The 261,087-nt window shown below is 43.4% G+C and overlaps 1 protein-coding gene and 1 non-coding gene across 5 annotated transcripts in view; one reads left to right on the plus strand and one right to left on the minus strand.

Moving 5' to 3' along the window:
* LOC148011644 (U11 spliceosomal RNA) overlaps positions 1–29 on the plus strand; it is a 128-nt gene extending 99 nt beyond the window's left edge. Inside the window, exon 1 of the small nuclear RNA XR_015689424.1 lies at positions 1–29. This exon is cut by the window's left edge and continues 99 nt beyond it. This is a non-coding gene — a small nuclear RNA (U11 spliceosomal RNA).
* Positions 30–16,711: 16,682 nt separating this feature from the next.
* On the minus strand, positions 16,712–233,038 carry LCBK2 (Diacylglycerol kinase family protein). 4 transcript variants are annotated; one of them, XM_087670321.1, is made up of 13 exons: positions 232,875–233,027; positions 232,601–232,675; positions 195,095–195,171; positions 148,086–148,139; positions 146,048–146,107; positions 85,253–85,324; positions 20,760–20,806; positions 20,613–20,653; positions 20,425–20,512; positions 18,152–18,266; positions 17,939–18,061; positions 17,601–17,701; positions 16,712–17,507 (listed from the first exon to the last, which is right to left on the minus strand). In XM_087670321.1, exons 1-13 carry the CDS (start codon positions 232,879–232,881, stop codon positions 17,363–17,365), a joined length of 1,005 nt encoding a protein of 334 aa, XP_087526447.1. In that variant the 5' UTR covers positions 232,882–233,027; the 3' UTR covers positions 16,712–17,362. The 4 variants fall into 4 exon arrangements, with proteins under 4 accessions (XP_087526447.1, XP_087526445.1, XP_087526449.1 ...); XM_087670323.1 differs by having other exon boundaries at positions 16,719–17,507; positions 232,601–232,680; positions 232,884–233,038; XM_087670322.1 differs by having other exon boundaries at positions 16,722–17,507; positions 232,601–232,680; positions 232,875–233,030.
* Between the last annotated feature and the right edge of the window lie 28,049 nt (positions 233,039–261,087).

Genomic DNA, 261,087 nt, shown 5'->3' on the forward strand with positions numbered 1-261,087 from the left:
AGGGTTGGCTCGCTCAGCCGACCCTACCGCAAATCCATGAGGCTGTAAAAAGGATTGTAGGTTGGCGTGATTTGTATGTGTCCGTAAACATTCGAATAACATGGAACTGTTTGTGCTTATTTCTGAAAGTCGCCTACATTATTTTAATTGATGGGCTCGTGAGAGAGTCTTTTTCTTGTGGAAGGGTGTTTTCAAGATTCTGACCTGGTAGACATGCATTTTATTTAGTTGATAGAATGGTATTTAAGCAAATAAATAAATAACTAATACATATATATTTGCTATCTTATTGGTTTTTTGTGTTTATTAATTTAGTAAAATTTAATATTGACATAATATGATGATAAAATATTTAAAACTTAGTATAGCATATGAGAATTTATTTAAGCATTTAAAAAAGTATGATGTTCTTACTAAAAATAAAATCACAATGCTAGGTTGAGACTAAAAGCTCAATCAATTAAGATAGTCTAGAAAGGCAACAAAATAGCTTTACAATCATCCATAGTCTCAAATGAAATAGCAATACAATCAAAGCACATCATTACTTATACTTTCTTATATCAACTCTGTTGTTACCACATTAACATTACGATAAGCTTTTTAATCATCTCACGTTGCATAGATGGCATCCCAATCAATATCTGTAGGGTCCTTAGCACCATTATATGAACGGAACATGAGTTAATTCAAGCTCTCGAGTGACGATCTATTGCGATCATTGGACTTGATATGATTCAATTTGGAGAAACCTCTCTCACAATCAACCGTGCTTGCAATAATGTCCAAGCATGCATGCCATAACTACCCTTCTATAGCAAGGTTTGTAAATTCATGCCCTTCTCTAGGAAGGGTAAATTCTTTTACTTGCCCTTCAATAATAAGGTTTAAAAAATGTTTGCCTTCTCTTGAAGGTCAAAATGCCTCTAGAAGGGCTATGCAACCCTTTAAAAAAAACCATGGAAGTTGTTGTGATGAAAATCTCAGTTGTATATAATGTAAATTTGGAAAAAATACAATATTGTCTGGAAAATATGATGTGGAAAGAGTGATAGGTATTAAAGTTATAAGAGAGCTCTATGCATTATGAGTAGAATTCTGCTATCGCTTGAAATATTCCGTTCTTTACTTAAATGGGTACTGATACTTGAGCAGTTCGAGGATCGAGGGTCTAGATTATTGCTGATGGTGGCATTCATGAAGACTGAGGCTCAGTATCTGCCATGAAAGGAGACGTACATTCAAGGGTGCACCTGCTTATCATCCTCTACATGATGCTGATATCATAGTGATCTCCATTATATTTATTTGATTGATTTTTTGAGTTAAAAATTTATTGAGTCACACCACTTGTCATGCTAGCTATTTCTAAATTTGGAGTGGATGTGTAGTGATTAAGTCACGATAGCGTTTTATAGTTATTTGGCAGGTTTTTGAATGCTTGATCACTGAGACACCTTGTATAGCCAAGCAATCCATTAGCATTGTTATATGCATATTTTAAAAAGTGTGTTATTTTAGAGAAAGCATGAGGGCTACTGGTTAGGGTTCAAAGATGGATTGAATAGATTGCCCTAACCACAAACAAGCCTACATGCCCTAACCATAAACAAGCCTACATGCTTCAATCCCATCTCACATAGCCCCATAAAACTTGAGGATTAATATGGTCATGTTGTGCTCTCTTGAACAAAGAAACATATTCAATCTCTATCTCAATGTGCAACTCTCAGGTATCAAGATAGACTAGATAGACATATAGAGATGTTAACGAAAATGGGGTAGTTGAGTGCATAAAGGTAGACTGGATACACACATAGATTTAATAAATGGGATATAGTTGATTGACTATGAGCTCAAGCTAGAGAGATGTCAAAGGGTTTACACAATTTAGCTAAGTGAATATTGGTTTATGGAAGGATATAAGGGAGGTCAAATAAAATGTGATAGTTCAACATGTGAAGGCAGATTGGATAGACATAGAGAAGAGGATACAATAGAGCCATGATAGAAGTTGAATGGAGCTAAATAGCTCAGAGAGAAGGGATATCCAAGTGTTTTCAAAATTTTAGCTATTCAATTTTATCAAAACGAAAAAGTTGACCAACAATTTTCTTTCTTAATCAAAAGCTAGCACATAATAAATCCCAAAAAAACTTAAAAGAATCTTTCAAAATTTTACTTTTTTTTTGTTTTTAATTTAAAAATAAATTACATCATATCTACTAATCATTTGGTGGGGGTTAAGTTGCATGCGCCTAATTACTCGTGTATTGGTTACATTGACAATACTTGCAAACTTGTATACTACAAGTGGCGAGTACCCATCACTATCACTTCATTCTTTATTCTTTCAATGACATTTGAATAAGGGAAGGTTAGTCACACATTGTGATTGTTGGAGTTCCCACATATTGTTTCTCGCTTTTGCTCTCTTGCTTCATCCGCCATAGCTCTTGCTTCTGCTTGTGTGCTTTCACTTAAGCTCTACCTTTTAACTGGTATTAGAGCCAACCATTCAAGGAGCTTTTCCATCCTTTGCTTTGGCCCAGATTCAAGGCTTCAACTTTCATAATAGCCATTGTTTTTTTCTCTTGAGATATGCATTGAGTATTTTCTTCTTCTAGCTTATTCAAGCTTACTTTCGCTTGTTGAGGAGCTTCCCAAGGCTTAGCTATGCCTTATTGAGTGCTTATTAAGCTAAGGAATAGCAATTTTATCTATTTTGAGTGGATATAGAGCATGCTATGGAAGTCGTAGACAACTATAGCAGCTTAATAACATTGTTGTATTTTGGCCATAACTTTTGTATACGGTATTGAATGTAGGTGTTCTATAGCTAGAAACGAAGAGCACGACAAGAGCTATAAATCTAAGCACTCGTAGAGATGATTATATGTAGTCTTCTATTCTTTGTTTCATATAGAATAGAATAGTTTTTAATGGGCCGCAAATAGCAAATTCCATAACACATATTTGATGCTTTGAGGATGTTATTTTGGTGCTCTGATGGTATGATTATGCTTTTCAGACTCATTTAAGTTTGATACAACTTTGATGCAACAAGCATTTATTAGTGAAAAGCTTATGTCTAATGCTCATTGATGCCTCATGGGATACTCAATGGATATACTACTTCTTCCGTTGTTATATATACTTCTCGATATGCTATGGCATGCTTTCGAGCTGAGATTTGGGCTTTGTTACATTGATCTTGGCTATGATTACATGCCTTGGTTAGTTCAGTGGCTTATGCAATTACAAACTTGAAGAATCTATTGGGTTTTATCTTCGCAGCTTTTGCTTCATGTATATTGGATACTTAGATGTCGCGCACTCGATGTTTTGAGATTGCATTGCTCTTTTGGCACTCGATTTTGTTTGAGTGGGAGGATATTACATAGACTTTGGATTTATGTAGTTGAGCTTGAGCCTACTTTCACCGAGACTGTGTGACACTTACTTCATGTATATGCTCTCTTGATATGTATTGGATGCACTTGCCCTATAGTGGACTAATTTGATCACTCACTTTGGACTTGGCAGTTATGTCTGTCAATGTGTTGTCAATAATATTTACATGCTTCTAGGCTTTGTATTGTGCTTTGCTCGGTGGATTATGCATTTGATAGTTCTTTTCTCTTTTCCTTGAGATCTCGTATGTGCATGGTCTATGTCTATCGCATGTATAGTTACTGATACACTGCAATTGTGATAGCTTTTAGTGCCAATTGTTCCTAGTCTTTTTTTCTTGGTTTTTCACAGTTGGTTATTGGCTTATTACTCTAGCTTATTATAGCAGCATATCATTTCAATTTTATGCATTCTGTATGAGGGTAGTGACTTGGATTTGATAGTTACTTGATTATAAATTGTGGATAGCTCACCATTTTGATAGTTTATCTTGCCTAGCCCTTGATTTTGGGTATGGTTTTGGGGTTGATTGTTGTCATTTATAGTAGCTTATTTATATTGGATTATGCTTTTATCTCTTGCAACATGGCAGATGGATTGAATGATAGTGCTATCTTTAACATTGAGAAGTTGGATGTCATAAATTATAGCAATTGGAAGGTACAAATCTAGCATGTTCTAGTGTAGAAATTGCAAGTCATTGAGACATGAGTGTAAAGCCTAGAACACTTTCATGCAAAGGATTGGGATGAATTGGATGAGTTATGTAAATCTATAATCATTTTGTCACTCTTTACATAGATATACTATAATGTTATTTTTGATAGGTAAATGGCATGGGAGTTATGGGATAAGATTTGAAATGTCTATGACAAGTAGAGCCACGTCTCTTAGATGTATTGGTTGAAGCAACTCATGGATCTTTGTATAAAGGAGGGGACCTCCATGTTTGCCCACTTGAATGAGTTTCATTCTATTTTCAGTCACTTGTCTTCACAGAGAATTACATTTAAGGACAATCTTCCTTCCTTATTCTTGCTAGTTACATTGCTTGAGTCATGGGACACATTCCGTACCACTATGTGTGCAAATATGCCTATTGATGGGTTAAAATTGTAGTATGTAGAGGATGCTCTCTTAAAATGAAGATGTTAACAGAAAGAATGTCGATGCTTCCTGCATCTCTCATGCTTTAATAGCCAGAGAGGTAATAATGGTAGTGTTGACCATAGTGCAAGAAAGTAAAAATTAAAAAAAAAGGAAGTAAAAGAAAATTTTAAAATACGGGGTACAATGGAAAAATGTGGTCCCGAAAAGGGCCAAAAGTGCAAAGATACCTTACAAACCCAAGGCGAGTGCAAAAATGAAAGAGGCACATTTTAAAATGCAAAGGCACCCCTAAATCTTTGTAAAAGAGTATCAGGCTTCCTCCTATGCGATTTATAAAGAGTAGATGGGCATGGGAAAAGCCACAATGTAAATAGAAGGGAGTATGAAAAGAGGAACTAGGCTAAACGGCTGCTCATGTAAAAAAGGGGTGGGTGTCCAAAAGGGATTAGGGCATGTATAAAGCCAAAAAGTGAATAGAGAATCTCATTCTTGTGTGTGGCCAAAAGTAGCTCTCCTCTTCTTCTTGCTCTTGCTTGCTTGTGCTTATGTTTGAGAGAGGAAGTGTAAGAGTGTGAGGGAGTAAGTGTGTATGAGGGTGAGAGACTATGATGGAGAAGCTCTCCATATTCTCCTCTCTTTTTCTCTTCTCTTCTTTTCTCTTGTCTCGTGTGTGTGGCAATGGAGCATGGAGCTTAGAGCTTGAGGATCAAGCTCGCTTGAAGCTTGAACTTTGATTGTGGAGCTATTGGAGTGCTTGAGGGAGGAAGTACTTGATCGAGCATGGAGGTAAGCTCACTACACTAGTAGGTGTGAGAGCGCATACAGCTATGTGAGACATAGCATTACACTTGGCTCGAAACATTTGAAACAAAAAGCGGTCCATAGGTCTTGGTAGTCGAGTGTGAGCTCCTACATTTTTTTCCCATTGTTGGGACAATGGATTCAAGCTTTGAGTGCTTGTGCACTCCGAATCGAGCATTAAAGTAGAGTTTCCTCTGAACCAGTGCTTGACATAGATAGGTAGGAAGTGAGGGAGTTTGAAGTGGTATTCGATCTCCTTAGCAAGTAAGGTTTTGGATTTTTTCGATCTAGATGAGTAGTTGGATTAGTGTAGGCATTTGGTTGTGATTTAAATGATTTAGGATAAAGAAAACACAAGGAAAAGAAGGTTATACACAGTAGGGTTTCTACTGTTGTAAATAGGCCAAACAAGGAAAATGGGAGAGAAAAAGAGCTCTAATGTGTAATGCATCAAAATGAAGAAAGGGAAAAGATTAGAACTGAGTAGAGAAGAGCTCTAATAGGCTAGGAATAAGTGGGAGAGCTCATTTTCTCATTTGTGTGAGAGAGAGAGAGAGAGAGAGAGAGAGAGAGAGAGAGAGAGAGAGAGAGAGAGAGAGAGAGAGAGAGAGAGAGAGAGAGAGAGAGAGAGCTACAAGTAAGAGGGGAGATTTTGCTTGATGATCTTCATCACAGTGCATTTTGGCCCTCTAGGTATATTCTGGATGTTTGATGCTTGTTGATTAATGTCAGCATCCTGGTTCTAATCAAAACCAACATACCCTAGACTAGATAGAGCCCCTACTTGGAGCTCGAGCAACACCCTTGTAGGCCTCCAGACACCTTGAAAGGCTCATAAAGCCTCTAGACTCCAAAAATCGTGACTTAGCGGCCTAGGAAGCGACTGCAAATACAATCTCTCAAACCATCCATCTGAAATGTCTTAAAGGATCCAAAAAAACTTGTTAGAGTAACCACCACTTGCAAGAGCGAACTAGAAAAGTGTGTGGGATTTATGGACATGTTAAGAGGGATTTATGGAACTAAAAGGTCCTTGCGTTGGATATGATCCTTGGTGCTGGAGGGATTTATGGACTTGTTAGAGGGATTTATAGAACTCAAAGGTCCTTGCATTGGATATGTTCCCTGGTGCTGGAGGAATTTATGGGCTTGAAATTGACGATGGTGTTGGATGGATCTCGGTGGGGAGAGAGATTGATGGGCGGATTCATCTTTAAAATTGAATATGGTGTTAGATGGATCCGTCTCCTGGCCCTCAGCGATTTCCTTCTCTTGCGCTGTTCCAAATGAGCTTCTTCATTCACTTTTTGATTGGGGTTGCCTTAGTGTGCCTCTGCTTTGTTTTGTTGGCATGGTGACATTATTCCATAAGATGGGGAGTGCATTGCATGGATGATGGGGTCTCTAGGGTTGGTGGTTGGGGCCTTTGTTTGTACCTGAAAAGAAAAGAAGGTGCACTACCTGGGGGTGTGTTCTATTGTCGTGTGGTGCAACGTGCTCGTGCTAGTGGGACTGGGAGGAAAGCCTGGGTGTTGCCGCTCACGTGATGACTTAATTTGTGCATAAGGGAGATGCAATGCATGTAGCTTAGGGATTTTTCTTGGCGTGCCTTCGTTCTCCATTCCGCTTTTGCCTTGGCCTTGTCTTTTGCTTTATATTTTCTAAATTTTCCACCTTGTTCATCTGAGGGTTAACATTACCCTCCTCCTAGTTAAGTGCCAATTCCATGGCACTTGCTGGATGGTGAGTCGGATGGTGTTGCTGGGGTAGCCAGGTGGCTTTTTGAGTTTGTATACAATCTGTGTTGGGGGGTGGGTTGGAGGGATTTATGGAACTGAAAGGCCCTTGCATTGGATATAATCCCTGGTGTTGGAGGGATTTATGGACCTGTTGGAGGGATTTATGAAATTGAAAGGTCCTTGCGTTGAATATGATCCTTGGTGCATTGCACCACATTGTTTTCATCACTGCAACTATAATAAATAATCATTTGAAGTGCAACTAGAAAGCTGAAAGCCTGATTTTTCATCACGCACGAAAGGAAGCACCCCACAAGCACCTGAGTCCACTTAAAATTGAGAATTGTCTGAAATAACAAGGAACACACACATGCAAGTCAAGCAAAACTAAAGGAACCCACTAATAGGAGAAGACACTTAGATCTTGAATACGCAACTGAGGATAGTAAGCCTCAGAGCAAGATTCTTGGAGAGCAAAAGGAGTTGACACGATTAGGGACTCAATCTTACTTGAGTTGATCAACTTGATTGACACTCTAGTAGCCTAAGAGACAAACGAAATATCAAGATCTAGCACTAAACTTGAAAACAGTGAGCTCAACTTGGAAGACTTTCCAATCAACATCTAACAAATGATAAATCGGTATGATTTGCAGACCAAAATGGAGCACCATAGTAGACCAGTCGAGGACATCATAGCGGACCTCGAGGAAGAGCAGAGACGGGAAAAGAAAGCACTCCAAGGCATAGTCACCTATAATCAGGAGCAATGAGCTCAACGAGGCTGAGGCATGAGATAGAAATGCGAGAGGTCTAGTGAGTTTTAGCACTTGCCACCAATAGAAACATGACAGGAATCAACACTGAGAGGGAAAGAGCACTTGAAGTTGACCTCATGTTGAGCGAGCTTCTCATGAAGCGATTCGTATTACTCTGAATTCAAAAAGCCAAATGAAGATACTCATAGTTGCCAAGCAACTCAATAAGTATCAGCCCGATAACGACCCATATAGTTTCGTAGAGCACTTTGAGCAGGTATGCAGCAAGGTGAACGGCCTAATGGACCATGTTCAATGCACACAGGCTTTTGGTCTTTGCCTTGGGGATAAAGGACAGACGTGGTACACTAGTCCACTAGACAATGTTGAACAAAATACTTTCAACAATTTCAAGAGTCTCTTCATTAGGAGATTCTTTGAGGCAGGGTACTTGGATAACCTTATTGTTCGATTGATGAGTCTCAGTCTCAAAAGGACAAAGAGGATATCTGAGATTACGTCACCCATGCACAGAGTCTCTTTAAGAGAATCCTAGCCGTAGAGCAACCTAGCAAACGAGCGGTCTCCACTGTGTTTATAAGTGGAATTAGGAGTGAAGAGCTTTACAAGGCCTTGGTGAGCAACTCGAACCTACAAAAGAGACATGCTAGCTAGGGTCTTTGAAGAAGCCATACGAGTGGATGACTTGCTTAAAGAGAGAAGCTCAAGGACTACGAGCCGAGATAGTAGAACCTCTAGAACCTCAGAGAGGGAAATTGGAAGTGGTTGACAAGGTCAAGGAGTGGGTGAGAGAGGCCCAAAAGCACCTAAAGGATGCCAAACCCATCCTAGAAGATGAGGTAGACAAGTTCTATAGTGTGAGCACGCCCATCTCGCCTACTCGCATAGAATCTAGAGAAGCATCCGCACCCCATGTAGCACCACAAAGACAAAGCCTAGGCGCCATAGGAAGGTAGACTGCTCAAGAGCAGTGATGACAAAAGAGTGTAGAGCATAATGAAAGGCAAGCAGCTAACAGCTTGCTTACAACATTGATATCGGCCCTTGTGACTCTACCAATGGGGAATCTACTTAGGTAAAGTTCCTCATTCTGGAGAGAGTTATAGCAGTGGAATCTAACAAGCTAGGAGCAGCCGATTTGCATGACTACGCCGTAGCCACACATATACCAAGCCTAATACTAAATTTAGTGCCTAAGTCCTTGCACGTAAATGCTTTCTGGGAGGGCACAAAGATGCATGCGGTCCTACCAGTGGTAGCATTGGGAGACATCACAAGAAAGGGGATCATAGATACATGAGAGTTAGTGTGCTTATGTAGTCTTACAGGCATGGGGTAACTCACCGGTGGAGGTCACAAGGTTTAACGTCACGCTAGATAATGACATGAAAATCAGGCCATTCGGAGTGTTGAAGGACTAGCCCTTGAAAATAGCGAGTGTCCAGTTCTCAGTGAACTTCATAGTTATTGAAGGGAGTGGATTATGACATTCTACTAGGCCGACCCTGAATGCGAAACACATAAGTAATCGAAGACTAGGATAATGGCCTTCCATTCCTAGGTAGCAGGTCGGAGGCAGTAAAAGTCGAGATGGACACTTGGAAGACCACGCCAGTCGACTTGGATGCCATCTCCTCTATCTTGAAGGAAGACTCACAACTAAGAATTCGAATGGGCCATTAACGAAGTATTTTCCTTGTCGTCCGAAGATGAGCAGGATTGGATGCATGTGCTAGCCACCATTGACATGCCGTTTTCGGATAAAAAAGAGGATTATAAGTAAGCTGCAAGGAAAATAGGTGAATCCTATAAAGCCACCATATCCTAGCTATTGAAGGGTAAGACCCCACCTTTAGTGCCACTTTGCAAGATGGCTAGAAGCCCTAGAAGACGACAAAGTCCTGCTTCTTTCCATATTCCTTCTAGCAGACTTGAGCTCCAAGGGATTCTTGAGTACTTGATGAGGGGGCTAGTCGGTAACTTAGCCGCCAATCTCAAGCCACTCCAAGACCTCATGGATAGGCCGAAATGGCAATGGACCAAGGTGCAGGGCCTAAACCTTATGTACAATTGGGCACTGAGATCACATATGAGAAAAGGGTTAAGAATAGAGTCCTAAACAATGACTAGCATTCAGAATGTAGTGATTCGGATGATGAATATGAGGATTGCTACTCCACGAATGAAGAAAGTGAAGAAGAGGCCGAGACGATAGAGTACGACATAGATGGCCAACTGATCGTTGAACAAATAAAAATAGACTCCAAGCTGTGGAGAGCCAATGCTTTTAGAATTGAAACAGGAGTCTTTAGAACTAAATGTGATTGCACTTGGTTGGAGCACTTAGGCATGATAGATTATGAACAAGTAGCGCTAGTCCATCTTAGTGCCATGCCTCTCTTTAAAACAAAATCAACCTCAGAGTTGCTGCTAGGGGAGACTCCCTCTTATAGCGAGGGTAAAACGGATTTTTCAAGCCTCATGCAAGGATAGAAGGGCATGGAAGAGGTCCTTGGGCAACTAAAGAAGACCATGAATGAGCTCACAAAGGAGCTGAAAAGATTGAAGGCTCAAGCTCATGCACAATATCGTTAAAGAGAAAAGGCAAAAAGAACTATTGCTGAAAGAATTGCAAGAGGCCAAGGCATAGAAGGACGAGGTGTATATTCAAAAGTTGCTAGAGGTGGAGAACCGAATCCTTTAGACCCTCCAAGAGCAGGAAAGACCACAATTAAGAGTTGAATCGCCATAAACAAGACAAGGTAAAAATGCTTGACATCTAAAAACAACAAGAAGTGATGGTGATAGGATGGAAGAGAAGGCCAAAGCTTCAAAAGAGAGAAATCTTGGAAGGGTCAGAGACTTAGCCAACATCCTCACTCCAGCAAAAAGTGGAAGGATCATGGCAGAGGCAAAGGTTGAAGCAACGGAGGCGGGACTAGAGGTCTAACAATTGGCCTTTCTAAATATTGTGCTTCATGTGACTCAAGCAAGCAAGAGATGAGGATGACATAGAAGGCCTAAAGAAGAAATTGGAAATCACAAGAGTAGCCATAAAGTATGGGCTCCAAGAACACACCCCTAGAACTAGCTCAAGCGTAAGTCTAAAACAACGAAGGCAGTTTTTACTGCAAGCAGGGCTCCCTCAAGAAGACTTATAGAGTAGCTGGGAATTGGAAACCAAGGATAGTAGGAACAGCTGGTCACAACCACCCAAGCAGAACCATCAATGAAGGCAGGCCCAGATTTGGGGTCGATTGACGACCCCCAAGATCAGTGCCTCCATCAACAAAAGCAGAAGGCCAAGAAGAAGACCTGAACACCTTGGAAAGAATAATCAAGACAAAAATAAAACGCAGGGAAATGGCCGATCTCACAAGGAGAAAATTTAGTGCTAAGCCACAAGCAACACTTGATGTCCAAATGCTACAAATTGGGAAACAACTCTTAATCAACTAGGCACGGGAGTTAAATTACTAGGAGTAGTGGGAGAATAAGTGTATGCCATTTGAATTCGAAATCTTCTACCTTGATGCTCTAAATAAGGTGCTACTTCCACAAGTGATTGAAGGGGCCATATAGATCTCCAAGAGGCTAGGAAAGCGGTGGCAAGATGAGAGAGTTGAAAATCCCACATTGTGGAGAAGAGAAGCTGCTCGATATTGGGAAGATAAGGTGATGAGGAGCCAATGAAAGTCAAAGACTACGAGTCCTAGCCTAAATGGCATCGAAATATCTGGGACAACAATTTTGAGGCATGGATGGCCTTTTGTAATACTCTCCCATATGAAAGGAATGACCCCATCTACATGGCTTGCCCAAGGTGCAATGGTGTGGATTTTGACCAGGGGAAGCATGGCAGGTATGACTTCCCCTTGATATATAATGTCAATGCCTCTAGCCCTGAAGAGTGCCTTATTTTTGGAGCTCAAGAGCTCCGACCTTCCATCACTCACTTCCTAGATGAGTTCATAACATGCCCTGACCTCGTCTTCCTTACCACTTGTAATTACCTCCATCTCTTGCGAATCCTATTAAAACACAAGCCAGTACCATAGGAAGAGCGCCTGCCACCACTCTACTTTGATGTCAATGTCGGAATAGATAGCTATGCAATGACTCGCCTCATGTTAAGGGCTGCTCTCTTGCCAGTATTTTGCATGAGTCTCTTAGAAGATATGAGTGATAGTAGGTCTCTAAGTGTCACCATTCTTTCCTCTCTACTACCCCACTCAATGTAAGGATTAATTAGAAGGGCTACATGCTAAGCCTTGCATTCCTCCTCAGCAAATTCCTTAGGCCTCCTCGTGAAGCTCCTAAAAAGAGCATGAGGATGACACCTAGCTTGTCTCCTTCCACTTGTACCAAAAAGAAAAAATAAAAGAAAGAAAATGAAAAGAGAAAACAGAGAAAAAATAAAAAAAGAAAAGAAAAGAAAAAGAAAAAAAAATGGAAAAAAAGCGAAAGAATAAACGAAGTCCACTATAACATCAGAATACCACAACCAATGCACCTAGGGGTTCTCAAGTTAGGTGTATCCCCGGTGACCTTAGTCGGCCAGCTTTGTACCTAACCCCCTAGCCCCTTTGTTCCCCCACTTCACACTTAGGGCTCATGAAGGGCAAGACACACCTAGGGAGGTCACACTTACTTATGGTTAGACTTGTTTCCCTAAGCTACATCCATAGCACCTCCCCTTTACACGAACTAGGTCCTCAAGTGTGGGACAACACCCTAGGCTTGCCTTGGTCAACCCAACTCCTAGTTCCACTGCCATGAACACAATGCACTACACAACAAGGTAGACACACCCCCAAGGGAGTGCATCTTCTTTTCCTTTTCAGGCGAATTCAACCAATCATGACAATCCATTGACTTTGGAGTCCTCGTCACCCACTCAATCCACTCTTAACCTCCACAACCCCAAACATTTTGATATGCTTCTTCTCCACATTCAATCCCTGCAAGGCCCCGTCATTGACCACCATGACAACCCTTTAACTACCGGAGCCCTCATCAACAAAGCGCACAAGTGCCGTGGGATTAACACTCAACTAGGAGAGGGGAGTAATGTTAACCCTAGTGCAAGAAAGGAAAAAAATAAAAAAGGAAGCAAAATAAAATTTAAAATGTAGAGCAAAGCGAAAAAAACGGGCCCTGATAGCAAAAATAAGAGAGAAAAGGGCCAACGGCACAGTCACCTTAAAAACCCAAGGCGAGTGCAAAAATGGAAGAGGTGCACCGCATCGCTTTCTCTACGGAGATGTAGTTATTGGTGACTATGTAGAGATATTAGTTTGGCATATATGTGAATTGCTCTTCGTGCCATATTTGATTAGCATATACTCTTTTGAAAGTGAATTATTTTTTATATTTCACTATTTATTTGACTTTTGTAGATGCCTATCCTAGACTAGCACTATTACTAAGCTTCTAACTATCAAAATGAATATATAAATAGTCAAAATGTGACTTATCTAGTAGAATCTCCTTACATGCCATTTATGTCGAGAGGTGTGCCGACCTAGGAAACACCTCCAATGCCAAGGAATGAACACAAAGGATATGCTAGAAATGAGAGGAGACCCTCACTATATAAAAACCCTAATTCTAGAATGAATAATAATGTAAGAATAAGTATGGTTTGTTAGAGGTGTAAGCAACTTGGACACGTAACTAGATTCTTTCCAAAAAAGTAAAAGAGAAAGGATTATGTCACATTATATGCCAAGTGGAGTCGTGAAGGCCATTATTAAAAAGATTGTTTAGAAAAATGTACATCTTCATAAAGTCAAGTTAAGGGTAAAGACATTACTAATTTGATAACAAACTGTAACGAGTGATGATATCATAAGGACACTTACAAGAGTTATTGAGCATTTATATGATATTAAAAGATATACATTGTAGATATATGAAATGTTTTCGGGTGCATATGTACGAGATTGACTACAATAAAAGGTTTCAACGCTCTCATAATAATAAGATATTGAGGCATTGATTTAAGTATGGGTTCAAGAAATTGGATTGTTTTGTAACACCTATTGAATGGTTGCATTAACGTTTGTTAGCACCTATTAAATGGTTTACAAATGTTCGACTAGGTATTATTATTGTTGGAATGAAATGGTCAGTTATTCCATGTACTTATATTGTGATTTTGTTCCAATGCAAGTGCTAAAGAGAGAGGTAAGACTATCGTATCGCCTATGCGATTACCAGTAGAAATTGTGGGATTATTCCTACTTCTTCTTCACATGTTTTGCTCGAGAATGAAGATTTTGCTAATGATTCCTCAAAGAAGAGGAAGCTTTGTTTCTATTAGGCACCTAAGAGACTATTTTTTTTTGTTGACATCAACCATTTACTTGTGGTACTTGGAAACAATTGGATGTGTGTGGATGAAACATAGTGTCTTACATTTGGCCTTTGTGGCTTGCTAATGGAAATTAGGATATCTTATAGTTTCCCTTCATGGCATGATCGATGGGAAAAGAGGCCAAAGATATTTGCATTTGACTCTGCTTCACATGTGAATGTCTTGCTTGGAGATAAAAATGATTTCTCAAAATAGGAGAGCTTCATTTTAACTAAGTCTCTTAGAGAAAGTCTTTTTGAGATGCTTGGTCTTTATTTTAACTATGATCCATTTCAGTATAATATTATTGTTTTTAAATATGACGCAAAGCAAGTATGTGATTTCTTACGTTCGTGTAAAGAGAAAAGTTTATAAATATGATGCATAAAAGAGATTGTTTCTATGTGTGGTATTCTATATTACAAATTTTATAAACTACTTCTAGTTTTAAGTTTGACGAGAGAGAGAGAGAGAGAGAGAGAGAGAGAGAGAGAGAGAGAGAGAGAGAGTATAAAATAAAACAAAAGGCAGATGTGAAAAGGAAAAAAAAGGATTTATAGAGAGAATTGAAAAGAAAGAGATGAGAGAAATAGAACAACTTAGAAATGGAGAGGGAAAAGAGAAGAAATGGATTATTAACCAAAGTTACTGGCTAAACACATTTCTTCCCAGCTTCTTACAGATGGACAAACGATTAGAATAAAATCCAATGTGTTAATGTGTAATTCATGTGTTTTAAGGCACCCTCCCTAATTATATCATTCTAAAAAAATTTGAAATGGGAAGAATTGAAATCAACAATCTTGGAAGTGGCCAAAGCTCAATATTAGAAAATTGGAAAATTGGGCACATTATAGTTACATTAAGCAACAAGCTCTTAATAATTCAAAATGCCAATTCATTTTCCACACAAAAACATGTTACTCAAACATTTAGTTGGTAACTTTCATACAAGGAGCAAGAAAGCCCAAATTTTGTTTAACTATGATAATTTTCTATGATTTCACATTGCAAAGTTTTCATGCATTCATTAGGCACGTTTCTTCTTCTCGTAAATTGTATAAAGCATAAGAGAATTCTTAGGAGAGAGTATTAATAGATATTAGCATAGTATGTAATAAAAGTGATCTTTTCACCTTTATGATCAAACATTAAAGTCTAGAAGTAAACCACTAAATTACAACAAATATGGTAATTTTATCTTCCACTAAACTTAAGTATACCAAATTACCACTTAACATTCCTTGTTCAAGGATCTCAAAGATGTCAATCATAGTATACCTCCTAACACAAGCTTGCCATAGTCACTACTACATCTAATACCATTGCTAACACCTCCACTACATATCACATATGTTATAGATACAAAACAACAATATAACTATCTATAATGCCGAAAGGATATATAGCTTGGATGCATCTCACTTAGCTCTTCCATAATAGGAGATTTCCCTCTTCATCTCAAGTGTATAATGCTATCGTCACTCAAAACATACTTTAATCAAGCTTTATGATTAATTGATCATCCAAAAAGCTAAATGAGAGTTAAAGCACCATTCATTAGGCAATGTGAAGATCCCATAGTATGTATTATCTCAAATGCACATTTGATTCACTAACCTACATATTCAAGTTCCCATACTAGCAATACCTTGGACTTTTCTCCTTTTAGACAACAAGGCTTAAAGAGTGTTGTACCAAAGTTCTTTGCTTAAAACCTACCCTGCAAACAAACAATGGGTGCCTCTACGACTATTGCCAAGGGTTGAACTTACAAACATTTGGACACCCAACTACCTAAACTTTAACAACATTGGCAAATCTTGCAAAACTCTCAAACTTCTAGCTATGCCAATGTTATGTACTTAGTATTGTATACCCCATTTGTCAAAAAGATCTAACCACCCTTCACAAAGCTAAATATAAGGTAGTTGCCTATGTGTGTAGAAAACCCAAAAATAACAGTGAAACATTACAACTTCTCCATCTAGAGTTCATTTAAAATGATATTGTATATTGTAATAGAACCAAGCATTTTGAGCATCCATGACCTTTGATCCAATCAACTTGTAGAAAACAACTTATTGCACTATAATAGTTCTATGGAGTCCTTAGATATGCCCTAGAACTTGATAAATCTCTAGGATTAATTCACTATTATCCAAGTACTTGGCTACAATGAAGAAATTTTGATGTCCTATAAGTTAAAAAGAACTCCAATATTGAAAATCACATTTGTTTGTCAATACATCATGTTATTCATTAACACCTAATAAGATGTACCCAAACAAAAAATTCACCAACAACAATTCAAGTATATGTGGCCAAGAGTGTCCTTTTCCTAATTAATATTTCCCAACCAAGGATAGCTTTCCACGATAACTATGTTTCTTTTGAAGCAAATAGATAGTGCAACTTACCCCTGCGCTCAAACCACTTGGGCTACAATCACGTGTCATGTTAATAACACCATAATAAATGGGTTACATGATTTGATATGTAAAAAGAGGTGATCCAACCACAGTATGCAAATGGGATGCCTAGCACACAAGACAGATGAAATAAAAAAGTACTCCTACACAATGTAATATAAGTGGCAAATTATGGTGCTTGGTGTCATTCTTTTTAGAAAGGGGGCTAGAGCAAGTCTAGCAATGTTAGGAAAACATAGCCTACACTAGAACATACCCTTGGAAAAGTTTTGCTGCATTACAGTTAGGTTTAGCATACGTACCCTCTTCAGGAGATCTCTTCAATCAGCTACTCAAATCAAAGCTTATCACCATAGTGGATGTGGGGAAAAAATGATCATTGAATTTAGCCAGTGTGGGAAAGAATCGGAGCCAAACTAGTTTGATATTTTTAATGGAAAAGTTTTGCTACATTACAGTTAGGTTTAGCATATGTACCCTGTTCAGGAGATCTCTTCAATCAGCTACTCAAATCAAAGCGAACCACCATAGTGTATGCGGGGAAAAAATGATCACTGAATTTAGCCAGTTTGGGAAAGAATTGGAGCCAAACTCGTTTGATATTTTTAATGGCTGTACAGTGTCAAAGACTGCACAATCATCGGAAAGACTAGTGATACTAATGTTAGGCTACACGGTTCAGACAGGTCAAAAAAAGAACAAAACCCATGCCATTCACAAGACTGCATATCAAACAAGAAGATCAATAGCTCCTGGAACAACGGAAAAAGTAGCGGGAAGAAAACCTAAATGTTCTCCATCAGCTTGAACATATACTTTTCCACCTGAAGGATCACTGCCACCATTTGCCTCCACAACTTGAATTGTGTGAGCTCTGAATATTAACCAGAGTGCTGGATTAGTTTCATTTCAAGATGAAAATACAAACTAGATAGGTCAAGCTGAAAAAGACACAGCAAATACTCGCCTCTCACTAGATACGTTCTTCACTGATAAATGGGTACCATTGTAGAGTTTGGGCAGCTTCATGACAAAGTCAAACCATTTGAAACCTTGCAATGTTAGTACCTGTAGACCCAAAATGAAGTACTGGAATGAGGTGGAAAAAGTGGAAAATACAAACTTCATATTAAGATGAAACAAAAAGAGCTTTAATCAAACTTGTAATATTAGGAGCTGTAGACCCAAAATGAAAATTGAGATGCAACTAAAAGAGCTTTTATTATCCAGTCACATCTCAATAAGCAATTGGGATAGCACAGCCAGCAGTTAAGATAGGAAAACATTGTTCGATATTCAAATTACTTCGAGATCTCCACTTGAGGGCTCAGCGTTCGGGGTGATCTTCATTCCGCCACCAAAATAGTTGGCATTTCCAACTGCCAGAGCTGTGACCTGTGAAGCTTGTTTCCAGTTTCTTCCATCAATCTGAAAATTATTCACAGAGCATGAGGACACATTACAGTCTCAAAGCATAGATGAAACTTCACTAATATGACTAGAAATGCCTGAACATACTCTTATGTTCAAGTCTTTGTTGTTATGACTCATAAAAGCCTGTAAAGCACCTATCACATAGCAGAGGTTTCCAAATCGCTTATATTTTGAAGCATGATAGCCTGCTTTTGCACTTCTGCAATTTGAAAGAGAACTGCCATCTCCATCTCTCTCTCTCTCTCTCTCTCTCTCTCTCTCTCTCTCTCTCTCTCTCTCTCTCTCTCTCTCTCAGAGATTGCTGAAATTAAAGAATAGTCAGATGTACAAGAGGTCATCTGGCCAGCAAAAGCCATATTCACCACTGGGGAAAACAAAACCCACAAAAATCAACAGTGTGAAACCAAGAAAGAGAAAACTTGTTGAAGCTCTTGAACATTAAGAATATCCTGTAGTTGTGAGAATAATCTCTAACCATGGAGCAGCTACATTGCAGATGACAACCCATGCTGATTCTGTGTGTGTGTGGGGAATTTAGAATAGGCCTTTTGGTCACCAATATAAGCCCCCATGTAAATGTTGTCCGTAATTCTCAGGCTACCATGCTATTCTAGTAACCCCAAAGGCACAACCTTTTCTTTGTCAATGACCCCAGCTGCTCCTAAAGAACGTTGACAAACAAGTACTCCCTTACTCGTTTGATCCCAAAATGGTAATTTCTTTGCCAAAGTCCCCACACAGCCAATGCCACTATGTGATGAGCAACATTTGCAGACCAACCAAAAAGATATTTGATTCTTGAAGTTCCAATCACTTCATTGATCCTGCTTATCAAAGGATGGAATGAGTCCCAAAGAAGACACATTATTAGTCATTTAGCTCAACATTAAATGAAATTTCCTACTTTTGTGTGTGACACCAAGAAACAGAGTGATGAGACAATACCCTAATGAAGAAGTAAAAGCTCTCTAACTGCCATTTACAATATCCAACCACGAAGCTGGTGTATGGGAGTTTCATTTGGTTAATACAACCTGCTCATTTAAGACTAAAGGTCTAGCCACAACTACCTATGTGTGTATACATACGCAAATGAGCAGCAAAAAAGCACCCCACCCAAATAGCATTTGGGAGCAGTGCTTGACCATGCCTATTATCCTGTTTCTTCAGTTAACTGAGGGCTGCATGAGTTCCTCAAGAGCTTTTTCGGACTAAGGCAGGTAACATAAAAGATACCATGCTAATCATTATCACATCTGCCACCTTCAAGGAGAAACGCAGTAACTGACCCTGCACTCTCGTATAGACAAATTTGTCTCTAACTCTTTCAGAAATCCTCTCCACCAAATTCTTAGGTATCACATCAACCCTACTGGATCGCCCAGATATTGAGTGACGGTACTTCCCCAAATCAATGTCCCCTGCCAACCAAGATTTCATAAGCGATCCTCTGTCTAGCTGTCTGCAGACAAACGAAACAAAGTCCCAGATAGCCATTGCTTCGTCCACATTGTGCTCCTAGGTATGTAAAAAAAAAAGAGCATCAGCCAGGGATTATCCCACCAACTCAGGCCCAGCCGTATCTTCAATCCCTCAGTCTCACCATCATTGGCCAATAAATCCAATAAACAAGCATAGGATGAGTAACAACATGGGAGCAGACATCCCTGTCATAGAATGTTTGCCAATATGATGGTTTTGATGACTTGACCATTAGGCAACATCTGAGCCACTGCATTGCTGTTAATGGTAAGAACAATATTGGACATTCAAGCACTGAAACCCATAGCTTGCATAATCTGCAATAGAAATCAGCAACTGACATGATCGTGTGCTTTCTCTATATCCAACTCAACCATCAGCACCTTTTGATTGAAAGACTTCACAAAATTAATCTCAATCCATACAATTAGGATAAACCTCTGGCTACAAGGGCACCAAGGAGCAATTTATCCAAACATATATTAACAAAATACATCTAAGTTATCTGTTAGTTTTGGAGCTTATAGGATACTGGAACCATGGTATCACACTTTGTTTTCCTGTAATGGGAACAACAAGTCTTCCAACCTCAATCACACATTGTGACCACAGAAACACTTAACAATCACTCCCTTCCAAAATGTGAGAAAATTTGATGAGGTGGTGCCATGCACCTGGCATCTGAACTTTTTCACACGTTCTCAGATGTGTATTTTTTCAATCACAAGTAGCAAACTATACCATAACAAAAGACAACAAATAGAATGTCCGAACTCTGTAAAAATTATGAGTAAAACTTCTATGGTTTCCAGTAAGTTCCCATTTCATTCAATCTGACATAGCAATAGATGGTGCCCGTAATGAAATCAACTTACAAATGTAGATCTGCTACGTTCACAAAGTAACGACCCTTTTTATCTTGGTCAACTTGTGCATATCCCACATCAATGCGCTTTCTTTGACCTGAAATTATTTATTAAAATTGAATCTCTTGTGATGTCACCTAATGTGAAGACAGAGAAATGAGAAAATAGTTGGGACTACAAGCAGATAGTCATTATACCTTTGGCAATTCGGTCAACAGCCTCAATGGGATCATTCGCCCTGTTTGTCAGTTCATAAGCACTTTCTTAGCCTGTCCTAAAAAGGGCATACACAAATGCAAATTGATAGGCAACCAACATCCTTAACATGCCAATGTGTAATCTACCAGTGAAAAGTTCGAGCAAAGTCAGACCCAGTGCCTAGAGGAATCAGCTGCACCATGGAACGGTTATATCAATTAATCTTTATAGAGGAAGCAAATGTAAAGCAGAAAACTTCATCATTGTGTCTAGCCTAAAAGTAAACTTCAATCAATTCACAAACTGTAACTAATAATATTCAAATTCCGTTCGAAAGTTTCTACATCTTGTGGAGTTCTAACTTGTCATTTAGCTATTTCAGTTTAAGAAAAGTGATACAGAAGGAAAAAGCAAGATCCTGTTTTTCCTTTTTTCAACTGCAGAGCACTTGTCTGATAGTTATGACTCATGGTCATGCTATCAAGTTGATTAAATAGTCATTAAACATGCCTCACATTTCACAAACAAGCAGCAAGGGGCGTTTATCCCAGCCGAGAGAATCAATCAGGAGAGCAATTGCCAATCAGGATGCATACAAATGACTAAATTGCTAGATACTTAACATCTGCATTAGAGTGCTTTCCCCAAGTCACAATTGCTAAAATTGTTCACAGAGTGTCCTGGAGAACTCGTTCAACTCTACCAGCTTCCAGATTCTGTCCAGCTAATCAAACATGAGAAGACAAAAAGCTAAACGCTAAAGGGGCCAGTCAAAACAGTTGGAGGAATACATATGGTTCGCATGAAATAAGTAAGGTACAGGACTAAAAGGTGACACATGACAGTTGTAACCTACAAATGTTTTGCAAGACTGTGAACCTACCTAAAAGGCCGCCTTTCAAGACAGCATACTGATCACTAAGTATGCTATCAACAGTAGTGGCTCTTGGAGCCACTGTGAGACATATGATCTCATCAATGAGTTTGATATAGGTCTTGGTAAAGAATATGGCTTGACCCAACTGGCAAAGCTGGTTGATAAATAACAAGTTCACGCCAAAGCTCCTGCCAGTCCTGCTGCTCCTGCCACTGCCAGCAAGTTGCCACCCTGCCTGTAACACCCGCCACCTACCTGCTTACTCTCATCTACTCCCACCTGCCCTGCCAGCCTCCCCAGCATCACCTCAGCTTCTCCAACCCAGCATTGCTCATTCTATCTTCAACAGCTTCCACGCACCCTGTATAGGTGCACTCTTCCAAGAAGTTGGCTTTCACCCTTTTCTCCTCAATCCTTCATTCCCTGCAGGCAGTGACACAAGGCCAAAAAGGTCCGGAGACTTGAGAAACAACCCACACAGCAACAAGATGTAGGAGAAAACTCAATTCATGAGACAACAGCTCAATCACCCATCTGTCCTCTATTGGATGCCATTGGGCCTTGGAAAGCACCACTTTCCATGAGGACACCGAATGATTAAGATGAACTGAGGTAGCTGTAGAGAAATGAACCTCAACATTAAGCACATGCAACCACAAACCCCAAATCTTTGTATTACCATGCCAAAGGCCCCGATCCTCAAGAAGAGCGTGGGCAATAAGAGTCCAGGGTTATTAGCCAATACACAACGCCTAAAATAGGGACCAAAGAAGGGCTGCCATATGGGTCTCTACATCCAAAACAGCCCCACCTCCCATGGATTTCGAGGTGCAAACATGACTCTAGGATATCCAAGATATACCTACTTGCACATAATCTTTCTTCCACAACAAGATAGTAGGTATACTTGTCTCCATTATGCTTTATGTTGATGATATTGTTTTGGTCTCTGAATCACAGGAAGGTCTATAGCAACATCTCCACGCCCGTCATGACTTCTATACACACTGTGGATTGACAGTTAATCTTGGGAAAACCAAGATCTTGATCTTTCACACATCAGCCCTAGTGAGGAGGAGATCAGTCTTCACCCGAGGAGCCAGACAGGTGGAGGTTGTGAACTCATAGTTTACTTAGATCACTTTCACTACATCTGCTCAGAGATTTACCATGGCACAGGCAGTAAGAGGCCAACTCACACAAGGATACGCAGCATTGGCCACAATAGAGAGATAGTGCCACCAAGCACACTTCTAGGATCCTCACACATGCAGATGACCATTTGACACACTGGTCACACTAGCAATGATGTATGGTGCATCTATTTGGACCCCTGACCTGGCTACATACCTGCGAACATAGATCGAGAGACCACAGATCATTATGCTCTCACACATGATCCACGACAAACCATCAGTACCACATGAAATTATTAGAATTGAGTTTGCTGCACCCCCATGATGGTGAGGGCCCCTTTTCAGACCATCAACTTCATATACAAAGTACGTGACATGTATCTGGATAGAACCTGAGTAGTGGCTTATAGGATATGAGATTGACATGGACCATCTTCCCCCTTTTTAGTATGATCTTGACTCCCCTTTCATACACCTCTCCCACGTAGAGAGGAACTTGGATATGTGATAGGATCTCTACCAATTGTACATACAACATATATGGCCCCTCCCCCTTGAGATGTCTTACTACAAAGACCACTTCATAAAGACTACCGTGGATAGCTTCATTGGGAGACTTGGATGCCTAGATGTATACATGCCACATGAGAGGCGGGTAGCCATTGGCCAATTTAGAGAATCCTCTCACCAACTTGAGATCGAGACCGAGAGAGCAGCCCACATCCCTAGAGTTAACCGCTTTAGCATATTGTGCTAGGAGGTAGAGAGCAAGGAGCACTACGTTTGCAAATGCAAAGCCTATAGCATAGTCTGAGCTAGATACCCCACGCTATTTGGGGTAGACACCTTGCTTAGACTAGTTATGGAGTTCTCACACCAATGCCACTTGGGCCAGTTCCTAGTTGCAATTTAGAGGCTCTGCACATCACTACTACTGGTTGGCACTACACAAGGAGGGGGGTATCAATCATAGCTTGCTGATTTTTTCTAGACAATGACCACCCACACGGCACCCCACACAAAGAGGGGTGATAGTCAAAAGAGCTGAGAAGATCAGAGTAGCATGCCACCCACAGATACAGGGGTACCAAACATAGATACTATATTAGAGAGCAATGAGGGAGATTTGCCAACGACATGAGTAGCAACTGACAGAGTTGAGGATCCAACCTAGATGCTACCCTTGTACTATTTCGTCCGGGATCTATGACATACTTTGCCCACCGATCTTGCTTGGTTGAAACTAAATATATAAGTATCATTCAACCACACAATTAGACATGCACTATCTTATCCTCCCATTGTATCCCTATACGAGCACTATTTGGTCTTGTACACCTCTCCCACTTTTTTTTACAGTAATTGCTTCCAACATGTCATATTTTGATGTCTAGTGACAATCAGCACTGTACATGATTTTGTCTCATAGGCTGATTTTGGCCTCAAAAGACGTTAATCTCTTTCTTTTTTCTTCGTAAAAGACGTTAATCTCTCTTTTTTTTTTTCCGTAAAAGGTAATTGTATTAATTACGAAAAGTTTCCATGATTACAAGATGCACGATGGCTCTACCCCATCATGTGTACAAACTGACTGTTTACAAGAACCAGAGGGCCAAATAGTTACAAAATCATGGCAAAGACGCAGAGGAAATTGCCATGTGCCAGGGGCGTAAGTCCGCCCGAGAGAGGATGTCAGAGTGCCGGAGAAGATCTGTCTGCCAATACAAGAAAGCTTTAAGCCTAGCAATATGCCGCTGAACATTATAAGCAGAATCAAAAAGGAAAGCATTCCGAATGGTCCAGTTGTGCCAACAGCCCCAATATCGAAGAAAGTGAAACAAGTTCTTCATATGTGGCTGTGTCGATGTGGGATATTTGGGCTGCGCGAAAACCCAATCAAACGGGCAAAGTGAGAAACCAACCACCGCTCGCCAGACGACTGACAAGAATGACCAGATTTTCTGAGCAAGGGGGTAAGAAATAAAACGATGACGGGCGGATTCCACAGTGGTGGTGCAAAAGAAACAGTTGCCATTGGAGATTCGGCGCTTTGAAAGAGCTGAAGCAAGCGGAAGACCACCAATCATCACGCTCCAAAGAAAGACCTTATATTTGAATGGTGTCTTATTTAACCAGCCCTCCATCACAGTTACCCTCCACCATGACGAGGATTTATGCAATCCCCATAGAATATTAGCTTTAGTAACCAGCCATTGATGATCTTTAATCAGAAGATGATACACCTAGTTAGCTGAAGCTTTTTCTAAATGCAGCCGACCTGCAAAGTCCCAATCCTGCCAGGGACGATCCGTAGCAAGGGCAGGAAAGGGTTGTCTGCTCTGAAGCACCCTCAAAAGCTGTTCCCATAAAAACCTGTATCCACGAGGGATCCTGAAAATCCTCCTGGCTGTACGAAACGACATGAACACATTGCGACTGGCAAGAGTAGCATCCGCGACCGAAGTTAAGCCCAAACGTGCCATACGGTTGAATTGTGGTCGAAGCTCATGTTTACCGTCCCACAAAATTAACCGCGAGATTGCCAACAGTTCCAATTGAAACGAATTAGTGGCTGAATGATCCTCCGCTGGATGCCACTGAGACTTCCGGAGGACCAGTTTCCAGGAACACACCAAATGGGCAAGCAGAGATGAGGAAGAACTAGAGAATCGAGAATTTGCATTAAGAACATGCCACCACGAACTGCGGATGTGGGTATTACCATGCAGAAGCCTGTGATCCTCAAGAAAGTAACGGGCTATGACGACCCAAGGATGACAATCCGAGCACATGGCGCGAAAAAGAGACCAGCGGAGTGCCAGCATATGAGTGTGGGCATCCAAAACAGCCCCTCCACCCATGCGTTTTGGGGTGCATGCATGCGACCAAGAAATCCAGGAAATACCCGCATGCAAGGAATCCTTCTTCCATAACATGAACTGAATAGACTTCGTAAGATCATTCAGTGTCGTAGTAGTCCAGGGTAGCAATGGCAAGAAATATGTAAGCATTGGCAACATTATTGGCTGGGCTAGACGTTAATCTCTCTCTCTCTCTCTCTCTCTCTACCAACACTACTAGTCTTGTTGCGATAGAGCCACCCTACCAAACACCTCCCCTTCCATGCCGAGTCACATTGGATACAACCATTTCATTCTGTCGAGCACGATGACCCCATCTACTAGGACCACGTTTGAGGAGATTGCACTATAGTTGGATCAAAGCTATTATCACAAGACATTGAAGACTCACCACCAGGCATATCAGTGGAGCAGTTAGGGATTGCATCATAGCTGAGATCATGTGCAGACCTTGAGATTAGCTACAGCCTATAGTCTCCACTACATTTTTCTGTACATAGTTTTGTTAGATTGGGTTTTCTTTTCTCTCTATTGATGGGACAACACTAGACATGGTTTTACTCTAGTATAGTCCCATCATAAAGTTATTATTAGCACTGTTTCATAGGCCACTTATTTTCATGCTATCTTCACCCTAATGATGAGATGACATTAGATATGGATATACTTTGGATATTGTCTCAGAGGTCACATTGGTCTTATGCAAATATTAATATATATATATTTCTTTCTTTTTTCTCTCGTATTGGAATGCAACAATTTTAGTCACATTGGAATGCAGGGAATGCTCATTGTCTAGAGGAGTCAGATGTAAATTTTGAATCTCTATCAAAGAAAATACTTTGGACATACCATGCAAATGGAATAGTTCTTTCACAAGCAATTTGGCTACATTTAATGTCACGAGGACGTGAAATTTTGAGATGCTTTAATCTTGCTGATAACATTTGATTAAGTTATTAATCAAATGTGTAAGGTTGTTTAACACATGTGATGCACATGGTAGTTATTTCATGGTAATAGCCCAAGGACCTTGAGGATGCAATGGGTGTCAAAGGCAAACGTTGTGATAAGTTATGCCAATTGGGCTTTGGGTTAGTTGGTGCCAATTTCGACCCTAGGATAGTTATTTGCCCAATAAGTGTCGGTGGTAATACTAGGGATTAGCATTAATTAATTAACTAACGCTAATCTAAGGATCAACAAAGGTCGGGGACCACTCTAGGCTACAAATGGCCTAACCAATTTAATTATGAATGGGCATCTTTAATTTTGGGGAAGGTCTAAAGGTCTAAAGTTAGTTTTCAAATTTATTTAATTTTGAAAATTAATTAAATGACTGGATAATGTTAAAAAATGGGTTTAGAACGTTGCCAGTTGACAAAAATGCCCATGCAAACCGAGAAAACGTTTTTGGGAACTAGGTCTCAGCCATTCAGTAAGTTTATAGCTTGGGAATGGAAGAGAGAGAGCTACTAGTTTATTTTTTGATCAGAGAATAGCAATTTGCTGCAGAAGATAGCCATCTGGGGGCCTCAACAGATAAGGGATAGCAAGAAGTTACCTTCCAGAGACTTGCAACAGCATTGTTGATTAGGTGACAATATTTTGGAGATGGTTGGCATTAGATGACTGCATTAAATGTAGGTTGGAGCAAGCAATAAGCAAAATTTAGGGTTTTTTTGCAAAGCAAAACAGATCTCTCTCTCATCTTGGCTTTCTCTCAACTTCTCGAGCCCATTCTTGGGAGATCTCAACATTTCTCGGCATTTTGAGCAGATCTCAACCAAATTTGGTGGACAACAGAGAGAGATCTCTGATGTAAACCCTAAATTTTTGCAAAAATTAGGTTTAACAACCAATTTAGGATTTGTGCCAATAGGAGAAGGCATCATACACTGAAATCAGCACCTAAAATTCGTGGAATTGAGAGGGATTTCAGATGCTAGGCCATCCATTGTGAATTGAGACGACATTTGGCCAATTTTAGTGGTTCCATTTGTGCAACCTTGGGTGAAAATCAAGGGGCAATTGGCCCAAATCGATTGTTGATTGTATGTAAAGCAAGGGGCTTTTGGATTAGCAAAGGAGATTGTGGAATCTCAACTTGTACTCAATCCATTAGCAATTAACGTTAAAGAAATACTGAAAGGGGCGCTAGTTCTGGGATCAACCGTGTGTCTATTGTTCAAGATTATTGAGATAAATTGTGCATTAAGAAATGGACCATTTTTGTGAGTCTATCCACTATTACAAAGATAGTGTCATATCCTCCCCTAGCAACATGCAACTTTGCGATAAAATCCATAGATACAGATTTCCACTTTTGATTAGGTATATCCAATGGTTGCATTTCACTAGGTATGTGTTTCTGTTCAAATTTCACTTATTGTCACTCCATGCATTCCCTCACGTATATTCTAATGTCCTTCATGCTTGGCTAAAAGAACGAGTTCTTGACTTTGTTGAAGTCTTTGAAAACCCAAGATGAGTAGAGAAAGGCAAATTACGACATTCCTTAAGAATTTCTTTCTTGAATTCTTAGGCAATAGGAATACACAAATGATTCAAATAATAAAGATTTCCCTTAAGCATACGAAATTTCCCATTAATGATTCTGGTCCCATTGGAATGCGATGAATAAGGGAGTGCAGTGATTCTAGTTGTGCTGGAGTGCAGTGATTCTAGTTGCGCTGGAATGCAGTGATTCTGGTCAACAATGAATACAGGCATGCCTTGATTCTAGTTGCACTAGACTATCTGCAGTGATTCTGGTCGTGCAGTGGACTATGCAATGATTCTGGTCACCCAGCTCGACTATACTGTGACTATGATTGTGAAGTGGACTATTCAGTGATGCAGTGAGTTTGGTTACACGCTGGACTATGTAGCGACATAAATGACTGTGGTAGTACTTTGGATTATGCATTGGTGCAGTGACTGTGGTTGCACTCTCTGTTATGCAGTGACTTTGATTATGCTGGATTGCAATGCTAGAGTGGTGTTGGTTGTGAGGCAACAGTGACTATCGTGCTAGAGTGATGTAATGATTAATCCTGAAAGTTGCATAAATCACAGACATTGCTCTGATTTGTCGTATACAAAACACAAGTTAAGTGGCTTTGAACTAACACAACCAACCATGGAAGCAATGTTCCACACTCCTAAGAAGACAGTGTGCAAAACATATGGCCGTAGGGTCTGTGACTGGACCGTTTCCCTAGATCTGATAGGTATGAAAAGACGTCATGCACCATGAATGAAAGGAAGTACAACGAAATTCATCTCATAATTTGCTCTACACTACGAAGTATGAGACAGGAGTTGGAGAAAGAAATACGAGAGCGGGTCAAAGCCAAAAAATGCAAGATATATAGATAAAGAGTAAGAATGAATTTTAGGCACAAATATTGTCTGAAATGCACACACTGAAAATTGAAATGCAAAAAGTGGTAGATACTTGCAAAATTGGAATCTTGAAATTGAGGGAAGAATTGAACACATTTAAGAACAAAGAAATAAACGTGCAAGAAGAAGTACAAAAAGAGAGAGAGACACTAAAGGCATGTGAAAGAGAGGTTCACTCATGGGTAGAAGTGGCAAAGATAGTACAAAGGCAGATAGAAGAGGCAGCCCATGGATTGAGGTAGTAAAAAAGAATAAAGAAACATTAAATGAACAAGATTGAGGTAATGTGTCATGAGGACGTGAAATTTTATTGCTTTGCTTATCATTTCATTAAAAGTTAATCAAATGTGTGAATGTGACTTGCACATGTGAGGTACAAGTTAATTATTTCAAAGTGTGGGACCTAGGACCCTAAAATATTAGTTGATACCAAAGGCAAAAGTTGTAATAAGTTATGCTTGATAGGTACTAGGTGGTACCTGGCCTCAGATTGAGGCCTAGACTAAAAGAAGAACAACTCGTCAATCTCGCAACCCATATGAAACTAGAATTTATTGGCCACTAATGTCAATGGTAACATGAGAGACTAGGCATTAATTAATTAATTAATGCCAATCTAAGGGATAATAATTGCTTAGGGATACTTGAAAGACAAATTAGCTTAGCCAATTTAATTATTGGTTGATGGAATTATTTTTCTAAGTACTAAACTAATTATTAAATTGATTTTCAAAATTGGTAATTTAAGAATCAATTTAATAAGTTGAATAATGCTGAAAAACGGAATTAGAAGATTGCCAGTTTGCAAAGCTTGCTCATGCAAGTGAGAAACATATTTTTGGGGACTGATGGAAGTCTATTCCAACCATTGTGAGAGAAAAAGAGGACGTCGAAGAGCAAGGAGATGCTCTTGATGTGATTTGCAGCCACCAAGGACCAATTTTACAAGAAGTAATAGCAATTTCGAGCTCTCCAAGTGTAGGTGACAGCAACCCAAGGTCCTTTTAGTGTAGGTGACAACATATAGGAGGGAGTGCAGCCTTTTTGGTGGTTCTAAGCTATAGATGAGCTTCCATGGCTGTTTGAGTAGGGCAATAGCAGTTTTTCAGCCTTTCACACGATGAAATTCAAAAATTTCTCTCTACAATATTCTCTCTCATCCTATAGCCATCTCGTAAGTTATCTCAACAAAATCCAACCATTTGAGTCATTAGCGGTGGAGATATTGGAAAATCTTTGTTATACACCCTAATTTACAATAAAAATTAGGATTTGATAACCACCTCGAGATACATGCTTAGAATTGAGAGTCTAGGACTTGAATTCCAACAATTGCTATTAAAGAATTTTAGAGAGATTCAAGGGGCCAGCAAGCCAATATCAAATTTGGGGCTGAATTTGTCTCGCAAGGAGTAATGTGAATGCTAGTCCCCAAGGAAGCAAAGGAGCAAATTGGTTTAAAGGCTTGTTGGTCACTTGAGTCATGACAATAAGAGACAATTGGAGAGCGAAGGAGATTCACGGAATCTCCAACCAAATTGTAAGTCATGATAAAAAAATACCATAAGGGGCACCACTTTTGGGGCCAACAAGTAGTCTGATGTTCATGATTAAGTGATAACATTTGCATTTTCAATACCATCCTATCCGAGAAGGAAGGCTGGTTTCAAGGTTTGACCGCTAGAATACCATTAGCTCCGTTGAATTGGTGGGCCCAAGGCACTTGATTGAAGGTCAGAAGCTTTGCTCTAGTGCTGAAATTGTATTCATTTGAGCATTACATAAAGAATATATTCAAATAGTGAGATGGGATCAAGCAAGGATGATGCCTCTCAATCTACAAATGCACAAAGTGTTGGGAAAAATGCAATGTCTAATCTTGCAATAGGCTTACAACATGGACAACAAGCTAATAATGTTGGTTTAGACCAAAATGTGGGTTCTTCCAGGTCTCTTTAAGTTGTTGACTAGCAAAATGAAGAGGAATTTGATGACCAGTTCAAAGACCAACTAAGCACAACAACTAAAATGTTTATACAATTGGCAAATGATCCTCAGTTTATTCACTTTTTGAAACCCCTTAAAGGAGGGTAGTAAGGTTGCAAGAAGAGGAAATCGTTTTCAAGAGCTTTGGGACAGCAAGATGCACCGAAGGAAGAGCCAAAACATCATGATGTTCCAAATGTAGGTAGTAAGTGTAAGCAAATGATGCCAGTGGGGCAATTGATGCATATGCAAAGCCAACTTGGAAGTGCCAATCAAATGCCTATTGGACAACAGGGCATGCATGCAATGATAGGGTAGCCATGGTACTTTGGTGGTGGCACTAGTTTCCATGCTATGATGGGATAGGGACCACATATGGGGATGTATGATACAACTTGATATGTGGCAACCAATGCGTGGTGAGCAAGACCTGATGTATCCAAATATGGATGGTAATATGCATGACGCCGTGTATAGCAATGTTGGTATGATGCAAGGGCACAAAGTGGCAAGCTTGACATTGCCAAACTTGTCACTAGTTTTTGTACTATAGTGGATCAGGGACCGGATATGGGGATATATGACACAACTCTTTATGGTATGCAACACCCAATGTGTGGTGTGCAAGGTCCAATGTATCCGGGCATGACTGGTAATATGCATAACTCCATCTATAGTAATGTTGGCATGATGTAGGGGTACAAAGTGGCAAGTTCGACGATGCACACATACAACCCACTATGAATGGTATTAATGCTGGTCATGAAAAATGACCCGTATAGTGCTAGCCACAAGGGAAATTCAGCTAGTAATGCCTGCATGATAAAAAATGTAGCTAGTAATGCATGCAATGTATGAGAAAATGTATCTTGGTATGGCTCGTAGTATGCAAATTCCCATGCATAGTCACATTGCAACGGTCCAAAGTATGCAAACAAGAATGTTTCCGAATACATCTAGTGCTTCTAGCATATAAGGTATACATGAGGGGCTAGTTAGGTGGATACAATGTTGTATATTGGTTAAGATAGAATTGTAGTAATGTGAAAGTTTCAAGGATTAGTGTGCTCCAAAGAGAGAGAAGCCTAAAACTTAGTGGAGGTTTCAAGGCAAAAGTTAGAGGTAAAGTTTCCATGTGCCTTTTAGTGGTGAGAAGTTTATTGACTTCATTGGTCCAATCAGCCCTGCAACACAATCCTCACAAGCCAAGTACATCATTGTTGCCACAAACTATCTCACCAAGTGGGCGGAAGCTCGAGCAACTCGCCAAAATGATGCTAAGACCACGACCAAGATCCTTTGGGAGCAAGTAATCTCATGGTTCAATTGTCCCATAGAGTTGGTTTTTTTTTTGCAAGTAAAATGTGGCTAATTATATTACTCAATAGGCTGATTACAACGGAGTGCTCAGCTCAATAGACTAGCTAGAGCTCATGCAAATCACAAATACATCATCTATACAAGCCCCTCAAGGTGGGTTTGGGGGGGATGGGAGCAAGAAGCTAGGGAGGGGGGGTGTATCGCCATCTTGGGCTGCCTCCCTGTATCATGAAGAACACGTCATGGACGCCCCAACTGCGCAGAAAGTGAAGACGGAGCTCTTGATGAGCTCAAGACTCGCTTTGCACCAGCTCAAGACTTGCTTTATACCAGGTCCCACCACCCGCAGAGGGAGCTCTGCCAAAGTCGCCTGTGTACTGAAAGGCACTTCTTGTCAAAAGCCTCCTGACAGCATGCCTTCCAGATGTGCCATCTTGTAAGACTTCCTATGATCTCCCATACCTCTAAGCGCTCTGCTATGGACTCCAATACTTGGCGGCTGGGTAAAGCCTCCAAGCCGAGCACTACACAAGACCCGACCTCAATGATAAAAATCGTATCCTGCATCCCGGCCTCATACAAAAGGTAACGGCCTTGGCTAACTGCATGTGAGCAAAAAGCCCCCCATGAGATACATCCAAGGTTGGGTGCCACACAACGCAGAATACGACACGCTGCTCTCCACACAAGCTGAGCCAATGCTTTGGGGTTTCCGAGTGCTGTTGTATGTAGCACTTACAACCTCCATCCTGCTGCATTTGGGCCAGCCAACTCCCAACCGCCAAACTCCCATGTACCAAAAGCCAAAGGAAAGACACTACCCTCCTCGCCAATCCATGTCCTCCTGCATCAATACATGTCTACCAATCCTGGTGGCTGTGTACTCCAAGAACCTCAGCGGCTTCTTGGCGACTGCAGTGGCCAGCCATAGCCACTCTCTAGGGTCCCACTGTCACCAGGTGGTGATACTTGTTTACAATTGCTTTTCTTATTTACTTATATAAATATTTTATTTTTCTTTTCTTTTGTTGCTGTTGCTTTTTACCCCCAGAGTTCTCTTGGAATAAGCGGCATCTTTGCATGGCCAGAAGAGGCAGCCATTGGGACAAATTGGACTAATGGTTTGTCTGAGCCTTAGGATCAGTTCCATATTGAATGGGCACTGAAGAATAGAATGCCAGTGGTTTGAGACTGCATGCTTAGCCATTGGAGATAGTGCAGGACAATGAGCCTCGCCAAGATAGAAGATGCACACGTGAGAATGCTCACGGAATAAAAGTTACTGTAACTGAGCCACATTGCACTTTTGATGTGGTCGCAATGATAAAAGTTGCACAGAACAACTTGAGGAATGCAGGGGTCACCATCCCTAAAATTTAGGGAGTTACTATTTTTGGACCCCAGAATCTGTTCGCGTCATTGTCTTCGTTTTTACAGGAGGATTAATTCCCTGGTCTGTGCCGAGGTCAAATTTTGCACCGATCATGGAGAATTTTGGACCGGAAGGTTTAAACAGGAAAATTGTTACATGTATGCCATGTGGCACAAATTCCCGAGAGAGAGAGAGAGAGAGAGAGAGAGAGAGAGAGAGAGAGCATTAAAAAAAACGTAATAGGCATAAGGGCCAGAGGGGAGAATGAAGTTTGGAGGAGCTGAGGGCAAATTGCTACAAGAAAACCAACCATGGAGAGTATTTCTATGTCTCTGACTCAAGCATGGAGGTAGAGCTTGCTCCCTCTGATCACCTCTCTCTCTATTCTTAGAAGAAATGCTTTGCATGATGGATTGATTCCATCGAAGGTACAATTCTGTGTTTTCTCTGCTCATACTGAATCGTAAGAACAGTGAACTCTGCTTGTGCTGAATAAGAACAGTGACTCTGCACATGCTGAACAGTAAGAATAGTGTGATGGATAGTAATAACAGTGAACTCTGCTCATGCTGAATAAGAATAGTGAACTTTGCACATGCTGAATAAGAACAAAGTTCACATGCTGAATAAGAACAGTGAACTCTGTTCATGCTGAAAAAGAACAATGAACTCTGCACATGCTGAATCGTAAGAACAGTGAACTCTGCTCATGCTGAATAAGAACAGTGAACTCTGCACGTGCTGGACAGTAGGAATGCTGAAAAAGAACAATGAACTCTGCACATGCTGAATCGTAAAAATAGTGAACTCTGCTCATGCTGAATAAGAACAGTGAACTCTGCACGTGCTGGACAGTAGGAACAGTGAATTCTGCACATGCTGGACAGCAAGGGATGTTGATCTGGACATGCTGTACTGTCCCTATGCAGCTGGGATTTACTTAGAAGAGATGAAAACCAATTGTTCACAGGTTATGTATTTTGGAACATTACCATTTTTGTAATTTTCTATCTTTTAATTGATAAAGAAATACCGAGAGGGGCGCCGGTCTTCGGGGCCAATCTGGTGTTGAGCGAGGGAGAGAGGTCTCTGTTTATGTGTATATGTAAAGTCCAGGTGTTAATTGAAGGAACTACCGCTTTATGTGAGTCATAGACCGATTGCACCCCATCCAGCTCATTATGTGGCTTGCTCTCCCATATCCAAAGGCACCACTCCCGCAACTCCTCCCAGGGCACATAAGGGTCCAGACGGCCAGGTCTTCCTCTGGAGACCAACCACACGAACCCTCCTCCAAGGGAGGACAACAATCTCCTCATCCAGCTGCCCTTTGTGCAGGACCAAACGGCCCCCATCCTACACGGTGAAGAAAATCCTGTAGGGGGTGCTGCCCACTCTACCTACCACCTGTAAGGGGATACCTGCCGCTGAGAATCTAGCCGCCCACACCTCACCATGCTCCACCGGCTCTCAGATCGGGGGGTCAAGCTACTCCTGAGGGATCATCCCCCTCCTCCTCACCTCAACTCCTGGTTGACAACCTGATGCCTATTGCAACACTTGATCCGCCATCCCGTACACTTCCCACCACATCCTGATAGTACGAGCAGGACCAACCTCCCATCTAGCCCACTCGATGTGGGTGCGCTCGCCAATTTGTATCCCGTCCCAATCTCTGACCTCGGAGTTCTAGACCCTCGACTGCTGGCGATCTATCTCCTCCTTGCATCATGGGGGCCTTTGAACTAGGGCCTTGCCAAGGCCCTGCCACACACGAAGTAGGCTGCAGAGGAAGGAAGATCTGGGTGGCATGATCTGGGCAGTCGTGAAGATCCATCTCAAGGATGGCCTCCAACCACCACCAAGCCTCGGTCTGCACTCCTAGAGACCCTCCTGCAAAAGGACCTTCTAGGTCTACCCTCCTATTGCTGTGAGACCACGGACCACTAGCTTGCCCAAAAGCACCAGGCTCTAGAACTTTGGGTTGATGATCCCAAGCCCTTCTTTAGACCAATGCCGGATGATGGTCGCCCACACCACCTTGGCCTCAGAATCCCTAGAACCGTCTGAGCCGGACCAGAGAAAATTCCGCACTAGGTGGCAAAGCTAAACCACACAAGACGAGGAGAAGCACCAACAAGAGGCTATGTACTAAGCCGTCGCTAGGAGAACTTGGTTAACCACCAGGGCTCGGCCTACTAAAGAAAGCCAGACAGTGCTTCAATAGGTCAGCTTCCGCCTAATAGAGTTGAGAACTAGAAGAAAATGCTGGGCCGGAGTGATGTCGAGTCCCACCTCAAACCCTAGATATTGAACGGTCTATCCTCTGCACACCCATTTGATCCCCAAGTGGACGCCACACTCCGTCCTAGAGTCCGGGTCTGTAAGAAAACCAATTGACTTTCGCCAGTTGATTTTTGCTCTAGCTACACTGCAAAACACCTCCAGAGCTAGTCTCACTCTCTTCAGCATCAGCTCATCATCCTCTACATATAGGGCGGTATCATCTGCGTACTCAGAGTCTAGCAACTCTGTCTTCTCCCTCACCGGAAGTCGAAAACCGCATAGCCCGCTCACATGTGAACAGATATGGCGCAAGAGGACAGCCTTGCCAGACAGATCTCTCCAACTAAAACTCCTCCCCCCTCTTGCCACCTATGAGAAACCCGCTAGTGGCCGATCTATAGAGTGCAAAAACCCAACAGATCCATGCCTGGGGAAGCCCAACCTCGCCATAGTGTCCTCTATGAAGTCCTAGTCAACCCTGTCATAGGCTTTCTTGAAATCCAGGAGTATAGCCAATCCTTGACCATTGTGCTGAGCTCACTCCGTCACCTCGAAGAAAGTGAAGACATTGTCTAGGATGCTCCTATCGTGGACAAAACCTGTTTGTGTGTCATGAATGATGTCTCGAAGTATGGAGCGGAGTTGACTATTGATCATCTTGGCCAGTGCCTTATAGGGAATTGACAACAAGGTGATTGGTTTCCACTGGGACAGCTCCAATCGGTCTCCCTCTTTGGGGAGGAGACTGACAAGACCGACCGATAGACTCCCTAGCATTCGTGTTGAGCTGAAAATCTCCTGAAAGGCCAGAAGTAGGGGATCCTTCACCACCTTCGGTATTGAAGAAGGCCTTAGAAAGACCTCACTCGGGCATTTCTGCCCATCATGTGCATGGAAGGTCTCCGCTAATTCCTTCTCTGTGAAGGGGTCTAGGAGGGAGCGTACCATCTACTCTGTGATGAGGGACGGAATGTAGTCCCAGACCTATTGTCTACCACGATGTACTCTGGCTAAGACTGCCTCCTGCTGAAAAAGCTATCTGTAGTAGTAAGTGGCAATCTCCATCACCTCATCTAGGCTAGAGTGAATCCTCCTGTACTAATCACAGAGGCTGCAAATCTAATCTCCTGAGGTGCTATGCTAATGCACCTAAAAAAACTCCCTACACATCGTGTTCCCATTCCGCGCCCAAAAGGCTGCTAAGGTACGGAAGGAAATCTCTGAGCGCTTGTCCTCAAAACCGGCGAGAGCTGCCCGTGTATGCACCTCCTATGTGTGGAGAGTGGGATACCCTGGGACCTCCTGGAGTAGTCTCTAAGTGGCTGCTAGGTCTCGCCTGAGTGCTCTCTCCTCCTCACAGCCCTGCTGCCTGGCCTGTAGGGCTGCCTTTTGGTAGATCCTGCTCGACTCGGCTAAGACCTCTGCAACCTCTACGACCTTGTCCCTCTTGTCCCAATCCCTAGTCCACAAATGCGCAATCTCCCTCCTCACCTCCTCCCTCCTATAGATCGAGTCTCAGATCCGGCAGGATTGCGTGACTAGGGCTGAAACGGGAGTATCAAGTGTGAGAACCTTGAAGTGATCACACAGGGTGGTGCAAGCCAATTGCCCTACATGGCCTCCTCGAGAGCACCCCCACTCTCCCACATAGAACCGGTCTAGCCGTTCCAACAAAGCTCCGCCAAGCCACCTATATCCCCAAGAGAAGTCCAGCGACCTCTCCCTCCTGTGAAAAGCTGGGTCACGCCAAGTATCACGTGTTCCTACCACAAGGAGGAAGACTTCCCATGCCTCCTGCTCCTCCACTGCCATACCCTGGTAATCTCTACCTCTGCCCTGCATGTCCTCAAAGGCTTCTAGGTTGTTGAAATCTCCTCCAATAATCCAAGAGTCCATCTCTAGAAGTCTTGCTGCAATCTCCATCCAAAACTTGCTACGTGCTCTAACCTCCATAGGAGCATAAACAATGAGGACTCCAAGGCATGAGTCCCCTAAGTCTAGTCTTATCCATAAGACCCTCCCTGCCACAATCATCCTGTGGTCTTGCACACAGGCGATAGGGCTCGGGCCTATAGAGGTGCATACATCTCTACTCTTGTCATGGGCACTGATGGAGTATTCCCAAAAGGTGTGTGAGTTGCTTGAAAGTACCTTCCCTACCCGATGGGCTTGGGTAGGGATGAGCTTGTGCTCCTGAAGAAGTAAGATGTCGATCCGTCCAGCGAGGGCAAGTTGGAGCTCATGCCGAACAATCAATTTTCTAGAACCACGTGCCCCACTATAGTGGAGGCTGTTCACATTCTAGGATGCTAGGAGTAAACTCATAGGGAAGCCTGTAATTGACCGAACAAGCATCCGTTCGATGTGGAAGCTGCTGATGAAGAAGAAGAGCAATGGGGCATGCAATGCACTTTGCCAAATCCTAGAGAATGAACTCCATTCCCCCATGGTGGCTCTTGGCCGAATCAAGGGGGTAATAGATGATCCAGGCGGTACCATTAGGGCATCTATCAGCCAAGATGAGAGGTGTGACTCTGGGCACTGGTAGAAGTGGGCAGCCTGTGCGAGGGGCCACTCGATCACATCCATCAATGGGCTCCACTGGATAGGGGCTCGAAAAATGATGCTCAAATGTGGAACCTCAGGTTCAACCCACCAGTTAATGTCCATCATACATCTTGGCCGCTACTGGGAGAATAGTGCTAGTTCTCATTCACCCATCCACTAGGAGATGTGGTCTGCAACCTGGCCCCTCACTTCCTCCCCTATCTGTGTTATCGTCCACTCTTGAATGAGAGGTTTGAAAGAAGAAAGCATAGTTTGGTCCATTCGGTGGTGCTAGTAAATGCACCTTGCCGCTCCTTGAGTTGCGGACCACGAAGATACCCACCTTCAGAGGTAGTGGAAACTCTCCCTGCTCCGCAACTCTCAAGTAGGACCATCGACCACTGCGGAAAAACTCCTATGGAAGCAACTGCACCTGTGGAGGGAAGGTGTGATGGGCAGTTGGGCCAAATGAGCTGGTGGCTGTGGGGAGGGGAGGGTAAGGCTGCTAATGAGGAGAAGATATGGGTATGTGAGGCTTATCATCCCCTTTGGGAAGGAGGGGGGATGGGTGGGGGGGGGGGGGGACTCACATGTACTGGGTGAGAATTAGGGGGGGTTGATCGGCACAAGAGATGGTGGGGAAGAGGAAGATTGAGGGATGGTGGGGTGATCAGAAGTATGAGGTGGGTGTGAGGGGGGGCGAGTGGCTCTGAAAGGGGGAGGCTGTGGGACAGGATCAAGGGGCGATCCATGAGAAGAGGATGGGTATGGGGGTTGGGGGATCTCAAGTGGGGTAGCTTGTGACGTGTCATTGGAAGGTAGGGGTGGAGGCCTGTGATCTCGCTGGGTGGGACGAGTTGGGGAGGGTTGCGGGGTGCTTTGCTGGGGACCCGTTACTCACTCTCCTGCTCTCTATTGCTGTGGTTGTGTCTGAGGGGCTGACTGAGGCCCCCTTTGTTCTCTTCCTCTCTGTCGCCGATGGACCCATGTAAAACCGTGAGCATCCACATGCGGCTCTACCGGCTGAGCCGCCTTGGCTCCAAACTGCGTGCAATCTGCTGCTTGATGCCCAAAGTCATGGAATCGCAGGTACTGACCAGGCTACCCAGTCACAATAATCTGCTGCTTAAAAGAGTGCCTGTCTATCTCAATCTCCAAACTTTAGGTATGTTCTTTGTATCTTTCACAGCCACCTGTATCTTCAAGACTCCTATGGCTGTCACTACATCCATGAAGGAGGCAAGAAGAGTCATCCATAGTCCTCCACTAACTAACGATACTCTATTGCCACTCTGGGAAATAGGAGGGTTACTCGGTGTCTAAGAAACCTGTTGTGGAGCACGAATTGCTCCACTGTGAAGCCGCTATACTCCCAAAGAAACCTGTTGTGGAGCACGAATTGCTCCACTGTGAAGGTCACTATACTCCCATAGAGTTGGTTAGTGACCAAGTCACACAATTCATTAATGAAGTGATTGCTCACTTGTTATCCACAAAAAATTCTCACCGTATTATCCTCAAGCTAATAGTCAAGCTGAATCCACAAACAAGATCTTAGTGAATGTTCAAATAAAGGTAGCCTTTGCTTCACGTAGTGACTAGGACAATAAGCTCATGGTAGCTTTATGGGCATAAAGGACGGCCTCCAAAATGGCCGTAGGAATGACCTCATTCAAATTGACCAATGGAACTCAAGCGATTCTACTAGTGGAATTCTTTGTTCCAAGTTTGAGAATAGCAATCCAAGAGAGATGGGAGGGCAAAGAAGCATGGACAAATAGTTTGGAGATAGTCTTTGCTTCACGTAGTGACTGGGACAATAAGCTCATGGTAGCTTTATGGGCATAAAGGACGGCCTCCAAAATGGCCATAGGAATGACCTCATTCAAGTTGACCAATGGAACTCAAGCGATTCTACTAGTGGAATTCTTTGTTCTGAGCTTGAGAATAGCAATCCAAGAGAGATGGGAGGGCAAAGAAGCATGGACAAATAGTTTGGAGGAGCTATAATGCCTACCCAAGACTCGTCTCATTGCAACCCATGCCCTAATCTATGAGAAGATGCGATGCAAAAGTTAGTTTGACAAGCACGTCAAACAACGAGAGTTCGAGCAAGGAGACCTAGGCTTGTTGTACTTTGTTAAGGGACACAAGCAAAAGATGAAATTCAAGGGATTGGAACCTTTCAAGGTTTGCAACATCAATAGAACATGCAATGTAAAACTTGAAACCTTTTTCAATGAAAGTCGCATAAAAAAGTATTACCCTTCATCACATCCACTCCATGAACCTCTAATGATAGAACCATCAATGAATATGAGAATTGCAACTATTATTGAAATAGAGGATGAGGATGAGGAAGCAATAGCACCAACCTACCTGCATGTAACACTGACCGCTCAAAAGGCATACACCTTTAATGTGCTAATTGATGAGGGAATTGACTATAATATTTTAATGTATGATCATTGGACCACTATTGGTCAATCCCAATTCCAACCAACCAATGCAAAACTCAGCCCATTCGGGGGATAATCCTATCCACTCTTGGGAAAGTGCAAACTAATGGTTCTATCATGACTGAGAGTCTACCCATGATCTTTTATGTAATACCTAATAAACAAAGTGTTGGCAAGGAATCACTATTGGGTCGCATGTTCAAAAAACAAATTCACTGTAATGTTGACTACGACTTGCAACACATCCACCTTGCCATAGGCAATGCTAGAATAGTAACCACTTTCAACAAGGGCACCACAGCCATTCAAAAACCTGTAGTGCCACCAGTAGTTAAGCCTAAGGAGGGGGGTAGTACACCACAACGTATACCCATTATGAAGTCCCACCAATATCTAGAAGCCACACCCAAAGCTATGGATCAAACAATTAAGTGGGTCCCCAAGCGTAGACCATAGCCCCACAAAAGCCAATCATTAGGAACTCATAGTTTTCATGCCTCATACTCTAAACCTCAACGGAGGAGTTGGCGCTCCTATGGTACACAAGTGACTAGGCCACGTTGGGTCCCAAAGGCCCTATTGCATACCCAAGGTTACTATGAAGGTAACACCTTGGTGTGGTTGTCCAAACTCATAAGTGGCATGTATGTCCCTTAATCCCAAGCTCCAAAAAATAATGTCTAGAAATGTAAATCAAAACAAGGTAAGAGAAAAGCCAAGAGGAAGGGTGCTCAATCCATGAGTGCTCCAATGGTCTATCGACCAAAAGCTCAACCAATCGTCAATGAGTAACCACTCAGTAATGAACTCTTACCTAATAACTCCGACGTGATAACCACTACATAATCCGACGACAAAGCGTCAATGGAAATTCAAACTTAATCAACTTTTGAAACCATGGTTACCAAACCCGATGAGAATTCCAAAGTAGAAACACCATGTACCAACCTGTCCAGTCCAATTAAACCATAGTTGTCAGGTACGAAAGGTACGATATGGTACGGCACGATAAAGTATGGTACTAATTGGTACCTTATGATTTTATAAGGTACAATATGATATTAGTATGAAAAAAAATCAAGATGATTTTTTAAATAAAAAAACCATAAATCATTAAATGATAGATAATAGAATATATGTTTAAAGTGAAAATAGCCATTTCATTACAGAATAAGATGAATACATGAGGGTGATCATTGCGGTCGCATGGGCTACGCAAAACATGCGATACAACTACACTCTAGTATATCTGATACAAAAAAAAAGAGAGACCTATGCCATATGAATCATGAATCTATGATGAGGCATCACTATCATCATCATCATCATCCTCACAACCATCTGAGTGCTTATCAAGAGAGTCTGAAGATGACTCCTCGACATCCGATGATGAGACACACTCATACTTATCCTCACTGATGAGGTTACTATCATCATCAAATGATGGCTCCCTAGGTGGCGACTGTGTAGGCAAGGGGGGGGGGGCGGGGGGATGTCATCATGAGGCATAGGATGTGAGCTACTAGAGTCCCACATTACATATGTCTCCAAGCCACGTGAACCACCCCTCCTCGATGATGGAGGGCATCGAATGACCATGCCTCTGCTACCACCTACTCGAACTTCTCGTCCACGAGCACGCTGATTGTGAGTGTCACGAGTATCTGCTGCTATGAGCTCTCTATAAAGCTCTCCAAAAATCATCTCCTCCTCCTCATCCACCTCCTTATGTATACTCGGAAGAGTGTCACCCGTCAACTTGAATGTATCAACATTCACCTACACAATGCAGTGATACACGTAAAATTGATCATTGTAAATGCTAAAGTCTAAATTGTAAAGTATAAAGTTCAAACTTCAAAGTTCAAAGTTTAAAAGTTAAAACAACAAATTTTAAATGCTATGGTTAAGTGTTTAAACTTTACCTGCTTCGGACTACCCATGCTCATCATAGCCCTCATCATGCGTAAGTTAGTGCGGCAATAGACTAGCTGCTCTAACTGTCGTGTGCTAAGCCGATTGTGAATCTTTGTGTGAATGAGAGAATATGCACTCTAATTTCTCTCACATGCACCCGAAGAGCAATCCTGGGCAAGGATCCTCATGGCTAAGGGCTGAAGGGTCTCCAATGCGTATCCAAAGTTTTACCACCAAAATAAAGGCTTCACAAGTGACTCTCTCCTCCAACAAGTGGGAGAAACAAAAGCCACATGCACTCTCTGATCTGCATAGCATCCTAGCTCCTCTAGCGCACTGCATTGTAGTCATCAACAGGGACCACACGAGTCAAATAAGCAAGTTGGTCTGAATGAAACTCTCTATCATCCATGACTACTGGTGACTTGTAGGCCGAATGTACCAATGCGGCAAAACCATGGATGGGCTTATGCATCCACATCCATCTCCTCTTTGCTATCTCTAAAACATGTGCACACTGTGTTTCTGTGATCACTGTACAACATGTGCCTCCGCCAATGCCGCTTTAAAGAAGTGAACGAGAAGGCCTATAGTGGACCCCTCGCAATCACCCATACGTAATACCTTATAAAAGGGAGTCACGACAATGACAACGGCACAAACTTTTTGCTAAAACTGCTCATTAAGACACAAGCGTTGGATGGCTTTGGCCTCCTTTGTCTCATGCTCATCCCACTCATTCCATAGAGTGGACACCACTGTCTGGCGCAAGGCGGACCGCACCTCATAAAGGCGCTCCAACAATAACCACATGTAAGCAAAGCGAGTTGAAGAAGGCTTTTTTAACTCTAGTATACTATGCTCACGATACATCGCAAGCACCTTTACCTTTACTGTGAAGAATGTGACAATTGATGTAGCTTTGCGAACCACCCTCTTCACCCACTTGAGCTTCCCAATGTCCTCCATGAGCAAGTCTAAACAATGACTTGCACATGGAGTTCACACAATCGTAGGGAACTCGGCCTCAAACAAACGGCCCATGCGCCATTCTTACGATCACTCCATCCGTCGGTGAGGATGGAGCAACCATATTTTATCCATGTGGCCCAAATAGGATCGAGGGCTCTATCAATCCTCTCCTCTTCATCAATATTTCTCGTCCTCATGTCGTTGTATATGACACCGGTCCATCCTTCACATGGACCCACATTGGCAATGGCTTTTACCATCTTCTTCCATTGCTCTTGCTTTAGGACATTGAATGCAAGATTTCACTCAATCACTGTGCGTGCAATTTCACTGTCCGCAAGTCATTGCTTTTCTCTAAGAAAGGCAACCGATCCACGCACATAACCGGGAGCTTGAGAGAGAGAGATGATTGTCTCTCCGACACCGCATGAGTCTCCACTCTGTCTTTTACCATAGCCGGATGCGGATGTGAAGCCCCCACCACCAATGCTAGAGGGCTCTCCTGCATTGGTTGAAGATATGCCTACATTGGATGCTTCCTCGTTAGTAGACATAGGAGTTGGTGTCGATAAGCCACTTCCTCCTCCTCTTGTGGACCCCCCTCTCATCTTGGCGAGAATCTCCTCCACAATGTTTTGAGGGATCTCCTTGCATGGAGCAACTTGCCCCCCCCGTCTTGGAAAGATGTCGGAGAAGCTGAGTTGCACCACTTGTATAGCGCTTCCCGCAATACTTGCATATCCAATGGTGCGAGTTGGACTTCTTTGTGTCCCTCTTCACGTGGATCACATGCAAATTGAAGGCCTCATGCTTCTCACGAGTCATGGTGCCAATGACGAATAAAGAGGCCCGAGAGAGAGAGAGAGAGAGAGAGAGAGAGAGAGAGATTAACGTCTACAAAAGGCCAAAATGACCTATGAGACCATGAGTTACAATCATGTGTATAATGGTACAACTGTCTGGGCAAAATATACAGCACAAAGCAAAATAAAAAAGGAAACTAACTATAACTATGTGTAAAACATAGATATCTATCTAGTAACAATGAGCTTCAAATGGTACAATCGCATGTGGATATGGAGGGCCTAGCTCTAGCCCAAGCAATAATCCCCTGTATTCACCTATGAAGGTGTCGTTGGTGTTTGTGTCGAGGCCTAGGACATTTGGATCGGCTAAGCTGAATGGCTTGATCAATCAGTACTCCTTGTTTGTGTGTGGACTGTGGCTGTAACTCTATTGAAGTCTTTTGAGTCTCCTTTGCAAAGAAGTCTGTGAGCTGCCTCTGTGGAGGGTCTCGATGTCCTGGAGCAGCTGTACTCTTGAGGTGCATGTCACGAAGCCGTCATATCTCAAGAAGAAAGAGACCAAGGCATCGCTGATCGGTAAAATCCATGATTCTCGATAGTGGTTTGCTCCTCTGTCTTTGGATCTAATTGGCATATCTAGCATATGTGCTACTCTGATGGGATGGATCTATATCTACCAGTCTCAATCTCTAGCTGATGTGAGGAGGTATGCAACTGGCCAATAGTACATCTGATCCCATGGGAAAGGTGGGTGTCCATGTTCCTCGAGCGAGCAATAAATCCATTATCTGTAGTATGAAAGAAATCACTTTTGATTGTAACAGGGATAAATTCTATGAAAAAGTGAAAGGCTTTGATAGCCTTAATCATTGCAAGGATTTCCCTTTGGTAGGAGGGATAGTTCTTCTGAGTGATTGAGAAAATCCCTGATGCATATCTACAGGGGTACAGTGCTGTGGATTCCTTTTCTTCTTCACAAAGACAAGCTCCCCATCCTGAGTCGGACACATCCGTATAGAGAATGAGTGGATGGCCAAAGGGCAATCTTAATGGGGGAAGATTGCTAAAGAGCTTTTTGATGTTTTGGACGGCCAAAGTATGGATATTTTGACAATGGAAATGATATTTTCTTAGTAAAGAATATAACTCCTTTGAATATATGGTAATATTAGGAGTGGATAAATTTACCCAATTTAAACAACCAAAAAATTGTTGTAGTTGTTTGATGGAGGTTAAGCTGTCTGGCATGTCCAAAATTTTCTTCAAAACATTGTCTTATAGTTTGATCTGTCCCTGGGTTATTTCAATTCCAAGGAATTCAATAAAGTTTGAAACATTAGGGACTTTGTAGTTGATAAGACCATTCCAGCTTCTTCTATAGCAGTAGTAATCTGAGAAAGGTGAACCAAGTGATCTTGGATAATATCTGAAAAAACCAAGATGTCATCTATGTATGTAAGGCAAAAAGGAAATTTGCCAAAAACAAAATCTGTCTATTCTTGAAATTTCGTTGGAGCAACCTTGATACCAAAAGAAAGAACTGTCCACTGATAGTGGCCGTGGGAAACGCAGAAAGCTGTCTTGTACCTGTCTGCTACTTTTAGCGGTAGTTGCCAAAAACCAGATTTGAGGTCAAACTTACTAAAGATATTGGCCTTTTTTATTCTTTTTAGAAGCAAATCCTTCAAAGGGATAGGGTGTCCATGCCCTATGAGATATTTGTTGAGGGGCTTATAATTTATCACCATTCTCTTTTTTCCTCACTTTTGCTCCGAGTGCTTATTGACATAGAATGCCTGGCAAGCCTACGAGGAATTTGTAGGTTCAATCAATCCTTTCTCTAATAAAGACTGTATTTCCTCTTTACAGGGTACTAAGTCTTCTTCTTTCATTCCTTAATGGACAATCTTTCTAGGTACAACATTTTGTTGGATTGACAAAGAGATAGCAAACTTTTCTCTTTTCTCCTTATAGACCAAAGGATCTTCATGCATAAATTGTTGAAGCCTGGTTTCCATGCTTTTTATTTGATCCTCATATTTCTTTATTTCCTGCTTTATCCAATATTCCCTTGCTACTGATTTGTTAGGGCCAATAGTTTAAGTTATTGAGTAAACAGATCTACCAATCTTGGGGAGTAGAGATCGTTCTGCTTTCTTGTCCGGATAAGTGATTTCAAATCAATTTGACCAAAAAGTATATGGGACAAGATGTTGAAGGATATCAGTACCGATCAAAAGATCGTATCTCATCTGGCGTATAAGGTGAATTTCAATTGACACTTTTATTTTGCCAAAATGGAGATAGGCCTGAGTCACATGAATAAGAGTGATTTTCTTATTGTTTGATAGCTCCACTATGATTGGAGTGTTAGCTTTTATGCATTTTCTTGGGAAAATCTCAAAAGGGACAATGGTTAAGCTTGAACCTGTGTCAAGCGGGCATCCACATACAAGGAGAATGTTTGTTCTTTGCATAGCCTAATTTGGTTGACTGGGGCTGTTGGTATTGAAGTACTCGGAGTAGCTTTTACCTGAGAGGTAGAAGGTGTGTCTTGAAGATCTCTTAGAATAGTTGTTGTTCATTCTGCTAGTTCTTTCTAGCTGAAGAGAATTCTTCTATATACCTTGCATAGTGAATGTACTTCTTGCTGCATTTGAGTAAATATCTTTACCATTTCTTCACCAGTTTGCTGAGTAGCAACTGTTGTGGGTGTTAGAGATTGAAGCAATTATGATGCAGTTCTAGGTTGATACATGCTTTCAACTTGTGTGGCACAAACATGTTGGCCTGATTCTTAGTCTCTGGTCCCAATGTATCTGGTTTAGGCAAGTCATAAGGGTTAGCAAAAAAATCTTGTCTAAGCTTATCCTTATGTTTTTTATGCTTGGAGGAAGATGTATCTGTATCAAAATCTTCTATTGATTTAGAGGAATCAACTTTCTGTTGTTTTCCTTTTGAATCTTTTGAAAAACCAGATCTGGGATAGGAACTGAAAGCTGAAGCCATAAACTTTTGATTCTTGTCTCCTGGAAAATAGGATTTATCGGCATTGACAGGATGAAAACTTGAAGAAACAATTGTGTCTTCGTCTGTAACTTTTGTTGCATCAGAAGCAATGTCTTCTGATGATTCTTTTGACTCTTTTGCAGTATACCAAGAGTGAGAAGAACTTGATTAATCTTCTAAATCAGTGGCTAACTCACTTTCTTTTGAAGTACTCGATTCTTCTTCAGTTTCGGTCATATCATCGTATGAGTCATCATATGAGTAACCATCTGTAGAATAATTTGATGTAGAGTACTCTGCTAAACCATTTGACAATTTTGAATCATAGATGTGCATGTTGACTTTGGCAGAATTGTTCTGCTCCTTTCCTTTTTTTGGACATCTGTTCGCCAAATGTGAAGGACTTCCACACATGAAGCATTTTAGATCCTTCTTCTTTGAATCATTTGTGTATTCTTTATTTTTATATGATGATTTGCCTTTGGAGTGTCTGTATGACTTTCTCGAATGCTTTGAATGTCTGTGGCCAGTGTAATCTTGTTTGTTGAGAAATGGTTTAGAATGAGAATAGTTTCTGTGATACCTGGAGGAGTGGCAATATGGATGATGCCGATGGCTGTATTTGGAAGAATAATCACAATTGCATTTTTCACATCCGAAATCCATGTCAAACTTGTAAGCTTGCTTGCAGATTGACTAATGAAACTTTTGATTCAATTGGACTGTCTTTTGATGGTGAGAAACCTATTTCACTGTTTGTTCAATTGTTTGGATGATTTGTCCCACGCTGTCTATGAAATCTGTGTTTTCTGCTTTCATTTTTTGTTTACAGTAAAATGGAATAGGCTCCGAGAAAGAACAAACTAAATGTTCTTTCTCTTTTTTTTTTTGCAAATAAAGTGTGGCTAATTATATTACTTCAGAAAAAAGCTGAATACAAAGAAGTACTCATGCTCAACAAGCCAAGCTGGAGCTGGTGAAAGTCACAGATACATCATATATACAAGCCTCTCAAGGCGGTTCGGGGGGGATAGGGGCAAGAAGCCATGGAGGGGGGGTGTATTGCCATCTGGGGCTGCCTGCCTGCATCACGAAGAACAGGTCCTGGCCGCCCCAAGTGCGCATGAAATGACCTTGGAGCTCCTAATGAGCCCTGGACTCGCCCTGCACCTGATCCCATAGGGCTCGAATGGAGTGGATAATGGAGGTCCATAGCTCTGCCAAGGTCGCCTGTACTGAAGGTCTCTCTCGGCCAAAAGCCGCCTGACATCGTGCCTTCCAGATATGCCAACCAGTAAGACTTACTATGATTTCCCATACATCAAAGCGGTCTGTTGTGGGCTCCAGTACCTAGCAGATGGGTAGAGCCTCTAAACCCACAACTGCGCACAACCCTGCCTCGATAATGAATATCGTATCCTGCATCCCGGCCTCATACAGAAGGTGATGGCCGTGGCTGACCGCCTGCAGCAGAAAGCATCCCAAGATCCAAGGTTGGGTATTATGTGGCGCAGGATGTGGCATACTCCTCTTCACACGAGTGGTGCCACCTCACATGACCAAATACAGTGCTTTGGGGTTTCCATAGACTACTGTGTGCAGCACTTACAAACTCCCTCCTTCTGCATCTGGGCAAGCCAGCTTCCCACCGCTAAGCCTCCATGTGCCACCAGCCATAAAAAATACGATACCCTCCTCGGCCTCCAGCTGTCCCATAGACGGCGCCAGAAGGTCCGTCGGAACGGCTTCGTAATGCTGTGCTCCGCCCAGTGCCTGCTACGTGACGGCGCCCAATCCATGTCCTCTTGCATCAGTACGTGTCTGCCAATCCTGGCAGTGTACTCTAGGAACCTCAGTGGCTTCTTGGCGACTGCAATGGCCGGCCAAAGCCACTCTCTCAAATTCCACTCCAACTCATCAAGTGGCCTTCCTTCCCAGATCCAAAGGCGCCACTCTCTGAGCTCCTACCAAAAGACCAAAGGGTCCAGCCGCCATGTGTTCCCCTGAAGGCCAACCACTCGGATCCTCTTCCATGAAAGGACACCTATCCCCTCATCCTGCTGTCCTCCTCTATCAAGAACCAGACGCCCCCCCCTCATGCACTATGAAAAAGGTCCCAAGTGGAGCGCCACCCACTCTTCCTGCCACTTGTAGGGGGATGCTTGCTGGTGAAAACCTAGCGGCCCATACCTCCCCGAGCTCTATCGGCTCTCGGATCGGGGGAGCAAGCCACTCCTGCAGTATCGCTACGTCTATCTCCCTTCTCCTCAGCTCCACTCCTCACTGGCAGCCTGATACTTGCTTCAGCACCTCCTTGTCCGCCATCCTGTATATCTCCTGCCATGTCATGATGGTACGAGTTGAGCTAGCCTCCCAACCAGCCCACTGGATGTGGGGGTGCTCGCCAATCAGTGCCCCTTCCCGGTCCCTGACTTGGGGGTTCCAAATCACCGATTGACGGTCTATCTCCTCCTGGTAGCTTGGGGGCTGTAGATTAGGACCTTATGAAGGCCTTGCGACACGCGGAGCACGCTGCATAGGAAGGGCGATTTGGGCTGACGTGAAGATCCATCTCAGGGACGACCTCCACTCAATGCCAAGCCTCGATCTACACTCCTGAAGATCCTCCTATAGTAGGACCTTCCAAGTCTGCCCTCCCGGTGTGAGATCGTGGATAACTAGCTTGCCAAGGAGGGCCATACTCTGATACTCTCGGTCTATGATCCCAAGCCCTCCCTTTGATCGATGTCGTATAATGGTGGCCCACGCCACCTTGGCCCTAGAATCCCTAGAGCCGTCTAACCCGGACCAAAGGAAATTCCACACTAGGCGGCGAAGCTGCATTACGCAGGAGGAAGAGAAGCACCAACATGAGGCGATGTACTAGGCCGTCGCTAGGAGGACCTGGTTAACTACCAGGGCTTGACCGGCTAGTGAGAGGCGAGCCGTGCTCCAGTAGGTTAGCTCCCTCCGAATAGAATCGAGGACTGGTAGAAACTGCTGAGCGGGAGTGATGTCGAGTCCCACCTGGAACCCTAGGTACCGGACGGTTTGTCCTCTGCTCACCCATCTAAATCCCAGGTGGACGCCCCACTCCGTGCTAGAGTCTGGGTCTATGAGAAAACCAACCGACTTTTGCCAGTTGTTTTTTGCTCCCGCTGCAGAACAGAACACCTCAAGAGCCAACTTCACTCTCTCCTGTATCAACTTTCGTTCTCTATGTAGAGCGCTGTATCATTTGCATACTCTGAGTCTAACTACTCGGTCTTCTCTCTAACTGGAGGTCGAAGGCCATGTAAACCGCTCACACGTGACCTGAGGAAGTGAGACATCGCCTCTACAAAGAGAAGGAACAGGTATGGGGCTAGGGGGCAGCCCTGTCGGACCGATCTCTCCAGCTGAAACTCCTCCCCTCGCCTGCCTTCTATGGGAACCTTGCTAGTGGCCGATCTGTAAAGTACGGAGACCCCGAAAATCCAAGCCGGGGGGAAACCCAACCTCACCATGGTGCCCTCTAGGAAATCCCAATCCACCCTGTCATAGGCTTTCTCAAAATCCAAGAGTAGTACGGCTAGTCTCTGCCCACTATACTAGGCCCACTCTGTCGCCTCAAAGAAGGTGAATACATTGTCCAGGATGCTCCTATCCTGGATAAAGCCTATCTGTGTGTCATGGATGATGTCTGGAAGCAAGGGACGTAGTCGCCTACCATTCATCTTTGCTAGTGTCTTATAGGCCATTGAACACAAGGTGATCGGTCTCCACTGGCAAAGCTCCAACCGGTCTCCCCCTTTGGGGAGAAGACTAATAAGGCCTGCCGATAGACTCCTTGGCATCTGTCTTGAAGTGAAAATCTCATGAAAGGCCATCAGTAGGGAATCCTTCATCACGTCCCAGAAGGTAGTGAAGAAAGCTTTAGAGAGGCCATCCTCTCCCGGGCATTTCTACCCGTCCTGTGTATGAAAAGCCTCCTCTAGTTCCTTCTTTGTGAAGCGGGCTAGGAGGGAGCATCCCATCTCCTTTGTGACGAGGGACAGGATGTTATCTCAGACTTGCTGTCTACATCGCAATCCTTTAGTTGAGACTGTCTTCTGCTAGAAGAGGCGACTATAGTAGTCGGTGGCAATCTCCATCACCTCGTCTGGGCTAGAACAAGTCCTCCCATATTAATCTCGGAGACTACGTATCTGCTCTCCTGAGGTGCGAGGCTGGTGCACATGAAAAAACTCCCTGCACATCATGTCCCCCTTCCGCGCCCAGAAAGCTGTTGAGGTGCGGAAAGAGAACTCAGAGCGCCTGTCCTCTAGGCCAGCAATGACTGCTCGCGCACGCACCTCTTGTGCGTGGAGAGTGAAATCCCTTTGTGCCTCCTGTAATAATCTCTGCGTGGCTACAAGGTCCCGCCAAAGTGCTTTCTCCTCCTCCCAGCTCTGCTGCTTGGCCTATATGGCTGCCTCTTGGCAGATTCTGCTCGACTCAACTAGGGCCTTTGCAACCTCCTTTGCAATCTGGCCCCTCCTGCCCCACTCTTTGGTCCAAATTTGCTCTATTTGTCTCGTCACCTCCTCCCTTCTATAGATCGAGTTAGGGATCCGACAAGATCTTGTATCTAGGGCAGATGCTGGGGGATCTAGTGTCAAGAGAACCGGGCAATGATCGGACAAAGTGGTGCCTGCCAACTAACCAATCTGGCCTCCCCGAGAGCCTCCCCACTCTCCCACATAAAACCTGTCCAACCACTCCAGCAGGACTCCACCTAGCCGCCTATATCCCCAAGAGAAGTCTAGCGATCTCTCTCTCCTGTGGAAGGCAGGGTCTCTCCAGGCATCACGTGCTCCTACTGCCAGTAGAAACACCTCCCGTGCCTCCTGCTCCTCCCCGGCCATGCCCTGGTAGTTTCTCCCTCTGCCCCTGCTGGTCCTCCAAATCCTCCAGGTTGTTGAAGTCTCCTCCAACAATCCAAGAATCCACCTCTGGGAGTCCTTCCGCGATCTCCACCCAGAACATGCTGCGTGCCCTAACCTTCGTAGGGGCATAGATATTAAAGACTCCAAGGCATGAGTCCCCAATATCCAATCTGATCCATAGCACCCTCCTTGCCACTATCATCCCATGTCTCGAAAACAAGTGATAAGACTCGGACGAATAGAGGTGAATACGTCCACTCCTACCATGGGCACCTATGGCGTGCTCCCAGTAAGTGTGCGAGCTGTTTGGGAGTACCTTCCCTACCCGTTGGGCCTGGGTAGGGGAGAGCTTGTGCTCCTGTAGAAGTAAGATGTCGGTCCGTCCGGCAAGGGCATGCTGCAACTCCTGCCGAACAATCAATTTCCTGGAACCACGTGCCCCACTGTAGTGGAGGCTATTCACATTCCAAGATGCAAGGTGTAAGCTCATGGGAAAACCTGTGACTGCCTGAACAAGCGTCTATTCAGTGTGGAGGCTGCTGATGACGAGGAGGAGCTATGAGGCATGCAAGTACACTTTGCCGCCGGTCTGGACGACGAGCTCCTTTCCCCCATGGTGGCCCTCGGTCGGACCATAGGGGTGATAGAAGTTCCAAGTGGTACTATTAATGCATCTATCAGCCATGCTGAGAGTCGAGAATCTGTGCACTGGTAGAAATGTGCTACTTGTGCCAAGGGCCACTTGATCACATCCCTCGGAGCTCTTCACTGTGAAGGGGCTCGAAAGATAATGCCCAGGTGAGAGACCTCGGCACCAGCCTACCAGTTAATGTCCATCATGCAACCAAGCCACTGCTGCGCAAACAATGCTAGTCCTCCCTCTCCCATTCACTGGGAGGTGTGGTCTGCCACCTGACTCTTCAACTCTTCCTCTATCAGTGTCGTCGTCCACTCCCTTGAGTGAAAGGACTGAAGAAAAAAAGCATAGTTTGGTCCATCCGGTGGTGCTAGTAGATGGACCTTGCCCCTCCTTGACTTATGAACCACGAAGATCCCCACCTCTAGAGGTAGTGGGAACTCTCCCACTCCGCAACTCTCAAGTACGACCATGGGACACTGCGGAAGAACTCCTGTGGCAACAGGTGGGCCTGTCTCAAGAAAGTGTGACGGGCGGTAGGAATGGATGAGCTGGTGGCTGTATGGTAGGGGGAGGACTATTGGTGCGAAGAGAATGTAGGCGTGTGTGGCTCATCACCTCTTGTGGAATAAGGGGGGGTGGGATTGGGGGGGGGGGATCGCCTGAAGCAGGTGCGGATCAGGGGGGGTGCTCGGTACGGGGGGTGGTGGGGGGGAGGATGATCGAGGGATGGTGGGATGGACGAAATTACATGGCGGGTGTGCGGGGGGGATTGGAAGTGGGGGACTGTGGGCCAGGGTCCGGGGGGGGGGGGGGGGGGGCATGGGATGTGGAGGGCGGTGGGTATGGGAGCTATGGGGACTCAGGAGAGGTAGTCTGTGGCGCGGGTGGTGGATGTGGGGGGCTGCGGTCCTACCAGGTGGGGCGGGTAGGGGGGGGGTTGTGAAGTGCTCTGTCGAGGGGGCGTCGCACGCCCATCTGCTCCCTACTGCCGAGGCTGGGTCTGAGACGTTAGCTGCACCCCCCCTGCTCTCTCCCTCTCTGTCGTCTTTGGACCCGTGTGAAGCCATCGTCTCCCTACACCCCCCTGTCGTCTCCTTCTCTGTTGTCTTTGGACCCGTGTGAAGCCATCAAGGTCTCCCTACACCCCCCTGTCGTCTCCCTCTCTGTCGTCTTTGGACTTGTGTGAAGCCATCAACGTCTACCTGCAGGCCTATCAGCGAAGCCACCTTGGCTCCGAAACGCGTGCAACCTGCTGCATGATACCCAAAGTCATGGTAGCGCAGACAATGCCCTGGCTGCCTCGTCACAATGACTTGCTTCCTAAAGGAGTACCCGCCCGTCTCAATCTCTAGGATATGTGGGATATTCTTGAGCTCTTTCATTGCCACCCGTACCTTTGGGGCTCCTGCAACTGTCACTGCATCCGCAAAGGACGCGGGAAGGATAGTGCCGAAAAGCCGTCCAAAGTCTTCCACCAGCTGGCGATACTCAATCGCCAGGCCAGGGAAAAGAAGGATGATCGGGTGCCGAAGAAACCTGTTGTGGAGTACAAACGCCTCCACAATAAAGCCCCTATACCAGGGGACCATGTGTGGACACGTATGGTAAACTCGCGAGTAACTTGGGAGCTGCGTCTGCCGAGCTGAGCCGGACCATGAAGATCCCTTGGCCCAATAGGACCGCCTCCTCGATCTACATTGTCCCGATGCGCAGCATGGAGTGTAGCCAGTCTCAAAGCTGGGCTTTGGCTGGGGAATGTCCTACTACGTGACCATAAACCGTTGTTTTCATTAGCTGCAACTCCTTAGCTCAGACGGCTAAGAGCTGTTCCTCAGATAGAACTACGCATAAGGTGTTTGACTAGGGGGCACTTGTTGAGTGCGTTGGTGTATGACTAGAGGTTTCCATTGCACGTCCCTATTGAAAAACGTGCCAATCACACTGCTAAACTGTCTGAGGGGGGAGCGTTGCTGCAAATGGAGGAAGCAACCGGGGTGGGGTGGGGGTGGTGTGTGATGTCGATGAAGAGGGGACTAGAGCTGCTAGTTGAAAGGAACAGGGGACAGTGCGGGAGTTGGGGGGGGGGGACTGGGCATCAGATTTGGGAGGCACAGAGGGGTCAGAAAGGGGTACACAACAGAAAACGTCAGGTAAGGCACCTGATTGGGGGTTAGCACAAGTTTTTTTTTTTTGGGGGGGGGGCCTGGGCACCAAATCAAAACCAGGGTGGAGGGAGGTTCGCCGAAGAGGATTTTCTGGCAGAGCCAGAGCTGGGGGGGGGGGGGACCGGTGTAGGGCAGTGCTGTTGGAAGTAGCACGATGGTGCAACAGTCTAGCGGGGGGGGGGGAGGCGCAACGCGTCGTGGGAGGGGACAGGCGGACGGAACGAGTGGGTCGTGGGGGAGGCACTGTGGCGAGTCAACAGAAGAGATGGGGATTACGGGAGCACGGTGGCAGGTCAGCGACGACGGGCGACGGAGCTTCCCTAAATGTTCTTTCATTGTATTGTCATGTGCTCCGAAACCCTCATATAGTAGATCTCTCATGTAGATCAAATATTCTTTGTACATGCGGGGGCCACAAAGCTTAGACTTGAAGAAAGCTTCTCGTGCTTCCAAAATGTCATCAAGCTTATTTCTCACTAACTCACCCAGTAATAATTCAAAAAATATTTGTACGGGGTTAGGGCTTTGTGCAATGGCCAGCTTTACCTGTGGATGTATAGATATCCACCAGTGCTTCATGCCGCCTACAAAGCCATGGGTAATTGCATTCAAGATATCAATCATGCTAGTTTGTGGCTTGTCAACTATCTTCTGGGCTGCATATACATATATCATGTAAATCAGTAGTTATTAAAAAATTGTATATGATATTGTATATGTTCAAAAGTTTTTCTAACCTTATCCTTATGATTGCAAGTGTACGTTATGTTTTAAGTGTGGGGACGCCAGAGTCTAGTCGGTTGACGAGTCATGGGCTGTGGACGAGTCCTAGGCTGTATTACTGCGTCTAACCCTGTCCGTTAAGGTTTTCCGTGTGGGGACGCGTCCCTGCACGTCTATGAATAGCCCCAAGGGGGGGTTAAACATGGACAGGTGGGTGGGGAAGGGACCCCATCAGGGTAAAATTGGATCATGGCATACATGAATGATTAAATTGAGGCATATGCAGGGGGGTATGCATTATAGACACGCAGGGACGCGTCCCCACACGGAAAGCCCTAACGGACAGGGTTAGATGCAGCAACACAACCCAAGACTCGTCAACCGACTAGACTCTGGCGTCCCCACACTTAAAACATAACGTACACTTGCAATCATAAGGATAGGGTTAGAAAAACTTTGGAACATACACAATATCATATACAATATCTTCTGGGCTGCATATACAATATCAGATGTTGTTCCCATCCATAGACCAAATAGGAATGAGCCAACTTTCTCAGGGACTCCAATTTTCTTGTAAAAATCATTCTGTGATGTTTCGGATGCGGAACTAGAAGTAGTAACATTTAATGGAACAGTTGGAGTAATATAATGCTAATATTGATGAGCATTCATTTGGGCTCTAAGAATGCTTGTAGGAGATTTTGACCTATAAGGATTGATAGGTGTGAATTCTTCTTTAATTACACTTTCACCATCTTCATGATTCCTCAAAATATGCTTGATTCCTATAATACTATGCAAGTGTTTTGACAGGTGTTAGATTTGGTGGAGTTTGTTGTATACTTTCACCCAAATATCTAGAGTTGATTCTGTTGTGAACATGTCTGGTGAAGTCTTCATTGTCATGCTCTTCTGGGTCAATACATAAGGGCATTTGATCAAGAACTTTGTTTTATTCTCTTATCCTTTTGATTTTTTCTAGGTCAAAATCAATGTCATCAAAAGCCATTTTATAATCAGATTCTGACCAATTTGGAAACATAAATTCTAGATACTCTGATAAGTCAAGTGTTATTGATCTTGGCTGGATCGGACTTTGGAACAGTGGTGGTTATTGTGTTTCTTGTGATGTGTGTAACCATGAACCTGTAGGTTCACAATAAACATGAACCTGTGTGTAACCATGAACCTATACGTTGACAATAAACATCTTGAATCTGTTGCAAGATATCTTTTGGGTAATCTGTGTCCTGCAGATTTTCATAGCACAATAAATCATTTTTAGAAAGTATGGGTGTAGTAGGGCCTTCAGTAGACTTGGAGGTACCTTCTCCTATGGCTATGATTTCTTTCTCTTTACCCTTGAGAGAAATATGCATGTTCAACGTACCAGTTGATGGAGAAGAGAAATGTGATGTCCAACCTTTATGTAGCCGTTTGTTTGAGAATGTGGACCAGTCTGTTGCATTGCTTGGTGTTGGCACTATTGCTGAAGAAACATTGGCTATAGCTGGTTTTGCAATAGTATTTTTTTATATTTGCTAGCAGAGGACAAGTAATTGATCTGTGATTTGCTGTAAGGATTCCATTTTCTCAATGAGTCTTGTTAGTGCCAGATGTGTCCAATTGACTGCTTCAGTTCTGCTGTCCAAGAATTATTATCCTGGGATTGCAGGTAGGGCGTTGCCTTATAATGATTTTCTTCATACTCAAAAGTCTGAAGAGCATTGATTACAGAAGATGTAGCATTTTCAATGAGTTTCTTACAATGTTGATAGACTCCAGGAATTACTTGGTTATGTGAGCGCTGTTGGGTGTGAAACTTTAAAGTGTTTGCTGTCTGAGAGGGGAAAACCCTTAACTGTGGTTGTATCACTGCTTTTGAAGATGATTGTTCTGGAGAAGCATTTGTAAGCATCTATTTTTGTGGAAGCAATAATGTTTTTCCTTTTATATTCTAAACCTTTAAGTAATTCTTTCTTTCTAATAGAGCTAATATCAAGTTGCCATTCAATAGGTAGTTCTATCTTTGACTAATTTACACAATCGGGTAGAAACCTTTGTGTAACTTCATCTGACTTCATAATGATGGTTTGGTCTTTGTCATTAGAAGAGTTAACTCCTTCTATCACTCTGGGGATAGCTAAGAATATACAACGAAAAACCATTCTATATTGAATTGCAAGATGTGCAGAGGATGCTTTCATTTGCACAAAAAACATCATCAAGCTTATTTCCCACTAACTCACCCAATAATAATTCAAAAAATATTTGGATGCCAATTAACGTGCTCCCTTGTAATTTTTATTTTTTTTAAAAAGAAGTGCAGGAAGAAAAAAAATCTTCCATTTGTACTCTATGCATGTCACAACCACTGCACCTAGGAACCACCCTAGCTCCTCCCCCACTTCATAACTAAGGGCACATTAAGGACAGGTTTGATGGAAACATCTCCCTGAGTCACACATAGTATCTCCCTTTATACAAATCGGGTCTTCAAGTGTGGAATAATACCTTAGGTTCGATCCATCTCCCAGTTTCACCATCGCTTGCACAGTGCACTGCACGATGAAGAAGCTTGCTTAAAGTGCATCTTAAATCATGGAAGTACGTTTTTTTTCCACAATTCAAAGGGTCGGCTGCAATTCTCCCACTACTCCTATACTACAAGTTCCTGGTTCTCCAATTCACAAGATAGCACTCCTCTCCTTGAGAAATGGCCACATTAGGAACTTGTGGTTTGGCTTGGAGTTTTCTTTATGATAGCTCTACTTGTTCTCTCCACTTATGTCTCATTTCTACCATTCTCTCGAGGGGTATGGTTTCCTCACCTTGGTCTTCTATTTATGCTTGTATTTGCAGTGGGGGGCTTGCTTCATGTAGCTGCTCTTCCTCATCGTGGTCTTGCTCAAAGTCTAATCCCTCTTTGTGTTTTGGCTCTCTCACCTATCCTGAGATGCCAGAGTGCATTGTGTCTCTAGAGCAATGCGGCTATCCCTTTGTTCATCATATAGGTCTCGCATACTCTCTCCACCCTCCTTTGCCTTTAAAACCTATTTTAATGCAATCACTTCCCTGGTTAGTATGGTCATCTACCTCGTTTTTTCTAGCCGGTAGTTTGCAAAGGCATTTCTTTCTTCGTCTAGCTCGGTAAGTGCGGCCTTTCTTTCTTCATTCATCTTGTCATGTCGACTCTGGACTTCTTTCATTAGCTCATCATACTCTTTTGCATTACTGAGGACACAAAAGTAGTAGATACTTCAAGGCGGGGTACCTTTGGCCGTAGGCGTGATTCCGTATCAACTACTGCTAACCTTTTGGTTCCTGTGAGTGGAGCTCCTTCACTTGGTGCAAGTGCAAGCTTCTGCACTTTGCTTACAAGATATTGCACTCAAGCCATGACATTACTTTCATTGACTACCCCTTCTGTGGTTCCTTGCGTTGAAGTGGTCATGGTCACCATGACTAGTAGGGGTGGGTGTAGGGAAGCCTTTCCCTTACTAACTACCACAAGCCTTTGTTCCACCTCTTCCACAGCAGCACTTGTGCTAGGCACGTCTCCATGTTCCGAGCTTCGCATGGCTAGCTCTTCAGATTAAGCGCGTTGCTCTACTGATCTTCTAATGGCAAGAGTCATCTACTTATTCTCCTCTCTTCTCAACCTTTCTTCCTCTTCCTCCTATTTCTTTTTATGTTCTTCTTCAAATCTTTTTCACTCCTCTTTTACTCTCCACAAGTGCTCATTTTCTTCCTCCCGTTTCTTTTTGCGTTCTTCTTCCAGTCTCCTTGATTTTGCTTGGGCGGCTTCTAGGTCTTTGCCCCCTTTTGCTATGGCTCCAATCCCTTTGCTTAGAATTCTCAACATGATTCTTTTCTTTCTCCTTGGCTTGATGGCACAAAACCTAGCTCCCCTTATTCACTAATCGTCCTCTCGCTTGAAGTTTCTTGCTGTTGAGTTTGGCAATCGACTTCTTTCTTATTGACAACTTGTTCCATCTGCTCCTGTTGAACTCTATTGAATTCTTGTTCCCCCAAATTTCATGTTGAGAATTAAGCGGGAGGTCTCACTATGGAGTGGAAGAGCGATACTCTTCCTGGCATGGCTTCCTGTATTATGGTTGTTAGCACCCCTTTGAACCCTACAGCCAACACCTTAGATGCACATTTTTTCCTCTTTGATTCCATTGTTGTAGCTAGAGACTCTCCTCCTTTTGCCCTTGGAGTTATTGCTAGCACATTTGCCCATGCTTGGTTTGTTTTTTGAACATAAGCATTCGATTTTACCTCATCCAGTACATTTGTTGCAAGGCTTTCAAGTAAAGGCACTCCTATTTTGTTCATAAGGGCATTATATCTTTGACTCCAAAAGAGAGTGTGGACCATATTTACTTGTAGTCTGATAGTGGGCTCCAAATTATCAACCAAATTGATTCTATCGTTCGTGTAAACTTTCTTTTTAACCATTCCTAATATCCCATAGACATCTCTCTTCGACCTCTTTTCCGGCTTGTCAACTAACCCCAAGGCCTTCTCCACGACCTCCAGGCTAAGTTTGACTTCCATCCTCTTAGTGACATCTCCCTGTTTGATTGTCACCATGCCACTGTTCTTCTAGACATCAAAAGTTTTCAGAAATTCAGTGTTTGCTATGATCTATGTCATGACCCACCTTCTCTAGATATTTAGTAAGATTCCACTGTTCTATTATCTGTTTGACTGTCTCTTCCGATGTCACCAGCTCCTCCAAGTTATGGATATTGCGATAATTCTGCTGGTTGAAGACGCGTGTCTCAGTGGCTAACCAATATTTTTAGTATTCTTCCTCTGAGAATGGAAGCTTGTTGGTTTTATCTTGCGACCTTGCCATTTGGGTTCCTGTCTTTGCACAATAGCCCGCAATGAGTTCTCTTTGAATGACATTTTTTACATAGAAAATAAAGTGACTAGAAAGAAACACTATCACACATGGTGAAATGTATAAACCAAGAAATGAAAATTTTCACATCAATTCCATACATTCCACGCAAGAACTTCATGGAGAATTTTTTCTAAAAGAAAAAGAAAAAATAATTCATTCTTTTCTTTTGAAGTTCAACTCCTATTTCGATTTTTCATTCACCTTCCACTTTACCCCCTCCCCCTTGGAAATGATGAAAATTCTTCTTAGAATTATGGAAGTAAAGGTGTAAGGGCCTTTAGTGCGTCCTTGGTGTGCCTCACTGTTTCAAGAGCCAGTCGTAAAAGATTAGGTTATACTCTAATGTCGCATGACAATCCATATCCTATGGCATGTGGATGAATGCCTACATGTGTAATATAAGTCAATATGTCGGTCGAGGGATCACCTAAGTTGGCTTCCAATGTGGAGTTCCTCCTCTGTTAGAATCCTATCCAAGTATAGATGTAGCATGATATCATCTTCTAATGGTCGATTTCTTGTCATTGCTAATACCCTAAATGAAGTTGGAGCCACATATGTTTGGTCATACTCAGAAGTCTTGATGACACATCATTGCTTTGCATTCGTCATGATTTGATAACCCTCTTATTCCCATTGAATGTGCAAAGTATACCATTTACGTAAGAAATTTGACTCAAATTCAACTAATTATTGAAGCTCAACAAGTCCCTATGGTGGTATAGGAATTTTGCTCTTCTTGAAGGATGTGATTAAGTGTTGAATTAAAGCTCGTTCCCTTGAAATTTCATTGGCAATTAACTATTCTACAATGGTGGAGGCCTTTGTGAAAATAAAGTTGTATTCTTCCCAAGAACACAGCAAGGAATGTACCTCATTTGCTATGTGTTTGTCAAGTACACTAGATCCAAGTGTTTGTAACTTATAGTAAACAATGTAAAAGTTGAGTCCAATCGTCGAATGCACGTTACTAAGTCATCTCCTATGTCCATGGCCATATTGGAAGCCAATTCAAAAATGAATCGTCATTGTTGCGAGGGCTTAAGACTTGTTGGTGGCTTTGGTTTAATTGGACTACTGGACCAGTTGGTACGTGGTGTTTCTACTTTGGGATTCTCATAAGGTTTGGTGACCATGGTTTGAAAAGTTGATTAAGTTTCAATTTCGGTTGATGCTTTGTTGTCGGATTATGTAGTGGTGATCACATCAGAGTTATTAGATAAGAGCTTATTGATGATTGGTTGCTCATTGATGATTGGTTGTGCTTTTGGTTGATAGACCATTGGAGCACTCATGGATTGAGCACCCTTCCTCTTCACTTTTCTCTTACCTTGTTTTAATTTACATTTCTGGACATTATTTTTTGGTCGCTTTGGTTTAATTGGATTGGACAGGTTGATACGTGGTGTTTCTACCTTGGGATTCTCATCAGGTTTTGTGAGCATGGTTTGAGAAGTTGATTGGGTTTGATTTTCAATTGACGCTTTGTCATCGGATTATATAGTGGTAATCACATCAGAATTATTAGGTGGAAGTTCTTTGATAATTGGTTGCTCATTGACGACTGATTGAGGTTTTAGTCAATAGACCATTGGAGCATTCATGGATTGAGCACCCTTCCTCTTGGCTTTTCTCTTTCCGTGTTTTGATTTACATTTTTGGACATTATTTTCTGAAGCCTAGGATTGAGGAGTATACATGTCACTTGTGAGTTTGGACAGCCACACCAAGGTGTTACCTTCATAGTAACATTGGGTACGCAATATGGTCTTTGAGATCCGGCACGGCCTAGTCACCTATGTACCATAGGAGTGCCAACTCCTACGTTTAGGTCTAGAGTGTGAGGCATGAAAACTATGAGTTTCCAATGATTGACTTTTGTAAGGTTGTGGTCTACACTTGGGGACCCACTTGTTTGTTTGATCCGTAGCTTTGGGTATGTTTTCTAGATACAGGTGGGAGTTCACAATGGGTGTACATTCTGGTACACTACCCCTCTCTTTAGGGTTAACTACCGATGGCACTACAAGCTTTTTGGTGGCTATAGTGCCCTTGCTGAAATCCGATACTATTCTAATATTGCCTATGGCAAGGTGGATGAGCTGCAAGTCGTAGTCAACATTATTGTCAACTTGTTTTTCGAACATGCAACCCAACAATGATACCTTGCTAAAACTTTGTTTGTTAGGTAGTACATAAAAGATGATGGCTAGGCTCTCAATCTTGATAGAAACCATTAATATATACTTCCCAAGAGTGGATAGGACTACCCCCCAAATGGGCCGAGTTTTACATTGGTTGGTTGTGTTGGGTATCTCACACGCTGGGTATCTCACACGCCTTACTTACGCCTACGCTCATATGGGAGTGTGCGGGTGATCACTAGGACACTGGGGCACTTTTTACTCTCGGTAGGAGAGGTTTTTTCCCCCAGATTATGTGTACTATTTTGTATGTGCTTGTGGTGCACACTTACGGGCACTTACTGTGTTCGGGTGTGAACAGCCCCTTATAACCCTAAGGTATAAGGGTTATCATTTGTACTTTCATTTCACACTCTATTCAGTACTATTGAATTGGGTGTCGTGCTCAACTCTGTCTCTCACTCTCACACTGTCTACTGCACTTCAGCTGCACCTCGATCCTCTCCCATCTGACATTTGGTATCAGAGCTCAGCTCTGAGCTCAGCTTCTGCTTGCAACGTGCAGTCCTGACCGCACTCGAGCCACCTCTGTTCTGCATCTGCCCTGCGCGCAGCTCCAACAGACGGCGCGCAACACTGCCCTGCCCAGACGCCACCTGTACCTGCACTCGCCCTGCCCAGGCGCTGTTCCTCTGTGCGTCGCCTTTACTCGAGTGTCCGCCTGCAGTTCGCCCGCCACACGATTCGACTGTCCTGAGTCGTTTGTAGTCCACGTCAGCAACACTAAGTCAAACGACGCCCGCCAGACGACGCAGCCCGTCAGCCCGCCGTTTTGAAAAGTCCACGTCAGCAGCTCGCGATTGTAAAACAGTCCGCTCGTCAACGGACCCGTCACACGCGACTGTCCTGCGCTGCCAAACTGCCCGTTGATCTGTGCCGCCAAACTGCCCGCCAAACTCCACGTCAGCTCTGCTCGCCACCTTAGCCGCCTGTCTAACCAGCACACGCCAGTCTGCTTCACGCTCAGGTAACATTTTGAAAATTATTGTTATTCCAGCCCAGAATAAAATTCTGGAAGCGGCGGTTCACACGCAATTGGCACAGATCTACTGGAAAGAAAATTTCATGCAAATTTCTGACTGAATGGTCAGAAAATTTTGGGGCTTTTGTGTATTTGGAGGACAGATGCATTTAAACTGCTGATACAGTCACAGACCGACTGTTTTTGACAGAGATTTTGGCAAAATTTTGGGGATTTATTCATAACAGTGTTGCACTGCACTGTTTGCACATTGGGAAACGTGCTGTGTCTGTCTGTGACACATTGAATGCACATTTTGGGGCTTTTGTAACAGACATTTGTGACAGAAATTTTGGGCAGAAAATTTTGGGGCTTTTGATGTTTTAGTGCTGCTGAGCACTAATTGCACCTTGGAAAGCGTGCATCAGTGACAGTTTTTGTGACAGAGTACCCTTTGCACATTAATTGCAGACTTGTGTTTGCTGCAATTTCTGGAAATTTGCAGATTTCCAGCCCGTACTGCATTGACATTGCTCAATTGCCTTTTGGGAAATAATGGCAAATCAGGGAGGAGATGTATTCACCTATGTGTCCAAGGAAGACCGATTGGATGGGAACAATTATTCCCTTTGGTCTTTCATGATGAAGAATGTATTAGTGGCAAAAAATTTGTGGGATTATGTCAGTGGAGAGGAAGCTCGACCGGGAGTTGTGGCTCCCGCTACTCCTCCTCCAGGAGGACGTGCAAGAGGGCAACCTCAGCCCCCTCCACCTCAGCCCGCTCAGCCACTTCCCCCAAGAACTGCAGCTCAGAAAACTTGGGATACACGGGATGCACAGGCTATGTCGCTGATTGCATTGGCAGTTCAGCGTTCTATCATTCCTCATATTCGTTCAGCAGCTTCTTCACAAGAAGCTTGGTTGATATTGGAGCAGATGTTTGCAGGAAAGAATGAGACTCGCATCTCTTTCTTGAAGAAAGAGCTAGAGACTCTAAAGATGAATGAGGGTGATTCTATGCAGGATCATCTCAACAAAATTCAGGACTTGCGGGAGCAACTCATGAATGTGGATGAATACTACTCAGATGCGCAGCTGATTTCTACGACATTGAATTCACTGCCTCCCTCTTACTTGGCTTTTCATACTGCCTTGAACCTCACTATGAGGATTTCGAAAGAGCCCATCACTTTCATTCAGCTTGTCAGTTTGCTTCTAGAGGAGGAACAAACTAGACGGAACAGTGGTGTGGATGGTATAGCCTCTGAGCAGGCTTTTATGTCAAGGCAGAAGGGTAAAAACAGCCAAGGGAAAAATGCTTCGCAGAGTTCTGGTAGTAGTAACACTTCACAGACAAGTCAGAAACAGGGGGGCACGCAAGCCAAGAAAGGAAAATGCCATTACTGCAAGAAGCCTGGCCACTACATCACTGAGTGCAGGAAGCGCATCGCCAAAGAGAAGAAGAAGGAGTCAGGGATGTCTGTTTCTGTAGCTCCTTCCACTGCTAGTGAGTCCGCGTCCTTTGTTGCAGACAGGGACTATTGTTTTTACACTTGCAGTTATGATGTCTCTTGGGCTGATAGAGCATTTAGCTCTACAGAAGATGCTGACACTTGGTTCTTTGACAGTGGTGCTTCACGGCATATCACATCTCGTAGAGATTTGTTTGCTTCTCTTGGTGCACCTCCCGTTGGGAAGTCTGTTCAGTGTGCTAATAATGCATCATACCCTGTTCGTGGTATTGGGGAGATTCAGCTTACAGCCATTGATGGCTCTATTCTCCGCCTACAGGATGCTTTGTATGTGCCTGGCATTAAGAAGAATCTGCTTTCCATTTCTTCTATGGCACGTTGTGGTTTGCAGGTCACCTTTGATGATGACCGTTGCATGGTCCGTGACAAGGAACACATGACATTGGTCTTGACAGGTTCTCTGTGTCATGGGTTATATGAGTTGGATGCTCTTTCAGTAGATCAGTCTGCATATTTAACATCCACTCTTACTCCTGCTATGTTAGAGGCAGAGTTATGGCATGCTCGTTTGGGGCATGTAAACTATGGCAGCTTGATGCTATTACAGCGTACTCAGATGTTGGATGGATTACCTCTCTTGGAGAGACCTCCTGAGCATTTATGCGAGGGTTGCATTTTGGGGAAAATGCATCGTTTCTCTTTTCCCCGTGATGTTGCTTTTAGAGCAACAGCCAGATTGCAGCTTGTGCATTCGGATGTTTGTGGGCCCATGCAGACACAGTCATTGGGTGGTTGTTACTATTTTGTAACATTTATTGATGACTTTACACGTTTGTGCTGGGTCTATTGCTTGAAAAAGAAGTCAGAAGTGTATGATGCATTTTTGGCTTTCAGTGCACTTGTGGAAACTCAGTCTGGTTGCAAGATTAAGACTCTCCGTTCGGACCGAGGGGGGGAATACATGTCCTCTATGCTGAATTCTTATTTGCAGCAGAAGGGCATTATCCATCAGTACACTACTGCATATACTCCACAGCAGAATGGGGTAGCAGAGAGGAAAAATCGGTCACTCATGGAGATGGCCAGATGTATGCTGAAGGCAAAGAGTTTGCCTCATAGTTTTTGGATGGAAGCCGTCATGTGCGCTTGCCACATTTTGAACAGATGCCCTACCAAGGCCTTGAAAACCGTCACACCTTTTGAGGCTTGGCACAGCCGCAAACCTTCTGTTGGCCACTTCCGTACTTTTGGGTGTCTTGCATATGCCCATATTCCACAGGTACTTCGAAAGAAGTTGGACAACAAGGCTGTAAAATGCATCTTTATGGGATATAGCAGCGAAAGCAAAGGCTACAGACTCTATGATCCCGTGACCAAGAAGGTTTTTGTCAGCAGGGATGTTGTATTTGATGAAAAATCAGAATTATCCTTGGCTGGTTTTGATACATATCAGGCTGCCCGTGATGTCTTTGAAGGGCTGCTGCCCATCACATTTGGTGATTCAGCTGGTACTTCAGCAAATGAACCTAATGTTCAGCCAGCTGCTCCTATGGAACATGCAGTAAATCAGCACATTGCTGAAACTGAAATTCAGCAGGAACTTGTACACAGTCAGGAAGCAAGACAGGTGCCTAGATGGTACACGCAGACTATGAGAGATAGTCATTTGGAAACACCCTTGGCTGGTCGTACTCGAAGGCAAACTCAACTGCATGATTCAGCACATTCCATGGAGTTGGTTATGGCAGCATGTACTCATGATAATGAGGAGCCTGAATGTTTTGAGGATGCACGACATAGTGTGCATTGGATGGCAGCCATGCAAGCTGAATTGGATTCTATTCATAAGAATCATACTTGGGATTTGGTGTCTTTGCCAGTTGGCAAGCGTGCCATTGGTACGAAATGGGTCTACAAATTGAAAAGGAATACAGATGGATCCATAGATAAGTACAAGGCACAGCTGGTAGCTAAAGGCTACGCTTAGAAAAAGGGCATTGACTATGAGGAGACCTTTGCTCCTACCTCCCGTATGACGACCATTCGGTCTATGATTGCCTTGGCTGCACATTTTGGTTGGAAAGTGCATCAGCTGGATATAAAGACTGCATTCTTACATGGGGAACTTCAGGAAGAAGTGTATGTACAGCAGCCCATTGGTTTTGCAGTTGAAGGCTCAGAAAATTTAGTATGCAAGCTGAAAAAAGCTCTATATGGTTTGAAACAAGCTCCACGAGCTTGGTACGCAAAGATAGATGCTTTCTTGCTTAGTCAGGGGTTTGTAAACAGCCCATCTGAGTCTACCCTTTATGTACATAAAGAAGGGGGATCCATGCTGATTTTGTGTCTATATGTAGACGACCTTTTGCTCACTGGAACACGTGCTGATCAGATTTCAGCATTCAAAAATAATTTACAGCAAACTTTTGACATGTCTGACTTGGGTATTTTGCACTATTACTTGGGCATCCAGTTTGTACATGATGCTAGAGGCATTGGATTATGTCAGTCAAGGTACATTGGGCAACTTCTTGAGAAGTTTGGCTTACAGGATTGCAAGCCAGTTTGTACACCCATGGAACCTGGGCTCAAACTGTAGTTACATGATGACAGTGATTTGTTTGATATCCATACTTATGCTCCAGCAGTGGGATGTCTCATCTATCTATGCCACACTCGGCCAGACATACAGTTTGCCGTTTCAGTTTTGAGCAGGTACATGCATCAGCCTCGTATGTCGCATTGGCAAGCTGTGAAGCGTGTGTTTCGTTACTTGCAGGGTACTAGAGCTCTTGGATTGCTTTATGCCAAGGGGAAACCACTGCAGTTACATGCTTACAGTGACTCTGATTGGGCTGGTGATTTTGATACTCGTCACTCCACTAGTGGCAATTGTTTCTTTCTTGGCTCGTCATGCATTTCTTGGCTTAGCAAGAAACAATCCACTGTTGCCACGTCGTCATGTGAAGCTGAGTACAAGGCAGCCTTCACTACTGCAGTTGAGTGCGTATGGCTTAGACGCTTACTTGCTGATTTGGATGTATCTGTTACGGAGCCTACTCCTTTATATACTGACAGTCAGAGTGCCATTGCAGTGGCACGGAACCCTGTGTTTCATGCTCGCACGAAACACATAGAGATTCACTACCACTTTGTCAGAGAGAGGCTACATGCAGGTGATATCAGCCTTGTCTACTGTCCTACCACCAGCAATGTGGCAGACATCTTCACCAAAGCTCTTCCACGAGACAAATTTGAAGCATTTCGCGATGCTTTGAATTTGACGCCCTTTGGTGGCGGATGATCCTTGTACACTTGATCACTCTTCACTCCAGGGGGGTTTGTTGGGTATCTCACACGCTGGGTATCTCACACGCCTTACTTACGCCTACGCTCATATGGGAGTGTGCGGGTGATCACTAGGACACTGGGGCACTTTTTACTCTCGGTAGGAGAGGTTTTTTCCCCCAGATTATGTGTACTATTTTGTATGTGCTTGTGGTGCACACTTACGGGCACTTACTGTGTTCGGGTGTGAACAGCCCCTTATAACCCTAAGGTATAAGGGTTATCATTTGTACTTTCATTTCACACTCTATTCAGTACTATTGAATTGGGTGTCGTGCTCAACTCTGTCTCTCACTCTCACACTGTCTACTGCACTTCAGCTGCACCTCGATCCTCTCCCATCTGACAGGTTGAAATTAGGGTTGACCAATAGTGGTCCAGTGATCATATGTTAAGATATTATAGTTAGATCCCTTATCAATTAGCGCGTCAAAGGTGTATGCCTTTGAGCCGTCTGTTGTGGGCTCCAGTACTTGGCAACTGGGTAAAGTCTCCAAGCTGACCATTGTGCAAGCCCCGCCTCAATGATGAAAATCGTGTCTTGCATCCCGGCCTCATACAAAAGGTGATGGCCTTGGCTAATTGCCTGCCAACAAAAAGCCCCCCACGAAATACATCCAAGGCTGGGTGTCACACTGTGGAGAATACGGCGGGCTCCTCTCCACACAAGATGTGCCGCCTCGCAAGACCAAAGGCAGTGCTTTGGGATTTCCAATTGCTGCTGTGGATAGCGCTTACACCCTCCATCTTGCTGCATCTGGGCCAACCAACTCCCAACCACCAGACCTCCATGTGCCAAAAGCCAAAGAAAATATGACACCCTCCTTGGCCTCTAGCTGTCCCATAGGCGGCACCAGAAAGTCCGATGGAAGGCATCTCTGATGTTGTGCTCTGCCCAATATTTGCTATGCGAAGGCGCCCAATCCATGTCCTCCTGCATCAGTACATGTCTACCAATCCTGGCTATGTACTCCAAGAACCTTAGTGGCTTCTTGGCGACTGCACTGGCCGGCCATAGCCACTCTCCATAGTCCCACTCCAGCTCATCAACTGGCCTGCTCTTCCATATGAAGAGGCGCCACTCCCGGAACTCCTCCCAGGGCACACAAGAGTCCAGGCCCCAGGTCTTCCCCTAGAGACAACCCACACAAATCCTCCTCCAAGGAAGGGCGGTGGGGCGTGCCATATCATGGGGTGTGCCATGTTGTGGAGCACGGTTTTTTTAGGAGGGGGAGGGGGGGGGGGGGGGAGGGGTGGTAGCGGAGTTTTTGAGAGGAGAGGGGTGTGCCATGTCGTGGGAGGTGAGGTGGGGTGGGTTGAGCAGGGTTTTTTGAGATGGGGTGGGGTGAGTGGAGCAAAGCTTTTTTTTGTTTTTTTTTTTCGAGGCGGCCGGGGGGGGGGGTGTCATGGGGGGTCAGCCGAGGTGGGTTGAGTGGGGTTTTTTGAGGTGAGGGAGGTGCAACAATCTCCTCATCTTGCTGCCCTAAGTTAAGGACCAAACAACCCCCATCTTGCATGGTGAAGAGAATCCTGTAGGGGGCACCACCCACTCTACCTATTACCTGCCGATGAGAATCTAGCAGCCCACACCTCACCAAGCTTCACTGGCTCTCGGATCGAGGGGTCAAGCCACTCCCGACGGATTGCTGAGTCAATCTCCCTTCTCCTCACCTTAGCTCCTCGCTGACAACCTGATGCCCGTGCAACACCTCCTGATCTGCCATCCTATACACCTCCCGCCACATCCTAATAGTACGAGTAGGGCCAACCTCCCATTCAGCCCACTGGATGTGGGGGCCAGTCTGTATCCCATCCCGATCTATGACCTAGGGGTTCCAGACCACCGGCTCATGGCCTATCTCCTCCTGGCATCCTGGGGGCCTCTAAATTAGGGCCTTGCGCAAGCCTTGCCATACACAAAGTAGGCTACGAAGGAAGGAAGATCTGGGTGGAGTGATCTGGGCAATCGTGAAGATCCATCTCAAGGATGGCCTCCAACCACAACCAAGCCTCGGTTTGCACTCTTGGAGGCCCTCCTGCAAAAGGACCTTCCAGTTTGCCTTCCTAGTGTGAGCCCACAGACTACTAGCTTGCCCAAAAGGGCCAGGCTCTGGAACTCTGGATCGATGAGCCCAAGCCCTCCCTCAGACCGATGTCGAATGATGGTCGCCCACACCACCTTGGCCCGAGAATCCTTGGAACCATCTGAGCCGGCCTAGAGAAAATTCTACACTAGGCGGCGAAGCTCAACCACACAAGACGAGGAGAAGCACCAACACGAGGCTATGTACCAAGCCGTCGCTAGGAGGACCTGGTTGACCACTAGGGCTTGGTCCACTAAGGAAAGGCAGACAATACTCCAGTAGGTCAGCTTCCGCTAGATAGAGTCAAGAACTGGCAAAAACTGTTGGGCAGCCGAGATGTCGAGCCCCACCCGGAACCCTAGGTATCGGATAGGTCTGTCCCCTACACACCCATTTGAACCCCAAGTAGACGCCCCACTCCGTGCTAGAGTCCAAGTCTATAAGAAAACCAACCGACTTTCGCCAGTTAATTTTCATTCCAGCTGCAGTGCAAAAGACCTCCTAAGCTAGTCTCACCCTCTCCAACATCAGCTCATCATCCTCTATACAAAGGGTGGTATCATTTGCATACTCTGAATCTAGCAGCTCCGTCTCCTCCCTCACTGGAAGTCGAAGGCCACATAGCCCGCTAACACGTGATCGGAGGAAGTAGGACATCGCCTTTGTAAAAAAGTAAGAACAGATATAGGGCAAGAGGACGATCTTGCCGGACAGATCTCTCCAACTGAAACTCCTCCCCCCTCCTGCCACCTATGAGAACCTTGCTAGTGGCCGATCTATAAAGTACAGAAACCCCACAAATCCATGCCTAGGAGAAGCCCAACCTCACCATAGTGCCCTCTAAGAAGTCCCAGTCAACCCTGTCATAGACCTTCTCGAAGTCCAGGAGGAGTACAGCCAATCCCTGACCACTGTGCTGAGCACACTCGATCACCTCGAAGAAGGTGAAAACATTGTCTACGATGCTCCTATCCTGGACAAAACCTGTCTGTGTATCATGAATGATGTCTGGAAGCACGGGGCAAAGTCAACTATCAATCATCTTGGCGAGTGCCTTACAAGCCATTGACAACAAGGTGATCGGTCTCCACTTCGATAGCTCCAACCAGTCTCCCCCTTGGGGGAGAAAACTGACAAGACCTACCAATAGACTCCCTGGCATCCATCTTGAGCTGAAAATCTCCCGAAAGGCCAGTAGTAGGGGGTCCTTCACCACCTCCCAGTAGGTAGTGAAGAAGGCATTAGAAAGACCATCCTCTCCAAACATTTCTGCCCATCTTGTGCATGGAAAGCCTCCGCTAATTCCTTCTCTGTGAAGGGGTCTAGAAGGGAGCATCCCATCTCCTCTATGACGAGAGACGGAATGCAGTCCCAGACCTACTATCTTCAACGCTATCCTTTGGCTGAGACTATCTCCTGCTGAAAGAGGTGTCTGTAGTAGTAAGTGGCAATCTCCATCACCTCATTTGGGCTAGAGAAAATCCTCCCCTAGTGATCACAGAGGCTGCAAATCTGATCTCCTGCAGAGCGTGACTTGTTGGGAATAAAGGGTCATCCTGCCTTTTATATGTGCACGGGTGTGAACACACCCTTAGCACATCGCACTTTCATACATATATCTATCTAAAAAACCTAAACTGGTACACTCGTCATTGTACCCACAAGTCGTGCTCACTCTTCTCACTACTTTGCACTCTCTCTATCTCTGTTGCTGTGTCTAAGCACTGCGTGTCTTGATCCTCACGCCACCTGGCGCAACAAACTGGTATCAGAGCTGGCAAGGAGCACACGCTCCTCGAGACACCTTAGGAGTTGCAAGTGTCCTAGGTGGGTAGCAATTGGCAGATTTGACAAGTAGCAGACGACAGTTTGCAGTCGTCACTACAAGGCACACGACAAGTCGTGGATGTTGGAGAGTACGCAACTGTTGTTGTAGGTATTGCGGGCACAACAAATGAAGCCAGACGGGCAGACGGGTAGAAATTGCATTAGGCGAAGTCAGACAAGCTGACGACACGCGACCAGGTGGACGGACAGCGAGCACGTCGACAGGAGCCCTACGTCAGTCAGTGTCACAGCGGGACCAGCAGGGCGCTGACGCATGGGGCAACGGACAGGAGCCACACGATAGGCTGGAGACGCCAGCGTGACCCAAGCCAACGGGTCAACACACCCCCCTCCCCGTCACATTTTTTCAAAATTCAGGTTTTTTTTTAAAATCTCTTTTATCCCCTTTTCCCTCTGACGAGCTTTCACACGTGGAAGCACAGAGTGCAGATTTGTGCAATCTTGGCCCAGAAAATCGGGGCTTTTCTTAGATTTGGAAATTGTGATGCAGGACAAGCAAATTTGTCTCAAAAATTGCAGGAATTTGTGAAATCTTGCCTCCGACATTTGGGGCTTTTAATGTACATGAACAAATTGGGCTGAAATTTACCCCATTTCTTGACATTGAGGCACATTGGACCCCGTGCAATTTGGGGCTTTTGCAGTTTGGGCAAAATTTGTGTAGCATTTGGTTATTTTATGTACATGCAGGTTGAATTCCGCGCAATTTGGACATCAACACTTGGTAAAACTTGGGGGTTTTGCTGAAATTGCTTTACTTTGGCAAAATTGGACAGTCCTATGCATGACAGAGGAAATGCAGATGTGTGTTTGACGCTTTGAACACAAAATTTTGGGACTTTTGACCGTTCATGTCGAACTTTATGCCCGTGGGTACATGTACAACAGAAATTGCATTTGAAATTTTGGGATTTCTCATGTTATGTGATGCACATGGCCTTCCTTAAGACTTTGTGCATAGCATTCATCATATGGGCTATGGAGTGCAACATCATATGGGCTACGGAGTTTGTTGCACCTTGTGGTAGAGTGTACATGCGGACCAATCCAAGAGGTGTCTTCATTGTGGTAATGTCTCGGCTTTCTAATGAAAGCTCAAATTGGTCATATCCTGAATATAGGTCGCCCATAGAATAAATTGCTCTACCTACAAAAGCTTCAGCAAACTCATCAACAATTGGACCCAAACCAACATTTCGGATTATGACACGATTGACAGGCTGTAGATCTTGAATGAATCGTAAAGATCCATTTTTCTTAGGCACAGTATACCATTGCTTTGAGTAAGGTGTGATGTGATGACTCAACCTGAGAATCCTCATTATGTGACTTAAAACTTTTTTGCATCCGAGGATTCTTTATAAGCTGTTAAAAAGAGCCAACCATACTAAGGAGTTGTGCCATAAACAAGTCCTCTTGTTCTTGCTCCTCATCCTTTGGTTCAATGTCGGTTCTAGACGGTGCTGACACCTGTGCACCAATACTCTCTCTTCAGTGTCTATGAGAAAAAGAAGAACTCTCTTCTTCATGAGGGAGTTTTCCTTTGCCTTTATCCATGTCTATCATCTCTCTAACCCTGTAATCTCTGTAAAACCTGTGTGTATGGCCTTTTCACCCAAAACTGTCCGAGCTTAAATTCTTACAAAAAAGAATTCAAATCCCAAGGATGGAACCATGAAACTAGTCTAACTCAAATACTCTCTCTTCGGTGTCTATGAGCAAAAGAAGAACTCTCTTCTTCATGAGGGAGTTTTCCTTTGCCTTTATCCACGTCTGCTATCTCTCTAGCCATGTAATCTCTGTAAAACTTGTGTGTATGGTCTTTTCACCCAAAACTGTCCAAGCTTAAATTCTTACAGAAACGAATTCAAATCCTGAGGATGGAACCATGAAACGGGTCTATGACTCACATAAAGCGGTAGTTCCTTCAATTAACACCTAGTCTTTTCACACACATACACAAATATAAACCTCACTCTCTCGCTCAACACCAGATTGGCCCCGAAGACTAACGCCCCTCTCGGTATTTCTTTATCAATTAAAAGATAGAAAGTTACAAAAATGAAATGTTCCAAAATACATAACTTGTGAACAGTTGGTTTTCATATTTTTTGAGTAAATCCCAGCTGCATAAGGACAGTTCAGCATGACCAAATCAACATCCCTTTTAGGAAAGCATCTTCTGTAACCATAACTCAATGATTCATGTGAAGAATTGCAATCTACAGAACTCTGAATTCATTATTCTTACTGTCAAGATCTCTAAATTCAATGTTCTTACCGTCCAGCATGTCCAAAACAACATCCCTTTTAGGAAAGCATTTTCTGTATCCCTTTTAGGAAAGCATCATTCCAACATTAAAACAGTCCCACAAACAGCACTAAATCAGAGCTGAAAAACCCTTCGATGCAATCAGCCCATCATGCAAAGCATTTCCTCTGAGAAGAGAGAGAGTTGACCAAAGTGAGCAAGCTCTACCTCCGTACGTGAGTCAAAGTCGAAGAAGTACTCTCCATAGCTGATATTCTTCCAACAATCTGCCCTCAGCTCCTCAAAACTTCATCCTCAGCTCTGCCCCTTATGCCTATTACGTTTTTTTAAAATGCTCTCTCTCTCTCCCTTTTGGGAATTTATGCCACATGGCATACATGTAACAATTTTCCCGTTTACACCTCCTAGTCTAAAATTCTCCATGTTCGGTGCACAATTTGACCTCGGCACAGACCAATGAATTAATCCTCGTGCAAAAACGAAGATAATGATGCGAACAAATTTTGGGGTCCAAAAATAGTAACTCTCTCAATTTTAGGGATGGTGACCCTTACATTCCTCAAGTTGTTCTGAGCAACTTTTATCATTGCAACCATATCAAAAAGTATAATGTGGCTCAATTACGGTGAGTTTTATTCCGTGAGCATTCTTACATGTGCATCTTCTGTCTTGGCTAGGCTCATTGTCTTGCACCATCTCCAGTGGCTAAGCACACAGTCGCAAACCACTGGCATTCTATTCTTCACAGTGTCCATTCAATATGGAACTTATCCTAAGGCTCAAACAAACCATTAGTCCAATTTGTCCCAATGGCTACCTCTTCTGGCCATGCAAAGATCCCGGCTTAATCCAAGAGACTTGTGGGGGTAAAAAGCAACAATAACTAAAGAAAAGAAAAAAAAAATTATATAAGTAAATAAGAAAAGCAACTGCAAAAAGTATCACTACCTAGTGATACAAAGCAGTTAAGGCCTAGAGTTATCACTGAAAGTCATGTTCCTCCATATGCATGACACAAAGGTATTGATGCCACGGTCAAGGCAGTGAAGCATTTCTTTTATTGGCTACCTTTGTGGCATGATGTAGAACAGTTTGTTAAGACATGTATCGTATGCCAAAAGGTAAAGGATGATAGGCAAAAGATGCCGAGGCTATTGCAACCCTTGCCTATTCCAAATAGGCATTGGCATATGCAGTCTTCGGGATCAATATGAAAAGACTCATTCTAGCTCAAACGAGGTGATGGAGATTGCCATTAACTACTACAATCACCTTTTCCAGCAAGAGACAGCTTCAGCTAAAGGACAGCGATGTAGACAATACGTCTAGGATCACGTCCCGTCCCTCGTCAAAAAGAAGATGGGATGCTTCCTCCTAACCCCCTTCATAGAGAAGGAACTAGAGGAGGCTTTCCATACACAGGACGGGTAAAAATGCCCAGGAGAGGATGGCCTCTCTAAGGCCTTCTTCACTACCTATTGGGAGGTGGTGAAGGACCCCTTATTGCTGGCCTTCCAGGAAATTTTCTCTTCTCGACGGATGCCAAGGAGTTTTTTGGCAGGTCTTATGAGTCTCCTCCCCAAAGGGGGAGACCGGTTGGAGCTATCCCAGTGGAGACCGATCACCTTGTTGTCAATGGCCAATAAGGCACTGGCAAAGATGATCGGTAGGAGATTCCGCCCCGTGCTTCCAGACATCATTCATGACACAGAGACAGGCTTTGTCCAGGATAGGAGCATCCTAGAAATTGTCTTCACCTTCTTTGAGGCAATAGAGTTGGCCCAATACAATGGTCAAGGATTTTGAGAAAGCCTATGACAAGGTGGACTGGGATTGCTTAGAGGGCACTATGGTGAGGTTGAGCTTCCCCCAGGCATGGATCCGTGGGGTCTCAGCACTTTACAGATCATCCACCAGCAAGGTTCTCATAGGTGGCAAAGAGGGGAGGAGTTTCAACTGGAGAGATCGGTCTGCCAGGGCTGCCCCCTGGCCCTATACATGTTCTTACTCTTTGTAGAGGCAATGTCTCACTTCCTCAAGTCACGTGTGAGCGGGTTACGCGGCCTTCAACTTCCAGTGAGAGAGAAGACGGAGCTATTCGACTCAGTGCAAATGATACAGCACTTTACGTAGAGGACGATGAGTTGATGCTGGAGAGAGTGAGACTGGCTCTTGAGGTGTTCTGTACTGCAGTGGGAGCGAAATCAACTGGCGAAAGTTGGTTGGTTTCCTTCTCTAGCACGGTGTGGGACGTTCACTTCGGATTTAGATGGGTGTGCAGAGGGCAAACCATCCGTTACCTAGGGTTCCATGTGGGACTCGACATCACTCCCACCCAGCAATTTCTTCTAGTCCTTGGCTCCATTCGGAGGAAGCTGACCCACTAGAGTACCGCTCGCCTTTCCCTAGCACGCCAAGCCCTGGTGGTTAACCAAGTTCTCCTAGCGACAGCTTGGTACATCACCTCCTGTTGGTGCTTCGCCTTGTCCTATGTAGTACAACTTCGCTGCCTAGTACGGAACTTCCTCTAGGCAGGGTCAGATGGCTCCAGGGATCCCCGGACAAAGGCGGCGTGGGCGACCATCATCTGGAATCGATCAAAGGGAGGGCTTGGGATCATAGATCCACAGTATCACAGTATGGCCCTCTTGGGCAAGCTAGTAGTTCGTTGCCCCACACCAGGAGGGAGACCTGGAAGGTCCTATTGCAGGAGGGTCTCCAGGAGTGTAGACAGAGGTATGGTGGTGATTGGAGGCCGTCCTTGAGATGGATCTTCACGACAGCCCAGATCACCCCCCCCCCCCCTCCCAGATCCCCCTTCCTACACAATCTGCTTCGTGTGTGCCAGGGCCTCCATAAGGCTGTATTTCAGAGTCCCCCAAGCTGCCAGGAGGAGATAGACCGCCAATCAGTGATTTGGAATTCCCAGGTCAGAGATCGAGAGGGCGTACAGATTGGTGAGTGCCCCCACATCCAGTGGGCTGGATGGCCCGGCTTGTACCATCAGGACATGGCAGGAGGTGTATAGAATGATAGACGAGGAGGTGTTGCAAACGGGCATTAGGTTGCCAACGAGGAGTTGAGCTGAGGAGAAGGGAGATAGAAGCAGCAATACCTCAGGAGTGGCTTGCCCTCCCAAGACGAGAGCTGGTAGAGCCCAGGGAGGTATGGGCCGCCAAGTTTTCACCAGCAGGTATCCCCCTATAGGTGGCAGGTAGAGTGGGAGACACCCCACATCGAACTTTCTTTACTGTATACGGGGGGGGGGGGGGGGGGGGGGGAAGCGTCTGGCCTTTGACGGAGGGCAGCAGGATGAGGGGATAGTTATCCTTCCATGGAGGAGGATTCGAGTGGTTGACCTTCAGGGGAAGACATGGCAGTTGGACCCTTATGTCTTCTGGAAGGAGCTCAGGGAGTGGCGCCTCTGGATTTGGGAGGGCAAGCCACTTGAGTTGGAGTGGCATCCGGGAGAGTGGCTATGGCCGGCCACTGCTGTCGCCAAGAAGCCATCGAGGTTCCTAGAGTACACAACTAGGATTGGCAGATACGTACTGATGCAAGAGAACATGGATTGGGCACCATCGCACAGCAGACACTGGGCGAAGCACAGCATCACGGAGGCTTTCCAACGAACCTTTTGGCGCTGCCTATGAAATAGATGGAGGACACCATATTTCCTATGGCTGGTGGTATATGGAGGCCTGGCAGTGGGAGGTTGGTTAGCTTAGATGCAAAAGTAGGGAGATTGTAAACGTTGCACACAACAGCCTCTGAAGTCCCTAAAGCACTAACTTTGGTCGTGTAAGGCGGCGCAACTCGTGTGGAAAGGAGCATGCTGCATCCTCCGCCGTATAGCACCCACTCTTGGATATATCTCATGGGGAGCTTTTTGCTGGTAGTCAGTTAGCCAAGGCTGTCACCCTTTCTGTATGAGGCTGGGATGCAAGAAAGGATATTCATTATTGAGGCAGGGTCATGCGCAGTGGTCGATTTGAAGGCTCTACCCGTCCGCCAGGTACTGGAGCCCACAACAGACCACTTTGAGATATGGGAGATCATAGGGAGTCTTATTGAATGGCATATCTGGAAGGCGCAGTGTTAGGAGGTTTTTGGCGGGGAGAGACTTTCAGTACATGTGACTTTAGCAAAGCTCTGGACCTCCATCATCCACTCTCTCCGCGGCCCATTGGGCCAGGTGCAGGGCGAGTCTCGAGCTTGACAAGAGTTCCATTTTCATTTCATGCGCACTTGGAGCGGCTAGCACCTGTTTCTCGTGATGCAGACAGACATCCCCAGATGGTGATACACCCCTCCTCCATGGCTTCTTGCCCCCATCTCCCCCTAGACCACCCTAAGAGGCTTGTATACTTAATATATCTGTGACTCTGCATTAGCTCCAGCTAGTCTGTTAAGCATGAGTACTTTCTTGTATTCAGGTTTTTTCTGAAGTAATATAATTAGCCATCCTTTATTTGCAAAAAAAAAAGATAGGCCTTGGCAAAGCATTGCAATGGACTTTATTTTTGAGCTTCCTAAGACACCTACAGGGAATGATGGGATATGAACTATCATTTGCAGGTTTAGCAAACAAGCCCATTTGGGGAGCTTTCTGCTGGTAGCCAGTTAGCCAAGGCTGTCACCCTTTCTGTATGAGGCTGGGATGCAAGACACGATATTCATTATTGAGGCAGGGTCATGCACAATGGTTGGTTTGAAGGCTCTACCCATCCGTCAGGTACTGGAGCCCACAGCAGACCACTTCGAGGTATGGAAGATCACAGGGAGTCTTACTGGATGGCATATTTGGAAGGCGCAGTGTCAGGAGGTTTTTGGCGGGGAAAGACTTTTAGTACATGCGACTTCAGCAGAGCTCTGGACCTCCATCATCCACTCTCTCCATGGCCCATAGGGCCAAGTGCAGGGCGAGTCTCGAGCTTGACAAGAGCTCCGTTTTCATTTCATGTGCACTTGTGGAGTGGCTAGCATCTGTTTCTCGTGATGCAGGCAGACATCCCCAGATAGTGATACACCCCTCCATGGCTTCTTGCCCCCATCTCCCCCTAGACCACCCTAAGAGGCTTGTATACTTAATATATATGTGACTCTACATTAGCTCCAGCTAGTCTATTGAGCATGAGTACTTCCTTGTATTCAGGTTTTTTCTGAAGTAATATAATTGGCCATCTTTTATTTGCAAAAAAAAAAAAGAGAGACCTTGGCAGAGCATTGAAATGGACTTTATTTTTGAGCTTCCTAAGACACCTACAGGGAATGATGGGATATGGACTATCATTTGCAAGTTTAGCAAACAAGCCCATTTCATTCCAGTGAGAAAGAATACAAAGGTTGATCATATGGCATGATTGTTTTTGCAGCATATCTTTAAGTATCATGGTATGCCAGAGTCGATCATTAGTAAACGAGACCTCCGACTGACCAATTTATTTTGGAAGGGCTTGTTTGAGAATATGGGTACCATGCTGAAATTCTCATCATCCTTCCATCCGCAAATAGATGGTCAGTCTAAGGAAGCAAATTCCACAGTGTTAGATCTTTTAAGGTGCTATGTTTCAGACCACCAGACACAGTGGGAGTAGTATTTGCCCTTGGTTGAGTTTGCTTACAACAACACAGTGCATAGTTCTACAGGCAAAGCTCCATTTGAGGTGCTTGAGGGTGGCAAGAAGATACCACCTATTCTGCAAACTAAGGATAAGACCTTTGAGGCTGATCGTTATGTGGAAAACTTGGATGTAGCCTATGCAAAGATCAAATATGCACTTCAAAGATCCCAAGAAAAGTAAAAGAGGGCAGTTGATCGCCACAGACGTGCTTTGCAATTTGCAGAGGGTGATTATGTATTGCTGCATTTTGAAAAGGCAAGGCTGAAAAAGATGAAAGGAAGAGATAGATTGTATTTGAAGTTGAGTATGAGATACTATGGGCCCTTCCACGTGTTGGAGAAGATCAGCGATGTGGCATATCGGCTGAAATTACCTCCACCTTGGTGGATACACAATGCCTTTCATGTCATTGTGTTGAGGCCTTTTTATGGTGATGTGCCAGAGGATATGCCTGCTGAAATTCAGCCTGAGGTTGAGAAGCTAGATGAGATTTTGGTACCTGAGCAGATTTTGGCACATAAGGAAAGAAAGGTCAAAGGTAAAGTTTCCAAGAGATACTTGGTGAAATTTCAAAATTATTCACCAATGGATGCCAAATGGATGGAAGAGGATCACTTGGCAGACCATCCTCAGTTGTTGCAACTTTACCTAGATGCCTTTCACTTAGAGCCAACTTTAGTTTGGGCTCCGTCAAGTTCAGTAGAGCAAGGATCCGGAGTATTGTCTGATGCTCAAGGGGGAGGTAGCACTTCCCCTCCTCCAGTTATGCACACAGCTCTCGTATGTAGTGGATCTCACATGTATTCAGCATGTATCTAAGGTACTGCGCTGACAGTATGTTTGCCATGAGATTACTACTCAGTGTACTAGTCATTGTGAGATGTATGCTAATGAGTATGAGTTTCACCCGATCACTAGAACTATACTTTTGCATCAACTTATGATCAATTTAGCATGAATTTCGCCTCAATTTTAAGACAAATTGTGATCAGTTTCAGCTTCATTTTTTATCAGCTTGAAAACCATTTATAGTCACTTTTTGGACCCATGAGGCTGTGGGATAGGATTAGGGGGGATCCATGAGGGGTGGGTATGGGGGTTGAGGAATCTCGGGTGGGGTAGCCTGTGATGCCTTTGTGGGTGGTGGAGGTGGAGGTTTGTTATCCTGCTAGGGCGGAAGAGCTGGGGGGGGTACTACAAAGTATTGTGCCGGGGGTCCGTTACTCGCCCTCTTGCTCTCTGCTACCGTGGCCGTGTCTGAGGGGCTAACTTAGGGCCCCCCTGCTGTCTCCCTCACTGTCATCGCTATCAGCATCCACCTACGAGTATACTGGCGGAGCCACCTTGGCTCTGAAGCGTGTACAATCTGTTGCCTAATGCCCAAAGTCATGGCGTCGTATGCACCGCTCAGGCTACCCAGTCACAATAACTTGCTGCCTAAAGGAGTGTCTGCCTGCCTCAATCTCTAGAAACTTAGGTATGTTCTTTGTATCTTTCACAACCACCCGTACCTTCGGGACTCCTGTGGCTGTCACTCCATCCACGAAGGAGGCAAGAAGAACTATGTCGAACCGTCCAAAGTCCTCCGCTAACTGACAATACTCTACTGCCAATCCGAGGAATAGCAGGGTGACCGGGTGTCTCAGAAACTTTTTGTGGGGCGTGAATTCCTCTACTCTGAAGCCACCATACAAGGGAACCATATAGATGACCCCCTTCATGGAGGCATAAGATGAGCTATCCACTAGCTCACAAGTTGCGTCCCCGGAGGTGAGTCAAACCATGAAGATCCCTTGACCCATGAGAACTACCTCCGCGATCTACGCTGTGCCAATGCGTAGCGTGGAGTGAAGCCAATCCCAAAGTTGGGCCTTGGATAGAGAGTGTTCTATGACTTGACCAAAGATTACTATTTCTTTCAGTTCCAACTCTATGGCACAGACGGCTAAGAGTTGTTCCTCAGAGAGGACGATACGCAAGGTGTTTGACTAGGGGGACACTCGTAGAATGCAACGGCGTCTAACCAAAGTTTCCATTGGGCGTTCCTAATGAGGACCTACCAACCAAGCTGCGATGCTAGCGGGGGGAAATGTTGCTACAGACGGAGGGAGCAATTGGGCCGCGCGGGGGGAGAAGGGGGGGGGGGGGGGGTCGATTACTTTGGTCTCTCGCTATTTACAGGCGTTGGTGGTGTAGCAGGTGAGGTAGCAATGTTGAAATGGTAGAGAGGAGGGGACTTCTATCCCAGGTGGTGGCGGCTCACTGGATATTGGTGGCAGTCGCAAGGAGGGGCAGACGTGCAAGTTTTTGGTAGGGAGGGGGACGCAACACGCCATGGGAGGGCATGTGGGAGAGACGGGAGCAGCACGGGGGGCAAGACAGGACAGGGGCCGAGGGCAGGGGGGCAGCGCGAGGGCCCGACGGACAGAGGGGATTGCCTGACGGGAGGGGGAGGCACAGTGCGCCAAGGGGGGGGAAGGGGGGGGGGGGGGGCGTGGGAGAAACGGGGGGTAGCGCAAGGGGCATGACGGCGTCAGCAGTAGCGCGACGGAAGGAACTTCAAAAATGGTATACATGCAGCACGATAACCATCTGACAAAGGCAAACACAGCTTTACTTGGAGGTCTTAACTCCTTGAGCTCCCAAGACTGGCATTGGCAAGGCTACTAGAAGAGTGGTCAGTAAGAGTATGAGGAGACACAAGAAGGGCCACCTTTTCAAAGGAGGATCTTGTAGACGCTTTGATACCCTTGCCCTCAGGCAAAGTGCCCAAGGGATGATGGATTGGACAAGGCCTTTTTGAGCTACTAGGACCTAGTCAATACATTCTTCCAACCTTCCAAGAGATTATGGCATCAAGAGATACCAAGGAAGTTGTTTAAAGGATTGATTCACCTTGTTCTCAAAGATAGTGGATATAGATTGGAGATACTTAGTGAAGTCTGATTACTTTGCTTGGAATTACAATATAATATCCTAGATAAAGCAATAAATCTCAAGTTATTTCTTCTCGTGCTAGAGATCATCTACCCCACCCAAACAAGTTTTGTTCGAGAGCACACTATCCTAAACAAGTTTTTTACTTTCTAGGAATGCACATCACTTGCATGCTCTAAGAGACAAAACCTCATTCCATTACTTTTCAGCTTTGAGAAGGCTTATGACAAAGATCATTTGGAGTTCCTAAAGGGCACCATGCTGAGGATGGGTTTTCTAGAGCAGTGGGTTGAAGGCATAGCAGCCCTTTATTCCTCAATTCATAGCCAAGTTCTCATTGGTGATTCTAGAGGTGACAGATTCAGCATTCAAAGATCAAAGAGACAGGGCTGCCCAGATGTATCGCTACTTTTTCTATCTATAGCAATGACTACTCTTTCTTGAGAAAGAAATCTACATGCATCCGTGGCATCAGGTTTCCCATCCGAAATTTTGAGGAGCTTTTCGATGTACAATTCATTGATGACACAACTGTCTACTCAGATGGAGATGAGGAGAATTTAGGGTCTTAATAGCTATGATGGAGACTTTTTGCAGCCTTAGGAGCTCTTATCAAGTGACCAAAACCTATGGTTTTTGGGTTGTGATACACTCAACAGCAGGATTAGAGGCCATTTGAGAACTTCACTTAGGTTCCCTGAGTGGTGGTGACTACCAGATTCTGCTTGCCACGATATGGTATATTACTTCTTTGTTGGACCTTCCCCAAGTCCTACATTGGCCAACTGAAGCGGCTCATCAATAATCTGATTTCATCATGTGGAAATGGAAGCCCAATGAGGGCTAAAATAGCCTAGAATGTCATCATTCAGCCCAAATCTAGGGGACGTTGGGAATCACAGATCTAGACAATCAAAGCAATGTAGTGCTGATGAAGCTTATAGTGAGGGGCCTTCTTCCAAGCAAGGAGCCATGGAAGAAGTTATTGCTGTGGAGACTATAGGCACTTGCTCCTGCTAATGGAAGACAACGACAGCCTAGCATTCACTGGATTTTCCAGCAAATCCAAGCTACAGGGTTTGGGAGAGGTTTTCAGGTCAGATTTGCAGCTGATATTATCCGAGGTTAAAGATCAATATCTATTCGAATTCACCAGATTACTCCAGTCAATGTTGAAGAGAAGATGAAGTGACCTCTTCTGTTCAACTAGCTATTCAAGTCTGAGATCAGCACATTAGCATTGAGGCATCTCAGAAGAAGGTGAGATAGTAACCTCACCAAAATCCTCAGAAGAACCTTGATCTAGAAACTTTGGCTTTTTGGACACATTACAATCCCAGATTCAACACTTTTGGCACTAACAATTAAGCACCATGACTATTAATGTATTTAGCACATAGTGCTTAGCAATTAAGTCCCAAGACCTCATATCAAACAACAAAAGAGGTTTAAAAACTTGCAAACGAGAGACTAAAAAAATAATTTTGAAATTAAAACCAAGCATATGCTGAGTTCAGTACATACAAGCTGCACTCACTCTTTCAACTGGGATAACATTTCCATTTTCAATCACTTACCCCAAGAGCTGTTTTTGGGCCACCATTCTTGGTTTCAATCAGTTTACCATCTTCAAAAAATCCATTGACGACCTGTTCAAAATTAACATAACTTAGGGAACAACTGATAAATATTTGATTGTCAGGGAAAGTCACAGAGAACTAGACATTATGAGAACATGTAGTATAGAATAGGATTCAGAAAGCATTACCTGTCAAGTAGGGAAAAACAAACATACAGTATATTACATACAGACTGAATCCTTCTTTCATCGGCAAATAAGCACTGAAGGCTACTGCCTTAACAGTTATCTTAATTTGTGTAGGCTATAGCATTTGCAAACATTTAATTATAGCCAACCACCCTACAGCAATCATGCGTGAAAATGATGCTCTCTCAAAGCCTGTTCTAGCACACAATCAATCAAACAGCCAAACTCATTCAGTCAGGGTTTTTAATATACATCTCCATACAAAAGAATCTATAAAATAGGAATTGTAAAAGCACTCTCTTTTTCAATCCTTTCTTCCTTCTTTGCATTTCATCCTTCCCTCCCCCCAACTGTCTTTCTGTTGAAATCAGTCTACTAACCTCTAGTAAGCATCTAAAGTAGCGAGGAGAAAGAGATTTTTGTTGAGTTGAGTGTCTTAAACACAGTAATCTTCATTCCTACACATAGAAATTTACTTTAACCCTTGAGTTTGCCAATCACTTCAAGAGTGCCAATATGGGCCAGAATCATTCCTTTGTGATATAGACTCCATGGTATTCGCATCATGAATTGCTCTGTTTCCAACACAGTCATCCTCTATGAGGAAATTCTGAGTGCAGACCAATGTCAATGCAGAAATCTGTTATAGAGCACTCGGGCAGCAGAATAGATGAAGATGACACTTTTACGCACCAGATCTGGAATGGATCAATGAGGACAAAGGGCTGACAAAAACAGGGAAACAGGCTGGGAATCAACACGCAGTAGTATGAGGGGGCCTAATGAGAAATACAGCAATGCAGCAGCCTAGCAACAGCCTCTAGACGAGGAGAGGTTGGAGAGTTGGCACAAAAGTGGAACAGTAAGGGATAAAGGGTTGAAAGTTGCAATGCACACTCAGTCCCTTTATATAGACTTTCTAAGCCAGTCATATTAATGAAGTGTGGATTTCTTGTGTTGTGACACCACCCCCTCCAAGCCCAAAAGGTGACCAAAGAAAGTAAAAAGAAGGCTTTGGTCCCAACCCAAAAGGTTCCACCCCAAAGAGACCACGGTAGAATGGCGTCACCCAAGACTATCTAGTATCCAAGGACCTACCAGGGTCATAGAGCCCATGGATATCTTCTTTCCAATCACCCAACAGGTCACCCCAATGAAATCCAGACATTAGACCAAGAGTGTCACAGTGGACAGCCCTGGGGTCTGCAATGATTACAAAAGCAATAATGGACTTAGATTTTTTTGTTTTTGTTTGTTTGTTTGTTGTTTCTTTTGTTTGTTCTTTTTGTTATGGTTTAATGTGTGAATTGGCTCACCGTTCATTAATTCATACAAAAGTCAAACCAAAGCACAAAACCAGAGCCAAGGGTTCCAATGGAGAAGTATGATGAGGTGAAGGGGTAGATAAGGAAGCTGGTTGGGTAGCTACTTAAGATCCTAAGTGACCAATGGAACCCCATGATGCTTTGCTCGATTAGTTAAAAAGGAATCATGCTACACAATTCATGGGGTTTCATTTGGAGGGATGCCTACTCTCATAAGTTTTAATATGTTCCAAACACCCAACATATACACACAATGCTAATGCCAACAATAATGCAATGAGGAGCATGCTCATGCAGCAATGTGTCACTTGGACAATGCTGTCATAGGAGAATTGTTCACTTTCCAAGAGCCCGTTTACATAGAAGAATGAAATGCATGATAGATATAATAGGAAGGGATGTGGATGTCAAAGAGAACAAAAACAAGCCGAAACCTGAAATTACCAAGTGGGGAAAGCAACCCCTTCTCAAACCATGGATGTCGATGCCAAAGGGGGAGCAGCTTATGTAAGCTAAGGTATTGAGTACCTAATGAAGATCCTAGAGTAGCCTAATGAGAGGAGAAAGGATGACCTAAAGCCCCAAAATTAAAAGAGCTGGAAGGAGAATCAGCCACCATGGTAGTTGGGATGCACCCAAACTTAGCCTTGAAAGAGGGCTCTTGTGTTGACCAAATGACGTAGGTGTGCCTGAACCTCGACTTCAAAGAGGGTTCCAATGCTAGCAATCCACCACCTAGGAAGAACTAAGAGAGAGAGGTAACCAAAATAGAAAAAGAAGCACCTCGGCAAGAAGAGTGGTGAGGGAATCAACCACCGAGGTAGTGAGGATGTGCCTAAAGTTAGTCTCAAGAGAGGGCTCCTATACCGCCTGCATCAAAGGCTTTCCCGAAACTCAACCTTTGCAGAGGGCTCCAACGCTGCTCAAGAATATGAAGGCTCGTGCATCAAGGGAACATTGAAAGTCCATGCAATTAAACCAAGCAAGAACAACGATATCCTAAATGGTTGGTTCTTAACTCGAACAGAAGTCTGAAATATTAGTGCCAAAGAGAATATGTAGACAGTAGAACAACATACATAAAGAATTATCTTGATATGCTTTATACCTATATGAGAATGCAATGGAAGAAGAGAAAGAAGAATGTCTAAATATTAAGTATGCAGCAAAAGAAGAAACAAGAGGTCTATAACCAACCTTTTGCATATCAATTGTTACCAAGACATATTGGCTCAATGGTTCAAATCAATGTAATAAGAGAAATTAAAAGTTTAGTCGGGTAGCTAGATTGACTAGAAAGCTCAAATGACTAAGACTTTTACACTTAAATAGTCACATTGACTAGAAGCCCATATTATGTGTCATGAGGACGTGAAATTTTAAGATGCTTTGATTAAATTATTAATCAAATGTGCAAGGTTTTTTAAGCACATGTGATGCACATAGCAGATATTCCATAGTAACAAGCCAAGGACCCCGAGGATACAATGGGTGTCAAAGGCAAAAATTGTGATAAGTTATGCCGACTAGGTTTTGGTGGTCTGTTGGTATTAGATGTGACCCTAGACCAATTTATTGGCCACTAATGTCAATGGTGACATTAGAGACTAGGCATTAATTAATTAATTGATTAGTACTAATCTAAGGGCTGATAACTGCTCATGAATACTTTGAATACAAATTGGCCTAGCCAATTTAATTATTGGCTGGTAAAATTAAATTATTGAGCACTAAAATAATTATTAAACTAATTTTCAGAATTAATATTCTGAAAATCAATTTAATAAGTTGGATAATGCCAAAAATAGAGTTAAAAGGCTGTCACTTGGCAAAACTTGCCCATGCAAGTGGCATAAACGTTTGTAGTCACTAGGGATCAATCCTACAATATGTGATAGCACTTTTAGAGCCCTCTAGAAACAGGTGATAGCAGCCCAAGGTCTTTCTGGTGCAAATCACAAAATAGAATTACAAGGCTGTCACTTGGCAAAAATTGCCCATGCAAGTGGGATAAACATTTGTAGCCACTAGGGATCAATCCTATAATACGTGATAGAACTTTTAGAGCCCTCTAGGAGTAGGTGATAGCAGCCCAAGGTCTTTCCAGTGCACATCACAGCATACAAAAGGGGCAACAATCTTTTTGGTAATCCTAACCTATGGGTGACAACTTCCATGGCTATTTAAGCAAGGCAACAAGAGTTTTTCAATGTTTCTCGCGATGAAACTCTAAAATTTCTCCCTTTACAACATTCTCTCTCATCTCCCAATCATCTCTCAAGTTATCTCAGCATTTTCCAACAGCTTAAGCCATCAGAGAAAGAGATTCCAATCAATCTTTGCTGTAAACCCTAAATGGAAATTAGGATTTTGACAGTCGCCTCGAAATGTGTGCTCAAAATTGAGAGTCTAGGATTTGAATTCCAACAATTAAAATTGAGAAATTTCAGGGAGATTCAAGAGACCAACAAGCCAAATGTCAAATTTGGGGCTAAATTTGTCTTTGAAGAAACAAGGGAAAGGCCAATCCCCAAGCAAACCAAGGGGCAAATCGGTTTGGAGGCTTACTACTCACTTGGATTAGTAAAGGAGATCAAAGGATCTCAGTTGTACTCCTTTCGTTTGCGATATAAGTTACATTGCAATGGTCCAAAGTATGAGAATAAGAATGTCTCCTTATGCATGTGGTGCTCTTAGCATGTTATGTACATATGAGGGACTAGTCAACTCGATGCAATGTTGCATATTAGTTTCACCAATCAATGCAATGTCGATGGAAGAGGATGACTTGGCACACCACCCTTAGTTATTGCAACTTTACCGAGATACTTTTCAGTTAGAGCAAACTTTGGTTTGAGCTCAATCAGGTTCAACAGAGCAAGGATCCGGAGTATTACCTAATGCTCAAGGGGAAGGTAGCACTTTCACTCCTCCAGTTGTGGATAGCTCTCGTATGTAGTGGATCTCAAATGTATTTAGCATACATCCAAGGTACTCTGTTGACAGTATGTCTGCCATAAGGCTACTGCAGATGAGTATGAGTTTCATCTAAGCACTGAAACTATATCTTTGTATCAACTTATGATCAGTTTGACACCAGTTTTTGCCTCAATTTTAAGAAAATGTTCTGATGAGTTTCAACTCTTCCTTTAATTAGATTGAGAACCGTTTATGATTACTTTTGAAATCAGTTTTTGATCACTTTTTGGATTAATTACAGTTGTTGCAATGAATTTGTGATCAGTTTGGAATCACATTTGCACAATTTGTGATCAATTCTCATATTAACAAATGATCGCTTTATACCCAATTTTCAATGGTTTATAGCCGGTTCCATGGACAGCAACATGTTAGTAAATGCCATTGACAATTTCAGCCATCATTTATGCTAAGAATATGCTTTACCATGCTTTAAAAGTCACAACTGTTCAGAAACATGAGTTATGGCTACATCAAATGGATCTCTAGCAACAATTTTCGACTAATTTTCAATTTTATATTATATATATAATGGTTGGAAATTTTCAATAGATTTGGGGCACATTGCATGGTTGGACAACAATGCCCAATGTTGTGACTGTGATACCTTATGGAAATTCTAGTGCAATGTACTTTTCCTTTGGCACAATGCAGTGCAATCAAGGACAATTGCAACAATTTCAAGGGGTAGGTCACAAGGACCTCAGATTTTAAGATGCTTTAATCTTGCTGATAACATTTAATTAAATTATTAATCAAATGTGCAAGGTTGTTTAAGCACATGTGATGCACATAGCAAATATTCCATGGTTACAGGTCAAGGACCCCGAGGATACAATGGGTGTCAAAGGCAAAAGTTTTGTAGGTTATGCCGACTAGGTTTTAGTGGTCAATGGATATTAGATGTGACCCTAGAACAGTGGTTTGATTAATAATTGACAGCGGTGATACTAGGGACTAGAATTAATTGATTAAGTATGATTGCACAATGCAGTGCAATCAAGGACAATTGCAAGGATTTCAAGAGGTAGGTCTGTCACAAGGACCTCAAATTTTGAGATGCTTTAATCTTGCTAATAACATTTAATTAAATTATTAATCAAATATACAAGGTTGTTTAAGCACATGTGATGCACATGGCAAATATTCCATAGTTACAAGTCAAGGACCCTGAGGATGGAGTGGAAGTCAAAGGCAAAAGTTCTAATAAGTTATGCTGACTAGGTTTTAGTGGTCAATGGATATTAGATGTGACCCCAGAACAGTGATTTGATTAATAATTGCCAGTGGTGACACTAGGGACTAGAATTAATTGATTAATTGATGCCAATCTAAGAGTCAACAAAGGTAGGGGACCACTTCAAGTTGCAAATGGCCTAGCCAATTAAATTATGGATGGATACATTTAATTTTGGGTAGGGTCAGAAGCATAGAATTTAATTTTTAAATTTTTAACATTTTAAAAACTAATTAAATGATAGTATAATACTAGACAGTGAGTTTAGAAGACTGCCACTTGGCAAAAATACCCATGCAAGACTAAAAAACATTTTTAGAGGTTGCAAAGAGGCATTCAGTGCATTCAGTCTGCAAGAAAGAGAGAGGAGATGTTGTTGGTCTGATCTACAACCATTGGAGAATCTTCTAAGGTAGCTCTAGGCAGGAGAAGACCAATCAGTAGCAAGCAGCAGCAATTTGAGGCTTCATGGAGTTTGCGACAGCAAAACTGATAGTTGGCCACAACAAATTCTGGCATCCCTAGCAATAGGTCATAGCTCCTGGGCAATATTTGATAGGTTGCAATCAATTTGAAGGCCTTTATCGAGAAGAATTCTTGAATTTCTCTCTTTTGGCATTCTCTTACCTTCTTCACCTTATACTTAGTCAATCTCAGCATTTCTCAACCTTTGGAATCAAATCTCAATCAAATTTGGTGGATAGCAAAGATATCTCTGCTGTGAACCCTAAATTTCTGCAAAAATTAGGGTTTCATAGCCAACTTGAGACCCGTGCCAATTGGTAAAGGCATCATACACTAAATTCGACACCTGAAATTTGTGTAACTGTCAAGGAATTCAGATGCCGACCCATTCATTGTAATTTGGGGCAAGATTTGGTCAATCGATGGTTCCATATGTGCAAGTCTTGGGTGAAAAATCAAAGGGCAATTGGCTTGAATTAATTGCTGATTGTTGCTACAACAAAGAGACTTTTTGAAACAGCAAAGGAGACTGTGAAACTTGGGTTTTACACATTCCATTAGCAATCAAGGGATCCAATGCCCAAGATTATTAAGGTAATTTGTGCATTTCAACTTATATTCATTTGTTGATTGTTATAGTTAAGTACTTAATCATACAATTAGTGCCCTTTCCAAGAAGAAAAGTTGCTTTTATAATGAGTGGTTTCAGAAAGTAAAACCAGATGACTAAGACTTTTATACTTGGATAGTCACATTGACTAGAAGCCCATATAATAAGTGGTTTCAAAAAGTGAAACTAGAAGCTCACGATCAAAGAAACAAATCATGAACCAATGAACCTATATAATGAAGCTCTCTAGAATCTAAATTTGGTGACTCTTTTTAGGAGGTTACTATTTTTGAAAGTTACTCAAATGGAAATTCTATTCATGTCAAAAGCTTCGGAATTTCACAAGGAACAATTTTGTCTTCAATTACTATCTCAAATTCTTAACCCTTTGAGAGATTTCTTAGAGTAGAAGATTTAGAAACTTCTTTCTCTAAAAAAGTGAAATGTGACATCTAAAATAGGACATATGTCATTTTGAAGAGACAAATGTCCCTACACTTATCATTTTCAACAACCACTTGTCATTTGTAACCTCTACTTTTCACTTTTGAAAGCCCAAGATCTACATATTGAAGATCTCTCTTCATTCAAATAAGCTCTCATACTGAAATTTCAGCCACATGCTTTGTACTTTCCTATCTATCTCTTATCCAAGAAGTATCTTCTACTTAGCTTGTTCTAATCCAAGCACTGAAGAAGAAAATCAGCTTGCTTCCCAAAGTATACAAAAATTAGGATTTTGAAATCTCTGATTTTCAAAATTTCAGCAAATCAACTCTTTTGTATATGATTCAGACACTCAGTGCCTATGGTTTCTTTCAATAAACACTTGTAAAAGAGAAGGAGTCAGTTTTCCTCTCAACGTGATGTCCACTCTCTCTCTCTCTCTCTCTCTCTCTCTCTCTCTCCTAATTTTCATAGTGATGGTTGATTAAGTTCAAAGTATTCACCTATCATTCGAGAATCCATCTAAGCAATGACTTCAAAGTCTCATCATACACAAGCTATCGTCTCTTGTCCCAAGAATCCCTCCATGGAGAAGGGCAAGGAGAAAGTCAAAGAACCAGCTATTTCCATGGTAGCTGATGTTGAGATATTTCCAATCACACCTACTGTAGCCTCTTTGTATGAGGCAGTTTAGGCTAAGGATATGCAAGCTACTTTATCCCATAGGCACAAAGAGAGAGACTGCTACCCATCCAACTATAAAGCATTGTACTTGACTACCACTTTTTCATATATGATGAATGCAATATCATGATGCTTTCCCATTTCAATTAGTGTCTTGGTCATTGTAGCCTTATACACAAGATTGTGTTTATGAGTCCAAGTCTCAATCTTGGAACCTAATTCACTTGTGTCACAAGTCAAGTCTTTGTCTATCTCATCATGAGCTTAATCTTCATCTTCCATCCACCATAGCTCTTGCCATGCTCTAGATTCCACAACTTTTGACATGGTATTAGAGCTCAGCTAAGCATGGCACTACCTCTCTGGTCTCTTCTCACCTTTGATCATCTCTGCCCAGCTCACATCCAGCTCAGGACTTCATCTTCATCTTCACCTTGGGTCTGCCATAGCCAAACAGCACATACCTCTGTTAAAGCTTCTTGATCTCCTCATCTAGGCTATAACTCTTGAAGCCTTCTTCTAGGGATATCTCCCCTAGGTCAAAGCGCAACCATTCATCACATCACAACTCGACATTACTCATCGCACGCTTCAGCATTGCGTGTTTTCCAAGTCGTTGCGTATTTGCACCTGCAGTCCGTTCGTACGCACTGTGCAATCTGTACGTGCAACGATCTTGTCCAAGATTATAGGGTTTTGGAAGCCCATTAGCCAAGCTTCATTTCCATATAAAAAGTTTTGAAAATGATCTAGTATACACTGCACACGAGCAGAAAAACCAGGACTGCCCAGAAACCCTATAGTTGGCAACCATAGCCAACTTCTCAAAGCTTTATCTTTACATCATTTTCTCTCTCCTGCCACTCAACAAAGCTTCTGTCACTCGGATCTGAGCAAACACTTGCCCATCAAGTCATCAAGGAGGGAAATTTGAGAAGACTTAGAAGGTTTTGAGACGACATCAACACCAAGCTCTTCATTGCTACAAGTCTCAAGCTCATTTTCCACTATATTCCCTTAGCTCAATCTTTGTATTGCCACTCAAAGATCTGCTGCAACACTCAAGATTTCAGCAAAGGACCCATTGAAATCAGCAAGGGAAGAAAGAAATCAAGCTGCTTAAGCCAAGCAAAGAGCCAACTCAATAAGAGAATCAGCATTAACACCAAGCTCATCAAGATAGTATCTCTTGATACTAAGTGCTTCTTGGCACTTGTGCTCTTTAGCACATTCAAGTTCAACTCTTTGCTAGTCATTTCGAGCTGATATCCTATCATGGGAATTTCAAATAAGAAAATTTTTATATGGCTATTTCCAACAAAGAGTAACATTACTCTTGTTGCTCATTTCAAGCACATAGAAGATGTGCTTGTCTTACTAGCAGGGAATGATGGAGTTGTGAGCATTCAAGTGCTCTCACTATTTGAAGAAATGCCTCCTATCTTGGGAATAGTGCAAGAGATTAAAGTCATTTCCGCTGCCTCAAAGATAACGATATCTTTGCTTGAGGGGGACATGGACATAAAGACTAATGCAACTGTTGCAAGCAAAGTCAATGAAGAAAAAGAACAGGAGGACCTAGAAGAAGAGAACCAAAAGATCAAAGTAGTGGACACTGAAGCTGCAAGCAAAGTGAAGAACAAGTGCAGGATCAAAAAGAGCAAGCTGGACTACATCGACAAGGACAAGAAGACCTGCAATGAACAGAAGATCTATGCCAAAAGAAATGCTGAAAACTGCAAGGGCCTAACGATCCTTGACCCAATTTTCTACTAGACTTTTTTTCAGCCTTGTAATGCCGAGCCCAAATGCTTCTGACATAACCTTGTAAACTCCTCATGTAGTCATGTACTACCACTGTACACTTTTTGAGGCCCTTGTAACAGCCTCTGGATGTCCACCATATTTGTGGTACCCACACTCATCCCTTTTTATGACAGCCTTTGGTGTTTTGCCATGTTTATTGTCACAACTCTATAGAAACAGAATTTCTATCCTTTTTCATTAATTTATCTATATAATGATTTATTAAATTTATTTCCTTTGCACTAATTAGATATAAAGAAAAGTGCATTGGAGCTGGCCACTGATGAGTGGTCACAGGTTATGGTGGACCCACACGGTGGGTTAGAGAAAAGATAGTTCACACTTCCACCTATATGACCCGATTGGGCGCCTGTGACTAGAACTCACGCATATCAGGGTTAGACTCGCACACAGAAAGGATTGATGCCTTGAAGTGTGGGCTAGATCCACCAGAACAGACAGTTACAATCAACAAGATGGCATGATCATGAAATGCTTGTATAATGTGCATGTGTGGGCTGAAAGCTTGAAATGCACATTTCTTTGCATAGGAAAGTCACATGAAGATTCAGATACCATTTTTGCGATGTACACGGAAAAAGCTTTCATATGATACCCATATTGGGGAGGTCCCTAAATTCTAGGAGATCCCTAAATTTTAGGAGATCCCTAAATTTTAGGAGCCTCGAATTAGCCTAAAAATGCTAGTCCTAAAAAATAGGGATGTCATTCTAAAAATAGTAAGTTCTATACTCTGACTGTGCTTACTAAATTTGGTTGTTTCTATTCTTGACAGTATTCAACCCAAAAAGGAAGGCCATAAAGAAGAGACAAGTGTCAAGACACTTGTCACACAAGTTTTCAAGTGTCCCACCACTTGTCACATCTCATGACATGTGGCTGGACACTTGTCTTGTGCTACTCCACTTTCCCCTTTTGTACTAGCTCTCCCCTCTCCTATAAATAAGAGCTCGTTTTTCTTCATTGAGCATCATTTTTCTTTGTTGTAAGCTCATGTACAGCACCCACAGATAGCCAGAAACTGGCCCCATCCATCCCCATCATCATCCCCCACTTCTCCATTATCAAATTCCTCCATATTCCCTCTTCTATCATTGTTGTTTTACAAGACAGCAAGCCTGTAAATTCATTACAGCACCTCCTTCTTGAGCTCTTTCTTCCATTTTAGCTACAAGAAGCAAGCTCTATCCCTGTATTGCTGATCAACGATGGAGAAAGGCTGAATTCCCATTTTTCTTCTCTCATACTGTAAAGAAATCAGTTCTTATCATTGCATAATAGATAATGCATGTGTGTTTGTACATCTTTGCATGATCTTGTGAGTGAGAATTACTTCTTCTCACTCTCAGGTTGATTGTAACTAAGCTCTTCCCTAAGGGACTTGGGTTGAGCAGAAATACATTCCTTCGGGGGGGGTTGCCCATCTTCAACCCTCAATCTTGTCTCCATTACTTTTACATTTTTATGGCTGTAATTTTGTGAGTAATTTTCATTTTCAGCTTTAAGTGTTCATTCTCTTTTATATTAAATCTCGAAAACAAGCAAATATCATAATTGTTAAGCATACTACGTTGTTCGGGGCGTTTACAATGGTATCAGAGCTTTGGCTCGATCCTCACCCCCAACACTGGTAGTGCTTACAACTATAAGTTTGTTTGTTTTCAGCCCTTGCATTGAGTGCGTGAGCATATTTTTTTTTCTTTAGTCTCAATGGATCAATCGAGTGCTATCCTTCAAGCCATTCAAAGTCTTAGAGAGGAGAATCAGCAAATTCGTGAGCAACTTCTCAAACTAGAAAAAGTTGAGAATCCCAAAGAATTCAAGGAAAGAAGCCCATCTACTTCAAGGAGACAAAGCCATACCAATGAAAGGAGCCGATCAAGAAGTCCAACTACTTCTAAGAGGCAGTCCCATTCTACTTCAAGACAAAGAAAGAGATTGCGTCGAAGCTCATCCTCTTCTTCAAAGTCATCTGGCGCCTATTCTGATGGATCCTCTTCTAGTAATGAAGAGTCACACCCTTCTCGTGGAAGACCTCATCATCGTCAAAGGCGTCGACATTCTTCACCCTCGTCTCCATCTTCATCCCCATCAAGCACTTCATCATCTTCAACCTCAATATCCGAGCATGGACGAAGGCATAAGAAGAAGAAGAAGACTAAGTCACTATCTCAACTTGAAAAGAAGATCAAGTTCAGTATGTATGATGGTTCCCGAAATCCTGATCTTCTTCTGAAGTTTATTCGTCAATTTCAAATTTTGTATGGTCGTGACAAGTATAAAGAAAAAGAAAAGATTAAGTTTGCAGCTTTACATTTAACCGACTTAGCCCATACTTGGTGGACGGGGTTGGAATATGATCATGCTGCCCCAAAATCAAGGCGGTCCTTTGTTCGCCTGATATAAAGCCAATTTCTTCCTGTTCATTTCAAAAGAGATGTAAAAATGGAATAGGATCGGCTTTGGCAAAGGAAAAATGAGTCACTTGGTGACTATACCAAGAGATTTTGGGAGCTACTTTTGAAGGTCCAACATTTCAAGAAGATCAACAGTTCGGAAAAGCTTAGGAAGTTTCAAGGAGGTTTGCATTTTAAACTTCGTACTGCTCTTAATCATTATCATTGTTCTAGTCTCAGGGAACTCATTGACCATGCTGAGACATGGAAAATGGAGCACAATGGCAACAAAATCATTCCAAAAGAATGATAAGAAGAGAGTAGCTGATGATGAGGAGTATTCAGCCCCAAATGAAGGACAAAAACAGTGGCAAAAGCAGCCATCAAATCAAAAGAAGATGAAGCCCTATGCGCCTCCCAATGCTCCTCAATTTCGCTCCAATCTATACCCACAAGCAAAGCAATTTTCCGAAGAAGAAAAGCAACGCTTCATGAAAGAAGGGAAGTGCTTTAAATGTGGACAAACAGGCCACATAGCGAAGCAATGTCCAAACAAGGGACAAAGCAAGGTTTCTGACAACAAGCCTAAGTCGCCAGTGAAAATCAATGCTATCAGTGATGTAGTTGCAAACACAACTCACACTCCAGAGACGCGTAAATTATTAAAAGCTTGGGGACAGTTGCAAGGTAAGCAAGCACTATTCTTGATAGATCTTGGGGCGAATGAAAATATTATTTCCTTGCAATTAGCTAAAGAGCTTGGATTAAAGAATGAAGAGATGGACACTCCGGTAGAAGTTCGCCAAGCTTTAAATGTTGATGAAGGTGACACAATGAAGACTGTGATACCCTACATTGGCGAGCTCAAGTTTCAAATTCAAGGCTACAGTGACGAAGATACCTTCTATATCGGAGACCTTGATGGTTGCGATGTGATTCTTGGCATGCCCTGGAATCATAGAATAGATTCAACCATCTTCTCTCAGAAAAAGAAGGTAGAACTCACCAACAAAGGCAAGAAGTACGAGATCCAAGCTGGAGTTTCTGGAGACACCATACCTATGGTAAGCCATATGCAAGTCTCTAGAGCAATTAAGGATTGTGTTCAATGTTGTCTGCTTTATGTCACTGATGTAAAAGATAATATGAATGCTGAAAACCAAGAGCAACTTCAGCTCTTGGAAAAGTATAAAGATTGTTTTTTGGAAGATCTTCCTTATCAACTTCCCCCAGAAAGGCCAGAAGACCATCATATTGATATTATCCCGGGCAGTTCTCCTCCTAATATAGCACCATACCGTGTGAGCCGTCCTCAACAAGAAGAAATCAGAAAGCAAGTCGAAGACCTAGTCAACCGTGTGCTAATTAGGCCAAGTAGCTCACCATTTTGTTCACCGGTTCTTCTTGTTCAAAAGAAAGATGGCACATTCAGGATGTGCATTGATTATCGAGCCCTCAACAAAATCACCGTGAAGAATCAGTTTCCTATTCCCAGAATTGACGACATTTTGGATCGTCTAGGAGGCTCAAAGGTTTTCAGCCGCATTGATTTAAAGAGTGGTTATCATCAAATTAGGGTAATACCACAAGATGTACACAAAACTGCTTTGCGCACTTCATACGGTCTTTATGAATTCTTGGTGGTTCCTTTCGGATTAACCAAAGCACCAGCCACCTTTAATCGAATGATGGAGCGCATCTTTAGAGAGCATCGACAATATGTCGGTACTTTCTTTGATGATATTCTTGTCTTTAGCAAGAATGAAGAGGAGCATCATCAACACTTGGAAATTGTTCTACAATTACTACAACAAAATCAACTCTTGGTAAATGGTAAAAAGAGTGAATTTTTCATGCATAAAATAAATTACCTTGGGCATGTCATCTCTTTTGAAGGGATTCAGATGGATCCTGAAAAGATCAGGATAATCCAAGAATGGCCTCATCTTCGTGATGTACATGAGGTGCGATCGTTTCTTGGCTTATGTTCTTATTACCGCCGCTTCATCAAGCATTTTGCACATATGGCTTCTCCACTTCATGACCTTACAAAGAAGAAGATTTCTTTCCAATGGAAGGAAAAAGAGAAGGCAGCCTTCACAAGGCTGAAAACAACTCTTACTTCTGGACCTGTTCTTATCATTCCAGATCTGGTAAAACCATTTGTGGTGGAAGCACATGCTTGCGGTGATTGTATTGGTGCAGTGCTAAATCAAGAAGGCCATGCCGTAGCCTTTGAAAGCCGCCGTCTAAATGATGTGGAGAAAAGGTATGACATTTATGAAAAGGAGCTCTTAGCAGTGGTTCATGCTTTAAGGATATGGAAACATTATCTTTTAGGCAATGAATTCCTTATTAAAACCGATCATCAAAGCTTGAAGTATTTCAAGACTCAAAAGCATTTGCAGGAGAAACATGCAAGATGGGAAAATTTCTTGTCTATGTTTCATTTTCAAATTATGTACACTCCAGGGAAACAAAATGTAGTTGCTAATGCACTTTCTAGAGTGCCTCGCATTGCAACTATTACAGTGGCTCATCATGAAGATTTTCAAACGATGAAGAATACTTATGATGAAGATACTGATTTTGCAGCAATTTGGTCAAATTTACAGCAGGGAGGTTCTCATCCAAATTATTCCATCAAAGATGGTTACCTTCTCATGAACAATCGCCTTTGTGTCACTCTTCCTGTTCGACAAAAGGTGCTTAAAGAAAGTCATGAACCCCCTTATGCAGGGCATAGAGGGAGGGCAGCCACTCTAAGTGCAATTGAGTGCTACTTTTATTGGCCAACATTACGAAAAGATACACATAACTTCATTGAGGCTTGTCTGGTATGCCAAAAATCCAAATATGATAGGCAGAAGATTCCAGGATTGTTGCAACCTCTTCCAGTGCCCAAAGATCTATGGAAATCTATCACAATGGATTTCATCTCAAGTATTCCAAGAACACCTCAAGGTCATGATATGATTTGGGTCATAATTGATAGATTCAGCAAACAATCACATTTTATTCCATGTCATAAAACATTGAAATCCGCACAAGCTGCAAGACTTTTCATTCAACATATCTTCAAATTACATGGTATGCCTTCTGAGATCATTTCAGATAGAGACTCCAAATTCACAAGTAACTTTTGGCGTGCTTTATTTGAGAATTTGGGAACCACTTTAAAGTTCTCCTCAGCTTTTCATCCTCAAACTGACGGCCAAACAGAGGTGATGAATCTCACTCTTTTGGATATGTTGAAAGCTTATGAACATAAGTCACAATGGGAGAAATATCTTCCATTATTGGAGTTTGCTTACAACAATACAGTGCACTCATCCACAGGGAAAGCTCCAAATGAAATAGTACAGGGTAAAGTGATTCCTCCTCCAATTATTCGCACTAAAGATAAGATTTTTGCTGTTGATGAGTTTGCTTCAGATTTAAAAACAACAATGGATCAAGTTCGAGCCACTATCAAAGTTGCGCAAGAGCGACAAAAGAAGCAAGCAGATAAACGAAGAAGACCTTTGGCTTTTGAAAAAGGTCAATATGTCTTGCTAAAGTTTGATAAAAGCAGGCTCAAACAAGGTTCTGGTCAAAATTCATCTTTTCCAAAGCTCTCCAGTAGATACTTTGGACCCTTCAAAGTGATTGAGAAAATAAATGAAGTTTCTTATCGACTTGAGCATCCTACTCATTGGAAAATACACAATGCTTTTCATGTAAGTTTGCTAAAACCTTACATAGGACCAGAACCAAAGGAACCCATTACTAAAGATCCCCCAGAAGTTGAAGAAACAGAGCAACTCTTGGAACCTGAAAAGATTTTGTTTCTCAAGGATCGAACCACGAGAAGTGGCCTTGTGACACGAAAATTCTTGCTAAAATTCAAGAATCTACTCACCACAGATGCACAGTGGGTAGATGAAAAATTCATGAAGGATTACCCAAATATTCTACAACAATATCAAGAAGATTTTCAGCTGAGGACAGCTGAATAAAAGCCAGAGGGCTGTCACAACTCTATAGAAACAGAATTTGTATCCTTTTTCATTAATTTATCTATATAATGATTTATTAAATTTATTTCATTTGCACTAATTAGATATAAAGAAAAGTGCATTGGAGCTGGCCACTGATGAGTAGTCACAGGTTATGGTGGACCCACACGGTGGGTTAGAGAAAAGATAGTTCACACTTCCACCTATATGACCCGATTGGGCGCCTGTGACTAGAACTCACGCATATCAGGGTTAGACTCGCACACAGAAAGGATTGATGCCTTGAAGTGTGGGCTAGATCCACCAGAACAGACAGTTACAATCAACAAGATGATCATGAAATGCTTGTATAATGTGCATGTGTGGGCTGAAAGCTTGAAATGCACATTTCTTTGCATAGGAAAGTCACATGAAGATTCAGATACCATTTTTGCGATGTACACGGAAAAAGCTTTCATATGATACCCATATTGGGGGGGTCCCTAAATTCTAGGAGATCCCTAGATTTTAGGAGGTCCCTAAATTTTAGGAGCCTCGAATTAGCCTAAAAATGCTAGTCCTAAAAAATAGGGATGTCATTCTAAAAATAGTAAGTTCTGTACTCTGACTGTGCTTACTAAATTTGGTTGTTTCTATTCTTGACAGTATTCAACCCAAAAAGGAAGGCCATAAAGAAGAGACAAGTGTCAAGGCACTTGTCACACAAGTTTCCAAGTGTCCCACCACTTGTCACATCTCATGACATGTGGCTGGACACTTGTCTTGTGCTACTCCACTTTCCCCTTTTGTACTAGCTCTCCCCTCTCCTATAAATAAGAGCTCGTTTTTCTTCATTGAGCATCATTTTTCTTTGCTGTAAGCTCATGTACAGCACCCATAGATAGCCAGAAACTGGCCCCATCCATCCCCATCATCATCCCCCACTTCTCCATTATCAAATTCCTCCATATTCCCTCTTCTATCATTGCTGTTTTACAAGACAGCAAGCCTGTAAATTCATTACAGCACCTCCTTCTTGAGCTCTTTCTTCCATTTTAGCTACAAGAAGCAAGCTCTATCCTTGTATTGCTGATCAACGATGGAGAAAGGCTGAATTCCCCTTTTTCTTCTCTCATACTGTAAAGAAATCAGTTCTTATCATTGCATAATAGATAATGCATGTGTGTTTGTACATCTTTGCATGATCTTGTGAGTGAGAATTACTTCTTCTCACTCTCAGGTTGATTGTAACTGAGCTCTTCCCTAAGGGACTTGGGTTGAGCAGAAATACATTCCTTCGGGGGGGGTTGCCCATCTTCAACCCTCAATCTTGTCTCCATTACTTTTACATTTTTATGGCTGTAATTTTGTGAGTAATTTTCATTTTCAGCTTTAAGTGTTCATTCTCTTTTATATTAAATCTCGAAAACAAGCAAATATCATAATTGTTAAGCATACTACGTTGTTCGGGGCGTTTACATTTATGGTGTGCCCACAGTTTGTAGGTGTTGCTCTCACTAAAGCCTCTACACACTTTGTACTTTCTGGTTGTGATTGAGGAGGGGTGTTGAGATATTTGCAATCACACCTACTGTAGCCTCTTTGTATGAGGCGGTTTAGGCTAAAGATATACAAGCTACTTTATCCCATAGGCATAGAGAGGGAGACTGCTACCCATCCAGCAACTATAAAGCATTATACTTTACCACTTTTTCATATATGATGAATGCAATATCATAATGCTTTCCCATTTCAGTTAGTGTCTTGGTCATTGTCAGTCTTACACACAAGATTGTGTTTATGAGTCCAAATCTCAATCTTGGAATCTAATTCACTTGTGTAACAGGCCAAGTCTTTGTCTATGTCATCATGAGCTTAATCTTCATCTTCCATCCACCATAGCTCTTGCCATGCCCTAGATCCCGCATCTTTTGGCAGCTAAATCTCCAAATATGCTTTTAGCAAAAGAAAACAATGCTAAAAGAGAATTCGAGCCTGGAGAGAAAAACGTCAAGTTTTATATTTTCTATGATAAGAGAGATTCTAAAAAAGTTGTCTATTACTAGACAATTTGATGCTACTTTTTAGTGGTGAAGATTATACAAAAAAATCAAATATTAAAATGGTTAAAATGCATTTAAATGATGTTGCGTTAAATTGGTGGCTCAAAGTTCTTCAAACGGAAAAGAAACCCAAGTCTTGAAAAGAGTTTAAAGAGATAGCCCAAGATGCCGCCTTAGAAGTGAAAGGACTACATATGCCATGGATACTTGGTAAAACCTCAAAACAAAAACCACAAAGAAAGAATACCAAGATATTTGACCGACAGAAGTTGGATAAATAAAAACCAAAGCATAAGAATAGAGATACACGACCTTCGCCATCCAAAAAGAAGCTAACATATTAGCACTTAGCAGAGTACACAAGAAAAGGATAATGTTTCTCTTGTGGAGAAAAAGGACACATGGCAGCAACCCCATAGACTTGTGCTTTCGTATCTTTCTAAAGTTGTGGTCAAGGTAATTTTTGGTTTTTAAAACAATGAGTGATTCCCCAAGTGAGTGCGCTTGTTAACTTATACTAGATCATAAAATTCTATTCGTGTCAACTAATCTTGATTCTTCAACACGCAGAAAAAGAAGGGAAGGTCTATTGATATTTTGAACGCTTATGTTTCTCATCCTTGTTATGCATTACGTATTCAATCTTCAGTAAGAAAGAATTGCAGAGTTCTCTTCTATATCTCACTGGGAAGAGAAATGCAGCTCATCCATTGACAACCAAATCAATATAGATTCCCAACCCCTATAGAAACCAATATCCTAATATGACAAATGGGACTACAATATTTTGTTAATCGTGGAATTCTTTTCATGAAATGAAATTTCTCAAAGAGAATCAAAAGATTGCAAGTGACACAAAAGAAATGAGGGAGAAAAATGAAATTTCTTCTTAGTCAAATCCCCTTGGGTCAAAGTTGAAGCTCAGTACATTTGGATGAAGCGTAAAGGTTTTCTTCCCGGTTTAGAACTAGAGAAAGTTTCCCAAATCATGACAATTTCTTGAAGCATGCAAATCCCTCAACGTATGCCGCAATTTGTTTTGGTTCCATGATGAATCTCATATCAATATTTCTCCAATGAGTTTCTCAACTCTGCATTAGTCTCTTCCCCTTCGATAAGGAAAAGACATTCAAGAAAGAGACTTTCAGAGTATAATCAATCGTTATCAATCTTCTCTTAGAATTCCAATATGTTTCTTCTTTGTCCTCCAATTCTTTACTAGAAGTTTCAGGCATATTCCGATTCCTAATACCTGCCATTCCACAACGAACGGAAGGTTTCAATCCACGACTTTCTTTTTCTTCGTGGATTGAAACAAATCTACGACTAACAGAAATAAGCAAAAGCTTTATTATATTTTGTCATTCTATGAATTTCTTCCCTCTTTCTACCGCACTACAAGAATTTCTGGCAGCATCCATTGATTCATCACTCAATCTTAAAGCCATACTTCGACATAAACGTTTTCAACACGCAACCAATAATTATCTAATAGCCAAATCTTTTTTTTCTGCAGGAACGACTTCAACGGGAATCTGATAAGTCGATCCACCCACACGTTTGGATTCCGTTACAACATCAGGAGTCACCTCATGTACAGCTTGTCGTTGACGATGGATTTTTATTTGTCTCTTGCCTAATTTGCCTCATAGCGCCTGATAAAGAATCTGATAAGCCAATGGCAAATGAGTTTTAAAAAGATCAAGAAGAGCATAAGCAACACTTGAAAATAGTGTTTCAAGGATTCCACAAATACAAACTTTATGTGACTTGCAAAAAGAGTGAATTTTTCCTTGAAGACATTTACTACTTAGACCATATTATATCCAAAGATGAGATTCGAATGGATCCAAAAAAAGTCAAGGCTATTGTAAAATTGCTTGAATTGACGAGTGTTTATGAAATTCGAAGTTTCTTGGGATTATGCTGTTATTACAAGAGATTCATTAAATGGTTTGCAATGGTTGCTAGACCATTGGATGATTTAGCCAAGATGCAGTGGCAATTTCGTAGACCAATATAGAGAAGAAAGCTTTTGAAGCTCTAAAGTTCTATATCAGCAAAGGATCTGTTTTGATTATACCTAATTTGTCAATATCTTTCTTTGTGCAATGTGATGCTTCAAGAGATTACATTGGTGCAATCTTAAACCAGGAAGAGCATGTAATTGTTTATGCAAGTAGAAGATTGTAAAATGCGAAAAAAAAAGCTACTAGCTATGAAAATGAGTTAATGGACATCATTAAAGCTTTAAAAGATTAGAGACACTATCTTTTAGGTAGAGAATTTCTCATCAAAACAAAGCATGAACACTCTAAGACATTTTCTCTTCCAACCAAAGATCTCTAAGAAGCATATTCGATGGCCAATTATTTAGCTTAATTTAACTTTCAAATACTACATATTCCTGGGAAGCAAAACAAAATAGTTAATGCTCTATCAAGAAGACCTCAAATTCATACATTATCTATGATTCATCATATAGATTTTACTAGTATTAGGGGCATATAATATATACTTCTAACAAAGACTTTAAAATCATCTAGCAGAGTTTACAACTTCGAAAAAGGATGAACTCTTATGTTATCAAGCATGGATTTCTTTTGATAGAGAATAAGTTATATCTAACTGAAAATTTCAACCATAAAGTAAATGAAAAATATCAAGTTGCTCCTTACATGGCTTATCGTGGTATTTAGGCCACAACCAAGGCACTTGAAATGTATTTCTTTTCGCGAAGTCTTTGACGGAAAATTGAACAATTTATCAAAGAATGTCTTATATGCCAAAAGATTAAGTTTAATCCTCAAAAGCCTACAAGTCTTTTGCAACCATTATCAATTCTGAGCCAACCTTGGAAAAGCATTGCTATGGATTTTATTTTTGGCTTGCCAAAATCAGCAAACCGCAATAATGGCAAATGGACTATTATAAACAGGTTTAGTAAGCACACTCATTTTATTCCAATTAAGAAGATTATCAAGTCTCAACATATGGCCAGAGTATTTATTCAATAAATTTTTAGGTATCATAGGTTACCACAATCCATTCTAGGTAATATAGATCCACAAACCACTAATCTCTTTAAGAGAGCTCTTTTTGAAAATTTGGATACAAAGCTTACTTTTTCTTCTTCTTATCATCCTCAAACAGATGATCTAAATAAGATAGTCAATCTCACAATATTAGATATGCTCCAAGTACTATTGCCATGAAGCCAACCAACAATGAGAAAAGTATTTATCTTTAGTAGAACATGCCTATAAGAACACATTTCATACTTCTACAGATAAAGCATCATTTGAGATCCTGCATGGAAAACCACTCTTACTATCTATTTTCAAAATAAAGGAGAATATATTTCATGCCCATGAGTTTGTGCATGATATAAATATAGCTTTTCCCCAACTTAAACAAGCTATCCAAAGATCTCAAGAAAAACAAAAGAAAGTAGCAGAAAAACAAAAGATATACTTTTTGTATATGAATTGTTGCCAATACATATTGGCTCAACCATACAAATTAATTTGATACTCGTATACTTTGAAAGGCGATTTGTATTATTTATTTGTTTCAAAATGTGATTACATATTCGTCTTTCTATTAAGGGTGGTCAATGGCTAGAATGCTCTATAAATATATTCGGATCATCACTGACGAGATCCCTAAGAGAAATTAAAAGTTTAGTCAAGCAATCAGATTGACCACACAGCTCGAATGATTAAGACTTTTACACTCGAATAGTCATATTAACTAGAAGCCCATATGATGAGAAGTTTGAAAAACTGATACTCAAAATCAAATAAACAAGCAATGAACCGGTCAATCCATATAATGAAGCTCTTTAGAATCTAAATTTGGCGACTCCTAAAATTTAAAAGATTACTAGTTTTGCAAGTTGCTCAAATGGAAATTTTGCTCACATCAAAGACTCCGGAATTTCACAAGGAACATGATCTAATCCAAGCACTAAAGAAGAAAATCAGCTTATTGGCCAAAGCATGCAAAAATCAAGGTTTCAAAACCCTACTTTTCTGAATTGTAGCAAATCATCCCATTTGTATATAATTCACACACTTAGTGCTTGTAGTTGGTTCCCCTCTCAACGTGGTGTTGACTCTCTCTTTTCTCTCTGTCTCCCTCTATCAACTAATTTTCATCTTCCTAATTGATAGCATGAAGAGGCCCAAAGAAAATTAGCCCTAAGATCTAGCTAGATTGACACAGGGATAGACTAGCCTAAAGAATGTTAACATAAAGATCTACCTAGACTAGCATAAGGAAAGATTATCCTAACTTGACCTAGAAGAAAAGTAGCCTAGCTAGTCTAACGATCCTGAGAGTAGCTTAGGAATTTAGGTGTGGGTAAAATAGCCATGTAACAATGTCCTTTAGACAACAATTGTCACGAAGATAGGATTTCTATTTAAACGTATGATATCTATTCATTTTAGGCAAGTGTTACTAGGTATGTTTCTTACCACTATTGTCACGAAGATAGGATTTCTATTTAAACGTATGATATCTATTCATTTTAAGCAAGTGTTACTAGGTATGTTTCTTACCGCTATTGTTGTTACCCACCTTCCTTCTTAAAGGGGTAGTAATTTTCTGATCAAGCACTTAATTACAACAATTAGCAAATAAACATAAGTTGAAATGCACACTTTATCTTCAAAATACTTGGACAATGGACACCCTATTGACCCCAAAACTGATGCCTCTTTTAGTATTTATTTATCTTCAATTACCAATGGATTTATTACAAGCCAAGATTCCACAATCTCCTTTGCTAATCCAAAATCCCTTTGCCGTTTCAACAATCCGCAAACAAATTGGGTAATTTGCCCCTTGATTTTCACCCAAGATTTTCACCAAATGCTGCCCCAAATTTACAATGGATAGCTAGGCATTTGAAATCCCTAACAATACAATTCTAGGTGCTGATTTCAATGTACGATGACTTCTACTGATGGCACGAGTCTCAAAGTGACTCCTAAACCCTAATTTCTGTACTAATTTAAGGTTTATAACAGAATTTTCTCTGTCATCTACCAAATCTAACTGAGATTTGCTCCAAATGGTTAAGATAAGCTGAGATATCCTGAGAATGAACTGAAGAATATAAGAGAAAGCCAAGATGAGAGACAAATCTGATTTTCTTTGCAAGAAAACCCTAAAATCTTCCTACTAGCCGCTCCAGCCTACACTTAATGTAATCACCTACTATCAAGCACCCCCAAAATGCTATTGCCTCATCAACAATGTCGTTGCCAACCCTTGGAAGGTGTCTCCCTATTGTTGCCTAAAAGGTCCCAAATGGTTATCGCCTATAGCCAATTGCTATTTCTCTACTCAAAAAATCATCAACAACCTTCTCTCTCTTTTTTTTTTTCGTAAAAGGTAATTGTATTAATTACGAAAAAAATACAAGATTACTTGATTACAAGATACATGATGACACAAAGCCATCATGTGAAGAGGTTCTCTCTTTCTTTCTCTCTCTCTTTTTTTTGATTACAAGAGACACGAGGGCCCTAGGCCAACGTGTGGGGAATCCCCGTAGTAATGCACTAAAAAGGTTACACCAATCATGGCAACGACCCAGAGGCAATTGCCATATGCCACGGATGCAAATCCTCCCGAGGGAGCAAGTCGGAGTGTCAGATGAGATCTAGCTGCCAATGCAAGAGCCCTTTAAGCCTGGCAATATGTCGCGGTACATTAGAGGCCGAATCAAAGAGAAAAGCATTGCGCGTGGTCCAAATGTGCCAGCATCCCCAATATCTGAAAAAGTGAAATAAGATCTTCACATGCAACTGTGGCGTTGTGGGATACTTCGGGCGCACAAAAACCCAGTCGAAAGGAGTTAGTGAGGACCCCACCACCGCGAGCCAAATGTGCGACAAGCGTGACCATATATTCTTGGCGGGCAGGCACGAGAGAAAACGATGTCGGGCCGATTCCGCCGGTGTGGTACAGAAGAAACAATTGCAATTCGAGATGCGACGCTTGGCAAGGGCCGAGGCCAGAGGAAGACCACCAATCATCACCCGCCAAAGAAAGACCTTGCATTTGAAAGGTGTCTTATTTAGCCAGCCCTCCATCAGCGTCTTCTGCCACCATGACAGCGATTTCCGCAGTCCCCAAACAGTATTAGCTTTCTCACCCAGCCATTGGTGATCTTGAATGAGAAGATGATACACCTGATTAGTGGAGGCCTTTTCCAGACTCAGCCGGCCTGCAAGGTCCCAGCCCTGCCAAGAGCGATCCACAGCCAGGGCAGGAAAGGGTTGCCTACCCTGAAGCTCCGACGAAAGCTATTCCCATAAATCACGGTATCCACGCGGGATCTTGAAGAGTCGCCTAGCAGTCCGAAACGATACGAGGACATTGCGAGTGGCAAGGGTAGCATCCGCAACCGACGTCACACCTAAAAGGGCCATGCAATTAAATCTTGGTCTGAGCTGATGTTTATCTTCCCATGAAAGGAGTCTCGATAGTGCCAACAATTCCAGCTGAAAGGAGTTAGTTTGCAAGCGGTCCCCTACTGGGTGCCAACGAGCCTTTTGGAGCACCACTTTCCAAGAGCCGACCAAGTGCAGTAACAAAGAGGAAGAGGGACTGGAAAAACGAGAGTCAGCATTAAGGACATGCCACCAGGAGGCCCGAAGCCGTGTGTTACCATGGCGGAGCCCGCTGTCCTCAAGAAAATAACGGGCTATGATGGTCCACGGGTGATGATCCACACACATGGCACGAAAAAGGGACCAACGGAGAGCTAACATATGAGTGTGTGCATCCAAAATAGCTCCACCACCCATGCGCTTAGGGGTACATGCATGTAACCATGAAATCCACGAAATGCCTGCCTGCAGTGAATCCTTCTTCCATAGCATGAAACGGATGGGATGAGTGAGAGCCTTCAAAGTAGTAGGCGTCCATGGCAACAAAGGCAGGAAATACGTTAGCATTGGTAGCATGATTGTCTGGGCCACTTTGAGGCGGACATGGAATGGCCACGCTTGCGACTTCCAATACATAAACTTCGCCGCCAGTTTTTGTGAAATCCACTCCAGTAGGTCTTTTGGCCGTACATCCACCCCCAATGGGTATCCAAGATGCCTGATAATGGAGCCACGGGAAACCACCTGGCCTTGCGAGCCTAAGGACTGTAAATCAGGTTCCGTACAACTGAGAATGGCTGACTTAAAGGCATTGATGTGAAGCCCAGAGGCCTGACCAAAGAGTGTCCAAACATCTAATGCCCTTCGAATGTTGTCCCTGTCCGCCTGCAAAATCATAAAGGTGTCATCAGCCAAAGATTGGCTAACGAAGTGCTGACCCAACAGAAGAGACAGCTCGGCCAGCTGAGCAGAGGCTGCCAAGGAGTCTCGATAACATTGAAAGGACCGGGTGAGTCACCAGGGCAAAGAAGAGAGGGCTCAAAGGACAACCCTGTCTGACCGAGCGTGCAAGGACAAATGGCTCTATAACCCCACCATTAAGCATAACTCTGGAGGAAGCCGCAGCACTAATGGTATAGATCAATCGAGACATCCGGGTACCAAAGCCCATAGCAGACATGAGATCTGCAATGAAAGACCAATCCACATAATCAAACGCCTTTTCCAAGTCCAATTGAATCAATACCACTTCCTGACTGGAGTGCCGCGCATAGTCAATAGCCATTTGCACATTTAAGATATTATGCAGAATGTTGCGGCCCTTAATGAAACCATATTGGAGAGGATGCACAATAGCTGGAAGGTGCTTGTGAAGCTGATTCGCCAGCACTTTGGAGTAGATTTTATACATGGAGCCCATCAAAGAGATTGGTCGCCAGTGTTACAGCTTTGACAACGAAGGGACCTTTGGAATTAGTTTGATAAGGCCTTCTTTCCATGAGGAGGGCATGACCCCTGTTTCCCAAACCTGCTAAAACATAACCACCAATGGCTTCACCAAGTGCGTGCCAGCCAGGACTTTTATCCTTCGGCAGGTGCAACAAAACATCCATAACCTCTTCCTCGCAAATATCCGCCTCCAAAGTGACTTGCATATCAACTGGAACCTGCTGGCGGACCAGATGATAGAAGACCGAGCGGGCATGCGTAACCTGGCTAGAAGGCGAGGAAGAAGAACCAAGAAGTTGCATAAAATAGTTTCTGCACATAGTGACAATGGTCTGCGGATCAGTGACCATGCGACCTTCCGAATCCTGGAGTTTGGTCATATTTTCGCGAGCCGGAGACGCATGCAAGGCACAAAAGAACTTATGAGACTGGCAGGCACTATCTTGCAATGTGTCAGTCAAGTTGTGCAGCTTGGCCTGTTGATAAGATTTCAACTGAAACACTTGAATAAGATGGGCCAACCGCCTCTCCAGTGACAGCAGAAAATCATCATCTGGGGAATCCAGAAGCAAGGAACGGACCAAAGCCAGTAAGTCTTCTGCTGCGTGTCGACGTCGGCGGCAAAGCGAGGCATGATGGATCCCATACTGTCGAGCAACCCGCTGCACATTAGAGAGCAGCCGTGCAAATGAAGGCAAGCCCTCAGAGGCGAAGTCCGATAAGAACCTCTCAATCAACTGCTGCATATAGCCCTGGAAAATTGAATGCTTCAAATAAGAGGAGTTGAAACGTAAAGGGAGCCTATCCAGCAATTGCACAAAAGGTGCAATAGATTGTGCCCGCATCTCAAGCTGGAGGGGGAAATGGTCCGACAACGCATATTGCTGCAAGACCTTCATTTCCAGCATCTCGGGAAGAAAATCATCCCCCTGCATGATATACATTCTGTCCAGTCGCGACCAGGTAGTTGCATATTGTGCGGAATGAAAAGTAAACCCTGAAAAAGAAGGGTGAAGCCACGACCAAAGATCTTGCTTAAGTACGTGCAAAGCAAAGGAACTCCACACCCGGCTTTCCGGCGTATCCATTACCGAATGCCCTGAAGTGGACTGAGAAGAGTCAACACACATATTGAAATCTCCCATCAAAAACCCCCTTCGGCCGAGTGACATGGAGCCCTGCAAAGTGGACCAAAGATCCCATCGGGATGCGGGATCATTCGGAGCATAGAGGCCCAACAGCCATAAAATCTCTCCTTCAAATAAGACTTCGATCACCAGAAAGCGGCCCTGCACATCATTTTTAACAAGGACAGGCTGATATTTCTCATGGACAATCATCAGCACGCCCGAATAGTGCATAGCATGGGTCCGTGCATAAAACAGACGGAATCCATGACAATCCATCACTTTTCCTGCTTCACCGTGACTTTTGTGCTCAACTGCACACAATACATCCCACTGGTTCTCATGCAAGACGGTCCACATGGCATGTTGCTTATGGCGAGAGCAAATGCCTCGCACATTCCACGTGGCTATCTTCATGTATTCTCAAAGAAGGAAGTCAGGAACGAGGCACCTGCTGCCTCGATTTCACCTTTTCCGCGAGAGCATCCAGGACACCCTCATCCAGAAAATCAGCCAATACTGCAAAAGAATTCTGGCGACCTGCTTTAGAGGTAGAAGGAAAATCCACTGCCTTGGGAGAGGGGCGGGGATAACGCCGATCCCAGGGTGTAATAACATTACCTTTGGCATCAAACGCAGCTTGGCAGGTGGGCCTTTGGGGCCGTCGGTATAGGCTCTCCTTGGAGACTGATTACGGGGGGCAGACGGGGCTGTAGGACGCGCAGCTTGCTGTGAAGTGGCCATTTCTTTCCGGCGCCTATACGTGCGCACGGAATCCTGGGAAGCAGTAGGCCCAGGATCCGCCAGGCCTGCATCCAACTTTTTACCTTTTTTGGGACGTGCCTCAATCCAGTCAGTGCGACGGGAATCCACACTCAGGACCTGTTAGTTGCCTTTATCCATGACATGAGGAGACTGAAGGGCTTCCTGGGGCGTGGCATCAAGCACCATGTCATCCTTGGGCAGCACAACCTGCGCATCCTGCGAAGACGATTGCCTTTCAGGGCATTCGGCCATGAAATGCCCCAATTTACCACATGAAAAGCAGTGTCCCGCAAAGTTGCCCCATTTTAAGCGAAAATACAAAGGATGCATGCCCGAACAATTGAGGCGAAGCCACGCGGGCCTTTTCCTGGCTGTGTCCCATAGCATGCATAAACGGTTGCGGTTCATCGCCCTGAGGCTTGGGGGAACCAGCACTGTTCCCACAACCGCCATCGCATCCTTCAACATGGGCCAATAGACCGCCGGACAATTTTCCACCTCCACCCACACCGGGCATTTGCGTTGAAGCAGACGCTGGAAGTCGGCCATGGGGCGCCATGGCACAACATGGACCAAGCGGCGATCAAAGAATAGTGGCAACTTGGACAGGAGCTCAGCTCGATGCGTTTCCGATTTCAGCAGCACCTCATAAAAGCCGCGAGGTCCAAGGAAGATCTCCTCAACAGCCTCCCCTTGCAATAGATGGTGCAACCACTGGCGAATATGCGAAAGCACTGGGATCTTGCCAGTGAAGAAAAGTATAACTACACGGTCATAAAACACCGAGAAGGATCGCAAGACTGATTTGGGATCCACCGTGGCTTCCAGCACATCATCCGTTCCCGCAACAGAAAAAGATTCAGTATTATGCTGGACATAATCGCCGAGCAGAGTATTGGCGAAGTCCAGCAAATGCTCCCAGTCAATTTCCTGCGAATCCACAGGATCAGAGGCCACTTGCGCATAGGAGCGTTCCGGAGGACTCATTGGCTCATCAGAAGTATGCTTGGAGCGTTTGACGGCAGGCGGCAGTTCAGAACTCGGCGGCAACTCCTCCGTGCATGGCACCATATCTTCCGGGTCCTCTGCATCGGAATCAGGGCCAAGGGCTGCCACTGTCCGGTCAAGAAAATCCATATCCAGGCCAGCCATACTGCTGTCTTCGCACTCGTCCTGGCAGAGGGCGAGCTAGGTTAGGTGAGGTCGATCCTGCGCAGGGTCGGATTGCAGGTCCCCAGCTTCACGCAGGGTCCAGTCAAGCCTGCGCTGCCCTGGGGGAAGGGGCCTGGCGGCACGCAGGACAGGACGGCGAAGAAATCACAGGGCAGGGCGGCGCAGCACGCAGGCAGGTCAAAGACGTCACGCAGGGGGTGAGGAAGGGCGATAGAGCAGGGGGCGACGAAGGGCGCGCAGGGGGCAACGAAGGGCACGCAGGGGGTAGCGACAGGCGACAGGTCAGGGCGGCGCGCAAGGCAGCGCCAAGGGCGACCGACGCAGGCACATATGTGCTCGCTCTCGCTCTCTCTCTCTCTCTCTCTCTCTCTCTCTCTCTCTCTCTCTCTCTCTCTCTCTCTCTCTCTCTCTCTCTCTCTCTCTCTCTCTCTCTCTCTCTCTCTCTCTCTCTCGCACCTGCAGGAAACGACGAGCTGCCCTGGACGAGCGGGAGAAGCAGAGAAAGCGCTGCCGCAGTCAGGTCGCGGACAGGTTCGCCATCGCCATCGCCATCCTGTTGCGCTCTCTCTCTCTCTCTCTCTCTCTCTCTCTCTCTCCCCCACCAACAAAAAACTGTGTGAATGGTTGAAACCCAGTCCCCCACAAATGTTTTCTCAATTTGCATCGATATTTTTGTCAAGTACCAGCCTTATAAATCCATTTTTCGACATTATCCAATCATAAAATTAATTTTTAAACTTAAATAATTCTAAAAATTAATTTCATCCCTTCTAGCCTTGCCCAAAATTTAATGTGTCCATCCATAATTAGATTAGCTAGGCCATTTGCAGACTGGAGTAGTCCCAAACCCCTATTGACCCTTAGACTAACATTAATTAATTAATTAATGCTTGTTCCTAGTGCCACCACTAACACTTATTCATAGTTGCCTTTTGTACATCCTACAGATGAATCAATACCGTACGGATCGTACCGTACGGACTTATACGGAATCGTACGAATGTGCACATGATTTTAGGTACATTTTGGCCACCTATCCTGCGGACAAAAACAGGTTATACAAAACGATTTCGGTGCATTTTCGCAAGGCAGCATTTGGCAAAAAGGAATGGATGTTGGACGTGGGGCTCATTTGCACACTCTCTCAAGTCTCACTCTCTCCTCAAGGCTCATCCCCTTCCTCTTCAAGCATCATCGTGATCGGAGTGACGAGTCTCAACTCCCTTCTCTCCATCAAGTCTCGCCTTGATGCCTCAGCATTAGGGTTGTCACGTCCAATGGTATCCAATTAGTACTATTCAATACTAGTATGGCACTAATCAAACTAATAAATCTTGGACCCATGTCCGATGCTATGTCTAATGGAAGAAAAGAATTACATGCAATTTAAAGGCTATACTTAACGTTTGGACTTAAAATATAAATGTAGAGACTTTACTCAAAAGTAAGTGCAAAAGAGTGTGGGAAGCTCAAGAGTCGAGTGAGTAGATACTAGAAAGGATAAATGAGATGGGGGAGAGGGAGAGGTTTTAAAAGAGGGACAATGTTTTAGGGTTTAGAGCTGGTAAGATGAGAGAGAGAAAGAGAGAGAGAGAGAAATAAATAAATAAATAAATAAATATTAACGTCTACATAAGGCTAATGTGGCCTATGAGACAAAATCCAAAGTACATCCATGTCTAATGTCATCTCATTAGTAAGGTAAGATAACATTACAAATAAGTGGGTGTCCTATGAAACAATATTGAAAATAACTATACGATAGGACTATACTAGGGTTGAACCATGTGTAGTGTTGTTCCATTGATAGAAAAGAAAAGGAAAGGAAAGGAGAACCGGATCTAATAGAACCATGTACAAAAGTGTGGTGGAGACTATGGCCTGTAGCTGAGATCATGTGCTGATCTCAAGATCTGCACATGATCTCAGCTATTATGCGATCCCTAGCTGCTTCACTAATATGCCTAATGGTGAGTCTTCGGTGTCTCGTGATAATGGCTCTAATCCGACTGTGGTGTGGCCTCCTCGAGCGTGTTCCTAGTAGATAAGGTCATCGTGCTCGACGAAGGGAAATGGCTCTATCCAATGTGACTCCACGGTGTAGCCTGTAAGGTATCTAGCAGGGTGGCTTTGTCTCTGCTAGGCTGGTGGTGTCAGTAGGGTCGGCTCTGTAGAAAAAATCTCTCATTGCTCTTTGTGTGTTTCCCTCTGGGTGAGCTCGCTTCCTGTCTCACAGTAGTGCAGTTCGGCGCCTCTCGAGCTCCAGGAGGAAAAGACATAGGCATCTCTAGTCCTCGTACTCCATGACATGACGAAGGGGTCCAAATCCATCACAGAAGAGGCACTGGTACCGTCCTCGTATGTCATAGTATACTGTGCATCTGCATATGTAGTGCTCCTCCGTCTCAAGCTCTCGACCACAAAGCTGGCAAGTCCTATCCTCTACTAGGGTATTTGTCCATATGTCTATCTCCATCTTAAGCCTATGTGAGGAGGTGCAAATCTGTCCGATAGCAACCCGTACGCTATGCGAGAGATGGATGTCCATATATGCTGGCCAAATAGTGAAACCATCATCCGAGAGACACAAGAAATGACTCCTGTAGAACTCCATCCTCGATCCTAGAGGGAGTGGTGGATGGATCCATGTCCTTGCTGTCTCAATCCTTAAGATATCAGCTCCGATCACCTGGTTCGACTCTGTTCGGTTGAGAGAAAGTGTAGGGCAGTCAAGACTATAATCCAAAGGCGGAAGAAACCATGTAGGCTCATCCAAATAGCCATTTGTGAAAACCAATAGTTCTTCTCGCCTCCTGCTGCTAGTTGTCTAGATGAGGTTAGTGTCAATCTAGAGTATCTATGGCATAGAAGTTCTCACAGTCTGTGCCAAAAGGTCACTGCCTTGAAGAGTGCCTCCGTAACTATAGGTGTTCCCCCTAGCTCTACTCTGACAATGGGATGTGGGGTGGAGGGCTTACTTCTAATCATGCGTACTATCATCATGATCAATGGCCGTTCCTTGCTATCCCAACCATCATAATCATCCCTCTCTACTCCAATCTGATCAATGAATGGGCTAAGACGCCTGTAGTACAAGCTACAACCCCATATCTTTGCTCCATATAGTAATGTAGGTGTGACTAGGGTGTCAAACAACCAGAGTTTGGTGCAAGGCTCTTAGAACTGTATGTGAGCACATTGACTCTCGAGTACCCCTAGTGCTGCGTATCCACATACCAAATGTGCCTTTGATGCCCCTCTCAACGAAAAACGTGGGCCGGAGAAGGTGACTCCCAAATAGACATATTCCCTCACATGCTCCAGTATGTCTCCCCCAAATGTGAACTAGTACATAGATCCAGTCACCCATGCTACTGAAGTATTGAAAACCATGGTCTTGGTCTTCCCAAGGTTCACTGTGAGGTCTTTATCTTTACAGAAGATCTACAAAGCATCTAGATGGCATTGCAATCCCTCCACAGAATGTGAAATGAGAACAATATCATCTACATATGTCATACAATGATATCGGTATCAGCACCCCTACCAGGCTGGCTTCAACTCCTCCACCTCGGTCTATGTAATCAGACACTTCATCTATGTATAGACCAAACAATGTGGGTGAAAGTGGACATCCTTGTTTCACTCCTATGGTACTGTCACTCCTCCCTGATAGCCCCCTAGGTGCTCGTACATGATCTGTCACTGCCTCATATAATGCATAGACACCCCATCGTATACCCTCTGGTACTCCAGTGTCCTACAATCTCTACATGATGCATGTACAAGGCATTGTATCAAAAGCTTTGCAAAAGTCTACAAAGCAACAATAGATCCTCTTGTCTTGGGCTTGACCCTGCTCAATAATGGCTCTAAATGTGAGAATATGGTCCAGCGTGGTATATCCTGGTCTGAAATCTACCTGTCCTCGTGCTCTCTTGCCTTGCATTTCAGCCCACTCACTAAGTTCATGCTCCAATATAGATCCATATATCTTGGCCAAAGTATGACCGATCACGATAGTCCTATAGTTGCTAGGAATCAGGGGATCGCCACTTTTAAATAGCGGAATTATAGTATTGTCTGACCAACTCATAGGGAAACCTTCACATATTGCTCTATTGAACATATGTGCTAATATGGGTGCTAATATGTCACAAGCATGTGAGAAATGTTCTACTACTAGTTCATCCTCATCTTGTGCCCTCCCATTTTGTAATTTATAAATTGCATCCCTAACCATTTTCCATGTGAACAAAGACCACTATGTTGGCCTACAAGCTTGTGGGGGCTGCATAGGTGGCTGTCTTGGCAGGTCATACAACTGTCTCCCATAGTCAAGCCAAGCATCAGGTGATGTAATCTGTATTGGGGGGCTATCTTTCATGAAACATCTTCCATGCACTCTTGCTATCCCGACCCAAAAATAGCTGATATATCTATGCTTCTCTTTTTGCTAAGTAGTCTCGTTTCTTCTTCTGCACAAGTCGTTTGAGGAACGCCTTTGCTTGGTGATGTGTCTGAGTGCCTAGCTCCACTTCTCTCTGTAAGCGAGCTCGGGTGACTCTACACTCATCATCATACAAGCTATTTTGGGGAGTAGTAGATCGTGTGGGTATACATCAGGCAAGGTGTGTGGGAATGCATACATGGCTGATCCATGTATGGCCTCTCCTAAATCCCTTGTACATTCTTCCAACGATCTACTCAAGTCCAATGTATGTAAACCGGTCTGCAGAGAACCATTGTAGATGTGTGAGGTGTCTTCTATAAAGTAGTATTTGGGATGTTTAGGGAGGCACAGTATTTCATGTTTCATATAGAGAAAGGGAGACAGGGCCTGCAGAGAACCATTGTAGATGTGTGAGGTGTCTTCTATAAAGTAGTATTTGGGATGTTTAGGGAGGCACAGTATTTCATGTTTCATATAGAGAAAGGGAGACAGGGCCGGGTGGGGGGGGGGGCGCTTGTCTTGACCTGCTTGCGCAGGTGTTCTACCTCCACACTTCTACCCTAATACCGTGTGGGGCTTCTATCCGGCGACCATATGCCCTGCAGACCTACAAAGTCCGACTGCCCCCCTCCTTGCGCCTAACTGTCTACCAGCCCTGCGGCGCCCTGCTGCAGCCTATGACACCAACCCTCCTGTCCTACTCTACTGCCCTTCTGCAGGTTAAACAGTGACCAGCAGAACTTGCCCTGGCAGCACACGGTATCAGCCCTGCAATCGCCCAGCAGACAGAACCCCTGACCGTCGTGCCACAGACTTGCACAGAGAGAGAGAGAGAGAGAGAGAGAGAGAGAGAGAGTATCTGTTCTATAGTTCATACCTCTTGCCTGGACATTCCAGTTCAGACAAGCCTGCACAGCCCGGAAGACGAGGCAGGGCTCGGCTGCCAGAGCGCAAATAGTTTGTCGCCGCGGGAATGAGAAGGATTCGCCCTTCCCTCCCGGGCGCCTTGATGAGCGCCCACTGTGTGCATTCCAGCCGGTGGTGAAGGTGCACTTGCAGACTGCGACCCTACACAGGCTAGGAAAAGGCAGCAAAAGATTCAGACAGATAGACAGATATCAACAAGGACAGATTTGTGCCCAGGACAGCAGATTATTGACATGCAAAGACTGCAGATTGTACCTCCTCCTGCTGCATGTGCAACCTGCCCCTACGCACAGACACAGAGAGCAGATCCCCCTTTGTACACACACACACACACACAGAGATTCTGTGCAGCACTCAAAAGTTGAGCTTTGATATGGTGAATATGGAGGCATCAAATGGTATTGATGTGGCTTTTCTTGACCAGCATATTGGGCATTGGAATGAGAAAGAATCAGTGGAGTCGGATGGTGACTCTTTGGCTAAGGATTCTAGGCAGTTGATGGAAGGGGATGAGATGGGAGAATGCCGTAAGATAACGGCTAATGAATTGGCTCTGGGTGCTCCGAATTTGCCTCAGCAAGATGTCCATGTTTCCTCCTCACAGACTGATGTGTCTTTCCAGTTTATGCTTCCCACTGCCAAAAATCTTATGTCGGATTATGTTCATGCCAATGAGGGTAAAGCAAGGTCTTTACCGGAAGGGGATCATGTGGTTACTGCCATGGGAACTGACCTGGTTTTACAGCAGATCGCTGCCTTTCATGAGAGGGCAGCCATCCTTTATTTTATAGGAAGGATTCCTTTGATTTCTAGGATTCACACTTGGTTGCAGTCCATGCTTGTGAGTGGTGATGTGCATCATGGTGATGTTTCAAGGCAAGTGCAAGCCCCTCTCGTGGAAGAGATTTATGATGGACCCAAAGGTATTTTGAGGTTCTTTTTCGTACTCCGGATATGTGTGCTCGTAGTATGCAACATATTCCTTTGTTCGTGGATGGTCAGTAGTACATATGGTTCCATGGAGGCCTATGGCTGAGTTTTAGGAGGTGCTTAGGCAGGCATGCCCAATATGGGTGGAGGTGGTTAATTTTCCTGCATACCTTTGGCAATGCCTTCCTTTGTTTTTGAGATCCCTTGGTGAGGCATTGGTGGAGCCTTGTTTGGCCTCCCACAATAGGAACAAGGCTTGTATGCTTTGGGACACAGAGAAACCCCGGCCAACCAAAATTCGCTTTGAGATCCTTAGGTTACAGACGCTGATTTTTGAGCTTAAATGGGGCACATTTGCTAGTGACCAATTGGGACATTTTATTTCCGAATGTGACAAAATCCCTGAGATAGTACAGCGTTCTTTGGACCTTGATATGAATATGCAAGAGTATGATCCTAGCCGATGACTCAACAGCAAGATATTGCTCCTGTACCTCTTGCTCTGCATGGACATGATGATGGAAATAAGGATGTTTCCCAAGTTGGTATTGACAGTGTAATGCATTCGGTTGGTCGGAATCTGCCTCCTCAAGATGATTCTTGGGTCACTGTGGTTAGACATAATGCTAGACAAGAATCTCGTTGACTCCCACTCACCCTATTACTTAGACTTTCAATGCAAAGATAGGGGTTTTTACACAAAACCTCAATCTTCACATGTGCCTGTAGGTGGTCTGGATGATAAAAGTGCTTCTGATTCTGCTTTGCGCTTAGATACACATGGGAGGCTTTTGCCTCATCGGGATGTTTTCCATTCTCAGCAATAACAATTCCCTTCTCGTGCTTCGATTGCTAGTTTGCATAGGACCAATCTTGTAGATGTGATCTGTAGTGAGATGGAAAGATTTCAAGCTCTTAAAGCTGTGGATGCTAAAGGGAAAGAGAAAGTGGTGATTTAGTAGTTCTCTCTCTTGTGGTTTATCTTTAGACTTGCTTTATGGAATGTTAAAGGCATCTCTTTGAGCAGTAAGCAGCATCGGTTGTGGAAAATTGTGTTAGCTCGTAATTGGGATGTTTTTTGTGCTATTGAGCACAAACAGCATGCTTTGGCAGGTTCTTCTTATGTATACAAGGATTACACAATGTTTTTTAGTGGTCAAGTTCCTCATAAATCTAGAGTTATGTTGGCTATTAGATCTTTCTTGCAACCACCCATGGTCTCTTAGGATGCTCGGGACAGATTTTTGATGCTGGGAATCATATATGAGGGTGAGGTCTTGTGGCTGGTGGGTGGGTATGCTCCTTCTATTGCTCAGAAACACCGTCAGCTGTGAGAGGACTTGCATTGCCTTTCCATGGCTTGTCAAGGTTTTGCTATGGGTGATTTTAATGCATGTGTATCAATGGATTAAGCAACTTCACCACACTCGGTCATGGATGGCCCTGAGCAACACGCTTGGGATGTATTGGCAGTTATGTCTTTGAAACAAGACACGTGGTCTTGGATGCATCCTTCACAATCCAGATATACTTATCATTCTCTTCAGCATCCAAACACTTGGGCCAAACTTGATAGGATCTACATTTGTCAAAGCCATTCTTTTCTTCCCGCAGTGATTGATATGTGGGTGGAGCGACAGCATGTCTTGTCGGATCACTATCCCTTGGTTTTGGATTTGACTCGTAAGCCACTTCACACCTTTAAGGAGTTTGGGGATGTTGGGGGGGGGGATGTGGGCCCTCAAGTGTCGCCTATGACGCCTCTGTTGGGGGTGGATGTGTAGGCCTGTGGTTCTTTCGGGTGGGGCGAGGAGGGGGGGGGCCGCGTGGTGTTCTGTCGGGGGGAAGATGCTCACCCTCCTGCTCCCTGCTACCATGGTTGTGTTTTGAGGGGTTGGTTGTGGCCCCCCTGCCATCTCCCTCTTTGTTGTCGCTGGACCCGTGTGAAGCTGTCCGCATCCACCTGTGGGCCTATCAGCGAAGCTGCCTTGGCTCCAAATGCTCATTTACCTCCACATTTCAATCAATCTTTTCTGCTGCAAAATCAATTCTTGGAATGTATCCAACAATTGATTGCTTTTTTTAACTCAAGGATCCTATTTGGAGATATGGAAGCATGGGCTGTTTTTAGAGATAATGCACGTGTGTTGTCTTGACAGTATGGTATTCAACATGCTTCTTTTTTTCAAGCTGAATTGCAACATTCCCAAACTTTGTTGGCTGATTCGTTGTCTCTATATCAGTCAAGGGATACTACTGATGACTTGGTTACATGCATTGAATGGTTGAAATGTAGAGTTCAATCTCTTCAGGAGGAGAAATATACTAAATACACATTGCTGGCCTGAGCAAATGCTTTGCATGATAATAACTCTCACTCTCATCAGTTCTTTGCTTGTTTACGCCAGAAATATGCTCGGAAAAATATTGTGCATCTGTTGGATGAGCAAGGTGTTATGGTTACTGAATCTGCCTCCATCATTCAAATGTGCATCGACTATTATAAATCTTTGTTGGTTGCACAAGAGATTCTTTCTAATGTTGTTCACTCTACTCATCGATACATTTGTGACTTGGTAAGTAATCAGGTTAAGCCTGAATGGGTTGATTTGATGGAGCCTGATATCTCAGCACCTGAAGTGGAGGATGTGTTGTCCCATTTACCACATAGGAAAAGCCTTGCCTAGGATGGGCTTCCTAATGAGTTGTTTTCAGCCTATGTTCAGCAGCTTAAGGACCCATTAACTCACTTGTGTCAGCAAGTCTGGAATTCTGACAAACTAGAAGAGTGTTGTGATTTAGTTGTTGCCTAATGTTCCTTCTCCGACTTCTTTGACACTATGGAGACCCATTTTTGTTATGGGTTATTTGTATAAAATCTTTTCAAAAATCATTGCCAATAGATTACAGAAAGTATTCCCACACTTGGTTCATCTACATCAATATGATTTCATTAAAGGACGAGAATACAATGCATAACATTTTGAATATTCAACCGGGGATTAATTATGCCAAAGCCTCAGGCCAGCAAGTTGTGATACTTCAGCTTGGTTTGATCTTGAAAAGGCTTTTGATCATGCCAGCTGGTCTTTCTTGCGGCAATTGATGTCTACCATGGATTTGGTCCTCGCATGACCTCTCTTGTTGATACCATTAGTCAAGGTGATGTGGCTCGTATTGCACTTAATGGGGGGATCACAAATGAAATTGCCTTGTCCCATTCTCTTTGGCAAGGCTGCTCTCTCACTCCTTTGCTATTTGCCTTGGTCACTCACACCCATTGCTCTCATTGTTCGATAAGTTGGTTGATCAAGGCAAGATTGTCGGTTTGTCTCTTCCCAGTGGTGCCCAACTTTTGGGTCAATCTTTCCTTGATGATTCTTTTATGTTTCTTAAGGCTGATTGCACTAATATTAATTGGGTAATGGTTACATGAAATCTTTTTGCTTTAGCATCGGGGCTTCACATTAATGCTCAGAAATCTACCCTGATTTCCCGTATGGAAAGTGATTTGCACGTTTTGGGTTGACAAGGAGCAGTGATTTCTAAAGGAGATATTACCTAACACTTGGTTATTATATTGGCGTGAATGTAGCTCCCCGTGCCTTGCTTGATTGGATGTCATTTTGTATACATGATTGATTCATGTACTAGAAATCTCAAGGCTGGCCTCTTCATGTCAAACTTAAAGTTGCTCAATGCATTATGATCAGTATGGTCTCACTTTTCTTACCCTTACTTGGTCTAAGAAGTCTCTTTTGGAACTGGTTCAACCTATCCGCTTCATGTTGTGGAAAAAAAAAGGGAATCGTTTGGGATAGGTGTGGATTTCTTGGCAACATGTGACTACTCCTAAATTTGGATGTATGTTTGTGGATGAGAGAGAGAAGGTGGCTGCATTGTCACATTGTCTATGTGTCATGATCATGAGAGAGAGAGAGAGAGAGAAGCGATGGCGGGAGCGATGGCGGGAGCACACCTGAAACCCTACCGTCGACCCATCCTCTCCGCGCCAGTCTGGTCTGTCGCCGCCGTCTCCTGTCTGCGCCGCGTCAGTCGCCGTAGTTTGTGCTCGTCCGCGACCGCCCGTGCTCGTCCGTGCCTGTCTCCGCCTACGCGTGCCCATCAAAGAGAGAGAGTGAGAGGATCTGACGCGCCTCTGTTGACTCGCAGACGTGCTTTTCTGCCTCACGCACTGCGTGCGCTCTCCCCTCAGACCAGCGTGGGGTCTGTTCTACCCTGCGGCTCGACTCCTGCCCTTGCCTATCTGCGAACAACTGGTCGACCTACAGTGCGCACCGCAGAGAGAGCGAGAGAGAGAGAGAGAGAGAGAGAGAGAGAGAGAGCTCGCCCCCTGCCTGCTGCCCGCCCTGATCTGCCTGTTTTGCCACCAAGGGGCAGTAGCCAGTCACACCCAAGTTGCCACACAGAGCGCGCGAGTGAGCCAGCAAAGGGAACGAGCCCTTCTCTGCCTGCAGACGTGCCTTCTCTGCACAGGGGCCGTCTGTTTTTGCGCACGCGCTTCCCAAGCTTCTTCGTCAGTCCAGTGCCGAGTCCGTTTTGCCTGCGAAAGAGGGCGAGCGGCCTGCGCATTCCTGCCTCCCGGGAGATCTTCGTTCGGCCTCTGACCGGTATACGCAGTGATACACCATGGCTGGCCTGGACCTAGATTTTATAGACCAAACGGTGGCAGTGCTAAGTCCGGACTCTGATACCGAGAAACCCGACAATATGGTTCCGTGCAATGAAGAGATGCCCACTGCTCCTGACTTTCAGCCTGCAAGCAAACGCACCAAGCACACTTCGAAAGAGTCAATGGATCATCAGGATCGTTCCTATGCTCAGGTTGCTTCAGATTCTGCAGACTCTCAGGATGTTGACTGGGAGCATTTGCTAGAGTTTGCCAACACTCTACTAGGCGATTATGTTCAACATAATCAGGAAGTCTTTTCTGACTCTGCAACGGAAGATGTTTTGGAAGCCACTGTTGACCCCAAATCTGTCTTGCGCTCCTTTTCAGTATTCTATGATCGCGCGATGATACTCTTATTCACTGGTAGAATCCCCCAGCTTTCCTGTATTTGCCAGTGGATGCATAGTCTGCTACAAGGGGAATGTGTTGAAGAGATTTTTGTGGGACCCCAAGGTTTTTTTGAGGTGCTGTTAAAATCTGAGAGGCACCGTGTTGCTCTTCTGTCTAAACTGCCTCTGTTTTTTTATCACCGTTTGGTCCATGTTGTACCATGGCGCCCAATGGCAGATTTTCAGCGCCTGCTGCAACGGGAGTGCCCTATATGGGTTGAAGTGGAAAATTGCCCGGCTGTTTATTGGCCACTGTTGAAGGACGCCATGGCTACTGTGGGCACTGTTCTGGTCCCTCCATGTTTAAGGGCCGTGAATCATAACCGCTTGTGTATGTTATGGAACACTACTAGGAAAACGCCTCAATTGCTCTAGCATGCATCCTTTACACTTTCGTTTGAAATGGGGCAATTTTGCAGGACACTGTTTTTCCTATGGAAATTTAGGGCATTTCATGGCCGAATGCCCAGAACAACAACACACTTCAGATACTGGGCATGTTGCCCTGCCCATGGAAGATATGGTATGTGATGTCCCGTCGCAGGATGCTATTCACCCACCTAAAGCTCTGGATAAAGGTAAACAACAGGTTTCGGGTTTAGATCCCCATGGCACAGACTGGGTTGAAGTACGCGCAAAAAAAGGTACCAGGGTGGTTGCTGGCATGGAGAATTCTGTGCCTTCTGCGTCACAAGATTGCATGCATACTTATATGCACAGGAAAGAAATGTTGCCGTCGGAGCACTCTCCTCCTGCGATGGCTTCCTCTGCCCCCCATCCTCAGCCCACTCGGAGAGTGTATTCGGATCGTCCAAAGGGTCCAGCAGCTAAGCTGGCTTTTGATACCAGAGGCAACGTCGTTACCCCGTGGGATCGTCGTTATCCCCGCTCCATTCCCAAGCCAGCAGATATGCCGTCTACCTCCAAATCTGGTCCGCAGAACTCTTTTGCCGTGTTGGCTGATGTCCTGGATGAGGAAGTCCTAGACATTCTCGCAGAAAAGGTCAAATCGAGGCAAGCTGTGCCTCGTACCTGATTTTCGTTTACAAAAAACACATGAAAATAGCCATGTGGAATGTGCGAGGAATCTGTTCTCGCCATAAGCAACATGCCATGTGGACTGTATTGCATGAGAATCAGTGGGATGTCTTGTGTGCTGTGGAACACAAGAGTCACGGTGAAGCCGGAAAAGTTGTGGATTACCATGGCTTTCGTCTGTTCTATGTAGGGACACAGGCCAAGCGTTATTCTGGTGTGCTCATGATTGTAGACGAAAAATATCAGCCTCTTCTTATTAAAAATGATGTGCATGGCCGCTTTGTGGTGATTGAAATTTTATTAGATCGAGAGATCTTATGGTTACTTGGCCTCTATGCTCCGAATGATCCTTTATCGCGCCGGGAACTTTGGCATACTTTGCAGACTTCTTTGTCACTTGGCAGACGGGGCCTCTTCATGGGGGATTTCAATATGTGTGTTGATTCTTCGCAGTCCACATCGGAGCATTCGATAATGGACGCGTCGGAAAGCCGCAGGTGGCATGAGTTGGCTCTTGCTGTTCTTAAGCAAGATCTCTGGTCCTGGCTGCACCCGTCTTCTACAGGGTTTACTTTCCATTCCGCTCAGTATGCAACAACATGGTCGCGGCTGGACCGCATATACATCATGCAGAATGATGATTTCCTCCCTGAGATGCTTGAAATGAAAGTGTTGCAGCAATATGCGTTGCCGGACCATTTTCCTCTGCAGCTTGAGATGCTCGCACAACCCATTGCACCTTTTAAGCAATTTCTGGAGAGGCTCCCTTTGCGTTTTAACTCGTCTTATTTGAAGCATGCAATCTTTCAAGGTTATATGCAGCAATTGATTGATAGATTCTTACTGGACTTCTCCTCTCAGGGCACTGCTTCATTTGCACGATTGCTCTCTAATGTGCAGCGGGTTGCTCGGCAGTATGGAATCCATCATGCCTCTCTTTGTCGACAGCGTCGGCAAGCAGCGGAGGACTTGCTGGCTTTGGTCCGTTCTCTGCTGGTGGACACTCCAGATGATGCATTTCTACTAGCACTGGCAATGCGTGTGGCTCATCTTATTCAAGAGTTTCAGTTGAAATCGTATCAGCAGGCCAAATTGCAGCATCTGACGGAGACTTTGCAAGATAATGCATGTCAGACTCATAAGTTCTTTCGAGCCCTCCATGCCTCTCCTGCTAGAGAGAATATGACTAGACTCCTGGATGTAGAAGGGCACCTGGTCCTTGATCCGCAGACTATTGTGCATATGTGTAGGAATTATTCATCGACCTTCTTGGTTCCACTTCTCCACCTTCAGCCCAAACTACTCAGGCCCGTTCAGTTTTTTATGACTTGGTCCGCAATCAGGTTCCGCAGGACATGCAAGCCACTATGGAGTCACATATTTGTGAGGCGGAGGTTATGGATGTTTTGTTACACTTACCCAAGGACAAAAGTCCTAGCTGGGATGGTCTCACCAATGAGTTCTTTGAGGTTTTTGCTACCCAATTGGCGAAACCATTGACGGCTTTGTTTCAGCAGGTGTGGGAAATGGGGATTATGCATTCCTTATGGAAAGAAGGACTTATTAAGCTGCTTCCAAAGGTTCCTTTGCCGTCTATGTTGAAACATTGGCGCCCAATTTCTTTAATGGGTTCTATGTACAAAATCTTTTCCAAAGTAATCGTGAATCGGCTCCACAAGCATCTCCCTGCCATTGTGCAGCCTCTTCAATATGGTTTCATTAAGGGCCGAAACATTCTGCACAATGTATTAAATGCGCAAAGAAACCTTGGCCTTTGATCGAAAAGCTCATTCGTGAAAATAGGAACAATAGAAGGGCCAAATAACTTCGAACACATTCACAACAACGCTCCAATCTACACACCCAAACATGGATAGAAACGATCAGGGTGGGTCTCCCAGCTTGCTACTGTGCAATCTAACATGAGTGGACAACCATCAAACTACCAAGGAGGAGTCCACAAACCATATCAAATTTTTGTCGTTGAGTATGATTTCATCCTTATACATAGGGCTCACCAGAAGGTTGAAGGTAAGCCTGAGTTTTCTCCTTTAGATTCGGTGCATAGAACTAATGATATTGCAGGACCTTCGAAATCTCCACTATGGACAAACCATCCACAAGTGAAACCTAGCTCGGATTACACATTACTTCCATAGTACTTCTTTTCTTCAATGCCACGTACAAACCCTATTATTTTAGATTCTGTGCCTTTGGTTGGATCAAGAGATGCTCATTAAGAAGGGACTCTTCACAATTGAGAAAGACAAGTATTTCTTCATGAACTCAAAACTAGATAAGAAGCTAAAAGAACTTGTAAGTATTTCTACCCTTCCTTTTTCTTCAAATGATTTTATTTCTCATGGTCAATATGGAGTAGGTGTATCTTCATCTAGTGCATTTCATGGACAAAAGGAATCTACGATGTTTCCCATAACAACATCCATCACAAATCCATTTGGGCTCCCGCCCATCACTCCCTCATCTTCCGCTGCACATTCCTCGACCTCAGTAAGTGCATCTATATTTCCACAACACACCACATTGAGGGATCCTCCATTAGGCATAGCCTTTAAAACTATTTCTTTCTCTTATTTGGGTGTTGTTCCTTTGATGGGAGTTCATCCTCCCACACATTTTTTCAAGTTTTTTCCCTCTTGGGCATTCTTCAAGCGTGGATCATTTGGTATTGCAATTTGCCTCTATGGCATTACCTAGTGGACCATCCGATCATTCTATAGTGCCCCAACCAACATTTGTACAAGGCTATCATGTCCTAGTGCCTCCATCTACACCTATGGTATCATATGGACCTATGTCCGTTTCAGTAGCTCTACAGCAATCAGCACTCATTGGACATCAACAACCTATTTCTCTCTATTCATCTTTACTCCCTCCTACTTCTTATCCACCACCACTACCATCTTATCCTCCATTTTATCCCATTTATCCATCTTTACAAACACCTCATGGTTCTAGTACCTCATCCTCCAAGCATGCATTTAAAGACAAGATTCGCTTCAACAGATCAAACTACACCACTTGGTCAAATTTGATGAGGCATGTCTTAGACTCTCAGAACCTATGGGATTCAGTGCAAGAGTTGGAACCTATAGGATTTAGTTCCGCACTAGTTCCATACGAGATTGTTCGCTCATGGAAGGCTCATAATGCCTCTGCTATTTTCTTGCTTATGCAAGGCTTGTTGCCTAAGTTTCACTCTCAACTTCAACATTTCGACTTAGCATCCAAGCGTTGGGCACACTTGACTGACCACTATGCGACTCGAGGTAGGACTCGTTGCATCAATTTGGGTTATGAGCTCCAAAATTTCAAAATCATTGACAAGGATGATGTGAAAGTCAACTTGGCTGAGTATCGTTGTCTCGTAGCCGAGTTCTCAATCACTGGGGTTCCTAAGTCCTCTGATGATCAGGTTACCCTATTCCTTAACAAGCTGCCAAGAAAATATTTCCATTTTGTGCAATAGGTGATTTCATTGCCTCAGATGCCCACATTTTATGAGTTTGAGTGTTAGATGTTGCGGTATGTACGATTGTTCCATCAATTTCCTAACACATCCTCAATCGAGGATCGAGGGGACTCTAGTTGCATCTTCTCATAGAGCGCAACAAGGCAAGGGCACACAAAATTCAAATCAAAATCAAAATCAAAATCAAGATAAGGCTATTGAATCCCAAGGAAACAATCAATCCACACTTAAACCAACATGGCAGAATGTACCTAAAAAGAATCGATATTATCAACATTGTCAAAAGACTGGCCATTATGACGACGAGTGTCGATCTAAGGCAAGAGGCCCATAGCCCAAATCCAAAAATCAGACCCTCGCACCCCAGTTGGGTAACCCCCAACAAGGGAAGTAGCATGGTGGCAACCCTTAGGAGGGATAGTGGAGAGGCCAGACCCACACTACCACCAGTCCATCATTAGAGTGGGTGAACTACTCAACTCTAGAGGGTTTGTCTAATTGGTCAACAGAGGCCCACATCATCTCCTTAGAGACATCGGATGTGAGTCTCATTCACATCTACGAGTTGCCTCCTGATGAGGTGCTTGTAGAGGCCCACTCGTCACAACCGAGCACGTCAGTACCCGTTTGGCTTGTGGATAGTGAGCTATCCATCACACGACTCCTAGAGCGGACATTTTTATTTCCCGAGTCCCTGCAGTTGGGAGTGTCCGTGCAGGAAACAACTCCTTGGTCAAGATTTAGGCCTAAGGTCACGTCAGTTTTTCCACTAACCTGGGTCTAAATCTCACTTCGTTGAATGATATCTATCATATCCCCTGGCTTGGGGTGAACTTTTTGTCCATTCAACAGCTTTGCAAGTTGGGGAGAGCAATTTTCTTCGCAGCGACCACAACCAAGGTCCTAGACTCTCAGACTCGTTTAGTAATTGCTCGCAACAAGGCACAACCTAATGGCCTTTACCACATGGCCCACTATCTTATGCAGCCAGCTGTCGATGATTCGAAGTTCCATCACTTCCAAGCTTTAGCCACCACAAGGGAACCCATGGACTCTGAGTGTCTTTGGCATTTTTGCTTAGGACATCTTGGCTGCGACTCTCTATGAGCTATGGCGTCAAGGGTTGATTGAGGGCCTTCCACACCTCAAACTATCTCGAGAGGTCTATAAAACATGTCAGCTAGATAAGCAACATCATACACCCTTTCCTCAACAATCTATCACTTGTGTTGCGGAACCCCTTAGGCTCCTTCATGTAGATCTTTGTGGTCCCACATCCACTGCTGCCTTAAATGGCGCACTGCACTTTTTTATAGTGGATGATTTCTCCAGATACATGTGGGTGTACTTTCTCACCCACAAGTCTAATGTTTTCACTTATTTCAATGCTTGGATGTTGTGGTCCACGACCAAGCTGGTCATCATGTGGATACTATGAGGAATCATTTTGGTGGCAAGTTTACCTCTCACGAGTTTTTTGAGTTTCTATAAGAGTAGGGCATTACTCGCCAGCTCATGTCTACCAACTCCCCTGCACAGAATGGAGTCATAGAGTATAGGAACCAAATTCCTAAATATGGCACACTCTATATTGTTCGCAACAGATCTCCCTAAGCACCTTTGGGTCGAGGCTGTTAATACTTCAGTATACATCCTCAACCAATGCCCAACTACGACGGTCCCTAAAAAGACTCCATATGAGACATTCTTTGGCTCTCGGCCTGTTATTTCTTATTTCCGAGTTTTCGGTAGTCATGCTTGTATGCAAACTCGTGATAACAAGATAGAAAAGCTCACCCTCAAGCAGATCTTGTGAATTTTGTGGGCTATTGTTTGAAGCGAAAGCCTTTCGTTAGTTCGATCCTCAGACAAACAACATGATCGTTAGGAGGGATGTCGTCTTTGATGAGAGGGACATCGTGCAATCCTTTGCACTAGACTCTTTGTCCTCCCCTTTGCTCACATCCTTTGAGATCGTGCCTACTAAGCTAAGTCAACTAACCACTCCTGATCTTCTTGCAAATACAACTCCCTCACCTCCTCTACGAGACCCGTTACCTAACTAGTACCAACAAACCATGCGGGATTTAGGGATCCTTCCATTGAATCTCACTCCGAAAAGCCCTAAAAGGTCTCTCGACTCACCCCTCATGCTTTATATGCATCGTTGTTTACAGCTGATTACATTGCACATAGCTGAGCCAAAAGGCTCTCTAGGACTCTCTATGGCGTGAAGCCATAGAAAAGGAACTGGACAATATTGACCAAAATGAGACTTGGACCTTGGTGGATTGTCCTAGTCACAAGGTCATCGAAACAATGATGATATTTAGGACTAAGCTAAAGACTAATAGTACTTTACACAAATACAAAGCACAACATTGACTATGATGAAACCTTCGCACCTACTACTTGGCTAACATCATTTTGTCTGTTGGTTGTGCTCGCCACTCACCACAATTGGCCAATCTATCAAATGGACGTCAAAAGTGCCTTTCCAAATGGTTATTTAGATGGGCCGAAGCAAGCACCAAGGTCTTGGTACCACAAAATGAAGGAGTTTTTAAGAACTCATGGATACCATTCTACCCCCTATGATCCAAATCTAAATGTGCACACCACTAGCGTAGGGTCAGCTATATCATGCTTTATGTTGATAATATACTACTCATTGGCCCAAATTCTGCAACTCTCACAAAATTAAGACACAGCTTTGCACTCTGTTTGAGATGACAAACTTAGGATTATTATCTTATTTCTTGGGGATATAGATTGTTAGATCCAAGGGAAGTATCTTTCTGTCCCAGCAGAAGTACGTGCTACAACTGGTGGAATAGTATTATACTGATCAAATACGGCCCGTGGCCATGCCTCTAGATTCCACTATCAATCTATACAAGGTTACCTCAAGTCCGCATTTTGATACTCGTACCTATAAATTTGTTGTAGAAAATTTACTTTGATCGATTCATACTAGGCCAGATCTTACATTCTTAGTTAGTTTGCTTAGTCAGTATTCTAATGCACCTAGAATGTTTCACACGGTTGCTTGTCTTCGTGTGTTAAGATATTTAAGGTGTACCTATAATTTTGAAATAACTTATGGTCATGGTTTATGTTTGTAGGGGTACATTGATTCTGATTGGGTGGGTGATCCTGATACCCGGCGTTCTCACGGAGACTACCTCTACACCTTGGGCATAGCACCCATCTCTTGGACTAGCTGTAAGCAAGAGACGATGGTAACTTTCACAGCCAAGGCAGAGTATCGGAGTCTCTTCGATGGCACTACGAACACCATCTATTTGAGGAACTTGCTAGCTGTGCTTTAGTTCCCTTGTGAGTCACCTACAGTTGTCTACTACAACAACCAGAGTGCTATTATCCTTGTGGACAATCCTATCATCTCCCCTCGGACACGAGACGTAGCAGTTCATTACCATTTCACTAGAGAGCAGGTTAAGCTAGTTACCATTCACCTGGAGTTTGTGTTGTCAAGCAACAATTTTGTAGATATTTTGACCAAGGCGGTCAACTGGCCAATTCTACAATATCTTCTACCATGGATCGGTTTGGATATACCCTCATCTACTTCTTCAAATTGACAAGGAGAGGGTGCTTCCCTCTTACTTCTCCTTCTAGTTTGAGAGGGGACGGTTCCTTCTCTTAATAGTGACAATGATGATATTTACAGCTTTTTTCTTTAAGACATTTATTTCTTATGTATTATGTATTATGGACATTTATAACTTCATCCACACTGTCAAGATGCCATGATTGTAAAAGGGCGCTAGGACAATTCAACAATTCCCTTGTGAGAGCACTGTCCAAGTGACATGCATTCTACATGAGTATGAATATTTGCATTCTCCTTTGCATTACTCCATGCATCGACATTCTATTCATGTAAGCATGCATCTGTACGCATTTATCCCTTTTCAGTCACCCTTGGAGTGGTCGACTCTAGATTCACTATAATCGTGGCATTGCACATGGCAATCACCACGACGACAATCTTTCCCTATACTTGCATGCCAGCTTTGCTTGTCTCACTTACTTTCCCATCTTGTCTTTCTCTCCACATATTCTCCATATAATTGGCACACACACACCCCCTTAGGTATCCCTAAGCACTTATCCTAGTCGTGTGTGGGATTGTTTTGCTTATTGTATGAAGGTAATGGGACCATCCATCCTTATATTTATGTACTTTTGACACACCAACTCAATGGGATGAACATTGATTTCAAACATTCACTTAATGCTAAATCTTTTAAACAAATCACACCAAAAGCCCTCACAAAAAAACAAAAACTAAAAAAATCACAAAGTCCATTGCTAATTCCATCCTCCTTTGCGGGATTTGGTAGGCCCCTCGGCAATCAATGCGCACCCTTGGCCAATGCCCTATCTGTTCTTAGGTGATCACTTGAGCTCCCTTGCTAAAATAACCATCGCCTCTATAGCCTTGGTAGATCACTGGGCAACCAACATGTACTCTTTGCCCGATGCCCTGGTTGCTTTGGGGTGGGATGCCTTGGGGTAAAAGAAAATCTAAATCAATGGCTTATTTCTCATGGCTCAATTTTGGGCCTGAGAGGGGGTGTTTAGCTTAAAATGTATTAGCCTGACTTAAACAGACCCAAATTATGCTTAATTAACGAAGAAAACCTCTTATTTTAAAAAGAAGCATGATCCTAGAGAGTTATTGTGTCCCACATACAAAACCCTAATTTCCGTATCCCAAACTTTCTATAAACATGCATGGAGCCCACCACTCTCCCTTAATCTCGTTTTTATAGATTTTAGGAGCCGTATCTCTACTATCCACATCCCATTCGCGGAGGAGATCACGGTAAGAGCTTCCACCAACCACCTGCTTCCACCTAGTGCTTGATTCCAACCTTCTTCACATGTTTACTGATGTCGCCAAGTCTGTGGAGCTATCGCCTACATTAGGGTTCTGTCGCTCACAATTGGATGCTCTCACAACTTGTTGCAAATGTCACTAGAATTCTCTATCCTCTAACTGCTGCGTTTGCAATACTGGCTGCTGCCCTGACATTCTCTCACCACTATTTGCTACATTTGCATCTATCAGCTATTGTGCAGATTTCTCTCTCCTCAGATACCTACGTTTTTGTCTCTCTCTATCTTGCATTGTCGTCTACATCAAATCCAGCCTTCCTTAGCTGCATTTCTTGGTGTTCAACACTCGGAGGCTTCCTTTGCTGCGATTCAAGATCTGTTCAGAGTATGGCACACTCTACAACTCATAGCCTTTGCCTTGATCCCAAAGACACGAGAGTTCGAGGTTCAATATCAGTGCATGGTATGTTTGCTGCATGAACATTGTATATTCATTATCCATTTACTTTATTATTCATTGTGTTCACTATCTCTCAGTTACCCTAACCCTAACCCTAACTATATTCTGAGTTTATCAATCGATTGGCTTCATGCTTTTTACATTTAGGTTAGCCATGACTTTGTCAAAGCATGACAATTAATGTTAAAACTTAGAAAAAACTGAAGTTCAAATCACGATCAATATTAATACTTGTTTTAAGAAACTCACAATTTAAAACACTCATAGAAGCCATCATGGTTCTTAACATTGTGGAAGTGCACTGCACTAATCTAAGATCTTTCATATCACCTCAAGTTATATTTTTTCTAATCCCAAACATGTTGGTGTATGATACATGTAACTTGACACTAAGGCCCCCATGAGCAAGAAGCCAAACGAAATACGACACTCTCCTTGACCACCAACTATCCTCCAAGCATCGCCAGAAGATCCAACGAAAAAAACCTATGATGCTATGCTCTGCCCAATGTCTATTGCATGAGGGTGCCCAATCCATATCCTCCTGCATCAGAACATGTTTGTCAATCCTGGCTATATAAAAAAAAACACAATACAGCTGCCCGACAACTGTCATAGCTGGCCAGAGCCACTCTTCTAGATCCCACTCAATCCATCATGTATACAAACCTCTCAAGGAGGTCTAGGGGGAATGGGGGCAAGAAGCCATGGAGTGGGGGTGTATCACCATCTGGGGCTGCCCGCCTGCATCATGAAGAACAAGTCATCACCACCCCAAATGAGCAGAAAGTGAAGATGGTCGGAGCTCCTGACGAGGTCGAGACTCATCCTGCACCTAGTCCCAACGGCCGCGGAGCGTGTGGATGATGGAGGTCCAAAGCTCTGCCAAAGTCGCATATACTAAAAGGCACTACCCGCCAAAAACAACCTGACAGCATACCTTCCAAATGTGCCATCCTGTAAGACTCCCTATGATCTCCCATACCTCTGAACGCTCTGCTGTGGGATTTAATACTTGGCGGCTGGGTAAAGCCTCCAAGCAAACCACTACACAAGACCCAACCTCGATGGGAAAAATCATGTCCTACATCCCGGCCTCATACAAAAGGTGACAGCCCTGGCTGATTGCCTGCCAACAAAAAGCACCCCACGAGATACATCCAAGGCTGGGTGCCACACAGCGGAGAATATAGCAGGCTCCACTCCACACGAGCTGTGCTGCCTTGCAAGACCAAAGGTAGTGCTTTGGAGTTTCCAAGTGTTGCTGTGGGCAACGCTTGCAACCTCCATCATGTTGCATCTGAGCCAATCAACTCATAACAACCAGACCCCCATATGCCAAAAACCAAAGGAAATACAACACCGTCCTCGGCCTCCAGCTATCCCACAGACAACGCCAAAAAGTTCGACGGAAGACATCCGTAATGCTCTGCTCCGCCTGGTATCTGCTACGCGAAGGCGCCCAATCCATGTCCTCCTACATCAGTACATATCTGCCAATCTTGGTTGTGTACTCCAAGAACCTCAATGGCTTCTTGGTAACTGCAGTGGCCGGCCATAGCCACTCTCCAAGGTCCCACTCCAGCTCAATAAGTGGCCTACTCTCCCATATCCAAAGCTGCCACTCCTGAAACTCCTCCCAGGGCACATAAGGGTCCAGTTGCCAAGTCTTCCCCTGGAGTCCAACCACACAAATCCTCCTCCAAGGAAGGACAACAATCTCCTCATCCTGCTGCCCTCTGTCAAGAACCAACCGCCCCCCATCCTGCGCACGATGAAAAAAGTCCCGTAGGGGGCACCACCCACTCTACCTACCACCTCTAAGGGGATACTTGCCGGTGAGAATCTAGCAGCCCACACTTCACCAAGCTCCACTCGCTCTCGAATCGGCGGATCTAGCCACTCCTGACGGGGATCGTTGAGTCAATCTCCCTCCTCCTCACCTTAGCTCCTCGCTGACAACCTAATGCCCGCTACAACACCTCCTAATCTGCCATCCTGTACACCTTTCGCCACATCTTGGTAGTACGAGCCTCTTAGCCAACCCATTGGATGTGCGAGGACTCAACAATCTATATCCCGTCCCGATCTCTAACTTAGGGATTCCACACCACCGACTGGTGGTCTATCTTCTCCTAACATCCTAGGAGCCTATGAACTAGGGCCTTGCGAAGGCCGTGCCACACTCGAAGTAAGCTACGAACAAAGGAAGATCTAGGTGGCATGATCTGGGCACTCGTGAAGATCCATCTCAAGGATGGCCTCCATCCACCGCAAGCCTTGGTCTGCACTCCTAGAGACCCTCCTACAGAAGGACTTTCCAAGTCTGCCACCTAGTGTGAGACCACGGACCACTAGCTTGCCCAAAAGGACCAGGCTCTGGAACTCTAGGTCGATGATCCCAAGCCCTCCCTCAAACTGATACCGGATGATGGTCACCCATGCCACCTTGGCCCGGAAATCCCTGGAACCGTCTGAGCCAGCCCAAAGAAAATTCCGTACTAGGCGGCGAAGCTGAACCACACAAGATGAGGAGCACCAACAAGAGGCGATGTACCAAGGCGTCGCTAGGAGGACCTGATTGACCATGAGGGCTCAGCCTGCTAAGGAAAGGCGGACTGTGCTTCAATAGGCCAGCTTCTACCTGATAGAGTCAAGAGCTCGAAAAATTGCTCGGCATGAGTGATTTTGAGTCCCACCTGGAACCCTAGATATCGAATGGTCTGTCTCCTACTCACCCATCTGAATCCCAAGTGGACACCCCACTCCATGCTAGAGTCTACAGTGCAAAATACCTCCAGAGCTAGTCTCACTCTCTCATACATCAACTCATCATCCTCTACATAAAGAGCAGTATCATTTGCATACTATCAGTCCAGCCGCTCAATCTCCTCTCTCACTGAAAGTCGAAGGCCATCTAGTCTGCTCACACATGAGCAATGGAAGTAGGACATTGCCTCCGCAAAGAGCAAGAAAGAATACGAGGCAAGAGAGCAGCCTTGTCGGACAGATCTCTCTAGCTAAAACTCCTCCCCCCTCATGCCACCAATGAGAACCCTGCTAGTAGTCGATCTGTAAAGTGCACAAACCCCACTGATCCATGCCTCAAGAAAGCCCAACCTCACCATGATGGCCTCTAAGAAGTCCCACTCAACCATGTCATAGGCCTTCTCAAAATCCAAGAGGAGTACTACCAACCCTAACCACTGTGTTGAGCCCACTCAACCACCTTGAAGAAAGTGAAGACATTGTCTAGGATGCTCCTATCATGAACAAAACCTATCTGGGTGTCACGAATGATGTCTGGAAATACGGGGCGGAGCCGACTACCTATCATCTTGGTCAGTGCATGATAGGCCACTCATAACAAGATGCGGAGTCAACTACCGATCATCTTGGTCAGTGCTTGATAGGCCACTCACAACAAGGTGATCGGTCTCCATTGGGGCAGCTCCAACCGGTCTCCCCCTTTGGAGAGGAGTCTGATAAGACCTGCTGATAAACTCCCTAGCATCCGTCCTAAGCTGAAAATCTCCTAAAAGGCCAATAGTAGGGGGTCCTTCACCACCTCCCAATAGATAGTGAAGAAGGCCTTAGAAAGATCATCCTCTCCCGAGCATTTCTCCCCCTCCTATGCATGGAAGGCCTCAACTAGCTCCTTATCTGTGAAGGGGTCTAGGAGGGAATGTCCCATCTCCTCTATGACAAGGGACGGAATGCAATCCCAAACCTGCTATCTACAATGTTGTACTCTAGCTGAGATTGCCTCTTGCTGAAAAAGCTGTCTGTAGAAGTCACTGGCAATCTCCATCACCTCATCTAGGCTAGAGCGAATCCTCTTGTACTAATCACGAAGGCTGCAAATCTGATCTCCTAAGGTGTGAGGCTAATGCACCTGAAAAAACTCCTTTCACATCGTGTCCCCCTTCCGCACCCGAAAGGCTGCTGAGGTACAGAAGGAGAACTCGAAGCGCATGTCCCCAAGACCGGCGAGGCATGCCCGTGCGCGCACCTCTTGCTTATGGAGAGTGGGATTCCCTGGTGCCTCTTGGAGAAGTCTCTGAGTGGCTGCTAGGTCTTGGCAGAGTGCTCTCTCCTCCTCCCAACACTGCTGCCTAGCCTATAACGCTTTCTCCTAGCAGATCCTACTCGAGTCGGCTAAGACCTCTGCAACCTCCTCTACGATTTGGTCCACCCTAGCCCACTCTCTAGTCTAGAGCTGCTCAATCTACCTCCTCCCTCTTGTAGATCAAGTTAGGGATTTGACAAGATTGCATGTCAAGGGCTGAAGCAAGAGCATCAAGTGTGAGGAGAATGAGGTAGTGATCAGACAAAGTGGAGCCAGCCAACTACCCTACCTGACCTCCTCGAGAGCACCCCCACTCTCCCACATAGAACCGGTCCAACCACTCCAAAAGAGCTCGCCCAGTCACCTGTATCCCCAAGAGAAGTGCAACCACCTTTCCCTCCTGTGAAAAGTTGGGTTCTGCCAAGCATCACGTGCTCCTACTGCGAGGAGCAACACCATCCATGCCTCTTGCTCCTCCCTTGCAATACCTTGGTAATCTCTGCCTCTCTCCTACTGGTCCTCTAAGACCTCCAAGTTGTTGAAGTCTCCTCCAACAATCCAAGAGACCACCTCTATAAGTCCAACAACAATCTCCATCCAGAACCTATTGCGTGCCCTAACCTCAATAGGAGCATAAACATTCAGGACTCCAAGGCATGAGTCCCCTAAATCCAATTTGCTCCATATGACCCTCCCTACCACAATCATCCCGTGGTCTCACACACAGGCGGTAAGGCTCGAGTCAATAGAGGTGCATACGCCTCCACTCCTGCCGTGGGCACCGATGGTGTACTCCTAGTAGGTGTGTAAGCTGCCTGGAAGTACCTTCCCTACCAAAAGGGCCTGGGCAGGGGTGAGCTTGTGCTCCTAAAGAAGTAAGATGTCAATCCGTCCGGCAACGGCAAGCAGCAACTCCTGCTGAAGAATCAACTTCCTAGAACCACGTGCCTCACTGTAGTGGAGGCTATTCACAATCCAGGATACTAGGTGTAAACTTATAGGGACGCCTGTGACTAACTGAACAAGCATCTATTTGGTGTGGAAGCTGTTGATGAAGATACGAGCTACGGGGCATGACAATGCACTTTGCCACAAGCCAGGAAGGTAAACTCCATTCCCCCATGGTGGCTCTCAGGCAGACCATGGGGGTAATAGATGCTCCACGCGGTACCACCAGGGTGTCTATCAACCAGGCTGAGAGGTGTGAACCTATACACTAGTAGAAGCAAGCGGCCTGTGCAAGAGGCCACTCGATCACATCCATCAGTGAACTCTGCTATGGAGGGGCTCCCATGGTGGCTCTCAGGCGGACCCTGGGGGTAATAGATGCTCCAGGCAATACCACCAGGGTGTCTATCAACCACACTGAGAGGCGTGAACCTGTACACTGGTAGAAGCAAGTGGCCTGTGCAAGAGGCCACTCGATCACATCCATCGGTGAACTCCGCTATGGAGGGGCTCGAAAGATAATGCTTAGATGTGGGACCTTAGCTCCAGCCCACCAGTTAATGTCCATCATGCACCCTAGCCACTACTTGAAAAAGAGTGCTAGTCTTCCTTTTCCCATCCACTGAGATGTGGTCTACAACCTAGCCCCTCACCTCCTCCTCTATCTCTGTCATCGTCTAGTCTCCTGAATGAGAGGTCTAAAAGAAGAAAACATAGTTTGGTCCATTCAGTAGTGCTAGTAAATGGACCTTGCCGCTCCTTGACTTGCGGACCACGAAGATCTACACCTCCAGAGGTAGTGGAAACTCTCCGCTCTCCGCTCTCCGCAACTCTCAAGTAGAACCACGGACCACTACGAAAAACTCCTGTGGGAGCAATTGCGCCTGTCTAGGGGAACTGTGACGGAGGCTGGGTCAGATGAGCTAGTGGCTGTTTGGGGGGGGGGGGGGGGGGGGGGGGCGCTGATGAGGAGAAGATATGGGCATATGAGGCTCTTCACCTCTTGTGGGAAGGGGGGGATAGGTGGGTGGGGGTTGGGAGGGGGGGTGCGAGGGGGTCACATGTATTGGGTGAGAATCAGGGGGGATAATCGACGGGGCAGATATTGGGGAGGAGGAAGATTGAGGGATGGTGGGGTGATCAAAAGTATGTGGCAGGTGTGGGGGGGCCGAGTGGCCAAAGGGGAGGGGGCACTGCAAGATAGGGTCAAGAGGCAATCCATGAGGTGGGGGTGGACAGGGGGGTTGCGGGATCTCGGGTGGGGTGGGCTGTGAGGCCTTAGTGGGTGGTGGGGATGGAGGCCTGTGATCCTGGTGGGTGGGACGGGCGAAGGGCTGCTGCGGGGTGCTCTGATGGGGGGCCCCGTCGCCCGCCCTCCTGCTCTCTGCTACCATGGCTGTGTCAAAGGGACAGGCTGAGGTCCCCCCTGCCGTCTACCCCTCTATCGTCGCTGGAACCATGTAAAATCGTCAGCATCCTCTTGCGAGTCTGCCGGCTAAGCCGCCTCGGCTCCGAAATGCGTGTAATCTGTTGCCTAATGCCCAAAGTCATGGCATTGCAGCCACTGACCAGGCTGCCTTGTCACCATAACCTACTGCCTCAAAGAGTGTCTACTTGCCTCAATCTAAAGAAACTTAGGCGTGTTCTTTGTATCTTCCACAACCACCCGTACGTTCAGGACTCCTACGGCTATCACTGCGTCCGCGAAGGGGGGCGCGGGGCGGGGCGGGGCGGGGCGGGGCGGGGCGGGGCGGGTAAGAAGGGGGCAAGCACTACGGGATAGGGTCAGGAGGCAATCCATCAAGTCGGGTGGGGTGGGCTATGGCGCCTTAGTGGGTGGTGGGGGTGGAGGCCTGTGATCCTGGTGGGTGGGACGGGAGAAGGGCTGCTGCGGGGTGCTCTGATGGGGTCCCAGTCGCCCATCCTCTTGCTCTCTGCTACCATGGATGTGTCTGAGGAACAGGCTGAGGTCCCCCTTGCCGTCTACCTCTCTGTCAACGCTCGAACCATGTAAAATCGTCAGCATCCACCTGCGAGACTGCCGACTAAGCCGCCTTGGCTCCGAAACACGTGTAATCTGTTGCCTGATGCCCAAAGTCATGGCATTGCAGGCATTGGCCAAGCTGCCTTGTCACCATAACCTACTGCCTCAAAGAGTGTTTGCCTACCTCAATCTAAAGAAACTTAGGCATGTTCTTTGTATCTTCCACAACCACCCGTACCTTCGGGACTCCTGCAGCTATCACTGCGTCCGCAAAGGAGAGAGAAAGAACTATGCCGAAAAGCCATCTGAAGTCCTTCACTAGCTGACAATACTCTACCGCCAATCCAAGGAATAGAAGGGTGACCAGGTATCTAGGAAACCTATTGTGGAGAGCGAAGTCCTCAAGGAACCATATAGATGACCCCCTTCGTGGAGGCATAACGTAAGCTATCCACTAGCTCACGGGCTGCATCCACGGAGGTGAGTCAAACCATGAAGATCCCCTGACCCATGAGAACTGCCTCCGCAATCTGCGATGTGCCAATGTATAGCGTGGAGTGAAGCCAATCCCATAGCTGGGCCCTGGATGGAGAGTATCCTACGACCTGTCCAAAGATTATTGTTTCTTTCAGTTCCAGCTCTGGCATGGACAGATAAGAGCTGTTCCTCAAAAAGGATGATGCTCAAGGTGTTTGACTAGGGGGCACTTGCAAAATGCACCGGCATCTGACCAGAGGTTTCCATTGCGTGTCACTGCTGAGGACCTACTCAGCTAGCTGCTGCGATACCAGGTGGAATGTTGCTGCAGACGGAGGGAGCAATGAGAATAGGAATCACACAGCAGATTGTTAGGCTGAGTCAGGCTTCCAAGGTGCGACACAAGTCACATAGACTGTCTGACTTCTCAAACCAACATACATACAAGTCCAGCCACCAGGTCATCTCTTGGAGTCCAATGACAAAGACCTCCTCCAAGGGATAGCAAGGAGAACCACAACCTGCTGTCCTCTGTCAATAGCAAGCCAGCCACCTTCCTATACTGGGAAGAAAGTGCCTGGGGGGGCACCACTGAGTTTGCCTACCACCTGCAGGGGGAATGCCCACAGGTAAAAATTGAGTTGCCCAGTGCCCACACCTCTCCTGACTGCACTACCTCCTAGGAACTATCACTACTGGTGGCACTATCAATCCATGGCACATTAAGTGCTACACAATTTTTCAAGTTTGCTTGAACACTGTTTAATACAAAATCTAGCCCATTGTCACCAATGTGAACACAATTTCTCTACATTGGTTTTGAATTAGCTAGTTCTTTCTAGGCAGGTGAAAGTAAAGTCATTGACACATCCAAACCAAAAAGGAGATGGCTGAAATATAAGCCCCCAAGCTACTCAAGATGGTGCCCTCCTGATGCTCAAGAGATGATAAATAAGCAGGTCCTTTTAGTGTTGTGATCAAATAGCTACTGTGCCTGGTTTGAAGGATAGGATTAGGAGCTGAAGGTGTGCATAATGATGATAATTTCAGAAAAGATCACGCTGCTCATAGTTGCTGGAGATAGCATAGCATGAAGTTGTAAGCAATAAATCATCTAATAACCAGTAAAAGGATGCTGATATACTGATAGTGGAAGAGAGACGAAAGCTCATCGTGATATCTGTCACTGTTTGCATAAGTTCCTCTACAATTGCATCTCACCTGCATAAATCAAATGATAAGCACTCTCCACCAATCATCCATGTTTGCTTCATATGTGTTTTTGTTCCGAGGCCCTATGACTCCCAGTATGGATGAGAACTGACATCTCATAATCCAAAGAAGAACACTCTGCTCTTCCTCCCCCACGATGCCTCTATTTCTCTGTCCCTAATGCAGACCAGGACCATCCCCATAGAACACATCCAGCCTTATTTATCTCCAAGCTCTTTGAGGTGGCACAAAGCACGGCTAATACTTGATCAGATAACATACAGCCCAGGAAAGGGCCTACCCTTTGTCCAAATATTGGGCATTCTCTGTCCAACTTCAGGATGCCCACACACCATTATGACTGCCCTCTTATGATCAGCATGAGATAATATGTTTCCTCGGCAGATCCAAGATGCTTTGTAGTTCCTTAATACCTGCGGAAACTCATGCTAGCATATGATATAAGCAAATACATCATCTTTTTGTTTCAAGCTTGTACCTACATGCCACATATCACATGGTGTTTATATATCACAATGGGACGAGATAAGGGGAATAGAACCAAGGTTACAGGTCCTAGTCCAGAAAAATCATATTACTGAAAAGAATATGAAAGACTGCATTGAGGAATGCTCCATTAGAACTGTGAGAATCTGAAAATAAGCATCCCAAGATATCTGAATACATAACTGTAGAAAAACATTGTCATGATCAAAATTTCTTCGTTCAATGCTTCCAGATTGGTAATTACAGCTTGTATTTAGTGACCAAAGTGTCTGCAAGAAGAGTGCTACTGCTGGCCTCCATCTGTACATTCAGCTGATGCCTGCATTGTTAGTAGATCAAAGTTGCATAGGCTAGTCCCTTCTTTTGAAAGCCCCAGGTGCAGCTTGTAATTTCAAAAAGAAAGCATCCAAGGTGGACAAGTCAAGGTCGAGTTGTGCTCTTTCTAGCAGGAGAAGGAATAGGAAGGAAGCAGCAGCAGCAAGTGGCACCTGGTCAAACTTGTGCTCCTTCCAACAAGACAAGGAGCAGGAGGGAAAGGGGCAGACAGTGGGACCTAGTGTTGTGTTGATTCTCTCTTCTTGGCTTTTGTTTATTTTCAGCGCTGATGTATGTTGAAAAGGTTGAAGATGGGCTTAATCTATGTTGATAGATATAGTTGTGTAGGAGCTCAAACATTTTAAACCAAGATATGCGAATAAAGCATTAGCATGGAGAGTAAGGAACTGGCAACATCTCACAGTGAGGATCCAGAAATCAAAGACTTCAGGTGACACAAACAACCTAATCTGCCTTGCCCAACAATAAAGATTTTGTTTGTAGATCAAATAAATGGTTCTATGATTCTCCAGGGCAATGGCAATTCAGGCATGGTTCAAGAATTAAGAGTGATAGATAAGAACTTTCCGAAGCCAATGTGTATTGCAAAATATTTTGAAAGACCAAGCAGGGCACTTCCATTGTAAGCATAGATACATTAGAAAGTGCGCATATAAGCTTTCACCATTTCATTCAGGTGATTCTAGTGAAGATATCACTGTCTTACCATCTTTTAGACAAAAAAGCTGCATGAATGTAATCACCCTGTAAAAAGCTTAATATTACGCTCATTATTGAGTGCAAGAGTTCATAGTAGTGGCTATTTACAGTACAATAAATATGTCAAAGACAAGATTTGAGGAGAGGCACTTTGAATTTCAAAAAGTTTGCATAAAAGAGTTCTGATACCTCGTGAAGAGTTCCATCACCCCCAACAGCCACCACAGCAAAAGCTCCATCTTTGATTGCCTAGAAGTCAAAAGTGAGGATCAACATCTATGAGAGACCTTCCACCTAAGAAAAACGTCATCAAGAGAACGAAATGCAGACCATAAACATACTGATACGATGACAACTGAATTGTGGTACAAACACAATTTCTTCCCGAAAAGGAGTTTCTTGTATTACTCAACAACAATATTCCTACTAGGCCTTCCATGGGGATGGCTTGTATATCAAAGAAAACTTGAACTATCAAGCTCAAATTAGTGAAAGAAAAACTTAAACTATCATCTCAAAACTATTTAATCCTTTGAAACATTGCTTCAAGCTTTGGTTCACACTTCAAACGAGAGCCTGAATTCAGTTGGCCGAGTTGTCCCAGAAGGACTTTACCCAAATTCAAAGTAAAACATGAAGCAACGTACTTGAATGTGCCTAAAAACCTCATCTGTTCATCAATATCTGTACTTTTCATGTATTCTAATTTTACAGCTTAAGATGAACTTCTACCTTTCCAAGGTAAAGACCAATCCTATCACCACTTATGGCCTAGACCTAGTCCCTCTAAGCACCATATAGGTTCGTGAAATTATCCTGCACCACAAACAGTTAGGAATGTAGTATAAACTCAAATATGGATTAATACCTTCAAAGCCTTTTTACATCACTATCCTGACCATTAGCTAGGTTTAGGGTTCAGCAGACAACTCTATCATTGCAACAACCCTAACATTAGGGCTAGGCTTTAAGAAATCTCAAGTGCGGTGCAAGCAATAGTCTCCAAATAATCCATATCCAGTTGCTATGCCAGCCCTTGAGCACAAGCCTTGTACCTCTCCAATGAATCATCTGAGTTGAGCATCACTTTGAAGATTTACTTCACACCAATAACTTGTCAGTGAGGCCTCTCCACCTATACCCAGGTGTGAATTCAAGCTATGGAATCCAACTCCTTCATAGACTGTCTTCCATTAGGCATAGATAAGGCCTCCTGTATACTAGATGAAAACAATGCAATCGGTAAATGCATGAAATGCTAACAAAGATTATATTGAAACCTTGACAAGTCCTACCTCGTTGAGAACTCAGGATTCCTCCAATGATAGAGGGAACTGAACATGCAAATTGGTTTAAAACCACTCTAGGACTTCTACTCAATGCAGAACCCGTGGTGGTCGTGAGTGAGGTGATACTTTGGGACAAGGAGGTAGTTCGTGCTTAGCCTGGGGGGGAATCCTCATCTAGAAAAGGAAGGGGCTCCATGTCTTGCAATAAGGGGATGATTCGTGTACAAGTAGGAGCTTCCTTAGAGGGGAAAGGAAACTCATCAAAAAACACATTTCTATTGATAACAATGCAGCATGGTTCTGTATCTCAAATCTGATAGGTGTTAGTGGTGTTGAATCCAAAAAATATATATATCCTGGACTTAAGAGTCCAACTTTCCCTCTCCTATGCTGACACATGAACATGCGCATCACATCAAAGATGAGAGAATGAGCTGATGTAGAACAATCGTTAAAGATGTGACGACAGTAGCCACTACCATCCATGTAGAACACCTGATGATGTGGGCTGTCCAAGGTAGGCAGGCAACAGAAGGTCACGCGTGCCACAGCAGATCATCTGCAGTTGGTAGTCAATCACTGGTTGATGAGGTAAAACCCCCTCCCTCTGGAATGCACTGAAACAAGAAGCAAACACGCGGCCAATACTAATGGAACAAGCACTCAATGTTGTTGAGAGTGCTACACACAAATGCAAGGACATCAAACGATAGGTCAAACATAGTGGCTAAAAAAAGGTTTAAATGACAAAGGTGTTCAGTACTACTGAACTTTCACAAACTGGCTAAAGAGGTCTCATACTTACAGCATGTGTCTGGTTCATTAGAATCATTTAGAGAAAGAAAGCTGATAGAATGTATTTGCAATTACATACATCATTTAGATGTTGTATGGAATTGTTATAAATCATGTGCAAAAACCAATTGATCATCACTAACCTCTCTTGTAATCTCAGCCGCATGCCATGGACCTGAAGTAATCGCTTCATGCACCTGCACATATCAGGAAAACGTATGAAAACATGCATCAGGCATATGAGACATTCAATTGCTATCTAGTTACCTTCAGATTGGTGTAAAATTGAAAGCCACAAAGTTCACATCATATGTAACAAAAAGTAGGCTGGCTTTTCATCAAACTCAACACCAATTAAAATCTAAAAGAACTGCAAGAGATTACATGCCATCAGCTCTGATTCTCCTAGGCTTTTTTGTTTTTTTTTAATCTCAAGGTTTATTGAACCTCGTTGTGTCCTTTTTTATTAGTACTAATAAAGGTAAGTATTTTGAAATGTCATATGCACACTTTTTCTAATACCATTGTTTATTTTACATCCAATTCCCTTAGAGAAGAGCTCAGTTACAATCAACCTGAGAGTGAGGAGAAGTAATTCTCACTCTCACAAGATCATGCAAAGATGTACAAACACGCATGCATTATCTATTATGCAATAATAAGAACTGATTTCTTTACAGTATGAGAGAAGAAAGAGGGGAAATCAGCCTTTCTCCATCGTTGATCAACAGTACATGGATAGGGCTTGCTTCTTGTTGCTAAAATGGAAGAAAGAGCTCGAGAAGGAGGTGCTGTAATGAATTTACAGGCTTGCTGTCCTGTAAAACTGCAGTGATAGAAGAGGGAATATGGAGGAATTTGATAATGGAGAAGTGGGGGATGATGATGGGGATGGATGGGGCCAATTTCTGGTTATCTGTGGGTGCTGTACATGAGTTTACAGCAAAGAAAAATGATGCTGAATGAAGAAAAATGAGCTCTTATTTATAGGAGAGGGAAGAGCTAGTACAAAAGGTGAAAGTGGAGTAGCACAAGACAAGTGTCCAGCCACATGTCATGAGATGTGACAAGTGGTGGGATACTTGGAAACTTGTGTAACAAGTGTCTTGACACTTGTCTCTTCTCTATGGCCTTCCTTTTTGGCCTGAATATTGTCAAGAATAGAAACAACCAAATTTAGTAAGCACAGTCAGAGTATAGAATTTACTATTTTTAGAAAGACATCCTTATTTTTTAGGACTAGCATTTTTAGGCTAATTCGAGGCTCCTAAAATTTAGGGACCCCCCAAATATGGGTGTCATATGAAAGCTTTTTCCGTGTACATCGCAAAAACGGTATCAGAATCTTCATGTGACTTTCCTATGCAAAGAAATGTGCATTTCAAGCTTTCAACCCACACATGCACATTGTACAAGCATTTCATGATCATGCCATCTTGTTGATTGTAATTGTCTGTTCTGGCAGATCTAGGCCACATTTCAAGGCATCAATCCTTTCTGTGTGCGAGTCTAACCCTGATATGCGTGAGTTCTGGTCATCACAGGCACCCAATCGGCCATATAGGTGAAAGTGTGAACTATCTTTTCTCTAACCCACCCCGTGGGTCCACCATAACCTGTGACCACTCATCAGTGGCCAGCTCCAATGCACTTTTCTTTATATCTAATTATTGCAAGGAAACAAATTTAATAAATCATTATATAGACAAATTAATGAAAAAGAATACAAATTCTGTTTCTATAGAGTTGTAACAGCCCTCTAGCTTTTATTCAACTGTTCTCAGCTGAAAAGCTTCTTGATATGGCTGAAGAATGTCTGGGTAATCCTTCATGAATTTTTCATCTACCCACTGTGCATCTGTTATGGGTAGATTCTTGAATTTTAGTAAGAATTTTCGTGTCACAAGGCCACTTCTCGTGATTCGATCCTTGTGAAACAAAATCTGTTCAGGTTCCAAGAGTTGCTCTGTTTCTTCAACTTCTGGGGGATCTTCAGTAATGAGTTCCTTTGGTTCTGGTCCTATGTAAGGTTTTAGCAAACTCACATGAAAAGCATTGTGTATTTTCCAATGAGCAGGAAGCTCAAGTCGATAAGAAACTTCATTTATTTTCTCAATCACTTTGAAGGGTCCAAAGTATCAACTGGAGAGCTTTGGAAAAGATGAATTTTGACCGGAACCTTGTTTGAGCCTGCTTTTATCAAACTTTAGCAAGACATATTGACCTTTTTCAAAAGCCAAAGGTCTTCTTCGTTTATCTACTTGCTTCTTTTGTCGCTCTTGGGTAACTTTGATAGTGGCTCGAACTTAATCCATTGCTGTTTTTAAATCTGAAGCAAACTCATCAGCAGTAAAAATCTTATCTTTAGTGCAAATAATTGGAGGAGCAATCACTTTACCCTGTACTATTTCATTTGGAGCTTTCCCTGTGGATGAATGCACTGTACTGTTGTAAGCAAACTCCAATAATGGAAGATATTTCTCCCATTGTGACTTATGTTCACTAACATAAGCTTTCAACATATCCAAAAGAGTGAGATTCATCACCTCTGTTCGGCCGTCAGTTTGAGGATGAAAATCTGAGGAGAACTTTAAAGTGGTTTCCAAATTCTCAAATAAAGCACGCCAAAAGTTACTTGTGAATTTGGAGTCTCTATCTGAAATGATCTCAAAAGGCATATCATGTAATCTAAAGATATGTTGAATAAAAAGTCTTGCAACTTGTGTGGATTTCAATGTTTTATGACATGGAATAAAATGTGATTGTTTGCTGCATCGATCAATTATGACCCAAATCATATCATGACCTTGAGGTGTTCTTAGAATACCTGAGATGAAATCCATTGTGATAGACTCCCATGGATCTTTGGGCACTGGAAGAGGTTGCAACAATCCTGGAGTCTTCTGCCTATCATACTTGGATTTTTGGCAAACTAGACAAGCCTCAATGAAGTTATGTGTATCTCTTCGTAATGTTGGCCAATAAAAGTAGCGCTCAATTGCACTTAGAGTGGCTGCCGTCCCTCTATGCCCTGCATAAGGGGGTTCATGACGTTCTTTAAGCACCTTTTGTCGAACAGGAAGAGTGACACAAAGGCGATTGTTCATGAGAAGGTAACCGTCTTTGATGGAATAATCTGGATGAGAACCTCCTTGCTGTAAATTTAACCAAATTGCTGCAAAATCAATATCTTCATCATAAGTATTCTTCATCGTTTGAAAATCTTCATGATGAGCCACTGTAATAGTTGCAATGCGAGGCACTCTAGAAAGTGCATCAGCAACTACATTTTGTTTCCCTGGAATGTACATAATTTAAAAATGAAACATAGACAAGAAATTTTCCCATCTTGCATGTTTCTCCTGCAAATGCTTTTGAGTCTTGAAATACTTCAAGCTCTGATGATCAGTTTTAATAAGGAATTCATTTCCTAAAAGATAATGTTTCCATATCTTCAAAGCATGAACCACTGCTAAGAGCTCCTTTTTATAAATGTCATACCTTTTCTCCACATCATTTAGACGGCGGCTTTCAAAGGCTCGGCATGGCCTTCTTGATTTAGCATTACACCAATACAATCACCGCAAGCATCTGCTTCCACCACAAATGGTTTTACCAAATCTGGAATGATAAGAACAGGTCCAGAAGTAAGAGCTATTTTCAACCTTGTGAAGGCTGCCTTCTCTTTTTCATTCCATTGGAAAGAGGTCTTCTTCTTTGTAAGGTCATGAAGTGGAGAAGCCATATGTGCAAAATGCTTGATGAAGCGGCGGTAATAAGAGCATAAGCCAAGAAACGATCCCACCTCATATACATCATGAAGATGAGGCCATTCTTGGACTATCTTGATCTTTTCAGGATCCATCTGAATCCCTTAAGAAGAGATGACATGCCCAAGGTAATTTATTTTATGCATGAAAAATTCACTCTTTTTACCATTTACCAAGAGTCGATTTTGTTGAAGTAATTGTAGAACAATCTCCAAGTGTTGATGATGCTCCTCTTCATTCTTGCTAAAGACAAGAATATCATCAAAGAAAGTACCAACATATTGTCGATGCTCTCTAAAGATGCGCTCCATCATTCGATTAAAGGTGGCTGGTGCATTGGTTAATCCGAAAGGAACCACCAAGAATTCATAAAGACCGTATGAAGTGCGGAAAGCAGTTTATGTACATCTTGTGGTATTACCCTAATTTGATGATAACCACTCTTTAGATCAATGCGGCTGAAAACCTTTGAGCCTCCTAGACGATCCAAAATGTCGTCAATTCTAGGAATAGGAAACCGATTCTTCATAGTGATTTTGTTGAGGGCTCCATAATCAATGCACATCCTGAATGTGCCATCTTTCTTTTGAACAAGAAGAACCGGTGAACAAAATGGTGAGCTACTTGGCCTAATTAGCCCACGGTTGAGTAGATATTCGACTTGCTTTCTAATTTCTTCTTGTTGAGGACGGCTCACACGGTATGGTGCTATATTAGAAGGAGAACTGCCCGGAATAATATCAATATGATGGTCTTCTGGCCTTTCTGAGGAAAGCTAATAAGGAAGATCTTCCGAAAAACAATCTTTATACTTTTCCAAGAGCTGAAGTCGCTCTTCGTTTTCAGCATTCATATTATCTTTTACATCAGTGACATAAAGCAAACAACATTGAACACAATCCTTAATTGCTCTAGAGACTTGCATATGGCTTACCATAGGTATGGTGTCTCCAGAAACTCCAGCTTGGATCTCATACTTCTTGCCTTTGTTGGTGAGTTCTACCTTCTTTTTCTGAGAGAAGATGGTTGAATCTACTCTATGATTCCAGGGCATGCCAAGAATCACATCACAACCATCAAGGTCTCCGATACAGAAGGTATCTTCGTCACTATAGCCTTGAATTTGAAACTTGAGCTTGCCAATATAGGGTGTCACAGTCTTCACTGTGTCACCTTCATCGGCATTTAAAGCTTGGGGAACTTCTGCCGGAGTGTCCATCTCTTCATTCTTTAATCCAACTCTTTAGCTAATTGCAAGGAAATGACATTTTCATTCGCCCCAAGATCTATCAAGAATAGTACTTGCTTACCTTACAACTGTCCCCAAGCTTTTAATAATTTGCACATCTCTGGAGTATGAGTTGTGTTTGCAACTACATCACTGATAGCATTGATTTTCACTGGCGACTTAGGCTTGTTGTCAAAAACCTTGCTTTGTCCTTTGTTTGGGCATTGCTTCGATATGTGGCCTCTTTGTCCACATTTAAAGCACTTCCCTTCTTTCATGAACCGCTGCTTTTCTTCTTCGGAAAGTTGCTTTGCTTGTGGGTATAGATTGGAGCGAAATTGAGAAGCATTAGGAGGTGCATAGGGCTTCATCTTCTTTTGATTCGATGGCTGCTTTCGCCGCTGTTTTTGTCCTTCATTTGGGGCTGAATACTCCTCATCATCAGCTACTCTCTTCCTATCATTCTTTTGGAATGATTTGTTAACATTGTGCTCCATTTCCCATGTCTCAGAATGGTCAATGAGTTCCCTGAGACTAGAACAATGATAATGATTAAGAGCAGTACGAAGTTTAAAATGCAAACCTCCTTGAAACTTCCTAAGCTTTTCCGAACTGCTGATCTTTTTGAAATATTGGACCTTCAAAAGTAGCTCCCAAAATCTCTTGGTATAGTCACCAAGTGACTCATTTTTCCTTTGCCAAAGCCGATCCCATTCCATTTTTACATCTCTTTTGAAATGAACAGGAAGAAATTGGCTTTGTATCATGCGAACAAAGGACTGCCATGATTTTGGGACAGCATGATCATATTCCAACCCCATCCACCAAGTATGGGCTAAGTCGGTCAAATGTAAAGCTGCAAACTTAATCTTTTCTTTTTCTTTATACTTGTTACGACCATACAAAATTTGAAATTGACAAATAAACTTCAGAAGAAGATCAGGATTTCGGAAACCATCATACATACTAAACTTGATTTTCTTTTCAAGTTGAGATAGTGACTTTGTCTTCTTCTTCTTCTTATGCCTTCATCCATGCCCGGATCTTGAGGTTGAAGATAATGAAGTGCTTGATGGGGATGAAGATGGAGACGAGGGTGAAGAATGTCGACGCCTTTGACGATGATGAGGTCTTCCACGAGAAGGGTGTGACTCTTCGTCACTAGAAGAGGGTCCATCAGAGTAGATGCCAGATGACTTTAAAGAAGAGGATGAGCTTCGACGCGATCTCTTTCTTGGTCTTGAAGTAGAATGGGACTGCCTCTTAGAAGTAGTTGGACTTCTTGATCAGCTCCTTTCATTGGTATGGCTTTGTCTCCTTGAAGCACATGGGCTTCTTTCCTTGAATTCTTTGGGATTCTCAACTTTTTCTAGTTTGAGAAGTTGCTCACGAATTTGCTAATTCTCCTCTCTAAGACTTTGAATGGCTTGAAGGATAGCACTCGACTGATCCATTAAGACTCCAAGAAAAATATGCTCAAGCACTCAATGCAAGGACTGAAAACAAACAAACTTATAATTGTAAGCACTACCAGTGTTGGAGTGAGGACCGAGCCAAAGCTCTGATACCACTGTAAACGCCCCGAACAACGTAGTATGCTTAACAATTATGATATTTGCTTGTTTTCGAGATTTAATATAAAAGAGAATGAGCACCTAAAGCTAAAAATGAAAATTACTCGCTAAATTACAACCATGAAAATGTAAAAGTAATGGAGACCAGATTGAATTTGAAGATGGGCAACCCTCCCCCCCCTCCCCACCCCTCCCCAAAGGAATGTATTTCTGCTCAACCCAAGTCCCTTAGGAAAGTGCTCAATTACAATGGAGAGTGAGGAGAAGTAATTCTCACTCTCACAAGATCATGCAAAGATGTACAAACACACATGCATTATCTATTATGCAATGATAAGAACTGATTTCTTTACAGTATGAGAGAAGAAAGAGAGGAAATCAGCCTTTCTCCATCGTTAATCAGCAGTACATGGATAGGGCTTGCTTCTTGTTGCTAAAATGGAAAAAAGAGCTTGAGAAGGAGGTGCTGTAATGAATTTACAAGCTTGCTGTCCTGTAAAACTGCAGTGATAGAAGAGGGAATATGTAGGAATTTGATAATGGAGAAGTGGGGGATGATGATGGGGATGGATGGGGCCAGTTTCTGGCTATCTATGGGTGCTGTACATGAGTTTATAGTAAAGAAAAATGATACTGAATGAAAAAAAAGGAGCTCTTATTTATAGGAGAGGGAAGAGCTAGTACAGGGGAAAGTGGAGTAGCACAAGACAAGTGTCCAGCCACATGTCATGAGATGTGACAAGTGGTGGGACACTTGGAAACTTGTGTAACAAGTGTCTTGACACTTGTCTCTTCTCTATGGCCTTTCTTTTTGAGCTGAATACTATCAAAAATAAAAACAACCAAATTTAGTAAGCACAGTCAGAGTACAGAATTTACTATTTTTAGAATGACATCCCTATTTTTTAGGACTAGCATTTTTAGGCTAATTCGAGGCTCCTAAAATTTAGGGACCCCCCAATATGGGTGTCAGATGAAAGCTTTTTCCGTGTACATCGCAAAAACGGTATCAGAATCTTCATGTGACTTTTCTATGCAAAGAAATATGCATTTCAAGCTTTCAACCCACGCGTGCACATTGTACAAGCATTTCATGATCATGCCATCTTGTTGATTGTAACTGTCTGTTCTGGCGGATCTAGCCCACACTTCAAGGCATCAATCCTTTCTGTGTACAAGTCTAACCCTGATATGCGTAAGTTCTGGTCACAGGCGCCCAATCGGCCATATAGGTGGAAGTGTGAACTATCTTTTCTCTAACCCACCGCGTGGGTCCACCATAACCTGTGACCACTCATCAGTAGCTAGCTCCAATGCACTTTTCTTTATATCTAATTACTGCAAAGGAAACAAATTTAATAAATCATTATAGAGACTAATTAATGAAAAATGATACAAATTCTGTTTCTATAGGGTTGTAACACCTTCACAAGACGATGTGGCAACGGTGGATTGTTTCTTACTAAGCCAAGAAATACAAGATGAGACGTGAAAGAAACACTTTCCACTTGTAGAGTGACATGAATCAAAATCACCAGCCCAATCTGAATCAGTGTAAGCATTAATTGCAGCAATCTCCCCTTGGCATAAAGCAATCCAAGAGTCCTAGTACCCTACAAGTAATGAAAAACACGCTTCACAACCTGCCAATGTGACATGCATGGGCTATACATATATTTACTCAGGGCTGAAACTGCAAACTAAATATCTAGCCTTGTGTTACATAAATAAATGAGACATCCAACTACTTTGGAGCATATGTATAAATGTCAAACAGATCACTATCATCATGCAAAGATAACTTGAATCCAATCTCCATCGGTGTGCTAACTAGCTTGCAATCCTAGAAGCCAAACCTCTCAAGGAGTTTACTAATATATCTGGATTGTGACAATGCCTCTAGTATCATGAACAAACTGAATGCCCAAATAGTAATGCAAAGGCCACAAATCTAACATTTCAAAGTTTATTGCAAATTTTTCTCAAATGCTAAAATATGATCAACATGTGTCCCTATGAGCAGAGATCATGTACATAAAGACAAATGACCAGCAAGGATCCCCCCTCTTTGCATGCGTAAAGAGTAGACTCTAATGGGCTGTTAATGAACCCTTGGCCGAGTAAACAAGCATCAATTTCTGCATGCCAAGCTCGTGGAGCCTGCTTCAAACCATACAAAGCCTTTTCAGCTTGCATACAAAGTGTTCGGATCTCTCGACTACAAAACTAATGGGCTGCTATACATACACTTCTTCTTGAAGTTCCCCATATAAGAATGTAGTTTTAATATCAAGCTGGCGCACAATCCAACCATAATGGTCAACCAAAGCAACCATACACCAAATAGTAGTCATATGGGATGTAGGAGCAACTGTCTCCTCATTATCAATGCCCTTCTTTTGCACATAGCCTTTTGCCACAAGTCTAGCTTTGTACTTATCAATGGACCCATCCGCTTTTCTTTTCAGCTTATAGACCCATTTAGTACCAATGGCTTTCTTTCTAACTAGCAATGTCACTAAATCCCATGTCTGTTTCTTCATGATAGAATCGAATTCAGCTTGCTTTGCTGCCATCCAATGCACACTCTATTATGCATCTTCAAAACAATCAAGCTTCTCACCATCAACTATGCTTGCTGTGAAAACAAACTCCATTGTATTAGTATGATCCTACAAACGTGCTTAACTTCCAGTACAACCAGCAAGGGGAGCATCCAAATGACTATCTTTCATAGTTTGCAAGTACCATCTAGGCATTTGCCTAGCCTCTTGATTATTTACATGCTCTTGATGAACCTCAAATTCAATATCTTGCTAAATATTCAAATCAGCCATTGGCTGAATTTCTACATTGCTTAATGGAGCAGCTGGCTGAACATTTTGTTCATTTACTAAAACTCCAGATATATCACCAAAACAAATGGGCAGCAGCCCTTTAAACACATCATTTGCAACCTGATGTGTCAAAACCAACAAGAGATAATTCTGATTTTTCATCAAAAATCACATCCCTATTGACAAAAACTTTCTTTGAAACAAGGTCATACATTCTGTATCCTTTACTCTGGCTATTGTACCCTACAAAAATGCATTTTACAACCTTGTTGTCCAACTTCTTTCTTAGTACTTTGGAAATATGAGCATATGCAAAACACCCGAAAGTACAAAAGTGGCCAATTGAAAATTTCCAGCTATTCCAAGCCTCAAAAGACGTGACATTTTTCAATGCCTTGGCAGGGCAACTGTTTCAAAAGTGACAAGCACACATAACTGCTTCCATCCAAAAGCCATGTGACAAATTCTTAGCTTTCAGTATACATTTGGCTATCTCCATGAGTAATCGATTCTTCCTTTCTGCAAACCCATTCTGTTGTGGAGTATATGCAGTAGTATACTAATGGGCAATGCCTTTTTGCTTCAAAAACTTATTCAACAAAGAAGACATGTATTCTCCCCCTCCATCCAAATGGAGAGTCTTAATCCTACAGCCAGATTGATTTTCCACAAGCGCAACAAAAGCCAAAAATGCATCATATATCTCTGACTTTTTCACCAATGAGTAAACCCAACAAAAACAAGTAAAGTCATCAATGAAGATGACGAAATAATAACATCCACCCAATGACTTTGTCTACATAGGTCCACATACATCCGAATGGACAGTCTGTAACTTGGCTGTTGCCTTAAAAGCAACATCACGAGGAAAGGAGAATCGATGCATTTTTCCCAAAATGCATCTCTCACAAATATACTCAAGAGGTCTCTCAAAGAGAGGTAAACCATCTAGCATTTGAGTACGATACATAAGCACCAAACTACCATAGTAAACACGCCCCATGCAAGCATGCCATAACTCTACCTATGACATAGCACGAGTAATAGTAGATGCCAAATAGATTGACTAATCAATCGAATAAGCATCTAACCCATAGAACCCATGACATAATGTGCCAGTCAATACCAAAGTCAAAAATTCCTTATCCCTGACCATGCATTAGTCATCATCAAATGTGACATGCATACCACACTTTGCTAAAGAAGAAATGAATAACAAATTCTTCTTTATCCCTAGCACATATAATGCATCCTATAAACAGAGAGTAGAGCCATCAATGGCTTTCAAGACAATCTTCCCAACACCTCTAACAAGGTAAGAAGCATTGTTGGCACATTGCACAGATTTGCCAACAAGAGCTGCAATAATAGAGGAAAACAAATCCCTTTGGGATATAATGTACTTAGAAACATCATTGTCAAAGAACCAAGTGCTAACATCCTCAATAGAGCTAAATGCTCTATGAGCCCAAGAATAATCATAACTGCAAGTGTAAAAACAATAGTCACAGGCAACAACAAAAGACACTAACTCTCTAGTAGTAGAAGGTGCATCAGAAATAGACATTCTTAACTCCTTTTTCTTCTCCTTGGTAATGCGCTTCTTACATTCCGTGATGTAGTGACTTGGCTTCTTACAATAGCGGCACTTGCCCTTCTTGGCTTGCATGCCCCCTACTTCTTGTTGTTCTCTGAAGTGCCTAAACTTCCAGAACTCTACGGAACTCTTCTAGACCGGCTACCCTTGCCCTTCTATCTCACCATAAAAGCCTATTTCAAAGGCTACATCCATCCCACTATTCTTTCTTGTTTGCTCTTCTTATAGGAGCGAAACTAATCAATTGAAGAAAGATAAGTGGCTACAACGAAATTCTCATGGTGAGATTCAAAGCCGTATGAAAGGCCAAATAAGAGGGTGGCAAGGAATTAAAAGTAGTAGAGATCATATGTGCATCAGAACAATACTCATCTACATTCATTAACTGCTCACGCAAGTCTTAAATTTATTCTGATGATCCTACATGGCATCACCTTCATCCATCTTCACATTCTCAAGCTCTTTTTTCAAATAAGAGATGCACGTCTCATTTTTTCCAACAAACATTTAATCAAGTGTGAGCCATGCTTCTCATGAAAAAGCAACAGACCGTATATGTGGGATTATCAACCATTGAACTACCAATGCAATCAATGACAATGCTTGGGCCATAGTAATAGGGGACGCCCATCCCGGGCCCTCGGGATGCTAGAATGCCGTCCCGGAACAAGACTCCCGTGCGGGACGCTGATGCAAAACAGGGGACGTCCCTGTTCAGTTTGGTCACAAGGGGACGGCCGTCCCCACGTCCCCGAGACGTCTTACCTATCGGGGACGGGACTGTCGGCATCTCCCGCTCCGACACCTGCTCCTTCAGGCTTCGACACCTACTCCAGCTCCCCCCGCAGCCCGCCTTACTGCCCGCCCTGCAGCCCGCCGCCTTTCCTCCATCTCCTCTTCTTCATTATCATCATCATCAACTTCTCTTCCTTCTTGCTCCTTGCAGTTTGGGCTCCTAGCCAGGTTAGCCTCGGCCCTCCCTACATCAGGCACCTGGGTCCCGCAATGAGCAACTAAGCAACCAGCATGGCTTCTTCACGACCGGCTCATCGGGTCGGAGGGAGAGACAAATGCTCCGACACATGGTCGTGGCAGGATGAGGTAAATGCTGAACGCCCATCAAGTGGAGGCGGATCACGCCCTTGGTCATGCAAGCTGTGTCCATACCGGCGTACGAGTGGCGCAAATAAAGTAAGGGCCCATTTATAGCATGAGCCAAGATTGGAAGTGCAATTTTGTCCCAATGTCACGTCGGAGAAGAGAAGGGAGCTTCTAGATCGTGTGGCTGGACAAGAGGCTCTATTTACATTGAGACATGCACGAGTGGCGGTCGATCCAGCTACACTTGCGGCAGCGATAGTAGCAGCAGCTAATAAGCCTAGAGTTTCATCTACAGTAGCAAGTGTGGCATCCACACCACATGGAGTCGCCGGATTGAGTCCATATTCACCATCAGTGTCTTCGTCCTCGACCATTAGACGCCAGATTACTCTCGAGGGAAGTTGGGACCCAATAAAAAAAGAGGAGACAGATTCAGCAGTGGCTCATTTCTTCTACCACAACCATATTGCCTTTCATACAGCCAGGTTTTGAGTCTTGACTCTTGACAGATTGATACGCTCAAATCTTTACTATTTACATTTTTTTTCCTTAAATAATATAATTTTTAATTTTATAACCTGGCTATAACTTATATAATATAAACTTATAACTTGTTCTAAAATCATGTCATCATGATAATTATTGTGTTTATTATTTTATGTCCCCACGTTGGAGTACTTTAGAGCCATGTTGAAGAAGGTTGGAGAGTATGGGCCTAACTATGTGCCCCCCTCTTCTGAGACTTTACGCACTACCTTGCTCGATAAGGAAAAGCGTGTTGTGAAGCAAGCTGCAACAAACATAAAGAGAGATTGGGAGAAAAATGGTTTCACACTTATCGCTAATGGGTGGAGTGACATAAGAAAGAGGTCTATCCATGGCATTGTAGCTTATTCTGGAGGGGAGATGTATTTTATGTCATCCCATGATGCTTCAGGGACTGGGAAATTCGCAGATCAGCTTGCAACAGAGTGGATCTCTGCCATTGAGATTGTTGAGCCACATTTGGTGGATGGTTTTGTAGCTGATGGTGAGCCCACAAATAGGACAGCAGGTGCCATTGTTTAGGGAGTGTATAAGCATATCACATTTTCTTATTGCATGGCGCATTGCTTGAATAACCTTTTGAAGGATATTGGTGAGTTATCATGGGTCCATCCTGTGATACATGATGCAAATCAAATGGTTACTTTTATTTTAAATCACCAATACCTTCGTTATGAGTTTACAAAAATGTCAAAAAAGATGTTGTTGAAGTATTCAGACACACAGTTTGCCTACAACTTTTTGATGTTGGGACGCCTCAGAGAATATATGGGTGCAGTGAGATAGTTGTTTATCAGTGATGAGTTTAGTATTTCTTCATTGGCAGTCACTCCTGTGGGCATAACATGCAGAGAAAATGCAGAGAGCAATGAATTTTGGGATAATGTAAAAAAATCTGATGCAATGGTTGTGCCTATTGTACAGTTGTTGAAACTCTTTGATGGTATGCAACCATGTATTGGCAAAGTGTACGAGGCAATGGATAGGATGATTGAAAAGTTAAAAGATTTAGTGCCTGATGCTGAGCAATATGAGGAGATACATGATTTGTGTATTGAGAGGTGGAATGCCTATAGCTCACCTCTGCATTCAGTTGCATTTGTTTTGGACCCTGAGTTTCAAGGTAAGGATCAAGAAAATGATGCTGAGGTGAATCTCCATTGGAGGCAAATTCTTGAGTGCATGGTTCTTGATGTTGACACTAGGCGCAAAATTAGAGATCAGTTTGCTCTCTATAGGAGAGCAAAAAACTCTTATGGCTGTGGACTGAGTTTCAGGGTAAGGATCAAGAAAATGATGCTGAGGTCAATCTCCATTGGAGGCAAATTCTTGAGCGCATGGTGCTTGATGTTGATACTAGGCACAAAATTAGAAATCAGTTTACTCTCTATAGGAGAGCAAAAAACTCTTATGGCTGTGGAATGCTCTACATGACCAATGCAAGGTTGGGGCACCTTTGTGGTGGGAGGATTTTGAATCAGATGGGCCAAAGTTATAGAAGTTGGCTGTTCGTATCTTAAGTCAAGCAATAAGCTCCTCTTGCTTGGAGCAATTATGAAGCACCTACAATCATATTGCTTCAAAGAAGAGGAATCACCTTGAAGTAGAAAAAGCAAATGATTTGGTCTTTGTTAGTGCCAACTTGAGAATGCTTTGCAGAAGTGTTACATCACAAGCCAATCCATTTACCCAGTGGGAGATGGAGCAAGAGGAGGAGCATACTCGTTTTATGGAGACTATGCATGGCACCCATGATCATGAGGCCAGCACTTCAAGAGTTGCAGATGCACATTTTGCTGGAGATGATGATAATTCTCTCTAGATTTGGCCTTATTCCTTGCTAGAGTTCATTTTGTATATTGGTTCCAGGTTTATGGCTGGTTATAGCTTGGTATCCAGTTGCCAGCTACCTATATGATGTCATGACCTATTGCCACATGGCACAACTTGTAGATGCTCATTTTGTTGCAGATGATGATAATTTCCTTTAGATTTGTTCTCCTTGAACATTTGTTTTTTGTTCCTATCTTTGAAGTTTAAAGTTTGAACTCTTTTGTAATATATTGATTGTTAAAGTTTATCCATACGGTTTGTATTTGTCATTTGCTCATCTCATGTTCGTTAGGCGATATGCTAATAAAATTCAATGAAATATGATGTTTTAAAGCTCAAACTGTGCTTGTTTATACATTTCATTGCAGTAGAGTCCAATGTGATGAGCTGAAAATTGTTTTATATGTGAAAATGTATTTTTTTTATATGCCGTCCCCCCCCCCCCCCGTCCCCGTTCCTTGGTTTTGGCCGACCCCCATCCCCGATCCCGTTCCCATCCCCCGTCCCTTGTTTCTATGGCTTGGGCATCCCATGTGTCCCAAGCCTTTTGTGGAGCTGATCTTTAGGGAAGTGGCTGAGACGGAACTAGCCTTTGACCACATCCTCCTTGGGGAGCTGTTGCAGGAGCCACAACTCCAGGACTGACTTCTTCACTACTAACAACTCCCAAAGATTTATTAAATCAGCACATTCTTCATCATGAAGGACCATAGAGAAAAGTTATTGCCTTCCAATCTGTCCTCTTTGGATACATAGGTGAATACATCACTCTATCCTTGATTGGCCATGATAAATGTCATTGTTTCAAAAAACACAAGAGCAAGAACCAAAGCCTGAACAACTTGGAAATCTACAAATTTCCAGAAATTACAGCATACACCAAGCTGTAATTAGCAAAATTGTGTCACATTTGATCACAATTGTCCAATGTACACGCTGGTCCATGTACAAACAGTGCTCACAACAGTACAAAAAATGCAAAAGCCCCAAAATTTAAATGTTCAAAATGCACAATTTCAATCTATTTCAGACTGAATCTTCAATACATGCGCCAATGTTTGCTAAACATCCAAAAGACCCAAATTTTCTGACCCAAATCCCAAGAAATTTTTGCAATGTGTGTGCACAAAATCACGTCTAGGAATAGAAATGCACTCCTCGGACAAAAAGTCCCTCTCTATGATTCAGATTTCTGAATTAAAAATAAATAAATGACTCTTTTACCTTCAATGCTGGCGGTCTGGTGGGGCGGGAGGATGTTAACGGCCTGGTGGAGCTATGCAGAGCTCAGAAGGTGGCTAAGGTGGTGGCGGGCCTGGCGTCAGTTGGCCAAGCAGGGCATAACGCAGCAAGTGGCAATGGAGGCAGAGGTGGCTGCAACTAGAGGCGTTGGCTGTGCTGGCAGTGCAAGTGGACCTGGGGACGGCACTGGACAGACCAAGCGGAGTTGGCACAGGTTGTCGAACCTGCAGGGTGGCGGCGGCTGTGACTAGACTAGGAGCATGAGGCAAGCAAGCCTGTAGGGTGGCAAGCTGGACCATGTTGAGCCTGAGCTCTGATTCCAAATGTGAGATTGGAGATGGAAGCTCTCAGCTAAAAGTACACAGTACACAGTAGAGAGAGTGAGAATGAAGACACAGCTCGACACACACGATGTAATTCCCAAGTGTGCAAGTGTAAGTACAAAGTACAACCCTTAGACCTTAGGGTTGTTAAGATGCGTTCACATCCGAAAGGTGTAAAGTACAATAAGTGACTGAACTGTGTAACACAAACACGCAAAATAGAAAATAATGTAACTGGGGGAAAAAAACTCTCGTAAGGAGAATAGAAAGTGCCCGAGTGTCCTACTATAGATCACTGACACTCCTCTGTGAGCGTAGGTGTGAGTCAAACCCAGCAATAGAATGAGCCAAAACCTTGTAAGGAAAGGTCAGCAAAACCATAATTTATAATAGGTCAAAGTTCCAGACATTAAAAACTGCTCTAGAAAATTATTTAATGGTGCTTTGATGATTTGTAACTTGGCTACTTTAAGCCAGTCCTCAACTGGTCTATCTTCACTCCTCAAATGCCAGCAGTAAGGTAATCATGTACTTGCATACACGAGCGTTTATAGATGACTGCATAGCAATTTGATATCAACACTCTTCCTTCACTTTCTCAATCTCCTCTCATGCCAACCATCTTCACTCCTGAAATGCCAGCAGTCAGGTAATCATCTACTTGCATACACGAGTATTTATAGATGACTGTATAGCCGTTTGATATCAACACTCTTCCTTCACTTTCTCAATCTCCTCTCGTGCCAACCATCACCCAGTTGAAGTTCTCAGCACAATTGTGACGATTACCAGGTGGCCAGTGGGCTACATTAGGCATCAGAAAGATTTTCAGCATCAGACCTGCTCTGACTTTTGCATTTCAGTCTTCCCACGCCCTGCATGTGCAATATAGAGCGAGGTGTTGCACAAACAGACACAATGCATAGCATGTAGCAGATTTCGCCTGTCACTTCCAATTTTCAGTCTAAGAGTCCTGTCTTTTTGCAGTCTCACCCAGGCCTGATGGCTGCAGACTTTCCAATCTTGCATTTTGCATCAGTCCCATGGGCCAGAATGCCTCAGATCCAGACCCACGCTTTCGCCTGCCACTTCCAATTTTCAGTCTAAAATCCTGTCTTTTTGCAGTCTCACCCAGGTCTGATGGCAGCAGACTTTCCAAACTTGCATTTTGCATCAGTCCCATGGGCCAGAATGCCTCAGATCAGACCCACGCTATCATATTTCACCCTATAGTGAGCAGACACAATTCTCTTTCAGTTTGCCTCTCTATATGCAACCTTGCCTTCCTGCATTTTACCCTGAGGACAAGCCTGGCAGTTCCCTCTAGTTCCTCTTCCTTGAAAACCTTACATTTTCAGTTCAGTTCAACCTGTCAACAACAAACACAAATACTTTCCAGCTGATTCTGCAAGAAATTCACTACCTTCAGTAGAAGGATGATTAGTAGATGGCTTAATTCAGGTTCAAACTAGAAGTGATTGGACCCTGTTGAGCCACTAATATAAGGGTTCTCACTCAATTTAGCCTCCTTAAGACGGCCTTAAAAAGCAAGTAATGCTGAATTACAAAAAATAAATGGTTTCATTTTTTGCAATAGGACAGATGCATCCCCAATCCTCTATAAATAGGAGTCTTGTACCTGTGCATCCATTATCCCACATTCCAAGTTCATGGAGCCTCTTAGTCTGCTGCACCTTCTTATCACTGCTGTTCCTCAGCTGGGTGACCATTTCCAGCATCTATGCATCTGTGTTTGCACCAGACTGCTGCCACCTTGCTGATCATGCACATTCTATAGTTCCTGTCCCCCTGCCTTTACTGGTTTCTTGGCCACCCAGCATTAGATAAGACTATTACAGCTGTCACCTTCATCATCCACATCTGTATTTTCTTGCAGGTCAACTTTCTGTTGAGCTAAAACACATTTAATTAATAAAAACCCCTAAAAAGAAGAGGGTCCAAGAGAGTTTCAGTGGTCTCCCAAAAACCCTAATTTTTGGGGCACCCTTCTACATCTATAAATAGACAGGCTGCCCCCATTCAGTCATATTCCATCTGTGCAGGTTTCACACTCTCCAATGCCGATTTCAGTCATCAGTCTACCTCTACGTGGCTGTCCAGCCTTCACAACCGCTGCCATCTCCCCCTCCAGCCTCGCACTGCCCTGGCGCCTTCTTCCAGCTGTCGCCCACTATCTGGCACCATCCCTCCTGCTGCGTTTGGCCCTGTTCCTCATCGCCAGCACCTCCACCCTCATCTGCTCTCTGCATTTGCAGCTTCTGGCTGTTGGCGACAGAAGGCAGCCCTCCTCCTCCATCAGGCGACCTTCACTACCCTGCATTTTGGTCCTCCACTGCCAGGTGATTGCTGGTTGACACTCTCCTCCATCAAGCGACACTCTGTCTACTGTGTTTGCAGCCTTCTTGGGCCGCCCTCTTCCCTCTGCATCCTCTACTGCTTGCATTTGGTTGTCCAACAGCCTCTGATACCATCGTTTTGCAATTTCCTCTCTCTTCACACTCCGGCTGGTGGTCAGAGACTCGAGATCCATCTCCAGTGGACGTCACTCTCCGACATTGCTCTACCCTTGGACACACTGTACACTCTTACATACATTTACAACATTCATTCACTTCAAAGTTGTTTGTGTTTGAGTTTCTGTGTTTGAGTTTTGAGTTTTATGTTTAGGGTTTGAGTTTTGCTCTCTATGTCTACATCTATCTCTTTGTGTTTCTGTCATGGTCATACACTTTGTGTGTCCTCAGTGCAAACCCTAGCAGTTTTCTTCACATGTTATCACAGCCGGTGCTCTTGTAAAGAGTATCCTACGGATATTGTGGAGAGCTAGTCTTTGTGCAAGGCACACAATACGACTCGTAACCGAATCACAATGTCCCAGACACCTTCTTCTTCAGTTCCTATGATGTCTTATAAGGCTTCTCCAACATTGGAGGCTTTGAGAGGGCATTGTGGACTCGGTGAGGAGGACGACACTCCACTTTCACCTTCACCTTCTTTTTCTACTCCTATTCTTGATTTCACTAACATGACAGAGGACTTTGAGGAGTACCTTCGCAACAAATATGGTGATGTTTACACCTCTCCTACAAGCTTTGCTACCACATTCGGACCGGTTGGTAAGGCTGGTCACCTCTCCCATCATGGAGGACATACGGCATTCTGAACACCTAGCGATCCATCTTCATTATCTCAGCCAAATCCAATGTCAAGTTTGTACAATTCTTTTGAGTTGCATGAATCAAAACCCTCACCTATTTCTTCTTTTAAGGTACAAGATCCGGATGGCTTTGCATATGTGAACTTTAATAGAGGGGGCTCACAAAGCCGACGGACTTCAAGTACATCTACAACTTCTGTTTCATTTTAGCATGTATGCAATTGTGCCATTTGGATAGTGCTCTTGCAAGGGAATTGTTTACTTACCCAAGTACCCTTTTATAATCATGGTCATTCTAATGATGTGGATAATGATACCATAATACAAAAATAATAATGTTAATGAAACAAACTGTAATCAAAATCCTCTCACCACAAGGCAAATAAGCCCGTCTCCTGTCAAAGTGGAAGGCAAAACCAAAGGGAACCCCCTCTTCCCATCGATTGGAAGTAGAAGGGGAGGAAGCATCCATGTTGATATGTGGTAGTAGATATTGCAGAATTAGTCTATTGACCAATATCGCCACAGGAATGCGGAGTGTTGGGATCTCCTACCCAATCAAAATCGGTATAACCCCACAAATCTAGACCATAGCCATATGCCAATTCTTAAGAATAGGTACACCGAACATATCTCAACATAATTCAGTGTGACATTTTAGGAGCATTGAAATACAAGCTAAGTAAAGACATTGGGTAAGCTAAGTCTAGCTTAGTGTAAATCAACTAGAGTAATTTTTCTACAACAGATCTATATGTGTGCTTGTTCATAAAATTGTACATTTATTGAGAGACGTAAATTAAAATGGAATCCTTAGATTGAGCTATCTCCATCCCCAAAAATACAGACAGCTGATTGAGGTTAGTCATCTCAAATGTAGAGCTAAGCTGGGCCTTAATATGTGCAATGGTAGCAGAATTTGAGTGTGTAATAAGTCATCTACGTACAATAAGATATAGTTGATCCCCTTTAAAGTAGATCTAACATACAAGTTTGGGTCATAAGGGAGCCTTCTGCCAACTCTTTGGCTTAGAATACGCTATGTAATTTGCCACAAAGACAAACACAAATGTGGCAGTAGGTGCCAGTTGGGTGGATCTTCTAAGGCCCTTCGGGATGGAATCCGGTAAAAGGATTCTCGAATCCCATATGGTCTATTGGTACCAGTGAGATAACGGGTCCTTGGGAGAAAGATGGGGTGTAGAAAACTCTGTAGGTTGGTTAGGAGTAGGTGGTAGATCTCGGCTTAGATGGCACTATCTTTGATGAAGTAGGCTGAGGAATCGGCGTAGAGGCTGGTGCAATGGGCTGCACTGTATTCCTCTCATAAAAAAGTATCTCTCTTTGGGTAATCACCTTGTTCGTTCAAGGATTGAGCAAGTGTATTGGCTTTCACCTAGGAGAAGTACCTTATAAAAATCAAGAGATTAGCTTGAGGATCGAGCTTTCTTATCTTATCATTAGGAGTGTACCTGTAGGCTTGACCCGAAGACTCTGAAGTAGAAGATAAGAGGCCAAGTGTCAAAGAATGCCTTGAAGGAGGTGTGTTGAGGAACCAGGTGTGTTGAGGAACCATTGTAGTCGGGCACCGGTGGAGGATGTACACTAATGTGCTAACAACCTCAGTCCAAAAGGTGCTTGGGGAGCTTTGTTGTGAACAACAGAGAGTGTACCATGTTCATCACAATTTGGTTCCTACGCTCTCTGACTCCATTTTGAGAGGGAGAGTTGGTAGAGGTGAGCAGGTGAGAGATGCGGTGCTCATACAAGAACTTGGAAAACTCGTGGGAGGTAAATTCACTACTGCTTACTCCTCATGGTTCTTATATAATGACCCGCATGATTTTGTACAAGACACACCCAAGCGGAGAAGTATGTGAAGGCATCAGATTTATGCTTTAAGAAATACACCCATGTATACCTTGATTAGTCTTTCCGAAGGAGGTAGCATAGTTTCTCCACCCCCTAATATCCATATTCATCAATGCTAACCTTTGGATCTCCTCTCAAAGGTGCCTTATAACCTATCTAATTGGATTGGTCATTATCTACACACACCATCCATAACTAAGGGTATTCTACCCACGCCAAAGCTAGACTCATTACCCATACCAAAGGTATGAATTGATCACTAGTACTGAGCATCTTGGCTTTATTGCATTGTTCACTGCCAAGTCCATTTGGATCCTACTTTGCTAGGTGCATGCCTAACTGAATCAATAAAATTGGATCAACCAAAAACAAAATTTGTGTAAGGCGAGTGTCATGAGGACGTGAAATTTTAACTTAATGCCTCTTTGGATGCTTAAGTTGTGACACATTTTAGGATTAGTGCAAATTCGAGAAACTTGATGGACTATTCAATCTGTATTCATACGATGCAATTAAAATGTGCATATGTGAGATTAACTGGAATGTGTGTCATAGTGATAGATAATCCTAGCTTGGGTAGTGGCGGATATTTAGCCATGCAACAAGGGGATCTTTTTGGAAATCTTAGAAATTACAACAGATATGAGAAGGTTGCTCATCTATGGACAAGGTGATTTGTATGCAAATGCAAAAGACCCAATTTGTGCTTGCATGTGCCTCAAATCAAGGGGCAAATTTTTGGAATATGATGATCATCACTGTTTTAGGGCTGAAAATCAGGGATCTCTCTCTCTTGCTTCTTCATCATCATCTAGACTTGATGCATACATCATTTGGTGAAGGAAATTGGAGACTTGAGCCTCAAATTTGAACTTGATTGTGTTTTGGTTGTTGATTTGTCAATCTGTGTATAACCAATGACAATTAGGGTTTGAATGTCAGCATTGCAGTGCATGCATGCATGCCTCTATCATTGAGGAATGTTGCTGATGCAAATTCGGTCAGTGGACAACAGAACAAATGAGATATTGGATCTACAAGTGGACTGATTTGCATGCAATAGCAAAGGCGTGATTTGGGCTTGGTGCTGTCGGTAATTTGGGATCTATATGCAGGTGTTCAAGACTCAACTTGTGCTCATATGTGCTTGTAATCTAGGGGCAATTTGAGGCTTGATACGTTGGTCATTGGGGACTTATGCAATCTTTCTTGACTGAATTTGTGTTAGGATCAAGGAGCAAATTGAACTTGGTGGTGGTTGGTTACAAAGGATAGCTTATTATTCCAAATGTAGTTGGAGAGTTGGCTTGGTCAATTCTTAGTTGTACAATAAGTGTCTTGGAACTAAATTTGAAATGAAGTACTTTAGGGGGGCACTGATAGTTTGGGGCAAATATTGTGTTGGCTTGTCTCAATTTCAAGTGCATTCTAGCCCAAAGTAGTAAAGTGTTAAATATTCTATTTATCATGTCTTTTATAGGTTTATTTGATTGCTTGCTGTAAATTAGCGCATTTTAGGGTTCCACCATCCTTTTGCAATCTCTGATTGACATCCAATTCCTCTGAGTTGCAGACTTGATTGGTGGACTTGTATGCCAAAGGTGTTGTTTGAGGTGGATCAAAAGCGTCCATGCTTGCTCCAACTTGATCTTTCCCAATTCTGTGCATCAGAACCATCTTGTAGTCCTCATGAATAATCTATGCATCCTGGATTGAGAATACTAATCCTTCAAATCTGGTGTGGTCATAGGCTCTGAAAGAGACAGTTGAGAGTACCAATCCCTTTCAGCCATTGTCTGTGAGGGAGAATGCTTTGGGATGATGTAGAAGACATCTCAAAAGATCCCCTTGCATTCTGGAAGGCCTCACCTTGTTCTTCACGAGGGGAGAGGATCTTGAGCTCTCAGACTGCCTCTGCTTTGATGCCATGTAAAGAAATGGTATGGCAACCACGAAAACATAAAAAGTATACGACCTTATAGAGAACACGATTTGCAGAATGTGTAATGCTAATAAATGAATCATGATTACGAAGAGGATACACTCAAAGGTGGTGAAGGAGTGGGTGTCATACTAGAATAGATCTCGAAAATTCAGCAGTAATCTGAAATCTATCTGAAGATGATGACGACTGATAATGTAGGCAGGGGAGAGTGCTGAAAAATGCGGATCTCCCAAGTGATGGTGAGGTCAGCTGAAAAGTGGATCAACAGGCAGGCAACGTGCAAGGTAGCCTATCAAGACAGCAAATGCAGCTCCTCTCACTCCGGAAAGTGTGAAGAAAACTGCTAGGGTTTGCACTGAGGACACACAAGAGTGTACGACCATGACAGAAACACAAAGAGATAGACGTAGACCTAGAGAGAAAAACTCAAAACTCAAACACAAAAACTCAAACATAAACAGAAGAAGGGAGGGAGAGAACACAACTCTGAAGTGAATGAATGCTGTAAATGAATGTAACAGTGTACAGTGTGCTCAAGGGTAGAGCAATGTCGGAGAGTGACGTACACCAGAGACGGATCTCGAGTCTGTGACCACCAGCCCGAGTGTGAAGAGAGAGGAAACTACAAAAAGATGGTACCAGAGGCTGTTGGAGAACCAAACACAAGCAGTAGAGGATGCAAAGGGAAGAGGGCGGCCCCAGAAGGCTGCAAACGCAGCAGACAGTGTGTTGTCTGATGGAGGAGAGCATCAACCAGGAGTCGCCTGGTAGTGGAGGACCAAAATGTAGGGTACTGAAGGTCGCTTGATGGAGGAGGAGGGCTGCCTACTATCGCCAATAAGCTGCAATGCAGAGAGCAGATGAGGGTGGAGGTGTTGGCAATGAGGAACAGGGCCAAACGCAACAGGAGGGATGGCGCCAAATAGTGGGTGACGGCAAGAAGAAGACGCCAGGACACTGCGAGGCTGGAGGGAGAGGTGGGAGCAGTCGCGAAGGCTGGATAGCCACGTGGAGGTAGACTGATAGCTGAAATCGGCATTGGAGAGTGTGAAACCTGCACAGACGGAATAAGGCGGAATGGAGGCAGCTTGTCTGTTTATAGATGTAGAAGGGTGCCACAAAAATTAGGGTTTTTGGGAGACCATTGAAACTCTCTCAGTTCCCCTTTTTAGGGTTTTTCATTAATTAAATGCGTTTTGGGACTGTTTAAGAATGCTAATCAGCTCAAAAGGGTGTTTTAGCTCAACACCCCCTCTCAGGCCCAAAACCGAGCCAAAAGGTTAGACCAGCCATTGTGATGTTTATTGACCCCAAGGTGTCCCACCCCAAGGCAACCAGGGCATCGGGACAAAGGGTGCACGTCGACTGCCTAGTGGCTTACCAAGACTACAGAGGTGATGGTTATCGTACCAAGGGAATCCAAGTTGTCCCCCAGAGAGGACAAGGCATCAGACAAAGGGTGCACATCGGTTGCCCAGTGGCCTACCAAGCTCTACAAAGGCAGATGGAACCACATTAAACCTTTTTTTAAAAATAATATAAGTGAGTTAAATTTTATGGCATACAATCGATTGAGTAATAGTGACCCACAAGACGGGAGTAGAGAGGATACATCCAACACATCACAAAACAGAACAAGCTAGCCCATTTACTCAGGGTGTCGACAATAAGGGAAAATAGGTGATGAGGTATCCATGTGATGAAGGAGAATGGTGGTGTGGTAACAACAGCCGCCAGTGGAAACAACTTAGGATCGGCTCAAGTGGTGCTTTGCACAATGAGATGCAAAGTATGCTACATGCTGAAGAATGCTCATGTAGTAGGTGCCACTTGGATAGTATCCCTCGTGGGGAAATGGTTTACTTGCCCAAGCATCCTAGTACAAAGATGATGAAATTATGCAATGCAAAGGGCAAGGTACAATAGGGGGAAAAAGCCGATGTTGAAGACAAAGTGGTGAAGCATGTAGAATAACAAGAAGGGTAGGAACCCCCTCTCAACGTAGATGTGGATGCTGAAGAAGGAAGAGGAGCCTGATGTCGGTCTTTGTGTAGTGCCGAGAACCATAAGGAATGGAAGAAAATGAAGTGAATGAAGCACCCTGCTAGAAGAGCAAGGCAAAAGTCATCGCCATGATAGCATTCCGAGAGATGCTACATGATCTGCCTTGGGAGGGGAAACCGCCATGCTGGAAGAAGAGCAAGCACTCCTAGGATGATGAAACCATGAAAGGAATGGTGCGCATCTCCACGTCTCTAGCCCAAGTAGAACCAAAGGAATTTGCAAGTTAGCCCTACACTGAAAGACAAAACCTTGCCAAAGAGATGAGAATCTACAAATACAGAGGTTAGTGGTCAGATGCTCCAAAGCAAAATAAAATAGAAAGAACATCTAACTCAAAATAAATGCAATGAATGTGTACGTGTGTGAGTAAATGCAGCAAAAGTCAAAAGAATGGAAAAGCTAAGGACAATGAATCCTATGGGCCTGACTCTAAGAGTGCTAGACTGACCTAGGGTATCTGAGAGGACCTATAGACATGCTACTCTAAGAAGGTGGCCACCATCACGTACGTCCAATAGCAAGGTTCTGCCAAGGGAACGCTTGATGAGGTGGACAAGAAGGTGACATGGATGCATGAAGTGCAACGGGATCAGAACCTACAGACCAATCAGCCAGTCCCTCAGGGGTAGTGAAAGAGATGGGTTGCTAAGGCTATACTTGAGCTACATATCCAGCAACAACGGAGGGTGCTGAAAGAGCAGATGAAGCAGGAGCGGAAGGCATAGCCCCATTGGACTATGCAGTTGTAGTGATCTGCTGAGGCTTTTTAGGTGGAAGACCTTGGGCCTTCGAGCGACACTCCTCGTCCACACAGCCTGCTCTCTGGCCATGTGTGCAAAACCGGTTTTTCTTAGGAAGTTGCTACTAGATAGGTCTAGATTCTTTGGTTCCATCTGAGGAAGAGGAGTCACCCTTTGATTGGCTTGCCTTCGCATCTTGCGAGTTCTTCCCACTGGTTGGTTTCCCTCCCGAAGAAGAGGCAACCAACCCCCTTTGCTCTAAATACGGTTGGGATGAGGATTTCTTGTAGACTTGATTATGTAGCCTTGCGTAATGCAAGAATTGGCACTCAAACTCATAGAAGGTTGGCAATCAAGGTTGGGAGATGATGGGTTGAATGAAATTGAAATACTTTTTGGGCAACTTATTCAAAAAGAATGTAACGTGATTGTCATTTGACTTTGGAGAGCCAGTAGTGGCGAACTCGGCAAGTAATCGCCTATATTCAGCCAGCTTGACTTTCAGATCATCCCCTTCCTTAAGAGAGAACTCTTGAAGCTCAAAGTCGGGATTGATGCACCAAGTACGGTCGCGAGCCGCATAGCGGTCAAGAAGGTGACTCCAACGCTCTGACGCGAGCAGGAAGTGTTGCACTGAGAGTGAAACTCAGGAAGCAATCCCTGCGTCAACTCAACATTGGCTGTAGCATTGCGGGCTCTCCATTGATGGATGTATTCAGGGTGAGCTAGTAGTCGAGGGTCCAGCATAGGCTCGAGACCAATGACGATGTCCCAAAGACCGTGAGACTCAAGGACTTGTTGCATGAAATTAGACCAAGTGGTGAAATCTGACCCGTTAAAATGTGTCTTATCTGTGAAGGCATTCTTGGCTGTTGCGACAGGAGTGGTAGTGCTCAGAGATGGATAGTGTGAAAAAGTGTAGTGTGGATAGGATGGGGGAGTGGAGTACACTTGGAAAGGGGCCCCAGAGTGCCCACCAGGCATGCGGCAAGGTGGATCCATAGGTAGGGATGGGCTGACTAGGCATGGGCATGGGAGCCACATGAGGAACCCAAGGAGGTGGGATGGGAATACGTGGAGCAGATGCGAATCCTTGTGTAGGTGTAACCCAAGGAGAGTGTGAAGACGCACCCTAAGCTGAGGATGGAAACCCCTACGTTTGAGTGGTCGTGTGAGATGTGAAGCTAGGGATAGTGAGGGGGATGCCCATCACAGTCGACCTAGGAGCTACGAGTACTCATTTGCGGAAAGGTGAGAAGCACGGGTGGCATTCCCCCTAATGAAGGACCATGGTGCAAAGAGGTAGAGAATGGGGTGGAGAAGGAAAAGGTGCTAGGAGCGGAGATGGAAGATCCAACCCCTAGGGTGTGTGATGCAGATGTGGAGTGTAATCCAAGGTTTTGGGAAGATAATGAGAAGTGATCAAGGTGTGATATCACCATAGACATCCACCGTAGTCTAGATAGCTTGTCCATTTTATAATGTGTTGGATCTAACCATCTCTTTTGTTCCTTCCCCGGGAACAAATTACTTGATATGACAAAAACCATCATTTAAACCACTCAAAACCAACAAAAAACAAAAAACAAAAGTCCATTGTGATTCCATCCACCTTTGCAACTCCTAGTAGGCCAATGGGCAACCGACGAGCATCCTTTGTCCGATGCCTTGGCCTCTCTAGGGTAATCACTTGGGCTTCCTTGGTAAGAAAACCATCACCTCCATAGTCTTGGTAGGTCACTGGATAGCCGACATGCACCCTTTGCTCAATGCGCTAGCTGCTTTGGGATGGGATGCCTTGGGGTAAAAGAAAAATTTGGACTTGGGCTATCTCGATAGTCCCTTCTTGGCTCCGGTTTTGGGCTTGAGATGGGTGCTAAACTAAAAAAATGCATTATGATTTAATTAGCTCTTAATTATGACCCCAAAACTTGAAATGATCAAACTTTCATAAAAAAAGAAACGCAATCCTAGAGAGTGTATGTGTCCCATAAGCAAAACCCTAATTTGGAAGGACATATCTATCTTTAAATAGACAGACTGCCCACTAGTCAATCCCATATGGTTTTGCACATTGTTGATGCCCTATCTCTATTGTCCACATCCCATCATCTACAGGATATCTCAGTTCAAGCTACTATCCTCCAGCTAGCGCCTACATCTAACCCTCCTACTACTCTATTGTCCACATCCCTATCTCTATTGTCCACATCCCATCATCTACAGGATATCTCAGTTCAAGCTACTATCCACCAGCTAGCGCCTACATCTAACCCTCCTACTAGCAACTACTGATCAACCTACTGGTTGGCTGCATGTTGCTGCTGTCCACCTTCTCTAGCCTATTCGCACTATTCAGCTCTCTATTTGGCAGCGTTTACCGCTGCTGGAGCAAAATCTGTCTGTGTTTGCCACTCGGCAGCAGTCATCTATTGACACCATCATTGACTGCTGCATTTGCTGGTCTGCTTGCTCTACAGCCTGCCGTGTCATCATCTACTGCTGCATTTTGGTGCTACAAATGTCGCCTACTCCTCCATAGAATTCCATTGTTTGCTGCCCGGCTGTTAACTAATCGAGCCCCACACTACTACATTTTCTATTGCCAAACATATCTAGAGGCTATGTACTATGTTTCAAGATCCATCATAGTATGACACACTCTCTAGCTCATGCGCCTTGGTCCTAGAGACACAAGAGTTCAAGGGTCAATATTTTATGTTTGTAAAGTGTGTTTGTTGCATTGAGCATTGTATTTATTCAACAAGCATTCATTCATTATCTTCTTTAGTGTTCATTGTCTCTGAGTTACCCTAACCCTACCTAAGTTCTTTATCATTCTATGCTTTGTTGTACGATTGTGTTTGTTATTTATAAACAAGTATTTCTTTACAACACTAACCCTTACACAACCTACCGATTGATGGCAGTGGGGACTTGGATTGTTCAGCACTCCTTACCTTGGTTGCCCTTCCTTGATGGGGGCTTCACACTCTAAACCAACAAGGAGTCTTCTCTTGAGACCAAGTTCTTGCCTTCCTTAAGGTGGCCTTGGATGTCATTCATCTAGGAGGTTTTTAGCCAAACATGCATCTCACTCTTTTTCTTTGGGTGCTTCTCCTTTCCCCCCATAGGCATGAACTTCTTGGGAGAGAGAGGAGGAGCTTGCTTCTCCTTCCACCATCCGATGGTGAGAGAGAGCGATCTTCTTCCTTGGTGTTAATATGATTTTGATTACTTTTTCAGAGTTATCATTATTGTTTTTTGTATCATTATCCGTATCATTGGGATGATTATGATTGTTGTGAGAGGGCGCCTAGACAAGTGATAATTCCCTTGTAAGGACACTGTCCAAGTGGAATTGTTGCATAGCAATTTGGATGAGTATAGCTTATTGCATTATCCCATGCATGGGCATTCTATTCTTGTAAACATACATCTGCATGCATTTATCCCTTTTTGGTCAAAAAGTGGTTGAAACTTCACTTTGGATCCACCATATCCCTAGGTAGTTTCTATGGCAACTCTACACACATACCCTCCATATTTTTTCTTCTTCACTGACACACAAGTGATTAGGATAGCTTATTTATTTCATGGTATGTTGGATCTAACCATCCCTTTCATTTCCACTTGGGCACAGAACTTAATAGAATCAAAAGAATTTCAAACTCCAAAACAAAAAAAAAAAATCATAGTGGTTCCATTTGCCTTTGCAAGTCCTAGTAGGCTACTAAGTAACCAACAAGCACCCTTTGTCCAATGCTTTGGCCACTTTGGGATGACCCTTTAGGCTCCCTTGGTAAAATAATCATCACCTTTGTAGTCTTGATAAGCCACTGGGCAGCCAACGTGCACCCTTTGTCCGATGCCTTAGCTACTTCGGGGTGAGATGCCATGAGGTAACTATGGGCTTCAGCTATATTTACTCTCTCTTCTTGGTCCCAATTTTGAGCCTAAGAGGGGGTTTTGAGCTAAAAATGCATTATGAACTCATTAGCTCTTTATTATTGTCCCAAAACTCAATTACTGCCAAACTTTCATTAAAGAGAAATGTGTTCCTAGAGAATGTCTATGTCCCATAAACCAAACCGTAGTTTGGGAGGATCCACTCATCTATAAATAGATACGCTCCTACCACTCAACCAAACTTGTTTTGTGGATTGTTGGTACCCTATCTATGTTATCCACACCCCATCTTCCGTAGAATATTTCGAGCTACTCTTTTGACTCAACTTTGTCTCCTCTATAGAGTGCAAAATCTTCAAAGAGTTGCGTGGTCTCCAAAAACAACCTCCTAGAGTATAATTTTGAGATACAAATGCTAATCAGGATCTTGAAATATGATGTCTTTTATAGTGCCAAAAATTTAATCAATGTAATCTTTGATAACCTTCATATCTAAAAGCTTTAAGACTTTCAACTTCTTAGGTTTTAATATGGGCCTTATCAAAAAGCTTGGCCCCCTATTATATGCACTAATGCTCCTACTTGCTTAAGTCCTTAGTCACATGGATATCCATCCTCATTAGTCTAAAGAAAAGTACCTCAATCTCAATTATCTGATCTATGTGATTATTTCATATTGTTGAAAGGACACCTCTATGTAAAATATCCTTGCTTGGAGTCCCAAATGACTATGAAATCAGGTTACACTCCAATTGTCGTTGCTCACATCGAGCACTTGACCGTAGCTTGCAAGTTAGATCAAATATACAATCGGATGACCATGATGAAGCGGGTGTCTTTGGAGGTTAAAATGAGGACTTGGAGTCCTAACAAGTCTTCTTCTATGTGGAAGCATGTCACTAAGCTTCCGCAATTGCATATGCAAGTCCAAAAGGCAAGGAAGGAGATTACCTCAAAGGATAGCGATAACTCTTACCTGCAAGTTATCACCCCAATTCAGTGCATTTTATTCTGCCTTGATTGCTTCAAGGCGGACAAAGATTCTTAAGTGGGAGGAGTTGGTTCTAATGGTGTTGGACCAAGAGGAACAACTCAAAGGTCAAAACGGTCCCAAATTTGATGGGCCAGTCTTCCCAACAGAAGAGGAAAAACAACAACAACAACAACAACAAGGACGAGAACTCCAAAAGGACAAAGCGAAGGAGTATACTTGCCACATCTATGGCAAGATGTCATTGAAAGAAAGATTGCCCCAACAAGGACAAGAAGGACACCAAGAAGGAGAAGACTACAAAGGACTTGGGAGCAATGACTACTCCTTCATCGGCTACCTACCTCCATCTAGAGCTGCCAAAGGATGTTTCTTTGACAGCCACTAATGCAACAATGATGGCCCCACAATCTCATAAGTGGATCGTGGATAGTGGAGCTTCCCACCACAGGACTACTTTAGATGCTCTTGCAAATATGCATCCGATACATAGGCAAATTCTTATAGGTGACAGTTCATCGGTCAAAATCAAAGGCACGGTTGATACGCCTCTGATTTTGGATGGGCAAGGTGTTGCCCACACATCAGAGTTGCTCTATATGCTAGGTCTAGGGTATCATCTACTTTCAACGTGCAAGATCTATGCTCTTGGTTTGACAATCCAGTTTGATAAGGATTCCATTCTGAGTACTTGATGGAGTGTCTGTCAGAGTGCAGCGGTGCGGAAGCGTAGGACTGAGAGAGAGAGAACGTAGAGAGAGAAGAGAGAGAAAGAGACAGTGAAAGATGAAGATCTGCTGTATAAAGTGTGCTGAATACAAAGATATGCAGATATATACACGGGCGCAGTGCGCTGGACTACGTGTCTCCACCTCGACGATGCAACCTGTTGTTCACCTCGAAGTCCGCTGCAGTCTGCACTATCTCCTGTCTGAAATCTGCAAACAGAGACAGAATCTGCGCGTGTCACCGGTCTGTAATTTGCAAGCAGAGAAGTGTAGGAGACTGTGGAAATCTTCGGCTATTTATAGCCAGAAAAACAGGGTGCAAACAGGACAGGTGGGCTGCATTAAATGCAGCCGACTAGGCTGCAGGCAGCCGGACTGCCACGTGGCAGTCCGACTGCACAGTCCGACTGTGCAGCCGACTGCCTGCCTGCCTGGCTGTGATCTCTAACACCCCCTCTCAGAGCTTGGGCAGGGCAGAAGCCTGAGGGATCAGGAATGTCTCCAAAGTAGAGCCTGGGGAAGTGCCTTCGTAAACAAATCCGCAAGATTGTCCTCCGTCTTGCAGTACGCCACAGTGATGGTCTCGTCCAGAAGCTTCTCTCTGATGAAGTGGTACTGGATCTCTATGTGCTTCGTCCGGGCATAAAAAATAGGGTTCCGTGCCAAGGCAATGCAACTCTCATTGTCACATTGCAGCAAAGTAGGACGAGTCTGGGGGCACCCAAGCTCCTCCAATAATCTCCGAAGCCACACAGCCTCACATGTGGTGGAAGACGCGGCCCGATACTCCACCTCAGTAGACGAAAGGGCTACCGTGGGCTGCTTCTTGCTACTCCATGAAATAACACCTGCACCCAAGGTAAAACAGTAACCTGTAGTAGACCGCCTGTGGTCCACATCACCGGCCCAATCCAAGTCACTCCAACCTGCAAGTACAAGATCTGAACCATCTGTCCCTACGGGGTAATGAATCCCTAAATCAGACGTTCCTCTCAAATACCGAAGTATCCTCTAAGCAACCTGCCAATGCACCGTCTTAGGTTCACTCATGAACCCTGCCAAGAGCCCAACAGCAAAACAAAGATCAACCCTAGTGTTGAGAAGCCAAATCAAGGACCCAATCAACTGACGATAGCGGGAAGCATCCGCCATAGAAGAAGCTAAATGGGAAGTGGCCTTCCAGTTCGGATCCATAGGAGTAGAAAGGGCCCCACAATCCTCCATCTCAAAAGACACCAAGAGCTCCTGTACATATCTCTGTTGAGAGATGAAGATCCCCCTCTGAGACTGATAAATCTCATGGCCCAAAAAGAAATGGAGTAGACCCCCAAGTCCCTCATCTCGAACGTCCAATGTAAAGCTGACTTCGTCTCTTGGACCTGCTGTGCATCATCACCTATGACAATCAAATCATCAACATATAAACAAAAAGCACACAACCATCCTCGGAAGTGTGAACATAAAGCTACGGATCAGCCTTGGAACGCCGATATCCCAACTGAGACTGGAGGAACGAATCAATCTTCTCGTTCCATGCACGCGGAGCCTGCTTGAGGCCATACAAGGCCTTCTTCAACCTGTAGACTTTCCCATCTGAAGATCCAAAGCCAGGAGGCTGCTCAACATAGATCTCCTCCTTCAAATCACCATTGAGGAAGGCCGACTTCACATCCAACTAGTAAACAGGCCATCTCCTATGGCCAGCCAAAGCAAGAACAGCTCTAATGGTCGCCATACGAGCTGTGGGGGCAAAAGTATCATGACAGTCGATCCCTGGGCGCTGTGCAAAACCTTTAGCAACAAGGCGAGCCTTGTGCTTATCCAAAGAACCGTCGCTAAGGTATTTGGTCTTGAAGACCCACTTGACGCCAATCACCTTCTTATTCGAGGGGCGGGGCACGAGTGTCCAAGTGCCATTCCTCTGAATAGCCTCCAACTCGGCTTCCATAGCTTTCTTCCATGGTGCGGACTGTAAAGCCTCCTTCACGGAGGTGGGCTCTCGATCCTGCATAACACGGGTCATCAAACAATAGTTAGAGCAAACAAGCTCCGTAGAATGTGCCTGGTACCGCCGTGACCGCCACGGACCTTCCTGCGGTCCCCACTCCTCAGGAACCCCCTCGATCCCTGAATCACGGAGTGTGTCACGGGCCCAGCGAGGAGGAGGCCGAACCTCCCCTCGTCTCTCTCCATCAGCAGAAGACTCTGGAATATCCACCAATGGTAACGCCTCAGGGGTGACCGGTGGAACAGTAGACTCTATGTCAAAAACAAAATCATAATCAAAAGGCACGGGCTCCAGTGGAACTGTAGAAGGAGCCCAACTCTCCCCTGGATCTCCAAGAACGGGATGCTCCTCACCCGTTGATATAGCCGGAACCTCCACAAACCGCACATCGCGGCTAGTGTACACATCCCGCTTGACGGGATCATACAATCGATAGCCTTGGGACTAGGAGCTGTAGCCAACAAATACCTGTCTTCAGGAAGCGGCTTCAAATTTATCACGATGAGCCTTGGGAATGTGAACATAGGCATCACATCCAAAGACCCTGAAGTAAGAAACATCTGGCTTCGTCCCAAAATAAGCCTCAAACGGGGTCATCCCTTCCACGGCCGAAGTAGGGGATCGATTAAGGATGTGGACTGCAGTAGCCACAGCCTCGGCCCACAGAACCTGAGGGGTCTGTCGGTGCTCCATCATGGTGCGCGCCATCTCGATCACATTGCGGTTCTTCCGTTCAAGAATACCATTTTCTTGAGGAGTGTTGGTATTGGAAAACTCCTGGTGAATTTCTTTATCTGTATAAAACCAAGCAAACTCATTAGAAACAAATTCACCGCCCTTGTCGGATCGCAAGGTCTTCAACTTCCGGCCCGATCGGTTCTCCTCAAAGAGGAGCCAATCCTTGAAGTGTGAGAAAGCTTCTGACTTTAATGCCAAAAAGTAGGCCCATGTCATCCTGCTGTAGTCATCCACAATCAGCATGAAGTACGAGCTCCCACGTAAGGACTCATTCCTCATAGGGCCACATAGATCCGTAGATACAAGCTCCATCGGTGAAGTAGACCGCCGCGAAGCTGTGTGGGGAATGGCATCCCTATGCTGCTTCCCCCGAATGCAGGAGACACATGGCTGCTGGCTCACCACTATATCCGGCAACCCTCGAACAAGCTGTCCACGTGACGCCCTTCGAAGATAATCATAGTTCAGGTGACCAAACCGAGCATGCCATAACTCTAACTCTGACTGAGAGGTAAGAAGAAGCGTAGAGAGGGTGGTGGAAGACTTCAATTTATAAATGCCGTTCTCCTCATATCCAGATGATAGAACCTTCCTCGATCCACGATCAAGGACTCGCACCGTAGAACTGTCAAACTCCACCAAAAGGCCAAGGGAGCAAATCTTATGAACTGACAGGAGATGGTACCCTAAGCCTGGTACATGCAAAACCTCTGAGGTATGGGTACCACCTCGTCCATATGGAATAAGCTGCATCTTACCCCGACCTGCAATAGATACTGAAGAGCTGTCTCCAATGAGAATCTACCCACGCGAAGGTCGCAACTGGGCAACACCATCTGATGAAGGAGTCATGTGCCGGGAGGCACCACTATCAACGATCCACTCTCGAGCCTGGGGAGCCGTCATCGCAGCATCAGAAGCATTCGGTGAAGCGTCCTCAATGACAACTAGATGAAGAAATGCAGCTGATGAGGGTGCAGCCACCGCTCCAGAATCCTTGGTGTCCTTGTCTTTGTCAGGGCAATCCTTCTTCCAATGGCCAGTCTTTCCACAAATATGGCATGTGGAGTCTTTGTCCTTGTCCTTCGCCTTGTCCTTCTTGGACTTGTTATCCCCCTTCTTCTTCTTTTGGTCCTTCCCCTTCTTCTGAGAGCCTTGACCTGTCAGCACCTCCGACTTGGAAGCATTCTGTCCCTTTAACTATTCCTCTTGGTCCAAGACCATAGGAACCAACTCTTCCCACCGAAGAGTAGACTCTCGCCCCGAAGCAATAAGGGCAGAGTAGAATGTACCGAATCGTGGCGGCAACTGGGACAATAGTGTGATCGCCATGTTTTCGGAGGAAATCGGCTTCCCTGCATTCTAAACCTGCATCTGAAGCTGCCTTAGCTTGTTAATGTGCTCCCGCAGCGAAGAAGACTTGTTTACGGACAAGGTCCGCATCTGCACCTCCAAAGAAACCCGCTTCATAAGGGTCATCCGATTGTACATCTGATCAAGCTCCAGCCATATCTCCCGAGCCACCGTCAAGTGCTCGATGTGAGCAATCACGGCTGTAGTACATGATAGAAAGAGAAAGGAATGAATCCTGGCATTCAGTTTGTCCCAATGAGACTGAGCCTTGGCCAACTCCGCACGAGCATCAGAAGAGAGTTTGGACTCATCTCTTACCGAGAGCCAATCGATCTCCTCCTGTACCAGCTCCGCCAAATCATAGGACTCAAGGATGGCCAACATCATGACGCGCCAAATGCGGTAGTTGTCGCCGTCGAGCTTCTGATCTGCAGGAAGAGCCGGTAAGACAGGCACCTTCCGGTCCATAATCGACTGAAACTCCAAGTCAATCTCTGTAGACATCTTCACCTGTAATGCCTTCACAAACGCAAAAGCAGCCCCCTCTGACTGTGAAAACTCAGCCTGCTAAGACTCTTCCGCGTCCTGAAACTTCTTCACCCGCCGGAGGCAATGAAAAAGCAAAACCTGCACTTGTAGGCTGAAAACTCAAACTTCCTCCGCGTCAAACAGCAGTAAACAGCAGCAAATCCACCACCTGGACTCCTTTCCTGCGCGCCCACACTCGCTTCAGCCTTGTTCCAAGGCGCAGCCCTCCTGTCTGCCCTTAAACGCAAAAAAACGAAAATTTGTGTCGCGATGGAAACTCCTCTTCAGGTTGATTCTGCGCTCAGTCAACCCTCTAACACTGCTCTGATACCATGTCAGAGTGCAGCGGTGCGGAAGCGTAGGACTGAGAGAGAGAGAACACAGAGAGAGAAGAGAGAGAAAGAGACAGTGGAAGATGAAGATCTGCTGTATAAAGTGTGCTGAATACAAAGATATGCAGATATATACACGGGCGCAGTGCGCTGGACTGCGTGTCTCCACCTCGACGATGCAACCTGCTGTTCACCTCGAAGTCCGCTGCAGTCTGCACTGTCTCCTGTCTGAAATCTGCGAACAGAGACGGAATCTGCGCGTGTCACCGGTCTGCAATCTGCGAGCAGAGAAGTGTAGGAGACTGTGGAAATCTTCGGCTATTTATAGCCAGAAAAACAGGGCGCAAACAGGACAGGTGGGCTGCATTAAATGCAGCCGACTGGGCTGCAGGCAGTCCGACTGCACAGTCCGACTGTGCAGCTGACTGCCTGCCTGCCTGCCTGGCTATGATCTCTAACAGTGTCTCGACAAGTTCTTTGTATAGGACACTAGGAGAATGGAGTCTACAAGCTGCAATCTTCTTCTAGCTTTTATTCTCTCCTTTCTTCACAAACTCATACTGAGCTTTAGCATGCTCGGTTTGGCCATCTCAACTACGGGTACCTTTAGAAGGTAGCTCGTAGTCAGCTAGTGGCTTCATGACGGGCTAAGGAGCCCTTGGAGCTTGTTTCAACAGACTCATGTGGACCTATGCGAACCGAATCCCTTAATGGGAGTTTGTATTTTATTCTAATTATTGATGATTTTAGCAAGATGACATGGACGTACTTCTTGTAGCCGAAGTCCAAAGCATACTCCCATTTTAAGAATTGGTTGATCTTCAAAGATAACAGGTGTGGCAAGAAAATCAAGTCCCTGCATTTCAACAAGCGACAAGGACAGGGAGTTTGTCTCCCAAGAGCTAACCCGTTTTTGTGTAGACCATAGCATTCACCAAGAGTTTTTCAACACAAATACCCCTCAAGAGAATGGCATATTAGAGTGAAAGAATCGCAATGTGATTAAGGTGGCATGGGCTATGATGGAGCATCAATAGACACCTCAATGTCTATGGACCAAAGTAGTGGCCACCACTATCCACATCCTTAATTGATCCCCTACATCGGGAGGTTGGTATGACCCCTTCTAAGGCTTAATTTGATCAAAAGCCGGATGTCTCTCATTTTTGAGTGTTCGAGTGTCATGCATATGTTATGTTTACATCCCGAAGAAGAGGAACAAGTTTGAGCCAACTTCCAAGAAACAAGTGTTCCTGGGATATAGCTCATAGTCCCAAGGATACAAGCTTTATGATCTCACTTTCGTGGAGGTCTACACGAGTCAAGATGTTCAATTCATGGAGTTTCTAGCTACAAAGAGGGATGTTAAGCATCCCATGTTGAGAAACCCTTCACCCGCAGATTGCGTTTTTTGCATTTCTGTGTTTTACGTTTAGGGTTTACAACCCCAAAAAGGGGCGCCATCCTAGACTAACTGTGCCTATTTATAGGCCACTCTCTCATTCATTCCTCACAACTGATTCATTCAGTCCGTCACCTCTTCTCTCCAACCTCTCCACTGCCCTCACACCCCTTCAGGAGGACATTGTGATTCATGGTCCGTGGCTGTCTTCATCATCTTCCTTGTGCTATGGTACGCTTGTTCCCTTGTATCACATTCACTCCATGATTCAAATCTTCATCATTCCATCCATCAAAGTGTTTCCTCTCTTCTCTTCTCTTATCCATGTTTGCCGAGTTCCTCCCCGCAAACCATATTGTCTCACTACAACGTCATCTTTTAACATGGTACCAGAGTTGGATCTACTCAAACAGCGGCAAAGATTCTCCACTCCAATGATTTCAGCATATCGACTGCTACTGCTACTATTTTTTTATGCGTTTTTAGTCTTTCTCTCTCTTGCAACCTACGTTTTTAGTCTTTCTCTCTCCTCACCTACGTTTTTAGTCTTTCTCTTTCCTCACTTGCTTTTTTCTACTGATTGCAACCTCTTACTGCTAGTCGCATCCTCCTCCCACTGGCAGCTCACTTCCAACCCTTCCACTGCCCTCCCACCCCTTGAGACAGACATTACGGTTCGTGTTTTACACTGCCCTCACACCCCTTGAGGCGGACATTGTGGTTCATGGTTCATGGTGGCTGACCTCTTCCTTCTTCAATAAGGCACACTGGTATCCATGGCTTCTTTACCAACAGATGACCAAACTACTGGGTACTCCTACTATGGCATCACCGAACACACCACCGATGCTTGCTGACTTCAACCCTTGCTCCCCACCCCCTCGGAGTATATGCCTCTTCCACCAGGCACTCCTTGTGCCACCTCTCCCTTCTAGGCCACAGAGAACGTTCTGCATCGGCTATTAGAGTACTATGCTCAAGCCAATAAGATGCATCCAATGCGCACTAAGTCCTTTCGAGCACATGGAGGATCCATTGGCGCTACGACCTCCTGGAGATCGTCACAATGCCAGCGACAGTCTTCTCCCACTTATTTTCAAGTACAGTGGCTTCCACAACCTACGAATCTGCACTCCGCTCCATCAAGAGACAATGATTGTTTGATACCGTCTCCTCATCAGCCCACTCCTCAAGAGACAATGGCTGCTCCACTCCTTCCTCTTCTTCAACTACCCAATCTGCTCCACTGAGAGACAGCAATTGTTGCCTACCTCTTGCTCATTCTGAGCCCCACCCTTGGCTCATCCTGAGCCTCCTTCTTTCCCACCCTCTTCCACTTAGGTTCAAGAGGCTACTTCTAGGCGCTTTTCAGCTTCTTCTTCCGAGCCCCAAATACCTTCTTCAGCACGACCGTCAGCACTTCCTTTGTCATCAAATGCTTCGCAGTCCGTAAGCCATGAGTGGTCGGATTCCCTTTCTCTCTCAGATTGGGATTCAGAGGGGGATATTCTTACTTTGCCCTCAGAGGGGGCTTCTAGTTCTTCTTCGACTTCAGAGGAAGCTCCTACTTCTACTCCTTCAGATTCAAAGATGAACCCTCTGTGCCATGAAGTTTTTCACACTCCACCATCTTTCACTTTCGAGGAGTGGCTCTCCTTTGAGCAGTAATTTCCTCTACTCATACCCAGGATCTAGAGGATCTACCTAGATCAGGGCCCTTGGGTCTTCAACAACGACTTGGTGGCTAGGCCTTTGTATTCCTTCCAACATGCAATCACGAAGCTAGTGGCTTCTCTCCCGAGGTTGAGTTTCGACTTCTACAGCTCATCCAATCTCCTGACTATCTTCAAAGGTCTCTTTTTAGGTGGTATTCTTAGTTTACAAAATGGATCTTCTTCATCCATTGGTCAACATGGAGCCACCTCCCGGAATTGAGTACGGGCATATCCTTATGGTTCTTGACACCACACAAAATCCGGCATTCCTCCTATGCATTGCATGTCTTCATCATCTTTGTACTAGGGCACTTGGGCAAGTAAACAATTTCCCCACGAGGGACACTATCCAAGTGGCACTTGCTGCATGAGCATTCTTCAACATGTAGCATTGTATCTTCACCTCACTCTTCTCTTGTTCCCTTTTTTGGGCTTGAGAGGGGGTGTTGATAAACCCTTCATCCTTCATCCGCAGTTTGCATTTTTTACGTTTCTGTGTTTTGCGTTAAGGGTTTGAGTTTAGGGTTTGCAGCCCCAAAAAGGGGCGCTATCCTAGATTGACTGTGCCTATTTATAGGCCACTCTCTCATTCATTCCTCACGGATGGTTCATTCAGTCCATCACCTCTTCTCTCCAACCTCTCCACTGCCCTCACACCCCTTCAGGAGGACATTGTGGTTCGTGGTCCGTGGCTGTCTTCATCATCTTCCTTGTGCTGCAGCACCCTTGTTCCCTTGTATCACATTCACTCCATGATTCAAATCTTCATCATTCCATTCATCAAAGTTTCTTCTCTCTTCTCTTTTCTTATGCATGTTTGCCGAGTTCACTCCGTATTCCTCCCTGCAAACCCTACTGTCTCGCTTGTATGTCATCTTTTGACATCCCATTCCTGGAGATCCATGTGACACTTGAGCACCTACTCCAATGCCTTTGGAGCCTCTACCCCTTAAGGCTCCATCCTCAATGGAGGAGGAGATTGCTTCACCACCAAATCCACCCATTGAGTCGACCCCAGTGGATCTTCCAAAGACTTCGACAAAGACAACGGCCAGTAAAGTATCGGCCATCTCCTCATTTGGCTCGGGATACACTCCGTGATTCAAGGATTGAGGGAGTCCCAAAGGAGTAGCAACACATTCCACCAAGCTTGTTTGTACTAACTATTGTTTAATGGCTCATGCCATGCAGGATACAGAGCCCACTTCCATGAAGGAAACTTTGCAATCACAACATTGGAAGAAGACTATGGAGAAGCAACTGGATGCTATTGAGTGGAATGGCACTTCGGATCTTGTGCCTCGGTGTGTTCAAAGGATGGTGATTGTAGTCAAATGGATCTTTAAGATTAAATATCATAATGATGGCACTCTATATAAGCACAAGGCGCAGCTCATTGCAAAGGGCTTCGCATAATGGCAAGGGTTGGATTTCCATGATATCTTCGCACCTACACCTCGGATGGCTGCCATTAGGGCCGTTCTTGTCTTAGCCAATCACAAGAGATGGCCGGTTTATCAACTTGATGCGAAGTCTGCCTTCCTTAATGGTGATTTAAAAAGGAGATCTATGTTGAGCACCCTTTTTGCTTTTCCTCATTTGATGTATAGGTGTAAAGGTTGAAGAAGGCCCTTTATGATCTCAAACAAACTCCACATGCTTGGGATGAGAAGATAGACTCGTTCCTCCAAGGAAAGTTAGGATATCAATGTTTCTCTTCCAATCCCCAATTGTATATCCACACCTCATCTAAAGGGCATGTGTTCTTCTTGCTTTATGCAAATGATCTCATCTTGATAAGTGACCATGGCCAAAAGGTCAAGCAGACAAAGGAGGCACTACATAAGATATTTGAGATGATGGATATGGACCTTCTCTATTTCTACTTTTTACGTCATGAGATTTGGCAAACTCCAAGGGGGATTTTCATCTCCCAACAATGGTATGTGTAAGAGATTTTGGCCACATTTGAGATGGAGGGATGTAAGTGTTGAGAAACCCTTCATCCTTCACGTACAGTTTGCGTTTTTGCGTTTCTGCATTTAGGATTTGCAGCCCCAAAAAGGGGCACCATCCTAAACTAATTGTGCCTATTTATAGGCCACTCTCTCATTCATTCCTTACGACAAATTCATTTAGTCTATCATCTCTTCCCAGCCTCTCTACTACCCTCACACCCCTTCAAGAGGACATTGCAGTTCGTGGTTCGTGATTGTCTTCATCATCTTCCTTGTGCTACGACACCCTTGTTCCCTTGTATCACATTCACTCCTTGATTCAAAACTTCATCATTACATTCATCAAAGTTTCTTCTCTCTTCTCTTCTCTTCTCCATGGTTGCCGAGTTCACTCCATGTTCCTCCCCGCAAACCCTATTGTCTCGCTGGTACATCGTCTTTTGACATGGTATCAGACCCGAATCTGCTCAAACAACGGCAAAGATCCTCCACTCTAGTGACGGCAAAGATCGGTGGCGGATTCGGCATCCACTTCTCTTCTTCTTCCACTGCATCAAAATCTCGTTTTTGCAGGTTTCAGGTGTTTTAAGCTTGCTGCCCACACCCCTTTCGCAGAAAACATCATAGTCTCAACTGTCCCTTGCTGTCATCTACAGTCTGGCGCTTGTTTCCAGCCTTCCACCCACAGTTTGCAACTGTTTACAGCAAAGCAACTATTGCTGATCACTCTCCATTCAGAAAACAATCTCGTTTTTGCATATTTCAAGTATTTCAACTTGCTGCCCACACCCCAGACCCGGAGGACATCGCAGTCCAAGCTAGCCATTGCTGTCTACAACAGTTTGCCGCCTGTTTCCAGCCTACCACACACTACTCGAAGCTGATTTCAGCATACTAACTGTTGCTGCTGGTTTTTCCTGCGTTTTTAGTCTTTCTCTCTCCTACAGCCTGCGTTTTTAGTCTTTCTCTCTCCTCACCTGCGTTTTTCTACTGATTGCAACCTCTTACTGCTGGTAGCATCCTCCTCCCACTACCAGTTCACTTTCAGCCCTTCCACTACCCTCCCACACCTTGAGGCGGACATTGCGGTTCGTGCTTTGCATTGCCCTCACACCCCTTGAGGTAGACATTGCAGTCCATGGTTCGTGGCTGACCTCTTCCACCTCTTCCTTCTTCAGCAAGGCACACTGGTATCCATGGTTTCTTTACCAACAAACGACCAGTCTACTGGGTGTTCCTGTTGCGGCACGAACGATCATCCCACCAAAGACTGTCGACATCGACCTTTGCTCCCCACCCCTCCGAAGTATATGCGTCTTCCACCAAGCACTCCTTGTGCCACCTCTCCTTTCTAGGCCACAAAGTTCATTCTGCATCGGCTATCAGAGTATTATGCTCAAGGCAATAAGCTGCACCTGACGCGTACTAAGCCCTTTCAAGCACATGGAGGCTCTAAGACCTTACGAGGTGATAAGCCCTCTTGGAGACCACCCCACTACGAGGAGGTTTTCCCTACCCACTTCCGGGTACAGTGGCTTCCACGGCCCATATCTCCTCCACAGTCCACTCTCCTGAGAACCCACAACTATTTCCCACCCTTGGCTTATCCTAAGCCTCCTTCTTCTCCACCCTCTTCCACTCACGCTCAAGAAGCCACTTCTGGGTGCTTTTCGACTTCTTCTTCTAAGCCCTAGATACCTTCTTCGGCACGACCGGTAGCACTTTCTTCGTCATCAGATGCTTTGCAGTCGATGAGCCATGAGTGGTTGGATTCCCTTTCTCTCTTAGACTGGGATTTAAAGGGGGGATTTTCTTACTTCGCCCTCAGAGGGGGCTTCCAATTCTTCTTCGGCTTCAGAGGGGGCTCCTACTTCTACTCCTTCCAATTCAAAGAGGGACCCTATGTGCCATGAAGTTCTTCACATACCACCATCTTTCACTTTTGAGGAGTGGCTCTCCTTTGAGGAGTCATTTCCTCTACTCATACCCAGGATCTAGAGGACCTACTTAGTTCGAGACCCTTGGATCTTCTGCAACGACTTAGTAACGAGGCCTTCATATTCCTTCCAACATGGAGTCACGGAGCTAGTGGCTTCTCTCTGGAGGTTGAGTTTTGGGTTCTACACCTCATCCTATCTCCTAAAATCTTCAAAGGTCTCTTTTCAAGTGGTATTCTCAAATTACACGGTGGATCTTCTTCTTCCCTTGGTCAACATGGAGCCAACTCTTGAGATCAAGTACAAGCATATCCTTATGGTTCTTAGCACCACACAAAGTCTGACATTCCTCCTATGCATTACATACTTTCATCATCTTTGTACTAGGACACTTGGGCAAGTGAACAATTTTTCCATGAGGGACACTGTCCAAGTGGCACCAATTGCATGAGCATTCTCCCGCATGTAGCATTGTATCTCCACCTCACTCTTCTCTTGTTCCCCTTTTTGGGCCTGAGAGGGGATGTTGAGAAACCCTTCACCCGCAGTTAGCATTTTTGTGTTTCTACATTTTGCATTTAGGGTTTGCAGCCCCAAAAAGGGGCACCATCCTAGATTGACTATGCCTATTTATAGGCCACACTCTCATTCATTCCTTACGACTGATTCATTCAGTCTATCACCTCTTCTCTCCAGTCTCTCCACTACCCTCACACCCCTTCAAGAGGACATTGCGGTTCGTAGTTCGTGGTTGTCTTCATCATCTTCCTTGTGCTACGACACCCTTGTTCCCTTGTATCACATTCACTCCATGATTTAAAACTTCATCATTACATTCATCAGAGTTTCTTCTCTTCTCTTCTCTTTCCCATGGTTGCCGAGTTCACTCCTTGTCCCTCCCCGCAAACCCTACTATCTCGCTGGTACGTCATCTTTTGACAATAAGGTCATTTCTACTCCTATGGATCCGAACTAGAAGGCTATGGCCCATGCAAATCCCTCGGTGGCAAATGCTTTCTACTACAAGTAATTGATTGAGTCCTTGATATGGCTTCTTAATACTCGAGTTAATTTGTGCTTTCCTGTAGGTTTACTGGCCGGTTTCATGAATGACACCAAGGTGGTTCATTGGAAGATTGCTATCAGGATTTTGTGATCCCTCAAGGGGACCCCCGATATTGGCATTTATTATCCAGCAAGTACCCGAGATTTGGCTTTGGTTCTCACAAGCTGAATGGATTTAGATTGGGCCAGAGATATTGATCCCAACGAAGGTCAACGACACAATATTGCTTTACTTTGGGTGTAGATGTTATCTCGTGGAGTAGCAAAAAGCAGCCCATAGTTGCCCTTTCTTTCCCAAAAGCAAAGTATAGAGCAGCATCTTCTACCACATGTGAGTCAATGTGACTACAGAGGTTACTAGGAGAGCTTGGCTACCCTCACATAGGTCCTACAACCCCTCATTGCGACAATGAGAGTTGCATTACTTTGGCACGGAACCCTATGTTTCATGTTAGATCACAACACATTGAGATATAGAATCATTTCATTCAAGAGAAGATCTTGGATGAGACTATTGATATGGTTTACTGCAAGTCAAAGAATAACGTAACAAAATCATTTCATTCAAGTAAAGATCTTGGATGAGACTATTGATATGGTTTACTGCAAGACAAAGAATAACTTGACATATTTGTTTAATGAAGGCACTTCCTCAAGATCTTCAACAACACTCCAAATCCCTCAGCCTTCTGCTCCGTCCAAGATTTAAGAGGGGGTGTTAGATATTAGTCATCCCTTGGACTAGCATTCTCAAGCTACAATTGATGCAGCCAGTTCTCTCAAGTGGAGTTACACATTTTTCATGTCAATTTTGGACACTATCAACATTCACCAGATAGAGTCACCATTTCTCGAAAAGGTTAGACATTAGACAAGCAAGCGATTATGCCATGTGGTAGCTGGAGGGTGATCACTAATTATTTTATTATTTTTGGTAGCACTCGGTAACATTTATGAACTGGTTGCCCAACTTTTTGACCACCCTAATTTCTTTATGGCATTAAGTCGTGCTACTTATTGCCTGCCTGCCTTCATCACTTGTGTCTGCAAGCGGTGAAGAGAGAGATCGATTTGAAGAGATGTTTCAATAGCCCGTTTGTATATCAGCCTTCTTCATTTCAGCATATGTTGACTGCAGATTTTTGCACTCTTCTGTCTCTCTTCTCTCTCCCTCTTCTCTCATGTTCATTGTCTTCCAGTCTTGTCTATACGCTTCTGCATTCACTGCACTCTGACAAATTCTTCCTCTTTTCCTACTCTCATTTTATAAAGAAATCAATTCTTTTATTGCATACTTAATATATGCATGTGTATACCTCTGGCATGATCTTATGAGAATGAGAGATACTCTCAAGTGATTATAACTAACAAGCTTAATTCCTTCAAGGGGGGGAGATGGCCCATCTTCGATCCTCACTCTCTTTTATGTTTATATGGGTGTAATTTACCTTTGAATAACTATCATATTCAGCCTCATGTCTTCATTCTTTCCATTTCCTTGAAATGGTGAGTCATGGAAGTAAATCGGCATTTTACCATACTACATTGTACAAGGTACTTACATGAGCAACTAAAATATACAGAATCTTTGATTTTAAGCTGACAAGCTTATCATCCACATGTTCAATTTGTAGGAGACTTGTGAAAGCAAACAACCAAAGAGATTGTGGGCTGTAAACTTTAAACTAGAGTATCATGGACTGCGGGAGCAATATGTGCTAGAATGCAAGTAGGAAATGCTGTTAGATCAGAAAGGGTTAGCTGAGTGCTTTGGAACAATAGAATGGTTGAAAAAGTGAGGGGCTTATATAGAATATAATTATAACATGGTATTAGAGCATTATACAATGAATACAAATATCAACTGTATAAATGGTACTTTTGAATAGTATTGGCTTATTGATGCAACTCGAGTCCTCCCCTATTTGGTAGGGTCACCAAGGATGAGTGTCCCAAGTTATGTTATATGAGCATAGAAGCAATGACAACTTGGCTCTTGCCTGGCTCTCTTGTCTAATAATTGGAGGGGAGGAGTTTCACCAAAAGGTGAGAGATGAATTTTACACACAACATTTTAAACATATTCCGTATAACATTTCTAATTTAAAAACACATTAATTCTACTCGCCCTAGCTCTAGGCATGGTAACCATTTCATTGTTTGTTAGTGCTTGGAGGCAGCAGGACTTCATTTGCAGGCTGTATTATCTGTTTTATTACAGAATTTGAGAGGACTAGCCCTGGACATTGAAGGTGCAACTTGTTTATGAGTCAGGGGAGCAGCCAGATCAGTGTAGTATGCATTGGTGATTAGCTGGGAAGCCCCAGAGCACATAACCTGCAGGTTTTGCTGCTGCTTTTCCTTTTTTCTCTTCAAGACTGGTTGACAATGCATGCCTTTCTTTCATATTTGTTCTAAACTGATGTTACAATAGTCTGCCAGACTTACGTGAAAAAATAGAGACAAAAGCCAACCCTAAACAACAAACATGCATGCCACAAGTTTGTCTTTCTTTTTCATTTCCACAAAAGTAAGGAGCTTAATTTAAGTAAAGCTCTTCATCCTTGCTTGTTAATGTCCTACTGACTGATAAGATGAAAACAATCCAACTTTTGGTCTGAATCAGAAGACGCTCTACATTGGCATCTTGACTGAGCCGAGATGTCACTTTGGGGAAGAGATGTTTCCACTCCCTCCCAGTAAGGCCATTTGCACCTGCACGATCAGTAGTTTCAATATCAGAGTTTTTGACATTGCTCACGTGCATATATTTGAAATAACAGTGAGGAAACGGGAAGATGCAAGGAAAATGACAAAACTTGGAAACAATTCTATTAATATGAGGTAGGTATGATGATCTCCAATGACATAAAGACAAGAGGGAGATTTAATCTCTTTTGAAGGTAAATATGCAAGGGCCTTAAAGTGAGTTGAGATTCTTTTCTAAAGTCCCAGCTTTTGGCTGTTTCACCAATTGAAACTAGTATGATACTAGCATTAACTCAGGAGGAGGTGCTGCACTGCTTCAGAGCTGTTGGTTGTGCTGGAGATTCATGTAATCAATCTTTTCATAACATAATGGTAATCTTAGGTGTGTGCCTTACATTGAACAATTATAATGTACCCTATAGCTTAAGATTTACCTGCATGAAAACTCAACCTATACAAACAGGCACATAACATCCCATTCACATCAAACGGGTCTTTCTCTCAAGCTGCCATACTAAGCATCACATTTTGTACTTCTACCTTATCTCTTTTTTTGCAACTATATCATGTGCAACTACTCCCATCACAATACAGACCGTATCAGTAGCATGCAAATAAAAGCAATGAGGCTAAGTACATCAATAGTTGTAAAGCCATAATGATAATAGAAGACAGTGTGATGGCTATCTCAAGTTTTTCAATGACTCATTAACTGCCCATCACAGAGGTCACAATATATAAACTTCTTCTCCTTCTGACTTATAACCGCTCATATCTTTTATTGAAGCCCTCCCCACAAAGATTCGTGAGAAGGTCTACAGGGTTATCATCAATATGTACCTTGACAAGCTCAATACTCTTGCTGTCAAGTACATCCCTAAGAAAACGATACTTCACTTGTATGTGTTTTGTCTTGGCATGAAGGACAGGATTCCATGCTAGCATGATAGCACTCTAACTATCACAGTGGAGAATAGGAACCTCTGTCATGTCGAGCTCTCTCACCAGACGTGAAAGCCATAAAGCCTCCTTGCATGCCTTAGTGGCAGCCACATACTTTACCTCTGTAGTAGACGATGCAACACCCTTTTGCAGCTTGGATATCAAGAGACTGCTCCTCCTGTGAACATGAACACATATCCTGAAGTAGACTTCCTACAGTCAGGATGACCAGCATAGTCTGCATCTGTGAAGCCAAAAACCCATAACTTCTACTTCCCAAAGCAAATACACAAGTCCTTTGTGTCCTTAAGGTATCTCATGATACCCTTCACTACTTCCCAATGCTTTTTGCCACGATATGCCATGTACCTGCAAAGCACTCCCACCACAAATACAATGTCAGAACGTATAGCAACCATAGCATACATCAACCTACCAACAACTGAAGCATAAGGAATCTTGGCCATCTCAACCTTTCCATCATCAAATGGAGGACTGTCATCTACACTAAGTTTCACATATGGAGGCAACAACACACCAATGGCTTTCCCCCCTTCCATATTGAAACGCTACAAAACCTTAGTAACATACTCCTACTCTGATAGATAGAGAAGACCCTACGATCTGTCCTTGAGTATACACATACCAAGAGTATGATTGGCCTCACCAAGATCCTTCATATCAAAGCTACTATGTAGGCTTTGTTTCAAGGAGTCTCAAGCATGAACATCCCTATCTGTAATCAACATGCCATCCACATACAAAACGAAGAGAAGAAGGCTACCTTTTTGGTGTATAAGCAGTGATCAACTTGAGATCTATGCAATCCCTGAGATTGCATAAATGTATCAAATTTATGATACCATTTTCCTAGTGCCTATTTTAGTCCATACAAACTCTTGTTGAGTTTACATACCATATGCTCTTTTCCCTTTGCAACAAAACCCTCAACCTACTGCATATAGATCTCCTCATGCGGATCACCATGTAAGAAAGCTATTTTTACATCCATCTATCTAAGTTCCATATCTTCAAATGCAACCAAGCCCAAAATAGTTCACAAAGTAGTTATTTTGACTACATGAGAAAAATTTCATCAAAATCAATTCCATATTCTTACTTGTACCCTTTAGTAACCAGTCATGCCTTGTACCTTGGCAAAGAACCAAAAGTGACTTTCATTTTGTAAACCCATTTGCATGGTAGCACTTTTTGCACTTTAGGCAAACACACTAAATCCCAAGCGCAATTATTTAAGAGAGATTCCATCTCTAACAGCATAGCCTTATGCCATTTCTTGCTATCTTTTCTGTTCATTGCTTCCTTGAAGTATGACGGCTCACCACAGTCTGTCAACATAACATAATCAGCCAAAATTGACACCAAAAACAAATCTAGTTAGCTATCGTTGCATTCAGGTCGACCTACGAACCTAATGATCAAGATTTGTTGGCTGTTCAACCTACAAATCTACATTCACAGCTGTTGTTCTGCACACTCACCATATTGTACAGCTGGTTTTGGTTGTTCCAAAAGGCATCTATTCTTGCTGAAATTATGGTACATCATGGACAATATCTTGCTGATCATTTTCATATCACTCCTTGCATTTTCAGGGCCATTTATAGCAAGTATTTGTTGCTATCTAGCAAGCATTCTTCGTTGTCCTATCGGTATATCCTCCCGAAATACAACCCTTCTAACTTCATTGGTCTTTTCAAGCTATTTGTACATATGATCTTCTTGGAAGATAACATCATTGTTGCGTACAATTTTCATTTTTTCGCGATCCCATAACCTATATCCCATTTTACACTCATCACCATATCCTAGGAAAATACATTTATTGGACTTTGGCTCAAGTTTACTATATTCTTCCTTGCAAATATGCACAAATGCCTCATAGCCAATACCTCACAGCCAAACACTCTCAAGTTAGCATATGAAGGTGGCTTACCCGACCACGCTTCTTGAGGAATCCCCCCCCCCCAAAGACCTGTTTGTTGATCAATTAATCAAGTGTACGGTTGTCATAACAACCTTTGCCCAAAATCCATAAGGTAAGGCAGCATGTGACAACATTGTACGGAACATGTCTTAAATGGTCATGTTCATACGCTTTGCAACACCATTTTGGAATGGATTGTGAGGGGCGATGAGCTCCCTTTTAATCCCTATGCTATCACAAAAGTCCTGAAAGGCTTTGGATAGATATTCCCCACCATTGTCACAGCATAGACAATTTAATATCTTGTTGGTTTGATTTTCGACAAGTGCTAAAAAAAATTTAAATTTATCCAAGGCCTCGTCTTTACGACGGATTGGATAAACCCATACTTTGTGTATGGCATCATTAACAAAGGTAATGAAATACTTCTTTCCCCCTAGAGATAACCCTCGCATCTGACATATATCTAAATGTGCCAACTCTGAGGGTAAAGACTCTAAAGAAATAGATTTTTTATGCAACGTTTGAGCATGCTTATCATAAATACAATGATCACATTGTTCAAAATCAACATATCTCAAAGAGGGCAAATAACCCAAACGAAAAAGCACTTTCATTCCAGTTTGACTCATATGTCTCGATCAGCTATGCCACAAAGAAACACTTGGCTACTCGGTTTTGGCGACTACATGGTCACGCACGCTATATACATCCAAAGGATACAAAGTATCACTTTTGGAGCCCTTGGTAACAATACAAGAGCCCTTGAATTTCCCATTTGCTATTCCCAAAGGTGGTGTGATAGCCCTCGTCATCTAGCTGCCATGTGCTTATCAAGCTCTTCTTGAGCTAAGGTGCATGCCTCACATTATGCAAAATAAACACAAAGCCATGTCGAAATTCCAATTTCACACTGCCAATACCTGTAGTTATCCCCCAAGTGAACAATACCACATGCACCACCATTGTAGTCAACAAACCACTCATGATGTGGTGCAACATGAAAAATCGCATCTAAATCAAGTATCCAAGTGTAAATGTCATCATCAAAATCAGCAATCAATACATGTGCACTTAAAGAAGAAGCAAGAAGTACATACCATCACTATCATTCTCATGAGTGACTACATTTACCTCCTCTATTTTCACACTGCTTTTCTTTGAAGGTTGACTGTCCTTTTTCTTAGCCTTGTTATCTTTGGTGTTTTTACTTTTGCCTTTTTCTTTCTTTGATTGAAAACAATCCTGTTTGTAGTGCCATTCCTTGCCACAATGATAACGCTTCACATTTTTGCTACAAGACTTGCTATTTGTTCTATTTTCAAAGCTGCTCTTTTGCTGAAATCCGCCCCTAGTGTACAATACATTAGAAGACTTGTTTGCTGAATTATTTTGTGTGTTGAGTTTTTCCATCAACAAAGAACTCTCCACATCACAATATAACAGTTGAGCATTTGAGCTACTCAAAGTTATCCTGAAAGTATCCCAACTTTCAAGCAAAGTGCATAGCAAGAAAGTAGCCTCGAACTCATCATCAATGTGGAAATCCAAAGCAATCAACTCATTGAAAATTAAGTTGAACTCATTCAAATGTACAGACATAGCTATACCTTTCTTTATGTGAAGGTCCATCCAACTTTTTCAGCCAATAAACTTTGCTAGCTACACTCTTCTGAGCATACAATTCCTCAAGTCTTTGCTACATTTCATATGCAAAATTTAGCTTCTCAATGTTAAAGAGCAAATTGTCTGACACTGAGAGCTCTATGGTATAGCGTGCAAGCTCATCCAAATCACCCCTCTTCTTGTTCCATACCTCCTGGTATTATTCCTTTCGCTTTGATGAGCATCACTTGTTTCTTCTACACCAAGACATTGGAGCACTGTTTTGGCCATATTGCAAAATTGTGTGCACCCTCAAGCTTCTTGATGTGTAAAAGGTTGCTACTGTCACTATTTCCAGCCATGATTTGCAGCACATGAAAATCAAGAAATTGCAGAAATTTCACATCTACAAATTGATTTCCAGAATTGAAGAAAGTTTACTACTCCACTCCACAATCAATCATAGTCACATTTATTGGCCAATGCACCAATTGCATGTGAAATGCCTGAAATTCTGCTGCAATTTCTACTCTAAATGCATTCTGTGGCAAAATTAGACGATTGCGGTCAAAAGCCCCAAATTTTCAAAGGCAAATCTACCCAAATTGCATCAATACATGTACCAAGTGCATATACCACGCAATTCTTGCACAAATTGATGAAATTTTGCAAAAGCCCTAATTTTCTCGCGTCTCCAATTTCAGTGGAATTGAAAAAAGTTCACTAAAATGTGAAAAGCCCCAAATTTCCCGAGAAAATGTACACCAAATTTGTAATTTCTGAGTCAAATTGTCCAATTTTGCATCAAAATCCCCAAGTCCAAGAAAAGCCCCAATTTTTCAAGTCAAAATTGCACAGTGTGTGTGGGCATGCGAATGCCTGTCAATGAGGTGAACAAATTGCAATAAATTTTGTCAAAAATGACGAAAGAATCAGGCTTGTCAAGACGTTGACTAGGCGTGATCTCCGCCTCGGCTGAATTATGGCCTCATCGCCTATGTTGGACCTGTGCTAGTCGCCTGCCACTGTGGACCTGTGCCACCTGCTTACATACCACCCATTTGGTCGCAAGCCATTATTTGCACTAGCTTGCGGCGCCTATAGCCCACTCGCTAGCCTATCGACTACTCCGCCAACTATTCTCTTGACAGTCACTTGTCTCTCTCACTTCGCTATGACTAGCCGCTCCTTGTCCTAACATGCACTCTTGAGCTGCCGCTTGTTTGCTCTGATACTAGTTTGTTATCGAGTGCACGAGGATCGAGACAAAGTGCTCAAGGTTGAGATATGCACAGTGAAAGAGAGAGTGAGTGCAAAGTAGAGAGTGAGGAAGAGAGTGAGAGCCTGATACTTAATGTGGGTACAATGACAAAAGTGTACCACTTTAGGTTTTTGATAATATATATAAAGTACATGTGTAAGGGTGAGTGCACACCCGAACACTGTAAAAGGCACGATGACCCTTTATTCCCAACATAAATGTCTCCTAGCAAAGAGAGAAACATAAATTAGTTTGTAAACCACACATAACCAACGCAAATGTATAGTCTCAAAGCCAAAGTAAAAACTATACCCATCTATATACCAAACACAATAACTAGACACTAAATAGTGATCTCATGGCAAAAATATTATTTGCAAACAATACGTTGGATGCAAATGTGGTGCATCTAAGATCCACTATATACATGAGTTATCAATCACTAGAAGAGCAGAACCATTACCTCCCCCTTGAGTATCAAGTAGTACTTTGGACCTCTTGCTCTATTGAACATGAAGGAGCTCAATCTAAAGTCGGTTCAAGCTGAAATGCATTGAGATACAGCTGCAGCAATTAAGGATGATTTGCCAAGTCACCCTCTTCCATCCATTTTGCATTCATTTCTGAGTAATTCCAAGACTTCACCAAGTAGCACTTAGAAACTTTAACTCTCACTTGCTTTCCTTACGTGGCAAGATATACTCACACCTCAAAATATCATTCAACTCCTCAAACTCCGACTAAATTTCAGTAGATACTTTCTTTGGCACATCCCCATGAAAAGGCCTTAACAAGCTAACATGAAAGGTACTATGTACCTTCCAATGTGGAGGTAATTTCAGCCTATATGCCATATCACTTCACTTTTTCAACACCTAGAAGGGCCAATAGTAATGCATATTCAACTTCAAATAAAAGTATTCCTTGTCTTTCATCTTTTTCAGCTATGCCTTATTCAAACACAAAAATGTTCTTTACAAATTCCAATGTGCATCTATAACAATCAACTACTTTTGCTTCTCTTGCAATCTTTAAAGTGCTTGCTTGACCTTCTAATAAGCTATATCCATGCTTTGAACATACGTATTATCAACCTCAAAGACATTATTTTTCATATACAAAATAGGTGTAAATGTCACATCGACGTGAAATCTTAATGGTTTGCTTAACATTTGATTAAAAGTTCATCAAATAGGCAAATGTGACTTGCACATGTGAGGTGCAAGTTAATTGTTTCACAATGTGGGCTCCACGACCCCAAGATATCAATTGGTGCCAAAGGCAAAAATTGTAATAATTTATGTCTAAAAGATACTAGGTTTTGTACTTGATATCAAGACTTGGCCTAGAACATTTAATTAGCCATTAGTATCAATGGTGACACTAGGAAATTTGCATTAATTAATTGATTGATTGATGCCACTTCTGCGCTAAGAGTGCTCAAAATCACTTAGATAGTAAATTGGCCTAGCTAGTTTGATTGCTAGCCAATCTAATTATTTTTATAAACCATAAATAATTATTAATTTAATAAAGCTAGATAATGCTAGAAATGGTTTTAGAAGGCTATCACTTGGCAAAACTTGCCCATGCAAGTGGGCAAACCTGTTTGAGATTGGAGGTTGGAGAGAGAGAGAGAGAGAGAGAGAGAGAGAGAGAGAGAGAGCGTATACCGAAAAGAGAGTACAACAGCAGATAATAATAGTTTGAGGATTGTTTCAACCAAGCAACATCATATTCAGGGTGTTCCATCAATGGAGACAGCTTTAATGGCTGTCTAAACATGTCACATTTGATTTCTTCCATTTTCTCGCAATGGAAGTCTAAATTTTTTCTCTTTAGTATTCTCTCTCATCCTCCAGCCTATTCACATCCTTCCTCAATATAGCTTGAGAAATGTTTCAGCCAAGCAACATCATATTCGAGGTATTCCATCAATGGAGACAGCCTTAATGGCTGTCTAAACATATCACATTTGATTTTTCCATTTTCTCGCAATGGGAGTTTGAATTTTCTCTCTTCAGTACTCTCTCTCATCCTCTAGCCTGTTCACATCCTTCTCCATAATTTCTAGTAAAATCAGCTAATGTGAGGTGAAGATTTTGACTAATCTCTACTGTAAACCCTAATTTACAGCAAAAATTAGGGTTTGACAACCACCTCGAGAAGCATTCTCAAAAATTAAAGGCCTGGAGACTTTAATTTTAATCAATCAAATTGAGGCAATTTCAAGATATTCAAGTGGCTATTCAGCCAACAAACATTAGGAATTGAATTTATCACCTAAAGAGCACAATTAAAGGCCAATCCCTGAGCAAACCAAGGGGCAAATCGGTTTGAAAACTTGTGGTTATTTATGACAACAAGAGGCAATTGAAGAGCGAAGGAGATTCAAGAAATCTCATTGTATTTCATCCAGATTGCAATTCAAGATAAAGAAATATTGCAAAAGGTGCCAGTTTTGGGACCAACAGGCTGTCCATTGTCCAAGATTAAGTGGTAACATTTGCATTTTCAGTTTATGTGAATTTTATGCTCGATGGAATTGTTGATTAATCAAGTCATTACCACCATCTCCGAGAAGGAAAGCTGCTTTCATGGTTACATTGCCAAGATACCATTAATTCCCTTGACTTGGTAGGCCCAAGGCACCTAATTGAAGGTCAGAAGCTTTGCTCTAGTGCTGAAATTCTATTTAGATAAGCAATACAGCAAGAATATCTTCAAATAGTGAGATGGAGAATCAAGCAAGGATGATGCCTCTCAATCTGAAAATTCACAAAGCGTTGGGAGAAATGCAATGCCTAATCTTAGATAAGGCATGCAACATGGGCAGCAAGCTCATAATGTTGGTTTAGACCAAAATGTAGATCCTTCTAAGCCTTTAGAGACTGATGACTTGCAAGAGGGAGAAGAATTTGATGACTAGTTTAAAGATCACCTGAGAAAATGCTTGTGTAATTGGCAAAAGATCCTTGGTTGATGCACTTTCTGTGCCCCTTAAAAAAGGGCAGCAAAGGCAAGAATAGATAATCATTTTCAAAGAGCTTCGAAACAGCACGATGCACCGAAGAAAGAGCCAATACAGCAACACGATGTTCCAAATGTGGGTAGTGAGCATACGCAAATGATCCCAGGGGAGCAATTGATGCATATACAAGGCCAACTTGGAAGTGCCAACAAAATGCTTTTTGGACAACAAGACATGCATACCGATGTAGGTCACTCCAAGTACTTTGGTGGTGGTTTGATTTTCCAAGCCATGGTTGGTAGCGCTTTAGCCAAGAGGATGCAAGGACCAAATGTATTTGGTATACAACCACCTATACATGGTATACAAGGCCCAATGTATCTCAGTATGGCAAGTGGAATGGAAAAACCCAGTGTATAGCAATGTTGGCATGAAGCTAGGGCACCAAGTGGCAAGTTTGACAATGCATATATGCAAGCCACTGTGTTTGGGACTCATGATATTAATGTTGGCTAGGCAATTGCCCCATATAGTGTTGGTTATGAGGAAAAATATAGCTAGTAATGCATGCAATGTATGGGAAAATGTTATTGATATGGCTGCTAGTATGCAAATTCCCATGCACAATCACATTGCAATGGTCCAAACTATGCAAACAAGAATGTTTCGTAATGCATTTGGTGATCCTAACATGTCAAGTACACATGAGGGATAGTCAACCGGATGCAATGTTACATACTAGTTAAGTTGGAATTGTAGCAATGTGAAAGTATAAAGCATTGCAATGCTCAAGAGTGACAAAGGCCTAGAACATAGTGCAAGTTCTGGGGCATGAAGAGTTAGAGGTAAAGTATCCATGTGCTTCTTAGTGAAGTTTTAGTATTGTTTCACCTATGGATGAATGAATGCTAAGTGGAAGGTAGAGAGTGACTTTGTAGACCACTCTTAGCTGTTGCAACTTTACCTCGAGACTTTTCAATTAGAGCCGACTTTGGATTAGGCTCAATCACGTTCAGCAGAGCAAGGGTCCAAAGCATTGCATAATGCTCAAGAGCGGAGGTTCAATTAGAGCCAATTTTGGATCAAGCTCAATCAAGTTCAACAAAGCGGGGATCCAAAGCATTGCATAATGCTCAAGAGAGAGGTAGCACTTCCACTGCCCTAATCATAGACAGCTCTTGTGTATACTGAATCTTGGATATATTCAGCATGCATCAAAGGTACTATGCTAACCATATGTCTGCCATAAGGTTACTATTCGATGTATTAGTCATTGTAGTTTGGCGTGTAGTCTAGTATGGTTTTCACAACATCTCTAAAACTATACATTTGCATCAATTTGCATTAGTGAATGCTTATCATAGATTGATTATCAATTGCTGGTTGCAATGGATAATCATTGATTCTCAGTGGTATTTAGTTGCTTTTGCGGACAGTAGTGTGTCTTATGAATGCCATTGGTAGTTCAGCTATGGTTTATGCTCGGTTTATGCTTTATCATGGTTGTTTGGCCAAACAAGTGTGGAATTCTTTAACTTTGAGAGATGCTCTTTGGATATATTTTGCAGGTTCCCAAGTGTGATCATTGATATCATATCCTTTCTATCCCAATCAACCTCAAGAGATCCTCGAGAGATCCTTGAGTCTAAGACATGCTCCACCTCAAATTCTTCATGGTCTTCAACGTGAACATGTGATTGGGGATTAGAGATCTCTCTCTCAAGTGTCACGAACCACCCCGGGTCCGCCTTGGGGTAGGGAGAGACCCACCCCGAAGAGCCCGCGTCAAGGGGAATCACCCACCTATCAGCGTGCCCACAAGCATGCGGAAGCGTATCTCAACATGTCATGAGGAAACAAGAAGTAGTACGGGGCTAAAAACGAAGGGCCCCTCTTAAGGGCCCGAGTATATTGCGAAGGCGGCACGAAGGCTCACAAAGGTAACACGTCGCGAAACGCGCAAGGCACAAGGTTCGCGGGCACGGGATGGCGCAATATCAACCTGCACTCCACCACAACGCGACACCGCAGGTGAGGTAAGGGCTCTCTCTCTCTCTCTCTCTCTCTCTCTCTCTCTCTCTCTCTCTCTCTCTCTCTCTCTCTCTCTCTCTCTCGTAGTGAGCTATGATATGGCTCGAGTAAGCAAACATGAAAGACTGGGTGGACCTTCATGGTGTTGGGAAGTTGGAGTCAATAAACAACTAGGTTGATCTGGGCTACAATAGTGAAGGGCGCAAATCTCTAGTGGTCTAGCTTGGTGGAGAGCCTTGTTGTCTGGAGGTTATGCCTGAGTAACCATATTTTATTATGACTTTGTATGTTGGATATTGAAGATGATGCTGGTCCGCATAGTGCTTGTATTGATTCTCAGCCTTTTGGCTTTGTTGCTTGAGTTATTGGTGTATATTTGCTAGGTGTTGAGCTTTATCTTGGGCAGCAAGGTTCTTTACTTGATTGAAGAGATGTACATCTATCCTTTGGATGCTGGCCATAGTTTGTAAAGAAAGGAGTTTGCTTGGTAGATGCATGGATACTATTATTATAAGCAAACTTTACAAAGGGCAAGAGCTCAAACCAATCATTCTTATGGTAGTTGATGGTGCAGTAGAGACATTGTTGCAAGACTTGATGTACCCGTTTTGTTTGACCATCAGTCTATGAATGATTGGTTGTGGATAACTTAACTTGGACTCCAAGGATGTTGCAATGGCTCTTTCAAAAACTAGATATGAATTGGGAACCCGATCGCTGATAATGTCGTCTAGGAGTCCATGTAATCTGAAAATGTATCTGAAGAAGAGTCTAGTGGTAGCTGTGCCTATGACGATCTTGGTGGTAAAGATGAAATGTGCCATTTTTGTGAGCCTATCTACCACATCAAGATTAGAGTCATATTTTATGAAATCCATGGACAGAGAAGACCAAGGTCGCGCTGGAATGGACAAGGGTTGGAAAGACTATGTGGTTTGTGATGAGGTACCTTGGCCCTATTGTAGATATCATATGATTTTATATATTCCTTAACTTCTTTTTCACATCTAGGACCATCAAAAATCTCTTGAAATAAGCTCTAAGATCTTATTAACTCCAAAGTGTCCTGCTGTTTGCTGGGGTGTCATGGCGCTGTTGGAGTACGTGGAGTCTCAACTTTCCTAGAGGGATGTAAAGTAGATTCTTATAGTATAACAATCCGTTAGTTTCCTGAAACTCACAAACTTCATTTCCGTTTCCCTCTTGATTTTTCTCTTGACATTGTTGGCCCAATTATCATGTGGCAAGGCTTAATGGATTAGCTAGATCAAGGTAGGCTCATCTTGGTGACAACTTGAGATAGCTACTAGCTAGAGATGCTCTAGCTTGAGTAGTACTACTCGTTGATAAAAAACTTCCTCTCCCTTCTTAGGTATCAAGAAGGATCTTCTTGATAAAGCATCTGATTGGCATTGTTGGCATCCTAGATGATAGGTGATGACAAAGTCAAACCTAGATAAGAAGTTACTTCAGCGGGATTGTCTTCGATTGAGGATGCCGGTTGTCATAAAGTATTCTAGATTTTTGTGATATGTATAGACGATAACCTTATGGATTGAACCCTCTAGATGGTGATGCCAAGTATTAAAGGCATCTACAATGGCAAGGAGTTCTTTGTCATAGATCTCATAGTTTATCTCTGGAGGGAAAAACTTTCTTGAGTGAAATGCTACTAGATGCATATGACCATCATCTCCATGCTGGGACAAGACTTGAGCTAAAATATGCATTACTTGCTGATTAGCCTCTTAAACAACCCCAAAACACACTAAAAATGCTCTTTTAGAGTAAAATCCTAAAACGAGGAGCGGTTCAAGAGAGTTCAGTAGAAACCCTAAAACAGAGAGCGGTTCGAGAAAGTTAAGTGGAAACCCTAATTTTTGGGGCGCCCTTCCACATCTATAAATAGACAAGCTGCCCCCATTGAGCTATACTCCTTGTTTGCAGGTTACACTAGCCCACACACCCTCTGCTGCTGTTGGCGCCCAGTTTCCAGCCTGCAGCTCGCCTCCATCTGCTGTCCAGCCATCATCAACTGCAGCCACATCATCTTCAGCCTGTCCATTGCTGTAGGCGACAGCTCTCAGCTGTTGGCGACTGCTCCAAACTGTCCCAGACTGCTGTTCAGCCTGCTGTCCATCATCTCCAGGGTCAGCCAGCCTGCATTTTCAGCATTGCAGGCCCTGACACTCTCAGATACTATTTCAGCCTGCTATTTACAGCAGACTGTGCACAGTTTCCAGCCCTCGATCGGTGGTACAATGCTGTGTTTACCAGTTTCCAGCCTCCAAACTGCTGCGTTTTGGTGACCAGCCTGCTACCATTCACTATTCAGCACTCCTACACTCTAACTGGTGGTCATAGACTTGGGATCCGTCTTCGATGGACGCCACACTCCGACATTGCTCTGCCGGGCACACTGTACACTCTTACATTCATTTACAGCATTCATTCACTTCAGAGTTGTGTTCTCTCTCTCCCTTCTTCTATTTGTGTTTGAGTTTTGAGTTTTGCGTTTAGGGTTTGAGTTTTGCCCTTTATGTCTGTGTCTATGTCTTTGTGTTTCTATCGTGGTCATACACTCTGTGTGTCCTCAGTGCAAACCCTAGCAGTCTTCTTAACACAAGATTGCTCCGAAGGCATATGCATTAGTCTCCAAGAAAAATGGTTTGGTAGGATCTAGGTGGACTAGGATTAGGGCAGTGGTGAAAGCAGTCTTCACGGTCTGGAAGGCCTTCTTGGCTTCTAGGATCCATGAGAACTTTGAGTTTCCTGTGAGTCTAGTGAGTGGTGTGACTATCTTTGAGTAATCCTTGATAAATATCCTGTAGAAGTTGACAAAACCAAGGAAACATTGGACATCGCAGACACATCTGGGTGCCTGCCAGTCAAGAATAGTCTTGATCTTCTTGGGGTCCATGAAGATTCCTCTCTGGGAGACATTATATCCCAAGACTCCACTTCTATCTGATGGAAAAAACACTTCTCAAGTTTTACATATAGTCCTTTTTCTCTGAGCTTTTCCAAAACTAATTTTACATGGTGCTCGTGCTCCTTTGGAACTTTTGAGAATATCAAGATATCATCCAAGTATATAACTACAAAGTCATCTAGATACTCTCGGAAGATATCATTCATCATATGTTAAAACACTGTAGAGCATTGGTGAGGCCGAATGGCATAACAACATACTCTAAGTGACTATACTTGTGCGGAAGGTTGTCTTCCATTCGTCTCTGTCTCTGATCCGTATAAGATTGTAAGCCCCTCGTAGATCAATCTTTGTGAAGATCTTGGATTTTCCAAGGCGTTCCAAGAGCTCTGATATCAACAGCAAAGGGTATTGATCCTTGGTTGTTATCTTGTTGAGTCCTCGATAATCCACACACATTCGAAGTGACCCGTCTTTCTTCTTCACGAACATAATTGGGGCTCGAACAAGAGACTTTGAATGCTTAATGAACCCCTTGGCTAAATTCTCATCAATATTCTTGCATAATTCAGCTAGTTCATGAAGGGATAGCTTGTAGATGGGTCCAAAAGGTGGTTGAGCCCCCTCATGGAGTTCTATAGCACAATCATATGGTCTGTGTTTCGGGCAAGAGATTTGAATTCTTTTTTTCAAAGACATCTTGGAATTCTTGATACTGGCTTGGTAGCTTGACTAACTCCTCCTTACTGGATTATTGAGCTGGTATATAATATATCATGTAGGTTGGTTCCGGCCTTGCTATGTGCATAAAGGCTTTGACTCCTAGATATACCAACTTTCATTGATTTTCATGATGTGTAATCTTTTGCTTAACCCAATCACTTTATGGGTTGTGTTTCTTTAGCCAAGGCATCCCAAGGATGATTGGATTTGTGGGACTGGATATGACATTAAAGCATACACAAGATTTGTGATCACCAAGAGTTACCATGAGTGGTCAGGTTTCCTTGGTAATATCTCCAGATCCTAGAGATCTTCCATCCACGACTTCAACTCGTACAAGATTGGTCTTTTGGAATACTAGAATCTGATATCTATTCACAAAGCCATCATCAATGAAACATGCGAAAGGCTCGTAGTCAACCATGGCTTTGAGGGAAATGGTCTTTCTCGGCAGGATCATCTAGACTGTGACAAGGAAAGCTTCCATGGATGTGATTGGGATCAAGAGACCCTTTCTTATATCAAGGTCCGGTTGTATGGTCTCATTTACAACCGAACATCCTCGTTTTCCTCCTCAAGGATAGCTGCAACAACTCTTGGGGTTCTTACCCTCTTATTTAGGCAATTTAGGGCAATGTGTCCAAGGTTTCCACAATATAGGCATAGATGATTCTCTCTTCGCCTTTGCTTTTCTTGTTGGGTCAAGGGATGGAATTTGGTATTATCTATTTGCATCAATTTGGGCTTGGTTTCCTCTCTGATTGGGGCTGGGTTCCATTGGCGAGGCCTTAATTTTTCTTGCTTCCTCTCGAACAATCTATTATCACACTGGATAGCCTACATGATATAATCATTGAGTGTTTTTGCCTCAGGCATAGTGAGCATGAGATCCTTGATGTCACCTCGAAGACACCATCTGAATTAGCTAATAAACTACTCCTCATGCCAAGTGAGGTCACAAATTAATTGTCTAAAGTCGGCTACATAAGCAAAGGCAAGGTGGTTACCTTGAAGTACTCGCATATTCTTTTCCAAGATTGAAGCGAACCTTGATAAAGCTTGATCGCAAAGCAAAGTCCCAATGAATCCCACCTTGGAAGCATCATCTAGATATCTATCCAATTGCATACGGATATAGAGCTTAACTTGTTGCAAGAATCCCTTGAACTTCAAATAGTCACCATTGAACTTCTCTAGCATGCTGATCTTGGATTCTCTTATTGGGGATTGATAAACACACAAAATCATCTAATCACTTCCTCTATTATTCTGTAAGTCTCGAATCTAGTCTTGCATCTCTTGAAGCATAGGGCCTAGATACATAGGGTGTTCTATTTGAAGTTGTGCATGTCATTCATTGAAGTCTTAAATTTGTTGTTAGAAGCTTTGAAGGGAGGCCACGATTCTTTTGAGCACCACCTCCACGATGCTCAGTAGGACTAGAAAGTAGTCTTGCAAAAACTATTATGGCAACACTAGACTATACTAGAGAGCCTGGACTAGATGCAAGATTTGATACAAGAATTCTAATTACAAGATAATCCCACATAGAGGCACAAGGTACAATGATAACTTAACAAGATACGGAAAGTTCCACAACCCGGGACTGTAGGTATAGACAACAAGACTCGATAGGATATGAAAAATCTCACAACCTGGGACCGTAGATATGGATATAAGATATCAGAATTTCAAAATCTCTCTTGACGAGGATAAACAAGATACAAGAGAGTACTAGACAAGATCGCATACTATGAGATTACAAGGTAACAAGACAACAAGAGTATAATGGAAGACAAGACAAGACTAGATACCATAACTAGGCAAGAACCAGAACTGGAACTCGAAGCTACTTACTTGGAGGTCTCAAATCCTTGAGCTCCCAAGACCAGCATTGGCAAAACTTAGAAGCTCTATGTCAAGCCCCTCCTTTTATAGGTGTTGGAGAGCAACTAAAGATCTTCTAGAACGTTCCATGATGACATCATCGATGATACAAGCGATGACATGGCATATCTTCTAGAAGGTTCTATGACACGACAAGGGTGGGTTCGCATGGTTGGCTCGAGGATGTCCTGTTAAGGGTACATTCGCATTGGGTGTAGATTCATATGGCATGAGCAAGAATTAATCAGTACACTTGATCATGACATGTCCATGATAGAGAATAAGGATGATATGGACCTCATATAATTAAATGCATTTGATTATAAGTTAATCAAATGTGCAAATGTGACTTGCATATGTGAGGTGCAAGTAAATTATTTCGCAATGTGAAACCCGAGACCCCAAGATATCAGTTAGTGCCAAAGACAAAAGTTGTAATAGTTTATGCCTGGCACATACTAGATCGTACCTAGTATCAGAACCTTGCCTAGAACATTTAATTAGCCATTGGCATCAATGGTAACACTAGAGAATTGACATTAATTAATTAATTAATTATTGACAATTTCAAGCTAATGAGTACTTGTAATCACTTGTATGATAAATTAGCCTAGCCAATTTAATTGTTGACCAATCATATAATTTTTTTGAGCCATAAATAATTATAAAATTAATTATTTAAAATGTAATTTAATAAAACTAAATAATATTGAAAAAAATTTTGAAAATTTGCCACTTGGAAAAACTTATCTATGCAAGTGGAAAAAATGTTTTTTAGGCTCAAAGGAGAGAGAGAGAGAGAGAGAGAGAGAGAGTTGCTATTGTTGAGAGAGAGAGAGAGAGAGAGAGTGTGAGAGAGAGAGAAGTGTGGGATCTCGAAGAAACGCAACGGGGAGTGCGATGTCATCGCCTGCGAGCCTCGCGCGGCCTTCGGCTGCCTGGCCCACGCCCGTCCTGCGTGTCGGGGCCCCTGCCGTCGCCATCTGACTTGGGAGCCGTTGCCTATCAGCCGCCTTTCGGCTTGCTACAGCGTTCGTGCCTGCGCCCCTGCCTCTGTTACCACCTGCGTCTACGCCTAACACTCTCCAAATCGTCCTGCGCCCCGCCTTCTTGCAATTGTGCTACGTGGCAGATTGGAGGTAACGACAGCACGGCCCTGTCCCCCGCTGACACTCTAGTCGTCCTGCAATCGTGTGGGATCTGTGTTTCCACAGGCCTGCGGCAGTCACAGTTCAGGAGCGGCAGTACTTGAGGAGGATCATTGTCCTCCTTCCTTCTTGTGGCATCTAACTGAACGACTGCGAGAGCCAGAAGCCAGTTCACAGCTATTGCACCTGTGCACAAAATTTTCATATAGGGCCTGAAGAACGGAGTCCAGCTCCTGTAAACCCTAAATCTGGCCGTTGTCAGAGAGGCGGCATCCCGGACAGCGTGCCCACTGATCTGTATAAAGAAGGCGAGAGAGAGAGAGAGAGAGAGAGAGCGAGAGAGAGCGCGAGCGAGAAGACAGCAGTATGGCTGGCCTGGATATGGATTTTCTCGACCGGACGGTGGCAGCCCTTGGCCCTGATTCCGATGCAGAGGAGCCAATGGATATGGTGCCATGCACGGAGGAGCTGCCTCCGGGTTCTGAACTGCCGGGTTCTGAACTGCCGCCTGCTAGCAAACGCTCTAAGCATACTTCTGATGAGCCAATGGGTCCTCAGGAACGTTCCTATGCGCAAGTGGCCTCTGATCCTGTGGATTCGCAGGAAATTGACTGGGAGCATTTGCTAGACTTTGCCAATACTCTGCTTGGAATTATGTCCAGCATAATAATGAATCTTTTTCTGAAGCGGGAACGGATGATGTGCTGGAAGCCACGGTGGACCCCAAATCAGTCTTGCGATCCTTCTCGGTATTTTATGATCGTGCAGTTATATTTTTCTTCACTGGCAGGATCCCAGTGCTGTCGCATATTCGCCAGTGGATGCACCATTTATTGCAAGGGGAGTGTGTTGAGGAGATCTTCCTTGGACCTCGCGGCTTTTATGAGGTGCTGTTGAAATTGGAAACGCATCGAGCTGAGCTCCTGTCCAAGTTGCCACTATTCTTTGATCGCCGCCTGCTCCATGTTGTACCATGGCGCCCCATGGCCGACTTCCAGCGTCTGCTTCAACGAGAATGCCCGGTGTGGGTGGAAGTGGAAAATTGTCCGGCGGTCTATTGGCCAATGTTGAAGGATGCGATGGCGGTTGTGGAAACAGTGCTAGTTCCCCCAAGCCTCAGGGCAATGAACCGCAACCGTTTATGCATGTTATGGGACACGGCCAGGAAAAGGCCCGCGTGGCTTCGCCTCAATTGTTCAGGCATGTATCCTCTGCATTTTCGCTTGAAATGGGGCAACTTTGCGGGGCACTGCTTTTCATGTGGTAAATTGGGGCATTTCATGGCTGAATGCCCTGAAAGGCAACCGTCTTTGGAGGATGCGCAAGTTGTGCTGCCCAAGGATGACATGGTGCTTAATGCCCCGCCCCAGGAAGCCCTTCAGTCATCTCATGTCATGGATAAAGGCAAACAACTGGTCCTGGGTTTGGATTCCCGTCGCACGGACTGGATTGAGGCACATCCCAAAAAAGGTAAAAAGTTGGATGCAGGCATGGCAGATCCTCGGCCTACTGCTTCCCAGGATTCCGTGCGCACGTATACGCGCAGAAAAGAAATGGTCACTTCACAGCAGGCTGTGCGTACTACGGCCCCGTCTGCCCCCCGTAATCAGGCTCCAAGGAAAGTCTATACCGACGGCCCCAAAGGCCCTCCTGCTAAGCTGGCGTTTGATACCAAAGGTAATGTGATTACACCCTGGGATCGGCGTTATCCCCGCCCCACTCCCAAGGCAGTGGATTTACCTTCTACCTCTAAAGCAGGTCGCCAGAATTCGTTTGCAGTATTGACTGATTTTCTGGATGAGGGCGTCCTGGATGCTCTCGCGGAAAAGGTGAAATCGAGGCAACAGGCGCCTCGTTCCTGACTTCCTTTTTTGAAGATATATGAAGATAGCCACGTGGAATGTGCGAGGCATTTGCTCTCGCCATAAGCAACATGCCATGTGGACCGTCTTGCATGAGAACCAGTGGGATGTATTGTGTGCAGTTGAGCACAAAAGTCACAGTGAAGCAGGAAAAGTTATGGATTGTCATGGATTCCGTCTGTTTTATGCAGGCACCCATGCTACGCACTATTCGGGCGTGCTGATGATTGTCCATGAGAAATATCACCCTGTCCTTATTAAAAATGATGTGCAGGGCCGCTTTCTAGTTATCGAAGTCTTATTTGAAGGAGAGATTTTATGGTGCTCAGAATGATCCCGCATCCCGACGGGATCTTTGGTCCACTTTGCAAGCCTCCATGTCACTTGGCCGAAGGGGGTTTTTGATGGGAGATTTCAATATGTGTGTTCACTCTTCTCAGTCTACTTCAGGGCATTCGGTAATGGATGCGCCGGAAAGCCGAGTGTGGAATTCCTTTGCTTTGCACGTACTTAAGCAGGATCTTTGGTCGTGGCTTCACCCTTCTTTTTCAGGGTTTACTTTTCATTCCGCACAATATGCAACTACTTGGTCGCGACTGGAAAGAATGTATATCATGCAGGGGGACGATTTTCTTCCCGAGATGCTGGAAATGAAGGTCTTGCAGCAGTATGCGTTGTCGGATCATTTCCCCCTCCAGCTGGAGATGCAGGCACAATCTATTGTACCTTTTATGCAATTGCTGGATAGGCTCCCTTTACGTTTCAACTCCTCTTATTTGAAGCATTCCATTTTTCAAGGCTATATGCAGCAATTGATTGAGAGGTTCTTATTGGACTTCGCCTCTGAGGGCTTGCCTTCATTTGCACGGTTGCTCTCTAATGTACAGCGGGTTGTTCGGCAGTATGGGATCCATCATGCCTCGCTTTGTCGCCGTCGTCGATCTGCAGCAGAGGAGTTACTGGCTTTGGTCCGTTCCTTGCTCCTGGATTCCCCAAATGATGATTTTCTGCTGTCATTGGAGAGGCGTTTGGCCCATCTTCTTCAAGTATTTCACTTGAAATCTTATCAGCAGGCCAAGCTGCATAACTTGACTGACACATTGCAAGATAGTGCCTGCCAGTCTCATAAGTTCTTTCGCACCTTCCATGCGTCTCCGGCTCGCAACAATATGACCAGACTCCAGGATTCGGAGGGTCGCATGGTCACTGATCCGCAGACCATTGTCAATATGTGCAGAAATTATTTTATGGAACTTCTTGGTTCTTCTCCCTTGCCTTCTAGCCAGGTTACGCATGCCCGCTCGGTCTTCTATCATCTGGTCCGCCAGCAGGTTCCATTGGATATCCAAGCCACTTTGGAGGCGGATATTTGCGAGGAGGTTATGGATGTTTTGTTGCACCTGCCAACGGATAAAAGTCCTGGCTGGGATGGTCTCACTAATGAATTCTTTCAGAGCTCGGCCACGCAGTTGGTGAAGCCATTGGTGGTCATGTTTCAGCAGGTTTGGGAAACGGGGGTCATGCCCTTCTCATGGAAAGAAGGCCTTATCAAACTGATTCCAAAGGTCCCTTCGCCGTCAAAGCTGCAACACTGGAGACCAATCTCTTTGATGGGCTCCATGTATAAAATCTACTCCAAAGTGCTGGCGAATCGGCTTCACAAGCACCTTCCCGCTATTGTGCATCCTCTCCAATATGGTTTCATTAAGGGCCGCAACATTCTGCATAATATCTTAAATGTGCAAATGGCTATTGACTATGCGCGACACTCCGGTCAGGAAGTGGTATTGATTCAATTGGACTTGGAAAAGGCGTTTGATTATGTGGACTGGTCTTTCATTGCAGATCTCATGTCTGCTATGGGCTTTGGTACCCGGATGTCCCGATTGATCTACACCATTAGTGTTGCGGCTTCATCCAGAGTTATGCTCAATGGTGGGGTTACAGAGCCCTTTGTCCTTGCACGCTCAGTCAGACAGGGTTGTCCTTTGAGTCCTCTCTTCTTTGCCCTGGCGACTCACCCGGTCCTTTCAATGTTATCCTCCATGGCAGATTCTGCTCAGCTGGCAGGGTTGTCTCTTCCTTTGGGCCAGCACTTCATTAGCCAATCTTTGGCTGATGACACCTTTATGATTTTGCAAGCGGACAGGGACAACATTCGCAAGGCATTAGATGTTTGGACGCTTTTTGGTCAGGCCTCTGGGCTTCGCATCAATGCCTTTAAGTCAGCCCTTCTCAGTTGCACGGAGCCTGATTTACAGTCATTAGGCTGGCAAGGCCAGGTGGTTTCCCGTGGCTCTATTGTCAGGCATCTTGGATACCCATTGGGGGTGGATGTACGGCCAAAGGACCTACTGGACTGGATTTCACAAAAACTGGCGGCGAAGTTTATGTATTGGAAGTCGCAAGCGTGGCCCTTCCATGTCCGCCTCAAAGTGGCTCAGTCAATTATGCTTCCAATGCTATCGTATTTCCTGCCATTGTTGCCATGGACGCATACTACTTTGAAGGCTCTCACTCATCCCATCCGTTTCATGCTATGGAAGAAGGATTCACTGCAGGCAGGCATTTCGTGGATTTCATGGTCACATACATGTACCCCTAAGCGCATGGGTGGTGGAGCTCTTTTGGATGCAGAAAATCATGTGCTAGCTCTCCGTTGGTCCCTTTTTCGTGCCATGTGTGTGGATCATCACCCGTGGACCATCATAGCCCGTTATTTTCTTGAGGACAGCGGCCTCCGCTATGGTAACACCCGGCTTCGGGCCTCCTGGTGGCATGTCCTTAATGCTGACTCCCGTTCTTCCAGTCCCTCTTCCCCTTTGTTACTGCACTTGGTCGGCTCTTGGAAAGTGGTGCTCCAAAAGGCCCGTTGGCACCCGGTAGGGGACCGCTTGCAGACTAACTCCTTTCAGCTGGAATTGTTGGTAGTATCGAGACTACTTTCATGGGAAGATAAACATCAACTCAGACTGAGATTTAACCGCATGGCCCGTTTAGGTGTGACGTCGGTTGCGGATGCTACCCTTGCCACGCGCAATGTCCTCATATCGTTTCGGACTGCTAGGCGACTTTTCAAGATCCCGCGCGGATACCGTGATTTATGGGGAAAGCTTTCGTCGGAGCTTCAGGATAGGCAACCCTTTCCTGCCCTGGCTGTGGATCGCCCTTGGCAGGACTGGGACCTTGCAGGCCGGTTGAGTCTGGAAAAGGCCTCTACTAATCAGGCGTATCATCTTCTCATTCAGGATCACCAATGACTGAGTGACAAAGCTAATACTGTTTGGGGACTGCGGAAATCGCTGACATGGTGGCAGACAACGCTGATGGAGGGCTGGCTGAATAAGGCACCTTTCAAATGCAAGGTCTTTCTTTGGCGGGTAATGATTGGTGGTCTTCCTCTTGCCTCGGCCTTTGCCAAGCGTCGCATCTCGAATGGCAATTGCTTCTTCTGTACCACAACGGCGGAATCGGCCCGACATCGTTTTCTTTCTTGCCCGCTCGCCAAGAATATCTGGTCACTCTTGTCGCACATTTGGCGCACTGTGGTGGGGTCCTCACTAACTCCTTTCGACTCGGTTTTTGTGCGCCCGAAGTATCCCACACCGCCACAGTTGCATATGAAGATCTTATTTCACTTTTTCAGATACTGGGGATGCTGGCACATCTGGACCACGCGCAATGCTTTTCTCTTTGATTCGGCCTCTAATGTACCGCGCCATATTGCCAGGCTTAAAGGCCTCTTGCATTGGCAGCTAGATCTCATCCGACACTCTGACTTGCTCCCTCGGGAGGATTTGCTTCCTTGGCATATGGCAATTGCCTCTAGGTCGTTGCCATGATTGGTGTAACTTTTTTAGTGCATTACTACGGGGATTTTCCACACGTTGGCCTAGGGCCCTCGTGCCTCTTGTAATCAGAAAGAGAGAGAGAGAGAGCGAGAGAACTTCTTCACCTGATGGCTTAGTGTCATCAACTATCTTGTAATCAAGTAATCTTGTATTTTTTCGTAATTAATACAATTACCTTTTACGAAAAAAAAAAAAGAGTTGCTATTGTTGCTGTAATAGTTAATAGACATGCCATTTCCAACCAATAAGAGATTCTCCAAGAGTTATTGATATGCCCAAAAGAGACTACAGTAGTAGATATACCACAGGGGCATAAAATTTTCAGATACTTTAATCTTATCGATAACATTTGATTAAGTTATTAATCAAATGTACAAGGTCATTTAGCACATGTGATACACATGGCAATTATTTCATGGTAATAGGCTAAGGACCCCAAGGATGCAGTGGATACCAAAGGCAAAAGTTGTAATAAGTTATGTCAATTGGACTTTGGGGTCCAGTGCTATAAGTTTTGACCCTAGGACAATTGTTTGGTCAATAAGTTTCAGTGCCGGTGACACTAGGGACTAGCATTAATTTATTAATTAATGCCAACCTAAGGGTCAACAAAGGTTAGGGACCACTCCAGATTGCAAAAGGCCTAGCCAATTTCATCATGAATCAACACATTTAATTTTGGGCAAGCTCAAAAGGACTGAATTTAATTTTCATGATTAATTACTTCTAAAAGTTAATTAAATAGCTAGATAATGCTGAAAATGGGTTTAGAAGGCTGCCACTTGGCAAAAATGCCCATTTAAACTATGAGAGCATTTTTCGGGACTGTGTCTCAGTCATTCTATTGGTTTACAACTTCGGAAAGAGAGAGGGGGGGAGGGGGGGGGGGGGGGGGGGGGGAAGCTACTGGTCCATTTTCTGATCAGAGAACAACAATTTTCTACAAAAGACAACCGTCAAGGGGCCTCAGCAAACAAGGGACAGCACGGAGACACTTTCCAAGGGCTGGCAACAGCATTGCTCACTAGGTGACAACATTTTGGAGGTACCTAGCAGTAGGTGACTCCATTAACCGCAAGCGGCAAGCAGATTTCAGGGTTTTCTTGCCAAGAAAATCAAATTTCTCACTCATCTTGCCTTTCTCTTACCTTCTCCAATCAATTCTCAAAAGATGTCAACATTTCTTAACCATTCTCAGCAAATCTCAGCCAAATTTGATGGACAACAGGAGAATTTTTGTGGTAAATCCTAAATTTCAATAGAAATTAGGGTTTAACAATCACCTTGAGACCATGCCATCAAGAGATGGCATCGTACACAAAAATCAGCACATGAAATTCCTGGAATTGATAGGGATTTCAAATGTCATGCCATCCATTGTGAAAAAGGGTAACATTTGGCCACTTGGTGGTTCTAATTGTACAAGTCCTCGATGACAATCGAGGGGCAATTGACCCGAATTCCTTGCTCGTTGTTAATACAGCAAGGGGCTTTTGGATCACCAAACAAGATTGTGGAATCTCAGTTTGTACTCGATCCATTAGCAATTAAAGTTAAAGAAATACCGAAAGGGACACCAATTTGGGACCAACAAGGTATCCAATGTCCAAAATTACTAAGGTAAATTGTGCATTTTAATTTACGTTTATTTGTCGATTGATGTAATTAAGTGCTTAATCGGGGAATTACCACCCTCTCCACAAAGGAAGGCTGGTTTCATGGTTCCATTGTCGGAGCAATATTTCCCATTGGTTGAGTCTGCTTACAACAATACAATGCATAGTTCCACTGGCAAGGCTCCATTTGAGGTGGTTGAGGGTGGCACAAAGGTACCACCTATCTTGCACACTAAGGATAAGATCTTTGAGGCTTACCGTTATATGGAAAACTTGGATAAAGCCTATGCAAAGATGAAGTATATACTTCAAAGACCACAAGAAAAGCAAAAGAAGGCAGATGATCACCAAAGACGTGCTTTGCAATTTGTAAAGAGTGATTATGTATTACTGCATTTTGAAAAGGCGAGGCTGAAAAAGATGAAAGAAAGAGAGAGATTATATCTAAAATTAAATATGAGATACTATGGGACCTTTCAAATGTTGAAAAAGATCAATGATGTGGCATATCGGCTGAAATTACCTCCACATTGGCAAATACACAATGCCTTTCATGTCAGTTTGTTAAGGCCTTTTCATAGTGATGTGCCAAAGGATATGTCTACTGAAATTCAGCCTAAGGTTAAGGAGTTAGATGAAATTTTGATACCTGAGCAAATCTTGGCACATAAGGAAAGAAAGGTAAGAGGTAAAGTTTCTAGGAGATATTTGGTGAAGTTTCAATATTATTCACCAACGGATGAAAGAGGATGACTTAGCAAACCGTTCTCAGTTATTGCAACTTTACCTATATGTCTTTCAATTAGAGCCAACTTCAACTCTGACTCGATCAGATTTAGCAAAGCAAGGGTCCGAAGAATTATCTAATGCTCAAGGGGAAGGTAGCACTTACACTCCTCCAATTATGGACAACTCTCGTATATAGTGGATCTCAGATGTATTCAGCATGCATCCAAGGTACTATGCTGATAGTATGTCTACTATGGTAGTCTAAGGGTCAACAAAGGTTAGGGACCACTCCATGTTGCAAATGACAGAGCCAATTTAATTATGGATTGGCACGTTTAATCTTGGGCAAGCTCAAAAGGGCTGAAACTAATTTTCAGGATTATTTGATTTTGAAAGTTAATTAAATGGCTAGATAATGTTGATTATGGGTTTAGAAGACTGCCACTTGGCAAAAATGCCCATTTAAACTGAGAGAACGTTTTTGGGGAATGTGTCTCAACCATTCACTTAGTTTACCACCTAGGAGAGAGAAAGACGGAGATGTTGGTCTATTTTTTATCAGAGAACAGCAATTTCTTCTGTCTTTTCAGGTTGTTTATGCATGCGATCTTCCCAGAGGATTACATCATTGCTGCTTACAATTTTACTTTTTTCAAGATCCCATAACTTATACCCCATTTCTCCCTCGTCACCATATCCTAGGAAAATGCATTTACAAGACTTTGGCTCCAATTTGTTGTGTTGTTCTTTGCATATATGCACAAAAGCCTCACAGGTGAACACTCTCAACTGTGTATACAAAGGTGGCTTGCCCAAGCACACTATTTGAGGAAACCACACATCATCCTAGATTTATTGAACTTTTTGGTTTCTCCTCTAATGGAGACTTCAGTTTCTCTTTATACCCCAAACAACCATCAACGAGCCTCAGCAAGCAAGGGACAACAAGGAGACACCATCTAGGGGTTGGCAATAGCATTGCTAAGCAAGTGACAACATTTTGGAGGTGCCTAGTAGTACGTGGCTACATTAAATACAGACTAGAGCAAGTGGCAAGCAAATTTTAGGGTTTTCTCATGAAGAAAATCAAATCTCTCTCATCTTGGCTTTCTCTCGCCTTCTCCAATCAATTCTCAAAAGATGTCAACATTTCTCAACCATTCTCAACAAATCTCAACCAGATTTGGTGGGCAGTAGGAAGATTTTTCCTGTAAACCCTAAATTTCTACAAAGATCAAGGTTTAGCAGCCACCTTGGGACTGTGCCATCAAGAGAGAAGGCATTGTAAACTGAAATTAACACCTGAAATTCATGGAATTGATAGGGATTTTAGATGCCAAGCCATCCATTGTGAATTGGGACAACATTTGGTCAATTGGTGGTTTCAATTGTGCAAGTCTTGGGTGAAAATCAAGGGGCAATTGACCTAAATTGCTTATGGATTGTTTATACAACAAGGGGCTTTCGAATCACCAAAGGAGATTGTAAAATCTCAACTTATACTCAATCCATTAGCAATAAAAGTTAAAGAAATACCGAGAGGGATGCCGGTTTTGGGGCCAACAAGATGTCTAATGTTCAAAATTACTAAGTTAAATTGTGCATTTCAATTTACGTTTATTTGCTGACTATTGTAATTAAGTGCTTAATCAAGGAATTACCACCCTCTCTAAGGAGGAAGGTTGGTTTCAAGATAATAGCAGTTTGAGGGTTGTTTCAACCAAGCAACATTATATTTAGGGGATTCCTTCAGTGGAGACAAGTTTAATGGCTACCTAGACAAGGCAGCACTTCATTTCTTCCGTTTTCTTGTATGATGGAAATCTAATTTTTCTCTTTCTTCAATATTATGTCTCGTTCTCTATCCTATTTTCATCCTTCCTCAATAATTTCCAGCAAAATCAGTCATTGGAGATAGAGATTTAGACTAATCTCTGTTGTAAACCCTTTTTTACAACAAAAATTAGGGTTTGACAGCCACCTCGAGAAGCATGCTCGAAAATTGAAGGCTTAGAGACTTGAATTTCAATCACCGAGATTGAGATAATTTCAAGAGAATCAAGTGCCCATTTAGCCATCTAACATTTGGGACTGAATTTGTCATTCAAGGAGCATAATTGAAAGCCAGGGAACAACAAGCTATCCATTGTCCAAGATTGCAAGGGAGCATTTGCATTTTCAATTTATGTGAATTTTATGCTTGCTATAATTGTTGATTAAATCAAGTCATTACCACCCTCTCCAAGAAGGAAGGCTGCTTTCAAGAGTTTTCTTTTCGTATCAGAGTAGCTTCAACCATCGCCATCACTCACAATCACCTCCAATGCAACCATTGCCATTGAGCACAACACCTCAACCGACTGTTTCCAGAAGCCATTGCCATCGCGTCAACTTCTAACAACCCCGAAGAGTGGCAATCAATAGTCACATGCCAGTATTTTAGCCATTTGTCATTGCCACTCGATCTATTATTTTCTATGCTAGTAGTTGGTTCTTCATATCATGTTCCCATAGGCGATAATTAGCTCTACCATTGCAGCTACATCTTGCTTGTTTGGTTGCCCCCGCCTTCACCACCTTCAATCCCCTTTGCCGATAACAGTGCAGTTGCTACCTGGAACCATTGCTGCCTATGATCCGGCCTACAACCAGTACACTCTAGCCAAGCCTCTCTATGCCATATTAGTTACTCTTCATTGCCATCTCAAATATGGCCATTAAAGCTGCCACAACAATTTGAAGCTGCTATTTCTAGTCCTTGCCTTGCCAGTCACTCTCCACCACCAACTTCAAGCAACACACTCTTAAGCCACGTCATACCTCCTTGCCCACAGGGCTAGTCTCCTGCCATCAACCCTAATCGCAATTGTCAATCCCATCGCCCTACAATTTGCCGCATGGAACATTCAAACATCCTACACAATGGTTACCACCTTAAAACTAATTCGTCGTGTCACCAAGCCTATTGCATTACCAAGCTTGCTGCATCACCAAGCTTGCCACATCGCCTTCACACCACCTCTTACATAACCCACTATCAACTCCCTAAAAATTTATTTGCCACATCATCAGTTCTACCGACTTCAATATTGCCCTTTGTGCTAGTCATCACATGGTCACCCTTGAAAGCCAACCTACCTACTATCACATCCTTCTAGCCCTAAGCATAGCGACCAGAAACGTTTAGAAACAAACGTTGGAAACATGTTTAGTAAGTTTCTTTCAAGAGGGGGTAAAATAAGAAACATGGGTTTTTTTATATAGGGATTTTTAATCATTTTTACTAGGGAAAGAGGTTCTAAACCTCTATGGAACTCTCTCTTAAACAAAGAATGGCTAATTGAGCTTGAGTGATAATAGAGTCAATTGAGAATAATACATTATACATTACATATCCATGATCCATTATTGACTTGTCACTTATATTAAAGTTAGTCTTTGGACAAACTATACTATGGTTTAGAACTCAAAAATTATGATTCATACATATCATACAAAGAAAATTGAAATTAACATGTAAATAGCCTATCTATAATATGGACTGAGTCAAGTTGTAACATCATGATTCTGATTTCAAAACAAAATGACAAAATGTCAAAATCAAGAATGAATCGTAATATATCATAAATAACTCATAAATGAGACTAAAGTCGTATAATATTCAAATCTCAAGACAAGAATAAATACTAGATTGACAAAGTCCAATAACTAAACAAAATCACAAAAATATCAATCTCTCATCTAAAATCTTGAGCCCTCACGAGTCATTACACATCATCATCATCATCATCATCATCATGTTTAACATTGCCCATTAATTTTTGTCAAAAAAACCATATTTTGCATTCCAACTCACCAAAAAAATACAAAAAGTTAAAAACGCCCATGTTTATAAGAAACGTTTCGTAAGTTTCAAATTCAAAGAAACGCATTCCTTAGCTACTATGGCCCTAAGGCCTCAATTTGTACGCCTTAATTGAGAGCTTTCACACTCAAACACAACTTGGGGCAAATTTACGTTTTTCGTCAAAATCTCCCAATTCAATCCCAAATCCACAAAGAGCTTTGGAGTTCTTCATCAATAACTTAATAATCATCAACAAATTCCAAAATTTTATCATCAATGGTCTTAAAATTCGAGGCTCATCATGTACCTCCAATTTTGCCAATAGTTTTGGGGCTTTTGTGAATTTCAGCCATAGTCATCCAATCGAGGGCTAGTTTGGCATTTGGCATGATATCAAGTCTTGTTTGGGTAAAAATTATTTTAAATTATTCAAATTTCTCTTTAATTTTTTGATAAAATTTTAGGCTTTTCACTGCTGAAGCTCAATTATGCACAAATTCCATAAGCAAATTTTGGGCTTGTCAGAAGTGGATGCAGTGATGGAAGTATGGAAATTTGCTCTAATAAATTGATGTACACAAGAGAGAGAAGAGAGAGAAACATTGCGAAAGAAAAGAACATTGCATAAGGAACTCAGAAGCAAAGAGATACTTAGAAAATGGAATCCATATACCAAGATATGAGACAGTACAGAACCAATGTGAGTCACTGGCTGTGAAGGCCTTGACACTTGCTCCTCTTCCTCCACTAGAACCAATCAAGTGATGAATGATCATAATGATAAAAATGTAGAGGAGAAGCCTAAATAAATAGGCAAAAATAATGCCATAAATCATGTTTAGTCGGCCAGTAATAAATGCTAAAATAACCATCTTGAAATGCCAAGAAAAATGTCTAAATAATCACGATAATATCCTAGTACCCTAACCCACTAATATATACACACTCAACCACAAACTAACATATTTGCTAACACCCTCTCTCAAATCATGGGTGATCTAATACAATAGAATATACAATGATAATGTCCCATCATTGTACATACAAGGACCACCAGAGTAGAACCATAGACACCCAAGTAGTGGGTGCACAAGCCACCACGAAGGTGCCTCAAAGAAAACTTGATGTCAATGTACCAACGCCTGAAAATAAAGAAGGACCATAGCAACTCTCGATATCAGTCAACAATGTCTCGCAATAGCATACAAAACTATCCTGTCAAAAATGCCTTTGAACATATGTGACCATGGATTCCCCGCCTTTGGCCTAGACCGCCAAAGTATCCCCTCATGTGAGCTCAGACAAGAAACCAATCCCGCTCTCTGTCAAATAACTAGCTCATCATAAACCTGGATATCAATCCCAACTCCAGGATTTGAACTTGCCAAACTTTCATCAGTGCGTCACAAAAACCCCTCTCTGGAACCTGTGCACTTGTATACCTATATAGATGAGATTCACCTACCCCATCTTACCACCCTCTGGCACTAGAAAGTAGAGGGATGACCCCATCACCTATACTAGCAACCTCGAAGGGAAGCCCCTACAACCATCGTCGGGCCCATATAGATGGAGCCTAAACCTGGACCAAGAGAAGAGGAAGACTCGCAGAGAGAGTCATCACCCATCATCGTTGTCTATACTTGCTCATGTTGTAAAGCTACTAATATCCTGTAATCCTTCTGGAGATGTCTCTTCTTGCCACAATAATAGCACTAAGACTTCTTTTGCTTTCACAAATAGTACCTCTCTCACAAACTGAAACATATGAAGTACCAAGAGATAGCATCCTCACAAAAACCTAAAGTTGAACACAGCAAATCTCCAACATAACACTTGTAGATGAGTAAAGAATATTTGCATGCTAACCATCAGGAGGAGATGGCAGAGGAGCCATGATGAGGAAGATACAAAGAAGATGAGGAAAGGTAAGGGATCTTTAGGAAGAAAAGTATACCGAAAATGCAGACTCACAAAGACTACACAAGTTCCAAGCAGTAAAGAAAGCACATAGCGAAAAGATCAACAGTAACCAAAGTGTAGTGATGAGAACATGACAACTGGATGCACATGAACCCTCTCTAAAGCTGAGCAGTGTACCACAAAGTGAGAAGATGGACCAAAAATAACCAGAACCAACCTGAAAATACTGTCATCCAGCCCTGCATAGTAGCAAACAGTCAAAAAGCAAGTGCTGATCAGTAAAACGCAAGTAGCAGACACCAAAATGCAGATTTGGAAGGGTCAATAATAGGTCCCCAACCCTGAAACAGGCCCAAAAAGCTGAAAACGAAAATGGCAATCTACAAAATGCTGAGGAGACGCACCAAAAATGATTAGAAGATGGTTGCCCGGGCTGTAAATCAGTCGCAGCAGTCAAAACAGGTCTAATCAGCAAACAAAAAGTCAAGACTCAGACCTGAAACAGTGTAAAACAGCAACAAGAACAATGATCCTGCAATCTAATACCATGTCAGAAGTGGATGCAGTGATGGAAGCGTGTGGAAAACTGCTGTAATAGACTCTTGTACACGAGAGAAAGAAAAGAGAGAGACACTGCAAAAGAAAAGAACATTGCACAAGGAACTCAAAAGCAAAGAGGTACTTGGGAAATGGAATCCGTATACCAAGATATGAGACAATACAAAACCAATGTGAGTCATTGGTTGTAAAGGCACTGGCACTTGCTCCTCCCCCTCCACCAAAACCAGTCAAGTGATGAATGATCATAATGGTAAATGAATGTGGAGGAGAAGCCTAAATAAATAGGCAAAAATAGTGCCATAAATCATGTCAGGTCAGCCAGCAATAAATGCTAAAATGACCATCCTAAAATGCCAAGAAAAATGCCCAAATAATCAAGATAATATCCTAGTGCCCTAGCGCATTGGCACGCACAGATTCAACCATGAATTGACATATCAGCTAACAAGGCTTTTCTAAAATTCAAGCAAATTCATCAAAATCGAGGCTCAATTTGGCTTCAAGCACAACATTCGTTGGCATTAATGAAGCAATATTCAAGTAACAATTCTTCATAATTTCTGCAATTTTATATTTAATTTGTCAAAAAATTCTGGGGTTGTTGCTCAGCATCCAAGCTGCCCTTCTCAAAATTTCTTGATGGTTTTGCACCTTGTCACTACCAAAATTTGGAGGGCTTGTCTCAAATCATCCTCTTTGGCTGCTACGTATTGGAGATGTCCTTTTCAAGTCTGCTTGTGCTGATTTCCACCAAGAGTGAAGACAAACTGCATCTTTTGGCCACATTTATTAGACAGATATTATTTGTTCTACTGGTGTTAGCATTTTCAGATTGTCAACGGCCATTGATCACTAATTTCAGCATGCTGCTGATCACCATCTTCATCGAGTAATATTATATTTCTTCACAATTATATACTTTCAGCATATTTTTCAGTCTCCTAAGTAGTCAATCGGCAAGAGGAAAATCATTATTATCCAACTTCCACAAAGCAGCCAGTATTATTTCTATCAATGTTTCAGCAATTCTTCATTTTGGGATTTATTTTTCCCTCTCTTCATTTCGGCATAATTTTGTATTGCTGATCGTAAAAATGGCCAACAATAATAATAACATAGCGCATATGCTTGGCACTAATGACGACAATAATTATCCCATATGAGCTTACATGATGTGACATGTTCTTGTCACAAAGAATCTAAGGAATATTGTAATCGGCACTAAGTGAAGGCCACAATCTCAAACACCAGCACCACCTCCCCCTCCTCTACATTGAGAGGTGGCTCTCATGATGCTAAGTCATATTCATCTTCCACACTGGTGTCAAAGTTCAGCGAATGCTGAACTGTATGGCTAGACTAAAAGAAAATGAACACAGAGAGAAGAGGGAGAGAGAAAGAGACAGTAGAACACAAAAACCTAGAGTGAATGAATGCTGAAATGAAGAAGGCAGATATGTACAATGGGCTATCGAGTGTATCTTCGCCGGATGATCTCTCTCTCTCCACTTGAAAAACACAAATGAAAATGACCAAGGCTCACTAACCTATAAATAGGCAATAAAAAGTACATAAGAATGATAAAAGTGATTAACTACTGCAAAAACCAATAGCAGCAATAAAATAATCATAATAACTACTGCATAAATAATCTAACTATCACGTGGCATCCGACACAGCCTATCTAGCTTGCCGAACGGTCGAAACCATTGGAAATGACCTAGCAACATCATGGAAATGTCCGACCTAAAAATGTGTAATTGTGCATGAGAGTGCTAATTATACAACCATACACTGCCTATACCCATCCAGAGGATGTCTAAATCTCTAACACCCCCTCTCAAATCCTAGACACGGCATAAGACTCACGGATCGCAAGTGCCGCGACCTATCTGCCAAGTTATCCTCCGTCTTGCAATACATCACATCAATAGTCTCATTTAAGATCTTCTCACAAATGAAATAGTACTATATCTCAATGTGTTGCAAATTTTCTCACATGTGTAGAAGATGCCACTCTATACTCCATCTCTGTAGATGATAGGGCACTATCTGTAACCAGTGGCATCTGCCGCCAATAGAATCTACATGAGCCATAGCCTTCTAGTTGGGATCCATATGGGTAGAAATAGCCTTATACCCCTCATCACAAGGGTCATCAAAAGCTCCTACATATAACACTGTTGGGAGATGAAGATCCCCCTCAAAGCTTGCCAAATCTCATGACTTAAAAAGAACTGGAGAAGGACCATATCCATCATCTTGATCATCTCGTGTAGTGCCTCCTTTGTCTACTTGACCTTCTAGTTGTAGTAACGTATCAAAATGAGATCATCCACATATAGCACAAACAACAACGTATGCCCTCCAGCTAAGGTGTGGACATACAACTCGAGATTAGCAAAAGAATATCGATACCCTAACTTTCCTCAAAGAAACGAATCTAACTTCTTCCAAGCACGCAGAGCCTATTTGAGGCCGTAAAGGGCCTTTCTCAACCTATAAACTTTGCCATTTGATGAGGAAAAGCCAAGAGGCTACTCAACATAGATCTCTTTCTTCAAACCTCCATTAAAGAATGCAAACTTCACATCACTCTGATAAACCAACCATCTATGGCTTGCTAAGGCAAGAACGACCCTAATGGTGGCCATCTAAGTGCAAAGGTATCATGGAAATCCACTCCTCGCTACCGCATGAATCCTTTACCAATGTGCCACCTTGTGCTTATCCATAGTGCCATCACTATGGTACTTGACCTGTAAGACCCTCTTGACTCCAATCGCCTTCCTATGAATGGGCCAGGACACAAGATCCTAATTGCCATTCCATGCAATAGCATCCAAATCCTGTTCCATAGCCTTCTTCCAATGTTGTGATGACTGCAAAGCCTTCTTCATGGAGGTGGAATTTCTATCGTGTATGGCATGGGACATCAAACAATAATTAGTATAAACAAGCTCGGTGAAGTATGCCTAGTTCCTTCAAGCTCGCCTTAGGCCATCTTGTGGCTGCCACTCCTCAAGAACTCCCTAAATCCCTACATCATGAAATGTATTATATGCCCAATGAGGAGGAGACCGATACTCCCCTTGCCGCTTTGCCTCTGATGAAGTCTCTAGAGCATCCACTCGTGCGGACTCAATGGGTGAATCCAATGGTGAAGCAATCTCTTCCACCACAGACAATAAAGCCTCAAGAGGCATAGGCTCCACAGGCCCTCAAGTGGCAAGTGCCCTACTGTTACCCGGATCTCCAAGGACAGATAGTCAACACCACCCTCTGCAGCTGGAAACTCCACGAACTAAACATCTCAACTCGTATATACCTCCCATGAAATGGGATCATAAAGCCTAAATCCTTGGGACTGCAAGCTATAGCCCACAAATACCTGTCTTTTGGAAGCGGACTCAAACTTATCCCTCTATTTATTCAGGATGTGAACATAGGCATCACACCCAAATGTCCTAAAATACGACACATCCAGCTTTTGACCAAAATAAGCCTTAAAAGGAATCATACCATGATACAAGTGATCGATTAAGAATATGAACAGTGGTGGCCACTGCTTCAGCACATAGATAATGAGGTGTCTACTAATACTCCATCATAAATTGCTGTTCAAATTATCATATTTTTCTTGCTTTTCTGTGGCTCACTAAACAGCCCTGAAAAGGAATTTTTGCCTATTGAATGAGACACAATACTTTTTCTAGTTCCAAAATGTTACATAAATAGAGATTCAACGTGCACTCCCACGTTCATCGCCTGTCCCCGATCAATTCTACCTGTGACAACTTACTTTCATTTTCATCATCCTCCAATGCTGCAACAGCCACCCTTCCCTTGGAGTTGCCACCCTGCTTCTTGAAGCTGTCAACATACCAAGTCAACTGTCATCTTGATCCAGGTGGCCATCTTGCTAGTGGTCCCACCTGCTGTCTATCCACTTTAAGGCTGCATTTTGGCTGCCGTCTGAGGTCCTCCACCTCTGGTGCTGCTGCCCACTGCCCTAGTGATCTACAGCAACTGTGTTTCGTTATCCTGCTGCTGCCCAGTTATTCTACCCTCTCCAGAAGGCCGTGTTTTTAAGCCTCCAGCTACCACCAAGCTGCCATAGGTTGCCACCCTGTTGCTGGTCCTTTTCTTCGATGCTCTATCATCTGTGGACTGCTGCAAGCTGCTGTCAACTGCTCTCCCTCAGCCCCATAACAGCCCTCTGATCCAGACACAGGTGGTTTACTGCTGCCCAGTCAGTCTACCCTCTCCAGAAGGCCCCGTCTTAAGCCTCCAACTGCCACCCAGCTGCCATTGGTTGCCCCCCCTGTTGCTGGTCATTTTCGTCTGAGGCTCCATCATCTGTGGACTGCTGCAAGCAGCTGTCTACAGCTCTCCCTCAGCCATCCAACAGCCCTCTAATCCAGGCACACCATTCGGAGAGGACGGCACTCTCCAGCATTGTCCCTCACCTCACCCCCACAAGAGACTGGTTGGTGGACAGCCTCCACTCCTCAATCACCCTTCAACTATATCTCACTCCTTCATCATTCATTATATTACTGCATTCATTCGCTTGTTCAGATTCTTCTTCTCCTTCTTTTGCATTTTGCATTCTTGTCTGTGTTCACTCTGTGTTAGTCATATTTGTATAATCTCAGTGTTTTCTCTGCAAACTCTAGTATATCTTGGTAGGACGGCCAATGCTAAAGTCCCATTCCCAATAGCCTATACACAATGGCATTTCCCTCTTTCTTCTTCTTTTTGTATGAGGCATTCCAAACCCTTCTTCTGGCCCCATGTTAAGCAACACTTGTGGAGACCTGTTTCCAGTCTCATGTCCAGTGGAGGAAATGGATAAGGCAAGAACATCTGAAACTTATTGAGCACTAACTGATTGTTCCATGGTGACACGTGCAATTGCTCCAACTTGTGGCACATAGTCTCCCGAAGTAAACAGTTACAAGATCACTGTCATGATCAAGCAATGGCCCAAAGGCTGGCTGTATAAAACAACCACAACTACGCATGGTCATCACAAATAGAACTCCATCGATGAGGTGAATCGACAGATTTAAACAAAAGAATGCCCGTCTCGTGGACAGAATTGTGCCCAGAGAAACCTTAATAGCACCCTAAAATTTTAATAGGTCGTTGCTGCTTTAGATATTCCAAAAACTAGCTTGCTTCTACAATCATACTAAAGTAATGAAACCAGAAGATAATGATGATAGCATCGAGATGGAGGGTAGCTAAGATAATCCACTTGAAGCTAATGACTGTGAGTCCAGGGCTGTCATAATTGGATGTCGAACACATTTCATAAGATGGGAGTTGCGGGAGTTCTTGGAGCCGCTCTTATGCCCAAGGCAGTCATTAGACTTGGCGTCTCAGATATAGATGGAAACAGCCTTGACTCCCCAATATGGGCCCGAGATGCAAGGCTTTTAAGTGAAATTGCAACATCAGCAGCATGGGTGTATGTAGATTCAACATGGACTATAGATTTTGTAATGCCTCTACTGCTAAAGGAGCTGCATTAAGCATTTTGGTAGCCAAGATTGTATAGGAATCAGTCACTACGTGAGAAAGGGCACTCACCATTGGGGTTGACCACAAAGACGTAATCCCGGGGCATGGCGTCCGAATGTTGCTGCAGGTGAGACAGCAACTCTACTGATCTACAACAACAGGACAAGGAAGACGAAGACAAAGGTGGCGGCATGTCGGAACCAAGGGAGGAAAAAAAAAAGACCAGAACAGAACACAAAAAAGAAGTTAGGAGAGAGAGAGAGAGAGAAGGGGGCCGGGGGAGAGGGAGAGGGGTGTTTCGGAAGCAAAGAGACGAAACAGGGAGCGTTTTAGATTCTCTCACTCTTCATACTATTAGTCTATATATTTTTCTGGGGCGCGAGATTATGAAGAGGCGGCGGGCACGATTTGATGTTGCAGCAACCTGCGAGAGCTCTCTCTCTCTCTCTCTCTCTCTCCCACCGCTACCCCAAAAAAGACTAAGACTTTGTGGTGGCAGCCAATGATCACTCAGTTCCGTAGTCCATTGGGGTCTATAACAGCTTCTCGTAGAGCAGGAAAAAAAACTAAGTTATCGTTAAGTTTGGGTAACTTACAACTTACAACTTACGCCCACAGCAACAGTCCGATTGGTTGCGACATTAACGTACGTTGCATTGGGATCGAGTCCTAGCCAAGTAGCTTTACAAGGGTGCGAGGAGGGAACTTCACCTTCGATAGAGGTCACTCCAATATCCCATCTATCTTCCAAATAGCCTCCGCATTACAAAAAAGAGTGGAATGTAAGTTCTCAAGTCCTAAGGGCACCTGAAGGCTTGTTGATGCATCGTTGATCACATAACTTTAATAGATGTGCATATGGTTATCCAAAGGGGGCCACCTACACTAACTTAGCAATGGCTACTTCATTTCTCCTTGTGAGAAAGTGAGATAGAGCTTCACACCATTAGAGATTTGCCAATTGATATGGTGTGGAGCTGGAGTGAAGGGTCATCCAAGGAACCCAAATGAACTCTAGAACAACTTGCTCGCATAGCCCTTGAGGACAATGGAACTCCCCTTACGAGCAATCTACTACCAAAATGACAACTCCATGACAAAACGCAATGGAGCTCCTTCACTCTCTAAAGTTCTTAATTCTAAACATTCCTGTCATTTTGCCATTAGCAAGATTTTTCTCATTCACACAAGGCTGGCACTCTTCTTTAGACTCCCATAGTTCTAAATCCACTTAAACTATGTATAGCATTAACAAGCCTCGAAATAAGCCCTCCCTCTCGAACTAGGTGATCTCAAATGCCATTTAGAGCACCAAAGCCAAGACTACCTTCAAAATTTACTAAAATGCTTTATCTCATGACCATATAACCACTTTCCACTATTTGCAATGCACCAAGACCTCATAAGCATGCTTTAAATTGTGAACTCAAAGGAGCCATAGCAAATGAAAAGGAATTTATAAATGAATAATGCTACCTTAAACAAAGGTCTGTTGCAAGGAAGGAGAGATTGTTGTATGAAAGTGTAAACTCACTCTAAAAAAACAACCATCTTGCCAAGAATAGAAATGCATTTGGACCAAGGCTAATCTTAAAGGTCACGCATCAATTGCATGTGAGTAAGGCCTAAGAAAGATAAGCTAATAATAGATTTAATATGCAAGTGAACTAGCTAGTTGAAAGTCAAAATGCTTGTATTAAAATATGCAGTGCTAGCCATCTAGGTTGTGACATAAGTGCTTTGAGAGTGTAGTTAGTTGAGTGGGCTTGTGGGCTCAAGTGTGGATGTTGCTAAGCGCTATGTTTTGGCATTTGACAACACTATGTTGAGATGATGTTAGAGCAAGCCAAGCAAATATGAAAGAAACAACCTCCAAAAAAAGTGTGTTTACTTCATCCTAGAGTTGACTTGCATTTTTGACAAACTTTCCAAACTACTTTGAGAAGATGTATTGTACTGCATGAGCTCAATGGCAAGGCTTTGATGAAATACTCATATTGTTTTAAGAGCATCATTCACTCTTAGCACATTTGTCTCTCAGTCAAATGGTTTTATCTTCCACTTTTACTTGTGTGAAATTAAGCAAAGTGTAATGAAGCTAACCTCTAATTAGAAAATACATGTGTTAACCTATGAACAAGAAAAAGTGAAAAAATGGAGAAGCACATGCTAGGAGTTGAAAGAGGTGGCCCAAAAGAAAATTGAACACAATGGAAGAAGCAGAAAGGGAAACGGTCGAAAGCGCAAGGGCGGCCTCAAAAGCTTAAGGCAAAGGCGAAAGCGCACTTTTGAATGTGATGCGCCCCTAAAACTTTTTGTAAAAGAGCATCTGGTTCTCTCTTGTGCAAGCTATAAAGGTAGATGGGTGGTAGGAAAAGGAAGCTAGAAAGATAGGAGGACAATGGAAAAAAGGGCCTAGGCCACGACTAGCCATGTAAAAAAGAGGATAAGGGGATGACCGCCCAAAAGGGATTTAGGGTTTTGTAATATAAAGTTGAAAAGTGAATGAGCAGATCATTCTTTTCTGTGTGGCAAAGTGGACTCATCTTCTTATCTCCTTCTTGCGAGAAGCTCTCCATCATCTCCCCTCTTCTTCTCTTGTCTTGCGTATGGCTATGGAGGATGGAGCTTGAAGGTGGAGGCTTGAGGTTGCTTGGGCTCGCATCACAAGTCGTGGAGCTACCGATGTGCTTGAGGGAGGAGGCAACTTGTTTGGGGATCAGGGTAAGCTCACTACACCCTAGTAGGATCGAAGGTGTGTTGGCTAGGCGAGAGATAGCCATAGGTGTTCACTTGAAACACTTGCACAGTAAGCAGTCCATGGGTCTTGGCGGTTGAGCGTCAGCTCACATCTACGTTTTGGTTCCATGGCTGGGACCAACGAATTCAAGCTTGAGCACTTGTGCACCTCAAATTGAGTGACAAAGTAAGGGTTATATCCCCGAACCAAAGCTTGAGATAGGTAGGAGGTTTTGGGTTTTTAATCTCTACAATAAGTATTTTGGTTTTTCGATGATTAGGCAAGTAGAAGGAATCATTTTAGTATTTTGCTTCTGATTTTTGTTGCATTCAGAGTAGGTTAGGACCAAGAAATCAAGGAGAAAACTTTAGAGTTTCTGTTGTTGAATAGGGCACAAATAGGGAGAAAAATGAAAAAAAGGAGTGCATGGAGGTGTTAAAATCGCATGGGGAGTGATCAGGTAGATTAAGTATGAGCCCAGCAAGGGTTTAAGTCCTAGGAAGGCAAAGGGAGACCTCATTTTTAGGTTCTACAGTAGAGAGAGAGAGGGAGAGCTTGAGAGCTTGTGCAAGACTTGGTGCTTCCAGGGAATCGATCGAAGGCCACAAGATTTTATTGCTTGGATCAAGTGTGTAGAAACCTTCTTGTGCATTTAACCTTTGATTCTGGTAAACCTTACTAGTATGCATGGCCAAAAATTGTTGGCACGAAGAGATTTTCTTCCTCGTTGTTTACATGCTGATGAAATCGGACGCAATCTGCAGGTGTTCAATTCCCAGAATTGGACACTCGGATGCCCCATATCCATTCGATTCCGAGAATTAAACAACTGACACTCATACCAACTTGATATGTTCGATCAGACACAGCAAATCATACTCAGACACTCGGACACCCCAATAATTGGACCACTACCACGCGTCCAATCCTGAGGATCAAACACTTGGACCTAACCTTGTCCGATTTTAAAAATTGGACCTAACCTTGTCCGATTTTAAAAATCGGACACGCTCAAATTGGACACTCCAGAATCGGACAAGATCTTGACACATCAAAATTGACAAATTTAGCACGTCTGGGGTGACAGAGAGTACCACCCGTAACAGGAGAATTCATTGAAAGCCTTATAGGCAAATTTGACCCTAGAAATCATAGCTGAACGGCCAAGCATAGTGCTAACACTCATATCAGGATATTCAACACACTTAGAGCCATAGACTAACCAGCAGACCCCATTTGACCCTGAAAAAGTTGAACGATATAGCACAGACCCTAGAGACCAGAGAAAGTCCTTAGTAACTGAGCGTAAAGCCCTATTTGGCTGAGTATGTAGACGGGAGTGTGAAAGCTGCAAGTATCACTTTATATTCGCACTCACATTGTTTTCCAACACTTGAAGTGTACCTAAGAAAAGTTGAAAGCTTGATTTCGCACAGTGCACGCAAGAGAGTGCACACACACACACCAAGTGAGTGTAAGTTGAGGACTATTTGTAAATAATAAGGAACTCACTCAGACCTAACAATATGAACAAACCCACTAGTAGGGGAAGACCCTGAAACACAGTTAGGTGATCAAGAACCCCAAGCATAGGACCAAAGCAAGGATCGATACCATTGGAAGTGTGGATCTGTCTGACTTGATCAATCTCATTGACAACCTAGTGGAGCATGAGACCGCAAACATGGTAGAGCCAGACACTAATCGTAGACATGACGAAGAGCTTGACCTAGGCCGTTTCCCGATAGAAATATAGCCGGTAGTCACCAATTAGGATCTACAGACCCGGACAGACCACCACAGTAGGACATCCAAGGATATCATAGCAGACCTCGAAGAGGAGAGGAGACTAGCGCGACAAGCTTTGCAGTGCATAGCGGCCTACAATCAAGAACAACAAGCTAGAAGCTTGCGATAGAACATAGAAATGTGCGAGATTCAGCAAGTGCTAGACCTAGCAAGCAAAAATAGGATAGGACCTAACGCAGAAAGGGAAAGAGCGCTGGAAGGTGATCTCACGTTGAGCAAGATTCTTACGAAGTGACTGCTAGACAACTCGTCAAGAGGGCAAAGCGCCATTGCAATGGCAACCTCGTTACTTGCAGAATTAGGGGTTAACTATGGCTCTAAGAGCCAATCAATAATCCCTATCGTGGCTAAGAAACTAGACAAGTACTAGCCAAATGACGATGACCCATATATCTTCGTAGAGCAGTTTGAGCAAGTTTGCGACGCCAACGGCCTCACTAATCTTACTCAGGGGTCGCAAGATTTCGATATATGCTAAGGAGATAAGGTAGGACCTGGTACACGTGTGGATGCTACTGAGCAGATTGACTTCAACAACCTTCAAGAGTCTCTTCATTAAGAGATTCTCTGAGCTTGGGTACTATGATAACCTTCTAGTGCGGCTAATGAATGTCAAGCATAAAGACAAGGAGGACATAAGAAACTACATCATCCACATGCGGAGTCTCTTCAAGAGGATCCCAAACTGGTGAGCAATCTATCAAAAGAGCGGTCTCCACAGTCTTCATCAATGGATACGAAGTGAGGAACTCTACAAGGCGTTGGCAGTCAATTCAAGCTTGTAGCGAGACATGCTAGCTAGGATCTTTGACAAGGCAGTTAGAGTGGATGACCAGCTCAAAGAGCTCGACCCGAGAGGAGACTAACACTAGAAACTTTGAGAGAGTTTCAACATCAAGTGTAAGATTAGGCCCAAGTACTTAGGATAAAGGAAAGGGCACGAATGCAAGTCAGGAGGAGCTAGCAAAGATGAAGATGCAGCTAGCCAAATTGCAAGAAATAATGAGATGACCAACACGCCCTCACGTCCAATGCATATATTGTGGTGGAAACCACCTGTCAGCCGAGTGTTAGGACCCAAGGTCGGGCGGACCTTGTGCCAACTACGGTAGGTTCGGTCATGATGTCATGCATTGCAAATTATCGAGGAGACTCCTCTACTCGCATCCATACAGACAGCCTTTACCTAGACCACATGGACCCTACATAACCCATCTACTGAGTGACACTCCATTCCACTATGTGGAGGAGCTGAACGACGAAGAGCCTTATGTGCACCCCTATGTATTGTATGATGAAGAGAGTAATACAATCCTTATGGCTTATTGACTTGTACCGATGGCGTTGGGTAGAGGTAGAGATAGAGGCTTTGGAGGGCAGACCCAAGGAGCAATCTCGTGTTGGACTTGTGGACACCCAAGACATATCTCTTTACACTGTCCTGAACCGGATCTCAGATGCCCAGAGTGTGGAATCACTCACCTGTTTGTCGAATGCCTTGGACAAAGAAAACCTTCTAGTGCAGCAAATGAGCCATCAGTACCATTGGGGATGCTTGGAGTTGAGACATTTAACAGAGAGGACACACCCGTCCCATTGCATGTCATAACCTGCATGCAGACAAAACATGCCGACATATCATTGCATGGACGTTGTTAAATGTAGTCTCAATTGGAAAGAAAAGTCGTAAGTGAAGGAGAAAGAAAGTTGACACAAAGGTCATGTTGAAAACCAAGAGTGCCACGACACTACTTGTCGATAAAAAGGTAATAGACGCAGAAGTAGAAATGTCAGCTCCAAAGATGGCCGAGAAGGGGAGTGCAAGGGTTGAGGAGTACCCCAACCCGAAGCGCCAACTCAAGGCCATCAAAAAGTTCAAGGAGTGGGTAAAAGAAGCCCAATAGCACCTAAAGGATGCTGAGCCCATATTGGAAGATGAGATCGATGACCTCTCAAGCTTAAGTACACCATCCTTGCCTCCATAACCAAAGTCGAGAGATGCAACTGTGCCACAAACAGTGCTGCTTAAACAGGGCTTACACACTATGGACCAGCAAACCAATCAGGACCATCGGCTAGGAAACACAGAGTTAGGAGAGAGGCAAGCAATCAATGATCTCCTCACCACACTAATAACCACCTCAATGACTCTAAGCCTAGGAGATCTTCTTAGGCAGCATACGACGCTATGGCAAGAACTGAAGCAATAGGTTGAAGGACCAATGGAGCAAGGGGCAACTGATCTACATGATCATGATGTGGTAACTGAGATACCTAACTTGACGGTGCACTCAGTGCCAAAGTCCTTACATGGTAATGCTTTTTGAAAAGGCACTGAAATGCATATAGTCTTACTTGTCCTAGCTTAGGAGACACCACAAGGAGGGGAATTGTGGATACGAGAGCAAGAGTTAGTGTGCCGAGCTACCATGCACAAGACTAGGGTAACCCGTCTGTTGAGAATGCTAGGTTCAATGCATACAGTCTTACTAGTCCTAGCTCTAGGAGACACCACAAGGAGGGGAATTGTGGATACGAGAGCAGGAGTTAGTGTGCCGAGCTACCATGCACAAGACTAGGGTAACCCGCTTGTTGAGAATGCTAAGTTCAATGTCACCCTAGCCAATGGAATGAAAGTGCAGCCATTTGGAGTGTTAAAGAATTAGCCCTTGAAGATTGCAGAAAACTAATTCTCTGTTGACTTTATAGTCATGAAGGGAGTGAACCATGCATAACATTCTATTAGGCCGGCCCTGGATGCACAATGCTCAACCGCCAAGACCCACGGACCACTTATTGCTTCACGCGTTCCAAGCCGAGTACTAATGGCTACCTCTCACATAGCTGACGCGCCATCCATATCTACGGGTGTAGTGAGCTTGCCTCCATGCCGATCGAGTTACCTCCTCTCCCGTGCACTCCAGTAGCTCCATGATCCAAGTGCAAGCTTCAAGCATGCTCCATCCTCAAGCTCCAATCTCCAAGCTCCATTGCCGCGAGCAAGACAAGAGAAGAGAAGAGAAGAGAAGAAGAGAGGAGAAGATGGAGAGCTTCTCCTTCTCGGTCCCTCACCCTCACACACTTACTCCCTCACACTCTCACACTCCCTCTCTCAAGCACAAGCTCAAGCGAGCAAGAAGAAGAAGAAGAGGAGGAGGAGGAGGAGAGCCACTTTTGGCCACACAAGAATGAGCTTCTCATTCACTTTTCAACTTCATATACAAAACCCTAAATCCCTTTTGGGCGGTCATCCCCTCATTCCCTTTTTTACATGGCCGGCCGTGGTCTAGGCCCTTTTTTCCATTGTCCTTTTATCTTCCTAGCTTCCTTCCTACCACCCATCTACCTTTACAAATTGCATGAGTGAGAGCCCGAAGCTCTTTAAATTAAACCATGATGCGCTTGCACTCTTATATAAAAGTATTGACGTGTGCTTTTTCTGGTGCGCATTTTTCCTTTATTAAGGACTTTCTTACACTTCTTATACTTCCATATTTTTCTTGGCATGCCTTCGTCTTTCGTTTCACTTTTGCCTTGGCCTTTGTCTTCTATTTTAGATTTTCTAGATTTTCCACCTTGTTCGTCTGATGGTTAACATTATCCCCCTTTTAGATGAGTGCCAGTTCCATGGCACTCACCGTCATAGGTAGCAGGCTTTGGCATGCACTGAAGACGTGGGTGGAAGGGACATCGATGGTTGCCGTGGAGGAGTGTTGGTGGTGGTGTGGAGGAAGGTCGTTGGGGGCACGTTGGTGGCCTAGGTGGCTAGTGGTAGGGTTGTTGGAGTTGGTGGTAGGGATGTTCTTTGTGGGGATTGCATTGATGGCCAGCACAAGTAGCGGTTTGTTGGGGGTTCTGCACATGACGATTCTTGGTGGGCTTGCAGGATGATAAAGGATAAGGATTCAGAGTTGAGTGTCGATGAAGAGCAAACAACACTTTCGTTAGAGTCTTCAATACCTACAATTGAAAACCTCTCATATGTGGTCTCTCCCTAGGGGTAGTGCTAGTCTTCTTGATCGTGCACAAGACGTAGTTCAATTAGGTTGGGAGACAAGTCGAACTCTAAGCAAGCTGAGAGTATTGTCCTGCACTTGAGGACCCAACCTGTGTATATATTTCGGTGCAGATATTATGTGAGTGCTCGTGCATACTTAGATATTATGTAGTTAGAAGACTGCGTGCTGGTTTCTCGTAACAACGTGTGGATGAAGCAAAGTTGTCCATGTTGAGAAGAAGTACACGTGAAGGTGTATGAGGCATCTTTTGCATTGTGACTGCACAACGTAGCATAATTGAACACAAAGACACCGCACTTACAGTAGCTGGTAGCTACTTGTATTGCTTGACGAGTACGATGTACTTTCCATGGCTGTTTGTGCGTGATTTACCATGATGGATTACAACGGTATTAAGGCAGAGTACAAAAAAAGGAATCGTACAAATGGGTCAGGGTGATAGGTCTAACCATAGGCGAGACAAGCTCCCTAGGTATGTCATGTCCTTGATGTGCCTTGAACAATTGTGGGTGATGCTAAAGGGCTAGGGGACTAGGTACGGAGCCAGCCGACTAAGGTCACTGGACGTACCTGATTTGAGGACCCCTAGGTGTTGTGCCGTGATTGTGGGTGCTTCTTATCTTTTCGTCTCTTTTCTTTTCGTTGTTCTTTTCCTTTTCTTTTTCTTTTTCTTTCCTTTTTCTTTTCTTTTTCTTGTTCTCTCTCTCTTTTTTTTTTTTGGAACTTACCTAAGTACAAGCATTGCAATATGTTGAGGCTATCAGCCTTTCAATGGGTTAGGAAATGTCGAGCTTCGAAGGCTCAGGAAATGGATATTACAGCGATGATTGTGCCTTAGCCTCGTTGTTAGAGAAACAGTTGTTGAGATGGGGAGATACAGTTGAGATTTTGCAAACCTCTTTGCGACACGTGATGTCGGTACAATTGAGGTAACAATTGTTGTAAGCCAAATGTAGAGCTTGACTCAGAAAGAGAGCGTAGCCAATGACTATGCTTTGGGTCATGCGATGTGGGCAGTCGGAAAGGGTGATTTCGCTTTCGGTAGCGTGGCTTTGTCGCAGCTCTTTGTGGGGTTGGCGATCTTGCGGTCTTGGGTATTGAACACTTTCACACAATGACCTGCGTCATCCTGCATCCACTTGTCACTTCATGAGAGTACATGCACAGCATATGTCGCAACTATAATAAACCAATGCAATGCAAGGAGACATCACTTATCTGAATTCCATGGTGTTGACTTAGATACTTATCACTTGTGCTTGATTTTCTTTTTCTTTTGCTAAAGACGTGAAATATATTAAACGCAGATATGAAAAGTTTGTACAATTGGGGAACCTGTTAGCACTTAACCATTTAGAGACAAAAAATCATAGCTAGGTAGCATTTGATAAGCCTTTTATACAACATGGGCTACTCTATGTGTATGAGGCGGGGCGAGTTCGGGTGGTCGGGCGACTGAGGCTATACTGGTGAGGGGCTCCTATGAGGCTGGGCGGGGAAGATGTCGGCCGGGACCTTAATGGTGTAGTCCCTGGCTGCAACTGTTTCCAGAATGCTTTTGAACAATGCATCAAATTCCTGCTTGTCTCGAGCTGCCCTCTTCTCTTTCGAGAACCTAGGGCCCAAGCTTCTGGGGAGGGCCTGCATGGCTGGGGTTGCCACTCCCCGGGCATTCCCTTGAGCTTTTGTTCCCCTGGTCTGGGGAGTTTTTGGCCTAAGTCCGGGGTGATGTCGCTTGGGGCCTCGTTTCTTTGCATATCTTTTAAGGGTAGGTACGTAGCATTTCAGTGGAGGAGCTTGTGCTGCATGCTCCCTCCAATGGCTGATAGCTTCCTTGCAAGCCAACTGCACTGGGTGCTCCATGTCAGCTATCGTAGGGGGACTTGCAAAATGTGAAGCAAGGATTAGGCCCTAAGAGGCAGGATTAAACTATTTGCATGGAAGGGATTATTCACTGGGTTATCCAGCGCATATGATGGGGGGGTGAGGTGAGGCATGCAGTGTTTACTATAAAGGGACGGCCCCAGTGATGATATTTGTCCTGCTTCAACGGCGGAGCGTATACCAGCTATAGTAGATCTTGGCTTATACTAAGCTGTGTAGATTGGTTGTCGTGGATTGGAGTAGGGCTCATCCCCAGAAGGATATACCAGAAAGGGGAAAGGTGTATAGAAAGGGACGTTGCCTCATCTACACCTTCAAAGATGTTGGTCAGGGCTTCCTATGGCGGTAATGAGGGTTGCATGCCCTCCACCTCGAGGTTGGCAAACCATGGTTAGTGAAAAGAGTTTTCAAAAACAATTGAGCAGCTTGAGATGCAGTTAACGTTTTCTTGGATGTAGATCTTGAATGAATTGTAAAGATCCATTTTTCTTGGGCATGGTAAACCATCGGTTTGAGTAAGGTGCTGAAGAAGGTTCTAAAATATTCATTTTGATATTCTCATTTAGAAGTTCCAATAATTTGGGCAAATGCGCCCTTGGAATAGGAATAGGCTTGAGATTCCAAGGCACATGTGGAATCGTAAAAATGACCATAGGAACCACAATACTTGGATCCACACAACCTATTTCATAAGTGGGCCGAGTGGTGAATTCGACCGGGCCAAATGTCAACTCGTCCGAGTGGGGTTGGGCCGAGTCGACAGGACCAAGGGCCGAATATCAAGTTGGTCCGAATGCTTCACTCGAACGAGCCGAGTGAAAGGTGTCCGAGTGTAGTGGGCCAAATGGTTGATTGGTCCGAGGGCCAATTCTGGGACTCGGCCCAGAATCGCCGTCACTCGGACAGGTCGAGCGCGACACGATTTTTGCCAAACTTCAAAGAATTCTTCGCATTGAGCGATCAAGGGCTTCATACCTGCTGAGCACCTCTAGATCCAAGCTACTCATGTAGGGGAAGGTGTTGAATTACCTGGGCTGGGTAAATAACTCCTAGATGACTAGATCGAAGCAGGTCCATGCGATGAAGCTCCCTCCCTCTCTCCTGCTCTCTTGAAACCCTGCAATGCAAAATGTGGCCTTTCTTGCCACTCTTGGCCCCTTATCACCCTTCCCAGGCCTACACTCACCTTAGTCTTTCTCCCTTCACCAACATTTAACTCAAATTTTCATTTTTTGCCCTTCTTTTTTCTGTTTCAGCATGTTATATAGCAACAGAAAACCCTATTGTTTGCTCCAATGTTTTGCTCCTATCCTTTCTAAATGCAAGAAAAAATCATAAGGGAAATACCTACACTACTCCATCATGCTTTCCCAAGTCCAAAACAACAAAAACCTACTTGCTTAGGAGCTCTTCAAACTTCCTCGCTTCCTACCTATCTACCTCAAGCATCGGTTCAGGGAAAACCCTACTTCAATGTTAGATTCAAAGCGCGCAAGCGCTCAAGGTTTGAATCCGTTGGTCCCGGCAACAACGGAACCAAAATGTGGGAGCTTTTGCTCAATGCCAAGACCCACGAACCGCTTATTGCTTCAAGCGTTCCAAGCCGAGCACTAATGGCTACCTCTCACATAGCCGATGCACCATCCATATCTACGGGTGTAGTGAGCTTACCTCCATGCCGATCGAGTTACCTCCTCTCCCGCATACTCTGGTAGCTCCACAATCCAAGTGCAAGCTTCAAGCATGCTCCATCCTCAAGCTCCAAGCTCCAAGCTCCATTGCCGCGAGTAAGAGAAGAGAAGAGAAGAGAAGAGAAGAAGAGAGGAGAAGACGGAGAGCTTCTCCTCCTCGGTCCCTCACCCTCACACACTCACTCCCTCACACTCTTACACTCCCTCTCTCAAGCACAAGCTCAAGCGAGCAAGAAGAAGAAGAAGAAGAAGAGAGTCGCTTTTGGCCACACAAGAATGAGCTTCTCATTCACTTTTCAACTTTATATACAAAACCCTAAATCCCTTTTGGGCGGTCATCCCCTCATCCCCTTTTTTACATGGCCGGCAGTGGCCTAGGCCCTTTTTCCCATTGTCCTTTTATCTTCCTAGCTTCCTTCCTACCGCCTATCTACCTTTACAAATTGCACGGGTGAGAGCCCGACGCTCTTTAAATTAAACCATGATGCGCTTGTGCTCTTTTACAAAAGTATTGACTTGAACTTTTTCTTGTGCGCATTTTTTCTTTATTTAGGACTTTCCTGCACTTCTTGTGCTTCCATATTTTTCTTGGCACGCCTTCATCTTTCGTTTCACTTTTGCCTTGGCCTTTGTCTTCTACTTTAGATTTTCCATCTTGTTCGTTTGACGGTTAACAGTCACCATCACATAAATTAAAGATGAAGATGAGGAAGTGATGGCACCCACCTACCTACACTTATCAGTGGACTGACCATAAGGCGCACGTCTTTGATGCACTCATTGATAAGGGAGCTGATTGTAACATCCTTACGCACGATCATTGGACTCTCATTGGCCAACGCCAATTGTAGCCTATCAACACTAAGCTCAATTCATTTGGAGGATGGTCCTACTCACTACTAGGAAAAAGCAAAATAATGGTCTCTATTAACATTGAAAGCCTACCTGTGATCTTCTATGTGATGCCTAATACTAAGACTGCCCGTATAAGGAATCGCTGCTGGGATGGGTGTTCAAGAAACAAGCACACTACAAGGTCAACAATGACTCGCAGCACATTCATTGGCAATGTTAGGATAGTAATGGCTTTCAACAAGAGCAACTTAGCTCCATCACAGCCTACTAAGCCATCGATAGAGTTACCCACTACTGAGCCTAAGAAGGGAGATCACAACTTGTCACAACTCGTCAAACCTCAATCCCAACAAACTACAGAAATCAGAGCCAAGGCCTAAGAACCACAACTCAACTAGATGCCTAAGCACAAAGGCCCATCTCCTACAAGTAGGCACACACGACATCCCAATGCAAAAGAATCACACCCAAGATCTAGGAGGCCTTAGAATAGGCGATACAAGCGAAGACGAGCAGTCAAGCCACGATGGGTCCCCAAAACCTTATTGGAAGTGCAATGCTACTACGAGGGTAACACCTGGATTTGGGTACCTAAAGCTAAGATGGCCAAGGATCCTACTCTACCACCGCCCCCAAACCTAACCACACGAAGCCACCAAACAGATGAGGCACCAATGCCACAAATGACTCAAACTACAAAACCCACAGAGCCTCAAACGCAGAAATGGCGGAGACTAAACAAGCCTATGTGCTATTCGCACACTGCCTCATCCTAATTCTACTAGTGCCCTTACAACCTCACTACTAGCATCTAATAACGCAACATTTCCAACTCTAACCAAGCCCATCACACAAGAAGCCCAACCACACTCTCAAGAGCAACCAAAGACGCAACCATTAGCTGCCAAATTATCTAGTTCAGTCAAACCCTACCCACCAACAAGTCTTAAACCATCCTACGAATGACGATCGATCCTCATGTTGACTAAAGACCTACCTGAAAACATAGGAGACAACCTGATTACCTACATTAAGCACTTGGATGCCACATTCACCCTACTTGCTAAAAGCTATGAGCGCTTGGACCTAGGTTTGCTTGATCCACCCTTAGTGTCAGAGGTCTGCTCCATGACATGCACCTGGGAGGAATACAAATTGGAACATGCATGTGGGAGGAATACAAATGACTCATCCTTCTTATGCAAGTGGTATGCTCTCAGACTCTAATGGGAACAAGAACACTACCAAATCATGACCAATCCTAGGCAATGACGTGCCATTAAGACCTCTGAGTATGATCCCATTTATGTAGCTTCAACTTCCTATAGGGTGTTAACCACCATCCATAACCAACTCCTGGAAGAGCACATCATGACCCATCCATACTTAGATCGAATTCTGACTGAGGAAGAGTTACACATTGCTAGCAAGGTCGACTCCCTTGATTTTCTCATAGATGTTCTCACCTACATCACTTAAGTGGGCATCCATCCTTTTGATACGGACCGCTATGCCAATCTAGAATATAATCTGAACTTCTATGATTAGCTCATGCGAAAATGAAATGCCACAAGCCAATGGTAAATGCGCTTGACCTCTCAATTAATGCTAGAAAGGATTCTAGGGCAAGGTGAATTCAAACATGTAAACATGTAAGGTGAATGAAACACACAGATAAACCATCCATCAATGTCCAAGAGCGAAAGAGAGTGAATAAAAGGCAACTCGTGCATGAGGAAAAAGTTGTAAAGTTTTGGAATGAATGGACTGCTTGAATGAAAAAATGCTATTTTTGTATTTTAACATGTTATTCTTCCTAAGAAAGCATAATCAATTCCTGCTTATCATAACAGGTACCCCCATAATGGCAAGTCAAGAGAAAAGCAACAAACTTCCACTCTCAGAGGAGGAGCAGGCAAAGTACGGCCTCTCATTGGAAACAAGGGCTTACAATCAATTCAGATTCCGGCATATCCTGAATTTAGAAGGCCTAGTTGGAGGAGCCCACCATCACGCAATCGGTAAGCAGTGCAAGCTATAGAAGTATGTGGAGAAGGTGGGCCAAGCCATCGGCTATGAGAAGTGTGACGAGTTCCTTTGAACCTTCAACAAAAACCAAGGCATTGTCACGATGCATCTAGAAAAGGAAGCCCACCAAGTAGAAATCGAGTTGAGCCCTAAGCTGGTACATAAAGCACCGGGCCTACCAAATAAAGTGGAAAAACGACCAAAATGAGATGTGCATGACATGATGGGGATGGACAAAGTGATTGTCCACACCAATGACAACATCAACTTAGCCAACATCCCCAATCCCGAGGTTCAAATCTAGGCCAAAATGGTGCATGCTTTATTCTTTGGTCAACAGTATAATGCTTTGATGAATAGAATCAATGTACCAATGATGGAGAGCATTGCTGCCTGGTCCTTTGACGAGGTAAACCTCAATGGCTTTGTGTGAGGAAGACGATAGAGACATCGACAAAAGCATTAGCCACTGGCGGAAGATCTACGAGGGGAGAGTTCCCAACCTCCAAAGCTTAGAAATTGTCATCCTCAAAGGCCTCCACCATTGGCTTCAGAGGAATCTTGACAACCATCATAAGAGAAGCACTAGGGAAAGCACAAGACGACAAGGCAGTCGATGGGATGCTGGACAGGTCCCCTCCTCACCAAGGATAGGAGCAGTCCGGTGAAAGGACCGTGAGTGAGGACAAAGGAGAGCAAGAAGCACAATCTGAGGACCAATAAGTCAAAGAAAGAGACTTTGTAAAAGAAGGCCCAGGGAGAGAGGGGGAAGAAGGAGAAGACATGCCTACAAGGAGCACAAAGTGAGTCCAAAAGCACAAAAGCACGACGAAGGAAAGAAGAAAGGGGCGAGACAAAGAGAATAAAGGAGGAATCCAAAAGAGCAGAGGAAGAGAGAAAGAGGAGGAAGAGGCAGAGCTTAAGAAGAAGGAGCAAGACGACATAGCTCTTGCTATCCACCTCTCAGTGGAGCAACTTTCAAGACAAGAAGAGTTGGTGGCCATGAGCTCACCCTGACACGAAGGTCCAAGCACTAGCTCCAAGACACCCAAAAGTCTGCTATCCCTAGTGACCAAGGAAGAGGGCAAGGGTTTGATCCACCCTATCCCACCTGTCCTACTATTCGCCACCCCAGTCACCACTGCACCCACCCAAGACTCCTCCATCACGGTAGATGCTAGAAATCTTGTGTCTTGGGTGCAGTTCTTGGTCAATAAAGAGGCAACTGAAGGTGCGAGTGCAGGAACCCTTGTGATGGGCACAAGAAGCCAGGCAGCTCTGCCTGCAGATGCGGAATTCAGACAGGACCTCAAACTGCTGAAGATAGAGGCATCTACAACCATTGGTCCCTCTGCACTTCCGTTGTCCATAACCTATGATGCCTATGTGCAGGAACTCCTATCATAGCTCGAACAGGCAAAGGAAGATAAGAAGATAGCCGTGCTGAGCTCGATGGCAAAAGGGAGATGATGGCAGAATCTCAGTTAGAGAGAACCCATCAAGTGGCCATCTATCAAAGAGAGATCAAGGAGCTAAAAGCGAAGCTCGAGGCCACAGGAGGAGAAGATGAGAGATGGCAAGCAAAACTTGTGACGGAAACACACATCCTCATGAGCCTACAATGCAATTTTGATGAGCTGGTGGCGTTGTATAAGGATTTGCAAAAAGAAAATGAAAAAATCCGAGATGCTGTAGAGTAGCTACTAGCATTAGTGGAAGAAGAGAGAAGCCGACGGCACCAAAAGCATGCAGCAAATTTGGAACAAAGGCCAACCTTGAAGCTTGAAGAACAATAGCACTTGAAAAGAGAAATAAAAGAAGAGGAGAAGAGGCTAAGGGCATTAGCCTACAGGCACAATGAAAGCCTAGAAGAAATGAAGAAAAAAGCATATGACTGGGTGAATAGAAGCGAAGAAAAAGTGAGCACCTTAGCACTCCGACTAGCATAGGTGACCCTGAAAGCCCAACAATGTGACTTCCTCCGCACTCTCTTGGATGCCATGCAATCTGAGAAAGAGGAGGCCGTTGAGTCCTTAAGGAAAAACCTGGTGATCACCCGCAAGGCCCTATGGTATGGGCTACACGTCCAAATGAAAATTTCCGGGTCCACAGAAGCAGAGCCACTAGAGAACAAGGGAGAAGAAAGGCAAAGGCCAAATGAAGACGCAGGGACAAGTTTTGAAAGGGGGCAGCAAGCCGTAGCTCCTTAGTGGGAGGTTTTACAACCAAGATGCCATCCTCCACCCCTCTTTTTGACCTCAAATGTCAGCAAAGATATCTGTGCAGTGACTAGATCAATGCGTGGCAAAAAAAAAGTTAGATCCACATCTCACAGTCACTGCATCTAGGGGTTCTCAAGTTAGGCACGTCCAATGGCTTCAGTCAGCCCCACCAGCGCCATCTCTAACCCCCTAGCCCATTTTGATGCCCCACTTCGCGCTTAGGGCACCTCAAGGGCAGGAATTCCAAGCCTGTCTCCCTAAGCCGTGCACTGCAACTCCAACAATGCATGAACTAGGTCCTCAAGTGTGGGACAACACCTAGGCTGTTGACCCAACTCCCAGTTACACTCGCACGAGCAATATGCACCACATGATAAGGCACACACACCCCCAGGTAGTACACCCTCTTTTCTTTTTAGGTAAAAACCAATGCTGCAATAACCCACTAGCTTTGGAGGCCCCATCATTATGCAATACACTCTCGGCCCCCACCACTTCAACTAAATGATCGGTTTTTTCCAAAGACCAATCCCCTCGCAACCACATTGTCATCAACTCACACTACCACTATTACACATGTCACCATGCAGCCAAAACGAAGTAGAGAAACCAAGGTAGCCTGAGTCAAAAAGTGAATGAAGAAGCTCATTAGGAATAATGAAGGAGATGTTAACCTCCAAAACAACGTGGGGGAGCTCTGACTACTTTGGCAAGATCCTCTCAAGGATGAGGGAGGTCGTTTCAAGGATGAAGGATGCTCTCTGAAGGATGAAAGAAAGCAGAGGACATTCTAGCAAGGTTCTCTCAAGGATGAGGGAGAACCTCAGAAGGCTCTCACAAGGAAAGTGCGAGGTGCAATGTAATTCATTTCAGAAATGCCACGTTTCCTCTTGTGCAAGTGGGAAAGTTTGCCCGAGCATACCATGGGACTCGAACTCAGCTAGGAGGGGGGTAATTCAACCTTAGAACAAGAAAAAAACAAAAAAAATGGAGAAGCACATATCGGGAGCTGAAAGAGGCATCCTAGAAGGAAATCAGACACAACGGATGAAGTAGGAAGGAAATGGCCAAAAGCACAAGGGTGGCCTCAAAAGCTAAGGCAAAGGAGAAAGCATACTTTTAAATGTGAGGTGCCCCTAGATTTTTTTGTAAAAGAGCATTAGGCTTCCTTTCATGCAAGCTGTAAAGGTAGATGGGTAGTAGGAAGGAAGCTAGGAAGATAGGAGGACAATGGGAAAAAGGGCCTAGGCCGGCTATGTAAAAAAGGGGATAAGGGGATGACCATCCAAAATGGATTTAGGGTTTTGTATATTAAGTTGAAAAGTGAATGAGGAGCTCATTCTTTGGTGTGTGGCAAAGTGGATTCATCTTCTTCTCTCATTCTCTCCTTCTTGCTTGCTTGTGTGTGCTTGAGAGAGAGTGTGTGTGAGGGAGTGAGTGTGTGAGGGTGAGGGATCAAGGAGAAGAAGCTCTCCATTATCTCCCCTCTTCTTCTCTTCTCTCCTCTTCTCTTGTCACAAATCGTGGAGCTACTAGTGTGCTTGAGGGAGGAGACAACTCATTTGGGCATCAAGCTAAGCTCACTACACCCCGGTAGGATTGAAGGTGTGTTGGCTAGGTGAGAGAGAGCCATAGGTGTTCGCTTGAAACGCTTGAACAATAAGCGGTCAGTGACTCTTGGCGGCTGAGAGCGTGAGCTCACCTCTACAACATGTAACCCTAGCAAGAAATCAATTAAAAAAAAAGTCATAGCTAAGTGAGATTATGCATATGACTCAATGAAGCTATAGCTAAGAGATACAATGGTGGATATGAATGGGCACTAAGAAACACGTCTTGCAATGGTAGAGCATGTACTTACTCCATGGTATGGTAGAGGAGCATGAAACACACCTCATGTCATGGTAGGAGAATGGAGACCTCAAAACTCCAAGAATGGAGACTTGCACCCAACCTTTTAGTGGAGCTAGTCAATGGAAAAAATGTAATTTCTTCACAACAATCGTGAAAGGCAGAATTTGATCTAATGACAAGCCTACCAACATGAGGTATATAGATGAAGCTAAAAAGTCAAAGAGTCAGTTGATAAAGCCTCATGTATTGCTCAAGGCCTAAGGAAAGGATTTCTTGTCTACTTAATTAGGCTTCACAAGATTAATTAGGATGAGGAATTTGAAGAAGAACCTTCTTGGATAAAGGAATACATAGATGTCTTTTCTACAAAGTTGATTAGACTTACTCCTAAGAGGGAAGTTAACCATGAACTCAAGCTTATATGAGGAACCAAACCAATGGGAAAGAGGCCTTATCAATTGTTGGTTCCAAAACCCATTGAGTTGAAAGAACAACTCAAATAGCTATTGAATCTGGCCAAGTAACTCATCATGGTGAGCTCCGATCTTATTCCAAGAGAAGCAAGACAATACTCTCCATTTTTAAATTGACTTTACTATGGGCTAAACCACATGATAGTTTAGAATAAAGATCTAATTTTTACGATCAATGAGCTTGTTGATAGGCTTCAAGCAAAAAAAAAAGATCTCGAAAATCGATTTAAGGTCTGGTTACTACCAAATTAGGATCAAAGAAGAAGATATCACAAAAATTGCCTTCAATACAAAGTATGGGCATTATGCATCCTTTGGTTTGATATCTTTAGACCTTACATTGACAAGTTTTTCCTAGTCTTCTTTGATGAAATCCTAACTTATTCCAAGGAAGAAGGAGACCATGAGGACAGCTTAGAATTATGCTTGAAAAGTCAAGAATACGCAAGCTCTATGCTAAGAAGAGCAAGTGCACGTTCCTTAAAAGGTAGATAGAGTATCTTGGATTTATAGTATCCAAGAAAGGAATTTCAGCAAACCTAGCTAAGGTTAAATATGTATAGGAATGGCTAGCTCCAAAAAAAATAAAGAAATTATGAAGTTTTTTGGGCTTAAAAGAATAGTATCTTATTTTTATCAAGGATTATTTCTTTATAGTTGTGCCCCTCACTAATTTTCTCAAGAAGCACACTTATATTATCTAGACCCCAATTGAGAGATCTAGCTTTAAAAAACTCAACTAAAGTTTAGCTTTATCCCCTATCTTAAAGTTTCAAAACCTTCTCCATTGAGGAAGGACTTGTCTACAAGGCTATGCATTCCTTTGAGTTAAGAACTCAAGATGAAGATATTTTGGAAGTCCATGTCTCCCTAGCTACAGTAAGGCCCTCAATATGTGATGTAGTCAAGTACATCATTGAATTCCTAAGTTGCCAAGGGGTGAAAGCTATGCATGTCAAAACTTGCATCCCTAATTTAAAATGGGAGTTCATCAATATGCACTTTGTAGTACGATCAACCACGGTTGAAGGAGAATACGACTCTATTATAGTGATTGTGAATATACTAATAAAGGTTGCTTTCCTTCTTCTCCAATCAAGACAAACTAGAAGGCTTCAAATATTGCAAGGCTCTTTGAAAATAAGATTTCTAGACCCCATGGGTTACCAAAGAGGATCATGAGTGAGATTGTGATTGCCTATTTACTTCTTACTTTTGGAAGAGTTTATTTGAAGCCATTAGGACCTAGCTTTGCTTTAATACAACCCTCGAATTGATGGCTAGACAAAGGAAGTCAATCAAGTCATTGAGGTATACTTAAAGCATACTTTTGTGAAGAACCTAAACGGGGGATGCAATATCTACCTTCAATATAATTTTCTTACAATACTTCCTATCATCAAAGCATCAAGATGACCCCTTTTCATGCATTATATCGACAAGATTGACTTGCACCACTCAACTTTTCACATCCTATCCTAAAGGTGAAAACCTTTAAGAATATGTTGGAAGATATGAATGAACTAATTAAAGCAATTCAATAAGACATTGAAGCAACCAAGGATCAACAAAAGGCCTATGTTGATCTAGAAAGGCAAGAGCGGACCTTCAAGAAAGGAGACACATGGTTTTTCTCTAAGTCTACTTGAAAAAGGGCTCTCTATCCTTGGGAGAATTCAAGAAGCTAAGTCCAAGATAGTACAGACTCCACAATTCTCAAGTGCCTAAGGCCTAATACGAACAAGTTGCAACTCCGTGAGCATTTAAAAATCCACAATGTATTTTGTGTTAGCCTGTTGAAAGCCTATGTGCCCAACTTCGAGTGTGTTCTTGATGATCAACAATTTGTAATGCCAAGCCGAGTCATTGAGCTTCAACTTGACAAATTACTTGATCTAACGGAGAATATCCTTAGAAGTAGAACTCTTAGAAAATCCAATGGAAGGACTATCCTAAGAGGCCGCCACTTGGATTGACGAGGATGTCTCATGTACACAGTACCCCTAGTTTCTCTCTATATGAGGACATCTTCAGGATGTCTCATGTACACAATACCCCCAGTTTCTCTCGAGGATGTTATATATCTCCAATCCCTCCACACATGAATGGAAGGCTTGTGGAGAGGGGGGGAGCGGAGATATTAAATCTTATTATATTGATCTAATGTATACTTATCCATCTCATTTTCAATGGACTACATTCACTATGGTCTCATTGAGTTATCGTTAGATAGATTGAACTTGAAGACATAGCCAAAGGTGGACTTTCTACTATCTACATGTCATGCATATTCTGAGTTAGTGTAGTCTATGACTCTAGTATCCTAGCTACCATAGTAAAGGCATAAGTTTATAGTGCCCTTAAGGTATCATATGATACCCTTCACAACATCCTAATATCACTGGCCAAGTGTTGCCATGTAAGGAGCTACAACTCCCACTACAAATGCTATGTCAAGTCTAATGGCTATCATGGCATACATCAAGATGCCCATTGTGGATGCATATAGAATCCTGGCCATCTTGGCCTTCTCATCATTTGATTGGGGATAAATCTTTCTGATTGATCTTCACATGAGAAGGCAAAGGGGTGCCAATGGACTTACTACCTTGCAAATAAATCAGCTCAAGGATCATGTGACTTTACTCCCTTTGAGAAGTAAAGGAGTCCCTCAGAGTGATTGTGCATAATATGCATACAAAGTATATGAGAAGCATGTCCCATGTCCTTCACCTCAAAGTTCCTCTTGAGTTGTCTTTAAAGCATCTAGCTCATCATAAGCGTTCCCACCAACAATAGGTGTATTATCAACATAGAGATTCAAAAGATGAAAGCTACCATTCCGTGCCTTCTTTATGTAAAGACATAAATCCATAGCATTGTGGGAGTAAGACTATGAATGCATAAAGGCTACCATCATAGACCTTTTTCATGTAGAAACAACCCCATAACATTGTGGGAGTAAGACTATGAATGCATAAAGACATTAGACTTATAATATCATTCCTTAGGTGCTTGCTTGAGTCCATAGAGACTCTTCTTCAACTTACACACTAGGTGTTTCCTGCCCTTTTCCACAAAGCCCTTAGTTTGTTGCATATAAATGCCCTCATATAGGTCCTCATGTAGGAAAGCCATACATCCATCTGATACAAGTCTTGATCTAATTGTGCAACCAAGGCCAAAACTAGGTAAAGGATAGTCATTTTGACTCCTTTTGGGAAAGAAGATATCATCAAAGTCAACTCTTTTTTTCTGTTTAAGTCATTTCGCAACTGAATGGACCTTATATGTTGGCTTAGGGTGACTAGGGGTGCTCTTCCACTTATACACCCACTTACATAGCAGTGCATGTTTTCCACTAGTCAAGGAAATCAAATCCCAAGTATGGTTTTTCTGCAATGAGTCGGACTTAGATTGCATAGCCCTCTCCCAAGAAGAACTATCACCTATGTGCATAGCCTCCTCATAAGTATTTCACCATGACATGATCCATATAGGGCTCATAATAGTCAATAAGACGTAAGGCTTTAGTAGAGCAAAACAAAATTGATTGTGGAATTGGTACATCCTATCCTCTCTATCTAACATCAACATGATCCTGTATGAAAGGTGGATCTTTGGCCATTGAAGTATCAACAACAATTGCATGTTGTCTATGGGTGGGCTTCCCAAATGTCTGGACACATTTCTAGGATGTTTAGATCTACCAATTATATTAAAGGATAATAATGTCTACCTTTTACACTCATCCAAACATAGCAAAAAGGCAAAGTGATGTTGCCGATAAGATGTACCCAAAAACTAGGAAAATCTAGGTGGCTCAAAATGCTCACCTAGAATTTTTCCTCCCAAAGATTTTCTTTCCTCTTCTCCCTATATCACAATTTTTCTTCAACTTCCTCTTGACAATTTGATCTCATTGCTCGCCTTGGCATGGAGATTTAAATTACTTGATATCCTCTCTACATGCAACATTTCTGTCATCCTCAATTTGTTCATATTTGTGATGACTTCTATCATTGATCAAGTCATCCCTATGATGGCTTTCATATTCATCTCTCTACGTTTGCTAATAGCAATCATCTTCTCTCTCTTACATGCAATGATAATTTTTATTTGTGCTTTGATCCAAACACTATTCATCTTCTTTTGCCGCAACACTAAATTGTTGCCATAAATAAAATATTTCTATAATCAAGTTTGAGTAGTGCCAACCTATTCTAGCTTTTACAACATCATCTCTTTGGGTATGTTTGATTTGAATCTCAAACAATTCTAGCTCTACAAAGTAGGAATGGATGTTTTGTGTAGATTGATCTAGGTTCTCATAACATTTAACCATCAACCATACGCTTGCTACCTTTTCTAGGGTGAGATAATAAAGTTAGCCACTACAAGATGCATAATTAACCTATTGAAGTTAGCCTTTGCAAATCAGTCACATTATCACAAGCTTTTGGTAACTTTAATTAATTTTTGAGAAACTTCAATAATCTTTTTTTAAACACATGAAGGATCATTTCATGTGTTTGATTGCCTTCATGAATGTAGAACTATGTTGGGGGACTTTCTTGACATTGCTTGAATACTACCACCACTGGAGTTGCTTTTGCAACAATATCTATTCATGCACCTTTTAGGATATATTGTAGCATGTCTTGTAATCTAATTTTTTTTCTTGTATCACAATTGATTTTTAGAATGAAATGAAGTTTCAAAACTACATCTAATTATTTTTATTTGGAATTTGTGTATATTATCTTTATTGTTTGACTTCTCACGTGTATGATTTTTGGTTGCATATTAATGTATCTTGCCCCTCTCCTCTCCTTTAGCACTAATATGATCTCGTATTCTTATGCATGACCAATCTTGGCTACCCCTTATGTTGTAAGAAGATTTTTTTTTCTTTTTCAATTATTCTGTTGCATTCAATTATAGCTAGAGGAGAGCATAGTTGTCCATTACTATTGCTTCAATTTCTACAATGCACATGATTTGTTCTTGCTATCCCTTTTTAAATTGAGCGTGTTGTAATTTTTAGTTTTTCTTTGTTGCTTTCTCCAAAGAAGTGTTATTTTTTACAATTATTGCAAGTCAACGACATGCCACTCAAATGTAAAGATGTCACCACCTCATGACTGTCTAATTAATATTCAAAATTCACCCGGTATATAAGTTTGCTTATTTCTTCCATGACTACAATCCACATATAAGATATTTGTATGCATAAGTATACATGGCTAGAGGGTTGAGGCTAGAGTCAATGAAGGTCTTTGCATTATCATGCTAGATTATGGTGAAATAATTTAGATTTTATGACTAATGCATACTTTTTTCTCATCCATTCAAATTTTTGTGCACGTTTGTTGATATGGGCTCATTTGTCCATCATCTTTAGGGTTTTGAGAAAGAAATGGCTATATAATGACTCCTAATAGATTTACAATTTGCCAATGAATCGAAGGAGCTACAATATTGTCAATTGTCCAATATCTAACCATTGATGATACCATATGACCAACCTCATTTGTACCGTTCCCAATACTTTGGCCCTATATGTACCCCTATGGCTACAACATTCGTCATAACACAACCTGACCTTCTAAACCCATAAGCCTTCTCTTGTTAAAGCCAACCAATGATAATGAGTCAAAGGCAACCCTTGCGTGGTTCCCTTGATCTTTATACTCCAAATACTCCAATACAAGCTTTGACAACATCCCAAATCCTTGATACATCATCTACATTAACAAAAGGGTCAAAGACAGGAAAAAAAGCCATTGAAGGAGAAAAGTATAATACAAGAAAGTCTACTAGGAAGAAGCCCAACATAAAATAAATAAGAGTGAAATTCAAGGAGTGCTAATGTGGAGACTACATAGAGTCATAAACTCAATGGAAGGATTATTAGACATGTAGCTTATGCCCTGTGTGTGGTGCTTTAAATGAGGAATTCAACAAGAAACACAAATAAGGGATGCACTTTGTGGTCAAAGATGGTAAAAAAGCTAGCAACAACTTATTCTAACTTTCATAGAGACAGTGAGGCATGCCATAGCAAGTGGGGTTGTGTATGATGTGTACAAAGCTTATAAGTTCCACAACTATATCTTCGGAAATGATGCTCAACGAACTTTAAAATGGTATGATGTTTTAGATAAGTACATGTATAAAGCTTATAAGCTTAGAGAATTTGGGATAAAATCTAATTACTTGACCAAGCTAGATGAGATTGATGTATTGTGAATCTTTCTAATTTTGATTGATGCATGCATTTTGAAGCCACGATAGATTTGATTGTGCAGCTTAGAAACCGTATTGTCTCCTAGTGAGATAAGATTTTATTTAATTACATGTAATTTTGGTTCTTTGCAATGATAGGGTCTTTTAGATATTAAACATGTTAGAAGAGGAGGCCATGTTGTGAGTATGTATGGCATTCTATTAATTGTACCAATCGTAGAGGAAACTCCTCATAGCCCTGATAATCAAAAGGAAGAGCAAGTTGTGATAGCATTGTTAGAGCATCCACATGCTATTGTGGGATTAAAACGCTACTCTCAAAACATACAATGACAAAATTGACTAGAAAATTACATAGGTTGGGACATATGCTCTTTGCCACAAAAATTCTTAGAGCGTTTGACTATTTGGATCAGATTTAGATCCATTATGGGATGTTGATGCCAACAAGTAGAGAGACATTCTAGTTTGCATGCAACAAAAGGGCTCCATTCATGCAATATTGAAGCACTTACATGCGCAATGCAATTCTCATAGAGATGCATTTATGTTTCACACTATGCAAATTGGCAATAGGAGCTAGTCTAGAGATTATTGGGGACTTGGATGATTGTGCCACAAGCATAACATGTATCATAGTAAATTGTTTTGTCCTAGCTATAGTTTGGTTGCCATCATTATATGTAAAGAGGCAAGATGAGAGAACAATGGACAAAATATTTAAGAGTTTTAGGTAACAAGATATATTCTATTCATATTAGGAGCAATCAGTGGTTCACACATTCCAATAATTGCTCCATAGAAATACACCATGGAAACCACTTCAACTCCCATGATTTCATTCCATATTGGTACAATCAATGGTTATGTCTATTTGTGTTGTTTAGGATTATGATGTTGGTTGGGCAAGTGCTATTCATGATTCCATGTTTTCTCAAAGTAAGCTTAGCTAAACATATATATCTTAGGGACAAAATATATTACTCACTTGGGGATTGTGTGTACCCAACAATGTATTATATGTTGATGTTGACTCCATATAAAGGTTCAAGGGGAAAACTTGAGCAAATGAAAAAACCCATTGTAATTTCATCCAATCAAGTATATGAATGCTAGTAGAGCTAGCATTTGGTATGCTAAAGTCCCAGTTTAGGATTCTTTTAAGGAGGTGTGACATGGACTTGATGAATGTTATGAGCATGATTGTAATATCTTTGGTACTAAATCTATATAATGCATGGAGATTCATTCATCAAGCTATGAGGGGACTGATCCGATTGCAAGCAACATCCACCTTGAATGAAGTACATGCTACCACCACAAAAGATACATAATAGATATTACAAAGAGAACAAAATGTGGATGAGCCCCCATAAAGGATAGGAGGATAATTGTTCTAAGTAAGGGAGTGATAGATGAGACAACCTAACAAGGTCCATGTATAAAATGTACCTTCGACACCACCTTCATTACCACCCAAAAGTTCACAAGGAAAATTATAGAGATGAAGATGTGGACACTTAAGTCTAATCCATACTAGAGTTTGGTCTATGCCTTGCTTTCTTAGTACCATCAAACTAAGAAGTTTTATACATTTTAGTTCATCACTTGAGTTTATGGCATTTCTAACAAGACTAATTTCATTATGACTTACATGAAACAAGAAAGGAGTGGTGGTCTCATTGATCTCTTCCCCCCTTCCCATAGAGGGACTCAAGTTAGCATGCTACTATATGCTAAAGGGGTCCAACTCCCCTTCCATCTGTTGAGTTTTCTATAAAGTTGATTCACCTTCTTAATATTGAACCGATGTGTATTTCTTGGTGATGTAGACTTACATGAAGTTTTTTTGGACATTTAGCCAACTAATGTGGCTATAAAGGTAGCTTCATTATGTGACTCATGAGGTTGGGGTAAGTAAAAATTATGTGACATAGCATGTGCACTTTAAAAAGGGATATTTTACTTAAGAGTTATAGAATGTGCATGCATTTGTGCACACAAGCACAATAAAGGGTTTTCCTGTTCTAAACGTAAAGAACTCCATAGACAAAGAGTGATTAAACTGTAGAAGGGATACAGAATGGGGCCTATCGAATATGTGAAAATGTATATTATAAAGAATGTCTTGAATATATAAGGGCTTCATACACCAAACACCCTAGGATATGATCATTGTTTCTAGAATCCATCTTTGATTATACAAAACCATGTTCATGTTTCTTGCAAGTAATAAGAGAGGAAGTTGAAACTATTAGCAATCTCCCTTTAGATGCAAAGCCAACCATCATGACAAACTATCAAGATCACTAGGACATATATTATCCTAAAAGAAACCCCCCAACAACTAGATTCAATAAAAGCATAGATAGTTACAAGATGGGTCTCTACCCTTCCAATGAGTTCCTACTTCAAAACATCTTGTGGGCGCACTTACCATTACCTATAAATGCCGTATAAGGTTCGATCCAAGTTGGTAACTTCAAAGAAGCTATGTTTGTTTCATAACAATTGTAGATTTCAAAGTGGTATTCAAAAGTTACCCTAGATTAGTAATATATCACAATAGTGAACCATAATTAAGTAGAAGCAGGAAGTGCTATACAACACAAAATAGCAATTCTAATAACCTCAACTAACATTTACCAAAATAGCAAATAATTAAAACTGAACAAATGCCAAGGGTCTTAAAAATTCATTATGTGTCTAACAACCTACCAAAGATTGCCATT

This window comes from Lygodium microphyllum, chromosome 28, assembly GCF_053477565.2.
Source record: "Lygodium microphyllum isolate KBCC chromosome 28, Lygodium_microphyllum_v1.1.10, whole genome shotgun sequence".
Classification (NCBI taxonomy): Eukaryota; Viridiplantae; Streptophyta; class Polypodiopsida; order Schizaeales; family Lygodiaceae; genus Lygodium; species Lygodium microphyllum.

Excerpts from the sequence above, each read along its gene's own strand:
- LCBK2 (XM_087670319.1), bottom strand. The coding sequence starts at position 232,724 with ATGCCGCCACCTTTGTCTTCGTCTTCCTTGTCCTGTTGTTGTAGATCA. Across the intron at positions 18,267-20,424 it reads AACGTAGCAGATCTACATTT|AAGTGCAAAAGCAGGCTATC; the intron begins GTAAGTTGATTT and ends TTCAAATTGCAG. Across the intron at positions 17,702-17,938 it reads CCTCAAGTGGAGATCTCGAA|GTACTAACATTGCAAGGTTT; the intron begins GTAATTTGAATA and ends TTGGGTCTACAG.